The sequence below is a fragment of the Aotus nancymaae genome, unplaced genomic scaffold, assembly GCF_030222135.1.
Source record: "Aotus nancymaae isolate 86718 unplaced genomic scaffold, 86718_ANA_hifiasm-v0.15.2.pri h1tg000033l, whole genome shotgun sequence".
In the NCBI taxonomy this organism is placed as follows: Eukaryota; Metazoa; Chordata; class Mammalia; order Primates; family Aotidae; genus Aotus; species Aotus nancymaae.
In genome coordinates this window covers 54,173,717-54,462,074 of record NW_026988447.1, presented here as the reverse complement: position 1 = coordinate 54,462,074, position 288,358 = coordinate 54,173,717, and the positions used below count along the sequence as shown (strand labels likewise).

At 35.5% G+C, this 288,358-nt stretch overlaps 1 non-coding gene across 1 annotated transcript; it reads right to left on the bottom strand.

The window, feature by feature from the left end:
* Nucleotides 1-152,955: 152,955 nt before the first annotated feature.
* On the bottom strand, nucleotides 152,956-153,062 carry LOC135277911 (U6 spliceosomal RNA). The gene has a single exon (XR_010345472.1). It is a non-coding gene; the product is annotated as a U6 spliceosomal RNA (small nuclear RNA).
* Between the last annotated feature and the right edge of the window lie 135,296 nt (nucleotides 153,063-288,358).

Sequence of the window (288,358 nt, the reverse complement as noted above, 5' to 3'; positions counted from 1 at the left end):
CTATGTTCTCGAGCCCTGCCATAGATTTTCTTGAATCAGTATGTCTGTTTGTAGGGACAGGACAAATTCATTTTAACAAATTCCCTGGGTGACCTGTGCATGTTAAAGTGAAGAACACTAAACTGGACAATACCTCTGGAAAGAGCCTGATACTGCTTTCACAAACTTTCCCTTTGACCACAAAAGTGTACTGGATCATTAGCACAGACACTTAGACTCCAGTTAATCCCTGGATAAAAAATCTTGAATAGCAAGATTGTCCTAGATTGGCCTGCAGTTGGCTAAGCTGGCTTGAACTTCATAATAAATGATATCTGAGGCCTCTCTGGGGTGAAGGGAGGATGGGGTTAGCAGGGCAGCCTTTCGATTACAGTCACTTTGCCCTGGTCTCCAACTTGATGTATTTTGGCTCTTTCCTTATGAGTGTCTTTTAGCTCACATGGGGAGTTATCAGAATGCTCAGGGTCTACCCCATATTGGCTTTGGGAAGAGACCATGGTACTTTCTCTGAGGAAAGAGAGTGAAGATATTAAAGTGGTAATACTATAGACAATATATTAGTTCCTCTTCTTGCCAGCCAAGCTAGATGTTCATGTGCATCTACACTTATTCTTTTCTCAGTTCCTCTCCTTAAAATGGAAGAAGTGACACTGCCTGCTCCCTTCATGACACCAGTGTCCTGGATCCCGTTGCTTCCCATGCTCTAAGTGACTTTGATTTATTGATCACCCCCATATCCTGGATTATCAAGTTCTTCTTCTCATTGGCCCCTTTTCCTCCAATTTTTACCATCCTCAAATCTTCCTCATCGTTTCTAAAACCAAATTCCTCCATCACCCCTCCTCTGTCTCTCTTCTCCTTAATGGTACAATATAACACAAGCATTATCTACTCTCTTGTCTCACTTCCTCATTCTTCACATTTTTCTGCTCCACTATAATTTGATTTCCAGGCATCCATACCATTGGCACTGTTTTGCCAGTCACCAAAGGTTTCTTCATGATAAACCCAAAAGACATGTCTCAGTCGTTATATTATTTGTTATCTTGGCAGCATGTGATGTTATTGACCATTTCATCTGCCCTGAAATACTTACTTCCAGGCTTGGCTTTCCCCGACGTGCCATTTTACTTCTGATTCTGGCCACAGGACACATAGTCAGTGGAGTAGAAAAGCACAGGGCAAAATTGGGAGAGCGTGACAAGCTAGTTATTCAGCTGGAGCAAACAGGTTCTTGTGGTCAAGAGTTAAGGAAAGCCTGAGAAGGTTGGCATGTTGTGAAAGCTCATAAAGGGAAAAAATAGAGTTTAAACTTTCTTCTTTAGTAAGTGGGAAACCACTAAAAGATTGAATTTCACACTTTTCTCCACATGCTGACATAAAATGTAAAATTATTAATATATTTTTCTTTTTCCCTTTAACATGCAGTTATTAGTGCACTCAGCTTCAGCTAATATCTGAGCACCAACTCTAGCAGGGAGTGTGAATCTCAGAGCCCTCTTTTGATGTAACTGATTATATGCTGCTTCTGTATGTGGAATGATTGGCCTGGACAATTGACGTTTTTGCCATTTTAAAATTTCAATTAAAAAAATTTAAAAATATTTGCCATGATGTGTAACCACTGCACATATCTTTGCAGTAGTTTCTTTGTTTTAACTGGCAATTATTATCATCAGAGAATTGAATAAACATGAAATACATCATTCCAGGTAATTAGAGAATTGCTGAATGAATATAGATCTAATTCCAGTTCCTATAACTTGCTACAAACATTCTGCTTTGGTGCCTGTACTAAATCATTAATTTTTGCCATTCATTCACAGGTTTCTAGTACATATTCAGCTATATGGATTTACTTTGTAACATTATTTATGTGAACTGAGTAATTTGCTAAACTTAGATATATAATTAAACATTATTACATATTCTAAATGTGATTTAAAACCACATTTGGTTACTTTGCACATTTTATTATATACTTTGGTTGTGATAATATCCTATTAAGTAGGCATGGCCTCAAATGAAGTTTGAGTACTTTTATTCCTCTTATGCTAGTCTATGGTCTGTTTCCAAAGTAGTGGATTCAAGCCATTTCCTTAATCTTCAGGCTTTCAATTCTACAATCACTTCTCTGCACTCTCAGAACATACACTTCTGTATTCCTGAGAAATTCAGTGTAAATGTTCCTGTGAGAGCCTCCCAAGGAAGGTGACAAATATGCTTCTTGAAAGACCAGCTCATGGATCCCTGCCATGACAGTGCTGGCCAGTATTAGCAAAGACCACAGATCGTACCAGTTAAGTGAAAAGCACTGTCTCCACTTTCCTAAAAATCTCCATCTTCTGCCCAGTTTTAGAAATAGGAAAGAGAGAAGGCAAGGCAATGCAGATAGCTGCCATCTTCTTTCTCCAGAGACAGGCTCAAGCCTGAGTGCAGGGAGGGGAAACAATTTGGATGTTAAAGTTTTAAATTAAGTTCACTTAAAATTTTAGAAAACCTAAGGTGAGTCTTAACTTCCAAAACAACTATTTTTTTTTAAAGCTGGAAATATCTGCAAAGCTACTGGCATATACTTGAAATATAGTCATAGTAAGAGAGATTTAAGAGAGTTTCTTTAACACAATGGTAAGAGAAAAATTAACCACTTCCTGTTTGTACCCCATTCGGTTCAGTCCATTTAATTTATCTGCAATGATACTTACATTTGATACATTACAGGAATCTTTAGAATTACATAAAAAAGTCAGTCTCCAAATCATCTTAATTCTTCTTTCTCTTCTAATTCCTTCCTCTTTTCCTACATCCCTTCTTTCCTCCTTCCCTTCCTTTTTCCTTTCTTTCCTCCTTCCTTCTTTCCTCCCATCCTCCCACTAATATCAAGACCATAATCTATGCCAGGCACTGCTCTAAGTAACAGGAATATACCAATGAAAAAGAAAAAAACAACCATTACCTGCACAGAGTTTGCATTCTAGTGTCAGAAAATAAAGTTAATTACTTTGAGCCAAGACTAAGTGAATAGCAAGAGCATGTCATGAGAATATCCAGTAAAGGGTGTTACATGTAGAGAGAATAATGAATGTAAAAACCCTGAAGCAAGAGTGTGATTGGCAGGCTTGAGGAAAAGCAGAAGCCCAAAGAAATACTGGAAAAGTAATAGGAGGCAACATTAGGAAAGTGGTGGGGTTAGGGGCAGATGATGTGGGATCTTGGGTTTTTAGGTTTTATTCTAAGTGGGATGAAAAGTCATTGGATGGTTCTGACCAGATAAGTGATATAATTCAATTTTCATTCTAAATAAGGATAGATCATAGAGAGACAAAAGTGGAAGCCAGAAGATGAGTTAGAAAGCTATAATAGTAGTCCAGGCAAGAGATGATAGATGCTTTTACTAAAGAGGTAGACGTGGATATGTTGAGACATGATTGGATTCTGGTTATAATTTAAAGATTGAGCTGAACATTTTGCTAATGATTAGAGGAAAGCTATGCAAAAAAAAAGGCATCAAAGATTATTTCCAAGTTTGTTTTTTGTTCATTTGTTTGTTATCTAGTGCAGAACCGTTGTGTCATTTACTGTGATGCAAAGCAAAACAGGAGGAGCAGAATTGAGGGAAAAAATCAAGAGTTCAACTTTTGCCATATTAAGTTTGAAACACCTAGTAAACATTCTGCTTGAGCTAGATGACTCTAGCACACACACATGTAAATATGGAAGTTGTTAGTTTGTAGTTGGTATTTAAAGTCAAGTGATTGCAGTTGAGAACCTAGGGAGTAGGGAGACAGAGAAAAGGAGAAAGGTCAAAGAATGAGACTTGGGTTACTCCAGCAGTTTGCGAATGGGAAATGAAAAGTATCCAGCAATGGAGGCTGAGAAGGTGTGTCCGTGTCTAGTGATGTCCTGAAAGCTAAAGAAAGGATATATCTCAAAAAAGGTGAACATGATTAGCTGTTAAATGCCTCTAAGAGGCTCATTAGATGGAAACAGAACTGGATGCTGCTGGAATTGGTAAACGTGGATGTCCTTGGTGACTTTGATGAAGAGGTTTCAGTGAAGTGGTAGAAGTGAAAACTTGATTGAAGTTGGTTCTTGGAGGAATGGAAGATAAGAAGTAGAGAGAGTGAATAGACATCCTGTAGAGTAGGTTTGTTATAAAGAGGAGCAGAGAAAGGGAGAGGTAGCTGCAGCTCAATGAGGGATCAAAAGAGGTTTTTCTTTTGTTTTTAGATAGATAATATTACAGAAGGTTTGTGTGCTGGTGGAATGATCCAATAGAGTGGGGAGAAGTCATGACATGAGAGAGAAAGGAACAGTTGCAGAAACAAAATAGGTAGAAAGGTGAAAAAATTACAATGAATAGTTTGGCCTTTGATATGACAATGACATCACTTATGTCTGGCATAAACAGAAAGAATAATACCAACTCTGTATACCTGCTGTTGAGAGTATTAGATCAGAGAGGCCATGGGAAAGCCCTTTGTAAATGTGAAATTGCTTATAAACATAAAGGCTTCTATTTACTTGAGTCATTTTTACTGAATGAGATGGTTGTGTCACCTACACCTGACAGATCTACTAGCATGTGGACCTCAGACCCTGCTGGGGAAGGCAGCAGGGACCTGTATTCCTACATATTTATCTGAACACATAGCTTTTATGTAATTAGACCAGCAACAATTATTGAAGCATCTTTGACGAGGCAAGCACTGACTTGGACACTGGGAATGCACAGTGATGAAAAAGACAAAGTTGCTTCCAGTAAGGATCTTACATTCTAATAAAGGGAGAGGATGCACAGAAAGATGAATAAATAAATAAGACATTTTCTGGTGACGCTTGTCATTAAATAAACATAGGGAGATGTGATAGAGACACTGACCTCATTCCTCTGAGATGAAATTTGTTTCAAATGGGGCCTATATGCTCCAGAAACAGAATGTGTTCTGATTGCTGAGAGTAATTATCTCTCACCTTCACGAATTTGTGAGACAGGTGGAACAAAACAGAAATGATTCCCACTTTTGAGATGAGAAAATGCGGATTCAAGGATTTGGGGCATCAAGTCATAAAAGGAAGATGGAGATACAGATGTTTTGGCTTTGAGCTTACTGCTTTCTTTGTGATACCAGAAAAATGCATGTATAATAAATTGAAAGTGCTTACTGTTCATTTCAGAAATCATCCCATATATTCAGAAACAAACACAATTGTAAACATGTAGGAGTTAGAATCTCTTAGATTTCAATAGGATCCAGAAAGGTTAGGTTTGGACTTTTATTTTGTAAATATAGTTGTTGGTTTATAGTGGTTGTCAACTACATTTTTGGGATTATCAGTCAGTCTTCTGTAATGATATTCTATTCAGTTGTGAGAAATTATGTGTTTTAATATGTTTTAAATGATTTTATTTTTCTACTGTTATTCCATATTTTGTATGTTAAATATTAATATTTGCTCAGAGGAAGTTGTTTATACAATGATTTTTTGAGACTACAGACAGAGATTTTCCTAAACAGAAATAAATATTTTAAACTAATACCCTGTAGAATTTCACTTTGGAAACATAAAGCCATTTGGGGAATATAAATGTACTATTCAAGGTTGTTGGCTAAGCAACTCAAAAGCCGGGATTTCTTGTTAACTAAATGCTAAAGCAATAGATTAAAAAAAAAAGTATGATTGCTTTAATACCCCCTTTTTACTAGACAACGATTTGGATCTGTAAGACAATTTTATCTTTTAAGCTCCAGAAAATGTTGAGTCATTGGTATTGCTGCTAATTACATGGAATAGAATCTTGAAATGTAATTCTCAAACTTTGGATTGTGGTAAAATTAAAGAGAATGTTAACTATGAAAAATACAAAATTTCCGAAAAGGACACTGTAATATCCTAAGCTGCCCTCTTCATCCCAGTTTTGCAGATGTAAGCTCTGGGTTTTAAAATGCTATTACAGATGTTAAAATGTATAGTGTTTATGATGATGATAGAGTAATTTTATGAACATGATGTAATTGAGAATCAAGAATCAAGTGGCTTAATACTGACTTTTATTTGGGAGTCCCAGACCTTTGGTAATCTTATGCATAAACTTTGGGGAAGTGAAATATCACAGGGAGTGTCTAATATTTTTGTCTGAAGGTCTTTTTGTTCTTAACTGTCAGAGAAATAAAAAATCAGCTGTGGTATTTTCAGAACTATCGAATTTCAAATGCCCTTTTATTCAGTGCTTTTATGACCAGTTGCTTGACAACATGTAGATATAGTTACTTCATGTGAGTGTTCCTGTGCTGTTGGTGTTGGTGTGTTTTTCTGGACATATGCTGCTGTACAGTAGTTCCCACTTACAGAGTCTAACTGACTCTAGTGCTTTGCATCGTTACAGATTTAGAAACTTTTGTAGATGAAAAATATTCCTACACACACTCTTTTGGAAACGTATTTTGAGACAAGTATTTGTTACTAGATAATGTAATGTGTGCTGGGTGTGCTTTCAGAGCAATTTGGTATTCATTAGACATTAAACATGCTATGTATAAAATTAAGCTCTTTAAAAATCTTCATTTTTGTATTAATTTGAATATCTACAAGTAAATTTTGTTGCTATAACCTGAAAGGTTCAAAACATAATTATTCTAAAATATATTTTTTAGTGAAAAATATAATTTCAAAACATACATATACTATAGCCTTTAATCTCTTCTGTTGATGCTTATATCAATTTTGCAAATTTAGGCAGCATTGAGAATATATCGATACATACATACATGAGTCATTCTGCATTTATAAATTTCTGTAGGATATTTTATGCGTATAGTTTAAAACATACTTTTATAGTATCTCCACATTATATATTCCAACATTTGAAGCACATTCAAGAAACATATCCATGTAAACATTTTTTTTTTGCTATATTTTGCTTATTATGTGGTCTTAGTTACAGGAGATAGAATAGGTTAATAATATAATAGATCAAGAATAGAAGAATAGCATAAAATTAATTCAACACAAAAATTTATGCAGATGGCTGAATTTAAAATAACTACTTACTAGATCTTCTATGTTTAGTAAATACCTGAGAGTCAAATGTTTAGACTGTTAACTTTGTGGAGAGAGTGACGAAGACAGTTTCAGGTTAAAGTAGTTGTATGTTTGAACTAAAAACAATGTGCATAGAAGTCCTACGCAATTCTAGGGGATTATTATTTCCTTTTAAGAAAAACACAGCCCTGTGGATCACCACGTCTAGATTTGTACAAAGAAAAACTAGTTCAGGGCTGAGACTGAGAGCTGATACATTTCAAGGAGGACCGGCCAGCTGCACTTGTGAGCGGTGACAGATCTCTGTGAAATATAATCCTGATTAAAAATGCATGTGTGAAACCTCTTCGAATAAAGCTCTGTGTCCAACAGCATTTTTAGAGCTCCTGCGTGTAAGAAGGGAAGGCTAATGTAGCTACTCTGGTACTATTCACTCCATCATTTGCTGACTGTTTTACATTTCTGAAATTGTCTCTTAGTATAAATTTGAAGTAGGTAGTATTGGTTTGTTAAAAAAGTCATTGATACAAGTGAGCTTAACGATTTAGAAATTCACTGCTCATACACACATACATGGACTTTTTAGAAATATGTCTAAATCATATAAATACACAGAATGGCAGAAAGTTATGATTTCAATGAACACCAGTGACTATGATATGTAGGCCTCCACTACTGATGTGTCATATAAAATCAAAAGAGGCATTTGTACGATTACTTCACACAGATTAGCAACTCTATTGTTGTAACTGTATTACTCTTGCAGCACCAAAGCTATAATCACTTATTGACCAATTTAAATGTGTATGTAAACTAACTTTGTTCTTTTGGGGTCCAGATTTGAAGGAATTCAGATATAAAACCTGGGAATCTTCTAAAATAGAGATGAGGTATATCTGTCTAGTTAAACAAAAAAAATGCAATTATGGAGAAATCTGAGCAATCCAAGTTGCCCTGTGTTCCAGTTATTACAACTGTGTGTGATTTTGATCCTAAGATTAGGACCTAGATGCCTAATTATGGCCATGTCCTTTGTTGGGATCTAAAATATGATCATAAACCATGCAGATGTTCACTCATTTAAAACCTTAGAAAATAAAGAATTGAGGAGGAAATCAATACAGTGACCCAGTGGAGTAACAGAGTATAAGTAGTTGTCTGGAATTGCACATGTATCTAGCTAGTGGTATAATTGTTATATATACAGACATCTACATAGATAAATGTACCCACATATCTATAAGAAACAAATATATCTGGAAAATATTTATCGAGCTTCTTCCAAAAGCTCTATGACTTTATAATAGGTATAGCTTGCTAGGTGCCCCTAAATATTTATTTTCAATGGCTGTATTGAAAAAATCTTATTAATACTCCCTGACCAACATCTCCCCATTTCCCCTATCCCCAAGCCCTGGCAATCACTATTCCACTTAATGGTGATTTTAATAGAGTGTTTTCTTTGATATCATTTAGAAAAAAATAATAATCTGAAGTTTTCTGTACAGTAACAATTTTCTGCTGATAACATTTTAAAACGTGATTTCTCCAAATAGAACGTCATTCTAAATTTCCATTTATAGAATGTGTGTAGAAGTATAACCTGTGTTTCTTTATTTTGCCTTCCCTTGTATGCTTCAGTCTAGTGCCCTGTTCATATGTGGTAGTCTGCAATTCTTCACAGGAAGAACTCACAAATGCAATGCATTTAACATATTGGTAGCAAGTTTTTTTTAAAAAATCATGTAATTAGAAAAGTATTCAAGATTTTGTATTCTTATTTTGTAAAACCAGGTGAGCAGGTGAAAGGAATAAGTTTGTCTTCTTTTAAAGGGACATTCATATTTTAAGGGAAAAATTCCCATCTATAAAAACGTCCTCCTTCCCATATAATTTTTAAAAATATAGTGAGACTTCAAGTTAATATTCTCATTTAAAAGACCTAGGTAAGACCAGGTGCAGCTTTGCTGTTCACACCTGTAGTAAAGCTTCAAAGCTGAAAATATTATTAAGCATAAGTTAACTTTTCTTTTTTATGTATTCAATTAACATGTATTGAATAGTTATTGACAACCTAAGTTTGCAGATACTCAATTTTAATTAGCATATTAAAATGGGTATTCTCTGAGGGATAAATAGCAGTCTTTATTATCTCTAAATTTGAGATTTCAACTTATGCCTTAAATTTTGTCTTCCTTAATATTTGTATATATTTTCAATCTCTATTCTTCCTTACAGTAGAATTAATCCTATAAAAAAGATTTCTTCATAATATATATGCATAAAGAGTAATATTTATTATATATTGTGATTTTCCTAAAATAAATGCAACAATTTTTGAAAAGTATAGTATATATATAGTTTAATGGCAATATATAGAACATAAGATAGTGGGTGAATTTCTATCACAAAATATGTTGCAGGTACAAACCAATGAATAAAAATTACTATCACTGAACAACAACAACAAAAAGCTTTCTAAAATATTTAAGACTTTGGATATTTTTTTCTAATCCCTTGGTGCCTTTTAACAAGTGAAACTATTTTTTAAAAATTAAAATTGTCAGTGGCTGTTTTTTAAGGTTTATTGGGGGCCCTATTTAGCTAGAGTAGCTGTCTTTTGTGTTTTAAAAATATACAGAGCTTTCTCATGTATTATTTTCCTAGTGCACATGCTCACACACGAAAATGCATGCAGAGAAGTTTGCCAAAGTGAAGGGCTGATCACCTTCATGTAAAATGTGATCCTTTATGTCTGGTGCAAATATCAAATGAATAAAGCATACATGCATTTTTCTTTGCTGATATCATCTTACTAATGAATGCTTAGGTTGTAGAAGTGAAATGTAATTTATCTTCGTCATTGTGTATATTTTACTTTATTTGCAATTAATTCTCTTGCTATATTACATCTATGTTAATATATGTTTTCTTACAAATTCTAAGGAGAGTACTGACTTTAATTTATTTCCCATCTTGCAGTTAATTTAAGCAGGGGTTTAATACCAGTGATCTCCTTTCTTAGTAACAAATACACATAGTGAGTGTTCTGAGATTTATGTATGAACCCAGAATTCAGAAATGGGTTTTATTATTCCTTTTGATTTAAAATAAATGACCAATTATTAGCTTAAAAACTCACATTGAGAATTAGTAGTCTCAGATTGCTATTTAATTCATTTGTGTTATATTAACTTTAAATTAATGATATTAATATCAATGTTTTTGAACAACATTTCTAGTGTAAACAGGTTCTCTATTATTTAAGGTGAGTCTGAAATTGCTGTGTGTGTGTATATATATATGTATGTGAATAATTTAAAAAATTTTATGTAAAAAATTAAAAAAACTAAATGTTTATAAAAATATTTGTTTTTCATGGTGTTACTTCCAGAGTTTTATAAAGACAGTTACATGAATTTTCATGTATATTAAAATACAGTGACTTTCAATTAACAGTTTCACAAATAAAAATTAATAAAATAAAAATCACTCAATAGATTCACTGACAAGAATTTTCATTGTTATTAAACATCTGACATTTGAAATATCAATTTTCATCCCTTTGAAAAAGATAATTTATAAAACAAATATGTTTAGGAAACAAAAAAAACATAACTTTTAAACCAATTCTAGCTCAATAGGAATAAAGTCTATTATGATTATAAAACAGTCACAGCGCTCGCAGGGAGACAGAAAAGGTAAAGAGAAGTAAAAATATTTCAAACATTGAAAAATGCTTTATTTTCATGCTTATAATCATATATGTAGAGTGCTTCATTTCGAAGTGCAATTTAAAATACTGTTGTGACAACTTGGGGTGAAAGTTCCATCTGTATTGTATACCTGGACAGAGAATACGTGGCCTTTCCTAGCTGTAGTTTTTATTGCAGGTCTTCCCAAGAAAGAGTTTGGGGTTTCCTTTTTAAATCCTCATCCAATGATGTTTTACTTATCATATAGTACAATATCATATGGTGTCTTCAGCAAACAGAATGTAAAAAATTCAAGAAGCCCTACATGTAAGAATGTGAATGTTGACCTTGTTTCTGACTGACCTTGCTGATATACCTTCCATATAAAGCAGCTGTGGGCCTTGCAAGGCTTCTAGTGACTGTTATTTGAATAATAAATGTAGAATCTAGAGAAATATGTTCTTTCTTAGCATTATCACTCAGGTACAGCAAATGGTAACACCCCGACTGGCCCAGAGTCCTTAGTTAAATCATCAGTTTGTTAACTGCTGTTTGCAAGGTAAACCCTCCCTCTGGAATGAACTTCTTTAGAGCAAAATGAAATAAAATAAAGGTAAGTAAAAGTAAATAGATTTTCCTATTGAAAGTTATTACTTCAGGAATGAAGAAGATGGATATTGATCGGCACCATCCTTTGCCATTACTGTCAGGTCCACGCAGATAGCTAAGACACTTTATTCTAAGCAAACAGCCATTTTCTCTTCTGACATGGGATTCCAGTGAGAATTGAAAAAAGTAAAAGGTTTGTAAAAACATTTTTCTGTCCTTCTTACAGGGACAATTTATGTTGAAGTAACAGTTTCTGAGATACTTGCACTTGTTATTGATTTATTTCTTCTTTGTCATGAACAATCTCCTGTTTTATAATACAGTTACCCTTGTCTACTGTTCCTAGGCAGTAATTTAGAAATAATTTTCATTGCAACAACGTCCTGAGGGGCTAAAAATATTGGAAGTATATAAATAAAAGAATAAACATGTGTAAACCTTTTCTAGATGTTCTCTAGGTGTTTTTAATACGTTGACATTTGTAATATTTGTTTTTAGCACTAATAAAAGACACAATATCACGATGAGCTATTGTCATGACATTGCAAATGGAATTGTAAATCCACGAAGTCCCCATGGCTTCTGGTCAAATAACCCTCCAATATGACCTTGGGAATCCATGGACTGGAAAACAGAAAAGAGTGTGAATAACATAAACTTAGCGTACTCGGGTTATAATTTATTACTATCAGAGATGGGCTAAGTCTCTGTTGATAAGAAAGCAAATCTGAGTCAAAAATCTAGTAAATCTGAAAAAAAACTTTTGTTTAAATCAATAAATACCTTTGAGATATGCACCTATAAATTTTACCACTAGTGCATGTATAAACATCCACTTTACTCTGTGTGTCCACCTATACAGTACACAATAGTTTCCTCCAAAAAAAAAATCAATATGGCTGTGATTCCTCTATAGTTCATTCACTGTTTATGGATAGGGATTAATGTTTGACCTCTCCTTGCCTTCTTGACTTGAACCAATTACTTTAGAATAATTTTTCTAGTTTAACTTTTTATCACATTTTCTGACATTTTAGTGAATAATATTTGACAGCTATGAACATCTGCAAAAGTTATTGTTATCATAACTTGAGCTCAATGGAACTACCGTCACTGATGCTCTAAAGATCATATTGCACTGCAGAGTAGGAACACACTTACATTAAAAATTTATTTGATTTTTCAGTAGGAATCTTTGCTTAGTTTGCTTTAACAAAGGCAGATTGTTTCAAAAAAAGTTTTTTTAGAAAACGTTACCTGGAGGTGGGAAGCGAATGTGCATTCTGTACAGGGAAGTCTCACAGTCTCTATTTTTTCATCCTGGAATTGTTTATATTATTGTTATGCAGGAAACAGCTTTTAATCTTCTCTATCTCTCTATTTTTTCTTAAATGAATAAAACAAACATCTTTGGAACATAACACTGCAAACCAGCTTTATGCATCATAGGTTTGTGAGTAATTTTGATAAAAGTATTTCATGTTAGTGTCCTGATTTCTTATTCAGTTGCACTCAGGGAAACTGGTGTATTGCATTCTCCTTGAAGAAAGCCATAGAGAGAGAAAATGCAGTTAGTCATCTATGCGCATTTAACAATATAAATCGTAAAGATTAAGGGGAATCATTTTGGGGAGCATCACAATTTTGCAACCAAAGGCACTTAAATAATTACCTTTTTAAGCAACTTTTATTGACTATGCAGCAGGATAAAAAGTAATCTTACTTGTTTTAAATGGCATAAAGCAACCAAATGTCATTAACAGAGTGTTACATTTCTTATTTCACTAAGATTGTTGAAGCTTACCAGAAAGAGATATAAAATGTATAAATTCAGGAACACTGGCTAGTAATATCCCAAACCATTGTCAGTGGACTCCTACTTTCTCCTGCCAAAATATGTGGAAGCATGCATGGATTGTACTAGATTAGTAAGAGGGGCTCGTTTCCGTGGCATTAGCCAGGTATCTTAGCAACAAGACCATACCAGATTCTAGCAGTGCTCTGTGGTGGTGCATGTAATATCCTGGACATAATCTGTCTTTTAATTTTCTTTGGATTGTAGTGATATTACAGATACATGTGTTCAGTTATAGATCTTTATTTAATAAGAAGAATGCCTTAGCTGAAGATTTGTACTATGCCAGGAGTGGGCAACTCACAATAATGTTGCTGGCGTTTTAGCCCAGGTACTGCCGTGTCTCACATTTCAGATTGACAGGAAAACTTACTCCCTTCATTAAGATGTGCCTCATAGTTCATATCTTTATGCTGTGGAGATGAGGATGCTGCTGGAATTCATAATACTAAGAACGTTATTTAATGTCAGATAGAATGCAAATTGCTCGTACAATTGAAATGTCATCTAAAACATGCCACCGTATGCAACACCACTTTATTATAAGTCACTGAGAGCAATATCTTAAATTTGGAATTGCACTAATCCTTCATCTGCTTTGTTTACCTTTCATCTATAATAGAGATGTCGAATTTCCTCCAAACTGGATTTGCATGTTTTAACTGCTTGCTCACACAGCTGAAGATGTGTGGGAGAACCATATAGGGGTAGTTCCTTTGATTTTCTTGTCTTTCTGTTGTTTGTTTAATGTAAATTAACAGCAAAAGATAGCTTTCAAATACAAGAAAAAATGCCATGTCAACCCTTTTGGGGAAATAAGCTAAAGCTTATGAAAGAACATTTGATTATTTAAAGGACGAATTATAATACAAATATGCTGTCGGTTTATTGATAATTGATTTTCTTGGTAATTTAGTTTCATGCAGTATTTTCTTGCATTTAATTGAAACAACATTAATTTTATAGGATTAATTTTGTTCACAGTGAAATTACATGTGAGCTATTTAAGACTTTTGTCATGCTTGCTTGGAGAAAGTGTCCAGGACAATTGCCATCCAAAATACAGCTATCTTGACATAAAATGTGTTGTTTGTACACAAGGGTTCTTATCTTGATTTCTGAATATTCATTCAAGATGATGGCTTATCTTTTATAGATCAGTTTTCAATACCAAAGAAGGCCAGGACACCTCTCGAATCTGTACTCTCTAGCGTTTTCACAAAGAATTACATTTTTACAGAGATGAGAGCTCTGAGAAGGAAAGTGGGAAGAAAGAAGAAAGTCCTTAAAACCCCACTCTGTGGGTCTATCTCCTACTCAAGATCCCCTCTTCCTGCAACACAGCTTTTCCCAAAGAATTTAGGCTCTAAATGCTTAGTATCTTTTGATAGACTACAATGAAGATTTTGTTTTGTTTTGTTTCATATTATATAGTATTTTCATTGTTCATAATAGAGTATTCCAAATCTCAATATGCATTTGTAGAGCTTAAGAATTATACCTCAAAAAGATTATTTCTTGGTGAATATATTTGATATAAAACTTATATATAAATACCAGGACTCTCAAAATTCAATCTCTTCTAGTTAGATAGATATCTCAGTTTTTGTTGTTGTTGGTTTGTTTTTTGTGAGTTTTGCTCTGTCACCCAGGCTGGGGAACAGTGGCACTATCTCAGCTCACTGCAACCTCCACCCCCTGAGTTAAAGTGATTCTTGTGCCCCAGCCTTCTGAGTAGCTGGGATTACAGGCATGCACCACCACACCTACTAATTTTTGTATTTTTGGTAAAGACAGAATTTCACCATGTTGTCCAGGCTGGTCTCGAACTCCTGGGCTCAAGTGATCATCTGTCTTGGCCTCCTTAAGTGCTAGAACTACAAGCATGAGTTGCTGCTCCTGGCCCCTAGTTAGATATATATCTTATATATCATTTGGTATAAGAATCTGTATAAGGTTACAAAAAAATTGTTTGTACTTATGAAGACATGCTTTGACTCCTTGCAAGGAACAGCCTAAAGTAACCATTATGACATGGTTATTGCCATAATGCTATAATATTTCCTTTAGCTTTTAAAGATTTCTAGAGCTGGGTCAGGCACTGTGTCTCATGCCTGTAATCCCAGCACTTTGGGAGGCCGAGGTGGGCGGATCACCGGTCAAGAGATCGAGACCATCCTGGCGAACATGGTAAAACCCCATCTCTACTAAAAATAAAAAAATTAGCTGGGCATGGTGGCCTGCACCTGTAGTCCCAGCTACTCAGGAGGCTGAGGCAGGAGAATCACTTGAACCCAGGTGGTGGTGGTTGCAGTGAGCCGAGATCACGTCACTGTACTCCAGCCTGGGTGACAGAGTGAGACTCCATCTTAGAAAAAAAAAAAATCTCTAGAGCTATTATACGACTCTCAAAGAGTCGTCTGAAGATTTCACGTCTTAGAATCACTTAGTGTATTTATGAACAAGTTCGATTCTTAGGCCTTTGCACAGACTCATTATATAAGAGTCTGAGTTTAGAAATAGCTCCAAGTTTTCCTGTGACACATTAGAGTTCAGAACCATTAATTTAAAATAATGAATTGCAGTTAATACAAAGCTTGATTTTCATAATATGGGTTAGTTTTGTCAAGTTAGACCATGTTATGTTTTATATGTGTGTGTGTAGATTGTGTTACATATATGATACAAATATGTTATACAAATCTAAAATTTGAGATTTTACTAAAAAATAAGTTGAGGCCAGGCGCGGTGACTCACGCCTGTAATCCCAGCACTTTGGGAGGCCAAGGCGGGTGGATCACGAGGTCAAGAGATCGAGACCATCCTGGTCAACATGGTGAAACCCCGTTTCTACTCAAAATACAAAAAATTAGCTGGGCATGGTGGCACGTGCCTGTAATCCCAGTTACTCAGGAGGCTGAGGCAGGAGAATTGCCTGAACCCAGGAGGCGGAGGTTGCGGTGAGCTGAGATCGCACCATTGCACTCCAGCCTGGGTAACAAGAGCGAAACTCCATCTCAAAAAAAAATAAATAAATAAGTTGAAACATTCAGCTTGGCATTTCTTTTAAACAAGTCAAAATTATATAATTTGTCATTACATAATTTGGGTTATTTTCATTTTTGCCTTTTTTTTTTTGAGACAAAGTCTTGCTTTTTCCCTCCGGCTGGAGGGTAGTGGCATGATCATAGTTCACTGTATCTCTAACACCTGAGCTCAAGAAAGCTTCTTGCCTGAGTCTCCCAAGTGGAGACTTTATTCCCATAGATACATTGGTTAAAAAAAAAAAAAAAAAAAAAAAACCTTTAGTTCAAAATATTAAACCAGATTTATCAATACCCAAGAACTATGCCACCATGCCCAGTCAATTAAAGAATTTTTGGGTATTTATCAATACCCAAGACACATGCCACCATGCCCAGTCAATTAAAGAATTTTTTTTGCAGAGATGCTATGTTGCCCAGGCTGGTCTTAAACTCCTGGCCTCAAGTGATCCTCCTGCCTTGACTTTCCAAAGTGCTGGAACTACAGGCATAAGCCACACCACCTGGCTTTGCCTAGGTCTTTTAAGTGAGAATATTAACTTGAAGTTCTACTGTATTTCTTAAAATCATATAGGAAACAGGACTTTTTTATAGATGAGAATTTTATCTTAAAATGTCCCTTAAAATATGAAAACTCAGAAAAGTATTTTACAAATACATAATGTAAAAATAATTTTTTTTTTGTATTCCTCGATGTAAACAAAAGAAAGAATGAGGTTAAAATCAAGAACTAAGTTTTTAAATCTGTATTTGGTCTGGGTATTGACTTTGAAGTCAAGTTACATTTTTGTTTCTCCTTGCATAATTCTCAGTAAGCAGTCTTGCATTTACCAACATCTTGGGTACAGAAGCATCCTTGAGTTTTATATAAACTAAATACAGAAATCAATTTAGGCAACTGTGAGGTATAATCATCTCTTGGGTGTAAAATGACATCTGGTTTGTGGTAGCGTCTGCATTATATAGCAACACTAAAGAAAAAGTGACACACAGAAAGACAAAGAGAAATTCAAATTCATGTGAACATAATGGAGTTCCCAGGCTGATGATATATGACTGATGTCTATCTAACCCGACAATCAGCAAATCATTTAGTAATAGATGCACACAGCTCCAGAGACTGAGAAGTCAAGAGCTGGTCTCAGGCTCAGATATATACGAACAGTTATTCTGTGCTACCTCTTTGTACATGTGGTGTAATAATATATAATCGAATACAGAAATGTTTCTAATGCTTACCTCAGAATATCAAGCATTACTTAGAATAATGTATCTGATATGCAACTTGATAATTTATCATAAAACACTCTTTTAAAAATTTGAACAATTGCTACTATTTGATGTCTCCAAAATGTTCATGTATGACTTTGACCTTTTTCATACACAATAGTTGCACCTCTCACTTCCTATCTTTAGAAACTATGCTACCATCTCAAATTCAGCCTTTCTAAAATCAAAATTAATGTTTTCCTCTGAACACAAGATCATATTGCTGATTTCTCAGTTCTGTTGTACCACTATTTTCCCTTATTACTTGTGTTCAAAGCCTTTCAGGGATCTGTGTTGGTACAGTATATGTGCTAAAATTCCTAGTCATTTTGCACATGATATCACTGTGAATTCAGTTTATTTTTAAAACATGCCATGGATACCTTGGGAAAAAAACACCTTTAGTTCAAAATATCAAACCAGATTTATCAATACCCAATAAAATTATGCATCTTGCTTCTAACCATGTAAAATGAGAGAATGTGACACTTTAGGGAAGATATTTGATCATCTAAATAAAACTAGAAGCAAGAAAAATAACATACAGTAGAATTTTTACCTGAAAAAAAATCAAGACCCTATTTTTCTCTGGATGAGGCAAGAATTTCTGATTTTATAGAAATCATCTGTTTACACCACGAAATAATATTTTATCTTTTGAACCACTGTGCATCAAGGTGAATTGAGTTTATCTTTTTTAAAAATGTGGCAGGGTGATTTTTTCTCCATTTCTTCTTGATGATTTTCCTGAACACAGCCTACACCAAGAATCAGATAACAGAAGCAGCCATTGATGATGCAACCTAACGTGGAGCCTCTTGGAATCCTGCTTCTAACCACATAAAATGAGAGAATATGACACTTTAGAGAGACGAGAGTGTCAGGTCCCTAATTTTAGAGACCTGTGTCAGATGAGCTGGAGAAGAGGGCTGGAGAATTTGAAGAGTAAAAAGCACACATAACTTTCTCCTCATGCTCCATCTCAGACTCTGAATTGGAAGACATAATTAAAACCAAACAGTAAAGATGTTCTCTGTATGCATCTGGGTCCTGGCTAACAGAACTTTGGTTTAAAAATGGGCCATACGACTGTTTTCCTCTGCAACAAAGGACGTGATACGGAAGATAGAATCCTCTTCGTGATAGAATCCTGAAGGGCTATTTCTCTATATGGCAATGTTACGTTTTAGGTCATGCCCCATCACAGGAATGTTGACAAGAAATATCACGGAAGAGATTTGTGAGGGATAAGGAGTTAGTAAGGAAGAGCCAGTTCTTGACAGAGCTGATATTTGCCTCTGAGTGTCATCATGAATTTGAATATTGCTAATATAACATTTTCCCAGCATAATTGCAAACACTCTGTTTTCACAAGGTAGCAGACCAGATTGTTGTAAATTGGCAAAATAAGATGAAATAAGCACATCTACCTTTTTAGGCGCTGCCACTACAGAGGAGGTTCTTTGATACACATCTCGTATTTTGCAGAGTAGTTTTGTCCTTTCTAGCTTATCATCGTTCTCATGTGTAACGGGAGAGGGAGAGTTAGAGACAATTAAAAAATCAATGAGAACGCTGATACTAGAGAATTCATTGTAGCCCTACTACTAGAGAACTGAGAAATCCCCCAAATCCGTGGCTGCAAATCACCAACAAATCCTGAGCACTTCTTATGTGCCATAAACGTTGCCAAGTGTATGAAACGATGTATGTTTTTCAATCCTCGTCACAATCCTGAGATAGAGACTATTAACACGTTGTGAAGATAAGGAAATAGGTTTGGTAAGGTTAAATAACTTGGATGAAAATCATTCACCAGGTGATAATAAGAATACTTGTCGTGATAAAGCAAACAGTTGCATAGAACTTACTGGGGCCTCCTACTGCTAAGTGATCAATATATACTAAAAAGTTTAAACCCACAGCAACCCTATGAGGTAGATACTGTAATTATTCTCATTTTTATAGATTAAATTGAGGCCTGGAAAGATTAAGTTACTTTCCTAAGTCACCCATGTAGTAGGTGGTAGAATTAGGATTCAAAATTAGGATTTCAGGCCTCACAGTCTGTGTTCTTTACTATGAAGCTATGGAAATACATTATGGAGCCATAGATTCAAGGTAGGAAGCCTTACCTTCCAAATCCAAGCTTTTACCATCAAAATCTACATGTCTGCCTACATAAAAAATAGTTACAGAATGAATAAGACCTACTGTTTGATAGCACAACAGGGTGACTATAGTCAACAATAACTTAATTGTACATTTCAAAATAACTAAAAGTATAATTGGATTGTTTGTACCATGAAGGATAAATGCTAGAGGGGATGGGTTCCCAATTCTCTGTGATGTGATTATTAAGCACTGTATGCCTGTATCAAAATATCTCATGTACCCTATAAATATATACACCTACTATGTACCCCAAAAAATTAAAAATAAAAAAATTAATAAAAAACCTAAGTGTCACCCTTGAAACACAGCTATTGATATAAACATATTGGCTTTTTTGTTTTTCATAGTTTTTATATGTGAATGTAAATATTAAGCATATTCCATTCATATGATTTATTCTCAACGGCAAAGGATTGTGATTAAAGCAATGGAATATAAGGACACAAAGATATGAGAAGACAAGCACTTGGAGATGTTCATCTCTCCATTATTTTGAACCTTTTGGTCAACTTCTTTTGAATTAGCGTGTAGATTAGTAAACTGAGTGAAGTATAGAAAATGATGTTACTGACATCTTTTTGCGTATGTGGTTATACCACTTAACAAGAAAGTTATCTCCAAGAAAATCAGTCCTAAGTCAAAACAGACAGTATTGAATAAATTAATGTGTCTTTGCTATTGGTGGGCAATAATGAATATTCTGCTAGTCTTTAGAATAATTGCAATCAGCACCCAGCACCACACCACAGACTTCCTTCATGACTTAATCTTTACTTTTAATCTGAGATTGATTTTACGTTTGTAATTATTGGTCTACTATGTGGTTTTTGGCCTTTACTAACTGTGCAAAACAATAACTGGATATTAGAAGGCACTTTATTTTAATCTTACTATTTTAACTATTATTGAATGGTAAAAATATGTCACCACTATTATGATGTCATTTTGAACTTGAATAAGCTTAGACCACTTATTGAAAAATCCTGGGTAATTTTAAATTGATGTTGACATTAAAAAGGATTGCCTATAATGATAGTGTCTTGTAGCTTTAAGTAGCAGTCTGAAGTAAGTCTAGTAATAATTATGGTTACATCTTGATCACTTGCCTTTTCCTGTTTATTAACCTTGTAAGGAAACATATTGTTAGAGTCATCTTTAATTCATATAAAAAATTAATCCCCTTCCCTCCCCTCTTAGATCTTAAAACACGAATAGAGAATGTGAGTTCAGTGCTTGAATTTTTTCCTGGAGAGATTCCCACATGGAAAACTGAGGCAAATCTGCTAAAAGCTAAGTACCTTCATCCCACATCAGCTTTGAGGGCCTTCTGTTACTGTCTGTCCATCTCTTCATCTCTTTGGGGAGGAGCCCCAACATGCATAACCAGTGTTATCCCAGGGCCTGCTGGAACCAGCCAGTGGTAGAGCTGTCAAGACCAGCCTATTTGAAAAGAAAATAATGAAAGACAAAATCTCATCAGCTAACCTGAATTGCTGATCCCCGAAGGGTGCTCTAAGGAAAGTTGGAAAAGATTATGTAAAATAGCTCTCATATGTTAGGCAGGAAAAATTACTTATTGCCTCTAAACAGAAAGATTGTAAACAAGGTTTCTCATTTTTGCAAAAAAAGAAAGATCAGTTGCATCAGATGCTGCCTTCCAACATAGTTTCTATAAAGTGCCATCAGGTTTAGATTCAGCCGCTTGTGTCCAAGAGAGAAGGGGAGAAATGGGAGAGATTTATCTCTCTCGTCTCTAAGCCTCTTTCTGTGTTGGGCAGAGCCCAAAGCCTAAATAGATAGGATCTTTTTATCCAAAACCCACACTTCTGACTTTTCATCCTAAAAGTGAAACAAAACAATTTGGCAGTGCAATAACCAAAGAAACTGTAATATTTTGTAAAGAGTTGACAGTGAAAACGTGACCAAGTCAGGATTTTTTTACTGTCCTCCCTTATTAGGAACATGCAATATATGTGCAAGTTAAATTTGTGTAATTCTTACTTTGACTTAAATTATGAATAAATGAATGTGCCTCATAGTTACACCAATGCTGTTATTAATTTTAACTATATTACAAGTTGATGGTTTATAGATATAAATGTTATAGATAAAAATCAATGAAATTTAGAGTATGTGTGACCTCTAAGTGGTAATTGTGTATATTTTTTCACGTATTTTAAAAGTTGCTAAATAAGCATGATAACTTGAATTTCTTTCTTTCTTTCAAACTCTACCTAGTCCAAGCCTCACTATTATTTTTCACCCTTTCCTGACCACTCTAGTCCATAGAAGTCTCCTATTTGTAATAAGCCCAAAGAACAGTCATTTCTAAGCATTTTTCTATGAAGTCAGTTAGTTTTTACCTTTTGTGGACCCTATGTATGCTTCCAGATTTTATTTAGCAAAGATGCATTTACTTCATCATTTGTTTCTTTGCTTTCTATTTTATGGGTACTATTAACCAGCCGTAGACAATAGTGGCATTGATCTGCCAAATTCGATGAGACGAGCCAGGTCTGGGATTTGGACTGAGTGAATGTGGGCAGATGTGGTACAGGTGTTTGGAGGACTCAGAGGCTGAAGTCCTGGGACTCCTTAGCAGAGCAGAGCAGTGTGGATTAGGACTTGGACAGAGAGAGCGAGCTGATGACTGGAAGTGTGTGATTGCCAGAGATGAGTGGGAATGCTACACAAAGCCAGGAATGGGCCAGGAGCTGGATTCACCCATTGTCAACATAGGATCTGATTGCAAATCAGAGGGAAATAGCGCAAGAAGTAAACAGAGAAAAATTAAGAGCAATCATATGTCACCTGTTTATTATATAATTCAACATGGGTTCATTCATCAAGAAAGTGCCTGGCCTTATCCCTGGAGCGTCATTCCTATTCTAAATAACTTCTGAAATAATTTGCTTTTAAAAACTATATTAAAAATATTAAACATTTATGAAGAATCACTGTGCTGCCTCTTCCTGTGAGAAGACTATTCTTCCCAGTCCCAATTTCCCTTGTCCTAGGAAAAGGAGTGGAGAGAACATATGCTGTTTCTGAGCAGTAGCTTTAAAAGCTCTCCTGTGGCTCCACCATGCTCTGTTTTCCATTTGCCATAAAAGCAGCAAAGTTTTAGGTAGGGCATAAAAAGAATCTGGAACCGATACCATGTTGGACCCCAGGTGGACATGCATTGTGCGTGAAAAATCCACCTTTATTTTGTAAGTCACCGAGATTTTTGAGATTGCTTGTTATCATGCCATTGTTTAGCTTGAGCTGACTAGTATACATTGTCATTGACATGATTGTAGTGGAGGTCAGTCAATATTTGCATGTCCTTTGCATTTTTTATATACTGTTTTAATCTTATTTACCTCAGTTATATGTCCCTTGAGAATAACTTCATTATCTTATTTTTTGTTGTTTGATCCACCATTTAAACTGCAAACCTCTAAAATAAAGAATTTTAAAATGTGTCAAGGTTAATCAGTGAGTGAATAACTTAACATATGCTCCATTGTAGTAACCACAAGTGATACAAACATGTCAAAGTGCAGTTAAGATAAATACTTCCATATTGAGAAGCCTATGGTAATTATCAGTTCATCTCTTTCTGATTGTAAAGCCAATGATACTTCCCTTCTTTAATGAGACATTTGAAAGCACAGTGTGCAATGAAAAACTAGAAATATATTGTTGAAATTATTTTATAAAAATAAAGCATCATACTTTTAACTTGCCCTACTGAAGACTGCCTAATATGGCAATTATTGTACACATTTTCAAGAAAAGAATTACTTTAAAGTATGGTGATTTTCAAATGGGAAGCTTTTCTGGTAACCTCAGGATATTTACTACAATTCTGAGACTGACCCTCACCCTTGGTTTGAGAAAATTAGGTTTAATTATCTATTGGCTGATAGATTGAAAAGAAATATAATCATACCAACTGAAGTATGACTGAGGATGCCAAGTCATTTATTTATAGAAGAGAGTAGCTATTTTCATGATCCTTACTGCTGGTACTCTTATTCAGGAAAGGCTAGGGACTCAAAAGTACATATAGTTGGAACTAGCTGTTGGAAAATTTTAATGAGAAGTACATATCACATGGCCATTTTATCCAGATCTCAGTTGGAAGTAATGAAATGTCTTTGCCTTGTTTTAAGTGATAGGTCTCTAGTGGAAGAATACATTTGTTAGATTCAGCCCTGTTCTTCCCTTATCCACTAATGTCGCCATCTGAAATCCATGTTCAATCTGGGTCACATTTTCTCACTTACATGGCATATGTATTTTTTTTTTATGTACTCATGTTTCTGATAAGTTTGAAGAAAACATTCTTGCCTGTCAGATGGTAGAATTGCCTGGTACACCAGTATTTTCACTTAACAATCGAGCTCTTCTTGGAGAATATCCTCTTTTCATGATTTCTGGTTTGTAAGTACTTCCCAATTGCTATCATGTACTGCTTCTGAGTAGTCCTGGGGAAACATGCAGGTAACTGTGAGAAAAAAGTACTTTGCTTAGTAGTCAAAAGACCTAGGTTCCAGACCAGGCTTTAGATTGTGTTCTCCGTGTGACTCTGATTAAATTATTTTTTCCAAGCCTTGGTTTTCTAATATGTAAAATAGAAGTTATGTTATTTTCTTCATGGTGTTGTAATGATAAATAAACAATATGCAAATATGGGGTAATATAAACGTAGACTTGAGGGAGCCATCAGATAGCCCAACCAGAGCTCTGTGTTCTTAAACTTCTCTCTTACAGCCTAGACACCAGAGCAGTGACTGACCACAGTCCAGGAATTCTGTCTTCTCCTGGTAAGGTTCTTGTCTTCCTCCCACCTCCATCTGATTCATAGGCTTTCACTGCAGTTGGATTAAAAGACACTGAGGAGTCATTTGGTCATGGTCTGTGTCCCTGTTTACCTCAGTCAACATAAGACATCCAAATCTCCCAAGTCATCTTTCATGCCTTAGGCTTCCATGCCTGTATGGTTCTGTGTATTCCGTAATTTTACTCACCCAAATATTTTCAGTTATTAGCAAAATCTTCAGTGTCACGGGTGGGAAACATTGTTTTTAAAGGGCCAGATAAAAAATATTTAAGGCCTTGGGAGCCAAGAGACAAAATCAAAGATATTGCGGAGGTATTTCTATAATCATCAAAAATGTTACTATTTAAAAATATAAAACTTATTCTTAGCACCTGGACATGAAAACGGGAGTTTGGCTGTCTGGCCACAGCTTGGAGACCCCTTCTCTGTATCTTCAGTCTCGTCACAAAATCTTCTCTTCCACCTCATGGTTTATGTGGACCCTGGTTCTCCCCGAGCACTGCTCCCTGAGCACACCTCTATGTGTTGTCCTCATCAACGATGACTTTTTCCTTCTACAACCTTCATATCACCATGCGTGGAGGTGAGGATAAAGGTCTTCCTAGAACTCATTGCTGCCTGCAGACCATTGTAACAACCATCCTCCCCTTTCAAACATTCCTTCTCAGAAAAATATGCTGCTTGATTATTCCACCATCTAGTCATTCTTGCCATAATCGTCACCAGATTTCTGAGACACTACTTCTTATCAACTTACAATCGTAAGTAGATCCTATTAGCTTACCATTTATCCTGCTCCAACACAACTGCTATCATAAATCATGATGATCTCAGTATCTGTGCAGAGAAACCTTTCTAGCATCCTGACTGCTCAGGTCCTTGACCTCATCTCATTAGCTTGTCTTCCTCTGCACCTTAGTCACTGTAGTCATGCCTTGATGTTATGAATTATTGTACCTTTTCAGAATCTCAACTTTAAACACCCCAATCTCAGACTTTTGCCTGCCTACTTCCCCCCGACCCTGTCTCTCTTTCTTACTCTCTCTAGTATTCTAATTCTGAAGTGCCTTTCTTTCCAGTTCCTATTTTTCTACTGCCCATCATATCCTTATCCTTACCCAGCTTAGATGCTGTGGTCCATCATTATACTGACTTTCCTGCATACCACCTCAGCTATTTGCTCATCTCTTCTCTTGGCCTACAAAAATCCCAAGCTTATTAAATTCAACTCCTAAGTCACTGTGCAGCTGCCCAAGCATCTGACTAGAGCTGAAGAAAACCATAAAACCAGGTTCTTGTGTCTCTCATTAAGTTCATGACCACTAATCTCAGGTGGGCTCCTAGCGCTGCCCTGTAACACTCCTCTTTATCCTTAGGTTCTGTACTGCTCTCCTAGAAGATTATTTCACACCTTAAAAAAAAAACTCTCTCACTTCTCACATCTTTATTCTGCCCTCTTTCAAAATATGACTTTTTTTTTTTCTCATTTCATTGAACTAATGGAAACAATCAAAAGGCAATTTTGGTGTGCTTCTGCAGCAAATCTACCAACCTGCACACATCAGTCCTAAACATTCTGCCTTCCCTCCAGGTAGAAACTAAACATTGCCTTTGCTTCCTCTAAGGCTAGCCCTTCTTTAGTGCATTGTGTTCCCCGTCATATCTTAGGGACATTGTTTCTACACTTGCTTTCTCTGCCCTGTATCAGATTATGCCCATCTGCAGGAACATTCCCAATATTATACATATATGCTATAATATCACACATTGTAGAAGAAAGTCATTTGGCCTCAATATACTTCCAGACACCTCCCCAGTTCTCTGCTAACTTTTATAACTAATCACCTCAAAAGATTGTGTTTAATCTCTCTCCACTTTTATTTCCATTCTCTCTTTAACATAATTCCTTCTGGTTTCATCTCCAACCCCTTCACAGCAACGGCGTTTGTCATGTCATGAAAGAGCTCCATATAGCAAAATCCAGTGGTCACTTTTATTATTTCACTTACTGGGAAGCAGGTTTTGGCACAGATGATGATTTCCTCCTTGAGACACACTCAATCTCTGGAATACCACTCTCCTTTCATGGTCTTTTTACCTCATTTAGATGCTGCTTCTCAGCTTGTTCCTATCTTCACATCTGAGCATAGCTATCCAGGGTTCAGCCTATGGACCTTCTGTATTATCTCTCTATATTCAGTCTTTGGTGAACTAATTCAGTTAGCTTAGCTTTAAATGTTATTTATACACCATTTCCAGAATCATTTCCTTTGAATTCTGGATTCTAATATCTGACTGCCTATCCAACATGTCTAGTTGGATGTCTTATATGAACTTTAAATCTGCCATGTCCAATTCCAAGTTATATATTTTCTCCCAAATCCTGCCTCTAAAACCTGCTGCTCCTGCAATACTCCCATCTCAGTAAACCAGAATTCTATTCATCCAGTTGCATGGGGCAATAAAAAAAAAAATGAGGCTTTCCTGACACCTCTTTTCCCCCACCACACAGTCTAACACAGTTCTGTTGATTTTATCTTCAAGTTTTGTTTAGAATCCCACCACTTCTCACTAGCTCCACATCAAGTATCTTAGTCCAAGGTAGCATTATCTCTCACCTAGATGCAGTTTCAGTCATTTTTTTCTTTTTTCCACCCTAATTTCTCTACAGTCTGTTTTCTTCTGAAGTAAAAAATATTCAATTAAAATACAAGTCACAGGCTGTTTCCTTTCTGCTTAAAACTCCAATGACTTTACATTTCTATTCTTTCTTTGAGAATTTCTTGCCTTCTCTATTTCTAGTAGTAAGATGCTAGAAAGCTTATTCCTTCATATTTTGTTTGTTTCCTTTCATATTTGGTGACATTGTATTTTTCTTTACAATCTTGGATGTTTCCTTGACTTTATTTTCTTGAACATTAATTAAAAATTTTAATTTCAGAGATCTTAGTTTTACTTTCTATAAACTTTATCATAAACCTGAATAGTTTCTTTGTATAGCATTCTATTCTTGTTTTGTGAATATAATGCTTTCTTGAAACTACATAAATGTGTCACTAATTCTTAAATTTTTTTTTCTATTTTTTAATTATCTGTTTATACTATGGCCATTTTTTTCTGTTGACTTATATAGAGCTTTCTCCTTTTTCCTGTTTTTTTTTTTTTTTTCTTTTGGTCTGAAAACTCTTGATCGTCTGTTTATATTCAATCAAGACGTATTAGTTAACTAGTGTGTGTTTTCTCTGCTAATAGGTAAATGTTAGGTGTGTCCCATGAATGGTAGACTTGGAGCTCAGTGTGTGGCTGGACATAGTTTATTGACTGGTAGGCTTAACTTTAAATTGAATGAGCAGAGAGCAGCTATTAGGTCTCAGATCTCCCAGAATTCCAAACAAAGGGCTTTATTCTTGGCAGGCACATTCACAGCATAAACCTTGACTTAACCAAGTAGGTTCACTCAAGCTCTTCAGAAAAGAATCCCCTGGGGATTTACCTAGAGGAGAAACACTCTGAATTTTTAATTGCTGCCAGTTAGAGGTACTGATTGGTGAATTGTACCACATACAGATCTTCATTTAACATCTCTTTCTTCATCATTCTCATTTGTTCTTGACATAACTTCATTATAATCCCTCACAGCACATCTTGAACTTAAACTGTTGTGTATAGTTTCAGCTATCCATTAGCTTTCATCCTGCTTTGACTTTCAGAAATGAACTAAAATATCCTGTCTACTGATGACTCAGTTTCCCTACTTTAATTCTCCTTGTGGTTATGAGTTTTTTATTTTTATTTTTTCTAGTTCTATAACATAGAAGGCATGACCAGGTTTATGACATGGAAGAAACAACTTTACCTGTCCGTCAGTTATGGAGTTTGTGGTATTCAATGAGATCATTATATTTTTTTTGTGGGTTTTCCATTTCGGTGAACATATACTTTCCTTAAGTTTTTTTCCTCCCAATTTCTGGAAGGGCTATTCACTTCATCTATATCAATTACAAAACCAATGTTACGTGTGTCTAATGCAGGAGTGTCCAACCCCAGGCCATGGACTAAAACCAGTTCACCATGGCCTATTAGGAACCCTGCCCCACAGCAGGAGGTGAGCAGTGGGTGAACTAGCATTACCGTCTGAGCTCCGCCTCCTGTCAGATCAGTGGAGGCATTAGGAGAGTGAATTCTATTGTGAACTCTACATTCAAGCGATCTAGGTTGTGCTCTCCTTATGAGGTAGAACAGTTTCATCCCCAAACCATCCCCTACCCCAACCCCTTGTCCATGGGGAAAATTGTATTCCATGAAACTGGTCCCTGGTACCAAAAGAGGCTGGGGACCGCTAGTCTAGTGGAAATTCATTTTCATTCAGAAAATAGTGTTTACAATAGTATTACAAATCTGTATAAAGATGAAATTGAATGGGCAGAATTTCAGTTCAACAGTATTTGATTAAAGTTTATTTCTCTGTGGAACATGGCAAAATGTGTTAAGCAAAAAAAAAAAAGAAAAAAATGTCTTGTTTTCCTTTGGTGGAATCATGATGATTGCTTACTATGGGACATTTTCATTATTTACATATGTTTGTTGCTTTTTGATTTGTTAAGTGGATATGATTCAGCATCATTTTCTGTAATGCAAAATGACGAGAAAACCCTCAAACCACAGTGGGTTCTGCTGGGATATCCTCTCAAAGTATTTGCATTTGTCAACCAAGTGTGGTGTACTAAAAAGAAAAAAGAAAAGGAGACTTTTTTTTTATAACAAAGTAGAAGTAACTCATCAACACTTTCAACAATAAATGCCAAAATTCAGTTTTCCATTAAAAAGCTTTTGTGAAGTTGAAGAAAATTATTTCATTTTAATGGTTTTTATATTTTGTAACTTTAAAACTATTGGAATATTTTAATTTTTCCCTTGGAAAAGTTACATTTTGTTATTTTACTACCAATTTGAATTCACAGCATATGCTTACTCTAATTACAAATTGCTTTTCTAATTTAAACATTATGATCACAATATTCTTAGCATCTAGTAAGGTAGATAAATGTAAATAAATTTTAGTGATTTACATATAATTTTAACATTCTCTCACACTCCTCCAATATTATTCAGATGACTAAGACATTTAGATGATCTTCGTTCAAAGTTACCTTAATGTTTATTAATATAGTTTTGTCATAGAGTCCAGCTTTAATTACTTATGTAATAAGTAAGTTAGTAGAAAAATACATAATATATGGCCGGGCATGGTGGCTCAGACCTGTAACCCCAGCATTTTGAGAGGCCTAGGTGGGCAGATCACTTGAGCTCAGGAGTTTGAGACAAGCCTGGGCAACCTGACGAAACCCAGTCTCTATAAAAACATACAAAAATTAGCTGGGTGTAGTAGTGGGTGCCTGTAGTCTCAGCTACTTGAGAGGCTGAGGTGGGAGGATTGCTTGAACCCAGAGGCAGGGGTTACAGTGAGCCAAGATCTCACAACTGCACTCCAGTTTGGACGACAGAGCAAGACCCTATTTTAAAAAAAAAGTAATATATATCCTGTTTATAAAAGAATTGTTTGGAGGTACAGAAATATTAATTAATAACACAGATGGATTTGATGATTTAATTTAATACACAGTGAGCAGGCCATATTCACACAAGAATAATTGAAATGCCATTTGAAATAGGGAAGGTCCCCAAAAGCTGTGCCCTGAAGTAATGTATTAAGCACAAAAAAGTAAGAAGAGTTTTACAAAGTTAAATTTTGAAGGGGCGAAGTCTCTGTTTTCTCTTCTTAGCACAATTTTCTATGTCATAACTTCTCTGTGATCCTCACCTGGCCTCAGCTGCACCTCAGCCTCTACCTGCTGCCATCCACACAGGCTCCTCTCCACTTCTGCTGCTCTGCCCTCCTCTGGTCTGCTCCGGACACCCACTGCACCTGGCCTGAGATGCTCAAGAACTCCTATTAGAAACAATTTTCTGCCCTCTTTTCTTCTTGCAAAATTTACCTGTCTAAAAGCCTACATAGGTACATTTTCCAAATTTTTGTTAATAAACCTTATCAAGAAAAAAAAATTGAACATTCAACTTCAGAATATTATTTTTGGTTATTTGTAAATTGTATGCATGAATAACTATGAATATGTGTTTCATAAAACATATAAAAATTAAGGGTAACTGAGGAAAAAAGTTGTAAGTTAAACTTTATTCCTATACTCTGATGGAAGTCTAGTATTTCCTTTGTGGGCACACTCACTCTAGAGACAACTACGTAGACCATTATTTTGGATACAGCCACGTGGTTGAAAATCAAATAAATTATTTCTTGTAGGATATCGATGAGAGCCATTGACTTAATGCCTTTCCCGCTCCAGACATGGTTGCAACTGAATAAGAGTTTTTCTACCAAAGATATGACAAATTATGGTATCACAATCTGTGTGAAAACCCTGATGATGAAAATTTTTAAGGGGAAGCATTACCCCAAAGACCCCTCTGCATAAACTTAAAATTGACCATAGAGACAGATATTTTTACAAGAAGATACAAATTTGAAAAAGAAGTTGCTACAAATTAGTTGGATGTTGAAACATCTAAACACTTTTGGGGATATCTCTCTAATAACAGTCCTTTGGTTGGAGTGGCAGAGAGTTATACTTTACACTGAGAATTATTTTCTTATTTGTTTATCCTCTTTAAATTGCAGACATATAAAATGGTTATAGTTTATAGTTTCAATATGGTTGCTACTTAAATATTTATAAAATTACAGTTTTGTTTTTCAAACTGAAAATAACTTTAGATTTTATTTTATCCAAACTCTTCATTTTGCAGTAGAGGAAATTGGGAGTAGAGAGTTAGAGACCCTGTTGAGATCACAGAGGTACTGACAGGACTAAGGCTTTACAATTCAGCTGGAGGACCAGTGGGCCTTCCTGGAGGACCAGTGGACCTTCTGTTCTTGATCAGCAGAAATATGAAGGGATCCTATCTGAAAAATGCTTTGAACTATATGGGCTTCTGCTTGCATTGAACTTGCTACAGGGAGTGTCAACTATAGATCCCAGAGTTTAAAATATCATCCATGTTACAGTTACAGTGGCTTGGATTTATAACTCAGAGAACAATTTTTTCTAATCAGCTTTGGTGAGCAGAGAAGGAGTGAAGCATAAAGAGGATAAAAATAGACTAAAGATGATGTATAGTAGAATCCAAGCATACAGAAACGTGGAAAGGCTCAAGCAGCCTGTAGAAAAATATGTATTAGTTTTATGAATCTCTCTTGCAAACACAATATTTAGAGCATTGTTTTCAAAGTATCTAAACTGGAATGGCTTTTGGATGACAGAGAGCCAAGGCATTGTGGTGAAGACAAATGAGGAAGCATGCACGGATATACGCTGACTCTGAATAACCGATTATTAATTCAAATTAAACTTTGCAGAACCCCAAGGACTTTTTTAGAAAATGGAAACAGAATAAGGAATAATGTTTCCTGAGTATTCAAGATGCACCATGAACTGTTACCTTAGGGACATTGATTGGATATCCTTTGATCTGCCATTTCTTTGGGTTAAAGACCCCTCTTCAGGAGCAACAATATGCCACACTCTAACATAACAATATTTGTTACTTTCTTTGATATGTTGCTAGCATCAGCCAGGGAGTGCCTTCCTAGAGGTCTAAATTTCATCTCCTCCAACCTGCTAAATGTTAATAATTCCAGCCCCTTTGTTTCCCCAGCTCTATGGGTGGCAGTTTGCTACTTCTGTGATACTTTAGAATTTTGTTTTTGTCTTCTCAGTTCTTCATTACTTACTAAATTTCATTTGTTAAATTGCATAAAAACCTGTTCACAAATGTTCTTAGCAGCATTTTTCATTTCATTGTAGTCAAATTAGTAGAAACAACTCAAAGTATCACCTGATGAATGGAAAAATGAAATATAGTATATCCTTACAATGAAATATCATTCAGTAAGAAAAATGACAAAGTTCTGAAGTATGTTACAACATGATGAAGCCTTGAAAATATTATGCTAAGTGAAAAAGAGGTCAGTTATAAAATACTGCATATTGTATAACTCTGTTTATTAACTTGCTAATATTGCCATAATAAAATACCATAATCCAGTGGCTTAAACACGAGAAAGTCAAAGTCTTTTTTCTCTCAGTTATGAATGCTGGAAGTCCAGGATCAATGTGAGCAGCTCTGGTTTCACCTGAGGCCTCTCTCCCGGACCACCTCTCGCTGTGGTCCTCACACAGCCTTACCTCTGTGTACTTATGCCCCTGGTGTCTCTTCTCATAAAGGCACTGCCTTATTGAATTAGAGTCCTGTTCTTATCTTAATTACTTTTTTAAAGGCCCTCTCTCCAAATATAGTCACATTGGAGGTTAGAGCTTCAACACACAAATTTTGGGGGTACAAAATTTGGTTCATAACACATTTATATGAGATATCCAACAGGAAAATCTACAGAAACAAAATGTAGGTTTGTGGTTATCAGAGTCTAGGGAGATGGGAAAATGAGAAGTGACTGCTAATGGGTACAGGGATTTTTGGAGGGGGTGATGAAAATGTTCTTGAGTTAGACAATGGTGATAGCTACAAAACTCTGAATACATTAAGCACCATTGATTCATACAATTTTAATGAGTAGATTTTGTGGCGTATAGATTATATCTCAATAAAGCTGCTTAAAAATGCAATCTCCAGCTGGGCGCGGTGGCTCACGCCTGTAATCCCAGCACTTTGGGAGGCCGAGGTGGGTGGATCACGAGGTCAAGAGATTGAGACCATCCTGGTCAACATGGTGAAACCCTGTCTCTACTAAAAATACAAAAAATTAGGTGGGCACGGTGGTCCGTGCCTGTAATCCCAACTACTCAGGAGGCTGAGGCAGGAGAATTGCCTGAACCCAGGAGGCGGAGGTTGCAGTGAGCCGAGATCGCGCCATTGCACTCCAGCCTGGGTAACGAGAGCGAAACTCCGTCTCAAAAAAAAAAAAAAGAAATAGAAAAAAAAAAAAAGCAATCTCCATGTGTTAAAGGCACATTTGGAGATAGAAACATTGGTTAATTTAACAAAGAGAATTTAATAAGTAATGAAGAACTGAGAAGACAATAAAAAGACTCTATCACAGAAGTAGCAATTGCCACCATTAGAGCTTGGGAGACACAGAGGCTGTAATTACTAACATTTAGCAGGTTGGAGGAGATGAAATCGAAGGCACTCCATGGCTGATGCTAGCATCTCTGAGGAAGGTGACAGATTCTTTAAGTCTTGCAAAAACTATGACATGGAATCAAGTGCTGCCGGTGGAACACGCTAGCCCTGCTGGGGTGAGGGAGTGTTATGAGTCACACTGTCAGAATCAGGAGGCAGATGGGAGGCAAGCAGGAAGGATTGTGTGCTATCCTCCTGTTTCCCTCCAGGATCCTCATAGAAGCCCCTGTTTTTAGATCCTAATAAAGAGCAGCTGACAAAGGAGAAATGTACTTTGTAGGGTTCCAGCCCTAGTATCAGAAAGCTGATGATACTAGGGTGAGTTAGAATTCCAGAGACAATGGCTAAACTAATGACACACAAGGTGTGGCTTATTGTAAACTACAGAATCTCTATGGCCTTTTCCAACCCCAGTAATTGTAGATCAAAGGGTTGATATTACAAAGGTTTGACTCCACAAAGGGTTCAATCTAATATGAACCCTTTGACTCTACAATCAAAGGGTTCATATTAGAAGAACAATGACCAAACACTGGTCTACCTCCAATCTAGTACAGTGTGTGATTGTCTAAGGTATTTCCCAGACCACTTTCAGGTATTCCCCTGATTGTATCTTGCTGGGTGGTAAAAAAAATCCCATGGGTTTCTTGAGAAGCCTAATTAACCTGGCCACCCAGACACCTGTCTAGCTGTGCTGCTTTCTAGCTCATAGGCTGGAAGATGGCCAGATGTGCATGGGAAGCTGGGCAGCCTTAATCCCTTTGGTCTCCAAAATGCTACAGATTAAGTAAAATGGTTTTAAGACCCTTGTTTGCATTTTCAACAACATAGTCTTACATAGCATATATTTTAGGCACTGATACAACAAAAGAATTTCTGGAAAAAACTGAACTTTTGAACTTCACTCTATGTTACAACATAGCAAGTAGATACATATTGACAAACTTTTATAAGAACACATTTACACTGAGTGCAGTATTATGCTATATTTTATGTTGCAATTTTCCTGCTATCATATTTTTAATGCATTCATTTCAGAGGGAGGATAGAGCTTTATTCTAATATTAAGTTCTTAATTTAGGGAGCAAATGCTCTTTTGTTTATGAAAGGATGATGAGGGTAGGTGGTAGTTTTTATTTTTGTTTATTATAGTGTTATTTTGTGGAAACATTAAAAAGGCTAATTAATCTGTATCAGGCTATCTCTATTCTTTAATTTATCATTTGCACACATGGCAAGGTTTGTGTATTCCAGTAGCCAAACCTGAAGTGACTGGTTGTGTTCTAAATGTCTCTTTCTTCTCTTCATTTTTTCCCCCATACTCCAACATGGCAGACATGAAGCACTGCTCTGTATTTCCTGAATACCTTTTTGGGACCAAGGGTCTGTGCAGCGTATTTGAAGATCACTCAGTTTCAGGTGGCTAGGAGTTCCAGGGAGCATTTTGTACTATGAAGTTGGTTCACAGGTTTTTTTAAATAATACCTTCATTCTGCTTATTTTCATAGTCTTTCCTATGCTGTCTTCCTATCCTTTTCTTTTTCCTTTCCTTTAGGGACTCCAGAATATCAGGAAGCAATTCTCATTTTTTTCATAGTGCAAGAATCCTACCCAGGTTTTATTTATTTTCTAGTTAAGTCACTATTCGACTCATAGAAGTCAAGGTTTATTACTGCATATATAATACTTATGACTAAAGTTTTCATTTTCATTTTAAGCAAGTCTATCAATATAAAAAGGACTTTTTACACTCAAATTCAAAATTATAAAAATATGGCAATGCTGCAGCTTACAAAAATTTACTCAACTTCATATTTACTTGACAAGCTGTTAGACACATTGTCACATCATTACCTAAATCTTTGATGTATAGTTCAGAATCTATCTGATTCGGGAACTGTAATGGAATAGACTCAATTTGAGGTCTTTGTATATAAGATTCTGGACTTGAATTGTGTCCTCTGTTTTCAGACCACATCTTTATGTGGTTAGGCTGCTGTGTTTTGCACCAGTGGAAAGCTTCTGGGTGGTCTGCCAAGGGGACCTAGACAAAGCTCCTGCAGGAATCTAGTCTAGAGGTCATAAAGGCTTGGGATCCTGAGGGCAAGCTCCCTAAAAAAGAGAAAACAATTGTAACATGATTGTAAAACACAGACACAAAAAGTATTTTTAGCCATTGAGGTCACTTGAAAATCTAGTAGCATCTGATTGAATAGTATCTAGTCTGCATCAACTCCAGATGTAAAGAGAAAACCCATTCTCTCAATTAGGGTACCAGAATCCCTGGATCCCACCGTTGTGTGCCCAACTGGTATTTTCAGTTCCTCACTTTGCAAGTTCAGGATGGTTTGTGTTAAGTATATTAAGCTAGAATTCTACAAAATTAGCACAAAGCATGATATGAATTTATACATATAACTTATCCATTTGGTCTTTCTATTTATAACATAATTATAAATTCTATTCATCAAATTATAAAATATAAAATTATAAAACTATTATAAAATATTATAAAATTATAAAATTTCCTTTGAAGGGCAATAATTACTACTCAGGCAAAGTAAGTGGTTGCTTGTCAAGAGATAGTTTATCTTCTAGCCTTTAAGAAAATTATCTTATCTATTTTTTCATAACAGTAGTAAATTTCTAAGGATTTCCCAGGGTAAATGGTGCCACATGGGACAGGTATTAGACTTGCATGTGTGATGCTGTTATATATATATATATCATTTCTCTCATTTTGTATGAGAATATGAGATATTAAGTGGCTGATGAAAAAGGTATAAGGTTATCTTTTCAAAATGACAGAGTTATCAGTGGATTACCACTATGACTTTCGTATTAGCAATAAAGATACCACCTCGCTCCTTACAGTCATTTCAGTCCTTTAAGTGAGATACATTATCAAAGACAAAGATAGGATTTGAGACTCTGAGAGACCAACTGCTTCATATTTTCAGAGATTTAAAGTATAAGTGCCCTTTGGTGCTTGGCATGTTTATTTCAAAAATGAATCAGGTTTTGAAACATGAGTTTCTGGACTAGATGATCTCTAATAATCTTTCCAGACCTCCAATTTTATGCATTTATTTGGCATTCCCAATGTGGACTTTTATGTATCTCTGATGTAAAATTATCTGTTAGAACTATGACTCTTTTTTAAAGTATGTAATTTCCCCTGAGAAGTCATATTAGTTGTTTAAATAAACTTCTCAGCAACCAAAATTTACATTTTACTGATAAATTTGTCAGGAAGACCATTTCATTATTTATATTATAATTCCCATTTCTATTCATTCACAGATTATTACAAAATGTAACTTAGAGTCATTTGTATGTGGTGCTAGAATCAGTGAAATAGTGTTGTTTAGGACTATACTTCTAACTTCTCTGGCAGACTTTGGAAATCAATGTTCATTTCACACCCACTCCCTCTCCCCCAATAGTGCTCAACAAATACCAATGCCGGGAGAGATGACCCCTTTTAATTCCTTAATATAGGCCACAGTTCTCTTTGATTTATAGAAGACTGGTAGACTATTTATAAAATACGTATCTGCAAGATGCAGTTTATGAGAAACTTGGCTTTTGGGACACATTAATTCTAACTGCAGATGCAACTTTCATGTTTTATAATATAACCCTGACAGCTGTAATTTCAGATTAAAGATTTTTCATTCACATTCCCATCCTGATTGCTCTGCACGGTCCTTATATTACCTTATTGTCAATAGCAAGTGTTCACCCTATTGGGAGTCATTTAATAACCAGCTGCCATTTAAAGTGTGGACAGAACATTTGTCTCAGCCAGGCCATCTCAAGTAGAGTTCCTCAGCATACAGAGCTGGGACCTCTTCAAGAAAAACAACAGCTGGCCTTCGCTATTGTCCTGACTTTTCCTTTTTTGTGGAGGCCAGTTAAAATAAACATGGACACTCTTGGTGAATTTTCTGAATGCATTTGTGAGTTTGTTATTTTAGTAACCAAATCGTTCCCTCTGTCATTCTCACCCCAAATCCCTTATCCCACTCTGACCCTCATATACTTCATAGCCCAAGCTTTCATTCTTTTCTTAGTTCTATCAATGTATATTCCTCTTAAAGTCACTTATATTGGTTACTCAGAATCTAGCAACATGAAAAATATAGGTTTAGTGAATATCATAAAATATCTGCTTTTTGGGAGATGAATATATAAGTTTTTATAGATTATGCACTGTAAATGATCAGACTGTAATTAAGAATAATATTATAATAACGAGACAATCTTCTAGGAATAGAATTACAAATCCTGGTTTGTCTATGAAATCTTTGAGTTCAGTGGTATACGAAAATGAATTCATGATGGTAATGTTTGTATTTAGTGTCTCCCTTTAAATTTCCTTAACTTGACAGCTGGGGATTAGCGTCTACAATAGGAGGCGGCAATAAATGGAAATAAAAATGAAAAGTAAAGGAAGGCTTAAAAAAAATAGACTCTTTCATGGCTAATTAAACCAGAATACAAATCAATCACTGGAAATAAGTGATGAATTTATTATGCTTGAAGGCTCACTATACCCTGTAGTGTTTGCTATACACTGAAATTACAATTCTCATCAGCTTATAGGGTAATCATTTACCTTAAGCTTTACCTTTATCTATCATATTGATCTGAGACTCAGGCAAGGAATGGAAGGTTGGCAGTCTAAGTAAATGTGGGGAGTTAAAGTGTCTCAGCTAATAAACATAGGAACCTCTGCCTAGTAGACTAAGACTTTACTTTTTTCTCATTTCAGCTGCTAGGAAAGTATCTCAGTCCTAAGTCCGCAGGCATATTTAATTCAATAGATGGTAGAGGTGGAGGTTGGAGAAGGGTAGCCTCTGAATTTTTCAAGTGATTATATCACCTTTACCTGCTCCTAGGCTTAATGCAGACTGCCAGTTAGGTTTTGGACTGTATTATCAACAGTTATTGGGAAAGGGTTGCAATGTTAAATTCATGCTAGCATGTAATTCTAGCATTTTGGGAGGCTGACGTGGGCAGATTGCTTGAGTGCAGGAGTTTGAGACCAGCCTGAGCAACCATGGCAAAACCCCATCTTTACAAAAAAATACAAAAGTATCTGGGCATAGCAGTGGGAGCCTGTAATCCCAGCTACTAAGGAGGCTGAGATGGAAGGATTGTTTGAACCCAGGAGGCAGAGGTTGTGGTGAGCCAAGATAGTGCCACTACACTCCAGCTGGGTGGGAGAGCGAGACATTGTCTTGAAAAAAAAAGGCCCAATAGTCAAACATTAAATTAAGATTGAAATACTTTGAAATACTTTTTTTTTCTGTTTATTTTCTGATATTTGATTTCACAGCCACTTCTACGTGTAATTTGTCTTCTGGGCAGACTATAATAATAAACTTTTTTCTTGAGAGTCATGCATACTTTTCACATAATAACATGGTTTTTCTTTTTACAAATGTCATGAGCCTATCATGAGGGACCATTTAGATCTCTAAATTGGCTGTTGATTTTTGCACTGAAAGAATATAATAGCACACAATGTTTCCAAAATAAAAATATGTTGAATTTATGAATATTTCTCTAGATGTATGTAAATGTCTAAAAATTTTGCAGAATGGGAACCATGTATCCTTTCACAGATACAAGATAAAACATAAGCATATGACTAAAGCCTAAAAAAAAAACCCAAAAAAAAACCCAAATGTGATTACTTTTGCTTCATAAAAGAAAATTGCTGATCTTCTTAATTTACCCCCTTGCCAATGTGGGATTCACAGACTGGCTCCTATAAGTAAATATTACTTCTTCTCTAGGGATAGTGCTGTAACTAAGCTGTTGAACTCTCAGCCCTATGAGGCACTCAGCTCTCTCTGCTCCAGCTCAGTGACCTTGCCCATGGGGCTGCCAGGACCTCTCTTGGCTGTCTCGATGCACCTCATATATTAGCCACTATGCTCTTTCAGAGTGAAAAAGCATCATCCAAAACTTGGCCCAGCTCTCCTATGTGTCATCATCTGAGAGCAGCAATAAAGAATTAGACCAGCTGTATCCACTAGAAGAAACCATGGCTTGAAACATCTGCATTTCAAGTCCAGCTCTAGATGAATAATAAATCGAGATGTCTCTGCCTTAGATTGGAAAAGAGGTCCCATGACTAATCATGCCTATTGGAGTAAAAAGAAATAAGGTCATCTTCATTTTCTGCCTCTGCACTTCAGTGCTTACCTGCAGACAGTTAAATACAATTGAGAAAGTAGTTGTTTTAAGGAAGGCCATGAATATTTACAATCTATTTTTTTCTTGTTTTATTAAAAAGAAAAGTAAAAAGTTACTTTTTAAAAATTTGGAGAAGGTGCAGCACAGAAAAAAAAAGCCCTCTTAAAAAGCAGACCTGTAACATCTAGATTAAATAAAAAATCAGAAGGACCAGGCATTCCAGTGCTGGCTGTTTCATTATTTACTATAAACAAAGCACAGAGACCTCTGGAGGCTAATGGGGCTGTTGATTGGTGTTTACTCATCCCAGCAGGATCTGGTTTCTGATAATCTAGGACTTCTGTGTACTGATGAGTGTAGGCTAGTGGTGAACTAGTAGAGCCCACTTCAAGGTAGGGAAGAAGGGCTTGTAAGTTCTTCGTGGCCAGGTTGAGCTGAAAGACTTTGTTTATTTAGAATTCCTCCCAAGTCCTCTAGGACCCTAGCAAGGGCTGCAGAAGTCAGATTTCCTAATGTCCTGTGTATCTTTGTAGAAGAATCTGGTTGGCGAAAGGCTAAATAAGAAATCTACCACATCCTTCTAAGGAGCCCAGGACATTTTATCAGATATTTATTGTTTCCTTTTATACGGTGACATTTTGGTAGATAGTCATTTAAACATAAGCTATTTCAAAATTACTAACTTTTGCTCTAAGAGTAAATTTTTTCATAAAAAAAAAAAAAGTTAATCTACATTTTGATGGCATTTTAATTTTCTTTGTCTTCATGGCCTTTTAGGTGTAAGACCTAAAAGGAGATACCAAGATGATTTTGACAAGTTCTGCCACAGAAACTTGGAACTTCGTCGTAAGTAAGCTCCCCTGAGAAAGTTTATTCCCCTATGGTGGTTGTTCTGAATAAGAAATGTAACTTTTGGATGCTTAACTCAATGATGATTCCAACTTTCTGTGGTCTGACAACCATTGATTACATGATTTCCATCTTAGAACCACGGAGATAGCGTATGCAATAATGGCTTTCTATGAACTCAGTGACATTACACTTTAGCCATAGTGAGTGCGAATACCTAGTAGCTATTTGATCTTGTCAGAATCATTTCTTTTCTGCCTCTAACTGAATTACCACAATTCTGCTTCTCCACCAAAAGGAATGAGACACTGCTTTCCATTTATCCAATTAGGCTTTGCTGAGGATCACATTTTGATTGAAATGCAAAATTTGAAAGCACACAGATTTGTTATAATTTCAGTAGTTTCAACGTATACATTTTAAGCTTGCTGCAGTTTAGAGAATGATGTTTCACATTTCTTATTATTTTGTTATTATGTCTTTATCAATCATTAATAGTCCTAATGAGATTTACCATATTATTTCTCTTTCAGAATCTGGGTTTAAAAAGAAGTTATAGCTTAGAAGATGGTATATAAGTAGTACAGGAGTAAAACATTTTCCTCAATCTGTTTCTTCATCCCAGAATGACATTTTATGACTATTAAATACATATATCCCTTCTTAATGAATGTTAGTGTTTTTTAAAAAATATTGATATAAGTGGGCAAAAGCAAACTAGAATTAAAAAAAAATTGTTGAAGAAAAGATAAATCTTTTTTTTTTTTTTTTTTTTTTTTTGCAATAGAGCTTTGTTCTTGTTGCCCAGGCTGGAGTGCAGTGGCCTCAATCTCAGCTTACTGCAACCTCTGCCTCCTGGGTTCAAGCAATTCTCCTGCTTCAGCCTCCTGAGTAGCTGGGATTACAGGCATGCACCACCACCCCAGACTAATTTTTTTGTATTTTTGGTAGCGATAGGGTTTCTCCATGCTAGTCAGGCTGGTCTCAAACTCCTGATCTCAGGTTATCTGCCCACTTGGCCTCCCAAAGCGCTGGGATTACAGGCGTGAGCCACTGTGCCTGGCCTGATAAATCTTGTCTATTAATCTATCAAGAAGTATTTATTGAGCAGCTACCATTATATCTAAAACTATGAAAGATATTGTGCAAAGTAAAGGAAAAGAATATTCTGGATTATTTCAAGGGAATTATCACACGAGGCAGACATGACACATGGGAAAAGTTGGAAAACACAGACAAGCACATAAGTGTGTGTTGGGTTATGCAGCTGAGGTAATTAGCAAGATAGAAGTTCAGTGATGAACATGGACTAAAGGAGAAGTTGTTTGGAAGAAGCAGAGCTGGGAATAAACCATAACAAAAGACCTGAATTACAGAAGAGAAGAAGAGGCAAAACGTGGGTAACACATGCTATGTGATCAGAAGCCAATAAAGAGGACCTAGTCTGAAGAAAATAGTTTGTTTTGAGAAAAAGCATTTGGATAGCTAGCAAGACTGAGAAAAATCCAGAAACAGAATTTTTATTCTGTGTAGTACGTAAGAGAGAGCCATTGCTGGCCTTGAGGCAGAGAAGTAAAACTCCATAAAAATATGCAGAATATGTAATTTGAATAAGAGAAAAATCTAGGGCCAGTGAATAGGAAGGCTTAAGCATAGATGGACAATGGAGATTCAGCAAAAATGATTCGTACGGTACTAATTTTGCATTTAAATATGTTTCAGTTATATTATTGAATATTCACGTTAAATAACTGAAATTTCTTACGCTTTGCTTTTCTATAACTTTTTATCTTGATTTTTCTAATAATATTCCAAAACTACATTAACATGTTTTTTAAGTTTTGTAGTTATGTAATAATGATACACATACACTGAAGAAATTAAAAAATACTATACCAGCAAAAATATAAAATTAAAATTACATAAAATTCCACTTTACTTCGATATCATTGTCAGTAATAGAGCGTACAATTTTTAAGTTACTTCCTTTTTTTTTTTTCTTTCTTGAGATGAAGTCTTGGTCTGCCACCAGGCTGGAGTGCAGTGGCGTGATCTCGGCTCACTGCAACCTCTGCCTCCTGGGTTCAAGTGATTATCTTGCCTCAGCCTCCTGAGCAGCTGGGATTACAGGTGCATGCCACCGTACTCGGCTAATTTTTTTTGTATTTTTGGTAGAGACGGGGTTTCACCATGTTGGCCAGGCTGGTGATGAACAAGTTACTTCTATACTCACCTTTCTGCTGTCAAAAAATAGCATAATACAATACCCTTATTCTACAGTGTCCTTTTTTAAACAGGAGTACATAATGAACTTTTTTTTCTGTGACATTTCAATAGTATTCTATAATGCCAATTTAAATGGTTATGTTGTATTGTGTGGTAGAACTAGATCATGTTTATTTCCTTAGTGTCCTACTCTTAAATATTAAGTAGTTGCCAAGTTTTCTTATAAAAATGGTTGCATAAACATCCTTGTAGCTAGATCTTTGAGTTAATGCAAGATAATTATTTATATTATGGTGAAGACAAAATTATTTATAACATTTGGCTTAAACACACTAGTAATTTAGATTTTTTTAAAGTAGGTTACTAGAGTTCCTGCCATGTACAATTTGCACTGCCAAGTGTCATGTAAAATGAGTTAAGTAAGTTAAAGCTCACACTGTTATATATATCAGATAGGATCCCCAAGATAGAACCTGTTTAATTCATACTCTGGAATGGAAAGTTTTGATTTTAGAGAACACTAAGAAATGAGTTGCAAGGGTAGTTTTGGACCCACCCTCAGGTAGTAGTGGCGTGACTATAGACTAAGGAGTTTATAACTGATTCAACCAATTAAGGTTTTAAAAACATATCTTGGATACATTTAAAATGCTTTAAGGCAGAGTGGTGGAGGTATACAGATTGAAGAGAAGAATATTTATAACTAGGAAGCCCAAATGGAAGGTTACTGCCATTTTGTAGGGTGCGTGACCACAGGGTCACGGAGATACAAACTGTCAGAGAGGCAGGCATAAACTGGAAGAGAACCTTCAGGTAACACAGCTCTCAGTTTTCTTGCTCTGGCAGGACTGGAGCCAAAGACATAATCACCAATAACCACAGCAAAAGCAGCTGTGGGACTGAGTGGGAACTCCCTAGATATCAGTTGTAATGGAAGAACCAAGGTTTTCTTTGAAACTTAGAATAGCATAATGAAGTAGTATGAACATATTCTTTGTAAGATGTTCCAAACTCTTCAAATATGTAACAAATTAAGGGAAAAATAAAACAGGAAAGAAGAATTAAGAATAAATTCTGGCATTGGTGACGTTCTAAAATAATTCATTTTTATATGCTTTACATGCCCTTGCTTTGCATATTATTTTAATAAACAGATTCACTCTTTGTCAAGCATTTACATTAACTTCTTCCAGTAGTCTAACAGCTATTGAAACTGGAATCTCCGCTGACAATAAGAAAAACAACTTTTTTTTTTACTTTTTTCTACTGGTGTTTTTTACGCATTTACCCAATACAAATTTCTCATTCTCTGCTCAAGTTTATCTTGTCTTTATTTTAGAAAATAAAAGCTAATTTTTATTGGGTGTTTATTATGTGTCGGACAGGTGCAAAATATTCTATGGGAAAGTCATCTTGTTTATACTTACTGTCATGGAACTTTTCTTTGAAAAATGCTTTGCAATTGCTGCCATTGCTATTAGCGAGAAAGTGTGAAAATAGAGTTGTGGAATGGATAGTTCTGAAATCTTGTTTTAATGTGACTAACCCCTCCTGTCTATTTAATCTCTCATTGTCTGGCTACATGGCTATAATAATTAATTTCTACTGAAATCTAAGGGATGCTATCATGGTGCCACTTAAAAACTTTGCTATGGGCTTATATTATCATCGCTCTTTAAATAATTGTAATAGCAAGTCCATGATATTACCATTGTTTTTATCTTTAATAGTGGAGAAAATTTAAATATATGATTCACTTGCAAATATAAATGCACAGCATAATGCAAATTATGTAATTTATTTGACTTTTGGGAGTAGGGTTATACCAAGACCAAAATAAATGCCTTTGTGCTGGAGCAATGAAGTGATCAAACTGTCTTCTACTGCCTCCATCAGCTGAGTTTCCTTTCCCATGAAAGTTTTCCCTCTCCCCTGCAGAAAATTTGGCTGTAAAAGATGTGCATGCAAATATCCACAGGTGTTGAGTTTATAGCATAATTTCAGGCATGCAAATGTACAACACAGGAGCTTAGTAAACTATAGGTGTGCCTGCAAATAATTGCCCATGGTTACTGAAATTGGGCCAAAAGTTTTTTTTTTTTTTTAAAGCCCCTATGTATATGTTGCTCTTAACTTGTTCCAGATTTTGTTTCTAAATTGCACCCACAATTTCTAAAGGTACAGACAAGAAAAAAGCTGCCTTTTTTCTAAAGAATATTTTATATACCTCAGACCCAGAAATATGTAAATCTCTTTCCTATGTTAAGCTTATAGAGATTTTATGTATCTGATTTAAGCTTTACATGTAAGAAAAAATATTGAAAAAATACTTGCATTTTTTGGAGCATAAGTCTTTAAGACACTATTCATTCTGTGGTTCAACTCTTCCTGAGTAAAGACCTACAAGATAAATTTATTTTAGAATTTAGCAGCAAAAGAAAAACAAAGTTCACCTTAAAAATTAACAACTATGTTTCATTTTATTGGCCAAGAGAGTTAGACATTTCATTTTTACCTAGTCATCTGGCTGGGTCTAACAATAAGCTCAGTGTAATGTAGACAGGTTATATGTGATATATATATTTCAAATTTCATTTTAATCCTTCAGTTCAAGTCGATACAAAATGATGCAGCTACATAATTGGATAACACGTTCATTAGGAAGACTGATAGTAACATACTGTCATGGGAACTGTAGTACTCATATTTCTATCCAATAACTCACCCAGAATTGTTAAAGATGATATGCTCATTGCTCTCATTCTCACTCCCAATCTTGCTTTCTATGTTAGGCTTCCATTATTTTGTACACTCGTCTCCTTCATTCCAGTCTTGTTTCCTTTAAAGCCATCCAAAATATTACCACGGGTTTTCTTTATAATGAAAATCTTCACATTTCTCTCACTTGCTTTTGAGCCATAAATGACTCCCCAAGGACATACCATAAAAGAAAGGGTTGTGGGATGATTTGTGGCTGTTATATCAAAAAAGCATTCTCTATTCAAATATATTGGAAAGTTTTTTTGGAGTTAAATGGATTTCTTTATTGCAAGACTACTCAGAGCCCTTAGTATTCTAACATTGATGGGAACCACTGAGAGAGCTATAGAAAGGTATGTACAATTTCTCAGACATATGTATACATAACATCTTTTTTTGTGGAAATTTTGGGGCACAAATGGATGGAGAACTACTATTTGGGAAACAGGTAACTGCAAGAAAAATTTCCATGTTCTTCTTCTTACAGACAGTATCGTCTATAACCTCATCCCATCTTTCTCAGCCTCATCTTGGCTAAAATTTATACTGTCTCAAGCTGGAGTATTTGCTATTTCTGGGCCACATCATGTTTTCTCATCTCAGAATGAGTTTATACTGTTCCATTTACTTATAAACACATTTCCTCCTTTCTGCTTGTATATTAGGCCATTCTCATGCTTCTATAAGGAACTGTCTGAGACTGGGAAGTTTATAAAGGAAAGAGGTTTAATTGACTCACTGTTCAGCTTTGCTGGGGAGGCCTCAGGAAATTTACATTCTTGGCAGAAGGCAAAGGAGGAAGCAAGGCACCCTCTTCACAAGGCAGCAGACAGGACAAGTGCAGACTGAAGTGGGGAAGAGTCCCTTATAAAGCCATCAGATTTTGTGAGAACTCACTCACTTTCACAAGAATAGCATGGAAGAAACCCTCCCGTTCCTGATGCAATTACCTCCACCGGGTTTCTCCCTTAACATCTGGGGACTATGGGGATTATGGAAATTATAATTGAAGATGAGATTTGGGTGGAGACACAAAGCCTAACCATGTCACCATGTAAAATTCATTGTCATACTTCAAGATCCAGTTCAGATTTCTCCATTTCTATGAATAACTTCCTCCTCTTTTTCTAAGGCAGAACTATTCCCTCCTTCTTCATGTTGTCACTGCACATTTTCTCAAGCTTTTATTATTGAACGAATCACTGTACATTGTTCATTTATTTCATCACACAAATCTTTTATTTTTTATAAAGAAAGCATACTCACAATTTAAACTTCTCACTAAATGTGAAGACGAATATGGGGTAGCTAGTCTCCATAGATGCTCCTCTCCTCAATGAAACACACCTACAAAATTTCATGCCACTGAGTACTCTCTTACCCCTTGTAGCTGGGCTAGCCCTGCCATTTGCTGTTGATTACTAGACTCTTGTAGAAAGATATACATAACTTTGGAGGCTAGTCATAAAAAGCCTTGCATTTTTCAAATGGATCTCATGGAATGCTCATTCTGGGGGAAGATAAACACCATGTAAGAAATGACTACTGGGAGACCACTGTGATGTGAGGAAGCTCAGGCTAGTTATGTGACGAGAGACAGAGAGAGAACAAGAGAGAGAGAGAGAGCTCAGACAGCACTCTGCTCTTCCAGACATTCCAGACAAGGTACCAGACATGTGAAAGAACTTATTTTGTATCTCCAGCCCAAACACTATCTAACTGCAACTGCAAATTCATGACAGCTGTCCAGCTGAGTCCAGTCAATTTGGAAGTGGGATAATGTACACACACACACACACACACACACACACACACACACGCATTCGCTTTAGGACCAGTTGAGAGTGGAAGCTGAAAGTACATTAAAGAGACTATTAGTAAAGTCTGTGTTAAAAATGTCAGCTGATTTCTTTTAGATGTGCATTTTAAGATTCAGGAAAAGACATAAGAAAAACAAATCTGTTCAGTTTAATCTAAAGGAAGCATTTCTGAAACAATTACTTGCTAGATTCAAAAATAAAACCATTTCTCTTTTCCGTCTTCTCCAACCAGCAAGAGGCTCTTAAAAGAAGAAATGCCTCAGGTAAGGATAAAAACTAGGGTGCTACCAGGAAAACATTACCTTAAGGTAAATATTTCAAGATTCTTTGTTAAAAATTCAAAGATATTTGCGGTGTGCTTGGTAGTCCCCTCAGGTAGAACATAGGATGACAAGTGTTTTTTTTAATAAAGAGCCAGATAGTAAATATTTTGGGTTTTGCAGGCTACATCAGATCTTTGTCCTATATTCTTTGCTGTTTGTTTACTGTGATACAATATACATAACATGTAACTTACCATTAAAGACGTTTAGCACATACATAATGTTATATAACCATCACTATCTAGTTATAGAACATGTTATCACTCCAAAAGAAAAACCCACACTCATTAAGCTGTCGTTTCCCATTCTCTACTCCTCCCTGCACTGTCAACCACTAATCTGCTTTCTGACTCTATAGATTCTCCTTTTCTGGATATGTTATATAAATGGAATCATACATCATGGGGTCTTTGATTCTGCTTTCTTTCATTTAACATAATACTTTCAAGGATCATTCCAGCTGTAGCATGTATCACTATTTCATTACTTTTTATAGGTGAATAATAAATATTCAGTGGTATGAATATACATCATTTTGCTTATTCATTCATCAGTTTGTAGACATTTGGTTGTTTCTACCTTTTGGCTATTATGTATAATGCTGCAATGAGCATTCATGTACAAATTTTTCTTTAAGTTCATTTTTAATTATTTTGGGTATATTCTCAGGAGTGGAATTGCTGAGTATGGCAATTCTATTTACTGTAGAACTGCCAAATTTGTTTTCTACAGTCACTGTACAAATTTACATTTCCCCTAACAATGTATGAGTTTTTTAATTTCTTCATATCTTTGACAACACTTATTATTTTGTTTTGTTTTGATTTTTAGTCTGGCTATCCCACAGGGTGTAGAGTTGTATCTCATTGTGGTTTTAATTTGCATTTCCCTAATGGCTAATGACACTGTGCTTCTTTTTGTGTGCTTGTTGGATATTTGTATATCTTCTTTAGTAAAATGTCTATTCAAAATGTTTATTCACTTTCAAAATTCGGTTGTTTGCATTTTTGTCATTTAATCGTAAGAGCTTTTATCTTAAATATATTCTGAATATTAAACCCTTGTTAGATATATTATTTGAAGATATTTTCTCCCATTCTGTGGGTTATTCTTTTTCTCTTTTGATAATGTCTTTTGGTGCATATAAGTTTTACATTTTGTGAAGTGTAATTTATGTGCACAAAAGTTTTAAATTTGTATGAAGTATAATTTTCCTATGTTTTCTTTTAGTGCCTGTCTTTTTGGCATCATATTTAAGAAACCATTGCCAAATCCAAGATCATGAAGATTACTCCTGTGTTTTCTTCTAATACTTTAATAATTTTAGCTCATATTTGTCTTTGATCCATTTTGAGTAAATTTTTATGGACAGTATGAGATAGAAATCCAACTTCAATTTTTTGCGTGTGGCTATCCAGTTGTCTCAGCACCATGGCCTCCTCACCACTGAATAGTGTTAGAACTCTTGTTTAAAATCAATTGACCATAGATGTAGGGTTTATTTCTGGACTCATTTCAGTTTAATTCCATTGATTTATATGTCTATCCTCATGCTAGTATAACACTATTTTTATTACTGTAGGTTTATGGTATGTTTGAAATTGGAAAGTGTGGGGTCTCCAACTTTGTTCTCCTTTTTGAAGATTGTTTAGGCTATTTGTTATTCCTTACAATTCCACATCAATTTTAAGATCAGTCTTCCAATTTGCCACAAAGGATACTGGGATTTTGATTAGGATTGTATATTGAATCTGTGGATTGCTTTGTATAGTGCTACCATCTTAACAATTTTAAGTTTTCTACTCCATGAACATGGGATGTTGTTCCATTTATCTAGGACTTCTTTAATTTATTTCAACAATATTTTGTAGTTTTCAGTGTACTATTTATATTTTACACTCTTTTCAAAATGTAAAAAATAATATTCTTAACTTGTAGGTCTAACAAAAATAGGCTGTAGGTTAGATTAGGTCTATGGGCCATGGTTTGCCAAATCCTGAGATAACCAAAAAACCTTCTTACAGGTTAGAAACAGACAGAAAAAAGCTACTCTGTTGCAAACATGAGCTGCTGGTTATCAGAATGAACACTGACAAGGGCAGAACCAAAAAACATGAGAGTGGCACTAAAAATCAGTGAGAACCATCATCAGGAGTAGGAAGTGGGTTCTGCTCCAGGACTTGGCAACATTTGCTTAATTTCAGAATTTTCAAACCAGTTACCCCTCCTCCATTTGTAGTGAGAGTGTTGACTGCAGCTTCACTGGACCGTGTGTGCCCATTGTATATTTGATGTGTGGGGAGGTGGGACTGACAACTTGTCTTTTTAGTTTGCATGTCTTTAGACTGAGAGGGGTACACATAAGGACTTTCACTGACATGTGAATCTTATTTAAATGAAGTTATCTTAGACTTTAAGTCAGATTCTATGATGGAATGAGACTTTTGGTGACCTTGTGAGGGGGGTGTATATATTCTGCAGGTGGGATGAATGTAAATAATTTGTGGCCAAAGCAATAACAGTGGTCACAAATTCTTTGTCACATTTCCCATAAGGAGAAATTCATCCCACTCATTACTCATTAATTCTGGGTTGGCCCTTAGCTGCTTAATCAATACATTAGGTGGTAGTGGAAGTAATACTCAGTTTCACTCCCAAGCCTTAAGAAGGCCAGAGGCTTTGGCTTTTGTATTATGGGGGAGCAATGGACCTTCTCATAAGAAGAGAAATCACATGGAGAAGAGTGACTTGACACTACAGATGAGGAGAGAGGCTTAGTCACCCAGTGTCTGGCAACTCAGTTGAGTGTCTCTAATAACTTTAGTCACACTGCTATCATTGCATGAGAAACTCCAGAGAGCCCAACAGAAAAAATTGCTTAGTTGAGCCCAATCAATCTATAGAATCACGAGAGATTATTTAAAAAGTTTTGCATTAAGCCACTAAACTAAATTTGAGGGTAAATTGTTGTGCAACAAGCGATAACCCAAATACTTGGGAAAACTTCTAAGCCCACAAAGGTAGGAAAAATGAGTGTAACTACTTAGGTAACATGAATGAAGCTACTAATTTTGGAAGAATGACTACATGTCAAATATGGATAGCAAAACTTAGACACGAAGGAATGATAATTTCATACATACCACCATCTGTCTTGGATAACTAGAAGCAGGCAAAGAGTATACGTCTCAGTGAGGCTCATGCAACTGCATCTATTTTCCTCATCCACTTTTTTGCAGAATCAATCAGAAGCTGTATTCTTTTTGAAATAACCAAAGGAAGCTTCCTGAGCATTTAAGTTAGAAGTTTTTCCTGAAGTTAACAATGAAGCTAAATAATGACTATTCCATTGAGGTTTATAAAGTAACACCAAAGCATGGAGAAGAAGGAAGGCATATCACTAACAGTTCATTTAATTTCTGATATATTTGTATCTGAGTAGCCCAGTAATGTAATCAGTTCCACCTCCCATAAACTTAGTCCAAAATATTGCCATTGACATTAGCCAAAGAACAACTAGAAATATGAGTCTCCCAGCACTTCTGATCTCATCTGATGGGTTATGTGTCACATCGTTTTCTACCATAGTGGAAATCAACATTTCCTCAGGTAAGCATACCTCTAGATCAATTTAGAAAGTCCCGTATCTTTTTATTTCTTGGTAGTGGTGTTAGTGGAGGTTTAGACTTAGAAATTGCTTTTTATTTTTTTTTCTTCTGACTCTATCAGACAGAGGCCATATTCTTTCTGAAACAAGCAATCTTTATTTAGGGACTCCAACAACTGGTGTAAACTCTGGAGGGCTAATCTCAGCAGAGTTTGTGTCCTAGTGTATATTTTACAGAAAGGCTGAGTCTCTGTGCATTTACTTCAGTAGGTCTGTGGTAATGCCATCCCCAGCCAGAACTTTCTCTTATGTGTTTCTTGAATGAAAACCAGTAAGTGCTCAATCTGCTTTTGCATGTAGTCATTGCTGAAGGATTCTGCCAAAGTAATGCTAGCCCAGTGGATCACAGACTTGAGTTGACATTTGAAGTGAATGGTAGAAAGAGGGAGAGAGAAAATTAATCTAAAACTGGCCTTTGTTGGCATTTTAACATAATTATATATAAATGCTTATCTATCTTGCTATACTGTGAGCTACCTAAAAATAACTCCATCCTAGTCAATTTTTGAGGTTCCTAGTATTTATCACAAGGAACTGCCAACTAATCTTGTTAAATTATAACCAGTGCACTGTAGTGGTTAAAAGCACGGATGCTGGAAGCAGACTGCCTGGGTTCAAGTCCTTCCTCTATTAATTTCACACTGTGTGATCTTGGACCAGTTACTTCACATTTCTGGGGACTTTGTTTCTTCTCCTGTCAAAGGGGAATTATGAACTCATCTCCTGAGATTGTTGTGAGAATTAAATAAATTAATGTATACAAATTGCTTAGAAAATTGGCTGGCACAAAACAAGCACTATAAAACGTTATCTATTATTATTGTTAACATAAAGCAGACATGCCGAAAATCAGAATTTATCTTTTATAAATAGGCACAACCACAATGCCAAGAAGTCAAAGCAGTATTGATCATTAAACTGAACAGTTTGCCTATATTGTTTTTCTTTTAAAGGTTGGCATTATTATACCCATCTTTTATCTGATGAAACAATGGCTTAAAGAAGTTGAATAACTTGTCTAAGATCACATAGCTAGTAAGTGGCACATCCAGGATTTATCACTAGGTTGTCTCAATTCAAAACTTGTGCTCTTAACTTTTGTACTGTTTCATATGTTATCATGAGTAATATGGAAATACAGTAGAGAAAATGACTCACTTTGCTGGATAGTCAGGGAGGCTTCACTGAGGAGGCAAGTTGAAAAATTAAGTGGATCAAAAGAAAAAGTTTTCATTCAATCTTTTCTCATTTTTAGAACAGTTTATCTTAATATACCCAGTTGCTTTATTGAGTAGTAGGAAAAAAACCCTATTTTGAAATTACTTACACATGTTTTATATTCAGAAATACAGTTTTACTTAAGTTCTTAAATTCAAATTTCCAAATCTTATTATTCTATTTAAAATTTTTCCACTTTTTATCTAAAAGTAGGACAGTTATCTTTCAGGAGACTCTTTGATTAAAATCTGACTAACCCAAGTTAAAGACAGTAAATTTCCCTTTAAATAATCAGTTACATTTATAAACTTAATTAAATTACCTTAACATTTTCATTTACATGTTAACATTAACATGTATAAACTTAAAACATTTGTTTTTTTTTTAAACACATGCCTTACCAATTAATTTATTACCCTAAGAAGAAAAAGGGTCCCAAGTGTCTAAATGCTTAAATGGCTCTGAAATGCTAATAAAGACATTTTAAAAATTAGTACTTTTGAAAACACGATTTTTAAACCTTTACTTTGTAAAATGTAGACCCTCATATCTTTTAATTGGGAATTGATACATCCCATTAATTTTTTTCTGGTATATATCAAATTAGCATGAATTTCAAAGACAGAGTACTAATTTTTGAAGTATTGAATTGTAATTAGGCACTTAAAAATGAATCTATATTACACTTTTACTTTTGAGTGATAATAGAAAGTATTTTGGTATTATTGAAAAGTCACCATATGGCAATTACTTACCACTGTCCTAATTCAGCTCTTTCAAAAGGTGTTGATAAGACACTTTTGGGTAAAGCAACTTAGTTTTTTGATAAAACGTTTTAAAATACATTGTAGCTTACACTTTCTAGACTTTCATTAAATTCACATATCTTTCTAAATATTTTTTATAATTTCATTTTCATTGTTTCTTACCAGTCTTTTAGATGGCAGAACATAAAAGTGTTTCAAAATAAGAATAATAAAAGGCTATGCCACCATTTTCATTTATGCCATGTTAAAATATTTTTCTATATGCTAAATGCACATGACCTTTAGGTAGTCATGGGAAGTCAAAAGTAGCAGAGCAGAGATGAATGGAATCAGAATTATTTTCACTATCTACAGAATAAATAAAACACTGAATATGAGCCATTAGTTTAAATAATTATGAAGTAGTAAATTGCAAATAATTAATAATTAATTAAACTTAAGAAGCGAACATGAAAACAAAACAGAGAAAAATAGGCTTCTTTGGTAAAAGCAAAATATAATAACACACTAATTAATTAAACTTAAGAAGTGAACATGAAATAAAACAGAGAAAAAATAGGCTTCTTTGGTAAAAGCAAAATATAATAACACACTGCTATGATAATTTTGCTAATGGAACTGCTTTGAACCAGAATGGTGGAAAATAATAGAATCCCTTGATTGTCTGTAACTTCATTTTCTTTAAAGAAGGCAGGCAGATCTTTGGCATTGAGAAAAAAGGGAAAGAGTTATTTTTATAATAATGGGATAATAGCTTGAAATCCAAGAGTTACTAAATGAATGCAAGGGACTAAGCTATCTTACTATAATGTGGCAATCTGCATCTTCAAATCTTTGGCAGAAAATAGTCAATGTTTCTTTATGTCTTTTATCCTCTTATTGTTCATTTGGTGAATCATTGTATTAACTTCATTGTTTTGTTTCTCACACCAATACTATAGTTCATGTTTACCAGTGATTCTATAACATTCCTTCTTTCCCGCAGGTAAGACAGGATGCCAGAGGGGGCTTACATTTGTGTAACAAGAATTACAATTGGGTTACTGTATAAAGGAGAGCAGTCCAACTCAGACACCTACTGCTTCTGGGCTATGCTGGGCACCTCACCCTTTCTGGGAATTTTCTTCATAGGCACAGGGGGACACATATCCTTTGTTTGCTTCTGAGCTCATTTCATAGTTTCTGAAACATTGATCTGGTTCTTCCCTGAAGAAGGTATGACATTATCTCAGTTAGAGGAAAAATATATATATTTTCTATGTTTTGAGCTCAGTTGATGTGAACATATTGACTTAGGTTGTCCTATCTCAAATTTCATAAAGCTCCTGAATTTAGAGCCCTAGATAGAAAATGTACCATGCAGTAGCCAAGTCCAGGAGGCCAAGTGCTATGCTCATTCATTGTCGTCTTTCTCATAGTCATTTTTTGCCACATATAATAGGTTTTGATACATATTTGTTGAATAGATTAAGAATGAAAAAGGAAAATCAAATCATACTGTTTACCTACCTCTGCTATTTATTGTGTTGATTCATCTCACATGAAGCTGAAGCCTTAATACACGAAAAAACTAAGTAAATGTATTGCTTATAAGATTATGCATATGGAATTAGACAATATAATGCATGTCACTTTTTAAATTTTTTTTACTTTAAATCATGGTTATTTGCATATCAATATTGAATTCATGAGAATATAAGAAAAAATGACTGTCAAAAAAATTGAGGATTGGGATTTCTAAGAACTAAACATTTTTCAATGTTCTTTAACTGTGTTTTGAATATTTATTAATTTTGAGTTTGAATTGTTAAGGCTGAGCATTTCCATTACTGTTGTCTTTAAAAATAGTTTTATATACAAACCACATTATGTTCAAATTTTATCATTGCTAACATCTCTAAAATGGTTTCTATGACAGATAGAGTATTAGAAGAGAGACAAAGGAGAAATAATAATTGCCAAAAAGATGGTAATATTTTTCTGTCAGTCTTTAGTTGATTTATTACTCACTTTCTCTACTGGTTTTGTAACTTATGGAAGAATCTCAGAAGCTCTTTTACAAAACCTGGGCAGTTCTGAAGGTATATGTTCACATACATATTTAAGCCTATCTGGTTTATTTATCGTTTTGTACATTTAGAAAAAAGAAGGGAGTAAGGTGACTTGTGATATGGCTTATAATATGGTATTTATCATGAGAGGTAGTTGTATTTAACAAACATAAGCATTTCTGATTTGAATGAAAATTTTCCTGTTGATTGGATAGGGAAAATACTGTGTGGTAGTGAAGTATTGCTATTGCTTTTGCCATTTAGTTACTTAATTTTCATAACTCTTTTCAAAAATTATATATTGGAAAAAGGCAAGAAAGTAATACTAAACCTCCCCCAACACACACACCATTTTGCAGTTTTTAAACTGCTCTAAAGTCAGTATGATAGTGGATGAAAGAGTATTTTTTAAAGTTTTAAATTGACAAAATTTAATCTTAGCCATAGACTACTTTTCAACAGTATTAGCATTACTGCTTATGTAAAGTAGCTAAAATATCTGAAAATCATTGAGTTTTCTATATTCTTACTGGAAGGAAGAACTCTGTCTTTCTTCCTCTCTTCCTTTCTCCATCACATAGCAGTAATACTCATGTATTGACAGTGATCTCAGTGCACATAAGTGGTTTGTGTTTGGCCTATCACACTTCTTCTGAGAATGCACATTTTACATGTACATGTATTATTTAGTATTTATTATTCCATGGAAGAGACTCACCTCTTTCAGATATAGAGAGAGTTCAGAGAAGAGGTCACACAGAAGTGGCTTATGCATTAATGATGGTTCTTTACCATCTTCATTTAGATTGTTTGTGAAATTATTTGGGGAGGGCAGTGTAATGGACTTCACTCCTTAATTGAGAGAATGATCTAATGTATTCATGGCAGCTCTGTCAGTAGGTCAGGGCAGGAGGAAATTACTAATCTTTGTAAGACAGTAAAAAGTTTTCAGACTCTAGAGTATACATTATTGAAGCCTGGTAGAGTTTAAAATTCAGATTATTAGCATTAGTTTGATTCATTTGCTATTTCTCTCTATTTTAATACGGGCTATGTAGTGTATGCATTGAGTCTCTTAGTCAAATGGAAACCAAGAACATAAACTAATTTGATCCATATAACACCCTTTTGGATTTGAAGTTACAGCAACCCCATGGAGCATTAAAAAATAGAGAATTCTACTTCTCCTAACTATATAAATAGAAAAAACTGATTAGTCTGGAATTGATGATTTTATTAGGTTTCTCTTTTAAAAGTTTATGGCTATGTCTGCTTCATTTTTGTTATCATTAACTTGGATGAATCCTATATGCTCATAGCTGCAATGTCACAGATAAAGATAAAGGAATGGAAATGATAACAGGAAAAATAAAATCAACTTGAATTTCACTAAAAATTGTTGGAGAAAGAATTTGGGAAAGACAAATACTCTAGTATTCTCCAAATTCCATTAACATAATGGAAGAGGACTATGTTTATGCACGTGTGTGTGTGTGTATGTGTGTGTGTGATCTTGATATGTTCACAGTTAGTTGAAGATAGATTGGCAGTAACAGCTGCCACCAATGTCAACAATCAAGTACAATGAAGTATGGCAACCCCCCGACTGCTTTTCATTTAAATGAGTTATGAGTTCTCACCGTTCAGAGTCACTCTCATTTTTAAAAAAAAAAATCATAAGCCGAGTTGTGAGAATTGGGGAATATCCACCTGGCAGGGAAATTTTCATGCTCTGTAAAAAAAAAAAAAAAAGTGGAAAAAAGAGATTACATAAGATCAATCAAAGTCACTAGAAAATGTGAAAGTGAGAAAAAAAGCAGTGAGAAATAACAAAAAAAGCAATCCAAGCAAACCCATTAATGAGAATGAGTGTCAGTTTTTCTTGGTTCAAGGACTCTGCTACAATGGATTAGAACACGGAGCACCATATCAGAAATGCACAGAGGCAACTGCAGAGAGGCAAGGGGCCCACTCGACCCCCAACATCAAAGCCTACTTGGAGAAAAAAAAATGCTTGGTTACTTGTAGCTTAATCCAACATTACACACTTCTTTCAAACATCAAAACTGCTGCTCAGCCTTTGGATGGCTGGGCATTCTAACTACTAATCCAGCCTTAATTATAAAAATTTTATACTCCCTCAGTTTCCTGCCCCTTGTACCACCACACGCCTGCTGGAAAAGAAAGGCATGGAAAGCAGGCAAAAGGAAATTATGGAATGCTGCATGGTTAAAGGGAATTGTTGCTTACTTAGTGTTCACAGCCAGATATTATGTTCTAGAAGCATCTGTATGTAAAGATCTTTTTGTATAGAAACATTAACCCAATTTCAAATTGTCTCTACGTTTTACGGGAAAATCATTGTTTTTTCCTTTCTTAACTCTCTGTAAATAAGCTGAAACTTATTCTCACTCTGAGGTATCTTAAATGGCATCAAGGTCCCACAGATCACTTCAAGCTACTTGTGTCAAAAGGTAAAGGACATATATTTCTTTTCAATCAGCTTTTACCCACAAAGGTTGATTTGTGGTCTTTTTGTACCCTCGGGTCTAAAAGCACATGCCATTTGTGTCTATGTACTTGAACTTGGGTGATGTCAAGTTAGAAAGTTACATAAATTACCTTGAGAGCAAAATAAATAAATTATTCCAGGCACTTCTCATGTAACTTACCCTTTCTCTTCCCATAACATATTTCTAAATGCTTGTAGACAATTAACATGTCTCACTTTTCAATTGTTTCTTCTCTAGCCTGAACATGTCCATTGCTCACAGGTCTGTCTTATTTCCAAACCTTTTATCAGTTCGGTTTGCTTTCCTTTGAACTTACTCCAGTTTGTCTCTCTTTTCAAATGTACGATATCCAAAACAGAACACAACACTCAAGTAGGCCTAAATGGAACAACTCAAAGCAGTAAAAGTAGGTTCTTTCTTTATGCATTTCACCTAAAACCTAGGTGCATTAAAGTCTTTGCCTTTATTGGAAATAGATTTTTTAAAATCCTGCTAAGTTTGTTGCCCACAGTCTGTAACACCAGACAGAGCCTTTGGTACTATTAAACTCCCTTGTGTGTTAATGTGAACAGATGAGTCCTTCTTATAATTATTTTACATCTGATTTCAAGCTTTTTCCAATCCATTAAAAATCATTCTGTATTAATATCTTTCTTCAACAGTATTTATAATTACTCTTTTTTTTTTGGTTGCTTGTAGACATGATTAAGAATTTTTTTGGTTATCTTTTGGATTGTATTCCCAATTTATAACAACACATCATTGAATCATAGGGTGGAGAAGACAGTGTATAATGTACATTTTCTCCTAACCTGACATTGGCCTATTAGCAATTACTCTGGTGCCCAAAAGATCAGAAACAATAGGCTATCCATCTTTTAGTAGTTTTCTCTAATCCGTATTTCTCTGGTTTCTCTATAAGAATGCCACCCCCTGCTTTTGAAAAGAGGACAGGTGTTAAATGACAGCTGCACTAGGTCTCTTCTGGCAATCTCCCAGCCATGAGGGGTCTCCCCATCCCCTCTCCTGCATCCCGATTCCCAAACCTCCTCTCCCCCTTCACAGACTATAGACATGTTACAGTTGGAATGGAAAAGACTATAATACAAATTGGAATATATAATTTTTGATTATCAACAAAGCCTTTTAATTTGAAAATTTACTAGAAAATGAATGATGACCTTAACATATGTATTCTTTAAGAAGAGTACTACATCTCAAATATTAATTCATGTTATCAAGAACATAGAAACATTTACAAACAATTCAACTCTGAGGTATCACTCAATTTTTATAAAGTGAATTTATTTTAAGTTAGATTAGGCTTTGGAAAGTAAGAACCCTCTGTAGTAAAGATAATAACACCAACATTATTTGGGAACCATATTACCACAAGAAATGTAGGTTTCAGTAAAATAATTTTTTGTAGGAAAATATTTTTTATATACAAGAAATTACCATAAATTTTATCTCTAGGTAGTCTAAGAGATATCTATTCTGTGCCAATACCTGGTAGTCCAGCTAAACAGTTGAAAAATAAATTCATTAATTCTTATCAGGGCTATGTCAACTTATCCAACAATATATCTCTTAAAGCCAAAAGAGAGAACTTTACCAACAGGATTCTGAGGTGTTCAGATATCATCATGAAATTATCTGGAAATCTTATATTTTATACAAAACATTCATATAGATTTTGCATTCTACTCTGTGATATACATGTGGTTGTTTTCGTATAAAAATAATGCTTTGCATTCGGTACCAGTAACATTCTTACCTTGATTTTTTTTCTTTGCTCAAAGTGTGAATCTGAAAATATAAATCACATTTATCCGTTATTACAGGTTTTCATCTATTTACTGGATGATCATTTATCATCTGATTCCTGCCCCAGCTTCTGAGTGCTTCTCATGGGTAAGGAGAGCCCATAGGGCCCAGAACAGTGATTGGCACAGAATGGGTGCTAAACAAATACGTGTTAGGAGAATAAGTTAACCTCAGGTGGTACCCTATGCCTCTGGTAGAGAAACCTCAAGACATTTTACATTTCCATGTGAGATGCAGGAATTTAGAGTACATTTGTGATCCAGATTCATCTCTTAATCTTGTAATGACTGCATCATCTGCTCAATTTAAACAAATTGGTATGAATTATTTAAAATTCCTCTAGTGACATCATCGGACTTCAGATACTTCTCACATAGCCCTAAACACATTGTACTCATGTCTGTTTGCTTGTCTGTTTTCTTCATTTAACTGAATGGAGAGGAAGGGAGGCAGTGAGAGCCTGAGGCAGAAACTGATTGTCATTTTCCCTTCTATGCCCTCTGAATGAATAGCTGAAGGAATGAATTAACTCATCCATGAAGTAGTATATAATTCTGACTCAGAAGTCAGGTAAGATAAAGTTATTTTTATGTGATTCATGATATGGGTCTATTTTTAGAGGCCCTCCATAATCTGATAATTTTTCAACCTAATTTCCCATGCTGTAATACACTGGCTAACAGAATACGTGCTTGGTACATAGAAAGAGTACAATAAACGCTAGGTTACGTCTAAAGTAGTATGTGCATGGCAGTTAGAAGTGCTCAGTGAAGGTTATTCACCATTCCCTTTCTCTATTCTATAACTTAAAAATTGATCTTTTCCAAGCCTCCCCCACCAAACACACGGGTACATATACCCAACTTATTAACTTCAGCTCTTCACCTGTGACTCGCCGACCTCTACTGTGTTCTTCTTCCTCTTCACCTGTTTTCACACAAAGGCAGCCCAGTTTTCATCTCTTTGCTCCCAAGCTTTCCAGCCTCTTTTATTGCTCTCATCCAAGAATACCTATAGTTGATATAGCATAATATATTTAGCAATATGTTATTGCAGTGTTCACAATTCACTATAGAGATTATTAATCTTCTCTCTCCAGCATTTTACATTCACTAGGATTGAGGTCGTATATAGATAGATAGCAAGTATTCAGATATATTTTTAACAAATTTATAAATATCTTTCATGGTTCTCAAATTCTTTTTCTTAGGCTATTGTAGTTCAAAAGCTAAAGAAAACTTTATAGAAAAGAAGATTTTAAAAAGCTGTTCCCGTGAAAAATTATTTAAAATTCCTCTAGCTTGCAAATATCCATTTGGCTGCTTATTGGAATGAAAAGCCAACATAGTTTAGTTAAAGATTGAAATGTTCTCATATTTATTTGATCTGCGGGGTCAGTTTTGCAGTTCTGGATGACTTTAAACTTCATGGGAGTCATTTTGCAGGAAATTGCAAATTATTCTGCATCAACTTTCTTTGTCTTTTATTCTGTGTTGCCCTAACTTAAAAGGCAGCGAGACTCCTTTCTTGTCCTGAGGGCTGTTGTAAATTGATTTGGAGTGGGGGAGTTGGAAAAGTAAGAGGGACTGCTTCTCACCCTCACATTTAAATTCCTCTTCACTTCTTCAATACCTTGTCTGTTCTAATAACAAATGCTTTGAGTTAAAGAAATTAGTTTTATTTTATTTTAGAGTGTTTTATTTTCTTTATTTAGAGTGTGCTTAGACACATTTAAAATTTTTAAACATGCTTTTTTTAATACAGTCATATCATTTATGTATTAGTTATATTGCAAATACTTTCCAGAAGTTATAGCAATATCCTCTACTGTTTACATAGTACTTATTTCTAAAGAAGATTGAATTAATCTTCTAAAAAAGAACCTCAAGTACCTGTGTTTCTTGTCTGTTATTATACTCATAGCAGATTGCCAATGTCCTAGAAAGACAAAACGTCCAAACTCCAAAGGGAGAATACGATGTGCTCTTTCCACATTTTGGCTGGCAATAATAGCTGAAGGGTATAGAAGCCTGTGAAGACACAATTTCATTTTTCCCAAAGCTTTGTTGGAGGTATAGAAGAAATAGTCTAGACATGATACTGGATTAAGAACTAACAACAAGAAGTTAGTGGATTATAACAGCAGGAAAGAATAATCTCCTGAATACTTTGTTGGGCTTACCTTGTATGTCAAATGTCAGCTTTTTTTTTTTCTGCATATTTTCTGAAGACAATAGCATTGTTGATAGTTTTGCCTGTGCATTTGCAAGGATGCTTTGTTGGAACCAGTCTGCCTTTGGCACATGGAGGCAGGACTGCAGTTGAAAAAGCAGAAAGGAAATGCCAGGAAAGTTTCTCCAAAACTATAATATCTGTTTACATTTTTGTGTGGGTGAGCGAAACCAAGCCACTTGTTAAGTGACAGCGTATTGAAAACATACGTCACAAGATGTTACTGCCATAAAAACTTAAAATTTGTATTGTTTTATATAACCTGGCACAAGGTATAACCCCTTTGGGTTAGTCACTCTATCAGGCCTGCTGGGTTGAGGAGGCTTATTAGAAGATTGTGTGATGATGAGAAGAGAAATAAAAAACCTGAAGGGTTTTTCCCAGAGTTGTGTTTTACAAACACTTCAGACAAGTTGCCCCAGATCTTTAGAGGGATAAGCCATTCTCCATGTACCCTCTTGCCTTTTTGTGCTCTCCTTTCACCATTTCTACAGCATAGGCTCAGGGAAGATGAAGGATATAGATTTCCTTTGAGAACCTTGGCAGAATAAGGTACAATGTTAGGAGCAAAATGTACTTTGGCAGGGGGCAGAGGGGGCGAGGGAGGTGGTTTACATGTGTAATACTAGCACCTTACACATAGACCTTCCAAAACTTCTCACTTGACCTTCGGAAACTAACAGCAGTCCAGATGATAAACATTTACGCAGTATGGGACTATACACCATTCCTTATTTTAAAATTTCATTCCTTATTTTCTGCCTTAGGCTGAAATGGTGATTTTTAAAGTGAATAAAATTCTAATCATAAGTTGTCATTAAATACTATGTGATCTTTTAAAATGAAGAGCAAAGGCAATATCCTGGGTAAATGGTAGGCCGGTGGTCCTCTCTCTGCAAATTTTCTCTGAAAGACAAGTAAATTTAGTGTGCAGGTGCACTTTACCTGACCTGTGTATCTCTCTGATCATGATCATTTAACCTACTTATCTGCTTGTGGAATTTCACTGTTTGAAGGTTATTCTTCTTTCTGTCCAAATGATGTATAGGCATGTTGCACTTTATTAAAAAGTTACCACTTGTCACTGCAAAGCTATCTGCATTCCTATGGTAGTTAAAATGATTAGAATAGCCTTCACATTTACAGCTATGCAGGTAATACCATAAACAGAAGACATGCTGGTTATAGTCTCTTTCTTTCATATTTCAGTTGACCATCATAATTTCCTCAAAAACTTTTTTTCTGGGCAAAAATTCATACTAGTACTTTCTTTTCCCCTCTTTTGACACAGTTGAACTAAATTACATAAGCCATTAATAAATGCAATAATTTTTCTTCTAAGAAAATGGTTTTGAACTATATATTACTCCTTTAATTCAAATCCAATAGAAGCTATAAACTTCAATTTTTGCATGATTACAGTCCTCATGAAGGAAGGAGAACAGAGCCAAGGCTAAAGAATAACAATTAAATATATATTTTTTTCACAATGTAAGGATTTTAAAATGCTGAAAATTATAGTTTTGTGTCTGTGGATATTTTTAGTTCTGTCAAACCATCTTACTGACTTTATAAGTCATTTTATGTTTTCAAAGATATAAAGAGGCTGAAATAAGGCATGCCCAATAAAATGTACCTTAAATACAGAAAAATATCTAACTCACTTCCTGATATAAAAATAACTTCTTTGGGGCCATTGCAGCTAGACAGTGATGTTATGATATATTATACATGTGTGTTTGGCTGATAATGCTATCTACACTACTAAGAATGGATTGTATAGAAAGAAAAGAGAGTCGTCAGGAAATCTAATCAGCTATTGTTGAATACTTGGGGTAAACAGACCAGCAGTTATAGGATAGAAAATAAAGGAATTGCTGAAACTTTTCTTGTATCCCAAATGGATCAAGATTAGAAGTTTGATTTTGGAAGCAAAGGAGAAAGAGGAATTGAAGAAGACTCAGGGTTTAATTTAAGATTTGAAAAACTCTGGGCATTGCAATGTCATTCACCTCTGTGAAATGCAGAAGGGAAATAGGTTTTGAAAGGAAGATGCATTCTCCTAGGACATGATTAAGTCTGGGGTGCAAATAATATATTGTTATAGTCATGTGTAGACAGCTAGAAATGTAGAACAGGAACATGCATTAAAAAATCAAATGAAGGCCAGGCATTGTGGCTCACGTCTGTAATCTCAGAACTTTGGGAGGCCGAGGTGGGTGGATCACTTGAGGTCAGGAGTTCAAGGCCTGCCTGGCCAACATGGTGAAACCCCGTCTCTACTAAAAATTCAAAAAGTTAGCCGGCATGGTGGTAGGCGCCTGTAATTCCAGCTACTTGGGAGGCCGAGGCAAGAGAATCACTTGAACCAGGGAGGTGGAGATTGTAGTGAGCTGATATCGTGCCATTACATGCTCCAGCCTGGGCAACAATAGAGAAACACCATCTAAAACAACAACAAAAACAAACAAACACAAAAGCCTCAAAAAACAAAGGAAATATAAAATAACAAGCAGAGTTATAGATTAGAAAGTCCTTAGGACTCTAAGGAGAAAGAGGAAGACTTCCACGGGAAGCTGGTGAGGATAACAGAAGCATCCAACTCTTCCTGCTACCCTGACACTTCTCTTCTGTTCCTGGATTCCAAAGAAAATAGAAATTAAATGGACAAAAATGTGTTTTTATTGGGGGGATATAAATCAATATAAATTATAGAAAATGTGTTCCACTTGTTTTCTTCTTTGTACTTGACTTTGCTTTGTTTTCTATCTAATGTTTCTGTCTGCCATCAAATACATTTACATGTTTATGTGTTTGTAGGCTGACCTCTCCCTATTAGGTATATAAGAGGATACACAAATCATGAGGTTCAAGATTTATATGCTTCTATCATAGTATCCTCACCTCTCAAAAAATGATTGTTAAATGAATATAAGTTCCATGACAAAACTTGGAGAAACTTCAGTTAGCTATCATAGGCATAGAAATTGAAAAGGGGAGTAAGAATCTTCCAGAATTTTTTTTCAGAAGCACATCATTCATGGACATAAAGGACATTATGGCAAGTCAGGTTAGCTAATCACAGTGGTAAGAGCAGATTAGGGCAAATGCAGATGTAAGACATATGAATGAAGTTGGTGAAGCTTCCACATACAGTGGACACCTGCAGTACCTGAAAAATGATACAGTGATGGGGTTTCCACCTGAGGGAACAGCTAGAGAAATAGAAAACTTTCACAGGAGTTACCTTGCAGAGAGTATGGCTTCCCTAGCAAAAACCTGTTAAGCTTGTTCCCAACAGGACCACAATGAGAAACTCTGCATCACATGGTTTTCTCCTTCAGGAGACTAGAATAAAATGAGCAGACAATTTTTACAATGACAGAAAAAAAAGTAGTAGACCTATCAAAATATACAGGAGTCAGAAATTACATCTAAGTATCAAAGGAGACACATTTATGAAACTAAATCTGGTTTCCAATAAAAACATAATGTGTGATTGGCAAAAGCTATACAGTAGTAAAAATACACATTTGTGGAATTAGCCATGCTGGAAGCAATAGAAAGGATATCAGATACTTACAAAACTGGAATCAACAAATTAAAAAGTCAACTAATAAGTTTTTTTTATATTCAGAAGAGAAAATTGATTAGTGAGAAAAAGAGAGACATAAAACAGATTCAGAAAATACAATGCACATATAATGGAAATCCTAAAAATACAATAACGTTTTTTTCAAAACAACAAAAAATTATCTATTTATCTATCTATATCTATATCTATATCTATCTTTTTTGTTTTGTGATCTATTTATCATGTATTTATTCTTTTGAAAACAATTTTTTATATAAAATTATGTATATATTATTTATATAATATGTAATTGTTATATATTATTATATATATATAATTCCACTAGTTGTGGAGTAAAAATAAACTTTTATATTCCACTACTAGTGGAATAATAATAAACTTTTAACTTTCAAATAATTACAGCAAAGAAAATGTATTATATACTAGGAGAAAGAAGGGATTTTAAAATAAAAAGTAGGCAGAAAAAAGAAATGCAAACACAGAGACTGGCTAATGTATAACCTGTAGTATTTGAGAGAAATGGTGGTAATGGTAATCGTATGCTGTGAGGTGAGGTTAGTCAACCATCAACTCAAAGGGAGTCATCTATGACCCAGAGCCCATTGAAGAGGAGCCTGGCCAGGACACCTTGGGAAAGACATTACAATGACACAGCTAGTATATATAGTAATAATTCCCTTGATTCTTCACCAAAGAGATCTACAACCATTTACCAAGGTCACCTTCCTCTAGGGAAACATATTCTGATGGAAATATGCTAAATAAGAAGGCAGTAAATTAAGAAAGAGGAAGATGTGGGAAGTAAAAAATACAAGAGTCATGTAGAAAAATATTGAAAGACTTAAACATAAGACCTAACACCATAAAAACCCTAGAAGAAAATCTAGGCAAAATCATTCGGGACATAGGCGTAGGCAAGGACTTCATGACCAAAACACCAAAAGCATTGACAACAAAAGCCAAAATAGACAAATGGGACCTGAACAAACTCCACAGTTTCTGCATGGCAAAAGAAACAGTCATTAGAGTGAATCGGCAACCAACAGAATGGAAAAAAATTTTTGCAGTTTACCCATCTACAAAGTGCTGACATCCAGAATTTACCACGAACTAAAGCAGATTTACAAGAAAAAAACAAACAAGCCCATTCAAAAGTGGGCGAAGGATATGAACAGACACTTTACAAAAGAAGACATACATGAGGCCAACAAGCATATGAAAACATGCTCATCATCACTGGTCATTAGAGAAATGCAAATCAAAACTACATTGAGATACCGTCTCACACCAGTTAGAATGGCGATCATTAAAAAATCTGGAGACAACAGATGCTGAGAGGATGTGGAGAAATAGGAACACTTTTACACTGTTGGTGGGAGTGTAAATTAGTTCAACCATTGTGGAAGACAGTGTGGCAATTCCTCAAGGACCTAGAAATAGAAATTCCATTTGACCCAGCAATCCCATTACTTGGTATATATCCAAAGGATTATAAATCGTTCTACTGTAAGGACACATGCACACGAATGTTCATTGCAGCACAGTTTACAATAGCAAAGACCTGGAACCAACCTAAATGCCATTGATAATAGACTGGACAGGGAAAATTTGGCACATATACACCATGGAATATTATGCAGCCATCAAAAACGATGAGTTCATGTCCTTTGTAGGGACATGGATGAACCTGGAAACCATCATTCTCAGCAAACTGACACAAGAACAGAAAATCAAACACCATATGTTCTCACTCATAGGTGGGTGTTGAACAATGAGAAGACATGGACACAGGGAGGGGAGCACTACACACTGGGGTCTGTTGGGGAGAAATAGGGGAGAGGACAGCAGGGGATGGGGAGTTGGGGAGAGATAGCATGGGGAGAAATGCCAGACATAGGTGAAGGGGAGGAAGGCAGCAAATCACACTGCCATGTGTGTTCCTATGCAACAATCTTGTATGTTCTTCACATATACCCCAAAACCTAAAATACAATAAAAGAAAAAAAAGAAAAAAGAAAAAACAAACCCAAAAATGAAAAAATATTAAATTATTTAAACTTAGAATTACATAGATTTTATATAATTCTATAGAATTACAAAGGTAATAAGTAATCAAAACATATCATTTTCTAATTTTTTGGCTACATTTACTATTACCTTTGCTCTGAAGGCCAATGGTGTGTATTCTATCTGGAAGCAGGAGATGCTATTCAAGGGTGAGCCACTCCACATCTCTTCCTGATTCCGTGTTTAGTGATGCCACGTTGATAGCTGAAACTTGGCCATAATGGGAGTATTTACACCATAGGAATCATCAAACGCTACAAATGAGGGCTTCTGTTTTCTTTGAGAGAGCCAGTGGTTCAGTGTTTACCGGTACCCAACAGCTCATCCAAAAGTGGAGAGACGAAAACAGCCGTACTTATCTCTTTGGGCTGTTATGATGATGAAATCAGATAATGCTTCTAAAGTGCTTAGAACATTGGCACATATGAAGCATTATTTGTTTAAAAATAAAAATCTCTGGAATACTGATAATAAAAAAAAAGAAAAAAAAAAAAAAGAAAAATATTGAAAGAAAGTCCCAGAATGAACACTTTGGGTCTTGGCCAAAGAAGGAGAATGAATTATGTAGGAAGACCTTTAGAAACTAAATAAAGGAATGTGAATATTTGGGAGTAAATATGACTGAAAAGAGTTTGACAGTTCTGATAGGACATAAAGCAAAAAATATACATGTACATAAAAAAGTTAGGTATATGAATGTTTTGTAAGTAAAAACATGAGGTAGTATTTAATATAAGAATAAATTAACATTGTAAAAAAAAGGAGAATATTATCCACTTCCTGGTGTTATATTAAAAATTGTATTTAGTTACAATAGTTGAATAAATAATTTAAATGTTGATAAAATATACTAGGAAAATAAAGAAAGGTATTATGAATGTGCTATCTGATTCTCTCCTATCACATGGAAGGCCATAAATATTATCAGATTTCTGAAACATACATATATCACAGTTGATTTGTACATTTAATGACCTGTCACTCATTCTTTTTCAATATATTAGAAAATTTTGTTTTATAATAAAATAAATGGAATTTAGCAAAATGTAAATATCAATAAAAACTTAAATGTTCAAAATTTTTTAAAAGATTTGCAAAAAAATTTGCCATAGAAAATAGTAAAACCATATGACATGTTACATAAAAAATAACAATAAATTATGAGGAGGAGATAGAGCAATAGCCTCCAGTGATCATGACCCCTGCAGGAACACCAAATTGAACACCTATCCACACAAAAAAGAACCTTCATAGGAACCAAAAATCAAGTAAGTGATCATAGCACCTGATTTTAACATTTTGTTAAGGAAGGAGGCACTGAGAAGGGTAGGAAAGACAGCCTTGAATTGCTGCTGCCATCCCTCCCCCACACCCCCAGTGGCATGAAGAAAAGAATCTGCATGCTTGCAGGAGGGAGAGCATAGTGATTGTGGGACTTTGCCTTGGAACTCAGTGCTGCCCTGTCACAGCAGAAAGTAACACAGGGCAGAACTCTGCCACTGAGGAAGCATTTAGAGCATCTCTAGCCAGAGGCAAATCAGCTATCCCAGTGGTCAGAACTTAAGTTCTGGCAAGCCCTGTCACCATGAGCTGAAGTGTTCTGGGGTCCTAAGTAAACTTGAAAGGCAGTCTAGGCCACAAGGACTGTGATTCCTGGGCAAGTTATTGTGCTGCGCTGGGCTCAGAGGCAGCAGACTTAGGGTACATGCAACCTAGTGAGACATTAGCTGGGGTAGCCAAGGGAGTGCTTGCATCATTCATATCCCAACCCTAGGAAGCGAAGCTCACAGCTTCAGGAGAGACTCCTTTCCTCTGCTTGAGAGAAGAGGGGAGAGTAAAGGGAACTCTGTCTTGCAACTTGTATACCAGGGTAGTCACAGTAGAATAGGGAACCAGGCAGAGTGCTGAGGACTTCATTTCAAGCCCTAGCTCCTGGACAACATTTCTAAACTCACCCTGGGCCAGAAGGGAAGCTGCTATCTTGAAGGAAAGTACCCAGTCTTGGCAGAACCTGTTACCTCTTGACTAAAGAGCCCTTGGGCCCTAGTTGACTAATCAGCAGTAGTAGCACAAGCCTTACGTGAGACTCAGAGCTGTGCTGGCTTCAGGTGTGAACCAGCACATTCCCAGCTGTGGTGGCTATGGGGCAAGACCGCTTCTGCTTGAGGAAAGGAGAAGAAAGAGTAAAGGGGACTTTGTCTTGCAGCTTGGGTACTAGCTTGGCCATAGTTAGGTAGAGCACCAGGTGCGATCCTAGGATTCCTTATTCCAAGCCTCGGCTTCTGGATGGCATTTCTAGACCTACCCTGGGCCAGAGGGGAGAGCCCACTTCCCTGAAGAGAGAACCCCGGGTCCTGCAGCATTCACCACAAGCTAACTAAAGAGCCTTTGGGTCTTGAGTGACCATCAGCAGTAGCCGGGTTACTACTTACCACCATCCTGACGTTATGGAGGCCATGGGGAGAGACTTGTAAGCTGAGGAAAGGAGAGGAAAGAGTGGGAATAACTTTGTTTCATTCATGACTTGGGTACCAGCTCACTCAAAGTAGAATAGAGCACCAGGTAGATTCCTAAGGTTCTTGACTCCAAGCCCTGGCTCATGGATGATACCTTTGGACCCACCTGGGGCTAGGAGGAATCCTCCACCCAGAAAAGAAGGACAAAAGCCTGGTTGGATCTGCCACCTGTTGTTTGTAAAGCCTTAAGTGAACATAGGTGGTAGCCAGCAGTGGTCACTGGGCTTTGAGTGAAACCCAGGGCTATGCCAGCTTTGCATCTGACCCAACACAGTCCCAGTAGTGATGACTACAGGAGTACTTGTGTCATCCATCTCCCATCTCCAGGCAACTTAACACACACACAGACACACACACACACACAGACACACACAGAGAAAGAAACACACACACACACACACACACACACAGAAAGAGGAGAGAGAGAGAGAGAGAATGAGAGAGACACTGTTTGGGAGAAACTAAGGGAAGAGAACAAAAGTGTCTCCCTAGTAATCCAGAAAATTCTGGATCTTACCCAAGGCCACCAAGGTGATACCTCTACAAGTCTGCAAGAGCCACAGCATTACTGGGCTTGGGATGTCCCCAGTGACCAAAGATATAGATCACAGCACCCAAGTTTATTTGAATACCTGGAAAACATTCCCAAGAAACATATGTACAAATAAGCCCGGATTGTGAAGACTATAATAAACACCTAACTCTTCAATGCCTAAACACCAACAAATTTCCACAAGCATCAAGACCATCTAGGACAGTGTCACCCAATATATCCATGTAACAAACCTACACATGTACCCCTGAATCTAAAAATATTTTAAAGTTCTCTTAAAACAACAATTAGCACTTTGGGAGGCCAACGTGGGTGGATCACCTGAGGTCAGGAGCTCAACATGGTGAAAACCTGTCTCTACTAAAAATACAAAAATTAGCCGTGCGAAGTGGCAGGCATCTATAATTCCAGCTACTCAGGAGGCTGAGGCAGGAGAATAGCTTGAACCCGGGAGGCAGAGGCTGCAGTGAGCTGAGATTGCACCACTGCACTTCAGCCTGAGTGACTGAGCGAGACAAAACAAAAACAAATTAGATTGAGAAATTAAAATTGTTGATAATATCTAGTTTTAGTAAATAAATTAGAATCATAATATTTATCAATATTTAAAATGAATATCAATTGATTCTGCAATTCTATTGTTAATAATTTATTTCACATATTTCTTTGCACATGTACAAAAAAAACTCACTTGAAAAAATAATCACTGCATTTACTGCATCATTGGTTTTAGAACAAAAACCTAAGAGGAAATGATAAATAAACATTTGTATAATCATATGCTGAACTACTATGCTTCAGTTAAAAAGAACAAAAACATATTTTCTGAGTTGCAAAAACCTGAAATAAATTATTACCTTAAGAAAAACTAAGATGCTAAATCATATGTATTATATGAGTCAATTATAATAAAAATACCTAAGCTTACTTTTTAAAAATTTCATTTTTAATTGACACATAATAATATGGCATATTTATGGGGTACAGATTGATATCTTGATACATATACAAAATGTGTAATAATCCAACCAGAGTAATTAGCATATCTATCACCTCAAATATTTATTATTTCTTTGTGTTGGGAACATTCAAAATCCTCTCATAACTATTTGGAAATATGCAATAAATTATTGTTAACTGTATTTACCCTACAGTTCTTTAGAACGCTAGAACTTATTTCTCCTACCAAGGTGGAATTTTGTATCCTTTAATCAACTTCTCCTTATCCACCCCTCTTCCCTACCTTTTCTAGCCTCTAATAACCACCATTCTATACTCTGTAAGTTTAATATTTTTATAATAGCTCCCACTTAAGAGTGATAAAATTGGGTATTTATGTTTCTGTGCTTGACTTATTTCACTTAACATAATTTTCTCCAGGCTTATCCACATTGCTGTGAATGACAAGATTTCATTCTTTTATATTGCTGAATAGTATTTCATTGTTTATATCTATTACATTTTCTTTTTCCATTCATCTGCTGATGAGCACTTAATTCCATATCTTGGCTACTGTGAATAGGGCTGCAATAATTATCTTTTAGGTAATAGCCATTGTAACTGGGGTGAGATGATATCTCATTATGGTTTTGATCTGTATTTTCCTGATGTTTGGTGATGTTGAGCATTTTTTCATATACTGGACCATTTTTATGTCTTGTTTTTTGGAAATGTCTATTCAAATTATCTGCCCATTTTTAAATTAGATTGTTATTATTTTTGCTGTTGCTAAACTCTTTTTATATATATATGACATATATTATATATATAATTATATATAATACATATCATATATATGATTATAATATCATATATATGATTAATATATATGTTATATATATGATATATATGATATATATAACATACATATATACATATATATAACATATATATGTATATATATGTTATGTATATATGTGTATATATATGTTATGTATATATGTATATATGTTATATATATTTATATAGACATATATCATATATATCATATATATGTTATATATATGTATATATGTTATAACATATATATGATATATATGATATCTATATAGTATATATGATATATATACACAATATATATGATATAAATATGATATATATACTATATATGTACATATATATTATATAGAATATATATGATATATTCTATATATGATATATGTTCTATATAATATATATGATATATATATCACATATATAAAGAATTTAACAATATATGTCTACATATATATAGTTTATATATATATAGTTTAACAAATATATACAAAAATATATATATATATATGTAATTGCACTTTAGGTTCTGGGGTACATGGGCAGAACATGCAGGATTGTTGCATAGGTACATACATGACAATGAGGTTTGCTACCTCCATTCCCCCATCATCTATATCTGGCATTTCTCCCCATGGTATTCCTCCTCAACTCCCTACCCCCTACTGTCCCTCCCCTAGCATCCCCTAACAAATCCCAGTGTGTGATGCTCCCCTCCCTGTGTCCATGTGTTCTCATTGTTCAACACCCACTTATGAGTGAGAACATGTGGTGTTTGATTTTCTGTTCTTGTTTCAGTTTGCTGAGAATGATGGTTTCCAGATTCATTCATGTCCCTACAAAGGACACTAACTCATCATTTTTGATGAGTGCATAGTATTCCATGGTGTATATGTGCCACATTTTCCTTGTCTAGTCTATTATTGATGGGCATTTGGGTTGGTTCCATGTCTGTGCTATTGTAAACAGTGCCGCAATGAGCATATGTGTGCATGTATCTTTATAATAGAATTATTTGTAACCCTTTGGTTATATAACCAGTAATGGGATTGCTGGGTAAAATAGAATTTCTATTTCTAGGTCCTTGAGGAATTGCCACACTGTCTTCCACAATGGTTGAACTAATTCACACTCCCACCAACAGTGTAAAAGTGTTCCTATTTCTCCACATCCTCTCCAGCATCTGTTGTCTCCAGATTTTTTAATGATTGCCCTTCTAACTGGCATGAGATGGTATATCAATGTGGTTTTGATTTGCATTTCTCTAATAATCAGTGATGATGAGCATTTTTTCATATGTTTGTTGGCCTCATATATGTCTTCTTTTGAAAACTGTCTGTTCATGTCCATTGTCCACTTTTGAATGGATTTATATTTGTTCTTGTAAATCTGTTTTAGTTCTTTGTAGATTCTAGATATTAGCCCTTTGTCAGGTAGATTGCAAAAATTTTTTCCCATGCTGTTGGTTGCCAGTTCACTCTAACGATTGTTTCTTTTGCTGTGCAGAAGCTCTGGAGTTTAATTAGATACCATTCATCTATTTTGGCTTTTGTTGCCAATGCTTTTGGTGTTTTAGTCATGAAGTCCTCGCCTATGCCTATGTCCTGAATGGTTTTGCCTAGGTTTACTTCTAGGGTTTTTATGGTGTTAGGTCTTATACTTAAGTCTTTAATCCATCTGGAGTTAATTTTCGTGTAAGGTGTCAGAAAGCATTCCAGTTTCTGCTTTCCGCACATGGCTAGCCAGTTTTCCCAACACCATTTATTAAACAGGGAATCCTTTCCCCATTGCTTGTTTTTGTCAGGTTTGTCAAAGATCAGATGGTTGTAGATGTGTGGCGTTGTCTCTGAGGCCTCTATTTTGTTCCATTGGTCTATATCTCTGTTTTAGTACTAGTACCATGCTGTTTTGATTACTGTAGCCTTGTAGTATAGTTTGAAGTCAGGTAGCTTGATACCTCCAGCTTTGTTCTTTTTGCTTAGAATTGATTTGGCTATGTGGGCTCTCTTTTGGTTCCATATGAAGTTTAAGGTGGTTTTTTCCAGTTCTGTGAAGAGGGTCATAAGTAGCTTGATAGGGATAGTGTTGAATCTATAAATTACTTCGGTCAGTATGGCCATTTTCACAATATTGCTTCTTCTTAACCATGAGCATGGAATGTTTTTCCATCTGTTTGTGTCCTCTCTTATTTCCTTGAGCAGTGGTTTGTAGTTCTCCTTGAAGAGGTCCTTTATATTCTTTGTTAGTTGTATTCCTAGGTATTTTATTCTCTTTGTAGCAATTGTGAATGGCAGGTCGTTCTTGATTTGGCTCTCTTTAAGTCTGTTATTGGTGTATAGGAATGCTTGTGATTTTTGCACATTGATTTTGTATCCTGAGACTCTGCTGAAGTTGCTTATAAGTTTCAGGAGCTTTTGGGCTGAGACAATGGGGTCTTCTAAATATACAATCATGTTGTCTGCAAATAGGGACAATTTGACTTCCTCCTTTCCTAACTGAATATCCTTTGTTTCTTTTTCTTGCCTGATTGCTCTGGCTAGAACTTCCAATACTATATTGAATAGGAGTGGTGAGAGAGGACATCCTTGCCTAGTGCCACATTTCAAAGGGAATGCTTCCAGTTTTTGTCCATTCAGTATGATACTGGCTGTGGGTTTGTCATAAATAGCTTTTATTATTTTGAGATATGTTCCATCAATACCTAGTTTATTGAGAGTTTTTAACATAAAGCGTTGTTGAATTTTGTTGATGGCCTACTCTGCATCTATTGAGATAATCATGTGTTTTTTTGTCTTTGGTTCTGTTTATATAGTGAATTATGTTTATGGACTTGCATATGTTGAAGCAGTCTTGCATCTCTGAGATGAAGCCTACTTGATCATGATGGACAAGCTTTTTGATGTGCTGTTGGAATCAGTTTGCCAGTATTTTATTGAAGATTTTTGCATCCAAGTTCATCATGGCTGTTGGCCTGAAGTTTCCTTTTCTTGTTGAGGCTCTGCCAGGTTTTGGTATCAGGATGATGTTGGTCTCATAAAATGATTTGGGAAGGCTTCTCTCTTTTTGGATTGTTTGGAATACTTTCAGAAGGAGTGGTACCAGCTCCTCTTTGTATGCCTGGTAGAATTCAGCTGTGAACCCATCTGGACCTGGACTTTTTTTGGTTGGTAGGCTATTAATTGCCACCTCAACTTCAGCCTTTGTTATTGGTCTATTCAGGGTTTCAACTTCTTCCTAGTTTAGGCTTGGGAGGATGCAAGTGTCCAGGAATTTATCCATTTCTTCCAGTTTTACTGGTTTATATGCATAGAGTTGTTTGTAGTAATTTCTGATGGTAGTTTGTATTTCTGTGGAATTGGTGGTGATATCCCCATTATCATTTTGTATTGCATCTATTTGATTCTTATCTCTTTTCTTTTTTATTAATCTGGCTAGCAGTCTGCCTATTTTGTTGATCTTTTCAAAAAACCAGCTCCTGGATTTATTGATTTTTTTCAAGGATTTTTCGTGTCTCTATCTCCTTCAGTTCTGCTCTGATCTTAGTTATTTCTTTCCTTCTGCTAGCTTTTGAGTTTTTTTTTATTTTGCTCCTCTAGATCTTTCAATTTTAATGATAGGGTGTTGATTTTACATATTTCCTTGCTTCTCATGTGGACATTTATTGCTATAAATTTTCCTCTAGACACTGCTTTAAATGTGTCCTAGAGATTCTGGTACATTGTGTCTTTGTTCTCGTTGGTTTTGAAAAACATCTTTATTTCTGCCTTCATTTAATTGTTTATCCAGTCAACATGCAAGAGCCAGTTGTTCAGTTTCCATGAAGTTGTGTGGTTCTTAGTTTCTTAATCCTGATTTCTAATTTGATTGCACTGTGGTCTGAGAGAGTGTTTGTTATGATTTCCATTCTTTTGCATTTGGTGAGGAGGGATTTACTTCCAATTATGTGATCAATTTTAGAGTAGGTATGATGTGGTGCCAAGAAGAGTGTATATTCTCTGGATTTGGAATGGAGAGTTCTGTAAATGTCTATTGGGTTTGCTTGGTCCAGGTCTGAGTTCAAGTCCTGGATATCCTTGTTGATTTTCTGTCTTATTGACCTGTCTAATATTGACAGTGTAGTGCTAACGTCTCCCACTATTATTGTGTGGGAGTCTAAGTCTCTCTGTAGGTCATTAAGAACTTGCTTTATGTATCTGGGTGCTCCTGTATTGGGTGCGTATATATTTAGGATAGTTAGCTCTTCTTGTTGCATTGATCCTTTTACCATTATGTAATGCCCTTCTTTGTCTCTTTCAATCTTTGTTGTTTTAAAGTCTATTTTATCAGAGACTAGGATTGCAACTCCAGCTTTTTTTTGCTCTCCATTTGCTTGGCAAATCTCCCTCCATCCCTTTATTTTGAGTTTATGTGTGTCCTTGCATGTGAGATGGGTTTCCTGGGTATGGCACACTGTTGGGTTTTGACTTTTTGTGCAATTTGTGAGTGTGTGTTTTGATTGGGGCATTTAGCCCACTTACATTTAAGGTAGTATTGTTATGGGTGAATTTGATCATGCCATTTTGATGCTAGCTAGTTGTTTTGCCTGTTAGTTGACACAGTTTCTTCATTGTGTATATGCTTTTTACCATTTGGTATGTTTTTAGAGTGGCTGGTACTGGTTATTCCTTTCTATGTTTAGTGCTTCTTTCAGGAGCTCTTGTAAGGCAGGCCTGGTGGTAATGAAATCTCTCAGCAATTGCTTGTTTGTAAAGGATTTTATTTCTCCTTTGCTTATGAAGCTTAGTTTGGCTAGATATGAAATTCTATGTTGAAAGTTCTTTTCTTTAAAGATATTGAATATTGGCCCCCACTTTCTTCTGGCTTGTAGGGTTTGTGCCAAGAGATTCACTGTGAGTCTGATAGGCTTCCCCTTGTGACTAACCTGACTTTTCTCTCTGGCTGCCCTTAGCATTTTCTCCTTCATTTCAACCCTGGTGAATCTGACGATTATGTGCCTTGGGGTTGCTCTTATTGAGGAATATCTTTGTGGTGTTCTCTGTGTTTCCTGGACTTGAATGTTGGCCTGCCTTACTAGGTTGGGGAAGTTTTCCTGGATAATATCCTGGAGAATGTTTTCCAGCTTGGATTCATTCTCTCCGTCACATTCAGGTACACCTATCAGACATATTTCTTGGAGGCTTTGTTCATTTCTTTTCACTCTTTTTTCTCTAATCTTGCCTTCTCGTTTTATTTCATTGAGTTGATCTTCAATCTCTGATATCCTTTCTTCTGCTTGGTCAATTTGGCTGTTGAAACTTGTATATGCTTTGTGAAGTTCTCGTGTTGTATTTTTCAGCCCCATCAATTCATTATGTTCTTCTCTAAGCTGTTTATTCTTGTTAGCACTTCATCATACCTTTTCTCAAGGTTCTTAGTTTCTTTGCATTGGGTTAGAATGTGTTCTTTTAGTTCAGAGATGTTTGTTATTACCCACTTCCTGAATCCTGTTTCTGTCAATTCATTAGACTCATTCTCCATCCAGCCTTGTTCCCTTTATGGTGAGGAGTTGTGATCCCTTGGAGGAAGAGATGCATTCTGGTTTTGGGTGTTGTCATCTTTTTTGCATTGGTTTCTTCCCATCTTTGGGATTTATCTGCCTGTGGTCTTTGTAGTTCATGACTTTCGGATGTGGTCTCTGAGTGGGCATCCTTTTTGTTGATGTTGAAGTTATTTCTTTCTATTTTTTAGTTTTCCTTCTATCAGTCAGGCCTCTCTGCTCTAGGACTGCTGGAGGTCCACTCCAGGCCCTGCTTGCCTGGGGATCACCTGTGGTGGCTGCAGAACAGTAAGGGTTTTTGCCAGTTTCTTCTTCTGTTAGGAAGATATCCAGAAGATTGCCTGACAGATGTCAGCCTGAGCTCTCCTTTATGATGTGTCTTTTTGGATACATGGGGGTCAGAGATCTGCTTGAGGAGACAGTCTGTCCCTTATAGGAGCTCTAGTGCTGACCTGTGAGCTCCATTGTTCTGTTCAGAGCTGCTGGGCAGGTACGTTTAAGTTCCCTGCAGTGGTACTCATAACTGCCTTTTTTTCCCAGGTGCTCTGTCTTGGGAAGGTGGAGCTTTATTTATAAGTTCTGACTTGCTGCTGCCTTTTTTCAGAGATGCCCTGCCCAGCGAGGAGGTAGCCTAGTCACAGTCTGCCAGCAGAGGCATTGCTGAGCTACCGTGGTCTCTGCCCAGCTGCTGTGTGAACTTCCTTGTGGTTTTGTTTATAGAGGTATAGTTAGAACTGCCTTGGGAATGGCGGTCTGCCTCAGTAATGGCACACATCCTCTGTAATGGCAGACTGCCTTGGTGGTGGTGGACTGCCTCAGTAATGGCGGATGCCCTCCCCTCAAAGAGCTGGACCATCCTGGGTCCAGCTGTGCTTGTTGTGAAACTCTCAATCCAGAGCATTTCAGATTGCCGTTCTTTGTGGAGGTGGAAGCTGTCAAGCCAGATCACCTGGCTCTCTGTTTCAGCCCCCCTTTTTTCAGTTGAATGGGTGACTCTGTCTCCCAGGTGTTCCTGGCACCAGTTGAAACGGCAGCCCAGATTTGTGTGAGTTTTTGTGCAGAGACCCACTGTGCTGGCGGAAACAGCCATGCTGGATACTCATGGCAATTTTCTGCCTGGGAATCTCTTGGTTTGTGGGCAGTAAAAACTCATTTGGAAATGCTGTGATCACTCACTCTCTGCGTTCTCGCTGGGAACTGCACTCCAGAGCTGTTTCTATTTGTTGTTTAAACTCTTAATCTCTCTCTTTCTTTATCTATTGATATATATGTGTGTGTGTGTATATATATATATGTATATATATACACACACGTACACACACATGCATACATATTTACAAATAATCATATAATGTAGATATATAATTTATATAGGTTTATTTTTGCATGTACATTCATTTGACCCTTGAACAGCACAGGTTTGAACTACATGAGTCTGCTTATATGCACATTTTCTTCTATCTCTGCCAACCCCAGGACAGCAATACCAACTCCTCCTCTTCCTCCTCTTCCACAGCCGACTCAGTATGAAGACAATGAGGATAAAGACCTTTACAATGATCAATTTACTTCCACTTAATTCATAGTAAATATATTTTTCTTCCTTATTATTTTCTTAAAAGTATTTTCTTTTCTTTAATTTTATTTGTTGTGAGAATACAGCATATAATACATATAACATACAAAATATGTGTTCATCAACTGTTTATTTTATTGGTAAAGCTTCTAGTCAACAGCAAGCTCTTAGTAGTTAAATTTTGTGGGAATCAAAAATTACACTTGGATTTTCAACTGTTCCTGGGGAGGGGTAGGATTAGGTGCCTCTACCCTCTATGTTATTCAAGGGTCAAACGTATATTCATATATATATTTATATATCTCTCTAAGTGTATGTATATTGGAATATGTAAGAGTTGACTATAATATAAACATATAAAATCTGCAATATAATAAGGCATACTACTAGTAATAGTTATCTCTTTGGAATAGGGCAGATTGGGCATGGTGGAGGGTCAATTTTACTCTTTTTCTGTACAGTTTTTTTTTTTTTTAAGAGATGGAGTTTCACTCTGCTGCCCAGGCTGGAGTGCAGTGGTGTGATTCTAGCTCCTTGCAGCCTTGGATTCCTGGACAAAGAGGACTCTCCCAGGTTAGCTTCCCAAGTAGCTGGAACTATAAGTGTGTGCCATCACATCTGGCTAATCTTAATAAATGTTTTGTAGAGACAGAATCTAGCTATGATGCTTAGACTGGTCTTAAACTCTTGATCTCAAGCAATCCTCCTGTGTCAGCCTCCTAAAGCACTGGGATTACAGACATTAGCCACCATGCCTGGCCTTATTCTATATTATTTAAACTTTTTACTGTAATCTAGTAGTTAGGGAAATGAAAAATAAAATGAGATACTGCCTTTTTACCCATTCAATTAAGAAAACTAAAGAAAAAATTTGATGATGTTAAAGGTTAGCAAGAAGTTTGAGAAATACCCTGAAGAATTCCCTAAGCCAATTCCATTTCTGTGTCTGAGGCACAGAGAGTAGGAATTGGGTGGGGTCAGAGAGAGGGTGAGACTAAGATTTTGGGTGAAGATGCAGTTAACAAATCTTGAATATTAAATTATCATTTTTTAACTCAAAGTTTATTGGTTTGTTTCAAACGCCAACAAAATTACTGGTTTGTTTCATAGTTCAAAACTAAATATTTTGCATCACAAGAAACCTTAACTAAGTTTATCTCTTTTGAGTAGGGCAGATTGGGCAAGGTGGAAGGTGAATTTAACTTTTTTGTTATGTAGTTCAAGTTAAAGCAGCAGGCATCTTAATTTGCAAAAGTGCATGTTAGAAATGGGCAGAAAGAGAGCACCCACATAGGAACCACTAAGGACAAGATCTGATTTTAAAAAAGATCTAAGAAAGTAAATTTTAGAATTCATGTTTTTATTGTTCCACTCGTATATTTTCCAGATTCAAAGTTATGTTAGGGTATGAATAATTCATGCTTGAAAATATTCCAATAAATAATTTAATAAAGAAATATTTAAGTATATTAGTGTGACTGTTCTTTATTAACTGTTGAAAAATATGACAATGTAGTTTTAAAATATGTATTTTTTATAAAAATTGTAATGAAATCACAGACAATCTAGAAAATTAAAGGAAAAAAGTGAAAGATAATCACCTCTAAAAACACTACTCTTATACAATCTTTTATATAACTCATACAGTCATAGTATTTTTTGCATGTGTTCTGATAGTTTATGTATATATGAATATGTTTTATATAATTTTTGTAATTTGTACATATAGTCCTGTTTCATATTCTACATTATAATCAACTTTCATATGATTACATAGTTATTACTCCATTAAACAAATATTAGTTGGTTACTTCTATATGCAGAGTATATATTGATAAAGAAAATAGGATCTTTGAGAAACTCCCAGTTTTACAGGGAAAGTAGTGTGAAATCATTACAATTCAATGTGCTAACTTGTATGATGGGATAAGCATAGACACATATGGGAACACCAGAGGAAACACCTTCCCCATGTTAGGGGTCAGGGTAGAGATCTCAAAGAAGGATGTGCCATTTAAGCAGAGAGGAAAAGGTCAAGTGAGAGGCAGGTTAATGGAAGGTGAAGTGTTTCAGGAAGAAGGAATGCTCTGTACAAAGAGCCTGGGGCTAGAGGAAAGAAACTAGTGTATTCAGAAAGGTGGGAGGAAGCCATGTGATATTACTGGAGTTAAGCAGGTTATGCAGAGTCTTAAGTATCTGAAAGTATAATATACATCAAGAGGTGTAGCTTTTAAAATATAAACATTTTTTAAAAAGCCTTGAAAATGGATGTTGTAAAGGTTTAAAAGGCGTAAAGCCCAGGTAGAATACTGTTGAAAAATAATAAGGGTACTAAGAAGAGTAATGAGGTGAAGAACCTGCATGGGAACTATAGGGAGAAGAAAGGAAAAGAAAGGAATCAGCAGAAAGGAAGTGAGTAGAACAAAATCAAAGTGGGGGGTGACTCTCGATATTGAGAGGTAGCAACAGAGTCAACTATAATGATTAGGGACAAAGACTGAGGATGGGGAAAGCAGTGAATGGCTGTGTTATTTAAGATTTTAGGAAGAATTTAAAGCTAAAACCGTACCCTCACATTCCATTTGTTTATTATTTTCCAGTAACCAAGAATGGGAACCTTTGAACCTTCTTAAGCATGTGGCCTATTAAATATCCCCTTCTTTCCCAAGTTGCTACAGTATTGATTTCTAGATTAACTTTCTGTCCACTTCAAATGGCTTCCTTCATGGGATCCTCTGTCCCTACCCATCCTAAAGGTCAGCACTCTCTACTGTTCTGCCATTAGTCCTCTTCTCCCCGGCCCGGTTTCCTTGGCAATCTCAACTATGAATGAGATAGGTGCTGATGGCTCCCAAATACATGTCTCTAACCTCAACCTAACTATAACTGAATTATTTGCATCCCCATTCAAGTTTGCTCCTTTTCATGTGTTCCTTATTTTGGAGTCTAGACACACAATCTAGCCATCTAACCAGTTATTCCACCGAGTCAGAAACAGAGAGCCATCATTAACCTTTCCTTCTCTTTCTTTGTTATCACCTCTTCAACCCCTGCATATCTAATCAGTAATCAAAACCTAAAAATTCTATTTCTTGAATATCTCTCAGATGTGTGGTCATTCACCCAGACCGTCTCACCTTCCATTTCTGGCTAACTTGTTAGTTGTTACCTTAGTTAATATTCTCTTTATTCCTGGCAGACCTTCCTAACTGATCTACCTTGATTCTTCCTTATACACTTTCCAGATTAATATCCCATTCTCCATATGCAATGACGCTCAAGCCAAAAGGGAATTTCTCTAATGCTGTCTCACATTCTTTCATTTCTTACTCTGTTCCTTCTCCCTAGGAGTGATCTTTATCCTTTTCCCTGATTGATTCATTCTTCCATGTTTTTGACCTTCACTTCAAAAAACACTTTCTATTATGAGCCCAGAAATTCTGGGTTATATCCTACCTGTATATTCTCAAAATCAGTCTTTAGATTGTTCCATGATAATCAACTCTCATATAAGGCAATGACCTCTTTACGTGAATGAAAATAATTCATTTTTGTTGATTGCTTCTTATATGCATAGCACTGAACTGAGGCATTTACATTGATTTTCTCATTTAATACAATATGTCTGTGAGGAAAGCACTATTATTACCTTTATTTGAAGATGAGGAAACTGAGCTAGAGAAACTCAAAGTCAAAAAGCCAATTAAGTGGCAGCGCATTGACTGAAACTTCACTGAGTTTACAGCATAGTCACAGCACAGGTGCACAGAAACAGAGAGTTGTTTTTAATTTTTTAAAATGGAATTTAATTTACTTCTGAATTCTCATTCCTGCTAGGCAGCAGGAAAAAAGCAACTAAATGAAACATAAATAAACCAATAAACCCTCCAAGTAAAAAGAGTTACAAGAAACCGTAATCTCTTTTCCTCCACTGCTACCCAGCTCCCAGATACAGATACTACCATGGGCTTTAGAAAACTGCAAATCCCTTTATGGGCATCCGGAGCCTCAGTGATTAGCTGGAGGAGAATAGATATATTGAGAACAATATCACAAAAGAAGATCAATAGCTACAGAGAACAATATCACAAGCTCATATTGCGTACTTGAAGCAATCCTCAGCTCACCACCTGCTGATCTGCATCATGCTCTGTGTTGATATAATCACAGTGTTAAGAAAGGAAAAGAGCCAGCTTGCCTGGAATGAAGAAGACTTTAGGAGAGCATGGCCTGGTTAATGTGGAAGACACCAAAGGAAAAGGAGCCACATATAGTAAAGATGACAATGACATTGCTCTCTGGATCGGATGATGAGGAGAAATGTGATGAAGGAAGAGGCTGATAAAATAATGCTTTAGACAAGATGGGTCAAGGAAGGCCAAAAATCCTGGACTTGTTGCCAAGTCTTCTAGATGTGAAACCTTGGGATGACAGTCAAGGGAACAAGATTACAGGAATATGTCAGGGGTTTCAGGCAGACGGCTTGGTCTGAAGCACTTCCAAACTAGTTCTGATAGGATACGCTATCAAGAGGCTCCAGAGACAGGGTGGAGTTGAAGATGATAAATTTGGTACAATGTGCTGGTGAAGCAGATAACTTCTTTTGAGGACTGTCTTTAGTCAACAGACAAGACCCCTTTCAATGGGATCAAAAACCAACAAGATTCTTAATCTTATCTATCAAAGATTAATTAAAGTATTGCTAGTTTACACAGGGACTCATAGGATAATGAAGTTTCTTTTTATTAAATACCCCAATTTTCAAAGTTCCTCTCTGCTGGGCCTTTGTCACCTCCCAATCTCTTTGCTTCTCCTAGGTAACAAGAGGAAGCTTTTGCATTATCCCTGCTCTGAGAATGGGGCACATTCTGGTTTCTGTATTGTCTTGTAGTTTCTGGGTGTTGGCGTCAGTCCTTGCTGGGCACTGTGTGACTCACTGTCTATTTTGGTGAAAGGCCGCTGTTTAAGATCTCTTGCTGCTCACCCAACCACCTGTTGGTTTTTATTGTCTTTGAGAATCTGAGTTATCTTTACCCCTCCCCCTGTAATTCTGGGAGGTAAGCTCCTCTGATCTCAGAAAGTTGTGGTTTATTTCCCTTGCCCTACTTCCTCTACCACTCTGTAAATTTAATGCCGAGAAAGAAGAAAGCTGAGGTCTTCATCTATGTCCAGCTCTCTTCATCTCTCTCTCCAACTGCAGCACTGAGGGGGCCAAGTAGAGAAGTGGGATGAGGGTGAGGAGGAGGGGAGGGCAGGGGAGAGGGAACACTTAGGTCCTGATGATCTCACTCAGGCTGTTGAGAAGAGCTCTGCACTTTTCAGTCACAGGAGAAAATTGATTTCCTTTGCTTTCTAGCTACTTTGATATTGAGTTTTCTCATGCTTTTACTATGAAAAGATCAAATTGAATTAAAGCAGTACTCAAAGTTCTCAATGAAGTATACCCTTCAAAGCATTTTAGGGGGAAAACAGGACATTGGTGGTAGTTATGGGTTTGGAGATTTGTGAAGGTCTTAGTTCATATCCATTGTGAGTATGTACTGCATAAAGTAGTTGATTCAAAGATATCGGATATATACCATCCTTGCTTCCTTAGTTTATGCTTTCTCAAAGTTACAGGCGATAGAGGATACTGTGAGTGGTTTGGGATGGGAGTACTAGTTTGGAATTTGATATCTGAAAGCTCTCTTGACATATTCCTGATGTCTTTATTTCTTCTTGGTTAGTCTCAAGTTGAATTCTACCAACTTTTACCCTCTTCCTTTCTCCTTTTTCTTACCACTGGGAACATAGGGCCAATATTTCAATAAAAGAAAAACTTAGCTAACAAGAGGCCTTTTCACGTAGATGTCATCTTCTAATGGAGACTTATTGCACTGTATGTTGATCATAGCTACGTCAGAAACAGTTTGAGGAGAAAAATGACTTGAAAGTTATTTCTTCTATATGTATTTTTCAGAAACAGAAAATATCAAGTCACCTAGGCTCCTACCCTCTAGTCAATAGAAAAAATAAGTAGGAGGAGAGGCAATATAGTTAGAAAGTATTCTTGTTGAGGTAATATGCCACATCATTACAAAAATATTGGTCTGACAAGGAATCCCTCAAAATATTATTTGACTAAAATTATGATAAATCTAAAAAACTCCATTAAACATGTTAAAAAAAATTTTCTGATTAAAAACGTAGTACTTTCCCCTTATAGTGAATTTTGAAAATTTAGGAAGAACTACCATTGATATATTAGTCTTGAAGCTGGCACCCAGGGATTTGTAGCTCCTTAGTGGCAAATATCCTCTGGCATATAGAAACTTTGTTCACATAAACTCAGAATTCAATAGCTACATGCTGGATATCTTCTGTAAATTGGCCTAGTATGGAGAAAGATCGAGTATAAATTTTCCCTTCATTTCTTCTTTGTCTCTCATCAATAATCTGCTTCGTGAAGGTGAGTAAAATAGGTCAGTGTGTCAAAGAACATAGGGAGTTGACAGAATTGGATGCAGAATAGACTCAAATGGAGATTACCAGGAAAAACAGTTACTGTCCCACTGGTAATCTGCAGTTCCACCCGATCTAAGAGCAGATCTTCTGCTTTCCTGGACGTCTATGAATGTGATTCCATGGATATGATTAACAGAGCGTGTTCTGGCTGCAGCCTGCCGGGAGGCTGGGGCACACTCTGTTAACCATATCCATGGAAATCACATTCATAGAAGTCTATGATTCATAGACACAACGGACCTTTGGGCAAGTACATTACCTATTTTGTCAATTACTCAATCGCCCCATCTGGAAAATGTAGAAAATGCAACACCATTAATTCATAAGGTAGAGACTCATAAGGAGCCAGAAATAAGCCAGGTTAAGTTTAGCCCGCTACATGCTAAATAGAAAGAATACTCTAAACCTTAACTATTCTTATATCTAAATATTTTGTTCCTCACCAATTATTTATAGATATGAGAACTATTGACACAGCCCCTATATAACTTGGTGGTTTAAAGACTGATAGGGTCTCAGTAGATACCCACAGTCATAATGCAGAATGTGAAACACATTTTTTTCTAACTTAAAACATTTCTTATACAAGTATTTCCAGAGTCTTATTAGGGACTTTAAGAGCTGTAAACACGGAGTAAACCCATCACTTTCCCAAAGCATGAGTGTTCCTTACCCTCCTTGAAGGTCTGATCTGCAAGGATAAGAAAAACTATTTTCCTCTTTCTCTCTTCAATCTCTAAGCAAACTGTCTGCATTTCTAAAGGAAGACAGGAGTTCTGTTGTTTTGAATTTAACACATGAAAAGTGGATCTTTCTAATTTTTTTATGCAGTAAGCCATAATTTTTAGGTACACTCTGATGTATATCATATCATCACATAAGACTCACATTAACTTCAAAGAGAACAACACACAATAGTGCACAAAGTGGTAAGAAACATTTCCAGGACATAATGAAGTATTATCTGAAGCAGTGCTGAAGCAGATGTCTTGAGAGAGAAAACAGTAGCAGCATACCAACTGTGTGAGCTGCCACAGTCAGGCCTGGGTCACTTAGCCTTAATGAGATCATGCTGACAGCCAACCAGAAAGGCAGAGCTGAAAAAAAAGTGTGTTGGAAGCATTGGAGCCACTGTTACTAAGCTAAGGCCAGCTTGCACATGTGACTTGGCAGAGAGTTCTGTACATTCATAAATCTTGCCAGATTTAAGGAGCTGGGGGCATTGAGAAATGACCAATACCCACATAGTCATGGAATGCAGTCTACAAGTGAAAATGTCATTTTGTTTTTTGCTCTAAACAACCAATTCCCCCATTTCAACAATTGTCAAAATATGCCCATTACCCTTTTCTGTGACTTCTACTTTCATTCATCAGTAAATATTTACCAAACAAACATCTATAAGTCATGTGTCATATGCTTGGCAAAAGAAGAGGTGACACAGGTTCTGACCCATGAAAGCATTTGGAACCCTAGAAGATGGACCTGGGCCACTAATCCTAGTCTGCTTGAGCATTTTATTCTAGCTCCTGTTAGAGACGTGCTACATACCCAAATTCTGTTCACTTGTATTACTGTTAAGTTAGAATAGAATAATGGATTTATGTTTGGATTAAGCATGGTGAAAAAAGATCATGGAGAGTGTCCAAGCACTAGTGAAATTCTATTCTAATTCATCACCAACACTTCTTGAAAAACTCTGAGGCTCCTGGAAGGTTGAGTAAAGGGAGGAAAAGAGGGTTTTTATGAGGCTCAGAGTTGAGCTGAAGGTCTAGTCTCCCAAATATCATTTTATAAAGATCTTTTCAGTTATAAAAGAATCCCTGGGGCTGTACCTCCTGGGCTAGGGCTTCCGATGGGAAATACAGAAGGCTATCAGCTGAGCTGAGTACAAAGAGTAGTGATTCTGCAGGGAGAGGGGTTTGGTGGGGAAGCAGGTGGGTAGGGGGCTGAAAGGATCAACACCCATTATTTCTGGATCTCTTTTGTGACTGTAATACTTAACTTGTAAAGAACAAGATGTAGTAGGAAAATAACACTTTGGAGAGGAAGCACACTTTACTATGCCCTACACAGTAGTCTCTGGAGTGGTTGACATAGAAGTTGCACCACAGGAGTATCCACTGCCCAGTGCCTTTGCTGGCGAGTTGTTAAGGAATCTGATTAATGGAGCAAATATGGTTTTGGCATAACAATCAAGATGGGTTCTTTAGACAAAGCAGGATTTGTCTCCTTTACCCAATGCCCATTCAAGATGGACAAGTTGACATTTTAAAAATGAAAAACAGATGTTTCATGTAAAACTTTAAAAGTATCAGGTATAGATAAAGGACCCTGGCTACTCAGATGGACTTGATCCAAAAAGAGAATATGGAGAAATCTGGCATTTTATCCAGCAGGCATAAGTGTGTTCTGAAACAATTACAGTTTACCTTTGAATAAAGGGAAATTATCCAGAATCAGGAAATTAGGAGAGAAAGGCTTCTAAATGACCTAAAAGTCATCACACTACCTAATTGTTATTCTAAACGATTGTCACATTATTATCTCCAAATTCCTTTTAATAAAAAGACAAAACTCTGAACAGATTTATAACTATGCATATATTGGTAAATAAGCAATTCAATTCAGTCCACTGCACAACACTCCACACACTATATGTAGAACATTTAGTAAACGTTCTTTCATTCTCTTAAAACAAAACAAAAGGAGGACCATCTAGGCAAAGACATGAATGTTTTTAAATTTTAAGTAAATATGTGTTTTTAACTGTCTAATGTAATGGTGTCACATTAAACAATTTGGGGAACTTTTAAAAAAGTGCTTACTCCAGGCTTCCCCTTAGATACTCTGATTTCTTTTGTCTGTAGTGAGCTCCTCGGGTCATTTTAACATGTAGCCAGATTGGAAAGAACTGCTTTAATGTGGTTAGGCATCTAAAATGTATAGCTGTATTACGACTTTTTTACCCTGATGTTTACTGGGAGGTGCCTTAGAATATGCAAAGAACCACTCCATTGATTATTGGTAGTAGCTAGCATTTCCATTTGTGTACTCAATAATAACACAAGGCACTGCGTAAGAACATGGACTCTAGGGTAGAAAATGCCTAGTTTGGAATCTCATGTCTCCACCTATTAGCTATGGGACAAGTTACTTATACTGTCTGTTCTTCAGTTTTTTAATGTGTTAGTGATAATAACAGTGATACCTACCTTCTTAAGTTGTTGTAAAGATTACATACAAATAAGTTTAATACATAACAAAGCCCTTAGAGCAACTTCTGGATAGATCATTCTTTACTATCGAAAAGGTTCCTAGCTCTAACTTTTCCCCTCCTTCCCAGGCACAGAGGGGCCAATAATATAAACTGAAAAATCATTACACTTTTGTATTCAACAGTCCCAGGATTCTACAGATTTCTTCGCTTTGTTACATAATTCTTTATATCAAAAGGTGAGGATGCTTATGAGTCTATCTCTAGTTCTGTGTTTCTCAAGCTATGGTTCAGGGAATCACCTGAAGGGCTTCTTAGAAACAGAATTGCCTGGGCCACATTTTCTGATATTCTGGGGGTGATTCTTATGCAAAATACAAAATAAAGTCTTAGAATAATGACTCCAGTCTATGCTATTGAAATGGGCATTGGTAAGAGAAGAATTATTGTTTTCTTCCCTTTCAAGAACTGATATGTCCTCAAGAAAAAAAAAAAAAACTTAAAAAAATTAATATAAGGTGTGTATTAGAGGATGTGAAGATACAGTTGCCCATATGCTTATGAAGAACTATATCAAGATTGTAGATTTTGACTTTGCATGACAAAGCAGTTTAACTCTATCTCTAAAAGAGCACTTGTCACTATTATTATTATTATTATTTTATTTTGGAGACAGAGTCTCACTTTGTCCCCCAGGCTGGAGTGAAGTGGCATGATCTAGGCTTACTGCAACCTCTGTCTCCACAATTATCCTGCTTCAGCCTCCTGAATAGCTGGGATTATAGGCACGCACCACCACACCCGGATAATTTTTTTGTATTTTTATTAGAGACAGGGTCTCACCATCTTGGCCAGCTGTCTCAAATTCCTGACCTCAAGTCGTCTGCCTGCCTCGGCCTCCCAAATTTCTGGGATTATAAGCATGAGACACCGCACCTGGTCGCACTTGTCACTTTATGTAATTTTCAAATGGGTTCCTCCTGGTGGATAATTATCTTCTGAAAGGCATGGAGGTATCTTATCACCTTTGGGAATGCTCACAAGTGGGTTGGAGTGCCTTCTTTGACATGTTGTAAGTCCCCCACTGCACACTGAGACTGTCCAGAACCGGCAGTGCTGTCTGTTGAGGGGAAGGAGTTCTCCAAGTCTGGACCAGGACTCATGTGGGTCCTGCTCCTGCTTTTTTTTTTTCTCCCCTTGGGCTACTTCCCATTTGCTAACACTCCTCTGTCCCCCACACCAGATGCCTGGAGGAGCGCTAAGACTCAGACTAATAAAACCATGAGGGTCCTCCATAGTCAGGCCCATTTCCAGGAGAACAGCTTGGTGGTGGATTGTTCCCACGGATTGGCATGGGTTTTATTTCATGGGATTGCATAATATTGGGTTGCCAGAATAATGTTGACATGCTGTTTTGGGGAAACTCTCACTCATTTTCAGGCAGAATACATTTCATATTCACTGAAAGATTGTGTGTGTGTGTGTGTGTGTGTGTGTGTGTGTGAGAAAGACTGTGTGTCTCTGTGTGTTTCTGTGTTTGTTCTATACAAACATATAGATATGAACCTATTTACCCATTATTCTAAATCTTCATCCATATATCACCATACCTCACCTCACATCAGATGTTTTCTAAATATAGGACCCCACAACAATTATTTGTACACCCTAGTGATGGTCCTGACTCCAACTTGTACTCTCTTTTTATCGCCAAGCAAAAAACCATCAGAAATAACTATATATTTTATTCTGTATTCTTTCCAACTACATTCAGAGTATTAGTTACTGATGAGAAACGAAAAAGGATCCACATTGAATAAAATAGAAATTGATGCAATAAAAGTTACAAAGATATGAAGTATATTAGGATAAAATATGCTGCTGTAACCATTCCACAATCCTTGGTACATTTGAAAGCTAAAACCTTGCTTTGCATCTACACAACAAGCTTATTGTGCATTGGTTGTGGGTTCTTGTTCAAGTGTCTTTATTTTGCAACTCAGGCTGGTAAAGCAGGAATATCATAAACATTGCTGGTTCCAGTGGCAGGGGAGAGACTCTGTTAGGCCACACAGAATGGCTTGGCTTAGAAAGAATATACATCACTTCTGTTCACAACTTATGTCCAGAGCTAGTCATGTGGCTCCCACTTAATGACAAAGAGTCTGGGAAGTACAATCCAACTATTTACTCAGAAGGTGAAGAGCCAGAAATAATTGGGGAATAGCACTAATGACTATCACAGCTGCATTCAAAGTAGTAGGCTTATTCAATGCTTTTTGATTCTAAAGGAAATGTATGGAATTGAAGCCTATTTTATAAATGTCTTCTAAAAAATTGTAACGAATAAGAAAAAAGACTCATAAAATACTTCTTACAGATATTAGAAAATTTAAAGTCAAATTCTATATTTGTAATTTACAAAGAATAAGGTCAATACATTTCATTTCATGTTGTTTCCTTCAAAAACAGGGTCATGTAGTATGGAATTCATGCAACAATCTAGAAGCAAAAATCTGAGCATAAAAAAATACTGAAAGGCAATTTAACTCAATTGTTATTTTTAGGTCAGGAAGTACAGGAGTAGTGTTTCTCTTCTTTTTTTTTCCACTACCTTTTAAAATTTCTTAAAATAAGTATATATTTTTATAATGGCAAATTATTATAATGGAAAATTTTATGAAATAGAGAGTGATGTTTCTGAGAAGGAGAAAATCATGAATTTTTATTATTAAATATAAAACCAGGTTATTAATGGGTAGAAGTTTAAAAGTAAAATGAAATAAAATACCTAGGAATACAGCTAATCAGGGAGATGAAGGATGTCCACAATGAGAATTACAAACCACTGCTTAAAGAAATCAGAGATGACACAAACAAATGGAAAATATTCCATGCTCATGAATAGGAAGAATCAATATTGTTAACATGGCCATACTGCCCAAAGCAATTTACAGATTCAATGCTATTCCTATAAAACTACCAATGACATTCTTCATAGAAGTAGAAAAAGCTATTCTAAAATTCATATGGTACCAAAAAAGAGCCTAAAGCAATCTTAAGCAAAAACAAACAAAGCTGGGTACACCACATTACTGAACTTCAAATTACACTGTAAGGCTATAGTAACCCAAACAGCATGGTACTGGTACAAAAGCAGATACCTAGACCAATGAAATAGAATAGAGATACCAGAAATAAAGCTGCACACCTACAACCATCTTATTTTGACAAAATCAGCAAAAAGAAGCAATAGGGAAAGGACTTCCTAATCAATAAATGGTGCTGGGATAACAGATTGGCCATAGGTAGACGATTGAAACTAGATTGCTTCCTTACACCATATAAAAAAACCAACTCAAGATGGCTTAAAGACAAATGTAAAACCTAAAACTATAAAAGATCTTGGAGAAAACCTAGGAAATACCATTCTAGACATAGGTCCTGACAAAGATTTCATAACGAAGATACCAAGAGCAATTGCAAGAAAAACAAAAATTGACAAATGGGACCTAATTAAACTAAAGAGTTTCTGCACAGCAAAAGAGACTATCAGCAGGGTAAATAGACATCCCACAGAATAGGAAAAATATATTTGCCAACTGTGTATTTAACAAAGGTCTAACATTCAGAGTCTGTAAGGTACTTGAACAGATTAACAAGCAAAAACCACAAAACCCTGTTAAAAAATGGGCAAAGGACATGAACAGACACTTGTCAAAATAAGACCTATAAATGACCAATAAGCATATGAAAAAATGCTCAGCATCACTAATTGTTAGAGAAGTGCAAATCAAAATAATTATGATATAATATCTCATACCAGTCAGAATGGCTATTACTAAAAAGTCAAAAAATAACAAGCTGGCAAGTTTGCAGAGAAAGGAAAACTCCTATATATTGCTACTGGGAATGTAAATTAGTCCAGCCACTGTGAAAAAGCTGTTTGGCAATTTCTCAAAGAACAAAACAGAACTACCATTTGACCTAGCAATCTCATTATTGGGTATATATCCAGAGGAATATAAATCATTTTACCATAAAGACATATGCATATGTGCATGCATATGTTCATTGTAACACTATCTGGAATAGCAAAGCCATAGAATCAGTCTAAATGCTCATCAGTGGTAGACTGGATAAAGAAAATGTGGTATATGTATATACCATGAAATACTATGCAGCCATAAAAAGGAAGAAGAGCACGTCATTTGCAGGGACATAAATGGAGCTAGAGGCTGTTCTCCTAAGTGAATTAATGCAGGAATAGAAATTCAAACACCACGTGTTCTCACTTATAAGTGGGAGCTAATCATGGAGTACATATGGACACAAAGAAGGAAACAACAGATACCAGGGCTTACTTGAGAATGGAAGGTGGGAGGAGGGTGAGGATCAAGAAACTACCTACTGGGTACTATGTTTATTACCTGAGTGATGAAATAGTATGTGCACCAAACCCCCATGACATGCAATTTATCTATATAACAAACCTGCACATGCACCCCTGAAACTAAATAAAAGTTTAAATAAACAAATTAATGTAATATTGACACTCATTAATTTGGAATGTGAGAACAAATGAAGAAATAGAGATACTGAAGGAGCTCTATAGATCATCTCAGCCCTAGATTCCTGCCAAAGACTTTATATAACTCTGTAAGAGGCACAACTGCTTGTCAAAAAGAAAACTTCTGTTTAAGTTTTTGCTTTTAGCATTTTGTGTTTATTTGGCTGTCCTTTAAGATTTTATTTTGATAAGATCTGGAATGTTAGGAATAACACAACATATCTTACATTTGTATTGACTCTTGAAACAAATAATAAGTGATCAAAGTTTTTAGAAAGACACTTTTTCATAGTTTAAAGAGATAATTCAATGTAATAGGATAATTCTCTGTAATAGTAACAGACAACAGATTAGTAGTTGCTTTAGAAGAGGCCAAGGAGGAGAGCTCGTGGGGAGGGGCCAAGATGGCCAACTAGAAGCAGTGGCTTTCAGAGGCTCCCATCAAAAAAAAGTAATAATAATAAGCACATGAAACCTTCACTGGCAAACAAGGTATTCAGGTTCTCTCATCAAAACTGACTAGAAGGCTGGCGGGACCCACAGTAAGAAGGAAGAGCAGTGTGATGCGGTGGCCCACCTGAGAGCCACACAGGGAATGGAAACCCCCTCCCTCCATCCAAGGGAGGCTGTGAGTGAGCACGCTACCCAGCTAGGAAAACTGTCTTTTTCCACGGAACTGAAGACCCCACTCGAAAACACACGCCACCGGGGCCTAGAGTCCCAACCCCAGAACGCAGAGATTCTTACAACCTCTCAGCTGGAATCTGCCTCAGCCTACTGAACTCCCGGCGGGGAGGGGTGACCAGCACAGGCTGCCATTGGCTGCCTGCTGTCTAAACCCTTTGAGCTCCTTGGGGAAAGAGCAGCAGCCAACACTGCGACTTGAAACTGCCTAACAAGCTAAGCTCCTGGGCAGGGGAAAGGCAGCATCTTTTTCTATAGCTCCAGGTTGCGCCTTTCCCCTGCTGGAGCCAGGGAGGCTGGATGGCTTGGTCTCAAGACTTGTCCCCGCAGCACAACACACCGGCCCCCTGCAGCACAACACACCGGGTTTAACCCTGACCCATCCTTTCTTAGTGGGTGGAGCTTCCCTGCAGGATCTTCGATAATTCCAGCCAGAGACTCACGACAGAATTTGGATCTCCCTGGATCTGAACCCCTAGCAGGAGGAATGGCTGCAGTATCTGTGAACCAGGAGACTTAACTTCTCCTCCTGGTAATTCTGAGGAATCTGAGCAGCCAGGACAAGTGGGTTACCCTCCAGCAAAGCACATCCCTTCCACCAAAAAAAAGTACTTCATTAAACAGGTCCTGCTCCCCATGCCATCCAACTGGGTGAGACCCTCCAACAGGAGTTGTCAGACACCATATACAGGAGTGATTGATCCTACTGGCATCAGGTTGGTGCCCCTCAAGGTCAGAGGTCCCAGAAGAAGGAGCAGACACTCATCTTTGCTGTTCTCCAGTTTCCTTGAGTGACAGACATTTCCAGGCACAGGGGCAAATCAGATGAATGTGGTCTGAAGTGAAACCCCAGCAAACTGCAGCAGTCCTATAGAATAGGGACCTGACTATTGAAAGAAAAATAAACAACCAGAAAGTGACAACAACAGCATTAATAACAACAAGAAAGGCCCCCACAGAAACCCCATCCAAGGGCCAGCAGCCTCAAAGATTGAAATTCAACAAACTCATGAAGAATAAATCAATGAAAACATGCTGAAAGTCCTCTACTCCTCCAAATGATCTCAATGTCTCTCCATCAAGGGTACAGAATTGGACAGAGAATCAGATAGACAATTGACAGAAGTAGGCTTCAGAAGATGGGTAATAAAAAACTATACTGAGGTAAAGGAGCATGTTCTAACAGAATGTATGGAAGCTAAGAATCTTGATAAAAGGTTAGAGGAATTGCTAACTAAGATAATCTGTTTAGAGAGAAACATAAACAACCTCATGGAGGTGCAAGACAGCACAAGATCTTTGTGAAGCATACACATTGTATCAATAGCCAAACTGACCAAGTGGAAGACCACCTTACCGAAATAAGACACGTAGACAAGAATAGAGAAGAAAGAATGAAAAGGAATGAACAAAACATCCAAGAAATAAGGGACTTCATAGAAAGACCAAACATATGATTGATTGGAGTACCAGAAGGAGATGGAGAGAATGGAAAAAAGCTGGAAAACACACTTCAGGATATTATGCAGCAGTGCTTCCCCCAACCTAGCAAGATAGGCCAACATGCATTTCAGGAAATACAGAGAGCACCATTAAGCTACTCCATGAGAAGATCAACCCTAAGGCATGTAATAATCAGATCCTCCAAGGTCAAAATAAAAGATAAACTGTTAAGGGTAGCCAGAGAGAAAAGCCAGATCACCTCCAAAGGGAAGCCCATCAGACTAACAGCAGAAACTCTACAAGCCAGAAGACAGTGGGGGCCAATATTTAACATTCTTAAAGAAATGAATTTTCAACCCGGAATTTTATATCCAACCAAACAAAGCTTCATAAGTGAAAGAGAAATAAAATCCTTTCCAGATAAGCAAATGCTGAGTAACTTCATTACCACCAGGCCTACCTTGCAAGAGTTCCTGAAAGAAGCTCTAAATATGGAAAGAAAAAAACAGTACCACCCCCTGCAAAAACACACCAAAATAAAAAAGACCAATGACACTATGAAGAAATTGTATCAACTAGTGTGCAAAATAACCAAATAGCATGATGATGACAGCATCAAGCTCATACATGACAATACTAACTTAAATGTAAATGGGCTAAATGCCCCAATTAAAAGATATAGACTGGAAAATTGGATAAGTAATCAAGACCCATTGGTGTGCTGTATTCAGGAGACCCATCTTACATGCAAAGATACACACAGGCTTAAAATAAAGGGATGGAGGAAAATTTGCCAAGCAAATAGAAAGCAAAACAAGAAGAAGAAGCAGGGCTAGCAATCCTAGTCCCTGAAAAAACAGACTTTAAACCAGCAAAGATCAAAAAAGACAAAGAAGGGCATTACATAATGGTAAAGGGAACAATTCAACAAGAAGATCTAACTATTCTAAATGTATACATACCCAACAGAGGAGTACCTAGGTTCATAAAACCAGTTCTTAGAGACATACAAAGAGGTTTAGACTCCCACACAATAATAGTGGGAGATGTTAACACCCCACTATCAGTGCTAAAAATTAACAAGGATATTCAGGACTTGAGTTCAGCTCTGGATCAAATGGACCTAGTAGTTGTCTACAGAACTCTCTACCCTAAATCAACAGAATATACTTTTTTCTCTGTACCACATGGCACTTATTCTAAAATCAACCAACATAATTGGAAGTAAAATACTCCTTAGCAAATGCAAAAGAACTGAAATCATAACAATCTTTCAGACCACAATGCAAACAAATTAGAACTCAGGATTAAGAAATTCACTCAAAACCACACAACTACATGGAAATTGAGCAACCTGGTTCTGAATAAATCTTGAATAAATAATGAAATTAAGGCAGAAGTTAAGAACTTCTTTGAAACCAATGAGAACAAAGAGATAATGTACCAGAATCTCTTGGACACAGCTAAAGCAGTGTTAAGAGGGAAATTTATAGCACAAAATGCCCACATCAGAGAGCTAGAAAGATCTCAAATGGGCATCCTAACATGACAATTAAAAGAGCTACAGAAGCAAGAGCAAACTAATCCAAAAGCTAACAGAAGACAAGAAATAACTAAGATCAGAGAAGAACTGAAGGGATAGAGACATAAAATACCCTCCAAAAAATCAATGAATCCAGGAGCTGGTTTTTCAAAATAAATTAACAAAATAGATAGGCTAGCTAGACTAATAAGAAGAGAGAAATGAATCAAATAGACACAATAAAAATGATAAAGGGGATATAACTACTTACCCCACAGAAATGTAAATTACCATCAAAGAAGACTATAAACATCTTTATGCAAATAAACTAGAAAATCTAGAAGAAATGGATAAATTCCTGGATGTATACACCCTACCAAGACTGAACCAGGAAGAAGTTGGATCCCTGAATAAACCAATAACAAACTCTGAAATTGAGGTAGTAATTAATAGCCTACCAACGATAAAAAGCTTAGGACCAGATGGATTCACAGCTGAATTCTACCAGAGTTACAAAGAGGAGCTGATACCATTCCTTCTGAAATGATTACAAACAATTGAAAAAGATGGACTCCTCCCTAACTAATTTTATGAAGTCAGCATCATCCTGATGACAAAACCAGGAAGAGGCTCTACAGAAAAAGAAAACTTCAGGCCAATATTCCTGATGAACACGGATGTGAAAAATCCTCAATAAAATACTGGCAAACCGAATCCAGTAGCACATCAAAAAACTTAACCCACCACAATCAAGTCAGCTTCATCCCTGGGATGCAAGGCTAGTTCAGCATATGCAAATCAATAAACATAATCCATCACATAAACAGAACCAAAGACAAAAACCACATGATTATCTCAATAGATGCAGAGAAGGCCTTTGACAAAATTCAACAGCCCTTTATGCTAAAAACTCTCAATAAACTAGATATCGATGAAACGTATCTCAGAATAGTAAGAGCTATTTATGACAAACCCACAGCCAATATCATATTGAATGGGCAAAAGCTGGAAGCATTCCGTTTGAAAATTGGTAGAAGACAAAGATACCTTCTCTCACCACTCCTATTCAACATAGTACTGGAAGTTTTGGCCAGGCCAATCAGGCAAGAGAAAGAAATAAAGGGTATTCAAATAGGAAGAGAGGAAGTCAAGTTGTCTCTGTTTGCAGATGACATGATTTTATACTTAGAAAACTCCATCATCTTAGCCCAAGAACTTCTTGAACTGATAAGTAACTTCAGAAAAGTCTCAGGATACAAAATCAATGTGCAAAATTCACAAGCACTCCTATACACCAATAACAGAAAAACAGAGAGCCAAATAATGACTGAACTCCCATTCATAATTGCTACAAAAAGAATAAAATATCTAGGAATACAACTTACAAGGGATGTGATGGACCTCTTCAAGGAGAACTACAAACTACTGCTCAACGAAATAAGAGAGGACATAAACAGATGGAAAAACATTCCATGCTCATGGATAGGAAGAATTGATGAAAATGACCATACTGCCCAAAGTAATTTATAGATTCATTGCTATTCCCATCAAACTTCCATTGACATTCTTCACAAAATTAGGAAAAACTATTTTAAATTTCATATGGAATCAAAGAAGACCCTGTATATACAAGACAATCCTAAGCAAAAAGAACAAAGCTGGAGGCATCACACTACCTGACTTTAAACTATACTACAAGACTACAGTAACCAAAACAGCATGGTACTGGTACTAAAACAGACATATAGACCAATGGAACAGAACAGAGACCTCAGAAATAACTCTACACATCTACAACCATCTGATCTTTCGTGAACCTGACAAAAACAAGCAATAGGAAAAGAATCTCCTATTCAGTAAATGGTGCTGTGAAAACTGGTTAGCCATACACAGAAAACTGAAACTGAACTCACTCCTTACACGTTATATAAAAATTAACTCAAGATGGATTAAAGACTTAAATGTAAAGCTCAAAACCATAAAAAGCCTATAAGAAAACCTAGGTAATAACAATTCGGGACATAGGCATGGGCAAACGCTTCTTGACCAAAACATCAAAGGCAACTGCAACAAAAGCCAAAATCGACAATTAGAATCTAATTAAACTAAAGATCTTCTGCATAGCAAAAGAAACTATCATCAGAGTGAACAGGCAACCTACAGAATGGGAGAAAATACTTGCAATCTACTCATCTGTCAAAGGTCTAATATCCAGAATTTACAAGTAACTTAAACATATTTACAAGAAAAAAACCAAACAGCCCCATCAAAAGAGGGCAAAGGATGTGAACAGACATTTCTCAAAAGAAGATATTTACACAGCCAACAAACATGAAAAAAAGCTCAACATCAGTGATCATCAGAGAAATGCAAATCAAAACAAAAATGAGATATCATCTCATACCAGTTAGAATGGTGATATTAAAAACTCAGGAAACGATAGAAGCTGGTGAGGCTGTGGAGAAATACAAACTCTTTACAACTGTTGGTGAGAGTGTAAATTAGTTCAACCATTGTGGGAGACAGTATGGTGATTCCTCAAAGATCTAGAACCAGAAATACCATTTGACCCGGCAATCCCATTACTGTGTATATACTCAAAGGCATATAAATCATTCTACTATAAAAACACATGCACGAGTACGTTTTATTGCAGCACTATTTACAACAGCAAAGACATGGGACCAACCCAAATGCCCATCAATGATAGACTAGATAAATAAAATGTGGTAGATATATACCATGTAATACTATGCAGCCATAAAAAGGAATGAGATTATGTGCTTTGCAGGGACATGGATGAAGCTGAGAGCCATCATCCTCAGCAAACTAACCCAGGAACAGAAAACCAAATACTGCATGTTCTCACTCATAAGTGGGAGTTGAACACTGAGAACACATGGACTCAGAGAGGGGAACAACACACCAAGACCTATTGGGGGTTGGGGAGTGAGAGGAGGGAACTTAGAGGACAGATCAATAGGTGTAGCAAACCACCATGACATATGTATACCTATGTAACAAGCCTGCACATTCTGCACAGGTATCCCATTTTGTTGTTGTTGTTTGTTTGCATTTGTAGAAGAAAGAAAGAAGAGGGCAAGGAGGTGTGGAGGAATTACAAAGGGGCTGAGGAGATAGTTGGGGGTAGTGAATATATTAATTCTTTTCATAGTAAGTGATGACTTAATAAATATATATGTCGTAACCTATCAAATTATGTAATTTAAATATGTGCAATTACAACTAAATGAAGCTATATAAAATATAATTTAGATAGACTGTGAATAGTGAAATTTGAGAGGCTTTATCTTACACTAAGTTGTCAAGCTATAAAAATCAGACTAGATCCTATAATACGTAATATTTTTATCAAACTTGGAGATTAGAATGTGAGATTATTAGATGAAGCTGGAGAAAATTTGAGTGGTGAAAGAGTTGATATCATATGAAGCAAGCATATTCAATTAATGAACTGGACGTTAAGTGGTAGCAGTGCTGTGACTTTACATTTTGAATGTACTTACAACTTCTATGGCTGAAACTCAGGCTAACTAGGTAAGATCCCGATTTGAAACTATTTTGTTGTTAACTGTTTAACACAATTGTAGTCTACCAATGAGTCTAACGAATGGTGTTATTTAGACAGTTTATTTAGAGAGATTAAGACAGACTGATATCTTTCAAGTATCATCTGAACATGGCTCAAAACCAATTTATATAAACCCATTTTAATTTGGTGATTCTGAAAACATGATTAGATATGTGAGTTTGCAGATAACATCCAACGAATGTTAATAAGTGAAATTTAAAATTCCAAGGTAAACATTAACATGTGAATGTTACCGTATCTTCAATGGGTGCAAACTATCATTATTGTAAAATTTAGAAATACCGTGCTTGCTGTATAATGTGTTTTATATCTTATATATTTTAATACATTGAACTTCTGGACTCTAACTTTAATTTTTAAAAATTTAGGTGCATAACTATGATGGGACTAAGCCTCTAAACCTAACTGAGGCTATTTCTATATGAAGAAATGCAGAACTGAGGTGAAAATATTCTTTTGATCCAATAGATCAGCTGTGGTTATTATCTTCTACAAAGGGATAGACATTTGAGTCACTTTGATCTTCTCACCATTTATAAGGGCCACAGCTGATTGGATTAAGAGACACATGCTCTCAAAGCTATCCTACCACTGAATATGTAGAAATAATTCAAGCTTAACTAATGAAATACTTTCAAATTCTAATACTTCACATGCACAATGAAAAATGATCCAGTTGCAAAGAGGGACTCATTAACATTTGCATGTAGAACAGCTAATGGTTTAAATAATAAGTAAAAGCTAACTAAAAAACATTCTTTCATACAGGAAAAGCCTTCAAAAACTATTTGTACCTTGGCCAAAATAGGCAGACGTTTTATAATTTTTTTTTTCACCAAGTACTTGAAGTGAAACTCAGAAAGCATTACATTAAAAATTTGGAAGTTAAGTTCCCAGAGGTGGATCCTATTGCCAATTCACTTTGTTTAGCACCCAGCAGAGTAACTCTTTAAGGGAAGAACTAAAAATGTATTTGGATTTTAAAGACCAGCAGGATTAGATTCGAATGCAACTTAACAGGTCCAGATGATAGCTAACTGATGAGGCTCATAAAAAGCTGTAAGAATTCCTTGGCATTTCTATCCCAAAATAGGCAAGCCAGCACATAGGCACTCAATAATGTTTGAGTGACTAGTTGGTGAAGATGCTGGTGACACTGAAGAATGGGAGAGAATAGAACATCTCTAATCAATATTTGAATCTAGATTTCAGGAAATTGTGGATATATTCACTGAGTGCCAACAGCAGCAATGCTTCTTTAGATAACGCTCTTTCCTAGAACAGTTTGGGATGTGAGAAGAGGAATAGACATTTCGATAATCAAAAGTTCCATTCCATAAAATCAGCATATGGTGCCGAGAAAAAGTTTGAATCCTTAACGAGCCATGGTTTTCTTGCACCCATAAATGTGAATGGAAACACTGGCAGATATGGCTTGCTGTTCATTGCCCAGTCTCTCTCGCAGATTGGTGTTCCTGTGTGACTTAATTCTAGCTAAACCACAAATGATGAACCTAGCAGACCTGGCTAATAAGAACCTTCCATTGATCTTCCTCATTACTTCTAGGTATTTGAAATGGAAGTAACTCTCAGCATGACTTTCAGACATAAGTGTTAAAATGACAGAGCCACTATTAGAAGATAGTTGAATATCTGAATTACCATTTAGAGAAGACGCTTCCACTGATCAGGAACATCTGTTTTGGACATCATATGCACTTCCATTTGGTTAATGGAAATACACTTCCATTTGGTTAAGCCATTGTGATTTGTGGCTTTATTTGTTTCAGCAGCTAGCATCACCACCTTAATACAACTGACAAACCATTAATGGTTGCATCTCTATACCAGAGATGGGAGCGTATTTAGAAGAATATTAAATTTATGTGTGGGGACTATGAGCAAAGGAGAAGTTATTACTTTTCAAATTGTATTAGTCAGTGTTCTCCAGAGAGACAGAACCAACAGGATATGTGTATATATAAATAATAAGACAGGATTTATTATGGAAATTAGCTCATGTAATTATGTAGGTCAAGAATTCCCATGATATGGTCTCCAAGCTAAAGAACCAGAAAAAGCAGAGATGTAATTTCTTCTAAGGCCAAAAGCCTAAGAATGGAGAAGCATAGAGAGGCAGGGAGAAATATGTTGCACATGCTCATATAAGCTCTGGAACCTGAAGGCCCAAGATCCAGGAGCTCTCATGCCCCATTGCAGGAGAAAATGAGAGCTGCAGGAGAAGAGAGAGTGAATTTGCTTTTTCTTTTTCCTTTTTACTCTGTTTGGATGATACCTGCTTACATTGGTGAGAAGGGATCGTCTTACCCTAACAATTCAAATGCTGATCTCTTTTTGGAAACATCCTCACAGATATATCTAAAAATAATGTTCTATCAACTATTTGGGTATCCCTTAACCTCATCAAATTGACACAAAATTAACCGCTGCACATATTAAACATATTAGGTTGTTGTTGCATCAGGACAGCACACCTTTCTTATGGCACTTTTCACCATTTTCTGTACTATAGATATTTGGATACATGTTTTATATTATTTCTCCTTTTAGATATTTTACTCTCAAAGCCTGGGATTATGCACAATAATTTTTTATTGCATACACTAAAATATATTGTTCAGTGCTCTGTTGAACATTTTAGCTCAATAGCTGTTCTTAAATGAATGTTCAAAGTGTAAACCAATATTTAATTCTATAAAAATGTTAGGGATCATATAGATGTGCATGTAAATTATTTAAAATTTTCCCTATCTGTAGTTAATATGTAATTTAAGACTTTGGGTCAGTGCAGGTTAAAAATTAGAAAATCTGTGTTTTTAACATGTTGGCAATATATCCTTATCCATGGGTTAAATAGAATGAATGTAATTTGTAGTAAGCACAGACTTTTTTTCTATAGTTCAGGTAAAATTTAACATATTCCTGCAAAAAAACTACTGAGCTTGTAAGTTGTTCACTTTCTTTGAAAAAAAATATATATCAAACTTCCGTTTGTTTATTTTTAGTGCTGCATATGAGTCTCATGGAAAGCTGGAGAAGAGTAAAAATCTTGTGTACTTGTTGAGCTCATGCAAATGTAAATATATACGTATATATATATACACATATGATTTAGCAGTTAGAAACAAATTATTCATTTAGTTCTAACAGTAAGATACATCATCATAAATGTAATTCATAGGTTTACATTTACAGTTATTTATGTACTTTTTCACTACTGGTTCTGAAATTTTGTATTCTTTTATCTTAAAATTAACATTTTAATTTATTTTTAGTGAAAAAAAAACTTCACTTTTGCCAAATGCACCATTTAATTCAGGGGATGAGGCTATAGCCAAAGCACAGACTGCTTCTATTTATCTAGGAGACTTTAGTTTACAGGTATTTAAAAAACTCTGTACCTCCTGTTTAATTCTGCTGTGAAGCTAATAAAATTAAATCTATTAAAAATGTAAAAATCATCACAAAATATTTCTAACAAAATATTAAGATGATCAAGATACCTAATATTAAATATTTAGATGTTCATGCTAGTCATACAATACTTTACAACATGAATCAGCAATTTTATGCAAAAATACATAATTTAAAAATCAATCTTTATAAAAGATTCCATATTTATGTTTTTTTGACAGGACATATTTAGAAATACCACTATAATTTTGTAAAACACTCTATTTTTCCCTTAATGTGTTTGTGTGTGTGTGTGTGTGTGTGTGTGTGTAGTTGGTCCTGGAATAACATACGTTTGAACTGCTCAAGTCCACTAATACATGAATTTTCTTCTGCCTCTTCCACCCCTGAGGCAGCAAGGCCAACCCTTCCTCTTCCTCCTCGTACTCAGCCTACTCAATGTGAAGACCATGAGGAAAAGACCTTATGATGATCCACGTCCACTTAATGAATAGGCAATATATTTCCTTCTTATGATTTTGTTAACATTTTTTTCTCTAGCTTGCTTGATTGCAAGAATACAGTTTATTATATATATCTATATATAACATACAGAATATGTGTTAATCAAATGTTTATGTTATTGTTAAGGCTTTCTGTCAACAGTAGGCTATAAGCAATTAAGTTTTGGGGTAAATGGATTTTTAACTGCTTTGAAAGTCAGTGGCATAATCTCTGCAGCAAGAATCAACTATATATGAATATTCATATTTTCCTCTGTGTTATTAGACATATCATCATCATCATCATTATATATTAGACATTGTGAGGAGCATGACAAGCTTAAATTTTGGTCCCTTTTCTTTAAGAATACATAATATGCTAAAAGTGTAGATTTTGAATGGTCTCACCACAAAGATAGAAAATGTATGTGGGATGAAGGATAGGTCAATTAGCCTGATTTAATTATTCTCCAATACGTACATGTATCATATCACATTGTATCCCATAAAGTATATACAATTATTATTTGTCAATTATAAAAGTAAAAGAAGTAAAACAATACATAATCTGGCCAGGAATATATGGCCCATTCATGTTAATGAGATAACTTCAATGCTGGATGCTGAACCGAGTGCCAATTAAGTTGTGAATAGAATTTAAACAAAGTCTTAAAGAATGGCCAAAATGCAAAAAGGCAGAAATGAGAAGTAAAGGTCTTTCAAGCAAAGAAAATTGGTTGAGAATTGTGTGGAGATAAAATAGATTAAAGGCATAGCTCTGGACTCATTAGGATCATCTGAGGAGCTTTAAAAACCTGGTGTCAAGGCCACACTCTCAAGTTATCAAGTAAGATTCTCTATGGGTGGGATCAGGAATCTGTACAATATTTCTAAAGCTTCCCAGATGATTGATTCTAAAGGACAATCAAGGTTGAGAACTGCTGGAGTGAAGCATGTTGTAGGAGCTGTCAGATCTGCCTGGGTACAACTGCCCCAGAGAAAAGAACAGAAGGGAAGTAATTTGAACAGAAACAAAAATGCTAGGCCATTGTGAAATCTTATAAATTTCAGTTACTGGGAATGGAAGAAAACAATAAAGAAGAATGAATTACTTTCCTCAGTTGATAGTGAATAGAACTGTGTGACAATTAATTGTGAAAAGAAAGAGCTGGCTATGTGGTAGAGAAGATGACTTCAGTTTGAGCGTATTTATTTTAAGCTAACTGTGAGACATTCTGTTGAGTATACCTATTGTCTAGTTGTCTAAAAATTTTTAGATGCTTTCTTCTTTCAAAATTACTATCAACACTGTTGTTTTTGTTGTTTATCAAAACCATCAAAAAGTTTCACAATGTGTTGAAGATTGTTTTTAGATTCAGAATTAAGACTCAATCCACTAAGCATGTTCCTTTTGTTCTAATTTAGAGTTAGCTCAAAGATCACAAAGCTAAAAATTAACTGTGGCATGGTAGCTACTGGTGAAATCATGGAAATACAATGTAGTAGAAAAGAAGACTCATTAAGCTGAAGTGCCAAACAAAGCAGCTGCATAGAAGCAAACATTGCAGGCCCTCAGCTGGAAACAAAGCTGGATGACAAAATTTTCCCATTAATGCAAGGAATGGTTTCTATTCAAAATTAAGCTACTAAAATGTTCCAATATAGTCATGCATAACTTAATGATGGTGCGATGTTTTGAGAAAAGTATCCTCAGGTGATTTCATCATTGTGCAAAATCATAGAGGGTAATTTGATAAATGTAAATGGTATAGCCTACTGCGCACCTAGGCTATAAGCCTGTACAGCGTGTTATTATACTGAATACCATAGGCAATAGTAACACAATGGTAAATATTGTGTATCTAAACATGTCTCTGAGCATATGAAACACATACCATATAAACATACAATATAAAAGATAAAGATATGGTACATCATTGTGGCACATGTACCATAAATGAAGTTGAGCAGGACGGTAAGGTGCTCTGGTGTCAGTGTGTGAATGTGAAGGCCTAAGACATTACTGTACACTACTGTAGACTTTATAAACCCTGTATACTTAAGCTACACTAAATCTCACAAAAACAATTGTGCTATGACATTACAACAGCTACTTTGTCACTGGATGACAGGAATTTTTTAACTCTATTATAATCTTATGGAATCACTGTTATATCTGTGGTCTATCATTGACCTAAATATCATTATGCAGCATATTACTGTTTATTTCATAATAACAAAACTCATATTGAAATGAAGTTATTTATATTTAAATTATCCCTCAAACAGTAATTATAAGCCATTTAAAATAAAAATATAGCATACATTGAAAATCTGAATTTCTCTAGCCTTATTGATTCTTATTTATAACACCCAACCTTCCTAATTTTATACTATCTAATGAATGTCTTTCTTTTATTCATATGTTGGGGGCCCAATTACTTGAAAGGGTTATGATCAAATCAATTTTGAACTTTTATGCATTTTCTAAAGTTTGGTCCTTTATCACTCTTTTCTCAAACTTGTAAAAAAACTGTGATGATTATTAGTTATTTATTTATTTTTATTGCATTTTAGGTTTTGGGGTACATGTGAAAAACATGCAAGATTGTTGCATAGGTGCATACGTGGCAGTGTGATTTGCTGCCTTCCTCCCCTTCACCTACATGTGGCATTTCTCCCCATGCTCTCTCTCCCCAACTCCCCACCCCCTGCTGTCCCCCCACTCCCCCCCAACAGACCCCAGTTTATAGTGCTCCCCTCCCTGTGTCCATGTGTTCCCTTTGTTCAACACCCATCTATGAGTGAGAACATGCGATGTTTGATTTTGTGTTCTTGTGTCAGTTTGCTGAGAATGATGGTTTCCAGTTTCATCCATGTCCCTACAAAGGACGCGAGCTCATCGTTTTTGATGGCTGCATAATATTCCATGGTGTATATGTGCCACATTTTCCCTGTCCAGTCTATCATTGATGGGCATTTGGGTTGGTTCCAGGTCTTTGCTATTGTAAACTGTGCTGCAGTGAACATTCATGTGCATGTGTCCTTATAGTAGAACAATTTATAATCCTTTGGATATATACCCAGTAATGGGATTGCTGGGTCAAATGGAATTTCTATTTCGAGGTCATTGAGGAATCACCACACTGTCTTCCACAATGGTTGAATTAATTTACACTCCCACCAACAGTGTAAAAGTGTTCCTATTTCTCCACATCCTCTCCAGCATCTGTTGTCTCCAGATTTTTTAATGATCGCCATTCTAACTGATGTGAGATGGTATCCCAATGTAGTTTTGATTTGCATTTCTCTAATGACCAGTGATGATGAGCATTTTTTCATATGCTTGTTGGCCTCATGAATGTCTTCTTTTGTAAAGTATCTGTTCATATCCTTCGCCCATTTTTGAATGGGCTTGTTTGTTTTTTTCTTGTAAATCTGTTTTAGTTCATTGTAAATTCTGGATACCAGCCCTTTGTCAGATGGGTAGGCTGCAAAAATTTTTTCCCATTCTATTGGTTGCCGATTCACTCTATTGACTGTTTCTTTTGCCGTGCAGAAGCTATGGAGTTTGATGAGGTCCTATTTGTCTATTTTGGCTTTTGTTGCTAATGCTTTTGGTGTTTTGGTCATGAAGTCCTTGCCTACGTCTATGTCCTGAATGGTTTTGCCTAGGTTTTCTTCTAGGGTTTTTATGGTGTTAGGTCTTATGTTTAAGTCTTTAATCCATCTGGAGTTAATTTCAGTATAAGGTGTCAGGAAGGGGTCCAGTTTCTGCTTTCTGCATATGGCTAGCCAGTTTTCCCGACACCACTTATTGAACAGGGAATCCTTTCCCCATTGCTTGTTTTTATCAGGTTTGTCAAAGATCGGATGGTTGTAGATATGTTGTGTTGCCTCTGAGTCCTCTGTTCTGTTCCATTGGTCTATATCTCTGTTTTGGTACCAGTACCATGCTGTTTTGATTACTGTAGCCTTGTAGTATAGTTTGATGTCCGGTAGTGTGATGCCTCCCAGTTTGTTCTTTTTGCTTAGAATTGACTTGGCTATGCAGGCTCTCTTTTGGTTCCATATGAAGTTTAAGGTGTTTATTTCCAGTTCTGTGAAGAAGGTCATTGGTAGCTTGATGGGGATAGCGTTGAATCTGTAAATTACTTTGGGCAGTATGGCCATTTTCACGATATTGATTCTTCCTAACCATGAACATGGAATGTTCCTCCATCTGTTTGTGTCCTCTCTTATTTTGTTGAGCAGTGATTTGTAGTTCTCCTTGAAGAGGTCCTTTACGTTCCTTGTTAGTTGTATTCCTAGGTATTTTATTCTCTTTGTAGCAATTGTGAATGGCAGTTCATTCTTGATTTGGCTCTCTTTAAGTCTGTTATTGGTGTATAGGAATGCTTGTGATTTTTGCACATTGATTTTGTATCCTGAGACTTTGCTGAAGTTGCTTATCAGTTTCAGGAGATTTTGGGCTGAGATGATGGGGTCTTCTAGATGTACAATCATGTCATCTGCAAATAGAGACAATTTGACTTCCTCCTTTCCTAATTGGATACCCTTTATTTCTTTTTCTTGCCCGATTGCTCTGGCTAGAACTTCCAGTACTATATTGAATAGGAGTGGTGAGAGAGGACATCCTTGTCTAGTGCCAGATTTCAAAGGGAATCCTTCCAGTTTTTGCCCATTCAGTATGATATTGGCTGTCGGTTTGTCGTAAATAGCTTTTATTATTTTGAGATACATTCCGTCAATACCTAGTTTATTGAGGGTTTTTAGCATAAAGGGCTGTTGACTTTTGTCGAAGGCCTTCTCTGCATCAATTGAGATAATCATGTGGTTTTTGTCTTTTGTTCTGTTTATGTGGTGAATTACATTTACAGACTTGCGTATCTTGAACCAGCCTTGCATCCCCAGGATGAATCCTACTTGATCATGGTGGATAAGCTTTTTGATGTGCTGTTGTAATTGGCTTGCCAGTATTTTATTGAAGATTTTTGCATCTATGTTCATCATGGATATTGGCCTGTAGTTTTCTTTTCTTGTTGAGTCTCTGCCGGGTTTTGGTATCAGGATAATGTTGGGCTCATACAATGATTTGGGAAGGATTCCCTCTTTTTGGATTATTTGGAATAGTTTCAGCTGTGATTATTATTTTATTATTCCAGTTAGAAATGGTGTTCCCCTTCAGCTGAGCTATATATTTCTTAAAAATATACACTGAGCATTTTATCACTTGCATAAAGTTCTGGTTAGAGTCAGAATATGCTAGCTTACTCAAAGTACATAGAGTAGCTAAGGAACGACATACAGAGTTTTATCTAATATAAAATATAAGGGTTGTTTTTACTTGATAAAAATTAACTTATTGCAAAGATAACCATTTTTACATCATATGTTCTCACTCATAAGAGGAAGCTAAGCAATGAGACTGCAAAGACATAAGAATGATATAACTGATTTTGGGGACTCAGGGGAAAGGGTGAGGGGGGTTGAGGGATAAAAGATTACATACTGGGCACAGTGTATACTGCTTGAATGATGGTTGCACCAGGATCTCAGATGTAACTAAACACCACCTGTTCTCCAAAAACCTATTGAAATAATTTAAAAATTTTCCAGTTTTAGTCTGTCATATAAGGATCTTGGAGGTCATCATTCTGTTCTGTCTTCAAGTGAAAAGCTGAACAAACTGAATAATCAACAACTCTTCTTAGATCCACAAGAGAAATGAGGTGATAGGGCAAACCATTGTGCCCCAAACTGGGGAGATAGACAAGCTAGATACAGGGAATTACAACGTAAGCAGAAAAAAAAGTCCAGAAGCAGAAACCTCTGAGGGAACCAGTGCCAGGGTAGGAAAACCTGAGCTGTAATTGAGAAATTGAGAGAGGTTCAGTGTGGACAATTCTGCAAATTAAAAACTCCGAGGAAACTCAGTGATAATGGCGTGGAGCAGGTAGTGCACCCTTATTTTGTGAGTTTGACTCCAGGATCTCTACCAGGTCCTCACACCTAAACTCAGAGAAAAATTCCCCTGGATTTTCAGCAGGGGAGGGGAGAAGTAGCTATTTTGAAATATGCCAGAGTATTCTGTTCTTCATAACGTTTGCCTTCAAGAAAAGCTATTTTTACTAGAGCCCAACATATTAGGGTTTTATCAGAGCCCAACAGATCCTAGGGAAAGGGGATACCCAACTCTAGCCTACTCTAGTCTTCTATATAGGGGAAGGAAAATACCCAACTCCAGCACGTTTTAGCTTTCCATGTAGAAGTGAAATACCCAACTCCCATAAGACAGGGTGGCCACCCCCAGCCATCCTGTCTCATCTAAAAAGGAAAAAAACACTGAGGAACACTTTTGAAGTTTATCATCTAGGAGCACACACTCTCAGAGAGTGTAACCTAATCCTAAGACTTTAGAATGCTTCCTCTCCCTCCACGCTTTACCACTACATCACTAACGGTGTATGTATAGCTATCAAGAAAAAACTACAAGACATACCGAAAGGCAAAAAAGAAAATTTGGAGAAATAGAAAGTATCAAAACCAGACAGTCACGTGGCCAGAATGTTGAAATTATCAGACCAGGAATTGAAAACAATTATGTTTATATGATAATTGCTCTAACGGAAAAAGTAAGCAATATACAAGAACAGATTGATAATATAGGTAGAGAGTGGAAATTCTTAAAAAGAATTTTTAAAATGCTAGACATAAAAATATTGTAACAAAAATGAAGACTGTCTTTGATGGATCATTATTAGGCTGGACACAGCTGACTAAAGAATTGCTGAGCTTGAGGATAAGTCAATAGAAACTCCCCAAAGTGAAAAGCAAAGGAAAAAAAAGACTGGAAAAAATGAAACAGAATATTCAAGAACTATAAGACAATAATAAATGGTATATATACTCATAATGATAATACCAGAAGAAGAAGAAACAGAGAAACAGAAGAAATATTTAAAATAATAACAACTGAGAATTTCCTCAAATTAATGTCAGACATCAAACCACAGATACAGGAGCCCAGAGAACACCAATTAGGATAAATGCCAAAAAAAAAAAAAAAAACCCTACCTGTAGGCATATTATATTCAAACTGCAGAAAATAAAAGTTAAAGAAAAATATTTCCAAAGAAGCAAGAGAAAAAAGTTACCCTTAGAGAAGCTAAGGTAAAAATTATACCCTTTCTTCATGTAAGCAAGAGGAAAGTAAAGTGAAATATTTAAAGTATTGAGAAAAGCCCCACCAACCTGTACCCTCTAAAGTTATCCTTCAAAACTTGAGAAGAAATAAAGACTTTCTCAGACAAAAAAAAAGAGAGAGAGAGAGAGAAACTTTGTGGTCCGTAAACCTTCCTTAAAAGAAATGTTTAAAGAACTTTGGAGATAAAGAAAATGATACAGGTCAAAAACTCATGTCTAGATAAAGAAAGGAAAAATATCAGAGAATGAATAAATAAGAGTAAAATAAGAACTTTAATTTTTCTTATTCTTAATTGATCTAACAAATAACATATGTAAATATATATATGCATTTATATATAAGAGAAATAAGTGACAGCAATGATGCAAAGGATAGGAGAGAAGAATTAAAAACATTTCATTAGTATAAGGTATTTGTACTCCCCATCAAGGGGTATAGTGTTAAAGAATAGACTTGAATCAGTTGTAAATTCATATTGCAAACTCAATAACAAACATTGAAAATAGTAAGAAAAGTATAACTGAAAAGCAGAAAACAAGAGAAAAGAGATTCATATAAAATGCCCAAAACTCTAGGAAGAAAGAACAAAGGCAACAAATGGAAAACAGTGGTGAATATAGTAGATATTAATCCAAGTATATAAATAATCAATTTAAAAGTCAGTGGTCTAAATATATCAATTGAAAGACAGAGATTGTCAGAGTAGATCAGAAAAATGTGTACATTGTGTATAAGAAATCCACTTTAAATATAAATACAAAAACAGACTAAAAATAAAGGAATGAAAAAAAGTACCATGCACCAGACCCATCTCACATGCAACGATACACAAAGACTCAAAGAGAAGGAGGAAGATTTACCAACCAAACAGAGTAAAAATAAACAAAACAAAACAAAAAACAAACAAATAAACAAACAAAAAAAGTACCATGCAAACACTAATCAAATGAAAAGTGGAAAAGCTATATTAATTTCAGACACAAGTCCGCACATGGTGGTTAATGCCTGTAATCCCAGCACTTTGGGAGGCCTAGGAGGGTGGATCGCTTGAGGTCAGGAGTTTGAGAGCATCCTGACCAGCATGGTGAAACACTGTCTCTAATAAAAATCCAAAAATTAACTAGGCATGGTGATGCATACCTGAAATCCCAGCTACTTGGGAGGTTGAGGCAGGAGAATCACTTGAACCCTGGAGGCAGAGGTTGCAGTGAGCCAAGACCGTGCCATTGCACTCCAGTCTCGGTGACAGTGTAAGACTCCATCTCAAAAAAAAAAAAAAAAAAAAAAAGTTAATTTCAGATACAGCAGATTTCAGAGCAAGAAAAATTATCAGGTTAAAGAGGAACATGCGTAGTGATAAAGAACCAACCCTCCAGGAAAATATAACAATCCTTGATGTGTATGTGCCTAGTATAAGAATATTAAAATACATGAGAGGCAAAAGCTGATAGAACTGTAAGGAAAGGGAGATAAATTCAGTGTTTTTGCTGAAGACTTCAACACTCCTTTTTCAGCAATGAACAGATCCAGCAGGTAGCAAATCAGTAAGCAAGTAGTTAAACTCAACAGCACCAGCAATCAACTGAATATAATTGACATTTGTAGACTACTACATCCAACAACAGCAAAATACACATTCTTCTCAAGCTTACATGGAACATTCATCAGATGGACTATATTATGGGCCATAAGATACATTTTAGAAAAATTAAAAGAATAAAAATTGTATGATCTATGTTTTCAGACTATAGTGGAAATAAGCTAGAAATGAACAACAAAAAATACCTAGAAAATTCTCAAATACTTGGAGATTAAATAACACACTTCTACATAACATATGACTCAAAAAAGAAATCTCAAGGTAAAATAAAAAATACTTTAAATTAAATGAAAAGAAAATACAATCTATTAAAATTTGTGGAATACAGTGAAAGCAGTGCTTAGAAGGAAATTTATAGCACTGAATGCATATGATAGAAAAATCAAATATCAGAAATTTATTAATTCATCTTAGAAACTAGAAAAAGTACAGCAAATTAAACCCAAAGTAAACAAAATAAAAATATAAAATTTACAGAGAAATCAATGAAATTGAAAACAAGAAATCAACAGAGAAAATCAATGAAACTAAAAGCTTCTTCTTTAAAAAGATCAATTAAATTCATGTGCCTTGGCAAGCTAGATAAGAATAAAAGAAAGAAGACACAAATAATATCAGAAATGAAAAAGGAAAAAGGGGACATAACTACAGATTCCATGGACATTAAATTAATAATGAAAGAATGCAATAACAATTCTATGTCCACAAATTTGATAATACCAATGAAATAGGCCAATTCCTTGAAAGACACATTCTACCCAAATGAGAACAAGGAGAAATAGACAATCTGAATAGGCCTGTATCTATTGAGGAAACTGAATTAATAAATAATAAGCTTCCAAACAGAAGTCATTAGGCCCAGATGGTTTTACCAGTGAATTCTACCAAGCATTTAAGAAAAAATTCTACCAATTATCTAAAATGTCTTTCGGAATATAGAAGCAGAAGGATTACTTCCTAACTCGTTTCTAATTATGCTAATACCAAACCTATCCTAATACAAAAACTAGATAAAGATATATAAGAAAATAAAACTACAGACCAATATTGCTCATGAACATAAATGTGAAAATCCTCAGCAATATATTAGCAAATTGAATCTAGCAATATATTGTGGGAGCTAAAATTTAAAACAGTTGAACTCACAGAGGTAGAGAATAGAATGATGATTATCAGGGGCTGGGAGAGGTAGTGGAGCAAAGAGAGTAGAAGTGGAAATGGTTAATAATGAAAAAACATAGTTAGATAGAACGAGTAAGATCTAGTATTTAATAGCAAAACAAGATGACTACAGTCAACAATAATTTATAGTACATTTAAAAGTAACTATGCCAGGCATGGTGGTTCATGCCTGTAATCCCAGCACTTTGGGAGATTGAGGCAGGCAGATCACTTGAGCCCAAGAATTCAAGACCAGCCTGGGCAATATGGTGAAACACTGTCTCACAAAAAATACAAAAATTAGCTGGGCATGGTGGCATGTGCCTGTAATCTTAGCTACTTGTAAGGCTGAGTTGGGAGGCTCACTTGAGCTCAGGAGGTTGAGGCTGTAGTGAGCCATCATGATGCCACTGCATTACAGCCTGGGCGATGGAGTGAGAACTTGTCTCAATAAATAAATAAATAAAACTAAAAGAGCATGAATGGAATGTTCATAACACAAAGAAGTAATAAGTGTTAGAGTTAATGAATACTCCATTTACCCTGATGTGATTATTACACATTGTGTGTCTGTATCAAAATATCTCATGTACTTCATGAATATTTATACCTACTATGTGCCTATGAAAATTAAAAATAAAAATAAAATAAAATTATATGACAGAACCAAGTGGCATTTTCCCAGATATGCAAGACTGGTTTAACATTTGAAAATCGGTTAATGTAATTCATCACATCAGCAGGCCTAAGACTAAAACTCACATGACCATATCAATAGATGCAGAAAAGCATTTGACAAAATCCAGGACACTTTCATGATAAAAATTCTCAGCAAATTAGGAATAGAGGCTAATGTCTTCTACTTGATAAAGAACATCACAGAATACCTGTAGCTACCATCATATGTAATGGTGAGAAAATAGGAGCTTTTCTGCTAAGATCAGAAACAAGACAATGATGATCCTTCTTACCACACCTTTACAACATTTTACTGGAAGTACTAGCTCATGCAACAAGAAAGGAAATAAAAGGTATATAAATCATGAAGGAAGAAATAACATTGTCTTTTTTCACAGATGATATGGTTGTCTCTGTGGAAAATCTGAAAGAATGAACAGAAATCCTCTTGCAACTAAGTGATCATAGCAAGTTTGTAAATTAGGTTAACATACAAAATTAAGTTACTTCTCTCTATAAATACAATGAACAAGTAAAATGTGAAATAAAAAACATTGCCATTTACATCAGCACCCCCAAAAATGAAATACTCAGGCATACATCTACAAAAATATCTATAAAACTCTGGTGAAAAATCAAAGAATTAAATAAGTGGAGAGATATTTCATGTTTATGGATAGAAATACTAAATGTTTTATTCCAACTTGATCTAGAAATTTAACACAATCTCAATCAAAATCCCAGAAATGTATTTTGTGAATATTAATAAACTCTTTCTAAAGTTTACATGGAAAGGCAAAAACCCCTGAATAGCCAACATAACACTGAAGGAGAATACTAAAGTCAGAAGACTGACGCTATCTAACACAAAACCCTAAAACTTCTAGATCACATAGAAGAAAATATGACTTTAAGTATGGCAATGGCATTGTAGATATATCAGTATAAGCGTTATCTATGAAACAAATAATGAATAAGCTGGACTTCATTAAAATTAAAACCTTCTTTGTGAAAGATGCTGTCAACAGAAAAAAAAAAGACAAACCCCACAGACTAGAGAGAATATTTGCAAAATATATTTCTAATAAAGGAGCTATGCAAAATACACAAATAACTCTCAAAACTTGATAAACAACCCAACTAAAGGAGAAAAATACCTGAACAAAAAAGGAGTTAAAATGGACAAAAGACACCTCACCAAAGACGATATACAAATTGCATGTAAGCCTGTGAAAAGATACTCAGCATCGTACATCATTACGGAATTGCAAATTAAGGCAATTTTATACCACTACATATCTATTAGAATGGCCCAAATCTTAAATGATGACAATACCAAATGCTGGCAAAGATATGCAGCAACAGGAATTCTCATTCATTATTGGTGGAAAAAAATACTATGATCACTCAGAAAGACAGTTTGGTGGTTTCTCCTAAAACTAAAAATACTCTTACCATATGATCCCGCAATATAGCACTTCTTAGTATTTGCCCAAAGTTTTTAACATTTATAGCCACATAAAAATCTGTGCAGGGAAATTTATAGCAGCTTTATTCATAATTTCCAAAATCTGGAATCAACCAAGACATCCCTCAGTAAGTGCATGGATAAACAAATTGTGTTACATCCAGAAAATGGAGTATTCAGCACTAAAAAATGATCTATCAAGCCACAAAAAGACATAGAAGAACCTTAAATGTATATTATTAAGTGAAGGAAAGCAATATGAAAGGCTAATTTTATGATTTCAAGTAATCGATATTCTGTAAAAGACAAAACAATGGAAGCAGTAAAAAGATCATCTGTTTGCCAGGGTTAGAGGAAAGGAAAGGATGAATAGGCAGAGCACAGAGAATTTTTAGGATAGTGAAATTATTCTGTACAATTACTATGATGGTGGATACATGTCATACATTTGTCCAAATTCGTAGAATGTAAACCAGATTTTGGGTGATTGCATGAATTGTAACAAATGTACCATTCTGGTACAGGATTTTTGGTAGCAGGGGATGATGTACATGTATGTAATTAGAGGGTATATTGAACTCTCTGTATCTTCTGCTCAGTTTGGTTGTTAACCAAAACTACTCTAAAAAAATGAAGTCCATTTGAAACAAAAGTTAACTTACTGGTAAAACTGGATATCTGAAGGGATGCTTATTTTAAACTAAAAATGAATTTTTAACATATGTCAAATGAATCAATAGCTTTTAAATTTTAAATATGAATAATATTTGTATCATTAAGGAATAATATTTACTATGGATATTGAGGCTAAAATATTTGCAAAAGAGTCCATTGCATGAATGGTTAAATATTTATTTGGTCAGATTCAGGTAGACCATGAATTCTGAATTTCATTATTACTGTCATATCTGAGCAAGAGTGGTAACTGCCCTCTGAATCCCGTGACTTAGAAGGCCCTGCAGATTACAAACAGAAATACATAAATACAGATAGAGTAATTAATTATTACATGTACATATATCATTAAACACATGCATATATTGTAGAATATGCATATATATTATTTAAACAAAATAAAATATATAATTTGTTATAATTATATTGCATGTCATTTATATCTATCTCTATGTAAATACATCCTACATTTACATGCACATATATATAAAATGAAAAAAATACATGAGCCATGTTGTCACTAGGAATCAGATGCTCAGTGCAGGCTCAGTGTGGCCTATGACTGTCAACATGTGCTCTCCTGACCAACAACGCTCAGGCCCAGGAAAATACTTCTCTTCAATTGACTGAAAACCAAATGTGACTTTAGAACTTATAGTTTTGTGGGTTGTTGTTGCTGATGTCAAAGATAGATACTTCAGGGCACAACAAATGAACAGTTAAAGCACTTAAGAAAAACAAATTAAATAATTTTAGAAACTCTTCCTCTCAGCCTAAATCCAAAGGATTTTTTCATACAAAAAGTATTCCTAATTGCCAAATATTTCTTTCTTTGCTTCCTTTTGTGTGCCAAAGATGTGATTCTAGTAGATATTCACAAAATGGCATAGGATTCACAATAGTTGCACAAAGCAGCTGAATATCAAAATTTTAGATAATTTATATTATTGTTAAAGTTTTACCGTGTATGTCAATCTAGACAGAATACGCAAACGGTACATTATTTTTTCTTTACAATGGTTACTAGATGGACATAAAACACTAGAATTGAAAATAATTTTATTTTTATAAATCATTTACTAAAAATATATATGAAAAAGTAAATGCTTAGCTTTTATTTGCATAGTTTTATATTTAATACTTATATATTTTGCCTGTTTACTTATGTTTATTTGAATATTTTTCAAAAACATGCTTTTTTAAAACAAAAATTATCTCATTTTTGTATAGTTTTAATTTCTATTTTAAATACAAATATGTTAGACTTTTATATACTTTAAATACAAATATGTTAGACTTTTATATACTTTAAATACTATGATATGTTTAAATTCTTTAGATCATTACTGCTTATAGAAGAAACTATGTGACAACCTTGATAACAAAATGATAATTGTGTGCAAATAAAAATTTTATTAAATACATTTTAAATAATTTATAAACTGAGTATGTTTTAATTTTTAATGGTATATTGGCATAACTCATTCATCAACTGAATGTACGATGTGTGCAATAATAATTTAGTCATCACAAATATTTGTGACTTTCAGTCATGTAAAAACCATAGCTTTACACATATTTTTTATTTTCTTTAAAGTTGTATCTGTCAAAGGAGGAGTACAGGTCGTAGTTTGTTAGTATGACTTCTAACTTTAAAATGTTTAGACAAAGAGCCCCTAGACCTCCATTTGTACTCTTTCCCCAGGCTCCTCAAATGTTAGGGCAGATCTGTCGCAACTGATTGATTCACCAGACTTGGGCAGGGAGCTTCACAATTTTATCCTATCATGGCACACATGGGAAATAAGAATTATGAAGGAGGTGAGATGAGATATGTGTAAGGGGTTTGCTGAAGAATTAGCAAGTTTTTAAAATTACGTATTTTAAAGTAAATAGAGTACCAAGTATTAGAGGATATAAAAATATTGAGCTTATACTCTACATGCAAGTAAAATGTTTCCAAAAATTTAAGTGAGAAACAAGGATTTTCATCCACATGATTTTTTAATATTAGGGTTTACATTTAAAATGACTGTATGTAATTTTAAATTTAGATGTTTGATATGATTTATCCAAATTCTTAGTAGTAACTATAGACAAAATATTTCTTTTTATAAGAATAAAATAAAAACTGAAATAATTATACATATTAAAACATAACATATATAAGCAAAAGTTCTATTTTATTCATAAATATAAGCTTGAAATTTTTGTGATAATATGAATAAGTATTTTTCTAATCAACTTTATTGAAAAATAACAGGTATAATAATTGCATCAATTTCAAGTATAAAATTTCATGTGTTTTGACAGTTGTGTGTACCTATGAATCTCTGCCATGAACAAGATACAGAGAATTTCCACAATCCTCAAAGATTCCATGCACTCCTTTGCAGTACTTTCTTTGCTCCATGCCAGAGGCAACCACTGATCTGCATTTTGTCACTATAGAAAAATTTGCATTTTATACAAATGGAATCACATTAAATATGCCATTTCTCTTTGAATCTTTTATTCAGCATATTGTTTTTGAAATTCATTTTTTGCATATATCAATAGTTTGCTCCCTTTTATTGCTGAGTAGTATTTCATTTTGTGGATATGTATACAAGCTTGTTCCTGAGGGGGAGGTTCCTGGCCCAGGGTCTGTCCACTTAGGCACTGTCCCTCTGCAGCATCTTGGGCACAACTGTGACCTATTTGAGTAACACCACTGTACTTTTTCACTCCAGTTGAGATGCTTTAGACTAGACTCTTTGCACCTGAGGCTTATTATATAGATTTTTCAAAGTTTTCAAGAAAGTGTTTTTTCATAGAATCTGTCTGCTTAAGGATTTGAGACTCAAAGAATATTTAGTGGAGTTGGTTAAAAAGATGTTTTATATATAGGGATACATGGAATAGACTCAATACATTGTGAATGACGAACATGGAAAAACTTTACACATTTCAATCTACAAAAATGTTTCCAGCATTGCCAAATGTTAAGATTATAATGCTTGGTATGCAGAAAACAAGGCACCATAACTGATAGGCTTTAAAATATTCTGTGCTTACCTTTGTGATGTGTGATTGAAAAATGGAGCAGCTTTTCTTTTGATTTTCTTTTCCATCTGGTTTTTACATTTAACAATCTAAGAGCTATATCATTTATCCCTTAAAATGGTCTCTATTTTATTTGTCTAGAGTTTTTTTCTGAAAGCTGTAGTCTATCCTGTGCCCTGTAAGACTCTATTTCATATATCAAACATTCCCCTACCTGTTATTAGTGGGGTAAAAACTTTCTACATTTTATATCACTGATTTAAATTTAGACCAAAAAATTACTTACCACAAAGTTTTAGCAATAATATTGATGGTTGAGACTTCACAACTGGTGAATTAGAATGTGTATTTGTTCAGGTCAGTTAAGCCTATTTTCACAAACAAAAATGATTTTCATTTACTGGACAAAATAAATGAATCAGTATACATTAATCACAATTACTTACTAAAAAGCTTGATATATATTTAAAAAATAAACAGTAGATCCTCTGTTCCAAGAAACATTTCATCTAAGAAAAATTGATTTTGTAATTCAAACCAGAAATTGTTCTAAATATTCAGCCTATGTTGGCTCATTTTGTGTCATTTTATCTGGGCAACTTGTTGACGTTTCTGTGTTTGTAACTTCATAGGCTGTGGTCATTTGTTACCCCGACATCACCCATCTGCACATGCATTTGTCATTCTTCTGCTGAGTTGGGCTCCACTTGAGTAATGGGAAGTTGGCGCTGGTAGAATAATACTGTTATGTGAAGAATATCATTAAGGAACAAAACTGTACTTCAAAGAACAAGCACATATGGTTTTGACTTTTATAAAGATGGCAGGTGGACATGAAAAAAAAGGTTGATTTCAAATTTATTTCCATTATAGGAGGAACTTCTTAAAAGTCTGGGGAAGATTAATTTTCAATTTGGAATACCTAATAACTGAAACATGATCAGGGTTTTACAACTTCCGGAGGTAAATTTTCAGGATGACTAAGCTATCTTCATGGAAACCAATGGAGCAATTTAATAGAAGTCTCAGAATTGTAACATACTGACAAATATTTGGAAAGATAAGTTTTAGAAAGCCAACATGTGTAGACTACAACTCATTTGAAAAGTTTTAACCAAAGGTTTATAAAATTAGAGAGCTGAAAAATAAATGATTATCTTTAAATGTGAACCAGATAAAATCGAATATAGTTTTAAAATCAGTTTTTATTTAAAAAGAGCAATTTATTAAGTATCTCATTTATTTTTAATGCTGTTCAGCATATGAATAACCTAAAATGCTAATGTTTCTTTAATAATGGCAAAACTGGTCCTTTCTAAAAGCATTTTTCCCTTCTGTATAAATGATGCATGCTTACAAGCAAAGAAGGGGTAAAGACTGGAAAAATATAAACATTCACATTTTATCAATTATTCTCCAGACATTTGCACATGCAGCATATGCAAATCCTTTAGCAACAATTGCAATGGCAAAAATACAAAAAATCACTTAAAAGTCCATTTATAGGGGATAGATTAAATGAGTCCTGTTACAAATGTACAATAAAATATTATATGCCACTCCACATTAATAATACAGATCTATACAACCTCCAAGATATAGTGATAATATAAAAAACAAAGTTCAGAACAATGTGGAAAATGTAATACTAGCATTTTTTTGTAAAACACAAAATGCAATCCTGGCATTTTTGTAAAAAAGATGTATAATATATGCATCCTTTATATATATAATTTTAAAAATAAAACCACTGTTCAAAATTTTAAAATAAGATGCTACCTTTTCCTCATTAATATTATGCATACAGTAAGAACTCAAGGGACTGCTCTAGTCTCTTAGCTACTAAGACCCTTGAAGTTATAAATGAAGTTTTAAAATCCTTATGTAGAAGTAGTTTAGTAACTTGTATAAGCTGCCCGGAGTACTTTTTATGATAATTTGTTTATGGTAAGGATGTTTCTTCTTAAGACCTGTTTTTTCTTTTCCAGTAGTCAGGATTTTTGTGAACAAGAGTGTATTAGTCTATTTTCATACTGCTGTAAAGAACGACCTGAGACTGGGTAATGCAGGGACAGAAGAGGTTTAATTGACTCATAGTTCCACAGGCTGTACAGGAGGCATGGCTTGGGAGGGGTGTCTCAGGAAACTTACATTCATGGTAGAAGGTGAAGGGGAAACAGGCACATCTTCTCATGGCTGACAGGAGAGAGAGAAGGCAAAGGGGGAAGTACTACATATTTTTAGAAAACCTGACCTCATGAGAACTCACTCAATCATAAGAACAGCAAGGGGAAATACAACCCCATGATTCAATCACCTCCCACCAAGTTCCTCCCTCAAGGCTGGCAATTACAATTCAACATGAAATTTGGGTGGGGACAGAGAGCCAAATCATATCATTAACTGTCAGACAGAAGGACCTATTCACACAAATAATTTTGGGTAGAGGTAAACTGTAACAGAGCAGGCTTTTCAGCCACCTCTGGTGGAGAAAGGGACTGGCGTCTTCATTATTTCCATCTTTGTGACAGGCAAGAGTCATACACTTTACAAATCTTTTATAGTTTTTAGTGTGATTCACCTAGTGTACCTTGTTCTGAAATAGTGAGTTTAGGAAAAGGTTATTTGAGTATCAGATAAAAATTGGTACTGGGAGGCAGAGGAACATAGAGATCATCTCTAAGTGAGAAGAGAGGTTACTTTGTGGGGGTGGGAAACATGGAGGAAGTAACTTCTCAGAAGGAATTATTAGCATAGTTAAGAATCTCAGATAGAATACTGGGCCCTGGACGCAGACCAGGAATCTCCTGATCCTCCCACCCAGCAGCAGAAAGTGGTCTAGGTAGGCTCTTTCATCTCCTGGCCATGCACCAGTGGGGATTGAGTGGATGTTCCTCTGGGACAGGAAGGTTGCAGCAGAAATAAAACATGATGAAATGCTGTGTGTCTCCCTCCCCAGTTCTGGCATGCCCCACCCTCATCCTACACAACCTATCCAAATTTAGGGGATGAAGCAAAAAGCAGTTTTGTTATGGTTTGAATGTGTATCCCAAAAAGTGTTTGTTGGAAACTTTATCCCCAGTAAAATATATTGGGAGGTGGGGCCTAATGAGAGGTGTTTAGGTTATGATCCCTCATGAATGGATTAATGCTGATTACTAAAGGGCTTGAGGCTGCAAGATTACTGTCATTCTCTCTTCCCTTTTTTTGTTCTTCTATCATGGGGTGATGTGAGTAGAAGGCCCTCATCAGATGCTAGCCCCTTAATATTGAGCTTCTCAGCTTCCATAATCTTGAGCCAAAACATTCCTGTTTATTTTAAATTACCCAGTCTGTGGTATTCTGTTATAGCAGCACGAAACAAGTGCTTAGAGAAAATATATAGCATTAAATACATGAGACAAGTGACAAGTGGCTTAGAGAAAATAGAGCATTAAATAAATGCACGTATTAGAAAAGAAATCTTAAATCAATGATTTAAGCTTCTAATTTAGGAACATTAGAGACAAAAAAGCAAAGTAAATCTAAAGCAAACAGAAGAAATAAAATTTAGAGAAGAAATCAATGAAATTGGAAACAGGAAAACATTGGAGAAGATCAATAAAAACAAAAACTGGTTCTTTGAAAAGCTCAATAAAAGTGGCAAAATTCTAGTCTGGCTAGCCAAGAAAAAAGAGAGAAGACAATCTAAATTATCAAGATTGGAAATGAAAAAGGGATTATCACTGCTGATTCCATGGATTTTAAAATGATAACAAGATAATACTATGAACAACTTTTCATTTAAAAACTGAATAACTTAGATGAAATTACCAGTTCCTTGAAAGGCACAAATTACCAAAATTCACTTAAGGAGAAATAACCAACATAGACATATATCTATTAAAATTTTTAAATTAAAAATTTTTTAAAGTTTCCAAAAAAGCACTTGTCCCATATAGCTTCACTGGTGATTCTACCAAACATTTTTGTAAACAATATTGCCAATCCTTTACAATCCCTTTCAGAAAATATAAGTAAAGTGAATACTTCCCAATTCTTTTACAAGACCCATGTACTCTAATATGAAAACCAGATATACACACTGTAAGAAAAAAACAGAGTAATATCTCTAATGTACATACATGAAAAACTTCTTAAAAATGCTAGAAAATCAAATTTGGCAATATTAAACAGGAAAATACAACTTGATCAACTGGAGTTTATTCTAGGAATGAAAGGCTAGTTCAACATTTGTAAATCAATTAATGTAATTTACCCTACTAATAGACTAAGTAAGAAAATTGATATGATTATATAAATAAATGCAGAAAAAGTATTTGACAAAGTATCTAATTGTATTACAAATGAATGAAATAACCTCAGATTGTAGAGATAAAATATGCTGTCCCACCTAATTTTGGAAATCAGTGGAGACTAAGGCAAAAGGAAATGTATATGGACACAATATCCTAATTGGTAGTTGTTTTATAGATGCAGATAATTCTGAAACAACTATGCATATATGCTAGAATTAAATAAGTACAAGAATGACAAATGGTGGGAGTCAGCTTGCTAATTATTGGGAAGGTTGGTAGGTTACAGAGAGGCAAGGTTGGTGGGGTGGGGGGAATGGAGTATTTTGTGTGCTACTGAACTAGAGTAGCTTAATCTAGTTAGATATACTTCCCATTTGGCCCCATCTCCAACACTGGGAATCAAATTTCAGCATGAGATTTGGAGAGGACAAATATCCAGACTATATCAGAGGGGTATAATGAATTTAATTTAATCGATCAGTCTCTTTTTTAGCCTTTCTTTGAAAAATATGTTCCACACAAGGAAAGCACTGCCTCTAAGCTGTGATTCGCAATAAACTCAAAGTATGTCCCCACAGAATTAGAAAATAGAATTCAGTAATATGTATAAATCCCGGCATATCACAGCCACTTGGAACTTATTCTAGATATATAAATATGCTATATTAGAAAATTATCAATCTATGTAATTCATCACATTAATAGAATAAGAAAAAAGTTGAGAAATTAAAAATCCTTTAATAATACTTTTGTGTACTAGAAACAGAAAGGACTGCTTTAAACTGATAAACTGTGTCCATAAAAATATACATAGTAAGCAACATTCTTAATGCTGAATTATTGTACGATTTCTGTCCAAAATTTGAACTGAATTTTATATTAAATACTGAGTTGGATATTGCAGTTAATGCAATAAGGCAAGATGAAGGAAGTTGAAGTTATATAATAAAAAAGAAATAGTTCAATATTCAAAAAGAGCAGAGAACTGTAGAGAAGCTGCTGAATATTCAAAAATCTATTTTTTATAAACCAGTAGTAACTGAAAAATAAAATCAAAATAAAAGTTTCCCTCAACAACAGTGTCAAAAACATTTAAGTGCTTAGTAATACATTTAGCCAAAGTTGAACGCACAGGAATTTTTGTTAAACATTTCTGAAAGAAACTAAAACAAAACAGAATATATGGAGAACTATCTGAGGTTATTTATTTTGAAGGCTCAACCGTTGTACTGATGTCATTTCTACCCAAATTTGATCTACAGATTTAGTACAATTCTATTCACAATCTTGGCTGATACTTTAATTGTAGAAATTGACAAGGTGACTCTAAAATCTATTCATCAAAAGACAAGGAATAGCTAAGACAATCTTGAAGAACAGAGCTGGATGCTTAATACTGCCACACATTAAGATTTAAACAAAGGTACAATAATTAAGTAGAACATAAATAGAACAGTAGAACTGAATAGAGAGTCTATAAATAATACATTTCTATATATTTTTATCTCCCTATTGTGTTTGGTATACGTTTTTACATATTTTATAACACAAAAGAGTGCTTATGTAGTGTGTTCAATGATTAACTGTTAAAACAGTGGATACTTTTTAAGGTCCCAAATATTTAATGAAATTTTCACTGACCACTCTAAACTTTTCTTTATCTACTGAAATTCAGAAATGATTATCTACATCTATCACCCATGTTGCATTTTTTAGTTTGGAGGGTCCTGAAAAAGTGAGGGTATCTTATGTTTTTTATTGTCTGTGGGGTGTAGGAGATCATTAAGACTTTTTTACTCAGAACAAAGCCTTCTTCCCAGCACCCTCATCTTTCCTTTCCAAAACCAATCACACAAACAAAACCAAATCAAGCCAAGCCAAATCCAACTACATCAAATGATGTGCAAATGAAATATAACTAAATTCCAATATAACAAATATTATTGTCCTGAGTTCCTTGTACATATTTTATAAATTGCTAATTAATATTATTTCTGTTCCCATATCTCTGAAAGTATCAACTCTCAAAACTAATTAGAAAACTTGCCTTGGAATAATCTTCTGTATATATAGAAAAAACCTAGGGTGTTCATCTAGAGAAATGCATTGAAGGCTACTTAGGGAGACCCAGGACTTGTTGAATTGTCTATGTAGAGCCTTCTAGAGGTGAACTCTCACATACATGTCAAATAGACTTAGCAATTTAACAGTATGGAAAAGTTGTGGAGGAGTTCTTACTCCAGCAAAAATTCTGAGATATTTTTAGAATATCCCCTGTGTGTGTGTGTGTGTGTGTGTATTTTTAAGTGGAAATAAAAAAGGTGGAATCGATGGATTAGGTAAAAGTTGAAACCAAATATTTAGGGCATCTCAACAAGCACCAAATCAATTATATTACATTTTCTGCTCTTCACTTAAAAACCATCTGGCGCTGTCATGTAGTCTTGGCCTTTTTTAAAGTACTGTCAAGAATTAAGTGTCCAGATTGTCAAGAACACATGCCTCACACCATTGTACAACATTTGTATAAGGAATGCAACTTATACAACAATGGGTAAAATTATATGGTGTTCAGGAAGTCTGTAAGTATGAATAGCTGCAGGATAATATAAATGTTTATAAAGCGCAGTCAGCAGTTAGAGATTTCACACCTTCTATCAAACACCTAATTTATTTTCAATTTTTTCATAATGTTTTATATTATATTTCAATATCAGAAGATTTTCAGGTACTAAAATATATTTTGGCCATTTCAGATTTCAAAAATTTTACTTATGTCTCTGGATGCTTCTCTTTTCATTCTTTATAGATCTTTAGAAAGGCAAAATCATTAAATTCTATTCTTTCACTATTATGTAAGAGGTATGGAGGGTTATGGAGGGAATCCGCAATGACTTTAGATTGTAGAAATGGTATTTTGGGCATTAGTTGTGAAAGTAATTGAATTGCAGCTCAATTTGTTCATGTATTTTCAGTACTCTCAGAGTTTCATTCATTTGACTTGTCACTATAAATGACTTTACTAAGTTTAAAAAATGTAGCTCCTTGTCTCGTAGAACTTACCAGCTAACTTAATGCAATACATGAATAAATATCCATGCATTCTAATTTTAAGGGAATAACTCTGAAATAAAAATGATTTATTATTCTCTAGGGTGAAAAAACCCAGGTTTTAATTTTGTGTATTGTTTTTCTATCATACGTTGTTCAAATATGAACTCATATGTTTGTGCTTACCTATAAGATATCTGTAATCACTTAAGGATGTTCATTTAATCTTTTTGATGTTAATTCTGTATCATATTTTGTTCTCTAGCACATAGTTCCTCTATGGTAATATTTTTCAAAATTCTCAGTACTTTGTTTTACTGGCATTATATTTTTGAGGCCTAATAATTTTCCTGACTCATTCTGAACACTTTGAGGTACTGAATAGGGGAATTTCTTATGTGTTAAGGTAATATCTCCAAGGAGTTGAGTATAAATGGCTGATGATGCCCTGACTTATGTGTTAAGATAATTATATTTTGTTCACATCTTCCATGCATTATTACGAAACCTAACATATTTCATTGGAGAGGAGGACAGTTGTAAGAGAGTATCTTTGACTTAGCTATTCATACACACTTGGCATTTTTACTTGGGATAATGTAGAGCTTTGCTAATGGGCATTTACCAGTCACCAACATACTCTGCAGATGGTAAGGTTTGGGAAGTTGAAGCCACTGACTTCCAAGTACCACTGCAATTCTGACGTGCTGTAATTCCATGGTTGCTATTTTAAAAATTAGAAAGCTTAAGTGCACAAATAAGGGAACAGATATGTAAAGCTGTAATGACCCCAATTCTGAAAAAGAACTTGCAATGATTTTGAGTTTTTTCACATATAGAAGTGGATGAAGATTTATTTACCTCTTTACTCATATTCACCCATAGAAAATGCTGTAAGTAACTGCTTCATATTTTCCCTTTGGTGATTTTTTCAGAAATTATGGAGAAGAACTGGTATGAAACTAGAGTTTTTCCCTTTCCTATGGAGAATCACATACTCGATGATTATGATGCTCCGAACCCAGATTAACAAATGTAATCATAAACATGTGAGAGATGCTGCTGTCAGAGTCAGTTCATTTCTCTTTTTCTTCTTCTCATCATAAATGCTTGTTTGAAACTTGTTAGTTTGGAATCATTTTTTTCCAATTCCATTAAGATATCCAATGATCTCTCGCCCTCCCTTCCTTTCCTTTCCTTTCCTTTCTTTTCTTTTCTTTTGAAGCTTGACAATGTTACTGCTTATGGATCTTTAAGCCATTAAAATGAGGGCAAGGGTATTTAATGGAAATACTTTTATTAGAAATGTTTGGTTAGAAGTAAGTGGCAGAACAATGTATAAGATATAATAAAGGATGAGAATAAAATATTTGCAATATTAACCTTAGCATTAAAATGATAGATGGAACACTTGACACTCTGCAGGTCTTTCTCGCTGTTCAGAGTTTGGGCTCTTCACTCTGGTTAAGAAATGTACAACACTGCTGCTGAAGATTGGAAAAAGAGCTGGAGGTCAGAGGTCGACGCAGTGAGGGAGTTTGCTCTTTAAGAGGTTATCTGTGGATCTGCAAAGCCAAAGTGTAATTGGGTTTTGTGATGTGATTTTAGTGTGTAATTGTATATGATCTTAGATAGTTTCAAAGACAAGGTTGGAAGATTTTTCTAGCCTGTTTGTGATACCAATTTTAGGGATCGTGTGCAATCTTGAATGGACAATTCAGAATGATCAAAAATAGCCATCAGAAGTGATACAACAAGTGTTTTATTCACTCTAATTATAATTTCAGCATACTGATTCTAATGTGATATGTTGGCGTTTTTAGGGTATTATATTGGTTAGGAAAATGAAGATATTTAGTTTTCATTGTCAGTATCAGTATAGCTAGTTTTATGTCATCATCGTGGCTCTCAGTGTTTCAGAGTTTGAACTTGAGGATTACTGAATCATTATAAAGAAAGAAAAAGGTTAGAGCGTTATAATTGGCTGGCTAGAGTTTTTCTGGCCACAAAATTTGTTAAGTTTCTGATTCCTGAATATTATTAACAATGGAAAATAAACATTTCCTTATTGTTTTAGTTGTTTAGAGTTGCCTTGATTAAGCTGTCACTGCTGTCAGTTATGTTCTTATAAGCCTGGTTGGATCTATTTCATGTTAGGAAAAAGCTCAGATAAATCCAGGAAAGCTTAATGTTTATCCAATGTGAAAATAATTACTCAAAAGTGTTATTCTTAATCCAGATAATTAGAGTGAGGAAGGAAAGATCAGTGTCATTGTGAATTATGTCCCGGCAATTGACTCTTGGTCCTTGTAAGTTTCAGGTGAAGATGTGAATGGATAAAGGTTAGATTAAACATAATCCAAAGTAGCTGCAACCTTAATCTGTTATGATACAAGGATGATCACTTAAAAAGAGCTGGATTGTGGGATTGTTTCTGGTTGGATAAGATGCTGCTCGACTGGGACTAGTCTTAAAACATGCTTAGCACCATGTCACTGCAGCTGGAAGCACTTGTGCACGACTGCAGCCTGCCACAACTAACAGGCGCTGCTGGGCTCAAGCTGTATATTGGAGTATCATACTTTCACAATCTCTGGGCTTCACATTAACATGCCTTCCAACAGTCTACATGAAAAATATTTCCTGTGACCTTTGTGGCATGTCTTCTTGGTTGTAATAAGCATGGATCTGGAATCTGCTAAAACTCTGGTACGATGTATGCAGCCATTTATTAACTTGTACAATTAGAGAATATATTTGTAATTGAGCTTATTTTTGCTCTGATTCAATACAGACACTGTGTTTTCAATGATTCTTTAATGTAATACACACAATGTTTGTAGAACTAATTATCTGTCAAGTATTTTGAAAATAAAGTTAGGCCTTTCTAAATATTTCTGAGGAGTTAACATATTTTTTGAAGTATCATTAATAAATTCCAAAAGTCTTTCAAAAGGCAGAATGCAAAATCTAGCCATCTTTAATTGAAATGAAGAAATATTTATAGATTCATCTATTTCTCCCAATAAATATCAGAAATTTAATATCCTTAATTTCTGAATGGTAAAGTTGGTTTGTTTTGATTATAGAAAATAGAACCGAAAAACTTTAGCAATTATTATGTGAAACCTTATTGCCTACATTGAAATGCATAGCTATTTCATGACAACATTTGATAATTTGTGTTAGTCATTATATTATAGCAACTTATTGCTCCTAAATAGTTAAGAAAATAGCTAATGGAATGTAAAAGCTAGTGATGCTAATGCTCTGAAACAGATGCTTAGTTTTATTTGAAATAATCAGAATTCTAAAAGGTTAGTTTAAATATTTTAACAAAGTATCTTTTAATAAGCATCATTCAAATATGTCGATATATTTTTAACCTTCATTAAACTACACAGTTACTTTATCCAAAACTTGCTTTCATGGATAAATATATAACATAATATGCTATAAATGTAGCAGACATGTTTCCAGTTACATTAATGGCTTCCATATGTATTTGTACAAAATTTGTTTTTCAAAGACTATTTGTTGAGCATTCACCACTCATATTTAAAACTTGCTCCATTTTTTTTTGAGACAGAGTCTTGCTCTGTTGCCTAGGCTGGAGCACAGTGGCACAATCTCGATTCACTGCAACCTCTGCCTCCCAGGTTCAAGCAACTCTCCTGCCACAGCCTCCCAAGTAGCTGGGACTACAGGTGCACGCCACCATGCCCAACTAATTTTTGTATTTTTAGTAGAGACGGGGTTTCACCATGTTGGTCAGGTTGGTCTCGAACCCTTGCTCCATATTTTCACTAATTATTCAATGTCATTCGTTTATGTAACTGATGTGTTACTAAGGGCCTACTATACACCAGATAGTGGTATAAGGGCTATGAATACAGCGATGAACAAAACAAAGTCCCTGCCCCACTGAAGCTTATATTCTTGTGGTTATAGAGAAAATATAAAATAAAAAGTAAATGTACAGTATGTGAGAGAGTGGCAAAAGCAATGAAGAAAAATAGATGGTTACAGATTTAGGAATGGGACACAATTACTGTTTAAAGTGAGAAAATTAGGGAGGGCCTCACAGAGAAGGTGACATTTGAATAAAGGCTTGAAGGCTGTAAGAGAATGAGTCGTGTGATACTTGGTTTCTGAATAATTACTCTTTCTCAGTTAAATAACTGAGAACCTAGAACAATTTGCTAGGTAAAGTTTTCGTTAGATACTCAAAACATAGTTATCATCTCTGATAATTCAAAACATGGTTATCATCTCTGATTTACTGATGAGTTTGGCTAGAGTACTAACTTCTCTATATTTGAAAAAAGTACTCAAATTCAATAAGTAATGCGTCTAAAATATTTGATCCATGAAATAGTTCGAAGAGCAAGAATGTGTTCCTTTATCTTCCAAGGAATGAAAGAAAACATGTAGCTCTCAATCTTCATGAAGATGCACCTGTATTCTTGTCAGGAAGAATAAGAGCAAGGGGGAACAATGCCTCCTGGCGCTTGTTCAATTGTATGTGAGTGCTGCAGTTTTGAGAAATTGTGTTGTAATTGATGGTGTGTTCTATCACCTATAGATGTGTGTCTCAAACCAGGTCTTGCCTTGTGAGTTACTGGACATAATAGGTGTGAGAGTGTGTGAAGTCTCACCCACCTAATGTGAACTCATTTCTTCTCTTAATTTCTAAAGTTTTTTTCATTGCAAGTATCCCAAGAGCAGTTACATTTTAAAATTTTCTCATTCATTTATATTCCAGTGGAAACATATTTACCATATGATAACTGGAGGAAATAAATTGCTAAGGAAGGAAAGGAAAGGAACATGAAGTTACTAGGTCCCCAGACAAGGAGAGGAACGTAAGGGATGCAACTGAGAGAGACTTACAGAAAGGGGAGACTGAAGTTACTAAAAACATTTAACTACATCACAGCTCTAGCTAAAGGGCTTAGAGGACAAGCTATAGCCAATGAACTTAATAGAAAAAAAGAGAATAAGGCATAATTAATGTAAAGAATAATAAAGTCATATGAGAATGCAGAGGTCCAGAAGAGAAGTGACAGATGTGGTTTACATTCATACACACAGTGTTATTAGAGCTCAAAGTACTCCCAGCCTAGTACCCTTTTATAATAAATAGTCTAAACTGATGCAAGCATTTCCAAACTTATGAACAGACAGTGTCAATAAATAACAAGCTTCTATTTTCTCATGAGGAAAAAAATAAGAATAAATAGGTTCAAAATAAAGCTGGACCATAACAGTCCTGAGCCCTAAATTCTGAAGCCACTGTACTGCTACCAACAAAGCTTGTCCCCTAAAATGGGGTCTTTCCTGTTCAGTGTCACAAAGCCAATATGCAAAACTGAAAGTGAGTGTCAAGCAGTGCAGGCTTTTTTTCAATGACCATGGAATTGAGAAGTGGGAGTATGGCTTTCAAATCAACTTCTTGACTAGTGAGGGGTGAGGGGGTTAAAATACAGGGTTTCTCTAATGAGGGAGTTGGAAATTATAAGTGAGGGGAAGAATATTCATGTGTCTTCTAAATGGACCGTGAATTCTCTGGAACCAGAGTGCTGCCTTCCTTTTTGTCTTTTTGTGGCTTCTTCTGCTCATTGCCATGGTGATTGTCAACTGCCTGAGTGTGAGTGGACAATGAGATTATAATGAAGCCTGAGGTCTTTTTGAAGTCATTTAGTTAGCTATCTTGTTCTAACCAGTTTTGGCTGGTCTGGTTACAAAGGGAACTTTGTTTTATCATACGCATCTTATTTCTTTCTTTTTTTTCCCTCAGTACTGTCTTTTTACAAGTGACATGCATCCTGTTTCTTAAAGATGAGCAGACTTAGGGCAGGGTAGAAATTCACCTATGTCACAGGAATTACGCTGAGTAAAAGTACTATAATCAGCTTTGAGTTGTGCCAAGTCCAGAATCCTCTCAAACTCTTCTATATATCTATGTGTTCCCTTCCTCAACTTGACCTTGCTGAGAGATCTAAGGCTTTTTGAGACAGAGGAAACTGCACAGAGATCCCAAAGCAAGGCCAGCTGAGTGACAGGGGTGATGGCAAGGTGGGGATGAGCTTCTCGTGTGGGCAGTTCTTCGGAGGTGGGAGTAGCAAGGTGGGTGGGTGGGTGGGATGTGTGGGTACCAGAGTCATCAGCAACAGCTCTCATAGCTGTTGAGGACAGGTGTTGCTGGCAAGAGAAGATGAGATAACATGGGCAAAAATAACATCAATACTTTTAAAAAATATTTTCAACTTTTATTTTAGATTCAGGGAGTGCATGTGCAGATTTGTTCCATGCGTGTATTGTGTGACACTGAGGTTTGGGGAACAAATGGTTCTGTCACCTAGGTACTGAGCATAGTACCCCATTGGTAGTTTTTCAGCCCTTGCCACCCTCCCTCCCTTCTCTGTCCCCTCTAGTAGTCCCCAGTGTTTATTGTTTCCATCTTTATGTTCATGTGTACTCAATGTTTAGCTACCATTTTTAAGTGAGAGAATGCAGTGTTTGATTTTCTGTTTCTGCATTTATTTGCTTAGGATAATGACTTCTAGTTGCATCCATGTTACTGCAAAGAACCATATTTCATTGATGAGCATCTAGGTTGATTTCAATCAAGTCTTTGCTGCTGTGACTAGTGCTTCATTGAACATATGAATCATGTCTATTTTTGGTAGAATGATTTGTTTTCCTTTGGGCATTTACCCAGTAATGGTATTGCTGGGTTGAATGGTAGTTTTGTTTTAAGTTTTTTCAGAAATCTCCAAACTGCTTTTCTTTTTCTTTTCCTTTTTTTTTTTAAAATGTATTTTAGGTTCTGGGGTACACGTGCAGATCATGCAGGATAGTTGCATAGGTACACATATGGCAAGGTGGATGGCTGCCTCCATCCCCTTGTTACCTACATCTGGCATTTCTCCCCATGTTATCACTCCCCAACCTCCCCACCACACCCCGCCCTGCTGTCCATCCCTTGGTCCCCCACAACAGATACCATTGTGTGATGCCTCCCTCCCTGTGTCCCTGCGTTCTCATTGTTCAACACCTGCCTATGAGTGAGAACATGCAGTGTTTGATTTTCTGTTCTTGTGTCAGTTTACTGAGAATGATGGTTTCCAGATTCATCCATGTCCCTACAAAGGACACAAACTCATCAATTTTTATGGCTGCATAGTAGTCCATGGTGTACATGTGCCACATTTTCCTTGTCCAGTCTATCATTGATGGGCATTTGGGTTGGTTCCAGGTCTTTGCTATTGTAAACAGTGCCACTATGAACATATGTGTGCATGTGTCTTTATAATAGAACGGTTTATAATCCTTTGGGTATATACCCAGTGATGGGGTTGCTGTGTCTTTATAACAAAACAATTTATAATCCAAACTGCTTTCACAGTGGCTGAACTAATTTCAATCTCACCAACAGAGTTTATACATTCCCTTTTTTGAGAAATCTTTAAACTGCTTTCCATAGTGGCTGAACTAATATACATTTCCACCAATAGTGTATAAATGTTTCCTCCCCACCACCCCTACAGTCTCACCAGAATCTGTTGCTTTTTGACTGTTTTTTTTTTTTTTTTTACTTTTTAACAATTGCTATTCTCACTGGTATGAGATGGTATCTTATTTTATTGGACAGCAACATTTATTGATTCACAATCAAATGTACTTAAGGCAGAGATACCCCTTAACAGGTGTGGTTGATGTCATAGTACCTTTCCATGTCCTTTGAGTTAGGATGAAGAACTTGTTAGTTCATCAAAGTAGAATAAAAATACAACATTATAATTTTAATGATTTGTTTAAAACTAATTATTTGTTTGCTTGAAACAATTAAATCTTCCCTTACATGAAGGAGAGTAAGTTGTCATTGAGCCTTATAATTACAGAAGACAGACATTTAGGTAAAACCACCACCAGAGTTCAACCTAATCATTGAAAGTTTGCCATAGTAAAAGTCGTTGTAATTTAGTACCTTTCACAAAGACAAAAGAGAGGTACCACATAATAACTTCAATTGATTCAATTTGAAAAACAAATAGAAATTTAATATAACAGGAATACAAAGCAACTTCATAAGTACAAAAATATTATCCATTTTATTTTATCAATTCTAAGATGCATCTCACAATTGTTTGCATCTCAGATATGATTACATGATCATTTCATTTAAGATGATCTGCTAAGCTAGTCCTTTGAATTAAGTAATAAAAGACAAATGTTATTATTACTATTAGTGACTTAACTTCTGAAAGTTCTTGCCAAGAAAGTAAGACAAAAACAGATATAAAACTTCAGGAAGGATACAAATTCATCCCTATTTATATATCCCAGATTATGTGATTATTTTTCCCAAAAACCTGAGAGTCAGCTGATAAATTATTACAACTGATAATAACAAAAAGTATAAGTAACTTATACCTTATTTACAATAACAAAAAGTATAAGTAACTTTCACAAAAAGGGGAAAGATGAAATAATGTATAGTTAAATCAGGATGATAGACTACAATTTACGACGTTTCTAAAGTACATTTCATAGCATTGGAAAAAGCTCACAATTTTTAATCAAAAGAAACAAGACACAAACTACTGTGTGGTATAACTTTGATTATTAAAAATAACATACATTCATATACATATACAAACATGCATACATAGACAGCAGCAGAAACATAAATCAATTATTACAAATATATATCTTTGGGCAAGACAATTGATAGAATTATAAGTAAAACATTTAAAAACCCTGTTTTGATTTGTAGAAATGTCTATGTGTACAAAAAGGAACTTTCCCAACATTTTCCTTTGCTCCTTCATTTTCTCTTGCTGATGCAAAGTAGAGGGTTATGATTTAATGTGAAGACATGATTAGCCATGTTGGCAACAGTATGTTCAGCCATTCTAATTGGTGGTATGCCACATGATGGACAGGACCAAAACTCTGGCATACCACAGAACTGAGAATAGTTTCCATATCTCGAGGCCCAGTATTAGTCTTGGCTAAAATACTACTTGACGCTAACAAATACTATACTTTAAAAGTAATTTCATGTTGGCATATATTTAACATCATTTCGTGCTTTTTAGCTAAAGTTACTGAGTTTTAGCTATGCTTCTAATATGAAGCTGCTATAAATCTGCTTTCAATAAGTCAAATGTCTCCACTATCACCAATGAACATTTTTCAAATCACTCCAATGTGTTTGAATTAGAGTAGAAACAAAGAAATGAATTAGGAAAATATTCATTCCTTACTTTCATGGATTGAGACTTTCACTTAGAGATCTCCCTATGCTTCAGTCCAGCGCATTACTACCTCATCCTATGGAATTCATATATGTAACATCTTTTCCTTGCTAAACTGTGAGAAACATGAAGGCAAGGACAATATCTGCCTTACTCATCTAGATATTTCTAAAACCTTAGCACAACGTCTGGAGCATCTTGGGGACACATTAGTTGTTTGTTAATTGAATGAAGGAATGAAGCTCTGAGCATTCGAGTTTGCTTACAGTAACATACCTGGGACCTTTCACCTTGTTCCTGTTCTATTTTTAGCCTCCCTCAGAGAGAGAAATTCAAAATTCATAGTGATACTCATAACATTCCTTTCCCAACTTCCCTTCCTTTTCACCCTCACACACCAAGTACCAAGAAAGTAAGATAGTTGTCCAAATAATGAACTAAAGAATAGTGAATTTTGTTGGAAAACTTGCTTATTTTTTTGTTTTTTATTTTAAATCAAGTAACAGAAAATAAATGGTGTATTTGCCATTTCAGTAATTTGGCTAAATTGGTGGGGTATTTTGGTCATTATGTTTCTATGTATATCAGTCTTTAATGGAGTCCAATTTCAATTTTTGTGTATTTGAGTGTGGTAGGCAGAATAATAGCTCTCAAAGATGTCCATGCTGTAATCCCTGGAACTGTGAATATACTATATGACATGGCTAAAGAGACTTTGCAGATGTGATTAAGTGTATGGATTTTGAGATGGGGAGATTACCCTGGATTCTCTGTTGGGCCCAATCTAATCACATGATTCCTCTGAAAGTGGAGAACCTTTCTTGGCTGTGGTTAGAGAGAGCTGTGACAATGAAGGAAGAATCTGAGAGATGGGGCTGATTGCTGATTTTGAAGTTGGAGGAAAGAGGCCATGAACTAAGAAATGCAGGAGCCATCTGGAAGGTAGAAAGGGCAAGGAAACAGATTCTCTCTTGAAGCCTTCAGAATGGAACACTGGCCCCACCAATGCCATGACTGTAGCCAACTGAGGTCTATGTTGGACTCTGACTTACTGAATTGTTAAGATAATAAATTGTGTTTTTTAAGTCATCAAGTTCATACTAGTTTGTTACAACAATGAAAAACAAGTATAGTGTTAAATTAAATTCATGTGTATCTATATGCATAGTTCTAATGACAGTTATTTTTTTAAATAAAAGCATTTAATCAGAAATTGTATCTTTACATCAGCTTACTGTTTGGCCAAGTAAATTTAAATATATATGGACTTTAAAAATTAGCCCTGTTGGCTAAAAGAAAACATAATCAGGTAGGCCAGATGAAATTTTAATAGGTAGTACCCTATTCCTGCTACTTTTGGGGTAGATTTTGTGGGAGTCATTTTGTATAGTTACATTAGAAATATATGTGGCTGTGAACATGTTTTCCTTGATTGAGGATATGGGGAATAGCAGAAGGGGTGTGGGAATTGAAGGGTGACTTAGTATTTGTGGTCAGGTTGGTGAAATATTTGGTGGCTTATTAAATTTGTATATGACTCTTTTTGTCATAATTTCTTGGCAATGTGACAATATCCTTCATCTGGAGTTTTTAAATATTTTACTTGTTAATATCAACATGGGAATGAAGAGATGAAAACAAGAAACTTGAAGGTTAAATAAGTTATGCAAGATTATGGGTAAGATTGAGTTAGAGGTTAAACCAAAGTGTCTTATGTTTCTACTTCTATTATTTAACTACTAGATAAAAAAGTAAGTACAAGCTTAAAAAGTTCCAAAGCAATCAATTTTTAAAAAAATCTTAACTTTTTAAAAGTATTTCATTTAAGAAATTTTTTAAGATTTCAAGTATTTGAAGTAATGCTATTATATTCAAGTTCAGAAGCAATTTATTTTTGTATTTGTCTTATGTACTAATTTCCTCTTATTGGTGTAGCAAATCTCTAAAAATGTGGTGGCTCAAAACACTATTCTCTTAACAGTTCTAGGGGCCAGAAGTATGAAATAAATGTTCATTGCTGACATCAAGGTGTCTGCAGAACTGGTTTCTTCTGGAGGCTCCAGGTAAGAATCTGTTTCCTGGCCTTTTCCAGCTTCTAGTGGCTGCTCTCCTTCCTTGTCTCATGAGCGCATTACTCCAATCTGTTGCTCCCATCAGCACATTTCCTTCTCTGATTCTGACATTGCCTTCATCCCTTTTATTAGGACCTTTGTGATTACATCAGGCCCATCCAGATAGCCAGCGTAATCGCCCCATCTCAAAATCTTTAACCATATCTACAAAAGTCCCCCCTTTTTTTTTTGCCATATAAGGCAACATTCTGAGGTTTTAAGGATTAGGATACAGACATATTTGGTGGGAGAGGGGACATTACGTAACCTACCATAGTATAAACAAGAAATCCTGAATGCTCTGAAACCTTTCAGTACCGTTGTCCTTATCTTTGAAGTACAGACTTCTCCCTTCAGAAAAGAAGATTCTCTACAAAATATCTCTGGTTATTATTTCAACCAAGACACAACATGCAACTCACAATTCGCAGAATAATAGAGTTTTCAGAGGCTTGAGATATTATGTCTTCCATAACTTTTTTGAATCAATGAAGAAACAGATTAAAGCTGTTAAATGATTAGCCCAGGTCCTCCTATCCAACTTCGAAGTAAAGCAAGAGCCAAAAAAGTACAAAGGAAGACAAGGCAACAGAATGCAGTACCTATCATGGGCCAGATGCTATCGGTTTTGAATATCTTCTGGGTCAGTTTTACTGCTCTAAGTTTTACAGATACTGAAAGTGAAACTAGAAGACTAGCTGTGTAGTCTAGGATCACACAAATGTTTTGGTAAACTTAATTCCTGTTCATTAATATCCACTGCCCCTTCCTTTATTTCCTTTTCCTATTGAACTTAAGGAGTGACTATGTGATTTGTTTTAATCATGAAATATGTCACCTCTGAACTGAGGTTTTCAGAGCTGTTGCTTACTTTGCCATGTTCTTTTTTTCTTGCCACAATGACTGGCAATATTCCCAATAAAGGATGCTTTGTTAGCCTGGGTCCGAAAGTGAAATGAAGCTGGATGCTTGTATATAAATAAACCTGTGCTGTTGTAGGCCACTAAGATTTGGGGGTCATCTGTTATCCTGTATAACCTAACTTAGTCTTCCGAAGCAGTTAGTAAGTGTCAAGGCCAAAATTTGAACTTGGGTCTGTCTGATTTCAAACCTTGTCATTATGATGTGAATGTTTGTGCCTCCTTCAGAATTCACATGGGAACTTTAATGCAGCAGTTTTAAGAAGTGAGGCTTTTGGAGGGTGATTAGGCCATGAAAGCTTGGCCCACATGGATGGGCTTAGTGCCTTGTAAAAGAACTTGAGAGGGTGAGTTCACCCTATCCATATATTCCACCTCTTGCACCATGTGAGGACAGAGCATTCAGTGCTTTTCCTGTCTGCCTTTGCCCACGTGAGGATGCAGCAGCAAGATGCCATCTCGTAAGCAGAGATTGAAACTTCACCAGACTAAAATATCTCAGTGCCTTGATTTTGAACTTTTCAGCCACCAGAACAGTGAGAAATACATTTCTATGATTCATATCTTACCCAGTCTGTGTTAGTTTATCATATAGCAAACTATAACAAAGTTTAGTTTTTTATGCAGGAACAGACTGAGACACCTTTGTTCTAGACTCCAGGCAACTGATGCTTATTTGTTTATTTCACTTCTCCACCCTATGAGACATGGAAAATATGAGAAAACAATTATATGCTATAGGTTGTTTATAAAAACTTTGTCTTAAACAAGTTTGTAAAGTAGGTAGATATTAACATTTAAGAAGGAATACATCACTACTCTCAATATTTTTATATCTCCTATTAGAGTATACTTTATATCAAGGAAACTCAGCAGTGATAATGAGCTTAGCAAACAGATAAAGAGCAATAAGCAATGTTGTACTAATTATGTGGCACATGGTCTTCTAATTGTCTTGTGTATCTTAACTAACCTAATCCTCATAAAACCCCTGTCAAGTATTACTAGTCTCATCCCATGTTTTAGATAAGAAGTCAGAGGCTCAAACATTAAATGGTAGAGCTTCCGTTAAAACCCACTGTGCTCCTAAACTTTATTCAGCCCACTTTAAATCAGTTTGTTACTTTATTTCAGATATTCACAATCAAAACCAACACATTTAATATATAGGATTTTTAGAACATTGAAATATAAAATACAGCTATAACCCCAATTTTGTATTGCAATTTCTGTTTTATTTGGAGCTCTCCATATAGGTGGTTTCTTTATAATAAGGTACCATTCAATTCTAAGTACCAATCAACCAGATTGGTGATTTCAAAGAAATGTATGTCTGACTTAATACAGTAGCCATAATTAGACATACAGTTTTCTGTACAGCTTTTGCTGTAACTACCAGAGTTATTTATAACAGTTACTCGCATTGTTACCCCTTTAAAAGTCTATGTGTATTACTTCAACTAAAATATAAATATTTCCATCCCACTACTTTCACCCTATTTTCTCCCATTTTTGCCCCTATAATAGCAGACTGACTTGTCATTTCCTCAGCTTTTGTATGGAGATAATGATTTTTAAAAATACATTAGATCTGAAATTCTAACACTGTGCAAGTCAAGGCCCTGTCATGAGAGATGATTTATGCATTGTGTTAGTTTTGCCAAATCAATTCGGGATGGGCTGCTGGAACACCTGCCTAAAAGTGTGGACCTTACAAGATAGTTTTTCTGAAGTGAATCAACCTAACTCTGTACCACTGTAAAGAATTAAAAATGTTTTCTCTTCATTGATCCCATAACCATAACAAATTACTTTGAAAACATGTCCTCTTTTTTAGCTGTTGACTATTATCAGTAACGAACAGCTGCATTTCTATTTCCTGTATCTTATGGATGTCATCTAATGGAGACCTTGTATGATTATATAAGTTATCTGTATTATGAAAGTCATTATTTATGATATGGATATGGTCTCCAGTGTTTCAAGGACTTGGGAATAACCTCTTAAATCATTCATTAGTTCTTTTACTGTTAATGCTAAAAACTTTAGCATTCTAGTTTCTACATATTTTGACATATCTATTTCTGTTACTTATTGAAACTATGTGAAAGTACAATTATAAATGTTCACAATGTACTATCAGGAGCATTTATCAGAGGAGTGGCCTATTGGAAAATCATTAAAACATTCAGGGATTAATCTTTTGAATCATTTCCCTGCACTTCCCACTCCTCACCTACCTATTACTGAGCCTCAAATATTAGAAAGAAACATGTAAGTACATGATATTTGATAACAATGGGAAGATAGAAAGTAAAGGGTAGAAATATAGCATTTTGAATTTCAAAAATAATTTGATATATACTTGGTCTAAAATGTAAGCTTAATTGTCCATGTAACAAACCCACCCAAGTACCCCTTGAACCTAAAATAGAAGTTGAAAAGTTAAAAAAAAGTCTATGGTTTAAATTAAAAAATGTGTGAGTACATTGTGAGTGTATGTGTTTATGGGGAACATGAGATGTCTTGATACAGGCATGCAATGTGAAATAAGCACATCATGGAAAATGAGGTATCAATCCCTTCAAACATTTTTCCTTTGACAATCTAATTACACTCTTTAAGTTATTTAAAATGCACATTTTAAAATATATATTTTATTGCACTTTAGGTTCTGGGGTACATGTGCAGAACATGCAGGATTTTTGCATAGGTACATACATGGCAATGTGGTTTGCTGCCTCCATCCCCCGTCACCTATATCTGGCATTTCTCCCCATGTTATCCCTTCGCAAACTCCCTACCCCCTGCTGTTCCTCCCCTGATTCCCCTCAACAGATCCCAGTGTGTGATACTCCCCTCCCTGTGTTCATGTGTTCTCATTGTTCAACACTTGCCTATGAGTGAAAACATGAGGTGTTTGATTTCTGTTCTTGTGTCAGTTTGCTGAGAATGATGGTTTCCAGATTCATCCATGTCCCTATGAAGGACACTAACTCATCGTTTTTTATGGCTGCATAGTAGTCCATGGTATGGTGTATATGTGCTGCATTTTCCTTGTCCAGTCTATCATCGATGGGCATTTGGGTTGGTTCCAGGTCTTTGCTATTGTAAACAGTGCCGCAATGAGCATATGTATGCATGTGTCTTTATAATAGAATGATTTATAATCCTTTGGATATATACCCAGTAATGGGATTGCTGGGTCAAATGGGATTTCTATTTCTAGGTCCTTAAGGAATCGCCACACTGTCTTCCACAATGGTTGAACTAATTCACACTCCCACCAACGGTGTCAAAGTGTTCCTATTTCTCCACATCCTCTCCAGCATCTGTTGTCTCCAGATTTTTTAATGATCGCCATTGTAACTGGTGTGAGATGGTATCTCAATGCACAATTAAGTTATTATTGACTATAGTCACCTTATTGTGCTGTCAAATAGTAGCTCTTATTCATTTTCTCTGTTTTTTTGTACCCATTAACCATCCCCACTTTCCCCCAAGCTCCCAGCTACTATATTAATTAAATCAGACATTTCTCTGAAATTACACCCTCCCCAGCCTTTGGTAACATCCTTCTACTTTTTAGGTCCATGAGTTCAATTGATTTGATTTTTAGATCCCATAGATAAGTGAGAACATATGATGTTTGTTTTTCTATGCCTGGCTTATTTCACTTAACATAGTGATCTTCAGTTCTATCCATGTTGTTGCAAATGACTGGATCTCATTTTTTTAAATGGCTGAAGTACTCCACTGTGTATGTTATTTACTCTCAGCACTTTAAATATATTATGCCACTCTCTCCTGTCCTATAACGTTTCCACTGAAAAGTCTGCTGCCAGATGTATTGGAGCTTCATTGTATGTTATTTGTTTCTTTTCTCTTGATGCTTTTAGAATGCTTTTTTAAATCTTTGACCTTTAGGAGTTTGATTATTAAATACCTCAAGGTAATATTCTTCAGGTGAAATTTGCTTGATTTTCTATAACCTTTTTGTACTTGGATATTGGTATCTTTCTCTAGGTTTGGGAAGTTATGTATTATTGTCCCTCAGAATAAACATTCTATCCCGTATCTCTTTACCTAATCTTTAAAGTTAATACCTCTTAAATTTTGAGGCTATTTTCTACATTCTTATGTGGCTTTTTTCTACATTTTTGAGGATATTTTCTACATTCTTTATATGTGCTTCATTGTTTTTTATTTTTTATTCTTCTGTCTCCTCTTACCATGTAGTTTCAAATAGCTTGTCTTCAAGATCACTAATTCTTTCTTCTGCTTGATCGATTCTGCTATTAAAGGACTCTGATGCAGTCTTCAGTATTCCAATTGCAATTTTCAGCTCCAGAATTTCTGCTTAATTCCTTTTAATTATTTCAATGACTTTGTTAAATTTATCTGGATAGAATTCTGTATTCCTCCTCTGTGTTATCTTGAACTTCTTTGAGTTTCCTCAGCACAGCTCTTTTGAATTCTCTGTCTGAAATGTTACATATCCCTGTTTTTCCAGGATTGGTCCTTGGTACCATATTTAGTTCATTTGGCAAGGTCATGTTTTCCTGGATGGTGTTGATGCTAATAGATGTTCTTTCGTGTTTGGGCATTGATGAGTTAGGTATTTATTGTAGACTTTACTATCTGAGCTTTTTGGAAAAGCTTTCCAGATATTTGAAAAATCTTGGGTGTTGGGATCTAAGCTGTATCTATTTTAGGTGGCACCCCAAGTCCTCTAATGCTGTAGTTCTTGCAGACTGACAGTTACTGCCTTGTCAATTTTGGACCAGTTTTGGGAGAATTCTCTAGATTACCAGGCAGAGACTCTTGTTCTCTTCCCTTTCTTTCTCCCTAACATACAGTGTCTCTGTCTCTGTTCTGAGCCACCTAAAGCTGGGGATGGAGTGACAAAAGCACCCCTGTAGCCATCACTACGATGACTGCACTGGGTCAGACCTAAAACCGGGTCTTGCCCAAGGCCTGCTATAACTACTCCCTGGTTACTGCCTATGTTCACTCAATGCACTGGGGCTCTACAGTCATACAAAGCCAGCCAGACTATGTCCTTCCTTTCAGGGTGGTGTGGTCCCCCAAGCCCCAGCTGTGTCCAGAAGTGCTGTCCAGGAATCAGGGACTAGAGTGAAAAACCTTAGAAATCTGGATATTGTTTATTGCATTGTGGCTGAGCTGACACTCAAACCACAAGAAGTAGTCCTCCCTGATCTTTTCTCCCCTAGGTGGAGGAACTGTACCCTTAGCCACCACCAACATAGGCCAAAGGAGTACTGCCGGACTACGGCTGATGTTCCCTGATGGCCCAAGATCTCTTAAGTCAGCTTGTCATAAATACTGCCTGGTCTAGGACTCACTCTTCAGGACAGTGGACTCCCTTCTGGCTCAGTGCAGGTTCAGAAATGCCATCCAAGAGCCAACTCCTGGAACTGGGGAACCCAAGAGCTTGGTTGGTGCTTTACCTTCCTGTGCCTGTGTTGGTACTTGAGATGTAAGACAAAGTTTTCTTTACTTTTCCCTCTGCTTTTCTCAAGCAAGAGTTTTACCCCATAGCCACCATAGCTGGTAATGTACTGAGTCTCACCTGAATACTAGCAAATCTCAGAGGCTCACCTAAGGTCCTTGATGTAGTACCTGGGTATTGCTGCTTGTTATTTAGGAATCAAGGGCTCTCCAGTTAGCAGATGATGGATGCTGGAGGAACTGGGTCTTTTCAATGCAGTGGGTTCCTAAGCTATACCTACATATGTCATCTGGGAGCTAGGGCCTGGAACAAGGGCCTCAGGAATCTGATCGGTGCCCTATCATGCTGTGGCTGAGCTGATATCCAAGATGCAAGACCAAGTTCTGCCCACTCTTCTTTCTCCTCTCCTCAAGTAGAAGGAAGGGGTCTCAGAATCATGAGCTGTACAGCCTGGGTTAAGGGAGGGGTGATGCCAGCACTCCCTAGGCTGTCCTAGCTGGTGTCTCAGTATATTGCGTGCTCCCTCTGTCCACTGCCTCTGGGTCTAATTCAGTGCTTGGACTTGTCTAAGAGTTGCAGTCCTTATGGCCTAGGCTGTCTTTCAAGCTTGCTTAGAGACACAGAGTGCTGTAGCCCTTGATGGTGAGGTTTGAAGGACTCGAGTTCAGACCACCTGATTCCGGGATTCCCTTCTAGCCATGATTAGTTTAAATACTCCCTCCGTGGCCCAGCATCAGCTGAGTTTGTTCTGGTTTTTCTTTCTGCTCTAACAGAACAGCACTGAGTTCAATGCCTCATCACTGCTGTGCTCTCCCTCCCGCAGCACCCACAGATGCTCTTGGCACTCGGCTGCCGCTGCCAAAGATTGGAGAGGCTTGGCTTTGGGGTTTTATATCTGTCTTTTCTAGCTTGTCAGTGCCTCTTTCAGCAATATGAAGTTAAAACCAGGTACTGCGAGTGCTCACCTGATTTCTTGTTCTTTTAAAGGTGTTTTTTCCTGTGTAGATAGGTGTTAACTTGGTGTCCTTGTGGGAAAGATGATTGGTGGAGCTTTCTATTCTGCTATCTTGCTCTGCCACCACGCCAAAACCTATGTTTTTTTTTTTTGTTTTTTTTTGAGACGGAGTTTCACTCTGGTTGACCAGGCTAGAGTGCAATGGTGTAATCACAGCTCACCTCAACCTCCATCTCCAGAGTTCAAGTGATTCTCCTGCCTCAGCCTCTTGAGTAGCTGGGATTATAGGCATGTGCCACCATGCCTGGCCAATTTTGTATTTTTAGTAGAGATGGGGTTTCTCCATGTTGGTCAGACTGGTCTCAAACTCCCAACCTCTGGTGATCTGCCTGCCTCAGCCTCCCAAAACCTATGATTTTCATCAATTGGAAATCTGAATTTCTTTTGTTATCATTTATTATACAACTCTAGTAAAATTACGGGTGTTTTCTGACTCTCTCTATAGAAGCAGAACATAACTAGGGAGACTATTTCTCTATTAGTTGAAGATTACACTTATTAAGGCTTTGTCTATATATTTTAGCCAATTCCATCAGTGCATCTGGAATTCAAATGTAGAGGGAAAACATTAATGATCCTCTTTATATCTTCAGAAAGACCGAAGGCATGGTGTGCAGTGAAACAAAAAAAGTTTTAATTTATTGTAACTAATGGTAATATTCAAGCATAAACTAGGTATGTAATTTATGGTTATTTTTTGAGTGTGTAATATAGGGACCACTTTTTCAAATTCAAAATATAGGCTGTAATTTCAAAGAAAGAGTAAAAAAAAAGGAATTCTAGCTAAAAAATGTTTATTTAACCTATACTCATTCCAGAAATTATTTCAAATAATTTTTGAGCCAAAAACATTTGAAATTTGCTTCAGCATAAATATAGTTTAATCCAATCAAGAGAATTTTAAAAAAATGTGTTAGAGGTATATAGACATTGTATAGGATTGTGGGCTAAGAGTGGGTACTACTATACAATGAGACACATAAGTACATATAGATGCACACACACATATACACACATATAGACATATATGTATGAATGGCATATCTATGGATATATACATATATGTACCATGTGTATGTACATGTATGTGTATCTATATTATTTCTTTTTAATAATCTTGCAAAAAATTTATCTTTTATTTTTATTAAGTGTTTAACATAGTAAATACCTAATGCTTTTTTACTTTATGGACAACAATATATTTTCACAGTGTAATAAAACTTACCAAGTCTATCATGTTATATGTTATTCAAATCATGGCCATATAAAATGTCCACTTATTAATACATCTGGAACTTTTGTACTCAGTAATAGTGAATGACACTTTTATATTCTGTAATATTTCTAAATAGAGCAAAAAATCCTTTCAATATATTCCTGAAACTAGAAACTTTTCCACCACACGTATGACTTGACAAAACCACCATTTGTTGTTTATTGGAACCCAAAGAATGAGTTCCAAATATGTAATAGATAATTATATCTTTACTAACGATCAGATGTATACAAAATGTATGTTTCCATCTTCCTTTAAGAAGAAATTATGTTCTTTTAGTTGTAATCTTTTAAAACATTCACACATGTTATCTGATATTCATTTTGGCTTACAAACAAAATGTTCCCATCTTATCACTAAAAACTACCCACAAATCCTTCAAGTGATTACATATCTTGTGATAACAAAAATAAAATGCAATTCCTGCTAATATTATGTAGAAGAAAACTGTGAACCTTTGTTAAGAGATTGCAATGCTTTCTAATTAATGTTTGCTGTGAAAAATAGGTTATACTGAAAATTAATTTTAAAATTTAAAATAGAGTTTACCAAAAATCTTGAATATACAACCTATTTTACTTGTCTATTATGTGTTTGGGAAACAGTATTATTTATTGGTATGTGTATGTATGCACAAACAAATACAAATGTGTGCACACACGTATATCTATTCAAATATATATCTTTTATAAAATAAGGTGAGATATAAGTACATACATACATAAAAATAATCTGAATCAGCATATATACTCAGTACAGATATCACCTAATTTTTTAGTAGTATGTATGACCATATATTTGATGATCCATTGTAGTCTGAGAAGGAGGAGAACAATATGTTTTTATATCACATAGAACAGGGAAATTATTGAGGTGAAAATATGTTTTTTATATTATATAGGACAGGGAAATTATTGAGGTGAGAGTGGAACAAGTAGAGAACACAAAAGAAAGATGGATCGCTTTCCTGTGTAAGTGTTTCAGGTGAGGAGCAAATTGACATGTTTAGCCTGGTTCTAGACTGGCTTCCAGATTTGAAATTGTCAAAGTGAAAACTCTTTAAACAGAATTGTCTCAATAAGCACTTGTGACCATGATTTACCCTCTGAGTGAGGCCACATGTGCTTGGAAAATTTCTTGTACTATTATTAAAGAAAAAACTATGGTTAAGATGGTATCACTAAATTCGAACAGTTTCTGAAAGAGATTGCTAATCCAGTAAATTGGCATAATGGCTAGGAATGTTTGGCTTTCCTACCCAGATACTTTAACTTAATACAGTAGTTGGAATTGTTTTTTATTATTACTTTATAAAATAAAATTAAACTTCTTTTGGTCATTTGGGACTTGGAAACATTTCTTCAAATACGATGTCATTGAAGATACTCAAATACAAGTGAAGATCTATTTAAAACTACCCACTTTTTAAATCAACCTTCTCAATTTCTTTACTAGATTAATGAATGTTCTCCTATTCCTTTGTAAAGAACAATGACTGGGAGGCACTGCACATATCCTGCTCCTGTGAGGTGAGCAATATATGCCCAAATGCTTTTTTTTTATTTATCAAATATCCATAATTTAAATAAATAGTAACTAAACCAATAAAAATTGAATAATGATATTTGCTTCTATGAAAATTAAGTTGAATACCATGTGATAAATAGATATAATTGAGCACATTTTTCTATACTCTTTCCTAAACCCCAAAACAACAAAGGATTAATAGTTATAAGCCCATAAAGATAACAAAACAAGAAAGGAAATAACAGCAGGTAAATATTAACATAGATGCACATATGGTAACTAATTTACAATATTTAAATTCAAGACATCATAACAGAAGACCAATAAGACACAATTCAATTTGTATCGCAGAAAATGTGCAAAGTTTCAATAATTTTAAATACCAGACAATTCCGGGAACAGAGGTGAGCAGGTAGAGCTGAAAACAGAAGGACTTGTTGGAAGTCTATAAAAGGAAAGCTACAGATGTAGTTCCTTTCTTTATCCATGCGTTCAGGAGACTACCTTCTTCCCCAATAGTAAGAAGGATGGAGTTTTCAGAGTGGAGGTACTGAGCCAGACCACTTCTGTGCTCAGGGATAATAGACACTGCTGTGGACAAACTGAAGGGAATGTTTAAATACACGCACATTACAGTGGTACCCCAGGCCACATTCCACTTCTGGGCTGACAGATATTTGCTTATACACCCCAGAAAGAAAATGGGAATACAATTTTGTACAGAAACCTGAAAAGAAAAGACACACACATGCAGATATTCAGGATTGCTGCTAGGAAATGTGCAGATGCTCACCTGATCCTCCTACAGTGAAGTGCATGATTTCACAGGCCTGTTGTTATTTACAAAGCTGTTACATTTGTGTGTATGTTTCATTCTTAAATAGGACTTGCTAGGTAGAGATCACAGATATTTGAAGAAAATGTCTCATGCAAAAGTAGAAGAACAAATAAATGAAAAAAATTAAAAGATTATTGGAGGAAACAGAGACAATTCAAAAATTCAAAAAGGGTTTTAAAAAAAGAAAAAAAGAAATGCACTCCCTCTCTAAAGTCAGTAAATTCAGAAAGCTGTGAGAAGATATACAACCTATAAAATTAGGATGGAATACATTCAAAAAGCAACTATATAAGAACAACAAAAATTCTTGAATTTAATTTAAGCAGTCAAAATAACTGTTGGTAGGAAATAGCATTGAACAGATATAAAGTTTGCAATTTCTTTTTCAAAAAAATTATTTTCCTCTGTCACAACCTTTTTGTGATTAACTGATCAACAACTGGCCTTGACTGAGTTGGATAAGAGGGTGTCTGCAGTAGTCATAAAGAACCAGGAGAGCTCTTGAGAGAAGCAACATGATAACAGCTCTTCTTATAAGTTTTGGAGAGCAGTTTTCCTGTCTTTCATTCCACTTTTCACTACAGATTGGAAAAACAAAAGAAAACGCCTATTTCCAATTGCAAGCTCCTTCTTAATTTAGCGTCTGACAATAGGATAAGTCTGACTTTCCTTCTCCTAAGGGGAAGGATCTTCCTTCAAACAATCAGTCTGGCCATGCACCTAGCAGTTTTCTCTCTCAGCTTCTCTTGATAACAAGAATGTTGAATCCCTCTCCTAAATGCAGCTCAACTCTATGTACAAAGGATGAGGACAGCTAAACACTCACCTACTTTGTTCCCTAAAGCAGCCTCTCCCCGTTTTTTGAGGGAGATTTGTTTTCTTATCTAAATTACAAATTCTACAAAGACAAGGACATTGTTTAATATCATATTATCTTTTTTCTTTCTTTCCTATTTCTCTTTTTTCTGTCTTTTGGCAAGCGTGCTACCTACTTACTAATTGCTTAATAAATTTTGGACAAAAGAGGGAGTTGCTCATAACTTTGCCTTGAAATTGGCAATGAGATTGTGTTCTTCCAATTACTTTTAATTTTCTCTTTCTGCAGTTTTGCTCTTGTAAGGCTCGCTGAAACCTTCTCTCATAAGGTTAGGAGAATTTGGCATAATTTAGAGATGTTTCAATAACTGAAAATGGCATTTGAGTAAATAACAAAGAAGTGAAGCACAGGATTATTGCTGTTCATGTAAGGTAGATATTTTTTCCTAAAATTTAATGTTCTGTTCTTTGCAGACATTTGTAGTGCATAAACATTGTAACAAAATATTTTTAATTTCTCTCTCCTGTTCTGTATATTACTGTTAATTCATTTCACTTAACTATGCACTGTAATCACCCACAACATTGGTAATGTGTTATTACTTTAAATTAGCATGTTATTGTATTGCTACTTTAAACCATTACCTTTTAAATCAATTTAGGAATAAGAAAAATAAAATATTTTATTTTGCTTTTATTTATTTATTTGTTAGTGCTGTTCTGTATGTGCACCCATTTATGACATATCTTTATTTTTATACATGAAGAGATTTTTAACATTTTTTTCTGTCGGGCTGGTCTGCTGGCAATAAATTTCTTCGGTTCTTATTTGTGTGAGAATATCTTTATTTCTTATTTACTTTTGAAGATGCATTGGACATAGAATTCAAAATCTATGGTTTTTATCTTTCAATACTTTAAATATTTCATTCCACTATCTTCTTTCTTGTATGGCTTTAAATGAGAATTTCCCTGTTAGTTTTGTCCCTCTGTATGTAAGGTGTCTTATTTTCCTTCCTCCTGCTTATTTCAAGGTGTGCTCTTTGTCTTTGGCTTTCTGCATCTTTAATATAATATGCCTAGGTATTGACTTTTTGGTATTTTTTTCTGTTTGATGTTATCTGAGTATGTATGTTACATCTTTGAAATTGTCTCAATTAGATGTTCTGTGTGCCTTTCTTCCCCATCCTTTTTTTTTCCTTTGCATTTAAGTTTGGAAAGTTTCTTTCTTTTTTTTTTTTTTTTTAATATGGAACGCTTCACGAATTTGAGTGTCATCCTTGCGCAGGGGCCATGCTAATCTTCTCTGTATCGTTCCAATTTTAGTATATGTGCTGCCGAAGCGAGCACAAGTTTGGAAAGTTTCTATTGGTCTGTCTTGAAGCTTACGTAAGTCCTGTCTGCTGATAAACCCAGCAAAGGTATTATTTATTTCCATTTCATGCTTTCTATTTCTAGCATTTTCTTTCTTAGCTAAAACTTACAAAATATACAATTAATCGTTTTAAAGTATACAATTTAGTAATAGTAAGTATATTCATAATGTGCAACCACCACCTCTCTCTAGTGTCAAAACATTTTTGTCACCAGGGGAAAACACTCCATAGCCATTAAGTAATCACTCCTCATTTCACCTTACACTTATTCCCTGATAACCACTAATCCTTTTGCTCTATATAAAATTTTTCCTATTCTGGATATATTATATGAAAGTGATGATGGAATATGTAACTATTAACTTATTGCTTCTTTCACTTAGTATAATATTTTTTGAGGTTCATTCAAATTATAGCATGTATCTGTACTTCCTTCCTTTTATAGCTGAATGATAATCCATTGTATGTATAAACACAATCTGTTTATCCATTCATCTTTTGATTGACATTTTGGTTGTTTCTGCCTTTTGGCTATTATGACTGACACTACTATAAGCATTCATTTACAAATTTCTGTGTGGACAAATGTTTTTATTTCTCTTGAGTATATATCTAAGAATGAAATTTCTGGGTCATGTAGTAAATCTATGTCTAAATTCTTGAGGAATTACCAAACTGTTTCCATAGCAGCTGCATCATTTTATATTTCTACCAACTATATACAAGTGTTCTCATTTCTCTACATTCTTGCCAGCACTTGTTATTTTCCACATTTTAAAATTAAAGCCATCCTAATGAATGTAAAATGACAGTTCATTGTGGTTTTAATTTGCATTTCTTTAATAGTCAATGATGTTGAACATCTTTTCATGTGCTTTTTGGCCATTTGTACATCTTTCTTCAACAACTACTAATTCAAGTTCCTTTTTCCATTTCTAAATTGCATTGTTGGTCTTATTGTCATTTAGTAGTGAGAGTTCTTTATATATTCTGGATATTAAATACTAAATTCTTAACAAATTTATGACTTGAAAATATTTTCCTTCATTCTGTAGGTTCCTTTCCAGATTCTTGATAAAGTATTTTAATAAATAAAAGTTTTTAATTTTAAGAAAGTCCAATTTATCTATTATTTTCTTGTTCAAATCTAAGAATCCATTGCTAGAACCTAAGTCATAAATATTTTTGCTTATAGTTTCCATAGTTTGCTTTTATTAAACATCTGTTCTTGCATGTTGTCTACTTTTTAGAGTCCTTAACGTATCAGTATTGGTTGTTTTAAATTCTCTATCTGATGTATATTTAAATCAATGTTATACTTGATTCTGGTTCTGAAGCTTGCTTGACTTCCTCAGACTGAATTTGTAATTACTTTTTTGTATAGCTTGTAGCTTTTTGTTGAAAGTCAGACATATTGTATTGGTTGATAAGAACTGAGGTAAAAGTGTCACAGGATTCTTGGGGGTGTCATTTCACCAGTCAGAAACCTCTGTGGTCAGTGGTGCCTTTGCCCGAGTTTTTACTCAGTCCTGCTGGATTTGTTCTGCCCACTCAGCCTTGCAGGCTAAACTTAGCTTGCACCACCAGCTCTCATGCCTGCCAAGGGTGAGCCAGTGCAGAGCTGAGAGGGGTGTGTAAGCAAGCCAGTGTGGGGTCTGGCCACTGTGCATAGCCAGGCATGCTGGCTGTGACAGGGTGGGCAGCTCCAGGTGTCAGCTCCCTGAAAGGCTGCAGCTGGATCAGGCATACCACAAGCAACTTTCACTGCTGGCACTGGGAAATGTAGTGGTGCTCAGAAGCTTGGAAATTTCAGGAACCTCAGAGCCCCAAAGAGGTTGTTACAGCCCTGGCTCAGGGAGCTCCTAGGTCTGAGCTCCCAGAAGGGCCACAGCTCTTCTCTCCTTCTCTCTTCTCTCCTTCTTGCCCATAACGTGTTGAGCAAGGGGAATGTTTCAGCTCTGTTTGTGTTACAGCTCTTTTAGCTCCAACATTCAGCAGGTCCCAAGTTCTTGTCCTGCATCCTGGAAGAATGATGTACATAGACAAGTGGAGGGTGAGCAAGGTGAAAAGGAGCTTTATTGAGCAACAGAACAGCTCAAAGGAGACCTGCAATGGGTCTCTCCACAGGAAGGGCATCCCAGTGAGTGTTCAGCTCTCAGCAGAGAGGAGGCCCACAGTGGGTACCTCTCCTCCACAGCTGGCGGTTTTGACATCTGCCAGCCTCTCAGCAGAGAAGAGACCCTGGAGTGGGTAGCTCCTCTCCAGAGCTTGTAGTTCCAACATCTTCCCAGCTCTCAGCAGAGAGGAGACCTTGGAGTGGCAGATCATCTCTGCAGCTGGTAGTCTTGATGTCTGCTTGAGTCTGACTGAGTCCGAGGTTTTTGTAAGCTTCAGAAGGAAGGAAGTACATGCTGATTGGTTCATGGGTGGCCATGGGAAGGCCTGGAAAAAATACCCTAAGTTCAATTCTGGTCTGTTAACTTGGACCCCAGGCTTCAGGCTGTCACTGGTTTGAAGGTGGCCTTTCATTGGGAACCTGCCCCTTTCTGCCCGGGAGCCAGTCTGCCTCCTTTTGTCACATACAGCATCCAGGCTGTTTGTGCCAAGGGGTGCCTACAGGTCAAGATGCCTTCAGGACCTTCCTTGGCCTCTCTCCTATGTTCATCAGTGCCCAAAGTCCAGAGGGGCTGAGGTGACAGGGAGCTGGTGGGTCAACACTGCCCTGAGCATGTGCACACCAAGCCAGGTTGCGGGAGCACCCAGGCTTGGCCTCAACTTTGCTCTGAGATCAGGGCCTGTGAATATCATCCTGCAAACTCGGAAGGGGGTCAGGCCTTCTGCCTGTTCTCAGCTGCTGCCAGCTCCATGGAGTGCACAGCCCTGTCCATGCCTCCCTTGCTGCAGCCAGCATCATGGCAGTGGCTGCTCCAGATGGACTGCCACTGCCATCAAGAGGGCTTTAGCATGAAGATTTATATTAATCTGGCTAGGAGTTTGGCTCTGATTAGTGTTTGTTGTGTTGAATGTTTTGGTGCTAGAGGTTTCAAATTCCTCTAGTATACTTGTTCTTGTCTCCCCTGTTGTCATTGAGCTTACGTAAGAACTCTTTACTCATCAGAGTCTGGTTCTTTTAGGTCTTTCAGCAATAATTCACTGTTAATATACTGGAACCTTGTTGGTGTGATTATGAAGTATGGTGGAGGAGAATACTATAATCTTAAAATTTTGTTTCAGTTTTTTAGTGGGCCTGTGTCCCTTGGTTGTGACATACTTAAGTGTTTCTTTACTTCCCTTCTCCTGTCCCCATTTGGTGAAACAAGGAGGCTAGAGCAAGGAGGAGAATTTCCAAGGCTCTTCACCATGAGAACCTAGTGGGGTTCCTAGAGGCAAATTCCATACAAGTATAGGAATCTGCTGAACAGTTCCCTGCCTGGCCTTGGACTGACCCAGTTTTCCTTCCACTTCCTTGCTTGTAGTTTTCAAGAATAATTGTGGAATGTGCTGGTAATACAATATCCTAAGACAGGAAGGGACTGCTTGAAATAGCCTGGGCCTTGTTCCTTTCCCTTCAATGGAATGTAACATCTTGAGATAGAGTGGAACTTTATTCCTCTCTTCCCTGGAAGCAGGACATCCTCCAAAGCTTTTCCCAATAAGTCGCATAGACACTGAGGTATATAACCCAGGTGGGCTGCCGTTTGGAGTCCCTCAGCTGTAGTCCAAGTGGGGCATGCTCAGCCGAGACAGAATCTGCCCTAAGCAGGTGTCTTGAACCTTGGGCTTTCTTAAGCCCTCACTCACAATGGAGTGTAGGCTTCTTTCATTCCTTGCTGCATATCTGTAAATAATAAACTCACCTTATGTAACTTGGATTGTGTGTGTGTGTGTGTGTGTGTGTGTGTGTGTGTTTATAAGTAGTAAACTCATCTTATATAACTTGGAGAGAGTGTGTGTGTGTGTGTGTGTGTGTGTGTGTGTGTATGTTTTATCTCACTGGCCCCAGAGAAGTGGGTAACCAGTACATGGTGAATCTGCTTCAGAAGACCCCTTAATATTGCAGCCTTCAGATGTTTTCTTTCATGCTAGTCTGTACTCAGCCTCCAGTAATTCATCAAAATACCATTTAAGTATTTCTACCTGCTTATGGTTCTGTTGCTTCTCCTCTAGCTAAGTAGATCTCAGATGTAACTCTCTGGATTTACTTGTTTCTCTAGATTTCAGCTGGTAGTTTTTCCCGTGATGTCGTTTGCCTAATGGGACCAAGAAAACTCACTGATTTTCATTTCATTCAGCTTTTTCTTGCTTGTGCCCAGGAGTGATGGCTATCAAGCTCTTTACATGTGGAGCTGAGATAGGAAGTCTCTCTAGCAGTATATTTATTGTCAGATTGACTGGATGGGTTAGCACTGTTCCACTGTGTTTTCTCTGTGTTCTTGAAATCATTGTAGACACTCCTTGGTTACGAACACTTATATCTGTAGCCTAACTGTCATCACCCTGATTGACCATACGTCTGGAGTGGCACTGTTCTTGATCTCCTCCCACTGGCATTTAGCCTCAAGTGTCTTGCATTGTTTGTAGCAACATGCAATCTCTTGCTCTATTATCTTGCTTCATTTTTATAAGGATATATTATGCAGTCCTCCTAACTCTATGTATTCCAGCACTGCATATTTATAATTAGGATATTTTCCATTTCTGATTATTATGTTTTTCTCCAAGTTGTTAGTGCTTCAATGTCCTCCTAACTGTATATCTTCCAGTACTGCATAATTTATAGTTAAAATATTTTTCCATTTCTGATTATTATGTTTATCTCCAAGTTGTTAGTGTTTCATAGTTTTTACATTTAGGATTTCCAAGTCCTGGTAAGTGGCTTCAGTGGTTTGTACCTATTGGAATCACAGTGGACACAAATCTCATATCACAAAGTCAGTCATGCAAAAACTTTATTTTTCAGGAAAAAGACTAAAAGATGAAACATTTAAACAATAGTAATTACAATAATTTTTAAGAGATAGGCAATATAAAAATATCAATTATGACATCAATAATTCAACATGTAGAGGAGAATAAAGTATACAGGGTATTTTTGTTTTTTTGTTTTTTCCTTTCTTTGTGATCAAAATTAAGTTGTTATCAGTTTAAAATAATTTAACTATAGGGTTTTTTTGTTGTTGTTGTTAATGTTGTGATAAACACAAAGCAAAAACCCATTTAGATACACTGAAAATAAAAAACAAGGAATAGAACATACTACTAAGAAAATCACTTAACTACAAAGGAAGCAACGTGTGTGTGTGTGTGTGTGTGTGTGTGTGTGTCTATCTACAAGTAGTAAACTCACCTTATATAACTTGGGGTGTGTGTGTGTGTGTGTGTGTGTGTGTGTCTATCTACAAGTAGTAAACTCACCTTATATAACTTGGTGTGTGTTTGTGTGTGTGTGTGTGTGTGTGTCTATCTACAAGTAGTAAACTCACCTTATATAACTTGGTGTGTGTGTGTGTGTGTGTGTGTGTGTGTGTGTGTGGTCTAACCAGATATTTGGTTAAACATTATTTCTGGGTGTGTCTATGAGAATATTTCTGAATGAGATTAACATTTGCATCAGTAGACTGAGTAAAGACCAAATGTGGTGGGCCATGTCTAATCCCTTGAATACCTTAATAAAATAAAAATACTGAGTAAGAAAGAATCCCCTCTATTTGCTTGAATGTTTTAGAGCTGTGAGATAGGTCTTCTTCTTTGAGACTTGTAGTGAGACTGAAGCTTATGCCATGGCTCTCCTTATTCTTAGTCTTTTGGATTGAGACTGAAACTATATCTTCAGGTCTCTGGGGTCTCCACCTTGCTGACTGTAGATCTTGTGACTTCTCAGCCTTCATAATCACATGGGTCAATTCCTTATAATGAATTTTATATCTAGCTATGTATCTATTGTGAAAATTCCCATCCAGCTTCAAGAATCACCCTCTCAAGCAGAGGGCAATCTCAGAGAAAGCAAGAGGCACACTACTCCAGGTTGGTAAGTAGTCAAAAATTTATTCAGGGGAAATTTATGTATGAGGTGGTCTTGGGTGCAGCAAGATGAGTTAGAGGTAGATCACATTTGCAATGCATGCCTGTCTAGTCTCTTATACCAGGAGAAGAAAAAGGAAAGGAAAAGGAGGAAAAAAGTCACTGATAGCATGTGAAGCTGTCTGGTTCCTTTTTTAATCTATTCACTCTCTGCTTAAAGAGATTGTTGGGTTTCCCCACAGTGTGGTCAATATCCCTAAATGTGCATGTAAGGGTGATCAGAGTAAGAGCAGGTATCTTAGTTCTCTGGTCACAACTCACTTTGTGGTCAAATGTCCAGAATATGTTTTCACAACACTATGTTTCTATTATCTATCTATCTATCATCTTCATCTATCTATCTATCTACCTATCTATCTTCATCTATCTATCTTCGTCTATCTATCTCTGTCATCTAATTTATCTCCTGTTGTTTCTGTTTCTCTGAAGAACCTTTACTAAACAGATGTTTGATACTAAGTTTCTTTAATTCTAAAGAAAAGGAATGTTTCAGATGAGTTTTCAGCATTGATTCCAGGGCTTCTGGAATTGGCTCTCTAATCTGATTGGATTTAAAGTTGCTAATGACTCCATTTTCAGTAGTACAGAGAGAACTGAAAGTCTATGCTGTAATCTGTCAATAGAAATACACAAAACACCTCCATTAAATTCTCTTAATAAACCACTTATTAAGAAGCAAGGAGTTGAGTGACTGTGTAGATAACACTTCTGAACATTTTTAGAAAACTAACAAATATAATGAGGTTGGCAGACTGCTTTTAATGTCTCTGGAAAAAGTGGTGAAAGAAAAGAATGAGCTCAGGGATTTGAATTCCCAGCTTAAGCATTCCATGAAGGACTTAAAAGCTTCTACGTGTTCCCTGAAGGAGACCCTTATCTCCTGTAGCCACAAGGATAAGATTGCCAGAAATCAAATCCAGAATCTCATCCTGGGACTGGCTGAATTATGACACAGGTCAACTCTCAGCCTCAAGGGTGTGTGTACTGTTAAAGTGAAGGCATTTATTGGGAAAGAATGAAATACCGTAAGATAGAATGGAGAGGTATGGGAATACCCTCATGAAGCTGGGGATATTGAGTCCCTTAATTTTGACAAGTCTTCCTTGTCAGTGGAAGCCGACTTCCCACCCCTGACAGAAGTGGCCTCTCCACCACTAGTGGTAGCAACTTCCCCAATCCCATTAGTAGCAGCCTTCCTATCCTTCTGAAGGGATTAACCCTGCATAGCCTGAGATAACTGTAACGGCTTGCTCTCAGGCACTTGCCAGGAAAGATAATGCTTATTCTTCTTAGAACCCATCCTAACCACCCCTTTTTACTTCCAGACCTATGACTAGATTTCAAGTCTTAGCATTCCCCTAAAGGTGAGGATACCTTGTATGCTGCATTCCAAAAGAACTACTTAAGTTTTCTAATTTATATAGACAGAAATCTGGAGAACATGTGTAAAAATGAATGTTGAGGGTGTGGAATAATAGTGGAAGAAACACAGAGATGGATCAAGACAAATTTACTGATAAGAGCTCACTAACCAGAGATTCCTCATTTAATGTATCTGTGGCAGTCAATGAGGACTCTAACTGTTTACTTGAATGATTGACTGAAACATGGGCCAACATGACATGAAACATGGACAATGAAATAATTAGAAACACTAGACCTGCCTTGGTTTAATTTACTGGAAAGGATTCAAAAGCTTAGGGAGATTGAAATATTAGAGTGGAGTTATCATTTAAGACCTACCCAGTTGTACTGGGAGAAGTCCTGAAGTCATACCTATTACCACTACTATGAAAAGTAAATGTGTGAAGGGGAGCCCCAGCATCCTTGAAGAGCTCCGTGATTGTTATTTTTTGTAGGCCGTATGTTAGAGTGGGGACTGCAGTGTTGAATTGGGAAACCTAAAGGCAGTGGGAGCAACTGGATCCTAGGGTGGAAGCGGCTGAGTGGCAGCACTCAACCTCCAAAGGCAATTTGGCTGTGGTTACTAGAGTGGACAGCAGAGTCAAAGCAGCAATTAGGATGTTCTGACTCACACAGACCTATGGCATTGGCTAATTGATTCTGGTGTTTCCATAAGTGAAATTAATAGAAAGTCTATTAAATTTTTGTCTAATTTGTGTAAGCAGAAAAGTTTGAGGTCAAATGAATAAAAGTCTCACCTAAATTATAAAAACAGGATGTCACAGCCCCTCAATAAATTCCCAGATTTGAGTTATTGTATCCTTGAAGGAAGAAAAAGCAAAGTCCCCTTGTAAAAGGACCCCAGTACACTATCAAAAATTGATACTGTTAATTTTTCTTCAAACCTTTTCTAAAGGACCCTATGGAGACTTTTACCAAGGTACTGATATATTGGGGGAAAATAATCAGACCTTTCAGGGACTACTAGACACTGGCTCTGAACTGACACTAATTCCAAGGAACACAAAACATTACTGTAGTCTATTAGTTCAGAGTAGAGACTTATGGAGATGAGATAATCAATGGAGTTTTAGCTCCAGTCCATCTCACAGCAGGCCTTAGTGGGTCCCTGTGGTTATTTCCCTATTTTGGAGTGCATAATTGCAATGGATATATTCAGCTGCTGGAAGACGTCCTAAGTTTGTTCCTTGACATGGAGTGAGGGCTATTATGGTGAGAAAGGCCAGGTGGAAGCCACTAGAACTGCCTCTACATAGGACAGTAGTAAAACACAAGCAGTACCACATTCCTAGAAGGATTGCAGAGATCAGTGCCACCACTGAGGACTTGAAAGATTCAAAGGTGGCAATTCTCATCACATTCTATTAAACATGCCAGTTTGGCCTGAACAGAGGAAAGATGGATCTTGGAGAATGGCAGTGGGTTATTGTAAGCCTAGCCAGGTGGTGACTGCAATTGCAGCAGCTGTACCAGATGTGGTTTCATTGCTTGAACAAATTAACACATCCCTTGGTATCTTCTATGCAGCTATAGATCTGATAAATGCTTTGTTCTTGATACCTGTGAGTAGAGACCACCAGAAACAGATTGCGTTTAACTGTCAAGGCTAGCAATTCAAGGCTAGCAATTTACCTTCATTGTCTTACCCCAGGGAACATATCAACTCTATAGATCTATGTTATAATTTAATTTGTAACAATATTGGCCTTCTTTTCCTTCTACAAGGTATCACACTGGCTCATTACATTGATGCCATTATGATAATTGACATAAAGACTAAAAAGTAGCAACTAATCTATACTTATTGGTAAGATATTTGTGTATCAGAGGGTAGAAAATGAATCCAAAAACATTCAGGAGCCTTCAAACCCAGTGGAATTTCTAGGGTTCCAGTAGAGTGGGAAATGTTCAGATATTTCTTCTAGGTCAGGGGATGAATTGTTGCCACATGAATCACAATGCCTAGAGGGCCTCTTTGGATTTTGGAGACAATTTACTCATTTTTTGGGTGCGTAACTGCAGTCTATTTACCAGGTAGCACAAAGAACTGCTAGTTTTGACTGGGGCCCAAAGCAGGAGAAGGCCCTGTAAGAAGTCCAAGCTGCTGTGCAAACTTCTCTGCCACTTGGGCCATTTGATCCAACAGATCCAATTGTGCTTGAAATATCAGGCAGGTAAGGATGTTGTTTGAAGTCTTTGTAGCCACTGTAGATGAATCATGACACAGGCCCCTAGGCATTTGGAATAAAGCCTTGCCACCCTCTTCAGATACGTACTCTTCCCTTGAGAACCTGCTACTAGGCTTTAGTAAGTGTAGACCACAAAATTACCACACAATTGAAGCTGCCCATCATGAACTGGGTGCTATCTCACTCCTAAGCTGTAAAGTTGGTGTGGCAGCGGAACTTCATCTTCAAATGAAAGTGTGATCAGGTTTAAGCAGACCCTGAAGGCCCAAGTAAGTCACATGAAGTGGCCCAAATGCTCATGGTTCCACTGCTGCTATACTGCTTTCTCTCTCCCAGCCTGTACCTGTGACTTCATGCGGAATTAGCTATGATCAGTTGACAAAGAGAAGACTGAGTCATGGTTTATAGTTCTGAACCGTATGTTGACACCACCCAAAAGTGAATAGCTGCAGCACTATAGCTTCTCTCTGGGACATTCTTGAAGGACAGTGGTGAAGGTGAATTCTCCCACTGGGAGAATTTAAGCACTGCACATTGTTGTCAACTTTGGTCGAAAGGAGAAATGACCAGACTTGGGATTATACTCTGATTCATCGGGGGCTGTGGCCAATGGTTTGGCTGGACAATGAGAGACTTGGAAGAAATATGCTTAGAAAATTGCTCACAAAATATTTGAGGGAGTCATGTGTGGATAGACCTGTCTGGGCAAAAGCAATGCAGATATTTGTATCCCATGTGACTATTTACCAAATAATGATCTCAGCCGAGAAGGATTTTAATAATCAAGTGGATAGGATGATCTGTTCTTTGGATGTCAGTCAGCTTCTTTCTCTAGCTACTTCTGTCTTTGCCCAATGGGTTCATGGATAAAGTGATGGTGGTGGCAGCAATGGAGTTTATGCATATGCTCAGCAGCATGGACTTCCACTTACCAAGGCCAATCTGGACATAGCTATTACTCAGTGCCCAAACTGCCAGCAGCAGAGACAAATACTGAGTTCCTGAAATGGCAGCATACCCTAGGGTGATTAGTCAGATGCCCAGTGGCAAGTTGATTGCATTGGACATCTTCCATGATGGAAGGGGCATAGTTTTTTCCTTCCTGAAATAAACAAACAGATGATTTATCTCCCCTGCAAATAATGCTTATGCCAAACTACCATCTATGGGGCTTACAGAGTGCCTTATCCACTCTCTTAGTCCTTCTGTGCTGCTTTAACGAAATACCTTAGACAGACAATTTATGATAGAAATTTATTTTTTTGCAGTTCTGGAGGCTGAGACATCCTTAATTAAGATCAAGTTACTGTCACTGGTGTCTTGTGAGGCTGCTCTCTGCTTTCAAAAAGGTGCCATGTCACTGTGTGCTCATATGGCAAAAAGTGGAATGGCAAGAGGGTACTCTCTTCAGATCTTTTATAAGGATACTGGTTTCATTTATGAGGGTGAAGCCCTCATGACTTAATTCTCCTCCAAGGGAAACACCTCTTAATACTGTTGCAGTGAGTATCAAGTTTCAACATAAATTTTGGAGAGGACACTATCACTTAAACCATAGCATCCACCATCATGCATTCCACTCAACATTGCTTCTGACCAAATAAGTCAGGAATCGGCCCATGCTTATGAAATTCAGTGGTCTTACCATGTTCTCCACCATCCTAAAGTAGCTGGCTTCATAGAATGGTGGAACGGCTTTTGAAGACTCAGTTACAGTTCTAGCAAGGTGGTAATATCTTGCAGACCTGGGACAAGGTATTACATAAGGCTGTACATTATGTGGATTAATGTCCAATATATGGTAATATTTCTCTGATAGGCAGGATTCATAACTCTAGGAACCAAGATACAAAAATGAGAGTGGTACAACTCACTATTAGCCCCAGTGTCCTGCTAGCAAAGTGTTTATTTTCTCTTCTCATGACATTATGCTCTGCTGGCTCAGAGGTCTTTGCTCCAAAGAGATTAATGCTTCCAACCAGAGATACAAAATTGTTGCATTGAAATGGAAGTTAAGACTGCTACCTGGTCACTTTGGGCTCTTGAATCAACAAAGAAGACCCTTGTTGTGCTTGCTGGGGGGATTGATCCTAACTACCCAGGAGAAATTGAACTACTTCCTCATTATGGAGGTAAGCAAGAGGATGTCTGGGTTACAGAAGGTCCCTGAATGTGTCTATAACCCGGCCCTGTGATTAGAGTAAATGCAAAACAACAACAAGCCAACCCAGGAAATACTACTAATGGCTCAAACCCTTCAGGAATAAAGGTTTGGATGACTGTACCACGTAAAAAAAAACCATGACTAGCTGAGGTGCTACTGAAGGCAAAGGGAATATAGAATGGGTAGTGGAAGAAGATAGATGTAAGTATTAGCTAGGGACACATGACCAATTACAGAAACAAGGACTGTAACTGTTATGAGTATTCTTTCTTGTTTTGTTATGAATATATTTATGTGGGTATATAAAATATGTATATATAAATTTGAATATATAAGCAAGTATATCTGTTTTCTTTCCTCTCTTATTTCCTTATCATGTGACATAAAATGTAATGACTTTGTATCACAGTATTTAAATATTGTTAATTTTACAACACAGCACCTCAGCTGGTCATTCTTTACCTGGTGGGGTTATTCAGATCTTCATTCCATAAGGATTTGATCTACTAGTAGTAGTTAAGTTACAAGATGTCAAGACTTTACCTCCTCTCTTGTGTGAGGGGTTAGTGCATTTTTATTTTTAGGCAGGATAATTTTATAGTTGTATAACTGGAATTGTAATCTTGTTATTGTCTTTATTTGGAAAGTAAATATGGTTTAAGAAGACATATATGAGTGTCAAATTGACAAGGAGTGGACTTGTGATGTTTAATTTTATGTGTCAACTTAATTGGCCACAGGGTGCCCAGGTATTTGCTAAAATATTATTTCTCCATATGTCTGTAAGATAGTACTCCCCTCCCCTCCCCTCCCCTCTTCTCTTCTCCACTCCCCTCCCCTCCCCTCCCCTCCCCTCTTCTCTCCTCCTCTCCCCTCCCCTCCCCTCCCCTCCCCTTTTTTTTCAAACAGGGTCTTGTTCTGTTGCCTAGGCTGGAATGCACTGTCATGGTCATAGCTCACTGCAGCCTTGACCTCCCAGACTCAAGTCATCCTCTGGCTGCAGCCACCCAAGTAGCTGGGACACCATGCCTGGCTAATTTATTTTTAATTTCTTTGCAGAGATAAGATCTCACTATGTTGTCCAGAGTGGTTTCCAACTCCTGAACTCAAGTGATCCTCGTGCTTTGGCCTCCCAAAGTGCTAGGATTATAGTCATGAGCCACTGTGCCCAGCTGTAAGAGAGTTTCTGAATGAAATGAACATTTGCATTAGTAGACTGAGTAAAGCAGATTTCCCTTCCCAATGTGGGTGGCCCAGGATAAAATATAAATGCTAAGTAAAAAAGAGTTCTCTTAGCCTGACTGCCTTCTTCTCCTGCTTCTTTCTCCTCTTGCCTTCAGACTTAAAGTCAAACTGAAACTCATACCATCAGCTTTCCTGGTTCTCAGCCCTTTGGACTCAGGTGGAATGATACTATTGCCTCTCCTCGGTCTTTAGCCTGTTTATTGCAGATTTGGGATTTCCCAGCTTCTATAAATGTGTGAGCCAATTCCTTATAACAATATCTCTGTCTCTCACCATATATATGTGTGTGTGTATATATATATTTCTCTATAAAATCTGAATACAACTTAACATTCTTTTGACAGTGTTTTTGCAGGGCATTTTTTAATTTAATGAAATTAGCTAGTTAATTATTTATCTCATGGATCAAGACTTTGAAATTGCATCTAAAAACCATTGCCGTACCCAAGAGATCATCTAGATTTTCTTCTGTGTTCTCTTCCAGGAATATAGCTTTGCATTTTACATTTAGGCCTGTAAGCAATTTTAAACTAATTTTTGTGAAGATTTAAAGGTCTATGTCTTTTTTATTTTTATTTTTTGCATTTGAATGTCCAAGAATTTGAAACATTATTGAAAAGATTATCTTTTCTCCATTATATTGCCTTTATTCTTTTGTAAAAGAGCTGTTAATATTTATATGAGTCTATTTCTGGGTTCACTATTCTGTTCCATTGGTCTAGTTGTCAATTTTGTTCCCCAACAGCACATTGTCTTATTACTGTAGCTTTATAGTAAATCTTGAAGTTGGGTAGTATCAATTCTCTCATTTTGTTCTTATACTTTAATATTGTGTTGGCTACTCTGCATTTTTTTCTCTCTCTATAAACTTCAGAATCAGTTTGCAATGTCCACATAATAACTTGCAGGGATTCTGACTGAAATTGTGTTGAATCTAAAGATCAAATTTGGAAGAAGTGACATCTTGACAATACTGTTTCTTAGTCATGAACATGGAATATGTCTTCATTTATTTACTTTTCTTTGACTTCTTTCATAAGAATTTTGTCATTTTCTTCATACCAATCTTGTACATATTTTGTTAGACTTATATCTACATATTTTATTTTTTTGGATTGCTAATGTAAATGGTATTGTGTGTTTAATTTCAAATTGCACTTGTTCATAATTGATGTGGAGAAAAGCATTGACTTTTGTAAATCAAACTTGTTTTCTACAACTTTGTTATAATAACTTATTAGTTTCATGAGTATTTTTTGTCAATTCTATTAAATGTTTTACATAGATAAGGTCATCTGCAAACAAAGAGTTTTTATTTCTTCCTTTACAATCTGTATATCTTTTTATTTTTTCTTGTTTTATTGTATTGGCAAGAACTTCCAGTATAATGTTGAAAAGGAGTGGTCAGAGGTGATGTCTTTGCCTGTTCCTGTCTTAGCAAGAAAACTTATAATACCTTACCATTGAGTATAATATTAGCTGTAGGTTTTTTGTAGATGTTCATTTTCAAGTTGAAAAAGTTTACCTTCTATTCCTAATTTGCTGAGTTTTTATCATGAATGGGTATTGAATTTTTTCAAATGCTTTTTCTGCATCTATTGACATAATCATGCAATTTTTCTTCTTCAATCTGTTGGTGTGATAGATTACATTGATTTTTGAATTTAGCATCAGCCTTGCATATCTGAGATAAATGTTACTTGATCGTAATGTATACTTCTTTTTATACGTTGTTGAATTATATTGCCTAATATTTTGTTGAAGATTTTTACATCAGTTCTCATGAAAGTTATTGACCTGCTGTTTTACTTTCTCATAACATAAGGTTTTGAATTAGAGTTATATTGAGCTAATAGGATGAGTTAAAAAGTAGTCCCTCTGCTTCTGTCTTTTGGAAGATATTGTAGAGAATTGTATCTTTCTTAAAATTTTGGCATATAATTCACCAGTGAACTCATCTGGTTCTGATGTTTCTTGTTTGAAAAGTTATTAATTATTAATTCAATTTCTATAATCAATATAAGCCTATTTAGCTCACCAGTTTCTTTTTATGTGAGTTTTGGGAGATTGCGGCTTTCAATAAATTGGTCCACTCTATTTAGGTTACCAAATTTGTGAACATAATTTTGTTTGTAATATTATTATATTATACATTTAATGTCTATGGCATAGGTAGTGATGTCACATGTTTTATTTCTGATATTGGTAATTTTTGTCCTTCATTGTTTTTCCTAGCCTGGATAGAGAATTATCTGTTTTATTGATTTTTTTTTCTAATAACTAGTTTTAGGTTTTATTTATTTTGCCTATTAATTTTATCTTTGTTTCCACTGATTTATACTTTGTTTCTTTTTTCTGTTTTTCTGCTTACTTTGGGTTTAAATTGCTCTTCTTTTTCAGTTTCTTAAGAAGAAAGCTTTGATTACTGATATTTAGTCTTTCTTCTTTTGTATTATATGCATTCGGTGCTGTAAATTTCCCTATAAGCACTGCTTTCACTGCATCTGACAGATTTTGGTATGTTATATTTTCATTTTTATTTTATTTAAAATATTTTTAAATTTTTAAAAATATTTCTTCATTGATTCCTATGTAATTAAGAAATATGTAGTTTAATCTCCAAGGTTTTTCTCTTTTGGTATTTTTTAGTTTTCTTTCTGTTATCTGTTTGTAGCTTAATTCCACTGTGGTCTGAGAGCAGACATTGCATAATTTATACTCTTTAAAATCGGTTAAGATGTATTTTATGGCCCAGAATGTGGTCTGTCCTGTGAATACTCCAGGTGAATTTGAGAAGAATGTGTATTCTACTCTTTTTGTTTGAAATAGTCTACAGATGGCAATTTTATCCAGTTGATGGATGATGCTGTTGAGTTCAACTATGTCCTTAACAATTGTCTCCCTGTTGAATCTGTCTATTTCAGATAGAGGGGTACTAAAGTCTCTACCTATATAGTGGATTTATTTTTACTTGCATTTCTATCAGTTTTTGCCTTGTATATTTTGATATCTATTTTTATGCACATACCCATTAAGAATTGTTACATCTTTTTAGAGAATTGACCTATCATTAAGAAATGTACCTCTTTATATCTGAAAACTTCTATTGCTCTAAAGTTTGCTCTATCTGAAATTAGTATACTCACACCTGTTTTTTATTTGGATTAGCATTAGTGTGATGTATCATTCATCATCTCTTCAATCTACATATCTTTATATTTAAACTGGTTTTCTATGAAACAATATATAGTTAGGTCTATATGATTTTTTATAGACTCTGACAATCTGTGTTTTATTGGTATATTTTGACCATTCATGTTTAAAGTGATTATTGATATAGATGGATGTATTCATTCTCACACTGCTATAAAGAACTTTCTGAAATTGGGTTATTTATAAAGGAAAGAGGTTTAATTGACTCACAGCATGGCTGGAGAAGCCTCAGGAAACTTAAAATCATGATGGAAGGCAAAAGAGAAACACGAACCTTCTTCACATGGTGGCAGTAGAGAAAAGAGTGAAGAGTGAAGGGGCAAAAGCCCTTTATAAAACCATAAGATATTGTGCAAACTAACTCACTATCACAAGAATAGCATTGGGAAAACTGCCCCAGTTTCCAAATGATCCAGTTACCTATACCTGGCCTCTCCTTTGACATGTGGAGATTATGAGGATTATAATTCAAGATGAGATTTGGGTAGAGATATAAAGCCTAGCAAAATCATTCTGCCCCTTGCTTTTCTTAAATAACATGTCCCTTTGACATTTCAAAACCAATTATGTCTTCCCAACAGTCTCCCAAAGTCTTAATTAATTTTATCATTAATCCAAAATCTAAGTCCAAAGTCTCATATGAGATGAGGCAAGTCCCTTCTGCCTAGGAGCCTGTAAAATCAAAAGCAAGTTAATTACTTCCAAGATACAGTGTGTTACAGGCATTGGGTAAATGTTCCCATCTCAAAAAGGAAAATTAGCATAACAAAGGGGCCACAGGTCCCAGGTGAGTCTGAAATCTAGCCGGGCAGTCATTAAACCTTAAAGTTCCAAAATGATCTTCTTTGACTGACTCCGTATCTCAGATCCAGGTCATGCTGATGTAAGAGCTGGGCTCCCATGGCCTTGAGCAACTCTGCTTCTGTAGCTTTGCAGAGCACAGCAACCCTCCTGGCTGCTTTTATTGGCTGGCATCTAGTATCTGCAGCTTTTCCAGGTACACAATGCAAACTGTTGATGGATATACGATTCTGGGGTCTGGAGGATGATGGCAGTCCTCTTCTCACAGCTCCACTAGGCAGTGCCCCAGTGGGAACTCTGTGTGGGGGCTCCAGCCCCACATTTCCCTTTTGCAGTATCCTAGCAGAGGTTCTTAACAAGGGCTGCACTCCTCCAGCAAACTTCTGTCTAGACATTCAGGTATTTCCATACATCCTCTGAAATCTAGGGTGAAGTTCCCAAACCTTAATTCTTGTCTCCTGTGCACTTGCAGGCCCAACACCATATGTAAGCCACCAAGGCTTTGGGCTTGAACCCTCTAAGCAATGGCCTGAGCTGTAAATTAGCCCCTTTTAGCCTTGGCTGGGACACAGGGCACCAAGTCCCTAGACTGCACAAAGGAGCAATGCTCTGGGCTCAGCCAATAAAACCATTTTTCCTCCTAGGCCTCCAGCCCTGTGATGGGAAGGACTGCCATGAAGAAGACCTCTGATATGCCCTGGAGACATTTATGCCATTGTCCTAGCAATTAACATTGAGCTCCTCATTACTTATGCAGATTTCTGCAGCAGGCTTGAATTTCTCCCCAGGAAATGGGTTTTTGTTTTCTATTGCCAGGCTACTAATTTTTCAAACTTTTATGTTCTGTTTCCCTTTTAAACATAAGTTCCAATTTCAGATTATCTCCCTGAAGTTCAGAGTTTCATGGATCTCTAGGGCAGGGGCAAAATGCTGCATGTCTCTTTGCTAAAGCATAGTCAGTATGACTTTGCTCCAAGTCCCAGTAGGTTCCTCATATCCATCTGAGACTACCTCAGCCTGCACTTCATTGTCCACATCAGTATCAGCATTTTGGTCAAAACCATTCAACATGTCTCTAGGAAGTTCCAAACTTTTCCACATCTTGCTGTCTTCTTCTGAGGCCTTCAAACTGTTTCAACCCCTGCCTGTTACCTGGTTCCAAAGTTGTTTCCACATTTTGGGGTATCTTTATAGCAGTACCCCACTCTCTGTGGTACCAATTTACTATATTATTCTGTTCTCACACTGCTACAAATAACTTCTCAAGACTGGATCATTTGTAAAGGAAAGAGATTTACTTAACTCACAGTTCTGCATGGCTAGGTAGGCCTCAGGAAACTTAGAATCATGGTGGAAGGCATCTCTTCACACCATGATTGAGAAGTCAGCAGGAGAGAGAATGAGTGTCGAGTGAAGGGGAAGCCCCTTATAAAACTATCAGATCTTGTGAGAACTCATTCACTATTATGAGAACAGCATGGGGAAAACTGCCCCCATGGGTACCCATGATCCACTTACTTCCACCTGGTCTTTCCCTTTACATGTGGGGATTATAATTCAAGATGAGATTTGGGTGGGAACACAAAGCCTAACCTTACCAATGGACTTATATCTACCATATTTGTTTCTGTTTTTTATTCGTTGTCCTTGTTCTTTTTTCTATTGTGTGTTGCACTCTTTTACTGCCTTTTGTTATTTTACTGAGCATTTTATGTGATTACACTTTCTCCCCTTTTTAACATATCAATTAAACTTCATTTCTTACTTTTTGAAATGGTTGTCCTAGAGTTTCCAATATACCTTTATAAATCATCTAAATCTACTTTCAAATGCCTCTATCTTTTCATGGGTATTCCAAGTCACTTATAAAACAAAATAATCCTCATTTCCCTATCATAGCTGTCATTCATTTTATTTATACATAAGCATATATGTATATATGTTATATATATATAATATATATGCATACATAGTCAAACGTTGCTATAAGTATTTTGAACTATTATCTGTTACACAAATTAAAAATAAAAATAAAAATTTAAATTGCTTTTTACTTATTTTTTCTCCAGTAATTTCCCTTTCTTTATGTAGTTCTGAGTTTCTGATTACATAATTGTCCTTCTCTCTGAAGCCTTTTAAAAAATATTTCTTGCAAGACAGGTCTACTAGTAACAATTTCTCTCTCTTTTTGTTTGCCTGAGAAACTATTTTTTCTCCTTTACTTTTGAAGGATAACTTCCTAGGGTACAAAATGCTAGGTTGGTAGTTGTTATTTTGCTTCCATTCTCTTCTTTCTAGCATTGTTTCTTATAAAAAGTCAGTTATATTTTTTTATTTCTGTCCCTATATAAGTAAATTTTTTTCTTCTGGTTTCTTTCAAGATTTTTTTTCTGCAGTTTCATTAATGTATAGGTTTTTTTACTTTGTGTTTTAATTTATGCTGCTTTGTGTTCTCTTGGCCTCCTGGCCTGTAGCATGGTGTAATATTGATGGCCTTTGGCAATTTGTACATTACAGTTTTTCTATCCAGTCTTGATTTTTGTGAAGATGTCTGGTCTGGTACCTGTGAACATTTCTGCTCTTGCAAGTTGTGATTCTCTTTATTTGCCTGACTGATTCTCCGGTTTTGGGGGGCAGTGGTTTATACTGTGACCTTATTTCTCTGACAAAAAAAGAACAGTTGTTGATTTTTTATTTTGTTTAGATTTTTACTTCTGTTAAGACAGACTGATTACTTCTAAGCTCCTTATATGTCATACTAGATACAAGGTTGTTTTTTTTTTCTTAGTAGATTGTTATTTATTTTAGCCCCATTTACTTCAAGAATTAGCCAACATAACATTTCCTGGATTCAGATTATTTTCTCTTTTTTTTAAATTTTCAATAGCAGGTTTCTCCTTGATTATAAATATCTAAATCAGTTTACGTTTTTCATCTTATTTGGTAACAGAAAAAAAGTCATACAAGTGATAATGGTGGCAATGGTAATGCATTTGATATTATCAAGTTCATAGTCTTTCTATAAGAATTTATTTTTGATATATTGAAGTTCATAAATGTTTTTAATAGTTCCAATTATGTTTATAATTTACATTTAGTAATTGTTATAAGCAATAAAAACACACTAAAAATGGTCAGAACTGATAAAACAGAACAGCATCTAAATGAGACTTTGGTTGGGTAATAGTATCAATTGTTGCTATAATTAGATAAATTTACAGAGCATAAATTTAAAGAACAGGACTTCCATTTACTATTTGAGTATATTGAAAATACTTTAGATAAAAAGCACCTTAAAATGCTGGAAAAAATACAACAATCAGTCTTTTAAAGTAATTTGTGCTTATAAGAAAATAAATTTCACTGTGCTCTAAATTATGAATACCAGAAAGTTTAGTGTATGCAAAACGATTGTTTCATAAACTCAGTGAAGATTTTTCCTGAGGATTCCCAGAGGTTAAAATTGACTTTTGGAACATGAACAAGCAATATAAAATTAGCAATTGTATCTGGAATCAAGCTATTGTAAGTAAAAGTCAGCAGAAACTATGAACAAAATATTTGAATATATGAGTACTTTAAGTGTTAAAATTATCAAGTAGCGATAGAAAATCTCTCTAAACATTTAAAGAAAAGTAAAACAAAATTCTTCCTTGTAATTAAGAAAGATTAGACCATCAAAAATTACAAAGCAGATTTGAGAAAATAAAAATATATAACTGCCAGAAATTAAAAAAATAGAAATTTAAGCTATTAACTTAATAGTATAATCCATTAATTATACATTATTAAAAGTAATGTATACATTTTTCAAGTACACTTGAAAACTAATAAAAAGGAATTATCTAGAATAAAATATAAAAATGAAGCTGAAAATATGAAAGAAAAGTTATGGAAGACAAAATGACAACGTGTTTAATTGGTATTCTACAAGAAGAAAATAAAGAGATGAATTTTTTAAGGAAGAAAGTAAATTTATTATTTCCGAACACCTCTCAGAATTGATGAAAAAGAAGTCTTAACCATAGGTGATATGATACCTGCAATAAGTATCATATCAATAAAATAAGAAGTTTAAACTGACTGTTTCTTTTAGCTACGGATAGCATTATTCTGAATGCTTTGTTCTAATGAAGTGGCCAATACTGGTGTGACATGTAGTGGGTGCTTAGCAACTGTTTGTTAATTGAATGGTTGTAGTCTCTTCATCATATCTCTGTCCATCATAGCCACAAATGATATAGTAGGACTTTATGGAGAATAATTATTATGATGTATATAAAAATAATTTAAAATTTTAAAGTAGTATATACATATATTTTTCATAATAGTAATAGTAGTACTTTAGCAATAGTAAAGGCAAGAGTGCTACCTTTGCTTTGAAATAATTCTAAATTGTAAATTATACTTCCATCTGAATGTAAGGCTAGGCTTTTGTAAGATATAATAGTCTCCCTTTGGGAGGCCGAGGCGGGTGGATCATGAGGTCAAGAGATCGAGACCATCCTGGTCAACATGGTGAAACCCCATCTCTACTAAAAATACAAAAAATTAGCTGGGCATAGTGGCGCGTGCCTGTAATCCCAGCTGCTTAGGAGGCTGAGGCAGGAGAATTGCCTGAACCCAGGAGACGGAGGTTGCGGTGAGCCGAGATCACGCCATTGCACTCCAGCCTGGGTAACAAGAGAGAAACTACGCCTCAAAAAAAAAAAAAAAAAGTCTCCACACCCACTTTATGCATGCCTGGTAGGATTATCTGATCTCTTAGTGGTATCAGGTACATTTAGAGGATTATTATTTATTAGCTTTATACGTATTGAGCAAAGATTTCATGCACTATACCAGGCAATGGGGAGATTGCAAAATTCATTTAAGTATGATCCTTGCCTTTGAGGACTTCCAGTCCAGTAAGAGAGATAGAGCTAATATGATGTAATTTTGAGATATGTGAAATGTTTTAGTCCTGAGAGGTCTTATGCAACTCAGATTTTGTTCCTGCTACCTCTTCTGCTTCATAACTTAAATTATGGTATAACCCAACTCCTCATACTTGCCACTGTCTGCTTTCCTGCCTTTTACCTTACAATACTCTTTTATAATGAAGCTTAGGCATCACTTTGGCCACAAAACCTTCCCAATCACTGATCATCCTATCCCCCACACTGGGTTAAATATTCTCCACTCACTCACTTTTAAAACACCCAGTTCATACTTTTCTGGTTTCTCATTATATTATGATTGTACATATATACCCATCATTAGATTGAGAGTTCTTCAAGAGTAGGGATGCTACCTCATACAGCTTTTGTACCCATCATTTATTCAAGCATCCAACACTTAGTAATAACTCAGTAAATACCTACTGAGATGTAATTTTAAAACTTCAGCTTGGGAGAAAAGATAAATTACCTACAGTGGAATTACATTAGAATGAGTGGAATTATTAGAGCAACAATAGAAACGAAAACTATTTTGAGATAAAATACAGGTTAACCTAGCTAAATGATTTAAGAAAGAAGAAAAATATAGAGACAAATTGAAAATGGAAAGTTTATCACCATCCAAATATTCTAAATGGATGCTTGAAATGAATTCTTTGGGAAAAAGAAAAATGACTTCAAAAGGAAGTACTAAGATGTAAGGAAAAAGTAGCAGAGATGAAGTTAGTAAACATATGAGTAAAATTTGGACAAACATTGGCCATATAACACAATAATAATGAATAATATTGGGAGGCTAATGAAAGATATTAAAACCATGTAACATAATATGTAAGAATAGAGAACTTAATTGTTTTTATACTGTTTTAAGATCCTTGTATTTTGAGTATGTATAATAAAAATTTAGGATAAACATCAAGAATTAAAACACTATATAATTTCCAAATGAACTGATTGGAAAATGAAGCTAAAAATCAATCCACAAAAATGCAAAAACAGAAGCATAGAAAACAGGATACTTAGCACAAGAGAACATAGTAGAAATAATTATATATACACAAATTGACCAATTCATTAAGAGTTAGAGATTAAATGAAAAATTAAGTAGCAGAAGAATGCATATAATATGAAGCTATATATTTACATGTTATAAACATGCAAAGAAGGTACTGTTCTTTATGAATTATACAGCTCTAATAAAAATAAAGAAATTTCTGAATAATAAATTTTTCACATAGGCCAGTGATTTTTTCTTAGGAGTACACTGAGTACTTCATATATGATGACCATTAGTTACTTCTTCATGCCTTTCATAGATGGGAAACATTTGCTAATAGGTAGGTGAAAACCCAGATTGGATTTTAATCTGATTTTAAGTCAAGAGGTTGCTGAACTCAGTAATATTGAACATGGTAATTTTAATGATCAAAAAACATCTATATATTGTAATATTTCTGCTGTATGTATTTTAGTTTTTTAGCCATCTGCTACTTTAATACTTGATGTAGTATCTTTGAATTGTGGCTTGAAACATGACAAGAGCAAAGAAACTAATTTTCATAAGCAGCATCTTAGAAGTTGAGACACATCTTAGATCTGAAAGATGAGAAATGGCCTCAGCTGTGAGAAAACTGGAATGCAGAAAAACATTTAAGGTAGTATCTGGTTACCAGGATTTTCTATCTTCCTATTGCTCATTTTTAAGGGGATGCTTTTTTAGGGAATGTGAAGAGTAGGATGCATTCCCCTATTTTCCCAGTTTCCAACACTGCAATCTGCACCATCTGTATTAAATGACACTATTTGCCCAACGGAGCAATAGGGTTTGTTATATTAGCTTTTGCAAGATAAATGACTTGTTGCAATCCTCCAGTTTAACTAACATGAAATTCTTACCATCCTATCATTCCTTAGACTAGTTTGAGTGTTGACAGAATGTTCACCAAAATCACTTCAGAGCCTGACACATAACACCCAATCAATGATCTTCCTTTCCACTCAAGTTTTCTTTCTTCTGAAATATATTCTTTTACTTTTTGGATATTGATGAACAAAGGCTTTATTTTATTTTATTGCTTTTTTTCCAGTAACTTCAGAAAATTAATGGAAATATTTACAGAAAGCTTTTCATTATGATTATAACTATGACATTTGGTTTGCTTCATTACTCATCCTGCAGACACAAGGGAATATGACTGAGGATAGTAAGAGAGTATTAACTGCTGCAATGTCATAAGTTTTAAAAATTGTTTGTTTACCCAAAACTAGTGCATGTTGCTTACAGAAAAATTAGAATGTATAAAAACTAAAATATGAATCTAATCTCACCATCCAACAGTAACCACTGATGATCTCAATGGTAGTTTTCATATCAAACCAGGCATAATAGACAAATAGAAAAATATCTAGATATAGAAATATCTACATATATAATTTCTATCAATCTATTCATCTTTCTATTTATTGCTTTATCTTTTATCTATATCTTTTAATTTCACATTTGTTTTATAATTTTTATTTTCTACATATCCAAAATATTTTGAGCACTTCTACAAAATTTTGACCAATTTATGATTGAGACAATGTAGAATGGTTCTCCTGTTGGGCCTACAAATGTAGATATAAGTTGCTTCAGGAGGGAGTATAGAAGAGAATTTAAAATTTATATATAAATTTTACAGGTCAACATATTTATACCTGCAATTAATTTTACCTATAGTCTTAGAATGTAAAACTATAAATCAACAAAGAATCTTTTGCAAATAAAGGGTAAACTTGTTTTTTTAGATAATTTTACAATTGTTTTGAAGTTAAAAGTTGTATATAAATTTGAAAGTAAGAATTTTATGTTTCAACTTTGAAGTAAGATGCCTTTATCATAATAATCTGATTTACAGGTGAGTATCTGCTGCTGTTGGTGATGACATACCTTGAATTCTGAAGTTGTTTCATTTGTGATTTTTTATGATCTCTTTGTCTCTTAGATGTAGTATTTTTAGACCCACTTGCAATATTTTAAAAACTCCAATTTGATTAGTCATGTATACCCTATTCTAAAAATTTCCACCTTTTTATTATTTTTGCTAGGGTTAATGAAACTCTGCTAGGATATCTTAAAGTTCATGTAGATAATAATGATTTGTTGATAAAAGGTAGAAATGTTGCACATTTTTCAGGACACTAACTTTTAAAAAATTATGCAAGGAAGATAACAGAAATAATATTATAAACCTATTTCCCTGAATAAGTACTACTACATAGATTGTCACGTTGAATTCAACTTTATTTAGGGGCTGTAATCAGTAGTCAAATAAAAGCTTACTTGGATTTGAGGAATTTCATATTCAAGTTTCTAACACTTCCTTGAACAAAATAAGGATCTGAATAAATAAACTACAGAACAAAGAAATCAAACAAGACAGACATACATTATGAATTTTTTAGATTATTAAAAAATACATTTTCCCTGTTGTTTTCCCTTCAATTTCCTGAAAACTTTAGAGTGACAAAATTTTCTTTGTTCTAATTTTCTATTTTTGAAGGTTAAAGGATATAAATTAGAAACATACTATTTTCAAGTGTGTTTGGTAAGGTATGTTATCGCATGCTTTTCCAGGACTTTATAAAGTTAGAAATTGAATAAATCACAACTTTTAAAAGAGGCAAAGATGTTAGTTGAGCAGGACACTTCTTAAAAGTGAGCTGCTCAGGAAGTTGATTCACATGAGTTTACAAAAAATATTTCCTTAAATTTGGAAGGGAGAGATGCACTAACAATAAATCCTTTTGTTTTGGTGAAATAAAATCAATAATAGAGTTCTAAGACACAAACAATAACACAATTTTATACTAAATTAGTCTAATAAAAGCTATTAGTTTTATATTAAACTAATCTAAAAATACTTTATAATTTATATTTTCAGAATATAGCAATTTAACCATTTGGGCCACTCAATTGTTCCAATGTGATTATATTTAAAACATTCATTAGGACACATACCATTAGAAAGATGCCAGTAAAACAAATCAAATGCAGGGTTTCCTTGCTCATTTTCAATATTAGCTTAAACTTTGCCTCATGTTTTTCATTGCATGAGACTGTGTCCTAGTGGAGAATGAATGTGATTCTGGGGCAAACACTCTTAATTAAAATCACTGTTTTCTTGATTAATAGTGTATGACCTTGGGCAAAAAACATTTTTTATTCTCAGTTTTATCACATGCAAAATAAAAACAGTAGCAATAATAATACCTTTCTCTCAAAGGATTAAATTATATAACCTATAAAAACACAATGGATAACCCTAACACATATACATTTGATAGAGGGTCTTCCATAGATGTTTCGTAGGTGTTACTGCTTCCATAGGTGTCTCAGACTTGCATTGCTTACATTGTTTGATTTTCTACTCATCTAGCTGAGATAAGAATTATTTATCTTCATAATTTATTGGATCAGATCAGACATTTGTTTTCTCGGAGTCTGAAAAGGTTTTCCTTTGATGGTCTAGAATTTAGCTTTATGTTTATTTTAAGTATATTTTGTTGGTCTGGTACCAGTCAGTGTCTTTTATTTATTTTCATTTTTTGGACAGGGTCCTATTCTGTCACTCAGGCTAGAGAGGAGTGGCATGAAAATGGCTCAGTGCAGTCTCTACGTCTGGGGCCCAAGCAATCCTCCCAGTTTGGCCTTCCAAGTAGGTAGGACCACAGGCACATGCCACCATAGCCAGCTAATTAACAAAAAGCAATTGTAGAGATGGGTCTCACCATGTTGCTCAGGCTGTTTTCAAACTCCTGGACTCAAGCCATCCGCCTGCCTTGGTGTCTCAAAGTGTTGGGATTATAGGTGTGAGCCACTGTACCTGGCCCCAATGTTTTATTCACTAAGTTGAATGATTTACTCATAAAAATTCTAAATAAAACAATCCATGATATTTTCTCAGCATAATATTGTCTGAATATATGTTCCTATATAATGGCAGTTTTATTCTTGAGATAACTCTATGAGGCATATTTGATTGATAATAAAAATAAGGGTCCTTTTTTCTCCTGTTTTTAGTTAGGTCATTTGATCTCACAATCCACTGACATAAGCATACTTAGAGTACTGAGTTTTACTATTGCCAGTTTTATAGATAACATAACAGGCCTAGGTTAAAGTGTTCAAGTTTGCACAAATTGTCATTAGTGGAACCAGAATTTAAATCTCAACTTTCCAACCTCAAATACTGTGGTTTTCCCATTATACATTAATTCCTTTATTTATTATGTTTTATTTTAGTTTTATATATTGATGGGGTACAGTGTGTACTTCAATACATACGTATATTGTGCCATAATCAATTCAGGAAAATTAGTGCATCTATCATCCCAAACATTTGTCATTTCTTTGTGGTAAGAACATTTAAAATCCTCTTTTCTAGCTATTTTTGAAGTATATATTAATATTGACTGTAGTTGCCCTACTGTAAGAGTTCTCATTTGTTTTATGATTTAAAAAACTATTTATTGAGCACCAGCTGCAATCAGTATTGTACTGGAAATACAGAGATAAACAAAGAAGGCCAATTCCTATAGTTACAGAACTTAGAGTCTTGTGGCTCAAGATAACACTTACATTAGTTACCTAGGAGGGTTGTTATTTTAACCCATAAACCCTGAAATTTTTCAGGAAGAACAGATTTTCTAGAGCCCTCAATGCTTTGATCAAGAGTCTATGAATGTGGTTTCTCTTTGCAGTGTGGTCACATAAGGATCCAAACGTCCTTCAAAATAATACCTACATATACTGAACAAAATACAAAACAAAACAAAGCCAGAAGGCCCTAGAGAGTGAAAAAAAGCAGGCAGCTTCTGGAATAGAGTCAAAACTTTAGAGAAGAGCATGGGGTGAATTTCTCAATTTTCATGATTTTTAGCTTAAGGGTAGGCTGAAGTTTGCACCAAGTAGGGTGGCTAAAACTCCTAATGTAACCCCACTGTTTTTATGAGCTACAAAATACAGGACAGTGTTTGGGGAACAAGAATCACTGGAAGGTGAGAGTGGATGTCCTCTCTTCCTTCATTTCTTTCTTTTTCCTGATTGTCCTGGCCAGAACTTCCAATACTATGTTGAATAGGAGTGGTGAGAGAGGGAATCCTTGTTTTGTGCCAGTTTTCAAAGGGACTGCTTATAAATCTTTCTACTATAAAGACATGTTTATTGCAGCACTATTGAAAATAGCAAAGACTTCGAACCAACCCAAATGCCTATCAATAATGCACTGATAAAGAAAATGTGGCACATGCCCACCATGGAATACTATGCAGCCATAATGCTATGCAGGGATATGGATGAAGCTGGAAACCATCATTCTTAGCAAACTAACACAGGAAAAGAAAACCAAACACCACATGCTCTCACTTATAGGTGGGAGTTGAACAATGAGAACACATGGACACAGGGAGGGGAATATCACACACCAGAGCCTTTTGGGGTGTGGGGAGCTAGAGTAGGGATAGCATTAGGAGAAATACCTAATGTAGATGATGATGTGATGGGTGCAGCAAACCACCATGTCACGTGTATACCTATGTAAACCTTCACATTCTCCACATGTATTTCAGAAATTAAAGTATATTTTTTTATAAAAAGTAAGAAGCCAATATGAAAAGCTATCATATTATCCTAGCTATATGACATTCTAGAAAAGGCAAGACAAAGAAAACAAAGAGATCAGTTGTTACCAATGATTCAGGGGAAGAGGAAGATTGACAGGAAGGGGAAGATTGATGAGTAGGTAGGGAACAGGGGATTTTTATGGCTATGCATTTCGCAAAACCCATAGAACTGTATGACACAAAGAATGAACCCTAATGTAAACTATGAACTTAGTTATACTAAGGTGTTGATATTGTTTCATAGATTGTAACAAATGTACCACGCAAATGCAAGATGTTAATAAGAAGGGAAATTATGGTATGCGTTTCAGTATGTGGGGGAGATAGGGGAAGAGGTATATAAAAACTCTATACTTTTTGTTCGTTTTTTCTGTTAAATTGAAACTGTTCTAAGAAAAAAAAAAGAGAAAGTGGAACCCTGGAAAGGAGAGATATTCTATATACTGTATTTAAACTTTCCCCAAGTCCCTGGCTGATTCCTGAACCACGTATGCTCAGAGCAGAGTCCAGGGAGCCCACCTAAAGTCTGAACTTAGTACTGGAAGTCCCTAGCCAGAGATACAAGGCCAGAGAAAGAAATAAAAGACATCCAAATTAGAAAAGGAGTAGTCAAATTTTCTCTGTTGGCTGAAAACGCAATTGTACACCTAGAAAACTCTAAAGACTCCGCTAGAAGATTCCAAGATTGATCAGTAACTTCAGTAAAGTCTGAGGATACAAAATCAACATATGAAAATCAGAAGATCAGTAGCATTTCTATAAACCAATAGCATTTAGGCTGAGAACCAAATTAAGAATTTCATCCCATTTACAATAGCCAAACAAACAAGCAACAAACAAACAAACAAAAAAAACCTAGCAATACATTTAACCAAAACAGTGAAAGTACTTTACAAGGAGAAATACAAAACACTGCTGAAAGAAACTGTAGATGACACAAATAAATGGAAAAACATCTGATATGGTTTGGCTCTGTGTACCCACCCAAATCTCACCTTGAAGTGTAATCTGAATAGTAATCCCCATGGTTGAGGGTGGGACCTGGTGGGAAGGTGATTGATTGGGGTGATTTCTCCCATACTGTTCTTGTGATAGTGAGTGAGTTCTTATGAGATCTGATGGTTTTTACAGTGGTGGTTTTCTCTTCTTTCTCTCTCCCCTGCCATCATCTAAGATGTGCCTTGCTTTCCCTCCACTTTCTGCCATGATTGTAAGTTTCCTGAGGCCTCCCAGCCATGCAGAACTGTGAGTCAATTAAATGTCTTTCTTTATAAATTACTCGCTCTCAGGTATTCTTTATAACAATGTAAAAATTGATGAAATGCAACATCCCACGCGCATAGATTGGAAAAATCAATATCATTAAAATGACCATATGATCCAAATCAATCTAGAGGTTCAATGAAATCCCTATCAAATTAACATCATTTTTTCACAGAATTAGAAATAAACAATTCTGAACTCCATATGGAACCCCCCACAAAATACCAAACAGGCAGAGCACTCCTAAGCAAAAAGAATGAAGCTGGAAACATCACATTGCCTAACTTCAAATTACACCACAAGGCTAAAGTAAGTAAAACAGCATGGTACTGGCACAACAACAGACTCATAGATCAATGGTACAGAACAGAGAACTCAGAAATGAAACCACATACCTACAATCAACTAATCTTCAACAAGGTGGACTAAAATGCACAGTAAGGTAAAGACACCCTATTTAATAAATGGTGCTGGGAAAATTGGCTAGCCATACATGGAAGATTGATGCTAGACACCCTATCTCTCATCATATACAATAATTAACCCAAGATGGATTAGATATCTAAACATAAGACCTCAAATTATAAAATCCTAGAAGAAAACCTAGGAAAAACTCTTCTGGACATTGGCCTAGGCAAATAATTTATGATGAAGACAGTGAAAGAAAATACAACAAAATCCCAAATAGACAAATGGAACTTAACTAAATTAAAAAATTTCTGCACAGAAGAAATAATTGGCAGGATAAACAGCAAACCTGCAGAATGGGAGAAAGTACTGACAAATTATACTTCTAACAAAGGATTAATATCCTTAATCTACAAGAAACTCAAACAACTCAACAGGAAAAATAATTAAAAATTTAGCAAAGGGACATGAATAGACATTTCTCAAATGAACACATATAAGTGGCCAACAACACATGAAAAAATGCTCAACGTCACTAATCATTAGAGAAATGCAAATTAAAGAGTGGCTTTTATTAAAAAGTTAAAAAACAACAGATGTTGGAGTAGATGCAGAGAAAAGGGAATGCTCATACACTGTTGGTGGGAATGTAAATTAGCTTAACCTCTATGGAAAACAGTATGGAGGTATCTCAAAGAACTAAAAATATAACTACCATTTGACCCAGCAATTCCGCTACTGGGTATCTACCTAAAGGAAAAAATAATCATCATACAAAAAAGAAAAAAACCCTCCACTTGTATGTTTATTGTAGCACTATTTATGATAGCAAAGTCATAAAACCAACCTAAATGTCCACCAACAGATGATTGGATAAAGAAAATGTGTGTGTGTGTGTGTGTGTGTGTGTATATATATATATATATATATATATATATATATATACACTATTGAATACTATGGAGCCATAAAAAAGCATGAAATTCTGTCCTTTGCAGCAACATAGATGGAGATGGAGCCTATCTTAAGTGAACTAACACAGAAGCAGAAAATAAAATATCACATGTTCTCACTTACCAGTGGGCATTAAACAAATAGTACACATGGACATAAAGATTGAGAACAAAGGGTCTGGGGACTCCAAATGTGGTGGTGGGGGGCATTGAAAAATTACCTACTTTGTACAATGTTCAATATTTGGGTGATGGGTACACAACATGCTCACCCCCCACTATTATGCTTGTAATATCCATGTAAAAATAAGTACCCCTTAAATTTAAAAGTAAATTTTAAGAGTAAATTCTGAACTTAAGTGAGATTGGCGCTGCTACCTGACATGGAATTTGCAGTTAGAGTCCAATCAAATTAATTGCTTGCTAAAAGAAAAACATCAATGCTTTTTGGAGGAGTATAATAAAATCTAGGTATGCCATAATTAAACTTTCACAATATTTGAAGTACAACCCAAATTGCTCACCCTATGAAGAAACAAAAACATGTGACCCGGTCTCTAACAACCAAGACACCTAAGATTACTGAGTTGTTAATATTAGAATAGAGGTGGTAGGTAAATGGATCCACATCTTCTTTCACCTTTGCTATATATTTGTGAATGTTCACACAAATATGAAAAATAGAGTCAGTGATGTTAGATAATATTTTATACCTTTCTCTCCTTCTCATTCTCCCATTCCACTTTCTCTGTAAGTCATAGCTTCAGTTTCTTCATAGGTTCTACTTTAAGTGTCTTAGTGGATATCACATGTTATAATCTTTAGCAGCACATATAGAGCTTAGCATATGATAGGCACCCAAAAAATTTTTTTACTTAAATACTGAATATTAAATTTAAGTTCCACTGCACTTTCCTATAGAATAACACATAGTTACTTTCTGTTAGTGTCTTATGAGTAGATGTGGTTTAATGATTTTTTTTTATCTCCAGGAATAATTCATAAACATGACTAATGACACCAAGCACCCCAATTTTAACCAAAGCCTATTTGTAGATGACCCATCCCTCTTTGGCTAAAACACTGCCTCTGCTTTGAAAGCTAAATCCCAACTTATGTACTTAAGTTCCTTTTATTAGCTCCACATATTACTACACAAGCAAAGAGCATATGTGCTGTGCATTTAATTTTGTGTCATTAAATGCACATTTTCTTACAAATATAAGCTTGATCCTGTGTCAAGATAGGTACAACCTGAATTGATAACACTGATATGATATCACTACAGGTATTTGTTTTTATAAAATAGCCTTGTCTTATTAAATATTCAGCTAAGTAATACATATAATGATTCTTTCATGTTGGAAGATCTAGTTTATTCTTAACCTAAAACATTTTTAAAGGGTGGTGGATTAGTCTGTTTTCATACTGCTATGAAGAACTGCCTGAGACTGTGTGATTTGTAAAGGAAAGAGACTTAATTGACTCACACAGTTCAGCTTGGCTAGGGAAGCCTCAGAAAACTTACAATCATGGCAGAAGGCAAAGGGAAAGCAAAGCACCTTCTTCACAAGACAGCAGGATGGAGAAGTGTCAAGTGAAGAGGGAAGAACCCCTTTTAAAAGCATCAGATTCAAGAGCACTAGCTCACTATCATGAGAACAGCATGGGGGAGACTGCCCCCATGATTCAGTTACCTCCACCTGGTCTCTCCCTTGGCATGTGGGGATTATGGGGATTATAATTCAAGATGAGATTTTGGTGGTGACACAAAGCCTCACCATATCAGATGGGGAGGAGCTTATGAAAAATTAAAAAAAAAATTACTGGCACACTAAGACTAATAATAAAATTAAAATTAATTTTGTAATATTCTTAATGAACTAATTTAATGACTAATACTCTCAATGATATTAGATAGGTGTGATCTTTGTCATTAGACTTTCAAAAGAGCAAATTTATTAGTAATTAAATAATGACATGAAATTAATTTTAAATATCTTACATCCTGTCTAGAAAATTCACCTCACCAGTAGTAATTTAAATAAAATCCTGTTGTTTATCATAATTACTTTCAGCAATACAGCAACCTTGACATATCTAGTTTTATAATGGACAAATTACTCTGGTTAGTAATCATGTGAGTAGTTAGAACATTGTTTCCTTATAATAGGATATTTTTCTTTAAGTAGCTCCAGTATTATTGTTTTGGTCTAGTTTATAAATTAGCCTTTGTAATGTCCATAAGCAGAACTCTATAATCAATTTTCTAGCCTCAGAGGATGTTTGATATGGTTTGAATTTTTTTTCTCTCCAAATCTCATGTTGAGATGTAATCCTCAGTTTTGGAGGTGGGGCTGGGTGGGAGGGTTTGGATCATTATGGGGATCATTCATTAATGGCTTAGCACCATCTCTTTGGTGATGAGTGAATTCAGATGAGATCTGGTTGTTTTTAAAAGTGTGCAGTACCTACCCCCCATCTCTGGCTCCCTCTCTTGCCAAGTGATCTGCCGGCTCCCACTTTGCCTTCTGCCATGAATGTAAGCTTCCTGAGGTCCTTATCAGAAGCACATGTTGGCACTATACTTTGTGTATAGGCTACAGAACCATGAGCAGATTAAACCTCTTTTCTTTATAAGTTACCCAGCCTTAGGTATTTCTTTATAGTAATGCAAACACAGACTTGTACAATGTTCTAAGATGTTACAAAATACCATTTTAAATTTCACTTTAGTATTCATTCATTACTCACCTGAAAGCAGGGTAGAGTGTTAGTGGAGAGTCTGTATCACAGCTCCACTGTGGACCAACTGACAAAGACCTTCAGCAATCACTTAACCTCTCGGTTTCTCTCTCCAGATGTGTAAAATGGCAATAACTACCAGATTAGGACAAATGATAAAATGAATGATGTAAAGCACTTAGAATGAAATCTGGCTTCTGATAAGTATTACATGTTAGTTAATGTAACTGTTGTTCATATAGTCATAGCCTGACATTTAATTTATTCTTTCCTCTGCCAGCCCCTATCCCCACTCCCACCACCTACAAAACAACACAACCTTAGTCAATCTATTGAGTGGTGGACCTTAATAATAAACTAAAACTTTCAGTCAGGAATACATTAACTTATTTTTTCTGTAAAATTATACTGAAATGTAAGTTTTCCACAGGATAAGATTTAGACACATAAAATAACTTATGAGATATTCAGCAAATAAATTTAAATTTTTTCTCAAGCCTTTACATTATATATAAAGTAATTTACTTAGGAAGTATTTTAGACAGTATTTCAAATGTTTACCTTGATTCAGTATGTAAGATGGTAGAGGTATTTATGAAAGGCAGTGGAAAATTTGAAAGCATTTAAATGTTCAGTTTTAGGGAGGAATTGCTAAAAATGCAAATTTTCTTTCTGTATCTCCTAATCAGTGAATAAACTTAGCTAGAGGTTCAGTATAGTTTTACTTAGATCAAATCCATAATATCTATGCAGCTTGAAATGTAGAATGCCAAACTTCTGGAAATAAGAGACATATTAGTTAAAAGTCCTAAAATTTCAACTCAACAGTCAGCAAATACTTGTAGGACTTTTCAGAGAGTATTGGTTTTCTCTACTGTGCTTATGGCATCTGAGTTCACTGTCGTATTAAATCCTGAGTAAAGATAATGGCCAATTAATGTAAGCTGTATTTTCTTTGCTCCTCGTTTTCCTCATTACCTGCCTAAGAGTTAGTGTTATATGGCACACAGACTGCTGATACATTTTACAGGCTGACATGAGTCCAGTCTAATTAAGGTAACTTTCTAGTTTTGGGTAGGTCATCCTTTTCAAGTCTCTGTTTTCTCATTGGTGAAATAGAGATCCCTGTTTATGATTCTTCCCTCCTAGGAGTATTGGGATAATGAAATCATGTGGTATATGTGAATGTTCTTGGTGAGTAGTGTTGTTATTTGAACTACCTTGACAATGATAGAATCATCAAAATCAAGACAATGAAGGATTTATAGAAATAGTGCTTGATCTTTTCTCCATTTGATCACTTTGCCACTGCCTCTTTACAGATATGATTATTTATAGACAAAAACATATAGTTAAGTAATGATAAATAAAAAGGATGTTCAACAGGATGACAAAATGACTAAGTTCAGTCCTTTCTCATATCTAAGCAAAATTCCTAAGGAAGTGAAAATGATCCTTGGAGCCACTACACTGTCTAAGCTTCTGGATCCATCTCTTGCTGCCCTCCCACAGGGGCTCTGCCTCCTGTTTATACCCAAATGAGCTGTACTCCATTTTACCTCCTATTCTTACACATACGGTTTGCTCTGCACAAAACATTATTTTTTCCCTCATGTACGTAGTGATCATCTACTCATCCTTCAAAACTCTCTTCATATTTACTTCATCTATCAAGTAAGTCATTCTGAATTTCCCCAGGTAGTTTCACACTTCCTTTCTGTGTGAATCATAAGCCTATCATAGCTGGTATGTTTCACTCAGGTGGAATTGTAGCTTTGCATTCTTGTCCTTTACACTGGATTGTGAAGCTCCAGAAAGCAGGGATAACATAGAAGTTAAAAGCACAGGTTCTAACATCACAGTGCATGAGTTAAAATTGTAGCCCTGTACCTACCAGCCATATGAGCATGGGCAAATAAAGAAATCACTCATATGTAAATTAGGGTAACAATAATATGTACTTAGATAACCAGTGTATTTAGTAGACTAGATGAGTAAAACTCTTAGAACAGTGTCTGGCACACATCCCAAACTCAATTAATGTTACATATTAAAAATATTCCATCTTTTTACTGAGACATACAGCATTTCTAATAACAACTTGGGTGAGTAATAAGTGATTATAATGTCCACTTATTAGAGAAAATTCAGTTAACTTTTAAAATATGGCATCTTATTGTTATACTTGAAAAAAATGTTAAAATATATATCAAAATATAAAATTATTCAATGCATACAAAACAATGTGATTTTGGTGAAAAAAGGCATATATTAAATCAGGAAAAATAAGTTCTTCCTAGACTTATAAATTCTTTGGTTTGGGCAATAAACAAATAAACAAAGTAGAATAGAAAATACAATTTATTTGGCTTTTCAGTAGATTCACACCAAAACCATAAAAAATAAACAAGGAGAAATAACTGTGTTATGAGTTTCCATGTCATTAAGTTCAACATTTGGTCATGGGAATGATATTTTCCTTTGAATTAGTTTATAAACCTAATGTAAATTTCTTTCCAAATCACCAGTGTTTTTCTAACACTTTACAAATATTTATGAAGTTTATATAGAAAAATAAATAGGTACATTATAGGCAATGCATTTTGAAAATATGTGAATAGTTGACTTATTCTGTAGTATCTTATCAATTAGTTAAAAATTGATGCCAAAACAAAACACCAAACTTATAAGATACTGGTAAAGTCAATAATAATGATAAATTGTCATTTCCAAGTACCAAAAAAAGATGAAGTTTTAGAAAAATGATCCTAGATTAATTGGTTAACAACATAGTGAGAAAAATAAACATGTCTCTTAATATACCATAAAATAAATTGCAAATTGATACAGGAGTAAAATGTAGAAGAAGAAATTTTTTGAAGTAGAAGAAAAATGGAGATGACTTTGTTTTGGATCACGGGGTGAGGAAGGTCTTTCTAGGCATAAAAGTGAAAGGAAAAAAACAATCCATAAGATTGATAGATTAAAAACATGAAAATTAAAAACACCTGTAGTGATAGTATACCCAGTGGCCAAGAGCACTGATTTTGAGATAGGCATATCCGGGTTTAAAAAACCACTCTGCCATTTATTAGGTATGACCTTGGGCAAGGTACTTAACCCAAAATGCTCAATTTTCTTATCTGTAAAATAGTCATAGCGATAATAATAACAACTATTATCAGTGTTATTATAATAATACAGAAACTACCGCATAAGGTTTTTTGTGAGTAATAAATAAAATAATGTTCATTAAGTACTTAGCATAAACAGTGATAATACAAATGGAAAATCTAAATATTTATAACATATACAAAGATTTAACATCATTAATGTAAAAAGATTTCTTATACATTTACATTCAAAAGATGAATTAAGAGAGAAAAGATGTGAACTTGTAATTTACACAATAAACAATAGATGCCAGAACTAGAGCTAGAGATCCAGGTTATCTTTAACTCTTAGAATCAAGAGGGAGTCTTGGTTTTCGTATTTTTCAAATTGTCTACAATAAACAATTTACTTTTTTATTCAGACAAAAAAGACTCTATGAAATTATGTCATTTATTTATTTAATTTATAGCACAAGAAAAGTCTAAGTAAGTCGACAAGTTTTTTTTTTAGTTTTGAGGATTTACTTTTTCTTTACAATGTATATTCCAGGGCTTGATCCCAGGTCTTGCACGCCTTCAGGAAATCAAGATGCCTTCATACAATTTTTACAGATTCCTGGAATGTTCTTACATGTCCTAGTTTTTGCTTATTACCTTTTATCCTGAGATGCTGCCTTTCTTTCAATATGTCTCACTACCTTGTAACTGCTCATCCTTGTCCTGCTTCAACCAACTCTGAGAACGTTGAGAGAGAAATAGAAGGAAGGGCAGAGGGGGTGTTGAAATAATTAGTTGTCTAGTTTTTGATGAAGATATCAGCATACTATTCTCATTAGAGCATAAAAACAGATCTCTGCATGAAATGCACATTATATAACAATGTACAGGTTTCACATCCTAAAGCTCTTTAGTAAGATGTTTGTCATCAATGCAGTTTAGTGATGTGAATCTGAGGAAGATTTTACAGACATATTTTAAAGGCAGACAGAATGAGATTAGGCTATGATAATTGAGACTACTATTTCAAATAGATTGTTATCCCTTATTTGTCTGTGCCTCTGCCTTTTCTTTGCTGTCTTCCTATGACCTTTAACTGGGAGACATATATAAAGATTGCACGCTAATGTCTCAACTGATTTCTTTCGTTGTTATTGGTAACTTTTATACATAAGGTTCTTATTGTCCCTGTAGAAGGGAGAGGTAAAATCAATTTCCTCTTCAACATATTGATAAACAACTCCAGATATAAGAGGTAAGGAGGAGAAACTAGAGTTACCTTTGTGTGACCTACATAGGAATGCTGGAAAAAATTAATTCCAGAATATTATGTCAACATTCCTTGAAGTTGTGGATATGATTTACATAGTAGGTCTTCTCTATCCACCCAGCTACTTTCATCTCAATACTGTAAATTGCTTTCATTTTTCCCCTCCGATCTGTGTGCTTGAGGTATTGTTGTGATAAATTATGGAGGTACAGAACTGAAAACGGTGTGTAGATTGTCTAAGAAATTGAGTGCAGTCAGCCTTAAAAGTGGTGGATGATGTGCTAAAACAGCTACCTCACCCTGGCCATGTCCCATATGTCGTCAATGAACAGCTGCTTTTAACTTTGCCTTTTGCCCAGAGCACAAGAGCTGCTGGATTTATTGAATTAATAACCACTCCATTATGTGTGTTTTGTTTTCCTGTGACCGTGAAATCTGGCTATAATGTTAGGAAAGTGTAAGACAGGTCTCCTTAACAAACAAGGCAGTATCTATTTTGGGGGTCATTATTTAATACTTAATCTTTTGGATAGAAAATAATAGGGAAATCCTTTCCAATCTGGAATAGAAAGCTGCTAACAATATTGAGTTAAAAAGGCATTTTATGGGTTACATAGATAGATAGAAGCTGGCTTTTACTGTGATTTGTAGTCTGAAGCACAGCTACTGACTGCAATGTGTTTGTGATTGAATGGGGTTTTTTTGAAACCTATATTTTCTTTTTTAAAGTAGAATGTCTATATATATTTATGGAATATATATATATATATGGAATATATATATTCCCTAAAGAAACATCTAAATACTTTCTGCAGGAAATGAGGGCAAAATCAGACTGTCTTCCTTTTACACCCTGGATCATTTCCTGAAGAGTTTTGAATTCAACACAAAAGGCAGGATTTTAGCAGGGGTGGAATGCAGCACATGTGGAAAAGGTTGTACCAACGACCCTTAAGGTTTTTTGAACAAGAAGGTGCGAGATAAGCCTTCTATCAAGAAGTTTTAGTCAGGGCCATTTTGACTGACCTGATTTCTTTTCTTCCTTTCTTTTCTCTCTCTCCCTTTCTTTTTCTCTTTTCTTTCTTTCTTTTTCTTTTTTTTTCTCTTTCTTTCTCTTTTTTCTTTCTTGCCAGCTCACTATTTATTGTTCATGTTTCTGCCCTAAATTCTATCCCTCCCGTCAAGATTTTATGGAAAAAACTGCAGAAGGTAAATGAATACTCTTTTATCAATTGCGATTCAAGCTACTGTTATTTCTCCATAGCTCCTAGCAAGTGGCAGAAATAGTTGTCTTTTGAAGACTTAGAAAATAATAGTTTAAAAATGTATTCTGATTTGTTTCTTGAAAATAAAAGTAGTCAAAACAATCAAGTATATTGATTTTAAAAAAGGCCTAAAAGATTGACTCTTTAAAGGTTTCATTTTATATATGGGGGAACTAAGACTCAGAAAAGATTTTTTTTTTTTTTTTTTTTTTTTTTTTGAGAGAGAGAGTTTCGCTCTTGGTACCCAGGCTGGAGTGCAATGGCGCGATCTTGGCTCACCGCAACCTCCACCTCCTGGGTTCAGGCAATTCTCCTGCCTCAGCCTCCTGAGTAGCTGGGATTACAGGCACGTGCCACTGTGTCCAGCTAATTTTTTGTATTTTTAGTAGAGGTGGGGTTTCACCATGTTGACCAGGATGGTCTCGATCTCTTGACCTCGTGATCCACCTGCCTCGGCCTCCCAAAGTGCTGGGATTAGAGGCATGAGCCACCAGGCCCGGCCTTGAGAAAAGATTTTTAATTTGCCCAAGGTTATACAAATGATTGTAACCAATTTCTACTGATTCCCAGTTCAGTTTTACCTACCACAGAATGAAGGAGAAATGCCTGGATTTTTTAACAAAACTCATTCTTCTCTTGATATTTGTTCTCAATACAGAATTATCCATAACTGTTAAACAATGAAATAAGACCTTTCTAGCATTCTCTTTTCAAATCATGTTTTCAAGCTGGAAGTGAAAACTATAGTGTATTAAAAGTGAATGGTTATGACAGTGCTTTTCAAAATATTAAAAGACCCTGAAATGTTTCTGAATCATTTAAGTAAAGTTAAATTTTGTTTAGCATAGTATATTTTATTATGTTTCAATAATTGGGTAACACAACATAATTACTTAATAAATGCCTACTACTGTGAGTCAGGCACTGGCTCAGTGTCACCAATCTTCAAAACAATCCTCTATAACAGGAATCATAGGCCTCATTTTACAAACTGGAAAAATGAGAATTAAAGTTTTAGCAATTTGCTTTAATACATAGAAATAAGTGATTGTGCTGGGATTCAAATTCAGTTCTACCTTAGTTCAAAACCCAAACTCCTTCTATTATATCAGGTTACTTACATATATGTAAAAAATGTAATAAATAAATTAGTACCCATACCCCAAATAAATAATAAAGGAGAGAATTTACTGCATTTACCTTTGAAATATGCTCAAAGAAAATCTGAGTGAATAGTCTTCCTTCCCTTGCATGCCCTCCCCCCTGCAGAAACACAGACCCACACAGGCACACACATATCTCAAGTTATTATGTGGAACACAATCTTGAATGACTTGAGAATGGTCTTTATTATTGGTTAAAATTAGGAATGAATATTACTTTTATTTCATAATTTTATTTATAATTTCTGGAACAATTTGAACTAATGACACTTTCTGAATTATATTTTAAATAAAATATATATATTCTAAACTATAACAATTGGATTAAACTTAAAAAATATTTAATCGCTTTCTGAATCAATATATTTATTGATGATGACTTGCAAAAAATATTGGAAAGCAATTTTGAGAATTTGTAGACTGGACATTGTGGCTCACGCCTGTAATCCTAGCACTTTGGAAGGCCAAGGCAGGAGGATTGCTTGAGCCCAGGAGTTTGAAACCAACCTGGGTAACATAGAGAGACCTTGTCTCTAAAAAGTAAATTTAAAAAATAATTTGGGAATTTGTTTTGCTTATATGAAGATTGTTAGTTTCATTAGAGTGACATATTGGGTCATTGTTTCTATTTCTAAGTTTAATATAAAAATGAAATAAATTATTTTCTATGAGAAAGAGATATTTTTGGAGGAGTCTAGTTATTTGTATTTGTTTGCCTGGGGCAATGCTGGCTTAACTTGTTCAGAAACTCATAGTTCACCCTCTCCCTCTCAAGTGGTTCTAGTTTGAGTGATGTTATATGCCCCCCCAATTGAGAGAGCACTGTAGCACCACATGTTTTAAAGAAAGATTAACTGATTATGTTATAGGATGTTTTCACGTCTCCAAGTGAAGTAAAAAGGCACGGTTTGTTTTCTGTGTATATTAATATTTTCATATATCAATAACCTTGAAATTCCCTATATAATTATTTCCTTAAATTCCAAAGAATAGTGTTAATGTATTGTTTATACAAACAATTTTACTCTAATTGTGTATAAGTTGCCTGGTGAAACCCTTCTGTTGCCAACAATGCAATTAACTCCATCTGATCTTGTTTTCAACTTTTTATCTACAAGAACAAAACTCATTGTTGAGTTTGAGATGGGATTCATTGGCCCATGTGTCAAAAAGACTTATTTTCTCACCAGCCTCTTACTTAAGTAAGACAAATCCTTTTTCCAACACTTCATAACAAAATCTAGCCCCTCCAAAACAGAACTCCCATCTCTATACCATTAAACACATTTTATACTAAAAAAAATCTCAGAGGACTATGATGCATTTTAAAAATTAGGTTGATTCATTTTAGAAAAATGAAATATATTAGTTTTCTACCACATGAATAAGATAAAGCCTCAACTCCTAAATCCATTTTCAGCTAAATCTATCCCCACATAAATGAGAAATGCTGACCCTGGATGTCCTTTTTGTTGGAGCTGGCACTATAATTGTACATGCATATTGATACCTGACATCAAAGGACAGATTCTGAAGATCCATTTATTGTAGACACAGCACTGAGATTTTTATTAAGCATGTGGTGGTGGTGAGGCAATCTTAGATTGACATAACGAATTAAAAGAGACCAGATTCCTGTTTCCCAGTTCAGAAACTAGTCCCTAACTACTATTGGGCAGAGAAGGTAATGTGTTAGAGAGGAGAACAAAAATCAGTATACTAAAAACGTACAATCTGTTTATTAGAGAAACATAAGTAGAAGTTTACTTTCTATTCAAACCCTTTGACCTTCGCCCTTAGCTAAGCTACACATAAAACATCTGTATGAGCCTCAGAAACCCCTAACATACATCTTAGTAAGCTTTAAATATTTATTTATTTAAACTTACAAATAAATAAATTGAATGTGCTTATTTAGACAATTGTGGATATGGTTAACGATGGAGATTTTATTTTTATTTAAGTATTGCTTTAAATTAAATGAGCAATACTTAAATAAAAATAAAAATACTTTTTTTAAAAATAAAAGTAAAAAAAAGTATTTTTATTTTTATTTAAGTATTGCTCATTTAATTTAAAGCTTGTTGTTGAAGCTCTTATTGCTCATTTAATTTAAAGCTTGTTGTTTAAAGCCCTTGTTGCAGCTCTTAAGCTGCTGTGTAAATGTACACCACAGTGGACCAAGTCCTGCTTTACAATCCACACAGTGGCGTGAAGGAGAAGATGTGAAAGTGTTCCTTCAATTGAGCTACATTCTAGAGAAGACAATTATTTAAGTTTCATCTTTAAGATTTTTAATTGTATTCTAAATAAACAAATTACCGTTACAATGTAGACACAATTGCAGTGTTCTCCATTCTTAAGTCAACAGACTGTGGCTGCATTCTGCAGTGGCTGCATTTCCTGGGTGGTCTTTAAAAATTGCCCCAGGAGGTAGGCACTGCCTTAGTCTAATCCGGATGTTACAAAGGTATGTAAAATGGCATGTCTTGCAAGTTTAGTTTATGTGTTGTCTGGTCCTTCAGGTGGAAACAGACATTCTTTAAAGCTTTTTTGGAACTTCTGTGGAATGAATGGTCTTGAAAACTATTAACGTTGATTTTCTTAATAAAAATGTTGAAATGAGACCTGGAGCTTATGTTGAGGTATAAAAGTGTGTATAAGAAAATTAACAAACTTTTAGAATTAAAGTTCAGGTTTGAAATATGTATGTTGAATCTGTATGTGACTTTTTATGTAAATTTTAAAAATTGTTTCTGCATCACACAATAGTTAATAAAATTAATTTTAATGTTTAGTTTTTAAAATGTGGGGGACAATGAAAGAATATTTTGTGCATACCATGACATCACCAATCATCTTGTGCTATCAATTCAGCAATATGTGAAATGGCAAGTTGATATTAATCTTTCCATAGAGATGGGAAGAAATGCTGTGCAGAGAAGCGTCTAAGACAGGGAGCTTTGGGCCAAAATAGAACTCCTCCCAGATGGAACTCCCTAAAGGGAACTGACAGCACCCAGAAATGTATATACTGATGTGACAGTCCAGCACCTGTCCTGCTAACAGCCCTGAAGGAGCCAGTTTCAGTTAGTGTAGTAAATCAAAGTGGCATCTCTCCTAAGAGGTAACTGAAAAGGAAGCACTCCAAACCATGCATTCCAATCCCTACTGGGCCACCTGGAATTTAAAGCTAAAGCACTGGCTTTTACTTAGAATGCATAAGGAGACTACCTCCCCAGCATGACCTTTCACTCATTTTAGAGAATTAAAGAGAGCTTACCAAAGGGTAACCTTCTCTCTTTTTCTTGCACCTGCACACATCCCAAATCAAGAGTGCCAAAACTAAATGATCTTTGAAAGCAGAGAAGCAGCGATGACCTTTAGTGAATAAGTCTTCCTGGAAAACATCTGGGAGTCAAGGTCTTGATGATGTTAGAATCAATGTCAAAAGGCCTGATAATCTGAGAAACATTTAAAGATTCAAAATTTATTTCAAATGGATTCCCAAACTCCCATAGAAAAAAAATGTTGAAATTAAATGGAAAACAAAATGTATTCTTGCCTTATGTATATAAATTGAGTGAAAAACCCATGCAGAGTAATTATTTGAGAGTTACTAAGATAAATATTCTAATAATTTCATTATAATGAGTTATATTCAGTGAGAAATCCTGAGGAAGTGTGCTGCTTAGAATTATTCAAGTAAGAAATCCAGTGTAAATTGTTTTAATCCTTTCTAGTCAAATTAATATGGTGTGGATGTCTTGTGGATACAGACTCAGTATCTCTCTTGTTGACACATATAAGAAAATTCTGGCTGGGCACACATGATTTATTCTTTATATCTGGAGCTGCGCTGTAATCATTCACCCTTTTTCAAGTCAGTTTGGCAACTTTATCTCGCTTGCAGTTTGCATTTTTTGAAAGTGAAAATATATTCTGCAGCTTTTGATGTGTTGATTGGTAGGAAGGTAAAGACAGCTGCACACAGTCCCTAGAGACAGAGCTCAGTGGCTAAATGAAGACCTCTAGTGCTTTCTTGTTAGCCAAGATAGATCTACATCCCGATGAACCACAACTAGTCAATAGCAGAGGCTCTCAGTGAATGTGATCAGAAGCCACAAATCAGTTTTCCCTGGGACTTAGTTATCGGCATATTGTGCCGTAGGCCATGCCCTGGTGCTGCTCGTCTGACTGTAATTTTTCCCCCAGTGAAGTTTTTAAAGTCGCAGGCTGAGACTGTAACTGTGCTCTCTTGGCAACAAGGCTGTCACTAGCCTGCCAGATATCAATTGCCCATCAAATAAATTGCTACTTTAATGTACTCAGCCACTCACTATTAAGGAGGTTCAATGCTACCAGGATTTCTCATTATGTTTTCCTCTCCAAAATGTATTGCCAAATGTCTCCTTCCTTAAGGCCAACACATTTATACTGTACTGATGTATGTGCATGAGTTGACCAGTTGCATTTTTAAGTCTCCATCACTTATTTCTAAAGTGTTGCAATAGTCCCCTCATTGGTCTCAGTACAACTGACTTCTTGCTATCGAATCCACTTTGCACCCTTTTCAGAAACATCTTTCTAAAAGACAAATCTAGTTCTATTATCTCTCTTTTTAGAATTTCCCAATATCTTCTCTTATATCTTATCTATCTATCTATCTATCCATCCATCCATCTATCTTTCTTCAGTGGGCCCCCTTAAAAGTCCCCTTGTGTTAAGGCCTAGAGTACCCTAAGAAAATGCCACTTTATGAGGGAGAATTGCTTTATTTGGTCATTAGCTCATCTCCTGAAAGTAGTCAAGTGCCTCTTCTTTGTAAAATTATAGTTTAAATTTAGGCATCAAAGCTATGTTTGAAATACCCCCAATTGTTGCCTTGCAGTACTGTATTTAAAAGGATTCGTGGGCTACTTTTTTGGCCAGTGGGCCACTCCTGGTGTGCTCTGGGCAGACCAACCCCTAAACATAAGTTCTCCCTCTCAGTAAGTAGACCCTGCTGGGAGGGCCTCTTCTCCTCATAAGGTTCTGAATATACACAATGCCCTCTAAGAAAGGGCTTCTGTTACTGCACATCCTAGGCATGGATGGGGTCAGTTCTCATCCTCTTCTGCTCTGATAAGAGGTGAGGTTCTCAGGGCAGCACCCTTCTTCTCTATCACTCTGAGCTATTCCCTGGCACCCTATACTATGGTGTAAAGATTTAGTGTTTCCCAAACTCTTGAAAGCAGCATTTATTAATGGCACATGGCGACCTGGTCTCAAACTGCCCACTTCTCCTGTCCCTCTCCAGGGTACTCCAGCAATACCTACCAAAACCAATCGTAGTTCTCTGAATGTCTGCCTCTTCAAGCCCGGGTCACTTTACATATCACACCCTGTGGTTGACTTCACATAAATTCCTCTACTTCTTTACCTGTCTGTTAAACTCATACTCATTCTCTAAGTGTGAATTTGAACATCACTTCTTCTCTGACATTTACAGTAGCTGAAGAAAAAATATTCTTTTTTTAAATAAGAGAGGCTTGAGCCTATTTGAGAAAGGAGGTAGTAGAATGGGAGAGATTGATAGTCTGGGCTAACTGATGGATCCCAGTCCAGAGGATATGATAAAGAGTAAGATCAAAAGCACAGAAGAAAAGCGTGTATGCCTGCCCTTACACAGCCTCTGCAGACTGCAACCATTTGTTTGTGTATAGCTCTCCCATTCCAATGGTGCAGTGGCCCAAGCCACGAGGGTTTCTTGCTGTGAGTGCGCTAATAACTTCCCAAGTGGTATCCTTATTTCCACCCTTGCTCCACTTTAGAATAATCTCAACACAGTAGCCAGAGGGAGTTTTAAAAATGCAGGTCAGATCCTGTTGCTTTTCTGCTCAAAATCTCCCATTCTCCTTCGGATGAACACCAGTGAGCCACAGACCCCCACAGGATATGCCTCGCTCTATTTCCTCCACCGAACGTATCACCTTCTAACACAATATTTAAGTTATTTATTTATATTGTTTATTAATCCCTCCAACCCAATTGACATATGAGCTCCACTAATAAAGTTTCGTCTGTATCTGCAATAATGGGGGTACTTGTTAAGTCCCCAGTAAATATATATTGAATGAATGAGAAAAATTTCCCATGGCTGCTTATACATAAAAACAGTGTAGAAATTCACAAGCTCATAAAATTTATACTATTCATGACTGTGGCAAAAATCTTGGATATCTCTATAAAAAGTCCCTTTTAATAAAAAAATTTTGACTACTCAACTAAACTTAGTAAATTTGAATAATTCTTTAAGCTGATACTATAACTGTTATGAGAATAAGACCTTCAGATGATTATTCTCATATATCTCAGTTGATTGTTCTAAGGGTTTTCTTTTCTTTTTCTACAAATGACCCTTATATTTGCTGTGATCCTGAATATACTAGAATGATTTTAAAGTAATGACTTTTTTATAAAACTTCACAAAAAATATCACTAAGAGAAAATAAGCAAAATTAGAAAAAAATTATAATTTATCTTTGGATAACTAAAATCAGTGAAAACAACTTATTCATTTACATCTTAATATTTGTGTTTTGATTAGCTATGATGTATACAAACTACCATTACAATTTTTGCTTAGAAAGTTGTCACCTTTGGTATTCAAAATTTACTCTTTATGAACTACATTTTACAAAAACATGTAGTCCTAGCTGAAGTCCTCATTTTTATTTTAAACTATAGGCGAAGTGTATTTCTTCACTGAGACCATAACCAGTATTAGATTTTTATTGCTATTAACACATATTAGCCAAGAGAACATTTTCATGCCAAAGACGGTTATACTGTCTGTGCCCTGAAGAGCACAGTAGTGGCTGTTTGGACTTGGAACAATATAGTAGTGAAGTCAAGTCACACATTTCTCAATGCCATTACGCAAACAGAGGAGGAATGAAAGCCAGAGCCTGTAAAAGTAATTCTTGGATGGCTTCAGGAGTGTATAAAATGTGCTCTATAATTTTCAGCCTCCTGCAGTGCAAGCGATTAGCTAAAGAAACACTTTAAACCGGTTAGTTGTACATCTTTTAAACCATTTTAAATTATGGAAAAGATAGTCCTCAAGAAATTAATTAAAGTTTTGGACAATAATGCAATCAGGGATATCTATGTTTGCAGTCCTTTCTCTCTGCTTGCATACATCGTTCTCTGTCAAGTACATCAAACAGCTAATTAGCCTCATTTTAAGAGCTTTGCTGCTCACATCACTTAAAAGGATCTCCAGGCCGCCTTCTTAGAGAGTTCACACTTTCTGTGCATTGGCTTTCTGAATGTTTCTTAGTCTTTGAAGGAACCTATTCCCTACATATTGGAAGAACTTTAAAAGTAGATGGACTTTCTTTCCCACAAATCAATTTTGTTTGTTTTCTCCCTTATGATCAACATTTTACAAATAATCCTGTAAAGGTTGATAAACCTATTTTACCTGGTATTTGCTTATTTTAGTTAAATACTCTTGGGTTTGCTGAAGACATCTGACAAACATTAGAATGACTGCTTTTTATTAAGATATGTGGTGCCAGAAGAAAAAAAAATATGAGAGACTAAAGTGTTGCTTTCATTTAGCATAAAGTGTTACTACCATGACAAAAGTTTGATGTTTCAAATACCCATTTTAGAAATAACTACAGGTCACATGATCTACAGACATCACATATTAGCACATGTTAAAATTTATAACCATAACTAGAGACAGAATTTCTTACTCACAGCTTCCATTAATCTGAACTTTCACATGTCATCTCAAGTTGACTATAAAAATAACCCAAGACAGCACAGTGCTTCAATTAACAGCTGAAATATTGTGATATTTTAACACAGGTGATATAAAGAATCAGAGCCACACATAGATACATGGCTGTTGAGTGATAGCTACTTCCTTCCAAGTTTATTGTTCAGGGAAGATATAGAGAATGCTTTCTCTCCTTATAATCCTACAGGACAGGGTGTGTTGGGGGTGGGACAGTGGGGGTATTATACTTTCTTGGTTTCTTGATAATTTCAAGATATGTATGAATATGACCTGTGGCAAGATAGGTGGTAGATAGGCCAAAAACACTGAAGAGTTTGGGATAAGGTAGAGAGTCTATGGTATCTTGAGTAGAACAAGTTGCCTAGAGAAGCCAAGTAGATATTTGTGAAATAACAACAATAATAATATTAACACATCCATTGTGGACTTCATATGCTTTAGACATAATTTTAAATGTTTTTAATATTTTTACTCATTAAATCTTCTAAACAACTTTTTAAAGTATTATCACCAACTTAACAATATAGACACTGAGGTGAAGACAGTTGAAGTAACTCGCTCAAGGTCACACACCTACTGCATGGCGGATTTAGGATTTCACCCTAGGCTGTCAGGCTCCAGAACTCTGCGGTCTTACAATCCTGAAAGGAGAACGACAGGCAGTGATAATGGAGATAAAATTGTGGAGATGGGGATGGGATAGGAAGTGAGAGACGAAGTAAGAGAAGAAAAGAGGACTAAGTAGAGGCTAGAAAAAAGTTATTTGTTTAGGTAACATCTAATAGCACAATTTTAATGGAAGGTCAAAATGTTTAAGGAGTAAAGGAAGGTATGGCGGGAAAAATATTTTCTTGAGTAGTGTGATATTTGACCTATGCTTTTGAAGTGAACCATGTGGATTTAAGTTTTTTTTTTAACCTTAAGATTTCATTAAAATTGAACCCATAACTTGTATTAATACTTAATAAAGTATATTTTTATACCAAGCATAAAAGTTATTTCAACAAAAATAAATATTATGGTTTTAAAGGGGAGGGAATGAAAGCCAGGTTGTTACATGAACTATCCAAATACATTTCAAGAAAAATAAAAATGCATGAACACTTATCTTTTTGCTTATATTTTACTGGAAGCATGTTTATGAAGTCTCTATATATCAAAATTAGGCATTATGGCTGGTCTCATGCAGGTATTCCTGAGAAGATCAATAAATAATAAGCAGTCTTCAATCCTTAGCAATAACATAAAACCAAACATGTTTGTAGGGTGGCAGTTGCTGAATCTAAATTCATTTATAATCATGTTCTCTTTGGCCAACATATTAGTAAGAAATGAATCCTCACTCCATCTGGCTTCAGTGCTCTAAACTGGTGGTATCTGGACCTTAGGAAATCTGAGCAACCCATAGTCATGTAAGAGACTGAGGAGCACTTTGTGCTAGAGTTAACTTCAATTGTGATCTAATCCAATCAACTCACTGCACAGGTGAAGAGATAGATTAGTGTCTTATAAATTAGGAATATTTATTAATTCCATCAACTCATATTTATTGAGTACCTACTACATGCTAGGAACTGTTAGAGACATTGACTTGGGTAACTTAAGGTCACACGGCTAATGAATGTTGATCAAGAGAAACCAGATACTTTGACACTCCATTTGGTGCACTTTCTGCTGGATCCTGTAGCAACCCACTGTTGAGGTTATTCTCTCAATTTGGTTTCAAAAACGTTTATGATTATCTGTCTTTCTAGGGTCATTCTGTCCAATTTCTAGATGATGGCTTTTTGCCATTTGTTTTCTATATAAGTCCAACCTGGAAGCATTTGTTATAGGAAGCATAGTTCACTGCTGAGAATTTGCCACTCATCTTGGATTTTGCAGTTCATGTCTTATCACACAGTTTAGTACTAAAGGTAGCTTAAAAGTCATATGAATAGAACTCCTGAGTATGCAGCAATTGGAAACTCTTACTGATAGTAGATAGTTTTGTTGGCCTTGAGATCTTTGCAGCCTCCATATGCATTTAACACGTTTGTTTAGTTTATAAAAGTGTTTCCTATCCTTGAAAAAGAAGTTATCCAAGCATGATATGATACTATCTTTGTCACAGCATTGAAATTATAAGATAATTTAAGTAAAAACTTGTCTTCAGCTTATTGCACTCCTATTTTAATGGTGAACTGGAAGGCTTGGGATTCAAACCCAGGTGTATGTTATTCCAGGGCCTTCCTGATCCACCTTTGATTGCTGGGATATCATATTCATCTTCTTTTATTTTTTAAATACTATTATTGAATTATCTACCTCTTCTTCTTGACTTCTTTACTAGTAACTGAAATTTCTTTTTTCTTTTTTCTGTTTTTCTAGATAGTGTCTTACTTTGTCACCCAAGCTGGAGTGCAGTGGTGCAATCAAAGATCACAGCAGCCTCGATGTCCTGGGTTCAAATGTTCCTACTGCCTCAGCCTTCTGAGTAGCTGGAACTACAGGCTCACATCACCATGCTTGGCTAATTTTTGTTTTTATGTTTTGTAGTGATGATGTTTCACCATATTGCCCAGGCTGGCCTCGAATTTCTGGGCTCAAGTGATCTGCCTGCCTCAGCCTCCCAAAGTGCTGGAATTAGAGGCATGAGCCACCACACTCAACCACCAGTAATAGAAATTTCTATTCCTTTCTTCAAAATTAATCTCTCCATGTATACTTTGGACCCCAAGTCTTACATTTCTTCCTCACCTGGGGCTGCATCTTCTATTATCATTGCAATAACAACTACTACTATCAACATACGGTAGTTATCAAATAGCTTTGTAGATGATTACATTATTATATAGTCAGTTTAAGATTTGTCAGCTGATAGAGTAAATCAACCAAATATCTTTCATGTGTTCCTGATAAGTAATACCACTTCGGTTTATGTCTTTTTTTAACATCACCTTTTCAGTGTTTGCTAATATCTTTTCACCAGATTAAGTGAGTTGATCTTGTTGGTGAGGATCTTTTTAGATCTGATACTGTGGTACAGATATTTCTCTGTTTTCATGTCATTGACAAATTTGAACATATTTATTTACATTATTGATATTGTCTAAATACTGGTAACAATATTGAATGGCACTGTATCACAGGGCACTGTCACAAATCATATTTAACTTCTGGACATGGGAATATTTATTTATATGCCAGCATGTTTTTTGTAAATATATCCCGCCAGGTATTCTTCCCTTGAGCCAGCTATATTTTCCCCTCCTTTGCAAAACAATAAGATTTTGAGTCCTAGTTGCCTCTAACAGGAGGAATTGTATAAGGCTCAATTTTAGCTTCTGAAAAAGAAGAGTAGGAAGTAAACCATATTACTGATCCATCCTCATTCTTCATTTTAGTAACTGAGTTTCTTTCTCATTCCCGGAACCAGCCTTCATCTTAAATCCATTTGTTTCACTTGGGTTGCTATCTTGTCCTTCCATGTTTCATTGGCTGTCTTGAACCTGGATGATTATACAGTTCTTTTGGGATAGTTCCCTGTCCTTGCAGCTCCTCTCTGGAGCTGGGGTGCTCTCTAACCAGAAACAGTGGCCACATATATTTCCATAGCTCTCTAATCTTAACCCTCTGTTTGCCTTCTTTAGCCCTGTTCCTGGATAGTTTATATAGTGTAATCATTGTAGTTTTACTCATACAGTTTTCTAGCAACAACTTCACTCTCCAAAGATTAGGGATAGTTTATGTCCTATATTTCCTATATGGTGGCGGCTTAGATAATGTTTCACTCCTTAGGAGTTGCTGAGTTTTTCTAAACACATGGTTCCCAATAGTGAATGCACCTGCTTCCCAGCTTCCCAGCCCCTTTGGACTTTGGTCCCTTCATTGTATTGCCTACTGAACTCAAAAATCCTATTTTGACATATTAATATTACTAGTAGTTAACACTTTTTACTACAAACTGAACCAGGAACTATTCCAAATAAAAAATGTTCTCCTAACTATAAAGATAAAACAAACTAGGGTCATATAAATTGTAATGAGTCTGATGAAAGTAATTTTGCTGTAAAATTTTACTAGATCTGAAAAATCATAAAGCCACATTATTTCACCAGGTAGCACTGTACATAATGGGACATCTAGGAACTGTCATGTTTATCATAGACTTTATCATAGCTCTTAAATTTCCTGTACAAAGACTCTGACACAAAGGATTTGTCTAAATGATGCAAAAGAAGACCAAAAGAAGTGCGGTAAACTGCTCGTGTTTTTACAGGCTTCTTTTGACTTCACGTCTAAGTTTAAACTTGTAAAGGAGTTCTCACATTGTATATGCACATAAGAAAATTTTATTAATGTGTCCAGAAAATATTTCTGAAGACAATTGCATTCATTATAATTGCTTCATAATTACAGTGTGTAAGTTCCTACTTGGAATTTGACATTACTTATAATCAATATGTAAGTATAATGGTTTAATATAAGATTTTAAAATGTCAGTGTAGTATTAATAGTATACTCAGTGAAGGACACTGCAAAAATGTCATGATGCCAAGTTTAATCTGTGGTATCATCATAAAATAAGCAAGACTATGATTAGTATCAAAAAAACTTTGAAGTCAGATGGATATATTAATTTTATTCTTCCAGGTAAAGTGCAGTAAGGAAGAATAATTAAAAGAGAGATATTTTATAATTCCAAGGACATACTCATTATATACTGCAAATATTAAAGCAGAATAGATTGACATTATTTTATATTTGCCTTAAATCTGCTATCTTTAGGTTAATACATACCTATCACAATAGAAATTTGAAATACTAGCATATTAAGCTGTTTACTTGCTTTTCAACTGGAACTCTTTAATCTAATTTGAAATGGCAGTTATTATTTTATTTCCACAATAGCTGAAATAATTCTGACAGATACACACACGCAGAATAATAATAATTAATAATAATAATTTGATAGGATGTCAGTCTTTCTTCAGTACTACTAAAACCTTAAAATAAAAACTAACAATCATTTCATTTCTAGTCTGATAGAAACACATTTATATTCAAATTATTATGAATTGTAGACGGCTCTGGTAGTTTATATGAGGAGGGTCTTGGTGACAAGAATAAGAAATTCTCATCTGCCAATTCAATTTATGCCACATCAGAAACATGAAAGAACTGACAACATACAAATGTAACTAATAAATTTGTTAGTCAAATTCTTAAAGCATATACTCCTATAATTAGAGATCGGTAATTATCAGGGGCTTGAAATGCTATATACCCATAGTTCTTAGAATATAAGATACATGCAAATCCAGTTGTTTAATCAGTATATCATCTTCTGTTTTCATTTCTGGATAAAACATATTTTGTAAAAATTAATAGGCTGCACTTGGTAGAGTACTGTGACTTCCATTTGAAAAAAAATAGTTTCTTCCTTAGTATTTCTCCCATTTTGAAGTATTTTCTTTAACAGTATGTCCTAGTGATTTTTTTCCATCTCAGTGTTTATAGAGTGGCTGACTTTTCTTTTTAAAATAGGAGAAAAGTATTCCATTATAGACATGCAAAGTTTAATTAAAATTACCAGCTAATTTCATTATTAAAAGAGTGATATAAATTCAAAATATAAATCCAAAATTTTAATTATATAAACTGTATGTTTTAAACATTTTAATATATGCTAAAGCAATGTGATTTTGTTTGAAAAAAATTCATGAGATCAACTTATACTTTTAAAGATTTATTTAAAAATTAGAAAGATAAAAAAATGTATTGTGATTTATAATACTTTTTATATCACAGCCCATTACACACTCACACACACACACACTCACAGCAGAAAGAAAAAATTCATGAAACAAAATGTGTCTTTTCCATTCTATTCTTTTTCATTTTATTTTGTGTTTTTTAAATGATAGTCATGTTCTACTAAACTGATTTCACAAATCACTAATGGCTTATAATCTGCAGTGTAAAAAATATTGCCCAAAAGTATATATCCTAGAGAATGTTAAAAATAAGTTCTTTGCTAAACTAAATTTGAAAAATATTGACTTTAATGAAATTAAATACATTGCCCTAGTGAAATACTTCTCAGTGTTTACTGTCCAAGTTACAAATTTCCAAAAAGAAGAAAGATATATAATACAACATTTTCTAATGGAATGAGACTGTGGAATTAAACCTTTGTTGCTTGTCTTCCTTCTTTTCTTTTTTCCTTTCTTCCTTCTTTTCTTCCTACCTTTACTTTGAAGAAATACCTTCAGGAGTAGTTCTTAAGGAATGGTCTGCATATATTTTCACATTTCAAAAAAGTAGTACTTACCATAGGTTACTTTTATCTATAACAGATCCCATCCTTTTTGTTTTTTAATTTGCTCAAGTCACATATTTTTATATATGAACTTTGAATTTGTCAAACAAAATTGCTATAACTCTAAAAGCTTCAACTGTTTCATCACATTGCCTTTTTTGTAACTAGGTCTCTTTTATTATAAATTGTACATTATGCATATTCACATTATAAACTCACATGTACATCATAAATAAAGGCTTACTGTTAAAACCCTTTATTTAGATGGCAGCTATATTTACTGAGTCCTGTTGATGGTATTCTACACATCGGTGAAACACTTATGTTGCTTTGAATCAATAAGTAGTAACCACTTATTTATATAGCAACAAACAGGACTTTGGTATATACTAGGAATTCAATATAGGATCTTTTTTTAAAAAATCAGAACTAATATATATTGAATTCCTAGTATATACCAAAATCATATTATTTACAGATGTTTTATTAGTTAATTTTTGCTGCATAACAAACCACTGTAAAGGCTAGTGATCTAAGATAACAATAATTTATTATTTCTCATCATTCTATGGGTTGGTAGGGCTCAGCTGGACAGTTCTTCTGTTGGTCTTTCTTGCAATCATGTGGTGGCAATCATTTGACAGCTCAACTGTGGCTGAAGTGTCTAAAATGACCTTGGTAAACATTTGGGAACTTGACACTTCCTTTTAGTCAGATTTCTTTTCTCGTGTGGTTTCAAAATTCAAGACCTCTGAGGTCAAGGCCTCAGATTTCTCAGTTGTGCCACACTGTGCTGGCACCACAAATCAGGTCAGCCAGGCTGATAAACTGGGGAATAGATTCTACCTCTTGAAAAAAGGCCTGAAAATGTCATGACTTTGTTTTTCAATATACCACAGATGATTTGCGCTCTGTTACCCAAGCTGGAGTGCAGTGGAATGATCACTGCAACCTCCGCCTCCTTGGTTCAAGCAATTCTCCTGCCTCAGCCTGGAATTACAGGTGCATGCCGCCATGCCCGGCTCATTTTTATATTTTTAGTTGTTAGTACAGACAGGATTTCACCAGTTTGGCCAGGCTGGTTTCGAACTCCTGGCACCAAGTGATCTGCCCACCTCGGCCTCCCAATGTGCTGGGATTACAGGTGTGAGCCACTACGCCCCACCTTCAATAGAGCACAGATGATTTCTATTAAAATCCTTACAAGAATGGTATGAATTATGTCAGAAGATAACTGTTTTAGAGCAGAAACCTCAAAAGGAGTAAAAGGCATCTATTCTTGATGAGAAAGAAATGGTAGCTTATACAATGTATAATATGGAGTAAACAATTGATGATAGTCTGTGCTAGGCTTTACTCAAGAAATTTGGTCCATTTAAAAACTTGTTTAAGGACAGTTATGACTTATTTTTGTGGGAGTCAGTGCAATAGTGTAGAAAAAGCAGAAGTTATACAGTTGTAGAACCTGGATGTGAATTCTGGCTCTCTCAATTGGTTATATGGCCCATGGCTAGCATAACACAATCAAAGTTTCTTTAAAAGTATTTATGTTACTGGTGGTAGTTATCCATATGGGTCTGCAGCAACCTCAATTCTTGCCTCCTCTGAAGAAAGACTTCAACTAAGGGGCATAAGGCAGAAGGAGAGACTGAGGTAAATTTTAAAGCAGGAGTGAAAGTTTATTAAAAAGCTTTAGAGCAGTAATCAAAGGAAAATACGCTTGGGAGAGGGCCAAGTGGGTGCCTTGAGAAACCAATTTTATGGCTTAAAATTTTATATGTTGGCATACTTCCTGGGTCTTGTGTTCCTTCTCCCCACTGCTGAGATCCTAATGGGAAGCTACTCGTCAGTTTCAGGTGTTTTCTATCTATTAGGAGCGTGTCTTTCACTGGCACTGGCTGTGACCAATTATTACTTAAGAGAGTTAACAATTGGCTGGCCATCACCTGGTCTCCCAACACCCCTGGTAGTGTATAGTAGGAGCCGTCTCCTGCCCTGCTTGTGCCTGACCAGCTATCTACAGTAACATTCAGGTAAGGATAAAGGAAATAATTTTGGAATTGTTTGGGCATTCAAGAAACAATCTCCTTGGTCTTTTTCTCTATCTCTTTGGAATTTGTTAGAATCTATTTAAACAAAGCGAAGTAAAAACATTCTAAACTCCATTTCTCCCAACACCCCTGGTAGTGTATAGTAGGAGCCGTCTCCTGCCCTGCTTGTGCCTGACCAACTATCTACAGTAACATTCAGGTAAGGATAAAGGAAATAATTTTGGAATTGTTTGGGCATTCAAGAAACAATCTCCTTGGTCATTTTCTCTATCTCTTTGGAATTTGTTAGAATCTATTTAAACAAAGCGAAGTAAAAACATTCTAAACTCCATTTTACTTTCTCTCTAGACTTTTCCACTGACTGACTTAAAGTACAATCTAAGAAAAGATGACTATATGATACATTTTACTTTTCTTCATTGATTTAAAGTGTCATCATAGAAGGAAAAGAGATAAATGTTTAACTTTAATTTTCAAAATGAGAAGAAAAGCGTGATTTAAAAACCAATGACTTATAAATGAGTTAAAGTGTATGTGTATATATGTGTTGGGGAATGGGAATTATATAATTGCATTGTAAGTGCTTTGGACAATAGAAATACTAAATAAGTAAAAAAGAAAAGCCACATAGTTTAAAAGGCAACTCGTATTTGCAGCAAACCTCTAGAGGAAGCCTAGGAGATACACCAGCATGTGAAACCGTTAGTCCTGATGACACAACACCAGCACTCTAATTGGGTAATATGGAGAGGAACACATTGGGACTTCTACTTTTATATTATCTAATAAGAAAAATAAATAAATTTAGAGCACCCAAATTTGGAGTAAAGAAAGAAGCCTTTAGGTAGATATCAGGGTGCCTCTAAGGTAGAAGACAGTTGCCTGGGTTATCTTTTGAGGTACTGAGTCATGATTTTTGTAAAGGAACGTTTTGAAGTATGATAGGCTTGTCTTTCCAAGTGTTTTCTTCTAGTTTCTGCTAAGCCTTCGCTCTGTATAAAACCCAGAGGTTTTTGTGTTTTGTGTGTGTGTTGCGGGGGAAGGGGTCCTACAAACAAAAATAAAGCAGTGAGTTTGTGTTGAGGGAGTCTAATAAATATTCCAATCAATATCAAAAAATCTTCTTCCAGAACACTGAGACAGGCAGAAACAGTGAGGAGGGCAGAGGCAGGAGCAGGTCACTCTTCCAGGTGGCGATGGGCAGCATCCCTCTGTTGTAAATGGGACAGTGCCAGGCCACTAGGAGGCAGAGAGGGAATAATAATGGGAAGAACACTGTTGCAGGTTCTTAACTGTCAGAAGTTAAAGGAGCCTAGAAAGCACAAACACTGCTCTGGTCACCTTAATCTATTATACCTCCTACTCCCATGTCCAAGGTCAATATGGACAGGGCAACCCCAGTATTACTCTTTTTATGTCCCAAAACACCTCTCAGAAAATATTTTCAAATTTCCTAAATTCAAAGATAAACAAGTGTATTAAACAATTACTAGGGATCTCGATGGGACACCTCATTGCAGATAGGCAATGAAGGTAATCTGATTTTTTAAAAACATGAAGAGGAGCTATAGTATCTGTTACACAGTTGCTTCCTTTTATTCTGGCAATAGCCACAGACACAAAATTGTTATAGCCTCATCTTCCATTTCCACTCTTAGCTGTTACAAAACCATGGTTTGCATTATATTTAGATAAATAATATTGATACCCTTTTATTAAATTTGTCTTGTTCTTTTTGTTTTTTTGGACCTCTTTTGAAATACATCTGTATGCATTGTGTCCAGTAATACTGGGAGTTGTACTTTCCATGATTCTTTGCCATTGCATGATGAAACGTTCTATTTATATTAAAATGAAGGTATTCCTAGGGGAGACATAGAGCAGAATGAAACAACAAACAGAGCTTTAGAGACTAAATATGTGAAGTGACAGTGATGGCAGAATGGTAGCTCTAGTTACTTAGTGGCCCAGAGGACTTCAGAAAGACTTATAGTGCAAGCCACAGTGGCTTGAACCTGGCAGCCCCCCTAGGTTTAAGTACTCACAGTACAGCAGCTAATCAAATAATTTCTCCTCTTGCACATCTTGACTTGGTATGCCATTGTAATAATATGTAGCTGGCTGAGGGTCAGGGGATTTTTTCCCCCTTCTGCTAACCAAATGAAGCATTTTGTCAAATGATCAAATTTCTTCATAGCAATATTATGATTGCAATGATCTGTTTACTCCAGGTAATGAGAGGATAAGTCATGAAAATCATATTAACTTTAATGTGATATTACACCAGCCTTGAAAAGAAAGAAAAGAGGTGCAATATTAATTGAGATACTAAAGTTCTTTCCTTTATGTCTTATTTTTATGGTAATGGAATAGAGGAGAGTAAGAGGAAGTTAGCACAGGGTTTCCTTGGGATCCTTGTGGCCATTCAACCATTTGTCCAGACTAAGGAACAGTCAATGAATAATGTGGGAGAAAGGCCTGGGGTTTCCCTTTAGCTTTTTTACTCTTTGGATACATAGTCTCATGAAAGTGATTTTACATCTTTTGGACGCAAATTCATTATCTAAATATCATATTGGATTAAGTGATCTTTTAAGTTTCCTCCAAAACTAAAACCTATTATTCTTACTGGAATTTGCATTGAGCAAAAATTCAAAAAATTATTTATCAGAAGAGCTCTATATTAATCATTCCCTGACTGATGGTTTTATTAAGATTTTTTTACCTTCAAGTGAAGTATCGTTATATGAGCTAGAACACATTTCCAGACTAGAAGTTCATGGCCTCAGTTGTCTATGTATTGGACAGACTTTCTGAGAATTTTGGACCAGGACATGAGCTCTGCAACAGTTAATCTTTTGTTCAGGTATAGTTTCTTCTCTGGCTCCTCTTTAATTTTTTGTAAGAGATGGAAAATCCTCTACCAGATCAACTGTCAGTTAAAATGTGTAAGTCCATATTTAACTGAAAGTATAAATAATCTACATTCTGAGTTGTTGCCAAAGAGTGTAATTTCAAACTCTTTGCTTCTCCAAATCTATCAAAAGATCTGCAGATGGAAACAATATATAGAAAAGATTGTTTGAAAGATTGAAATCCATCCATTATTCCAGACACTTTAAAATCTACCCTTGGATTTGGTCAAATCAGAAGACAGCTGCATACCTGGATGGTATTGTGTTGACCCCTATGGGACTGCCTTTACTGAAATGTTGTTTTAGAGTGATGCCAACAGTATTATGAAACTTGTCATTGTGTCTACTCTAAAAGTGTGGTTGAAGATGTAAGCCAGTATATTACATGGTGCTGGTTTTATGAGGACCATGGGGAGAAATTTCTGTTGGATATTAGTAACAGCAATAATTTTGTTTGTCCTAACAACTGTTCTGATTTTATCTTATATACCTTGTAAATTGTGTAACTGACCAGGATTCTATTTTCTCACCAACTGTTAAAAATCTTAGGATCAGATTTTCATCCTACTAGTAGCGAGTTTTTATGGTATGATTTTTTTTTTAGAGGTCTCATTTCTGGCTGCTCTATCTTATCCTACCAGTATTTTCTTTTCATTTTATTTCCTATGCTTTTAATTCAAAATTTCTCTTTATTTTTTCTTTTAATCTGACAAATTATTTCTGTACCTAGGTGAGGTACGTATCTGCTAATTTATATGTTGCTTTTTCTCTGCCTTGTTTCAAAAAGGATTTAAAAGAGTTTTACCAGATTTATGCAATTATACTTAGAATACATAAACCAGTAAATTGAAAAACAAGGTGAAAATTAAGGTGTATCTACTTGATTTCTAGCTTAGTCTTTTTGGGTTGCTGTAACAAAATACCTTAAACTGGGTAATTTATAAACAACAGAAATTTAGTGATCACAGTTATGGAGGCTGGGAAGTCCCAGATCAAGGCATAAGAAGATTCCCTCTCTGGTGAGAGACCATTTATCATAGATGGCACCTAGTGTCTTCACATGGTAAAAAAAAAAGGGCACAACAGGCTCCCTCGAGCCTCTTTTATAAGGGTACAGATCCCATTAGAATAGCTGTATTCATAGCCCATGTGCCTCCATTTGGAGGCCTCTTTATCAGGGGCCTTCAGCTAAGGTCTTCCTTAGGTACCTCTACTGAGACCTACCTTTAGAAGGAGGGTGGCACCGGGGCCGGGTGCGGTGGCTCAAGCCTGTAATCCCAGCACTTTGGGAGGCCGAGGCGGGTGGATCACGAGGTCAAGAGATCGAGACCATCCTGGTCAACATGGTGAAACCCTGTCTCTACTAATACAAAAAATTAGCTGGGCATGGTGGCACGTGCCTGTAATCCCAGCTACTCAGGAGGCTGAGGCAGGAGAATTGCCTGAACCCAGGAGGCGGAGGTTGAAGTGAGCCGAGATCGCGCCGTTGCACTCCAGCCTGGGTAACAAGAGCGAAACTCCGTCTCAAAAAAAAAAAAAAAAAAAAAAAAAAAAAAGAAGGAGGGTGGCACTTTGAAGATAATTTTCCCCACTCACACTCAGTATCAGTACTTTTATACCCCTAGTTCTTTCTCTCCTTTACTCCCCTACCCAATCCAGGTCCAGTAAATGCAGGTGGCTTTTTGGGCGGCTCTTTCTACAGGTATTTCACATTAAATGCAGCACTGGAGGAGCCAGTACTTTTACCTATTTATTTAGCCTCTTGTTACTATCATAGAAAGTAATTAAAGGCTTGACTATTACTTTAATTTTGGCTTGTTGTCTTAATTGACTACTCTGAGCTCAGCTCTATCTAGCTGAACTCAGCTCTCGACAAACCCTTGATTTCATGTTTTGTCCCAAGAATTATTTTACTCTAAGAATCTTTGCCAACTGGAGAGACTGGGACTGAGAGTCTGTTTTATATTCTAGCTCAGCAAACCCTGGCCTTTTATATCTTTCTTGCAGACTAAACAGCTCTTTCTTCAACTTGTCTCTCTTTTCTTATACCTTATCATATTTAGCTAAGACAAGCCACTTGGCACGTCCAAAATTCTGTGTAAAGATGTACTAACTGTAAAATGAATAATAAGCCATAAGTTTAGTAGGTACATTTCCCATCTTCCAAATTATTGCAGGTGACAGTTTTGCAATTGTTCTGTGCTATATGCCACAGGTCACTCATTCTCCAGCCTCCAAAAGTCCTTTTCCATCTTTCTACCTAACACCAGCTGCTCAGTCAAAGCTAATGCTACGTATTTAAAGTTCTACAAAACAGTATCCTACTTGCAGTACAAATTTACCTCTCAGTTAAATATGGCTGCATAATACACTGTACCAAAACTTAGCAACTTAAATAATTAGAGTTTATTATTTCTTTGGATTCTGTAGATTTCTTTTATGCTCACTCATGTGACTGCATTTAGCTGCAGGTTGGTTGCATGGGAAGGTTCAAGATGGCTTCACTCGTTGTATTAATCTGTTCTCATGCTGCTAATAAATACTGGAGATTGGGTAATTTACAATGGAAAGAGATTTACTTGACTCACAGTTCCACGTGACTGGGGAGGCCTCACAATCATGGCAGAAGGCAAGGAGGAGCAAAGTCACCTCTTATATGGTGGTAGGCAAGAGAGTTTGTGCAGGGGAGCTCCCATTTATAAAATGATCAGAAATCATGGGATTTATTCACTACCACAAGAATAGTATGTGGCAAACAACCCCATGATTCAATTATCTTCACCTGGTCTGACCTTTGACGTGTGGATTATTACAATTCAAGGTGAGGTTTGGATGGGGACACAGCCAAATTATCACTCATGTTCAGCAGTTGAAGCTATAAATCTGGGATGCCCCAGTTCTTCTCCATATGGCCTTTTGTCTTCCAGTAGGCTACCTTGACCTCCTTCATGGAAGTTTCAGGTCAATTCCTAAGAAGAAGAAAGTAAAAAGTTCAAGACCGCTTGAGGTTGAGCCTTTGGAATTTATACAATGCCTTCACTGTTGTGGTTTACTGTGATGCAGTTCACAAGACCAACCCAGATTCAAGTGGCAGGGAAATGAAGGCCACCTCATTAAGAAGAGCTGCAAAATATTTGTGACCACATTTAATATGCCATATTTGTGACCATATTTAACACACAATATTCCTCACAAAAATAGGGGTATTTTTGTCCTAACCAGGTATGTGCCCTGAAGAACTTGCTTCCTATGTGGTCGTAGCTACCCTACTAAAAGTTGCAACAATCTGCCTCTCCCAGCTCAGCTCTGAAATCTTGCTTCCATCACTGGATTTGAACCTTAGCTCTGGTCTTTTTTGCACAGGATTCCTACTACCTTTTTATTTTGCCTCTCTATGTAGTACCTTCTTGTTGATGGCTTAGTATTTTGTCTGTCTCATTGACAGTTTTCTTATGGAATGCTGAATCTTGAACTGAATGCACTGATGTCCACAGACCAGTGGGTTTCTATACCAGTCCAGTGTCTTGAAAATCCTATCTGAATATTACCACCCATTCCCAGATTTGTCAAAGTTGAGTCACTCACAGCCTGGTCTTTCAAGAATGTGCCCTGATGACTCACAATTTACAACATTTTTAGTTCTCAGTTCTGACAACTCAGAAGAAAATAAAGCCTTAACTTTAACAGAGTATAACTTTTGTTCCATTGTAAACGATAACCATTTTTCTCAGCAATAACTTGAAGAAAGACCTATTAAAATATCTATCTATTAATACATTATGATAAGACAGATTTTGTGAAAAGGGGTGGGATAGACTTTAAATAAGACCACCAAAATCTAGGAAAATCAGGAAAACATTTGGCATGAGTAGAAGCTAATGTTATAAAAGACAAAATATGTAACATAGTATGAAGGACACGCATTTTGTAGTTTTCCTTATACAATAGTGAAAATTTTTAAACATAATCTTGCCAAATTCATGCTATCCAAAGGAAACAAACTATTGGTATTAATTCATGAATATTTTATGCCTCTACAAAAATTAGAATGAAAAAACTGAGAGGATTCATGGAGGTGAGAGAACCTAGGTAAAATTAATTGCTTCCATCATAGTATAAATAGAAAAGGGCTCCATGTAAGCAGTGAGACTTCTAAGTGAGGAAAAAGTCATTTTATTAGAGCTGAAAACATCTGAAGAAAGAGTTAGCATGGCTTATCCTGGCCTAGTTTAAGCCCAAAGCAAACCTTCCAACTGTTGTTGAATCACAACTTTAAAAATCTTCAGAAAGTTTCTTTTAAGTACATATCTTAACGAAATTTAAGTTTTTATGAAAAAGTTACAAGAAACTACTTTCCCATAATATAAGGACATATGCTAACTTTACTATTTAAGTAAACACTGTAGTGTTTTGATGGAGACATACTGATGAATTAAACCTCCTATTCACATTTTTAGTTATTCGACATGAATGTAAGATTATAAGTATTAATATACTATAGTGCTTATGATGATTATTATGTTCCTTTCAAAATGTTCTCATAATATGCTAATTATACAAATCCATTTACACAAAAACTTAGCAAATAAATTATCAACATATTATTTGCTTGTTAGTATATATTTTCAAGCTAACAAAATTCACTTTAATTTTGTTTCTTTAAGATCTATACTTTCCCATTGCTTCACATGTGGTATTAACTCAAAAATTATTTACATAAGTTTTACTTTCAGATACATATCAATGTCTTCTTCATTTCCCTGTCACATACACGTTGGTTTTATTTAACTTTACATAGAAACATAATCAACCTACCATTATACATTGGGTTTTGTTTTTTAGAAGTTTTTTAGCATATTATGGCAGTAGTACCTCACACTCAGCACATTCAGAGGATTGCATATCAGGCTGGGACTTTTAAATACTTATTATTACTGTGGTTATCTGATACAACAGTAAATACAAGTGTCGGATTACTTTTTGCTCCATGCTTATAATCTTCCATTGAACCTGCAATGCTTAGAATTACTACATTCAGCTGAGCATCTTTAAATAGACATATAACTAAATGAAACACAACTATTTGTTTAGCAAAAAAGAAAAAAGAAAAGTACCAGTAACAAGCAATATCCAACTTGAGCCTACTTGTGCATTGTCGTATGGTAATCCCATTCCTTATAATTAATGCAGGTCTCCTCCATGACCTTGAACTGGGGTAGAAAAAGTGGTTAGAGATCCCTTTTGAAATTGCCACCTTCAGAAGGATGGTAAAAGCTGAATGTTTTTTTTTTTTCCCATCTTCTCTCCCTCTCTTTTATAGGCATTTCAGTAAAAACTTATAGGAGATTAGGACTACTGGTTTTCATTATTTATGCTACAACTGTATATCTGGAAAGAATTTTCTATAAACTGTTTTTAGGAATTTGGTGATTATATTGACAAAATACTATATAACCTAAAAGTAATTGAAATCTATATATAAGAGAGAGAGAATGAGGGAGGTAGGTAGGTAGATAAGTTCATGACAAATAGGTAGGTAGATTAGTATTTTGCAGGATAGAACATTATAAAGATAAGACTTATAAATTGAATACATTCAATACTGGAAGTGTCATTATAACAAAAAGTGTTCAGGAAAAGGTTCATATTCAGTCAGTTTTACCCTTACTTTTTTTCCCCTTCACAGAGCAGGAAATGATGTTCTTTCTGTAGTCCTAGAAACCGTATGCATAAAATTGCAGGTCCAAGAAAATGCTAGTTGCTAGCTCCCTTTCGACTAACTCACCTATAACCTCTGGGAACTCTCTTAACCTCATCTGTAAAATGGGGTGAATAACCTCGCTCTGTTTTGTTGGCTGCTGGGAGGTTTGGCAGTAAATGTTTAAAAAGCACTTTAAAAACACAAGTGAGAAATGAAAAAAAAAGAGGTCATTTAGATGACAGCAGAAATGCACACGGTATTTGAGGTGAACCAAGTTAAACAAATGTGCAGGTAAGACCCCCAAGTAAGAGACATGTGGTGGGTGATTCGTGTTGTCTGTCTTCAGTGGTAACAGCTTGCTGTTGAAGCACTAGATAAGACATCAACAGAAAAAGATTGTTTTGACTATTCCCAGAGAACTGTAATTTTATTATTAGTGGGTCTAAGCAAAAAATTAGCACTATAAACACTTTTGAAAAATACAAATGCAAAGAGAGCTAAGGCAGAAAGGGAGAGATCTCAGAGACAAAAACTGCATTTTTCCACATAAATGAGAGGGTTTGAGAGTTGCTTGTACGTCAGAATGATGAATATCAACATGGTTCATTAAGAAGGAAACAATGCGAGAAAAGATATACCTGTCCTGGAGCCCTTCACTCAAATCAAGAATGGCTAATTGAAGTAAGTGTATTCACTGAGGGCAGAAATAGGCAGAGATGCCCATTAGCATGGCTTGTAATTTTCTGTTGAAAGTTGGACATGATGTATCAGGAAAAAGGAACCGAGGTAGATAGGCCTCTAGTGTGAGGTTGATGATCATCTGGTTAGAATTTAGACTCTAGTGTTTACTATTTGCTGTCATCATGGTGTCATAAGCTAAAGTTTCCTACGATGTCCTTGTTTTGTCTCTTTTGTTGTCCTTGGGTTTCCCTAGAGACTCCTTAATTAGAGGCTGAGGCTTATACTTCTTTTAACTTTAATCATCTACGATTCTACAGGAGTTCTATTGGTGTGGTGGTAAGGCATGGGGGAGGGGAAACAGTCTATAATTCTCTGATTAGATTTCAGTCTTAGTTTTTTACCCAGTATCTAAGATGGGTATTTCATTTGTTTCACATTGAAGGCTAGAAGGAGCTACAATTGGGTATTTCCTTTTCCTCCACCAGGGTGCTAATTTTTAGTGTCAACTTGACTACATTAAGAGATTCCTAGATAGCTAGTAAAATGTTATTTCTGGGTGTGTCTTTGAGGGTGTTTCTGGAAGAGATTAGCATTTGAATCAGTAGATGAATAGAGAAGATCCGCTTTCACCAACGTGGGCAGCCATCCAGCCCCTTAAGAGCTCAAATAGAACAAAAAGGCAGAGGAAGGGCAAATTTTCTCTCTCCTGGGATAGCTACCTTCTCCTGCTCTTGAACATCAGAACCCCAGATTGCCAGGCCTTTAAATTTCAGAACTCATACCAGCAGCCCATCTTCCCCAGATTCTCAGAGTTACAAGTCTGCTTCTGAGGCCTTTGGACTCAAACTGGATTAGACAAGTTTCCTTCATGGTGCAGCTTGCAGACAGCATATTGTGGAACTTCTTGGCCTCCATAATCATGGGAACCAATTCTCATAATAAATGCCCTGGAGAACTCCGACTAATACATTAGATCTTCTAGTCTTTGGTGAAACTCTAGTTGCTTAGGCTCTGGTAAAATAGTTTCTCTTGAGTGCAAGCTTTGTTAAGAACAGGAAGTTCGGCCGAGGCAGGTGGATCATGAGGTCAAGAGATCGAGACCATCCTGGTCAACATGGTGAAACCCCGTCTCTACTAAAAACACAAAAAAAATTAGCTGGGCACGGTGGCGCGTGCCTGTAATCCCAGCTACTCAGGAGGCTGAGGCAGGAGAATTGCCTGAACCCAGGAGGCGGAGGTTGCAGTGAGCCGAGATAGCGCCATTGCACTCCAGCCTGGGTAACAAGAGCGAAACTCCGTCTCAAAAAAAAAAAAAAAAAAAAAAAAGAACAGGAAGTTCTGCACATATTTCAAAATGGTGACTTTTCTCTTCTTCCTGCTAGAATTAGGAGGAGAATTTTCTCTGTTATTTAGGGTATAAGGTTTTGTATTATCTTTCCTCAACTTGTAAACTTACAATTTGGTAAAGCAGAAATAATTCTATAAACATGATATTTTAAACATTTCTTTTTGATAATAATTCTTGTAACTATTAGATAGAAAGTCCATGTTTATTAAAATCCATGACCTTCTTGAAAGAGACAGAGTCCTACGAGTCACAAATTACACTTTAATGGGAGAAGCGAGGATACTGTAAATAGCTTAGACATTCTATTCTATAAAGATGCTCCATGATTTAGGAGGGGGTTACATCCCAATAAATCCATCGCAAGGTAAAATATTGTAAGTTAAAGTGGGCATTTTGTAGACATGATGAGATGCAAAAACACAAGTAACCCAAGAAGGTGGCACACAATGCATGTAGACTATTGGTTGTTTACACTCACGATCACGTGGCTGGCAGGGAGCTGCACCTTGCTACTGCTGCCCAGCATCTTCGGAGTGTTGTGCTGCATATCGCATATTGCTAGCCTAGGAAAAGATCAAAATTCAAAGTAGGGATTCTACTGAATGCAAATCACTTCTGCACCATCATAAAGTTAAAAAATCCTAATTCAAACCATCACTAAGTTGGGGACTGTCTGTAGATCATCTAAAGGGTATTCATGATTTAGTTTTGGATAACAATGGACAATTTTAAACAGTCTTTCTTCAATTAAAAAAATAGAACCATTTCAAGGTACTGGAGATGGATATTTTAGTTTTAGAAATTTGAAGCATTATTCTTCCAAGTCTCTATCTGTAAAGATATAAAATAGAGAGAGATCAACTTTAATTAAGCTCTTGTCTATATAATTCCCTTACAGATAAAAAAAAATCACAGGAGTTTTCAGTTGTTGGTTGTTGAATATATTATGTAAAGTAGAATCCTTTGCTTTTTTAATTAGATTATTTTATGATGTTACACAATTTGGAATTAGTGAAGACCAAGAGTTATTTAAATTATAACTTAGGGAAATCAGTTCTCTGTGTAAGCATTAAAAAAAAACTAATAATAAGGTAGAAATCTGTTTAAAGATAAATGTTAAAGGAAACATATTTGCTTTATATTCAATACTGAATCCAATTATAATCTGACAGCTCTTTCATGGGAAGAACAGTGCATTAAAATAGTTGGGCCTCCAAACATAATGTAGAATACAGTAAAACTAGCTTTTAGTAGGTAATAAAAATATGCAGCTGTTCAAATTTTAGGATTTTCAGGGTCCAGACTTATGTGTTTAGCACTTTTTTCTTGTCTTTTCAGTAGCTTATTAGCCCAAATAGTTATTACTAAATTTATTCTTCTTTTTCTAACAAAATAAGTCTCAAATCATCAGATACATATAATACTGCATTATGTAAATTATAACGAGGATAAGTGCTAATTTTTTCCAAATTATGTATCAATAAGGCATGCAGTATGTGTTCAGCAGTTCCACAAATAAAAATATACAACCAAGTTATGGCAAATTCAAAGGCTGTGGCATTAACGTGGGGGCTAGGGGAAGGGGGAGAGATGTATTCCTACTGAGGGTGTTTACTGAAGTTTAATTCATTTTGATTGTGAATGGTGTACACAGAAGCAGAGTAGTATCTGACTTCCAAAAATTATAAGCTGCATGTTGACAGTTGCCTACTTAGCATTTGTCACTCAAGCTCCTTTTTCTACTGCTATGAATTAGATTATAGAACTGTACAAAAAGAGAGCTGGTTCTTTAAAAGCACCACAGTGAAGAAAATATCTACATCTTGCTTTTGTAAACATGCATTTTGCCTTTGCATTTTGCATCGTATTTAACAAAGGTCTATGATGTCTCAGAATTTTCCCTCTTAATATTGAAAAGTTAATTAAAAGAAGTGGAGGAATGGGATGAAGCATTTCTAATAACAAGTCAGATTCATCTGATCAGTAAAAATAATTGCTGTAAGAAATTAAGGTGCAAGCACATGCCTGCTGTAATTGGTGCGTATTTATTAGGAGCTCTTCTTTTGCAACCTCTCTCGGTATTTGGGGTCCGTGATAATGTGAATACTTAAGGGAAAAGTGTGATTAGGGATGGTGTCGTTCATTCAGTAAACATTTCTTAGCGTTTGATGTGACTGAACTGAGCGTCACATATGATTTTACACTTTTATCCTTTCAGGCAACTGACAGGTCTCTAATCTCCATCTCAGAACCTTCACTCGGCTTGAACTTTGGCTCAAAAAGGTCATTTCTGAACCACTTGGGACAAAGAGCCACGTCCGTGAAATCCCACAGAGTCGATAGATGCAATAATAGCTTTAGGCACATTTTCTTAAGACCCAAGGGGAAAGACAATTTCAATAAATGTAAAACTATGCCATCTACAATCTACACGATATCTTAAAAAATCTCACAGGAATAAATCTCCTTTCCTCCAGGCAAGAACCTCCTTCACAATAATGATGCAAGATATTATTAAGAGTATAAGATACTATGCCAAAACAAAATGTAACACACACACACACACACACACACAAACACGCACACACACAATTAGCTTCAAACAGAAAAAGAACATTCATAATTTGACACATTGTCCTTATCTTGCAATAGCTTGTAAAGCATGTTCTGAATATTTAGACCTTAAATTGTGAAAAGGGCTACAAATGTATGAAAATGGACGAAGTAATAATTGGAAAATGACTTAAGTATATCATTCAATTATGGAATGATTTAAACGTAGTTTCTTTTTTTCTTCCAAATCTTAGTCTCCAGCTCATCTTAAAAAAGACAAAAAGAAAAGAACTCACAGGTTAGATATGTCAGGATAATTAACAGAAGGATCCTCAGCAGCAGATGTCTGAGATAAGTAGTAAAGGGCATTCTCTTCCCTTGACATGCCATCAAAGGGAAAAACGACTATTTAAATGAAAGAAGTGAAAACTATATGGGTTTATACTTTAATAATTAACAAAGATATTTTTACATAATTGTTTAATCTAGAGAACAATTAAGAGACTTTGGGACAATTTTAATACTAATTTTCTTTGCTTGCCACAAAGTTTAGCATTGTCTTTGATTTTTTTCTTTCCTTGATAAATTTCATGATGCAAAGGAATGCTTCTTGAAAGTAACGTATCCCCTCCAGCAAAATATTTCACTGGATTTGCCTCAGAGAATTCTGCTGGCAAAACAATAAGAAAAAAAATGCTACAGAAAAACTTCAAATTCAACAGCTTAAAAATATTTTTTAAAATAATCTTTTTAAATAAAACTGTTCAACAGGTCGAAATGAATCTGAAACTCAAATTTTTATTTTAATGTCATTTAAATCTAATCAATATTTTAAGTGTGTGCCTTTTTCCTCTTTTTAATTTATTTCATAATAACATGAATGCAACCAATCATAAATCTATGCTACAAAATAGATCATGTTAGAAAAGCTTGTTTACTTTTAAAAGGTCTCCTGAATTGTAACTGGTGCCAACAGAGAAATTCTTCTAAACGTAGTGTAGGGATTTTACTCTACTCTTAATCAGAAAGTGTTGGAGGCCAATGCAAATAACACTTACCTGACTCTGTAAAACTCATAATAAGAAATAATGAAGCATCTGGCAGCCAGGGAAAGGTCAAAGAAGAAACGGAAAGTATATCAGTCCCTTTAGCAAAGATTTACAGGTTGGCAAAGACTGTTGTTGCTTCAGGAAATCCTCGTCTTTCATTTTCAAAGTAAGAATATATATTCTTCTATGTGTTCAGTGTTGCCTTCAGAGTGGAATTGGTTCTTAGGACCAATAGTAAAGCATGTTCTTTGTTCCTTTTTCCCTCAGAAGTAGTTTAGAGTAGTGGTTCTCAAACTTTGCTTTTTATTAGAATCACCAAGTATCTTAGACCACTTGTGCTGCTATAACAAAATATCTGAAAATGAGTAATTTATAAGGAACCTACATTTATTTTCTTATATTTCTGGAGGCCAAGAAATCCAAGATCAAGGCATTGGCAGGTTTGGTTCTCTGGTGAGAAGTACTCTCTTCTTCCAAGATGGCCTCTTCAGGAATTCTGTGTCCTCACATGGTTGAAGGCAGGTGGACAAGTTCACAAAACATGGAATGAAGCCTCTTTTATAAGGGCTTTAATCTCATTCACAAGAGGAGTAGCCCTCACGACCTGATCACCTCTTAAAATGCCAACTCTTAATACCATCAAATTGGCCATTAAGTTTCAACGCCTGAATTTTGGAGGGAACACCAGGAGAGCTATTAAAAAATCTTCATGCCAATTAAATCAGAATCTCTGGAGCTGAGACCCAGACAGCAGCAGCATCTAGAGCACCCAAGATGATTCCAATGTGTAGCCCAATTTTACAACCAATGATTTAGGGCATTTATACAACACAAGTGAATACAAATACTTGCAGACATGCAAAAGTAAGGCATCCATACTCCTGTACTCATTTTAATACAAGCATAGGGAATAATGTAAAGATAATACAAAAGCCTTGTCTAAAAGAATAGAGTGACATGAAATTTATGAGAGTAAACATTGGGATTAGAGATGCAAAAGAAGTTTTCATTCAGAGCATGTGACTTCATTTCTTATAGCAGGGATTTGGTTAGAAATGAAGTTCACATAGTTGAAGTTTCTTGAATATACACTTTTTGGGAGATTGTCTCCATTGTTGGCAGATTAGAATGTTGTTGGATGCTGGGAAGAGCAAACTTAAATGACGTAGAATCTAATCCCTCAATTTTCTGCTACTGACTTTGGGTTTGTAGCTTTAGGAAGAATACCACGAGATCTCTGGTACATCTACCATTTTAAAATTAACCTGTGCACTTGTGGTTTTAAGTGCACAACTTTTTCTTTTTTTTAAACTTTTCTGGAAGTTTTCAACTCCTAGTACTTTGGGTGTGTAAGCATTTTTATACTCTCATCACTCATAAGACTCTAAACTTCAAATGAATGATTCTGATTGGCTTTTACCCACAGTATTAATATCTAAAGAAAGACAATTTTAGAATTTATTAGTGACATATAATGTATATAAAAGAATGGTAAGATGAAAATTTTGATAGTAGCAAGCATGCTGTCTTTTCATGGGTAGTATTTAAATGCTTTAAATTCAAACTACTCACCTCAGTGATTTTCTTTAAAAGCAGAAAATTTGCTATTTGTCTGCATCTATATTCTAAAACTGTTTTATCTATTTAAAAATACATTAATTTTATGGAGCATTTTTTTGAATTCTTCTATATTTCATTAATATACTTAAAATGTTCAAAAGACAACTTCAAACTTTCTAAAATTACATTGTGATAATTATGCTCCATCTCTATATGAATATACTAAGAATCATTGAATTGCACCATTGAAAGGTGCATTTTATATTATACCAATTATACCTCAATAAAACTGTTAACAAAAGCAAAGAGAAAAAATACAGCTTAAATAATATAGTGAGAAACCATTTATAAATTTTTTTATAATGTATTCTAGCCAAGCCATTTGATAAACGTAGCCAGTTATTTATATCTTTGGTCCTTGATCCCATTATGATGAATGCTATCTACCTCCATTGCACTCTTTGAATTCTTATCCATTCTTGAATCCTCACCTGACTTTCCACTGTTTAAATAAATAGAGTCTGGAAAGTTTCATGAAAGAGAGGAGGCTTGTTTATAAATGGTCAATAACTTTTCAAGAAACTGGGGGAGAGGGAGAGTGAATCTATAAGTTTATGTTTAGAATATATTTGCCAATATTTTAGCAAATAAAATACAAAATTCAACACAGAATTTTTATGCTGCCAAAAAGGGTAATGAATTTGTATATAAAACCCTGTCCAATAAGTGTTTGTTGTATGAATATAATGTTGACTGATATCATTTGGGAATCAATTTTTTCAGATAGTAGTTTTTCCCCAACTAGAGTGTCATTTGAAAAAATTTTTATTAATAGGAAAAATGTAAAACATTATTATTTAGTTTCCCCTGGGAACCTTCAGTTTTGTTCTTCAGCACTTCAGAGGCAAAAAGCCAATGTTGACAGATTATGGCAAAAGTGGAGGGATATGAAAGTAAAAACAGAAGAAATGGGATCAATGACTGATAAAATAAACAAGAAATAAGGGGATGGCCACAAGTTCGGAAATTCTGCATGTGTCACTCCAGACGTAGACTTTCTCCCCAATATTATTCAAGATGACTGGGTTACAAATAGAATTTGTACAATAGTCTCAAAGTCCATAATGATCCAGGTCTATATCCTGTCAGGGGTAAATCTCCCACATGGATTAATGTCATCTTAGAGCAACACTGAACTCTTACAATGTAGTGCAACCAAAGTACTAAACAGAGCACTGAAAACTGCAAAATGCTGTGCAAGTTATGCCATGTGATTTCCATAATAACATTTACCAAGGTTTTATTGTACTCTGAAGAATATAGTTTGCAAAAACCTAAAATACATAGTATATTTAGGAACATTGTTATCAAAAATAGTTAAAATTTTAATGAAATATCTATGCCCAAGAGATATGAATCTATTAATCTGTACCAATTTTTCTTATATATTTTTTTCTCTAAGAAATCAGATAAATGAGATTTGGTATACACAAGGAATCATCAGTCTTTCTGAAATCATACACTAGATGCTGTTAGATACACTAAGTACCACTAGAGTTAGAAGGAATAGGAGCAGACATAAGGATTGGACATACTTCTTATCAGGATACAGATAATATCTTGCCAAATCTCTTCAGGGTGTAGTATACCTGAGCTAAACCTAGTAGACAAGTAATAGTCTTCGGGTTTCTTATAAGTGACTAGGAGCAGATCATGAAGAGTGTAAATTGACCCACACATTAGTTTAGAAGAATGATCTAAAATTCTTATAATCTATTCTCTCTTTTAATGGGATAATTTATAGCTGCCCGTAAGGAGGAAATAAAACCAAACTGGATGTCAGGAAACTAGCATTCTAGACCCATAGCTACCACTATTTAGTTGTGTGGTCTTATCACTTAAGAGGTATTGAGAAATAGAGTGTATGATAAAATTACATTGTTTGCTAAGAAGAATGATGGCAAGGAAAACCTAGCCAGTCACCCCCAAGTGGAAAACCGCTTGGGGCATTCTAAAGTAGCAAAACAGTATATATATATCATACACTGGTTAAAACAATTCGTTAAGCATGGGATACGTGACTCTGCCCCGTGGCTCCCTCATGAAGAATACTTTCTACTTTGTCCTTGATCAGTGGTAAGCAGGCACCATCTGCCTACCTAGTTTATCTTGGTTCTATGAGAAAACACAGAACACCTGTTTGTTAATAATAATCACCTGTTCAGAGAGACTAACTATGTGAGTCAGAAACTGCTCGAGGCCCTCAGCCCAGAATGCTGTCAACCTCCTGCGGCTCTCAGCTTGGAAGGCTGTAGGCCCCTGGATAGTCCCACTTTGCTGTTCTATGTGCGTATCTGCTTCTTAATGCCTTCAGTGCCACCTGAGTGGGAGTCTCTACAGCTGAGCTGGTCTCGGTAAAGAAGTATCATCCCTGCTTCAAAAGTAGTATTTGTTTAATGTAAGATCATAAGGGATTCTGAAGGTACAAATTCCTCAAATCAAGATTTAAAGTGAAAGGAAATATAAAGACTGTATAATCAAATATATTAATTTCCTTCTCAAGATATTTCACCTTAAAAGTTATTTAAGTACTTGATAGTTTAAAATAATTGAAACAGAGGAAGGTGTAAAGAATTTGGAGCTAGGGACAGCTCAAAAAAGCATTCATTCATTCAGACCAAGTGGGGAATTCAAGTTAGTCGTTCATATATTCATTCAGTGATTATTACTGGATGGAAAACTCTGCTCTAGGTACTATACTGGGCCTTGGGACTAAATTGTGAGCTGAAGTATTGTCTCTGTCTTTAGAAGAGTTTACAAACTAGACGGAGACATAACTACGTATTACTCAACAACTCACATGAACAAATGTAAAATGCAATGGGAGCAAGTACATACAAAATTGACTGTATGATATCTTATGGAGATTTAATCTTTTCAGAGAAATCAGGAAAGCTTTCTCTTTAATAAGTGACGTGAGTTTAGGTATGAAGACTGAGTTAATAAAGAAGGAAATAGCGTGCCAGTCTGAGAGAACAATGCAGACAAAAACACTGACAGGAGAAAACAGGGTGCATATACAAAGTAGTGAATGTCGCTATACTTGGAAAAAGGAGGGAGATGGAATTGATGCAGATTAAAGCACAAGAAGGATGGTAAATCAGAACATGCAAGTCTTTACATACCATAAGTAATGTGACTCCCTATGAGCTACGGGAAACTACTGGGGAATTATTATTATTTTTTTTAAGACAGGGTCTTACTCTGTCACCCAGGCTGAATGCGGTAGCACAATCGTGGTTCACTGCAGCCTTGACTCCCCAGGCTCAAGAAATCTCCTGCCTCAGCTTCTCAAGTAGCTAGGATGACAAGTGCACACCTGGCTAATTTTTGATATTTTGTAGAGACAGGATCTCACTATGTTTCCCAGGCTGGTACTGAACTCCTGTCCTCAAGCAATCCTCCTGCTTTGGCCTCCCAAAGTGTTGGTATTACAGGCGTGAGCCACTGCACCTGACCTGCAACTACTGGAGAACCTTAAGTAGAAAGATGATATGAGTCAATTTCCTTCTAGCATAAATTGTTCTGGTTGTTTTGTGGAGAATGTGTGGGATCAGTACCAGAATAGATGAAGGTAGACAAGTTACTAGAATATAAAGAAAGAGACAAAAGATAATGACTGCTTGACGTAAAGTGGTTATGGGGACCACAGACATGGAATGATTTAAGAAATATTTAGTATTTGACAGACCATGTTGGTGGACTATACTCGGAGTAGAGGGAAACGGAGGTATGAGAAAATAGTCTTAGGTTTTTGGCTGACATAACTAGATTGTGAGATCATTAATTGGTTGGAGAAATGAGGTAATGAGAAGATCATGAATTTAGTCTTGGTTTTATTGAATTTGTGGTGCTTTTGATATAGCCAAGAAGAGATGTTGATTCAGAGGAGGACCTTGGCTTGTAGTTAAAACTTACGGATTATTTCTGTATAGTTCCCACCTGGGAAGAGAGTTATAGAATAAGAGATAGAGATTGCAGTGAGCTGAGATGATGCCACTGCATTCCAGCCTAGGTGACAGAGTAAGACTCCATCTCAAAAACATAAAAAAAGGCCATAATCAAGAAATCAAAAAACAGTGGATACAGTGACCAGAAAACACTTCTACACTGCTGGTGGGAATGTAAACTAGTAGAGCCACAATGGAAAACAGTGTGGAGATTGCTTAAAGAACTAAAAGCAGAACTACCACTGCATTCAGCAATCCCACTACTGGGTATCTACCCAGAGGAAAAGAAGTCATTATTCAAAAAAGATACTTGTACATGCAGGACAATTCACAATTGCAGAATAGTGGAACCAACCCTAATGCCCATCAACAAGTGGATAAAGAAACTGTGGCGTGTATGTTTGTGTATGTATGTATGTGTGTGTGTGTGTGTGTGTATATATATATGTAAAATATATATATGATGGAATACTACACAGCCATAAAAAGGAATGAATTATCAGCATTTGCAGTGACCTGGATGAGATAGGAAACTATTATTCTAAATGAAGTAACTCAGGAATTGAAAATCAAACATTGCATGTTCTCACTGACATGTAGGAGCTAAGCTATGAGGATGCAAAGGCATAAGAATGATGCAGTGGACTTTGGGAACTTTAGGGGGAGGAGTGGGAAGGGACTGAGGGATAGAAGAGTACCTTTATGGTGCAGTGTACACTGCTCAGGTGATGGGTGCACCTAAATCTCAGAAATCACCACTAAAGGACTTTTTCATGTAACCAAATACCACCTATACCCCAATAACTTACGGAAAAATAATAGTAAATAATAAAAATTACAAAGAGTGAGTAAAGGCAACTGTTTCTAGAAATTTGTCAATTAAAAGGAGAAGATTATAAAGAAGACCATAGATATGGACCAAAAAATATTTTTTGATTTCTAAAAGCATTGATTGGTGTAAGGTTTTAAGATCCAGGTTGCTTTTAAGGCTTTCCTAGAAATATCCTATAAATCAGGAAGAAAGGAAAGTGATGATTCCAAAGTTATGTAAGGTCACTGGAGAATGCTCACAAATATGATAATTTAAGCTTCAAAAGTAAGTGAATCTTATATTTTACATGGCTAAGTCTACTGAATAACTGATGATTAACACCTTGAAGCCAATTCTCTGAAACAGGGGTTCCCAAACTGTGGGCCACAGACCAGCTACCAGTTCATGGCCTGTTAGGAACTGGGCCACACAGCAGGAGGTGAGCAGTAGGCAAGGGAGTAAAGCTTAATCTGTATTATACAGCTGCTCCCCATCACTCACATTACTGCCTGAGCTCCAGCTCCTGTCAGATCAGCAATGGCATTAGATTCTTATACAGAGGGAACTCTATCATAAATGGCACATGTGAGAGATCTAGTTTGCACATTCCTTATGAGAATCTAATGCCAGATGATCTGTCACTGTCTCCCATCACCCCTGGGTGATGGGACTGTCTAGTAACAGATAAACAGGGTCAGGGTTCCCACTGACTCTATGTTATGGTGAGTAGTAAAATTATTTTATCATATATTATAATTACAATGTAATAATAATAGAAATAAAGTGTACAATAAATGCGATGCATTTGGATCATTCCCAAACCATCCTCCCCTACCTTTACCACCCTGCTATCTCTGGAATAATTGTCTTCCAAAAAACTGGTTCCTGGTGTCAAAAATGTTGGAGACATCTGCTCTAAAATGAAAGGATTCATTCTGATAAAATTATTTTAGATGTACTGAATATTTTCCTGACTTCTTAAATGGACTGTACTAATGCTTCTATGTTGTGTGTCTCCATCTGCTCTGTTTTTCTTTTATATTTTTAAAACTTCATTATTCTTCTTTTAAAAGAGTTCCTCCCTCTCTCATTGCTATGAAGAAGAATTTTCACTATAAAGTGTGAGTCATTTTCTAATTTAACAAGATAATTTGCACTTGTAAATGTTCGCATGCTGTGTAACATAAAAGAAAAATGGTGAGAGAGAAAAAGAAAGTTAGAGGGAGACAGACTTTTTCTAATGAGTAATATTTATGTATATTGCTCTTTGGTATCTTCTGTATTCTGCTTGGACACTGGGCATGTGTTTCATGATGTTTGTATTTTCAATGATTATTACAGTGTCTGACACATGAAAGGCCCTATAAAAACTTGCTGAGGAATTGTCATGAATAAAAGGCTAATTTTTTTGTCTTGGTTAGATAAGGTATCCCTTGTTTTCTCCTATCTATATAATTAAAACACAAACGCTATTTTGTTTCCAAAAAGAAAATTATGTCAATTATACACTTTATTAGATAACATGAGGAAACTCCTTGACCCATATATCTGAATCCACAGGTAGGGTAGACTTTAAGAGAATGATAGAATGTAAACTTCATGAGGGTAGAGACTTTTTATTTATATTTATTTTTTTCCTAGTGTATCCTTATATTACCATTTGTTCTTGTGTGCTACACAATTAGTGAGGCATGAAATAGGTGTTGAATAGGCAATATAAATGCTCACTTACCTTCCTCATTAGTGTGTTGTAAAGATTGAAGAAAATCATGCATACAGAGGGGCTATGTGAGTGTCTCTGAATAGCCAGCACTGTATACGTGTTGATGATTATTATTGCTATTCCCATCAACAAATTATATTTTTATCATTTTTAAATATATTTGATGAAAATAAACAGTGACACAACAAACAAACCCAAACTGGACTTCATGTCACATGATTTCAACTTGTAATGGTTTGTTTTATATCGATGAAGGAGTTAAGTTGAGAGAATTGAAGAAAGGAAGTCATCTTGAAGACCTTGCTATTACAAGGGAAGAGAATAAAGTATCAGTGATGGGTGTACAGGAAGGAGAGTTTTGGATTTATGGAACTCTGATTTTTCTAAACAGATGTCCTCATCATGAAAGTTATTGTAGTCTCCACTTAACCAGATGGGATACCAAACTCCCTGTTGTGTTCAGAACTGGCAGGGCTCATTAAGTTGGCTTTAAACTGGGTATTAAGGGAGGATCTTTTGCTTAGCTCAAATAATCTCAACATGTACAATGGAGAGAAGAGGGAGTTCTACAAGCAGAAATAAAATATAAGATAAGTGATAAGTAATATTAACATACTGGACTTAATTGTCTATAAGTAACTACAAAGTAAATGGGAAATTAAAAAGATTAACTGGAAATGTTTCTAAGTGGTGGAGAATATGACCTAATGAGCACAACAAAAATAGAAAGTGAACATTTCTTTATCTGGAATCTCAAAACTTATAGTTGAAATATACTCCACAGAGAAGACTAAGAGGAAATTAAACTTTAGGACAAAGCACTGTAGTATATAAGATCCAAAAAAACAGAATAAAAATTCCTTGTCATTCAATAATGGTAATAGCAGTAAAAGGCTTTTGATTAGAGATACAAAAGATGAAAAATAAAAGCCTGTGATTGGTTTATACTTAAATATAAATAATGCAGGTGTCGATACTTTTGTGTTTAAAATACCTAGACCTGGGGATGTTTCAGACTTTTCAGTGTGAATATATTGTGAAAGGTCACTACTTACTTAGATATCAAATCTAAGCAATGTCAGTTGATAGACACAGAGCAATGAAATTTTGATTGAGTCTGGTGTTGGTAATCATGAAGGTTATTTTTTTTAATTTGGAAATTTAAAAAAACCATAAAGATGCTAGACTTATTCTGTGAAACAAGGCCTATTTTAATTTATTAGACTTATATTTACTAAATGAGTATTACAAGGGTGATGTGTAGTTAACAAATTAGTTAACAAATTTAATGAAGAAACAATAGGCTATTAGATACTACCTACATGATCTCTGATAAGGAATAAATTAATTTATTAGCCTAGCTTTAATTTCTAGAGATTGTGAGAAGCAGCACATCTAGTGGTATTTATGATTGGTAAGAAAATATGCAATATTTATAATGGCTACTTAATATAAGCATATGTTTCAAATTTCTCTATTTGTGATTGTAAATTAAGTAGATAATTAGTCTCTGTAAAACTCATTTTTCTAACCTATATATACATAATGGGGATAATATTACCTTTTTGTTTGTTGTTTTTGTTGTTGTTGTTATATAAGATAATGCTTTATAATATTAGCATAATTTTTGAGACGTAATTAGAACTAAATGAATGATAGCTAAAAAAAGTTTAATATCACAATTACTAAAATTAATTAAACCAAACTTTATTCTGAAAATTTGTAACTATAAAGCGAAAAAACAATATGGTATGCATCTAAGCATACTATAGTCTTTGCCAATCTTAATTAATTAATGAAGCCAGTCTTTGGGAATGATATTGCCTCCACCAAAGAAAAAGGGGACCTGAAACTGAAGGAAGTTAAATCATTTGCCCCAAATCACAGATCAGTGAGAACTGTTCTGAAACAATATTTGGAAGTTTCTAAAGTATTAAGTTTGTAAATTTCTATGGCTTTTAAAGTTATTAAAAAATCTTCTTTAAAAATATATCTAGGAGTTAAAGGAATTATACCCCCTCAAGAAGTAGAAAAAAATTTTTTAAACACTTAAATATATACATTCCTTAACTCCTAACTTGAGAAAAAAAAATTCAATTTTCTTTAGCTTTGTCAAGATAAGGGTCTTAATTGATTAACAATAGTTATGGTAACGTGTGTCTGAAGCATCTTCTTAGTTTAATTGTGGGCAAAGGTGCCCTAGGAATACAATGTAGGAATGCAATACACAGCAAAAATATTAATATTATAGCTTCTGGCTTTGGCTCCAAAGATAAACTAAATTTACTTGTTTCTTAACTCTTCTGTATTCAAGCTATAATTTACTGAGTGCCTATGATAGGCAGGTACTTTGGTAGCCTTTGGATACATATTGATAAGCCCAAATGGTTCAAGATTTCCAGGAATCAGTTCAATTGCCTCCTCTTTTGAAATATTCTAAAATTACTCTCTCAAATGTGGTCACTTCTCCAATATTCTTCTCCTTTTATTTTCTATCAGATCTAAACATCTCCAACTCATGCCTTCTATATAGGCACAAATATAAGAAAGCTTCCTTGCAAAATCCTAGGCATAAAGTGGTTCTATTTTATTATTTCTTAAAATGTACCCAAATTATAATTTAACTTCTTAGCTTGACACATGACTCTTTCCAGAAACTTTTATATTACCTCTACAACCTAATACTCCTCTCCTCCACACATAACTCTTATGTTCCAATACACTAAACTTCTCACTACTCAATTGGGATGTGATGCATGTTTATACCTTTCAGCTTTTGCTCTTATTTCCTGTCTTCACAATATGACAGTTTCCTAATGTCTATAATGCATTCCTGAAATATTTGTAAAATATGAAAGTCGAATAATTGGTTTCAATTTGAAATTACAATTCACTTCTTTGTCACTCCTAATCATTTTCAACTTTGCCTATCTTAGAACAATTATATGATAATAGGCTTCTTATCCTGGCATTTTATTTTTTTTATTTATTAAACTTATTTTTATAATAAAGTAAAGGTAATTTATAATTAAATAGCAAAATAATTTATCAAACTCAGTTGAACAAATAATGATGATAAGGTTACTCAAATGGAATAGTTGAGTTGCCTGCTGACCACTGATAGACTTGGTGTTCATTAATTGCTTCTTTTGGACACTTAATGGCAGTCTCAGGTTATCAGAATAAAATGAACAAAAAGTCAAATTGTTGCAAAAGTTGAATGAATGAAAATAGAGCACAGCCTCCATTGATAAAAACAACATTCATTTATATTACATGTTGGAGATTTTGGCAAGGACACCATATATCTATGTAGTCTGCCCAACAACGAGGTAGTTAACCACAAGGGTACATTTTAAAGCAGAGTAAGCAGATAGTCACATAGCTATTTTGTGGCACAGTGAGAATGAAAATACTCATCTTTTTTATTCAAAGACAATTTGGAATTATTTCCTTCCTAAGTGGTGGTGGTGTTTTTTCCTCCTGTGCATATTCAGCCAGTTATCTTTTATTATTATTATTTTACTTTAAGTTCTGGGATGCATGTGCAGGACGTGCAGGTTTGTTACATAGGTATACACATGCCATGGTGGTTTCCTGCACCCATCAATCCATCACCTACATTAGGGATTTCCTCCTAATCCTATCCCTGCCCTAACCCCCCCCATACTCCACACAGGTCCCACTGTGTGATATTCCCCTCCCTGTGTCCATGTGTTCTCATGGTTCAGCTCCCACTTAAGAGTGAGAACATGCAATATTTGGTTTTCTTTTCTTGTGTTAGTTTGCTGAAAATGATGGTTTCTAGCTTCATCCATGTCCCTGCAAAGGACATGAACTCATGCTTTTTTTTTATAGTTGCATAGTAGCCCATGGTGTATATGTGCTACATTTTCTTTATCCAGTCTATTACTGATGGGCATTTGGGTTGGTTCCAAGTCTTTGCTATTGTGAACAGTGCTGCAATAAACATACATGTGCATGTGTATTTATAGTAGAATGATTTATAATCCTTTGGGTATATACCCAGTAATGGGATTTCTGGGTAAAATGGTATTTTTGGTACTAGATCCTTGAGGAATAGCCACAATGTCTTCCACAATGGTTGAACTAATTTACTCTCCCACCAACAGTGTAAAAGCATTCATATTTCTCCACATCCTCTCCAGCATCTGTTATTTCCTTTTTCATGATCACCATTCTAACTCGTGTGAGATGGTATCTCAATGTAGCCTTGATTTGCATTTCTCTAGTGAACAATGATGATGTATTTCATGTTTGCTGGATGCATAAATGTCTCCTTTTGAGAAGTATCTGTTCATATCCTTCACCTACCTTTTGATGGGGTTGTTTTTTTCTTGTAAATTTGTCTAAGTTCCTTGTAGATTTTGGATATTAGCCCTTTGTCAGATGGATAGATTGCAAAAGTTTTCTCCCATTCTGTAGGTTCTCTGTGGCATTCTTTCTGAGGCCTCCGTTCTGTTCCATTGGTCTATATATCTGTTTTGGTACCAGTAGCATGCTGTTTTGGTTACAGTAGCCTTGTAGTATAGTTTGAAGTCAGGTAGTGTGATGCCTCCAGCTTTGTTCTTTTTGCTTAGGATTGACTTGGCTATACAGGCTCTTTTGGTTCCATATTAAATTTAAAGTTTTTTTTTTTTATAATTCTGTGAAGAAAGTTGATGGTGGTTTGATGGGGATAGCATTGAAGCTATAAATTACTCTGAGTAGTATGTCCATTTTCATCATATTGATTCTTCCTATCAAGGAGTATGGAATGTTTTTTCATTTATTTGTGTCCTCTCTTGTTGAGCAATGATTTGTAGTTCTCCTTGAAGAGGTCCTTCACATCCCTTGTAAGTTGTATTCCTAGGTATTTTATTCTCTTTATAGCAATTGTGAATGGGAGTTCACTCATGATTTGGCTCTCTGTCTGTTATTGGTATATAGGAATGCTTGTGATTTTTGCACATTGATTTTGTATCCTGAGACTGCTGAAGTTGCTCATCAGCTTAAGAAGATTTTGGGCTGAGATGATGAGATTTTCTAAATATACAATCATGTCATCTTCAAACACAGACAATTTGACTTCCTCTATTCCTGTTTGAGTACGCTTTATTTGTTTCTCTTGCCTGATTGCCCTGGCCAGAACTTTCAATACTATGTTGAATAGGAGTGGTGAGAGAGAGTATCTTTTTCTTGTGCCAGTTTTCAAAGGGAATGCTTCCAGTTTTTGCCCATTCCATGTGATATTGTCAGCTAGTTATCTTAGTTACCATATTATTTAGTTTTTATTGGTTACTAGACAAGCACTAGAGTCTAGACTCTTCCAGAGTAGAATCTGAATCTAAAGGCATTTGATATCCCCAAAGCCTTGCAGAGTTTATATACCTGGAACTCCAGTAGTGATTGTTGAATAAACAAATAAATGGGTAAAGGAATTAAATACCTATAAATATGCATAAAATAAGGAGTATTATATACAGAACCAGAAGACTGTTTCGGTTCTTCATATACATATACATACATATATTCATATATATATATATATTTTATAAATATGTTTTTTTCCATATATATTTATTTTCTTCTTATTATTTGTTTGAAGACAAGGTCTCACTCTGCTGCCCAGGTTGAAGAGTGGTGGCATGTTCATAGCTCACTGTAACCTAGAACTCCTGGGCTCAAGTCATCCTCTGGCCTCAGCCTCCTGAGTTGCTGGGATTACAGGTATGAGCCATTGTACCTGGTATGTTCTGCTTTTTCACTAATTTGTAGATATTTCATATAGAACTAACTTGGAATAGTTTTCTATTATCTCTCTGTAAAAACTATAAATATAATTATGCAGGTAATATGGGGCTTAAATAGGGCAGCATCTGTCCCGTTGTTTCACAAAAAGCAATAATTTATAGAAAGGAATGGGATGATAAGTTATGGTTAGATCGTCAGACTAAAGGCACCTCTTATTTCAGCATTCTCTCTGTTACTAATGGTACTAGGGAATATTTTGAGGAAAGCAGAGATCTTCATCTCCTAATAGTTGATTTCAAAGGGAGAATAATATTTCCAAATTCCACTTCTAAATCTATTCTGTATATCTCATCTTTGAATTTCTAAAGCCCTCTTAAAACCCATGATTATTTAGCATTTGCAGTCACATCACAAAATACAGATTCATTGTTTACCTCACAATATTTCATATACTTGTGTTATGATCACAATAAGCCAAGCCTTTCTAAGGTTGCCCCTTTTCTTATTCAGGAATACGTTACTCAAGTTAGTTTTTACCTTTTTCATTTCCTCTACATGTTTAAAGCCATATGTGAGATGTCTAATTATATGTATTCAATTTCTATCATTTTAATTATCTTTTTCTTATCCCCTCTGTCTTCCTTGAGAAGCAGTGGCAAAAGGTTCATAAAGTATTCTAGGCCATTGGTTTTTAAATATTTCTTATGTTCATTTTGAGACTTGAATATATCTATCCATACTATGCTCTACTTAGTATTGTTTTTCGAATTACAGTAGGACCTGTGGTATAAAAAGCACAAAATAGGGGTATGGATTTTTGCTTTATTTTGTTTGTCTAACAAAACACCAACCACTTACAGTATATACCTGCTTTTTTGGACAAATCAGGACTGTAGAAGACCCATAGGAAATCTTTCCTACTTGACAGCTACTATTACAATGCTCACTAATGTTTCTTTTGGACACATTGCTGCCATAAATTGTGCAAAAGCAAACATGATTTTGGATTATTTTTATTTCTGATGTGTTAGTCATCTGACCCTTTTAATCATTCCTGAAGTTTTAGTCAAGCACAACACAAGAATTGCCATTGTTATCAATTTTAGAAACATTTTTCTTTAAGTTCTAGCCAAATCTAAATGCAATTATCCTTGTCTCCTTCAAAGAATAAAAAGTATTTTATGTAGAGTTATTTTTATAGGTAAAAACATACTAGCCAAAGGAACAAAATAGAAAGTCCACAAACACATGTAAAACCACATGCAAATTTTAGAGGGTGATGAAGATGGCACATCAGAAAATTGGAAAGCTGTATTAACTATTCAATAAATAATATTGAGACAACAGGCTATTACTTAAAAATAAATTTATAGCCATAATTCTAAAAAAAATCAAAATTAATGTTAATTAGATTAAGATTTAAGTGCATAAAATGCAACCATAAACTATGAGAAGAAAATATACTTTATTGCAATTGAAAAAGAGTGTCTAAGCATGGCATGTATAACCTTAGTCATAAAGAAAAACATTAATAAATTTGCCTAAATAAAATTTAGCTATTAATTTTAGTGAGACACAAATATCATGAACTATAAACTAATTATAGTACATGTAACAGAAAAGGGGTAATATTCTTACCCTTAAAGTCCTTTTACCTAATTAATTAATAAACACTTTAGTGGAAAAATAAGCATGAAACACAAAAAGGAATATCATAAAAGAAAAAATATAAACAGAAAATTTAAAAAGTTAAACTGGATTAGTATTCAAAAAATGCAAATAGAAATATCACCAAGACATCATTTTTGAGTATTAAATTCAGAATAATATATTCATAAGAAAAAGCCCTTAATCGCCAATTAAATTTTTGTATATGTGAAGCAGAGATCAAGGTTTACTTTTTTTCTTATGAATGTCCTATTGCTTCAGCATGATTTATTAAAAAGGCAAAACCAAAAACATATTCTTTTTCCTTAAATGGTATTGATATTTTTGCCACAAATCAACTGAATATATATGTGCTGGTCTATGTTTTGGTTCTTTGTTCTATTTCCTTGGTCTATTTGTCTTTATGACAGTATCATATTCCATAATTACTATTGGTATATGACAACTCTTAAAGTATTACAGTTTCTTCTTAAATATTGTCTTGTCTATTTCAAGTCCTTTGCATTTCCAAATAAATTTTAAAATCAGCTTATATCTTTTAACAAAAATGTCTGTTACTTTGGTTTCAATTTTATTGAATCTAAATAAAAAAACTAGATTAATTTTGGAAAATAAACATATTAAAATAACAGAAACTTCCAATCCATGAAAATGGTATAATTCTTCACTTATTTAAATCATCTTTATCAAATCAGTGATAAAGATGTTTATCTATTTTAGTGATAAAGATCTTTATTTCATATTTGATATTTTTTGAGACTTTTGTAATTGGCATTGTCTTTTTAATTTCAATTTTAAATTCTTTGTTGTTAGTATATAAAAATTCTATTGATATTTCTGTATTATAACCAGAGGCCTTGCTAAAAACCACATTATTTTACTGTACTAATAAATTATTTCAGACATTCTATATAATTACATACTTTTAATTGAAATTAGTAACTTTTAACATCAAAAGAAAACACTAAAATAATGAACAGGAAGCCATAAAATGAGCAAAAATGTATATATGATATATGTATGTGATAAACATGTAATATATATAACTAGAATATATATATGTGCTCTAGGGTCACATAGCTAGTAATTGGAAGAGTTAACAACTGAAACCAAATTTGTCTGATTCCAGAGCTGGAGTTTTTAACTAGCATGATATAATTTTGACATGAAATGATGTTCATATATGTATCACGAAGATCCTATATCCATATTACATAAAGAACTCCTACAAGTCAATAAGAAAATGACAACCCAAACAAAATAGGCAAAATATTTGATTAAAATGACAACCCAAACAAAATAGGCAAAATATTTGATTAATTTGTAGAAAGCTTTTAAAAATGGATAATCATATTTTCAAAAGTGCTATATCATTACTCATTGGAGAAATGCAAATTAGAACTGCCATGAGCTATACAAACATAAAAATGGTAAAACAACCAAAGAACTGATGATATCAAATATCAATGAAGATATAGAACAGCTAGGACTCGCAAACGTTGCTGATGAGAATATACATTGTTTCAAACATTTGGAAAACTGCATCTACCAAAGCCAAATATATGCCCACCCTAATGAAACAGCAACTTTACTCATAGATGAATTCCCGAAGAAATGAGGGCATAGGTCCACCAAATGGGTATATAAACATTTGCACTGTTGACAGCAGCTTTATTCATAACACCCATACATTGGGAACAACACAAATGTGCAATCATATGGGAATATACAAGCAAATTGCGGTATGTTCATACAGTAGAGTATTATGGAACATTAGAAAAGAATAAACAAGAAACTGCTGATACACAGCTGGCTGGATCTCCAAAACATTGTGTTGGGTGAAAGATAAAATACGCAGAAGTGAACATGCTGCATGATTCTACTTATTTTAAGGTTAGAAGTCAGAGTTTATCGCTGATTTGGGATTTTATCAACTAGGAAGAGGCAAGAAGCATCCTTCTGCAGTGTTGGAGGTGTTCTCTTACATCGATCCAGGTGATGGTTATATAGAGGTATACATACATAAAAATTCATCATGCCATACTGTTAGGATTTTCCAGTTTACACTGTATAGATTGCACCTTAATTTAGAAAATTGATAATATGGAAATGGGAATTTTATATAATGCTGATTTAAATGCTTAGTATAATGTTGATATCATTTTTCAAAATATGATAAAACTTTTTTTCAATGCCTATACTCTCTGATCCAGGAACTTTTGTTTCAAGTAACTGATTCTAAGGAAAGAATCTGACCAATGGCAAAAATGTATGTGTAAAATAATGACATTTCTTATGATAGTGAAGAAACCAAGACAGAAAACCCCTAAATGTCTAAGATTTGGAAACTGGAAAATTATGATTTATGTGCACTAGCCACCAGATGAACCACTAGCTAGGCATTTACCATGATGACAGAAGGATTTTTTAAAATTAATATTTTTCGAGTTAATATTAATTGCCATGTATTTGTACAATCTATCAAGATGGCTTATTCTATTTAACATTTATTAGAAACTGACAGAGGGGTTATTAATAGTTCCTCTTTTTTAACAGATGAAAAAATGGAGCCTTAGTAGCTTGCTCTAGGGTCACACAGCTAGTAACTGGCAGAGTTAACAACTGAACCCAGATTTGTCTGCATCTAGAGCCAGAGTTTTTAACTGATGTGATGTAACTTTGACATGCAATGATGTTCATAATCTGTGGTTAATTGAATAAATGGGTTAATTGAATAAATGATTAGCCAGACTGTAAGACTGAGAGTATGATTTTATGTTTGCAAAAAAAAAGTACACATATACACATGTGTGCTTGTAAAGCAAAATCCTATAATCGAAGTCCTGTAATTGGCACTTGATTACCAGATCTTCTTCTCCCCTGTTCAGATAACTAGCTATGCAGGCTTGATTTCATCTTTTCATTAATTATACAGTAAAATCTATTTATGTTTATAGGATTGAACATTTTAAACCTCACTTGTAGCATACGGCCAGGTTTTACTGTGTGTGTGTATATGTGTGTGTGTGTGTGTGTGTGTGTGTGTGTATATATATATAAATAAAATATATAATCACATAAATCTGTTTGGCAAAGCATGTGTCAGCTGCTGATTCTGCTTCTTTCTTGGTGTTAGGATTGTTGATAATTAAAAATATAAATTTGTTCGGCCGTTTTACATGTTTTACTTTTTCTAAACTTGATGTATAAAATTGATGCAATTAACAAAAAAAAGGCCCTTAGGAGGGATAAAAATATATTTTAATACAACACTAACCTGTCTTTTAATTCATGCCCTATCATCACCCAACTGAATGAATTGGGCTTTACACTTAACAATAAATGTTAATGTTTCTTGAGAGCATAATTTGTACCAGCAACCTTATAAATGCCTATGAATATATTTTTTTCTCCAGCAAATCCTTTTCACAACCCTATGAGATAAATACTATTACTATCTATTTTATATCTGAGGAAACTGAAGTACAGAGAGGTTAAGTACATTGCACAAGTCTACACAGTATGATTTGAGCTCAGAGAGTCTGACTCCAGGGTCTTGCTCTAGACTCCTAAACTAAACCTTCCCTGTAAGTATTACTCTAGGGGCCTCATCTCCTCAACTACAAAATTCCGGGCCAAAACAGCTCATTTAAAAGGCACCTACACAATTAAATATTCTGTGATCTTTACTCCTATGAACATTTTTACCAAAAATATATGTTTTATGCTATCAATCAGTTATTTTTTCAGTACCTACTAGGTGCCAAACTCAGTAGTAACTTTTTTCTTTTACTCAATATCAATTTTATTAGCCACTTGAATGGAGTGACCTGTGTGCCTTGGATATGAGATGAGGGCATATCAATCTGTGTATATGCTGCAGTTGAGCCCAAACAAAGCATTTTGATTATTTACTAAATTGTAACTTGAAAAGAGGGTCTGACAGTTATTTTTGTGTGTTTCCTGACACATAATCTAATTCTTAAGTCAGTGGTTTAATATAATTTTCTAAGTTGCTAGCCTGATTCAGAATAGGCTTCAAGCATAAAATCACACAAAGCTTTTGTTTTGCAAAGCTCTTTCACAAATCACCCTGGTTTCATGCCCTAATTAGTCAGCGTTCATGGGGGAATGAGAGGTTATTTGCTTTTCAGCTTCTGCAGATATACTAATAGCATAGCAGGAGAATTCTGAAATAATGGGTTATTTCTCATATTTGAAGCAGTTTCCCATGGATTCTTATATAATTATCTAGAAAATGTAAACCATTGTTTCTACTGGAATTGTATCTCATGCTGACAGGAACTCAAAAGATTGCAAAAATCTACACGTTACTAGGTCTTTTGAGCATAATATTATCCCAATATGTTAAATTGAATGTATCATTGTATTTAGAAATCCCTACCACAGTCCCTGACCCCTACAATTCAGAGAAAAATCTAACCATTTCTTTTCCTCAATTGAATCACGTTTAAAACATGCAACAAAGCATTTCTCCTTGATAGAAATAAAAACAGTGTACAATTTTCCAATTTAGTAGAATAGTTTAACAGGTTATCGAAATCCAGTAGGGTTTAGCTAACAATCAAGTCTAAAGAGAAGCATTACTTGATTTCATTATGTGTTATCATTAGCCCCATAAAATTGGCTTATTGAGCAGAGTTTCAAATCAAAATTTTACAACATCACCCCTGGTATACTGGGGCCTTATGCGTAAAGGATATGTTCGTTCATTATCCAGAATTTCTTTTTAAAGTGGGGTAGTTGAAGGATTGAAGCCATTGTTTTTTTCTACTGGGAGACAAATTTTTATTGCAACAGGTTCTCTGGGTCAAAATAACTGCTATTGCTATGAAATTGCTTTAGAACAGAAAATCTATGACAGATATCACAAAGTAAATATACTTTATATCATTTCATTTTAAAATACGAAAACAAAACAGATTTTCATATTTTAGGATCCTGGATGCTTTTGCTTCTAGGTTTTGAGAACAATTCTGTTCATCAATGTAAAATTATTTACATAATTACATATCAAACCAATCAGTTACTACCTTGTAAGGCTAAAGGTTATGTCTAGCATAAGCAAGTAGCTCAGATGCTGCTCTGCTGTTAATACTATTCACTCTAGGGCTGCCGCCCTATTCCCAGGGCTGATTGCCCTCTGTCCTGTGGCTTCAAGTAATGTAAATTGTATCTTGTCCCTGGGTAATCGAGATCAGTGTTGTCTTGTCTGTCTACTCCCTGCCGATGCCGTCTCTGTGCTTCGATAATGGTTTTGGTGGGCAATCAAGGAGGATGCCTTCTTGACTCATCTCTCATAATAGATTGTCCTCCTCAGGCAAAATTGAATAACCCCCGACATGGCCTGGAGGCAAGCAATGAGAATTCAATAAGTCTGCAGGGTCAATGTCCTGTCATTTTTGGAAGCAAGTAATTATTCTGCACTAACATTCAGTAATAGGAGAAGGAAACTGCTGTAGACACCTTCATCTTGATGCCCAGAAAAGTCACCTTAACGGGATTTTTCCTCTAATCAGCAATAATTCCTTCTCCTCTTCTGATGTGATTTGGTCCACTTTTTTGTGTGAGTTGCATGTGTGGATTTTCTAGACTTTTTTTTTTTTTTTCAAACCTGCAGTATCTGTGGGAAAGTTTAACAACTTCACTGCCTGTTTAATATTCTCCACTTTTATGGGTTGCAGTTGTGCTGTCTATTTGCTTTTACTGATTTGTGAAAGATTTATTATAAACCAAATACAGCTGTTCTCCTCTTTCATAAAGTCAAACTATTTTGGCAAACCTGTTTTCCACTAGGAAAATACATTCAACATTATTTCCCTTACCAGCTTTCCTACCATAAGCATTCAGCTGTGCTTAGTGGTGCAGGGTAGGTGCAACGTGGTTGTGGATTCACTTAAAGAAATGAAAATGCATTCAAAAATAAACAGGCAGAAGAGAAGAAATGACTTTTTTTTTCCCCGTCCTTCTGGTGGGATTCAATGTAATGCACAAATCCCAAGAGGGCAGAATTATAATACCTGTCCCCCTCAAGTTATCTGCAAATGCAAGTCGCTGAAGAGTGCTGCTTTTGCATGTACATTTATGAATAACACACATGTAATTTAACTATGTAATCTTTAACTGAAACTAATATTATGATTAACCTTTTAATATTCTTAAAATACAGCTGTCGCGTACCATGACTCCATTCACCATATATACACACACATAAATATTCTTGTGTTTATATTCAAAGAGACATATTCCCTTCAATTAATCATTTTCTATCATTCTGATTTAGATTTCTAACTTATGACACTTATTTAAGAAATGTCGATTAACCAGTTTTGAAGACAGCAAAGTTTAATACCATTTTAGTTATTTCTATAGCCACCTTTTAAAAAGCAATCTTTTTAAAATGAAAAAAACAAAAACAATTAGAAAACAAAAGTGATTTCTAAACCCAATCTAAGTTGCTTTTCTCTTCATTTCTCTCTCTGTGGAAACTAGTGCTTTATTCATTGGAAGGTACCTTTATCTTCTGTCTCCTGAGATCAGTGTGCACAGCAAATAATGAAGAGGCTCGTATAAGAGCAGAATAAGCACTTTCCATGACTGATTGACGATTGATTATTGCTGGGATGTCTCCCCACGGTCACTCATCACTATGCTTTTCTGACAACCAAGCTCTGTTTCCGACATGAAAAAGGTGTTTTGATCTGCATCAATTTGGCTTGTTAACTGTGACAAAACTCAAACTGATACCGATCATGTTCAGTTGTCTATGTTGATTTGCATCTTGGATGTAGAAACAGTTCATAAGCATATTAATATACTTTATTTTTATTTGAGAATACCATAATATTGAGATATGTAATAACTACTCTTCTTGAAACATTTTTGATCATCCTCACACGTTTAGGATTTTGTTCACTATAACAAGCTTTTGGCACGATTTTATCTTACAGTTGCTTCTCTCAATTTATTTTAAACAGTCTGCTTTAGGATTTCTAACCATTTTTATATGACTATAACCAAACATTCCTCCATATAACATTGGAGAGAAAACTATAGTTGCTTCTCTTGCAAGCTACTGAAAAATAAAATTTATTTAAAAGAATTGTTTTGCACTAAGTAGAGTATACATGTCCTAGAACTAAAGCACAGCAGAGAGAATGTATTTTAAAGACTGTCTTAGGGAAGATAAAACACTGGGAAATCCCTGTTCTTTTTTTCCCCCAAGTACTTTGGGTTCAAAGAGTGAGATACATTCTTGCCAATTAATTACTGTACCCCACATTTTAAGACCAAGATTTATTTAAAATTAATATCTTAAACATTTATTAAAATTCTTTTTATAAAATGTTTGCTACTAAAATACTAGTCTTATAACTTGTATTTAAGTGTATTTAACTATCATTTTTGTTTTGTACTGAGAAATTATAGTTAGAAAATGAAAATTTTATTTTTCAAATTGAATTTGGTTTCAAACTGAAAATTGAAGTAATAATCTTTCTTCCTTTTGCATTCTCATTTTAACTTTCTTCCAAGAGCTTATAAGACTTGTATTTACCCTCATGCCACAGAGCAAGTACAATAAATCCAATGAGCCTTTTTCATTGTGTTTATTGATGCAGTCCTTGAAAATGACCATGAGACCTTAGCTACTACTTTTTTCTTAAAGTGAGAATAAAGTTGTCTAGTAAAAACTACAGCATATTATTTTGAGGCTTGCATCATTAATTCTCTTCTCTCCTTTCCCATACTATTTTAAATTTCTTGATTCAAATAATCGAGCATTGTATTTCACTTACTAAAATATATTGAATTTATTTTTCCTTTAGTTTGTCATACTGAAGCTACTGCAAAATTTAATATTTTAATCTAAGTGAATATGCAGAATTCCATTCTGATGTCATAGCTGCTTTGTGAGTTTATGAGGTACTAAAATGTATAAATAAAAACTAATGCCTAAATAGCTCCCTATCATTTGAGAAGAAAAATCTGGACCAACGCAGATTTTTCATTGACATCTGAGAAGTTGCCTACTTAGGAGGTCTCCTCATTCTACTTTTTCACGAGTGTGCTCTTATGTCAGTGAAACTAGTGAGCTCAGTGTTGCTTTGAATTCATCCCTGGGATGAGTACAGGAAAAACACTGCACCCTGCTATTTCCATGTTTTGAGAAGACTGTTTCTCTCTGTGATGAGCTGCTTTCTGACTTGTCTTTTCTTGGCATGCCTCTAAAACAGCACCCACAATTTCAGTGGGCTATACCTCTCAGGGCTTGCTGGCACTTTGGGCCACCTGCCGGCCCCGGCCCTACCAGCAGATGTCTGCTATCACCAGTCTCATCCTTCACCTTTGGCTCTAGTGTCTCTGTGAACTGCAAAGGGAAAGAACCTGGGGAGACTTGATGTGGAGAGAAAGGAGACCAGAGAATTTGAAAGTGAGAAAACAGGAAGCTGTATGTTTAGAATCTCAACCTGCCTTGCCCCGCCTCAAAATGTTTTTCAATGATCATATGCTTACTAGCTAGTGAGTAGGTTATGATCATGTCGTGATGTGTGTATAGCTTTCTTTTTCTCAAACTTTTTTTTTGTTTGCTCTGGATTTTCTCTTTGTTTGTTTCATCTCACTTTCCAAGCTTACCTTATATAAAGGCTCAAAAAAGAATGGCAGGGCTTTTAATCAGAAACACTGACACAGAGGCAAAGGAAAGGCCATTTAGGAGACCCTGCTAGAGAGGATGCAATCACCTTACACTGGCTTAAAATAGAGAAATGGAGAACTCAAACACTGGAGCCAGATTGCCTGGGTTCAAACCCTGACTCTGTCACTTACTTGTTATGTTTTCTTATACCCCTTGTATAATATCTCTGTGCCTTGATTTGCTCATCTGTGAAGTGAGGATATTAATAAAAATCAACTTCTAAAATTGTTGAGAGGATTGAATACGTTAAAATAGTTGATGCTGTTAGAACAGTGTTGTCACTGTTATATATATGAGTCTCATGATATTATTTGGGTAGAAGTTGACACTTTACAAAGTGATTTCTCAAATATTTTTCTTTTGACTGTTATAATAACTTCATGGATCTAGTTTAGGAAGAAAAAACTAAGAAAATGAATGACTTGACGAAAAGTACATGATAGACAAATCGTGCAGGACCTAATGTAGGTCTGCTTTTAAGCCTGTTTTGTTCCCTTGGACAATATTTGTCTGTTTTTGGAGATTGATTATATTTGCTAGTATGGCATTAAATGTGAAAGAAATGAAGGGCTAGATGTAGAGTGGATAATATGAAGAGAGAAGAAAGAACACTCCCTAGGTGTTGACAAGGGAAAAGTCAGAGCTTTACAGTTTCAGAATATACTTATTCATGTGATTAATCAGGAAATATCTATTATGCACCTATTATTGTTAGAGACTGTGGGTATGAAAACAGACAAGATATTGAAATTAAATTCAGAGAGTTCAGTGGAGAAGAGAGACAAGTAAACTTGTTGCAACATAGCATAACAGAGGCACACATGAGTATTATAAAAGCACAAAGTAGTGGCACCTAACCTAGTCTGGAGGATGTGAGAAAATCAGGGAATATCATCTGCAGGATTTGCCACAGAGGAGCTAATCATCTGGTTCATAGTTTTAAAAGATTATTGTGATTTTTGTGTTAAGACTGTAGTGTAGGATGCAAGACTGGAAGCAGAAAAAACAAGTTGGAGGTTATTGTAATAGTTTGGGCAAGATATATAATGGAATCTTAACTATGTCTGTGAATGGAGGAAGAGACCTAGTAAAGAAGGACTGATTTAAGATCCAAGTGAGAGATAAGACCACTGATGGAGTAAAAGCCTGAAATAAGTGAGTAAGCATTTTATCATGTGTATAAACTAAGAATTTGGGCATGTACACAGGTTCTCTAAGAAGAGGGAGAAGGAAAGGATAGATAAAAATGTGGAGAAAATTGAGAGAATGATCTCATCAACTGATGTTTTCTTTATAAAATCTACACATGAGGTTCATGTCTTGATGTCATGACGGCCACTCAGTATATGACCTTTGCAAGCATTAAGATTTGTAGGTGGGAATGATAGCTCTTTGATAGTGTTCAGGTTGTGGTAAAAGGCAACTTTAGCAAACAATGTTTTATGGTAGCTAAAACCATTGAGATGACTCACACTGAAATAGGACAGCTTAAAATACAGACTCCACAGAGCAAAAAGCTGCCAGATACTCAAAAAGACAAAAAAAAAAAAAAAAAAAAAAAAATCCCAAGGTTGAAATAGAAACAAAACAATTGCATAGGTGATTTCTTTATTTTTTAAAGTATGATAAAACCCACTACATATATGTATAATGTATGTGAAAGGCACATAAAAAACTAATTCAAATATGATACTGATTGGGGTGAAGGCCAGTTGACTGCTGTCATCTACTCTTTCATTAAGGCAGTGTATTCAGCAATAATTATATAATAATATAAATTTCTGATGAGTTGGGATGTTGTTTTTGAAAAAGGTAAACTAAAAAAATGTTTCTGCTTAAGGGCCTAAACATTTTTTATGATCATTCCTAATCTAACATGATTTTTGTCTGTCTGATTTTTATTTAATGCACTGTTTCTCTATGTGTCATAGAGAAATAGTGTATTATCTACCTACTTCTTTAAATAGAGAAAACATTTTTTTTTTTTTTTTTTTGAGACAGAGTCTTGCTGTGTCGCCAGGCGCCAGGCTGGAGTGCAGTGGTGCAATCTCGGCTCACTGCAAACTCCGCCTCCCGGGTTCAAGCAATTCTCTTGCCTCAGCCTCCCGAGTAGCTGGGACTACAGGCACGCGCCACCATGCCCAGCTAATTTTTTAAAGTAGAGACGGAGTTTCACCATGTTAGCCAGGATGGTCTCAATCTCTTGATCTTGTGATCCACCCGCCTCAGCCTCCCAAAGTGCTGGGATTACAGAGGAAACATTTTTTAAGGAATACAATATTGGAGACATGTTTGATTTGAAAATAAAGTCACAACTTTGAGAACTAGAAGACTAGACATTAATGAATACAGTATTGGGAAGCATGGGTAGAACTATCAGCATCCAAAGGTAATACAAGTTAGATAACTAACTGCTTATCAGATTACCAAAGTAGGAGTTCCTAGAATTCTTGGCCATAAAACCCTTTCAGGAAGTGATAGTTTTTCTTTTATTTTCTTCTTACTAAGCTTTGAAAGCTATACATATCATTGCTTCCATTTTTAGACCAAGAGTATTGACTGTACTTTTTGTTTTGTTGTTTTGAGAGCAGTTTGCATTTCTTCCTTTGGTGTTCAAAGAAGATGGTGGCATTAAGCCTTCCCTCTGTGCCACCCCACTCTTTCTGCATAGTAAACCTTGTGTTGCTGGGTTTGCTGGGTGGTGTAAGAGTGCTGGGCCAGAAAGAGCCAGGGACTACATTTGGCTATACTTTCTACCACACCATGCCTGGTTTTCTGCATGCAATAATAGGTCTTTTTTTTTTTTTTTTTTTCCGTACTATAAAGGAACATGTAGGACTAATTACTTGGGCCTCAGAGAATAGTCCAGGGTGGCTACATCATTTTTTGGTTTATTTGGTATATATTTCTATAATAGATTTCTGAATGGAAGAGAGGACATTTTCCCATCAAGAAGTAGAAAGTCTGACTCAGAAAATTTGTAAGATGAAGTACAGTTTGTGATGAAAACATATAATAAAGTTGTTGAAAAACCATACATTTGCTTTTGTATCTCTGGCAAAGGTTATCAGTTAAATATACACATGGCTAATTGAGATTTCCATGGTATAATGAAATGCATATCCTGGAAATGCATACTAGATTTGAAACAACAGCAATAAAGATATTTTAATGACGAGATTGCCTTCCTATATAAAAATAATACATTATCATTATATTTTGAGTAATGCGCTGGATCTGTTGTGCCTCTTCTCCAAGACTGCTCATTCACAACTTCTACAAAGAGAGGTAAGAAGCTTTTTCACATGAACTGCATAGGAAAGAAAGGAAGGAAGGAAGAATTATAGAGGCAACATTACATTCCAATGTCTAGGCCTGTATTCCCTCTTGTACATTCACTGTAATTATATACTGACCTTTGAGATCAGTAGCTGGTTACTTATGGGATAATATGATTAAAGTATACGTAACAAGTATGTTAAATTATTTTTAATGCAATTCTAGTGGAGAAGATCTGTGTAATTGCTAATTCCATTTCATTCTAGAGGCATCTGAGATAATGTCCCTTGAGTCCGAGCCTATAAACTAGACTAAAGCTCTATCCACACAGAGGCCAGTTTGAATACTGTTACTTTTGCTTTACTGATGACTGGTTTGCATGGAAAAAGAAACTTGTAGCTAGTTAAAAATTCAAAGAGAACACAACATGAGTACTAGGGCATTTGAGTTGCCTTCTGTTTGATGTAACCCACCTTTTTTATTTTAATAGTTGGGTATTTTAATGGGTCTATTTCAAATGCCTTAATGATATTTCTAGTGGTAAAAAAATTTGTTGCTGATGATCCTTTGAAAGGACATTGGACTTTACCTGCTGACAGAGATGGGGAAAATTGGTTGGGAGGAGGCTGTTGATGATGGAGCTTAAGCCTCAGGGAAACACCCCAGAAAGGATTGGATGAATTGTGGGATCTAGAAAGAAAATGTTTGCCTCAGAGGCACAGCATAAATGTGGAAAAAACTCTGCTGGAGTCACAGGCAACAAGGACTGAAGCAGTGGCCACTCTGATGGTAGAGATTGCGGCAGGGAAAAGAAAACAAACAAACATAAGAGGCTTTTTATATTTCACAAAGCCCATTGAATTCCCAAAATCAAGTTAAATATTTATTTCTAGATCTTAAGAGGATTTTTAAAGTTCTATATTAATATATCATTATCAATATCTTAGATGGAATTTATATTTGTATACCTGAAGCATATTATTAACAGATAATATTTTATCTATCACTCAATTATTGTAACCAACTGCCAGTTTATGTTAAAAATAGAATGTATTTTTATTTTTCTCCATGTCTAGTACTGTCTCAAATGAGCTGCCATGTAGTTGTAAAACATTTTTGGCATTCAGCTTTTTCTAATCATTAATAACCATGATATTTTTGAAGCATGTTCTTCTTATCTTCACTTAAGGTCAGAATTCCTGCTTTTTTCTGTAATTGCTTGGGCAGGTATCGGTTATTTTCTAAAGAGAATTTTTGGTAAGGGAATTGGCCTTTTATCTTACATTTCATTTCAGACATCTTTCGCCTTTTTTTTTTTTACAGACGGGGTTTCACCATGTTGGCCAGGATGGTCTCAATCTCCTGACCTCGTGATCCACCCCACCTTGGCCTCCCAAAGTGCTGGGATTACAGGTGTGAGCCACTGTGCCCAGCCTCAGACATCTTTCTTAAAGAAGAAAGCTGTGTGTTAGCTTCAGGAGCTATAGATCTCTAAGTGAAGGGTCAGATGCCTTGAATTTAAGCAGAGTGAAAGATTTGTTTTTGCATTCATCCTCAAATATGTCAGGAGGAATACAGAGTGCTGTTAAAGGTGAGAGTACTCTGGGGCCTGACTAGGTTTGGTTCCTGGCTCCGACATTTACAAGTATGTAACCTTTGAAAATTGCTTTGATTATCAATTCCTCAGTTTCCTCATCTGCAAATGTGAATAAGGTCAATAGCTACCCCCAAAAGTTGCAAGATTAATTAAGATGATCTACACAAAGTGCTCACTTAGCACCTAGCTCTTGCTGTCAAAGATCGCAGTTACCAGGCAGACTCAATGGGTCTTTCTGTTCAGTTTATTACTATATCCTCAGCACCTAGAACAGCGACTAGCACATAGTAGGCCACTGGTTCTTTATTTGCCAAATAAATAAATTTGAGGAGTAAATGGTCAATATTTCTGCTGATTTTAGAGTATTGTAGCAGAAAAAGACCCCCATCGGGGTTTAAAATTGATCCCTTGATTCCCACTGAAGAGGAAGATTTTTAATGTGGAACAAGTTTAAGGAAATAATTCAGTCGAGGAACTAGAAATAGGAACATTTAATGGGACAAGAGAACAGATATAAGTTTTTTTATTTGTTTGTTTTTTGGTCTGCATTAATTGCACCTTTGATGTCCGTTTCTCTTCTGGTTACCTTCCTTTTTGGAACACCTTTCTCTGTTCACTTCTTTCTCTAGAATCTATCGGCACCCCTGGCAACTTTGCTTGCTGTTGCTTTTTTCTTTCTGAATTCATCTCCCATGCAGCAGGGACAGGAAAAGAAACCACAGGTTTGTACATAAGAAAGTATCTAACTATAGCTCTTAGTTTCTCCCTAGTACCTATTGGAATGTGCATCGTCCCCTCACTTCCGTTATGAAAGAATATTTGCGTCACAAAAAAATTCACATCATTTTAGTGTTGGGCGCTGTCAATGCTAGAATACACTTTGATATTAGCACAGACTCCATGTGCCGTACACACTGTTCATACTGACATTTATTAAGGCTCCTATGTATAAACCAAGGAACAAGTATCATAGCAGTTACTTTTAAAAACGTGAAATCTCCGACGTCAAGAAGCTTGTAATTTATGACTACTGCTCATTAAAATCTGAAGAGAAATTGAATTGCTTTATCTTGAAACTCTCAAAACTAAGATAACCAAGGGACAAATCTGAGATGTCAGATTCATGTTTAACAGAGATGACACAGATGGTTATACGAGTTAGTTGATATGTATGATATTTCACAAACAGAATAATTCTAAAGTTTTCTTAACTGAAGGCACAGGTAAAGCACCAAAAAAGCCATGCTACTTTTCAAATAAGTTGTGCTCACCTAAACGTGTACAGGATTTTAGTGTGAACTCATTATGTTTGACATTGTTTTGTATGGACCCTAGTAGAGTTTTTATACTAAAAACATAGTATGCACCTAATAACTGTTCATTTATTCAACTAACACATAATTATTAAGCACCTACCAATTATTTTCCACTATACAGAAGCAGAGTTTATTGGTAAGAACGATATCAGAGACCTTACCTCATGAAATTATAGGGCAGAAAAAAAGTAGATATTAAGTGAAAAATTCCTGAATTAGGATTAATGTGAAAATAATTCTACTGGCCAAAGGAAAACAGTAATTTTAATATCTACTTTAGCAGATATTAAATGTAATTTCTTACTATGATATTGTTAACATCATTGTTGATGAATCTCAGCTGAGGTGGTAGTGATACCAAACTGCTAGCTAAAACAGACCTTTAAAAATATGGTTTGGAAAAACAGGCCAGTGGATTTGGTTATGTAAACACTTTGAAGGATTGAAAGAGCCACATTAAATAGACTCTGAGGCTGGCCAAGCCACTGAAGACTTCACCAAGTCAGTGGTGGGTCAAACAGAAGAATTTGCACTTTCTTTACTCAGTCTCAGTCTCTCCAGAAAAGTGGCCATCTTTACATCTGTGGTCTCTCTCTCTCTGACACCATCTCTGTGTCCCTCTCCCCCCTTTAAAAAATGGTTACATTATCAAAAGTGTTTTACATATCATAAATAACTGTTGAATTTACTTTTTACGTTTTTGTATTGTGTATGAGTTTATTTAAACCATAAAAATATAAGCAAATATTAGCAAATCACATAAATGAGATACTGTGATTTATTCTTTTGCTACTGTCAAAGTAAAATAAAAAAAAGAATAGCTATTGGCTGCTCTAAAAAACACACTTCTAATGGCTAACATAAAACACATGCTCGCTTTCTATCTGACCTCTGAATTGTGGCAATATTATAACTCTAAAGGGAAGGAGTGGCAAGAACATTCTCTTCATTCCCTTCAATCTGTGAGTCTAAGCTGTTCACAAATGCAGTCGCTGACCCAGGGCCTGGCCAGACCCAGCAAAGACTGAGAAAGAGGAACCCAATCCCATTTGACAGTCTCAAAATGCATGAATTCCTCTGGGTACTTTTTCCTATGTCATGCTCCTTTTTGGGAAAGAAATGGCTATGACAAGAAAGAGAAATTATTTTTTTTCTTTCCCCCATTAAAAATGAAAAAGTTATCCTGACTTGTGTCTCTCTGTGTCCAGAGCTATGGAAGGCCTAGATTACTGGAGGTGATAGGAGCTATGACTTCATAATTTTAATTCTACTTTGGTCAGTCATTTACTGTCCCAAATAAAGAGGGAGCATGTTAGAGTCAAGCACGCATGCATTTACCTCCTGTAAAGGTTTCAGCTTTCTCATCTATTAAATAGTGATAATATTTGCTCCAATGTTAGCTCTACCTCCAACATATACTTATTGGATAACTGCCATGTGCCAAGCACAATTCTAGGTAATGGGAAGGAAGCAGTGGGCAAGACAGGCCAACTTTCAACTGTTTGAAGCTTACTTTCTACCTGTTGTCACTGGAACAAATGAAATATGTGTGCAGAAATCCTGCTGTATGAAAGGTAGTCAATAAGTAATTACTTCCTTTTATAACAAGATAATAAAACTATATGTATAACATAACTAGGAACTTAGTATAGTGACTATAAGGAATAATATTTTAAAAGAAGTTTTATAAAATCTTGATCTGAAGTTTTATTTTTATCAGATGAACTTTGATGTTCTTTCTCTTAATCCCAAAATAAACAGGCATTAAATCTGATTTAACATTCATTACTCAACTAAAATGCCTCTATTCCGTTGTCTCTATCTTACTAAATTCTTTGGGCTATGTTTTTAAAAAATGTGTCTTTATATTTAGCATCATATCTCATTATTCCAGAAAGTGAATCTGTCAATGGCTATACTGTTCACACTCAATTCATCCCAAGCTCTGTGCATGTCTACGTTGTTTACACATTAAGAACCTCTTTCTTGGAGAGGCGCGGTGGCTCACGCCTGTAATCCCAGCACTTTGGGAGGCCGAGGTGGGTGGATCACGAGGTCAGGAGATTGAGACTATCCTGGCCAACATGATGAAGCCCCATCTTTTCTAAAATACAAAAAATTAGCCTGGTGTGGTGGTGTGTGCCTGTAGTCCCATCTACTCGGGAGGCTGAAGTAGGGGATCGCTTGAACCAAGGAGGCAGAGGTTGCAGTGAGCTGAGATCGCACCACTGCACTCCAGCCTGGCAACAGAGAAAGACTCTGTCTCAAAAAAAAAAAAAAAAAAAAATCATCTTTCTCATACTCATAACCTATTCAGGATCCTGTGCATGAAGATCCTATGCAAGTCCTGCTTCCTTCATGACATTTCCCCAGCAGATTTAGCGTGCTTTGGAGCTCCCCTTCTTTCACTTCTTATGGCTACTGTGACCATATTTCCTGGACCAGATCCAAATTATATAGAGTTCTCTTTTATCCTCTAAAGTACACATTACTGTGAGTTGTTCATTAATTTTTCCAGAGGGCTTCTGCTGTCTACTCAAATTATATAAGCTCCAGATGGGAACTCAATACTGAATGAATAAATGATAAAATCAATAAATCAATCAAATTGCATGTGGTTATTCTCTCATGAGTATAACTCATATGTTGTTAACTTATTTTGGCAAATAAACGGGTAGAAGAGCTATTGGTGTGGGAAGATAATTTCTGACTCTTCTGAAATCACAGCCCACGCCAATGTGTATGTTACCTGATCCAGGAATAATAAAAGGGTCTTAGAGGGATGTGTGCTAGAAAAGTAGTTCTGGGTGGATCAGGAGAAATATGGACCACGAATGCCACAAAAATTCCTGTAATGTTCTTGAAAGGCTTTCTCTATTTTCTTCCATGGTGGGTAAAGGAAAAACGAAATCTAGTGGTACACCAAAATCAGTAAAACTACTAAACACTGCCCTCAAATGGGATTCTGGCAAGTAGTCAGACTTACTATGTTTTATTGAGAGCCAGTGTCATTTACTGCATCACGTTCTAAAGAATAAGTTGTTTTTAATGAGCAATGTGTTGATTAAAAGGAACAGTACAAATGAAATCCATTTGGATGAGTGATGATAATAAAACAGTAATGGAAATTACTTAGTGAAAGGTAAAGTGATGACCTTCCCTTTTCCTTTTCCTGCTGCCTTACTGCAGTTATGTCCCTACATCTCTTCCAGATCTAGCACTAACCTGTATTCTGAACCAAATCAATGTAACTAGTAAAGTGTAAAATGCTGGAGCATTACAGTGATGATCTTTGTTCTGCCATTGCCGACATCTGAATTTACTGATATTGATATAATAAGCCATTTTGTGTTTTCATTTGTATAAACCAAATGTGTGGCTTAGCTTATTGATTTTATAATCAAGATATAGTTTACTGAAGTGTTTATAAAATGAACTTGTAAACACATATTCCTTATTCACTTCTTAATCCCACAAGCCCTTCTTATGTGTATAGAAGATGTAATTTTGGTTGAGTGGTAGACGTGAAAGTGGTATACGAATGAAGATTGGCTATTTTAGGCATTTGACTATGTGTGAAAGAAATCAGAAAGAATTTAAAATGTGGTAGCTTTCTATTTTTTTTAAATGGGTAGGAAATAAATTAATGAAAACTGAATGATGGTCACCAGAGGCTGGAAGGGTGGTGGTAGGGGAAATGGGGATGGTTAATGGTACAAAATTATAGTTGGATAGGATGAATAAGATTTGTATTTGAGAGCACAACAGGGAAACTGCAGTCAACGATAAAAATTTAGTTATTTAAAAATAACTAAAAGTATAATTATATTATTTAAATAGAAAGGATAAATGCTTGAGTGATGGATACCCCCATTAACCCTGATGTGACTATTATGCATTATTTGCCTGTATCAAAATATTTCGTGTACTTCATGAATATATACACCTACTATGTGCCCACAAGAAGTTTTTTAAAATACTGAAGGAAAATACACCTGTCTGAAGATTAGGAGACCAAAAACTGACAGACTCTTCACATATTTCCACATATGACTTAACCTTCAAACAATGTCGTTATTAGTTGGTGTCATTGTCATTTCATCAATTAGGATATTCAAACTCAGTTGGTTGAAGGTATTGTCTCAAGTCATGTGCTTAAATAAGCAACAGAAGTAGGACCACTACTCGGTCTTTTTTCCTGGCTGTTTATTCCAAGTTCTCAGGAATGTGGGTTAAGATACAGGTGGAAAAGATATTTTTAAAATGAGGCACAAACTCTTCTGCTAAGGAAGGACCAAATGATATTTTTTGTGTGATAAAAGATGAAAGAGTTAAGGATGTACAAACCCAGGGGGCAGTGTAGAAATGTTCTACAATATTATGGAGAGATAGAAGACAATCTGAACTACCTGCTAGGGATAATGAGTCCCAAAAACAAGAGTAGAAAACATCCTGAACAATTGTAAACAGGTTACCCAGAAACCATAACAGTAGAGGATAGGTCAAGTTTATTAATGGTGCACTTTAGGAATACTTGGCATTATCCTAATATGCACATATGTGCCTACGGTCTGCTGCTAAAAACTACTATTTGAATTGCATAGTTCAGTTTAAAGAATTCAGTGCAATAAATGGTGCCATGAAAACTGGATACCAATATTCAGAAGAATGAAATTTGACCATGTCTCACCTTATACAAAAATCAATAATGGATTAAAGACTTAAATTTAAGACCTCAAACTGTGAAACCACTGCAAGAAAACATTGGGGAAACTATCCAGAACATGAGTCTGGGCAATGATTTCTTGAGTAATACCCCACCAACACAGGCGACCAAAGCAAACTTGAACAAATGGGATCGCTTCAAGTTAAACAGCTTCTGCACAGCAAAGGAAACAATCAACAAAGTGAAGCGACAACCCCCAGAGTGGGAGAAACTATTTGCAAACCATCCATCTGAAACAAGATTCATAACTGGAATATATATGGCAGTCAAACAACTCAATAGGATAAAGCCTAATAAAATGATTTAAAAATGGGCAAAATGTCTGCATAGACATTTCTCAAAAGAAGACACACAAATGGCAAACAGATAAATGAAAAGATGCTCAACACCACTGATCATCAGAGAAATGCAAATTGAAACTAACTAGAGATAACTTACCTAGTTAAAATGTTTTTTTTTTCCCCAAAAGATAGGCAATAAAAAAAGCTGATAAAGATGTAGAGAAAAGGGAGTCCTCATACACTGTTGGTGGGAATCTAGATTAGTACAGCTACTATGGAGGACAGTTATTTACTAAATAACTAAAAATAAAGCTACTATATTATTAAGCAATTCCACTCCGAAGCAGGTAACCAAAAGAAAGCAAATCAGTATAAAAGAGATACCTGCGCCCTCATGTTTACTGCAGCACTGTTTACGATAGCTCAGATGGAAGCAACCTAAGTTTCCGTCAGCAGATGAACAGACAAAGAAAATGCGGAACTTATACACAGTGAAGTAGTAGTCAGCCACAGAAAACAATGAGAACCTGTCATTTCCAACAACGTGGATGGAATTGGAGGTTGTTATATGAAGTGAAATAAGCCAGGCACAGAAAGACAAACCACATATTTTCCCTTATTTGTGGGAGCAAAAATTAAAACAATCACAGAGATAGTAGAAGGATGGTTACCAGAGGCCAGAAAGGGTAGTTGGGGAGGGTCGGGGAAGGAGAGATGGTTAATGGCTACAAAAGATAGAAAGAATAAATAACACCTAGTATTTGCTAGCACAAAGGAGTGACTATGGTGAATAATAATTTATTTGTTCACTTAAAAATATCTAAAAGAGGCCAGGTGCTGTGGTTCATGCCTGTAATCCCAGCACTTTGGGAGCCTGAGACAGGTGGATCAAGAGGTCAAGAGATAGAGACCATTCTGGTCAACATGGTGAAACCCCATCTCTACTAAAACTACAAGAATTAGCTGGGTGTGTTTGCACACTCCTGTAATCCCAGCTACTGGGGAGGCTGAGGTAGGAGAATTGCTTGAACCTGGGAGGCGGAGGTTGCAGTAAGCTGAGATCATGCCAATGCACTCCAGCCTGGGCAACAGAGCAAGACTCCGTCTCAAAAAAAAAAAAAAAAAAGGAGAAAATAACTAAAAGAGTATACTTGGATTTTTTGAAACACAAAGGATAAATGCTTTAGGTGATGAATACTTTTGGTGTATAATGTGATTATTATCCATTGCATGCCTGTATTAAAATATCTCATGTAACCCGTAAATATACATATCATCTACTATATACCTACACAAACTAAAAATTGAAAAATAAAGCCTTCAATGTCTATTTTTACTCATTAAATAAATAAAATTTGTAGAGCAATTATTGTTACCCCCACCTTTTTAAAGAAATTGGAAGTTTTGAGGTGTTAATTATTTATAATTACATATCTCTTTCAGTCCTTCTGCCACAAAAAATGAAATTTGATTTCTTATGCAGGATAAAGGTAGCCTCTCCACCCTATATATAATAGACCCTATACCCACTAATCTTCCCTCAAATTCCTCTCCTATTTTTAAGATTTTCTATTGGCCCTGGTCTTTTCATTAATAAAATGGTGATCAGTTTCTTCTCTCACATATTAGAGAAAATTGCTTCTTTCTACTTCTAGCTCTAAATTTCTCTGTCTGTTTGTGGGCATCAGAATAGTGGCTGAGAACATTTGACTTATTAACTGTGGGATTTCAGACAAATTAATCTTTAAAGGCCTTTATTACTTTATCAGTTTTATCACTGTAAAGTGATAATATTATTTATTATATAGATTTGTAATGATTCAATGGCTTAGTTATTACAGAACACTTAGTCCAGAGCCTGGCACGTGGTAAGCACTCAAAAGGCTTAACTGTATTATAATTATTATTAGAATGCTAACTCACACATAAGCCTCTTGGAAATGAAATCTATACATGTTATCTCCAATTCTTCATTTCCTATTTATTCCTTAATTTAATCATCTTCATCTAAAGACCGTACTAAAATTCTTCCTAAGCCAATGACTTTCTAATTAAAATAATTTATGCAATATTTTTACATTCTCTTACTTGACCTTTCTACAGCATCGAGGTCAGTGACTGCTTCCTCCTTTGAAAAATTCTCTTCTGCCTTGGCTTCTTTTTTTTTTTTAATTGCATTTTAGGTTTTGGGGTGCATGTGAAAAACATGCAAGGTTGTTGCATAGGTGCATACGTGGCAGTGTGATTTGCTGCCTTCCTCCCCTTCACCCATATCTGGCATTTCTCCCCATGCTATCCCTCCCCAACTCCCCACCCCCCTGCTGTCCCCCCCACTCCCCCACAACAGACCCCCGTGTATAGTGCTCCCCTCCCTGTGTCCATGTGTTCTCCTTGTTCAACACCCGCCTATGAGTGAGAACATGTGGTGTTTGATTTTGTGTTCTTGTGTCAGTTTGCTGAGAATGATGGTTTCCAGGTTCATCCATGTCCCTACAAAGGACGCGAACTCCTCGTTTTTAATGGCTGCATAATATTCCATGGTGTATATGTGCCACATTTTGCCTTGGCTTCTAAAATGTGAATCTTTTTTTTTTTTTTTTAATCTTCCTCCTGGTTTTCCAGTCACTTTACAGTTCTGAGTCCTCTCTTCTCTACTTTCTCCCTAAGAGTTTGAATACCCTAAAGATTCCTTCTTGAACCTTCACTTGCTTAATCTTGCATGCTCTCTTCACCTAGATATATTACCTCGACGACTCCTATGCACTGAGGACTTCCAAACCTTTGGTGTGTAAATTCTGTATGCCACTGGCTACTACACATTTCCACTTGGATGTCCTATTGCCATCTCAAATGCAATACAAATATAATTAATTTAAAAATCCCCCCCACTTTTTCTTTTCCTGTTAAACGTTCTTTTAAAGTTGTGTTTTCTTACTGATAAAGCAAGAAAAAAATCTGGGTAGCATTGTAGGCATCTGTCTCATACCTCATTAGCAACCAAGTTCTTAGACTGCACTTTCTGCATATCCCCTTTTTAATCTGTTCCTTTCTTTTCATCCTGCTTATTGCCAGTGCCTCAGGCCTCTTTCATTAACCTTTTACTGTTTCTCTCAGCTTCTGGTTTCACTGTCCTTCAGTCTGCTTTCCATGCTGCTTACCCAGTGATCTTTTTACTAAACATCTTATTTTCATGTCACATAGGAAAAAACATCCGGAACATACTAAGCCTAGCGCAAGAGGTCTTTTCTTTTCTAACCTCTCCTGCCACCATGCCTAGCCCTGCTTCTCCAGTTGCTCTCTTTTCACTTCAGTTGTCTCTTGTTGGAGTACTCATAGTCCCTTCTAGTGCTCTCTTGTTATTTTTCAGTCTTAAGCATGTTCTTCTCTACAAAGCCCTTCCAGAATCCTTTCAATGTGCAATCTAGATGTCCCTCCTCTATGCTCACAAAGTAGTACCTTGCTCATTCTGCCATCACAAAACTCAGCAATTATTTTCCAGTTGAAACACCTATTTGCATTCTCCCATTAGAGTAACTCTTGAGGAGAAGTATCACATTTAGGACTGCAGCATAGGTTCACAACCTGGCGCATCATAGCTACTCAATACTCTTTGGAAAGATGGTGATTCACAAACAAGTTTGTTACTTTTAATTATTGCATCTTATCACCTATACATGTTTAATGACTTATCAGAAATGTTTATTAGAAATGTTTTAGTGTTATGTATACATGAAATAGTTCTACAAGATGTTCAAACATTGATTTGAGATCTCTGTTCCTCTATTAGTATTAACCCACTATGTCTCCATATCTATCTTACTGAAATTCACTGAGCCTCGTTTTTTATGCTGTTAAATAAGGCGATTAGACTAGCTACTTTTTAGGTACTTTATAAACTCTGAACTTTTAAATTTCTGACAGATTTTATCTTATTATTTGATTAATACCTTTTGGTGGCAATTCTAAATAATACAAAGATATACCAAATAATATAAGGATACTTTTTGGCACGTTACATTATTTTCATATTTATTTTGTTTACCTTTTCTTTTCAATTTACCCGTACATTCGTGTCATTTTCCAATCTAAAAATATAGAGTGTTAATTTTATGTGATAGCAACATCATAAATAGCTTGATGTATTGAAAACAGTAAACTAAACGTGTTACAGAAGAAGCTGGTACCTTTCATTGGTATTATCTCCTTCAAGATGACAGGCAATCTCGGGAGGCCAGAGAATTCTTAGTTGTATGAGTTTGTGACTAATAGGTGGTTTGATGTGACAAGAGCTGGCCGTCTTGGGAAATTGAACTATCTTTATGCTCAATACCCTTTGTGTCTCATTCTTTGTAGGTTATTGTTGGAGGCCTTTGGGGACCTCTTTTACAGTTTGCATTCACAGAAAATATGAGATCAGCAAGAACTCTGTAGTTTTACTGTCATTATTGATCTGCTGCCATTCCATTCGGTAGCTAATTTGCTTGTTAGCAGTTATTTTAAAAGCTATTTATATTTTTAGTATAACCTAGGCTGCATGCCGGGCTTTATATTTTTCTAAATTATGACAAAATAGTACAACTTACCACCAAAAGACTGTGCTTTAAGCTAAATCTTTTCTGATTTTCCACTTACAAATTAGAGTTTCAAAATCAAAAACATGTAATTGTGAATTTGATCTCTTTGATAAACACCATATAAGTTCAGACAAGGAAAAAAATAGTGACCATATTCATGAGAAAATATCATTTGTAAAAAATCTTTTAGCCTGTAAGTTTATATAAATTGCAAGAAGAGTGATGTATTAGGAATTCATGAACACTGTTTCTAAAGTTGGGATTTATTTGAAGTTGAACACTCAATAAATGTGTGAGTTGATTGACTGATTCTCTGTTCTGAAGGTAACCATAATACACCCTTCTTATTCACGCCAATTATCGAAGGAAAAAAACCTTTCTGCCTCTCTGGAGCAGGAGGTGTGCGTCCCCTTTCTGAGGTCAATTTCTGACACATGTATTTATCCTAAATGAATTTCTAGTGAGCTGAATGTGCTTATGTGTGTAGCACTCATGAGCACAGCACCTAAATAGGAAAAATCCCTGGAAAAACTAATATAAAACAAGCAATAAAACATAAAAACAGCAGACTTACATAATATATGATACTTATCTCAACTTAAATATGTAAAATGAGTGAAATATATACTTGAATGATTTTAATCATATACCTGAGCTAAGGAAAGCAAAATGTCCTCATTCCAAAAAGAAGAAACAGAGAACAAGCACTTAAGCTGATGTTAGTGCTGCCCCCTGGTGGTGGGGTAGGGATATGTAGCGTTATCAATAAAATAAAGAGCCTTGTATTTTCATACACAGTCAAGGAAAAGAGAGTATGTGGAGTTGCCATAGCATAAGAAAATGTAATTGAAACCCCCGCATAAAATTTGGAGCATCAAGCAGCTGCAAAGACATGGAAAAGGAGGGCTAGAAAAAATATGACCACTATACTAAGCAGGAAAATTGTAACAGATTGTGGCGGCAGAAAAAGTTCTCCAGTGAGAATTTATACTTCCACATTCTTTGATTTTATATTACCACATGGTTCCAAATTAAAATATGTGCAAAAATACTCAATAAGTGATCTCTGGGTAGTGATGCCTAGCAGAAGCAAAGTAAAATTATTCTGCAAATGTTTTGCACAATTTAGGATAGATATAAACAATTTTCTCAAGAAATTGAAGACATTGTGAAAATGATTTGGGTGGAGAGAGAAAACAGAACTTCTAGAAATGAAACGTTACTCAGTGAGATAGAAATACAATGGAAAGGTTTAACAAGGGATCAGAAGCATCTGAAGAATGAATTAGAAAAACGAATGAGTGATTTGAAAAGACAACTGACATTGTAGCAAAGAGAGAGAAAGGGAAAGTTTAAAAGGGAGTATAGAAGAAAAGGGGGATAAAATAATACTGATATTGGTGATACCCAAAAGACAATACATGTAGTACTGTTAGTATTAGATAACAGAAAAAATGGCAATAAAAAGGAAGAGACAATATTTGAAAATAATATTCCAAAAGTTATCAAAGACATTGGATTTATCAGAATCATCAATTCAAAAAGGACAATAAGTCTAATATTGAATAGACATAAGTAAATCTCCATCTATGACATATGTTTGCAAGACATTAAAAACAAATAGGTTTTAAAAATGAACAGAAGAAATAGAGATAAACTGCAAAGAGGTGACAGAATAGTAGCAGAATTCTCAGAAGCAAAACTAAACACTGGAAAATAATAATCTTTTCCAAGTGCTAAAAAGGGAAACAACTCTTAGCATCCTCAGCCGATATAAGCTATTATTCAAGAGTGAGAGCAAAATAAAACTATTTTGAGGCTGGGATAAAGAGAATGTACTAATTTCCAACATTTATTAGAAGTATAACTAAATGGTATACCTCAGGAGGAAGAAAATTCCTAGAAAGGAGTAGGATAGGAAAAGCCTTCGTGAGTAAGAAAACTGATGAAACTAGAGATTTATATAAATGGATATTAATTATCTAAAGCAATAACAGCCAATACTATAAAATATTAAGGTGTAAAATGGGTGAGTTATTGTGAATATGGCACTTGTGGCCTTTGTTATTCAGGAGAAGAGAAATAGCACTAATCAAACTTGGGCTTCACTGAGTCAAGTGTGGATATTAAAAATATAGGGAAACTTTTAAAAATTAAAAATACAAGTAGAGTAAAAGGATGTAAGAATACTTGATTAATTAAATAGAAAGTGAGGATAGAGTGGAAGATGAAAAATTGTGAATTATCCAGTTATGTAATATAAAGCACTGATGATAAGAAGAAGAAAAAAATACAGCAAGCAAATTTTAACTGACCAAAAGCTGATACAGCTTTATAGAATGATAGTATCATTCTACTCTTAGGAAGAGCTTTCCCTTTTCCCTGTGTATTTTTTTACGAGCAGCAAAACCTCTAAAGTGCCTAGGAACAAGTCTTATATTCACGTGTACATACATACATATATATATATGTGAGTCTGTAAAATATGTATTGTACAAATTATGAAACTTTGTTTTAAGATATTAAAGAATGTCTTATTCCATAACCAAAATTCAATTTTCAATTCTGGGAAGATGAGGGATTTAACTATCAATAGAAAAACATTAAAACCTTTAGCAAAAACTATAGGCAATATCTTTATCAATTTACTATAAAACTATAGTAATTAAGATAGTATGATATTGGCATAGGCATAGACAGAAACTCAGTAAAACAGAGCCTTGAAACTAACTCATATGTATATGTGAACATGATACATGGTGGAGATGATATTACAGATAAGTGGAGAATAGATTCAATAAATGATATGTCAATTAATCACATGAGAAAGATAAAACTGTATAACTAAATCACATGCTATTCGGAAAATTCATTTCAAATGGACAAAATACCTAAACTAAAAACCAAAATTTTTAAAGTAGTTAGAAGAACCATAGATAAATGCAAGTAAGACTTCAGAGTACAAAACAATTTCTTTAAAAAATACAAACTAAAAGGAAAAATGTAATGAAGATTGGTGCTGCCTGATTAAAACGATGCATAGAAAAAGCAGTTAACTTAAAAAAAATGAAAATCTGTGAACTGGAATGTGATACTTGCATCTCATATAAAATAAGAAAGAAAGAATATCCATAATAGACACAGAACTGCAAATCGCTAGGGTTAAACAACTGATAGAAAATAGGAGAATATAAACAGAAAATTCAGACAGGAGAAAATCGATGGACAGGAAGATAAAATATATTATTAACCTTAATAGTACGTTATCAACCTTAATAGTAACTAAATCAATTGACATTAAAATAATCACAACGTATAATTTCATGACTCAGAGGAAAAATACTAAGTCTGCTAACACCAAGTGTTGACAATGTGGGAAAATAAGAACACTTACAGAGCTTAAATTATTAGAATGACTTTGGAGAGCAATTAGGCAAAATGTGGACAGTCACCCTAAGCCTTGACCAAACTGTGTGTGTGTGTGTGTAGAAAGAAGTATTCGCAAGTTGGGTGCAGTGGCTCATGCCAGTAGCTACTCGGGAGGCTGAGGCAGAAGTATTGCTTGAATCCAGGAGTTTGAGGCCAGCTTGGGCAACATAGTGAGACCCCACCTCTGAAAACAAAAAGAAAGTAAATATTTTCATGTACACATTTTGTAATATATTGAATTATATACATAAACTTAATTGTATACTTAATAAGGAGCTGCCACTGTGATCATTTTTTAGAAAGTGGAATTTACCTTTGAGAAAATGCTTTGGGTAAGTACTTAGAATTGCTTGAAAAAAGCATTTGTATAATTGGGGTGATCATTTTATAACAGATACTACACTAAATCAGGCCTAGTTACAAAGCTTGATAAATTCCAATAACTGTATGAATAGTTTTTAAAAGGTTGTTACAGATCCAGGAATTTTATAGTTTAACAAATATATCAGTGGATTTTTTTTTAAGTCTATGAAATAAAGGTTGCTGACTTTGTATACAGTACCATCCAAAATAATCCACTCACAAATATGCCCTCCCACTCGAATACGCTTCTGCCTCTGTATCAGTTCTTTCACCTTCTCATATGTAAGAGGAGTATGTTTTATTTCTTTATCCAAATGCTAGTCTTGACCTCTGCCATTTGGATTCCAAGATGGAGAGGGATTATAGAGAGTTCCCAAACCTTGTTTGTTTTAAGAAACTTTCTCTTTTTACTGAGCTTCAAAGTATGTTCAGTTCACTGTCTAGAAGGATAAAAAGGGATGCAAACCTCTCTTATATGTACTGATCACTTTGAAAACTATTCTATTTCTTTCATTAATTTCTCTTTCAAATAGGGAGGATCTAACTTAAAAAGGACTGAGTTTTAATGAAATACAAATTAAAATTTAGCAAACAATATTAAAAATGCTAACTAGGTTATACTAAATATAATATGTATTAATTTAAAAATTTCCCTTGCTAGTACCTGAAAATGCTGAGATATGTTGTACAGTGAATCCCATTTGGAGTCATGTTAAAGGGCAGAGATCTAACTGGAAGCTGCGTATTTGAGGTTCTGCCCAGTGATCAGCTATCCACCCCATTTAAACTGGGTTACTCATATTTATGAAGGTTCAGAAAAACTCCTAAGTGCTATGAGGATATGGATAGTACTGGCGGAGTCAGTTTTTAGATCCTTCCTTTCCATAGGCAGTCTTTTAAAATCCATCCATTGTGGAACAAGCCCATAATTGAAGCATCTTAGATGTTCTCCTTTCTTACACTGTTTTACACAATTATTTTTGCATTCTACAAAGAAAGGTATATTTCTCATCCCTGCTGAATCTTAAGAAGGTACACTGGTAAGAGTTCTAAGAAAAGATAAACAAATATATAGGTACCTGTCAGAACCTTATTTATTCAAGGCATAATTCATATCTTTCTGTGGCTTATGCCCATGTTGGTCAAGACTAAATTGTGACATTAGAAACAAAGTATTGGTTTCATGTCCAGATGTGCTGAAATCACCTCTTCCATTCCCCAACTATGGTGAAGGAATGTAGAGTTCCTGAGAAAGTATCCCAAGAGTCCAAGAGAGATCTTCAGTTAAAAAAAAAAATACTCCTGTCTGTTTATTTATATTTGTTTGTCTAGCTAGCTATCTTTTTATTTATGTGTCTATAATTCTATCAGTCATCTATGTATCATTTAGAACTAATCTCTGTAAGATGTGTAAAAGGACTAAAAGTCAATTTCAGTATTCTGTGACATGTACTTTTTCATTTTCAGTATTTATTCTGGGTTATGATAAATAATTTGATGAGACATTTTCCTGCATCTTGGCCTATGCTGTGAGTCTTAGTTGCATAGTTTGTATGATTTCAAGGAAGGCGAGTTGAAAATTTTCATCTCTGACAGATGTGTCTTAGATTTTTAACTTAATGGAATATATATCAAAGATAAGTGAGTGTTTTAAATTTTCTTAAGCATTTATTTCTGTTCATAGAAAAACATTCTTGATAAGTTTCACCAATCTGTATTCACTCTTTATTTGGTTGCAGCTTACTGTCTTTTATCATTCAAGTATCTTATCATTTATAAGTATATACATTAATTTTTCAATATAATTTTCCTTAATAGGAAGACATTTGAAGTTTACTGTAAATAATAAACTAATCTATAGTCATTATTTACTAGCAGCAAAAATGCTGCTCTCACACTTCCTTTCTCCCTGATTTGTTAATTTCAAGAAAGTATGTTAAACTACACTTTTAAGAGCAGGAATCTGCTTATTTATAGAACAACATGTACGCAAAATGCAATCTAACATGTCTTAAAATCGATATAATCAGTTTTATTGAATTAAGATCAATTCCTTTTTTCTGGTGTGTTCTTATGCTGCTCTAATTTTGTGGAATGTAAATGGACTAAATTCTTCAATCAAAAGACATAGTGTGGCTAAATGTATTAAAACATCAGTCCCAACTATCTGCTGCTTACAAGAAACATACTTCATCTATAAAGACACCCATAAATGGAAAATAAAGGCAGGCCAATAAATATTCCACACAAATGAAAACTAAAAAAAAAAGGCAAGAGTAGCTATAATTTATTACATAGAATATATTTCAAGAAAAAAAAAGAGATAAGGTCATTATATATTGAAAAAGGTGTCAGTTCAGCAAGAAGATATAAGAATTATAAATATATATGTGCCCAACACTGGAGCATCCACACATAAGAAATATTATCAGAACTGAAAAAATAGATAGACTCCAACATGATAATAGCTGGAAACTTCATCACCCCATTTTTAGTGTTGGACAGATAATCCAGATAGTAAATCAACAAAGAAACATCAGACTGAATTTGCATTATAAACCAAATGGCCCTAATAGATATTTATAGAAAATTTTATCTAACAGCTATAGAATACCTCGTCTTTTTCTCAACACATAGACCATTCTCAAGTATAGATCACATGTTAGCTCATAAAACAAATCTGAAAAATAGACTGGGTGCATGGTGGTTTTCACCTATTATCCCAGAACTTTGAGAGGTTGAGGTGGGAGGATCACAGGAGCTCAAGAGTTTGAGACTATCATGGATAATATAATGAGACCCCCGTCTCTAAAAAATTAAAAATTAGTGAGGTTTGGTGGCATGTGCCTGTAGTCCCAGCTACTCAAGAGGCTAAGTCAGGAGCATCTCTTGAGCCTAAGAGATCAAGGCTGCAGTGAGCCATGATTGTGCCACTGCACTCCATCCTGGGCAGCAGAGTGATACCATGTCTCAATAAATCACTACGCAAATAAACAATAGATAATAAATAAATTGAAAAAACTGAAACCATATCAAATATCTTCTTTGACCACAATAGACTAAAACTAGAATACAGTAAGAAGAGGAACTTTGGAAACTTTACAGACGAATGGAAATTAAACAGTATGCTCCCAAATGACGAGGGGTCAGTGACGAACTGAAAAAGGAAATTTTAAAATTTATTGAGTCAAATGACAATGAAAATCCCAAATACCAAAACCTATGGGATATAGTAAAAGCAGCACTAAGAGGAAAATTCATAGGAATAATCACTTACATCAAAAGAAAGTAGAAAATGATTAATGAATTAATTATATGATAATAAATAATTTATAAAATCTGGGTCTTTAGCCATTCGCTGTTAATTGGAGATATCACTTGCCCAACTCAAGTATTAATGAAAATAAAATGATCTACCACTATGAAAGGGCTTTGTCAAAGAAAGGCCTTTAAATATGGGATATTAAGTAAAGTTTCTCTCCTCATGATTGCTAAAGTGAGCCCATTCAACCCTTTGCTTTCAACTCTATTCTAATGATAAAATAAATCTACCACTTCTTTGCATTTCTTGACACTACTTGTCAGGGAGGCCTTTTCTCTTCCTTACAATCCAAATTCCCCTCATACTTCAAGATTTGTTCTAACTCCCACTGCATTGACATTTCCCCCATTTTTTCCCAGGTGTACTGATCTCTTTCATTGTATACTCACTGCCCCAACAACAAAAAAGTCACTTACCCTTTCTGAGTAACAGTAAGTAAATTCTATAAATAATTTTTTTCTTAGAATATCAAATGGGTTATAAATCTAAGTATAGAAATTCACCATGGCACATGTATACCTATATAACAAACCTGCACATTTTGCACATGTACCCCAGGACTTTAATAATAATAATAAAATTAAAAATTACACCCAGAAAAGAAAAAAAAAAAGGCAGCACCCAGCTAGAGGGAGACTCCTTTCTTGCCAAGCTGAATATGCTACTTGAATTTATGAATATGTGAAGACTTTGGCTAAAACCCTAAATGAGACATTCTGCAATAAACAACCTGATACCCTTTTATCTTGTCACACAGTACACAAACTCCTCACAATAATTTCAAGATGTACTCTGCTGTTTTGTACACAAAGTTCCCACTATTGTCTGCATAAGAAGAATAGGATCAAGCACACTTTGTTTACGTGGAAGAGCTCTGTTCACACAGGTAGTTCTCCATTTTCTTTTCTTTTTTCACTTTTATTTCAGTTTGGGGGGTACATGTAAAGGTTTGCTACATAGGTAAATGTATCATGGAAGTTTGTTGTACATATTGTGCCATCGCCCAGATATTAAGCCCAGGACCCAATAGTTACCTTTTCTGTTCCTCTCTCTCCTCCTACCCTCCCCCATCAAGTAGATCCCAGTGTCTTTTGTTTCCTTCTTTATTTACATAACTTCTTATCATTTAGTTCCCACTTATAAGTAAGAACATGCAATATTTGTTTTTCTGTTCCTATGTTAGTTTGCTAATAGGCTCTGCCACCATCCATCCATGTTGCAGTAAAAGACATAATCTCATTCTTTTTATGGCTTCATAGTATTCCATGGTGTATATGCACCATATTTTCTTTATCCAATCTGTATTGCTGAGCATTTAGGTTGATTCTATGTCTTTGCTATTGTGTATAGTGCTACAATGAACATTCACATGCATGTCTTTATGGTAGAATGATTTGTATTCCTCTAATATATGCCTGGTAATAGGATTGTTGGGTTGATTATTCTGATTTTAGCACTTTGAGGAATCACCATGCTGCTTTCGAATGGTTGAACTAATTTACACTCCCACCAACAGTATATAAGTTTTCTCTTTTCTCTGCAATCTCACCAGCATCTATTACTTTTTGACTTTTAAATAGTAGCCATTCTGAATGGTATGAGATAGTATCTCATTGTGATTCTGATTTGAATTATTCTAATGGTCAGTGACATTAAGCTTTTTTTCATGTGCTTGTTGGCTGCATGGATGTCTTCTTTTTTTGGTTTCATATGAATTTTAAAATAATTTTTTTTCCAGTTCTGTGAAGAATGTCATTGGTAGTTTGATAGGAATAGTGTAGAGTCTGTACAATATTATGGGTTGTATAGCCATTTTAATAATGTTGATTATTCCTATCCATGAACATGGGATGTTTTTCCATATGTTTGTGTCTTCTCCAATTTTTTTGAGCAATGTTTCATAATTCTCATTGTAGAGATATTTCACCTCCTTGGTTAGCTGTTTCATAGGTATTTTTTTTTTCTATTTGTGGCAATTGTGAATGGGATGTCTTTCTGATTTGGCTCTCAGTTTGGCTGTTATTGGTATATAGGAATGCTCATGATTTTTGTACATTGATTTTGTAAAGATATAACTTTGCTGAAGTTGTTTATCAGCTGAAGAACTTTTGGGCTGAGACTGTGGGGTTTTCTAGATATAGAATCATGTCATCTGCAAACAAATTTGCTCTCTTCCTATTTGGATGCCATTTATTTCTTTATCTTTCCTGATTGTTCTGGCCAGGACTCCCAATACTAAGTTGAATAGAAGTGGTGAGAGAGGGCATCCTTGTCTTGTGCCAGTTTTCAAGGGGGGATGTTTCCAGCTTTTGCCCATCAGTATCATGTTGGCTGTGGGTTTATCATACATGACTCTTATTATTTTGAGCTATATTCCTTCAATAACCTAGTTCATTGATACTTTTTAACGTGAAAGAGTGTTTAGTTTTATCAAAAACTTTTTCTTCATCTATTGAGATAATCATGTGTTTTTTGTTTAGTTCTGTTTATGTGATGAATCACATTTATTGATTTGCATATTTTGAACCAACCTGGTATCCCAAAAATGAAGCCTACTTGATCATAGTGGATTTGCTTTTTGATGTGCTGATGGATTCAATTTGCAGCTATTTTGTTGAGAGATTTTTACATCGATGTTTATCAAGGATACTAGCCTGAAGTTTTCTTTTTTTGTTGTTTCTCTGACAGGTTTTGGTATCAAGAGAATGCTGGCCTCATAGAATGAGCTGGGGAAAAGTCCCTCCACAATTTTTTGGAATAGTTTCCATAGAAATGTAGTAGCTCTAATTTTTCAAGGCAATCTTTAAGAAGTAAAAGTCAAAACACACAACAGCTTAATAAGAGAATAGAGTTTTTGGATTATTTTTAGGTGGTTCCTCATCTCCAGTTATTTTCTAGAGATTAATTTAAAACAAAACAACCCATGTGCATTTTTGTGTGTATATATGTATATTATTTATATACACTAATTTAATAGTAATACTTTGCTATATATATGCCCAAAAGAAAAGAAAACATGCTACCCGAAAAAGACACATTCATTTGCATGCACGTTGCTGTGCTATTCAGAATAACAAAGACATGGAATCAATGTGGGTGCCTATCAATGATAGATTAGATAAAGAAAATGTGTAAATGTATACCATGGAATACTATGCAGCAATAAAACAGAACAAAATTATGTCCCTTGCTGTACGAGGGAGACCCATAAGTGCCGAGGCAGGAGCCAGAAGCCTCAGCCTATTTCCATATAAATAATGAATAAGAAAGTCTCAATGAACTAGAAATATAATCATAATCGTTATTAGTTATTCAGAGGAGATCTTAGTTATACATAGGTGATCCTAATTCTTTTACTAATGCCTTTCAGGTCTCGAAGTGTGAACCTGGGGCGACAGTGTGAAAGGAATGACCCTAAGTCAGGATGCTTTAAGCCCTCTGTCTTGCCCGTGTGAGGGCTGCTGGAGGGCGCCTAGGCTGTGTGGCAGTGCTAGCACTGGGAAAGCACCTGCTGTTTAGCCAGCTAGGGAAGGAGACGTCCAAGATGCCCAAGATGTCTCCTTCTTTGGGGGTTTGGTGGCAGGCGGGGGAGTTAGGAGAAAACTCTGTTCCTCTAAGCTGTTGCTGTAGGCCTGATGGCTGTCAGGTAGACCCGCAGACATCTGGGGGCTTACTTGTCTCTAAGTGATGCTGTGCTTCAGTGGTCGTGTTCCATGTCTACTCTCATGTTCTGCTTCTGCACTTGGTTCCTTTTTTCTTAGAAGAGATAATCAGTAAAAGTAATATAAATCTTAATGTCTTTGTTCTTTCTTAACAAGTATGGAAAAGTGCTGACGCATGATGCTCCTTACCTCATCTTGGCTACCTGAAAGTCTTGGGCCCCTACCTGTATGACACGTGATGTACTTGACCCTATCACTGACCACCAAGACCACACTCTATCTACCCTGCCCCCAGCTTTGTACTCAATTTAAATCAGAGCATCTAGGCACTTGGGGCCACTGCCGGACTCTGCACTTTGGTTGGCAGTGGACCCCGGGGCCCAAACTCTCTTTTCTTGATCTCTGTGTCTTGTGCCTTCTAATTCCACAGTTTCTCGTCTCCACACCAGCAGAGAGGGGCTCAAAGGACCCTGTAGGGCTGGACCTTACACCTTGCAGCAACATAGGTGAAGGGTATATTCCTAAGCAAATGAATGCAGGGAACAGAAAACCAAATACTGCATGTTTTCACTTGTAAGTGGGAGTTAAGGATTGAGCACAAATGGACATATATATGGGGAAAAAAGACAATGGGGACTACTGGAAGATGGAGGGAGGTGGTTGGGTTAGGAAAAAAACTACCTATTGGATACTATGCTTACTACCAGGGTGGTGAGATTTGTACTCCAAACCCCAGCATCGTGCAGTATTCCCATATAACAAATCTGCACATGTATTCCCAGTATCTAAAATAAAACTTGAATTTTTTTTTAAACCTTACTTTGGCTTTAATTTTTAAAAATACTTTGGCACCCACTAATATATTTAATTGGTAATGCAGTTATGCTATGGGGCTTTGGAGCTTCTACTATAGTATAAAGATTCCACTGAAAGGTTATCTAGTATAGCATAATATATTGTCTCAAAACTTTATGGCCTAAAACAACATAGATTTATTATCTACAAAGTTTTCTGCAGGTCAGGAATAGAGACATCAGTTACTATGGCCCTCTGCTTTCAGATCTGTCACAGAGCTGTAATCAAGACTCAACTGTGAAAAGTTCTGCTTGCATGCCCATTGGCACTTCTTGTGGCTTGTTGGACTGTTGACCTCAGTTCTTTGATGATTGATGATTGGAGGAATCCCTCAATTCATTGCCTTCTGGGTTTCCCTATATGTTAGCTCATAGCATGATAGCTTGCACTTCAGAGTGTGAGCAAGTAAATAATCTCTTATGATTTGAACTCTGAAGTGACATCTCATCACTTTTTTCCATATTCTATTATTAGGAGAGTTACAGGTACCAGCCTATACATAAAGAGAAGGGATTACACAGAATATGAATATCAGGAAACAGGGATCACTGAGAATCATGTCAGAAGCTGTCTACCACATATGAAAGAAACACTATGGGAGGCCAAGATGGGTAGATCACAAGGTCAAGAGATTGAGATCATCCTGGCCAACATGGCGAGACCTGGTCTCTACTAAAAATACAAAAATTAACTGGGCATTGTGGCAGATGCCTGTAGTTCCAGCTACTCAGGAGGCTGAGGCAGGAGAATTGCTTGAACCTGGGAGGTGGAGGTTGCAGTGAGCCTAGATCATGCCACTGCACTCCAGCCTGGCAACAGAGTGAGAATCAGTCTCAGAAAAAAAAAAAGAAACACTACATCATAGTCCACCTATAATCCATCAGTAGCAGTAGTATCGTGAGGGATAATAAATGTTTATTGATTCCTTCCAATATACAGTGTATTGGTCTCAATTAAGCATTCAAAGAAATACTATCGGTTTTTAAGAAAGACAACTGCAAACGCAGATAAATTTTACCCTAAAAATACTTTTCCTTTTTGAATAAAATAGTAATTTAATAAATACAAATATGAAATGGCATGTTTGCATATTCAAATTTAGGAAAGATGTATTAGTGTATTCTTTAGAATGTGGCTAGATTTAACTTTTTAGAATTCAGCTAGTGACTTAGTAATACAAAGTACTGAAAAATATTACAATTCTATATGAACTGATTTATCTGGTACCTGAGCCAAGGATGTATTATGATGCACAAATTCAAAAGCTTTTTACACTGTAATGGTAAATGCCATTACCAAGTTGTGTATTTCTTTTTTTCACAGGATTCCATGCTAAAAATGAGCTTATTTGGATATGCCACTTTGAGCTATATTTTTCTTTACAACATTCCAAAAGAATAGGAGTTTAAATGTGAGAAAAATGTAATACAAATAGCTATATTTGTAAATGTAATGTACATAGACTTAATTCATAGCAACTACATAGAAAGTCAATTAATTCATCACAAATTTTAGTTTCTTAGAATCCAGAAAAGATTGGACGGTCTTCTGGGTTCATTATTTTACTTCAATTGTATTTCTGATTTGCTTCAATCATAGCCTTTATCAGTCTAGTTGCATTCTAGTTATTTGCTAACTTAATATACTAATGGCCATAATACTTTCCAGGACTAACTCTAGGTCCAGGCTACTTCAGGCAAATGAGATTTGATTGCCTTGATTAGAGATAGGACCTAGTGAGAAATATTTTCCTCCAGGGTTGAGCAGTGGCAAGTGCTTGAGCAAGAGTTTGGAGCCAAGGCCTTAAGAATATTTTTTTAAAAAAACTGCTGGCTTTACATTAACATATTCCCATCTTTGATATTTCATCAAATACAAATGTCTGGTTTCAGACGAGTCTGGTTTAGTAAAATAATATTTAAAAAGGGTAAATATTCCATTTCTTCTAAAAGAATATAATTTATATGTATTTTATCAAGTAGTAAATTTATATTTTACATCCAGCTATGCCATCATATAACAGATTGAATAAAGAACACATCACAACTTTATGAAAAATTAATTGACTATAAATGCATAAATTTATATCTAGGCTCTCTATTTCCTTCCACTGATTTAAATATCTGGCTTTATGTCAGTACCAGAATGTTTTGATTATTGTTGCTTTGTTCTTTTTGCCCAAGATTGATTGGGCTATTTGTGGTATTTTTGTGGTTTCATATGAATTTTAGGATTACTTTTTGCATTTCTGTAAAAACTGTCATTTGAATTTTAATAGAGATTACACTCGATATATAGATTGCTTTGAGTGGTATGGGTATTTTAGCAATATCAATTGTTTTCATTTATGAATATGAGATGCCTTTCAATTTGTTTGTATATTTTAAATTTTCCTTCAAAATGTTTTGTAGTTTTCAGCATATAAATGTTTCACCTCATTAGTGTTTTCTAATTTCTTCAAAAATTTAGAAAATAGTCTCATTTACAATAGCACTAAATTATAAATTAGATTATATTTCTAATTAAAATAACATTAATTTTTTTTTTTTTTTATTGCATTTTAGTTTTTGGGGTACATGTGAATAACATGCAAGGTTGTTGCACAGGTGCACACCTGGCAGTATGATTTGCTGCCTCCCTCCCCTTCACCTATATCTGGCATTTCTCCCCATGCTATCCCTCCCCAACTCCCCAGCCCCCCACTATCCCCCCTCCCCCCCAACAGACCCCCGTGTATAGTGCTCCCCTCCCTGTGTCCATGTGTTCTCCTTGTTCAACACCCACCTATGAGTGAGAACATGTGGTGTTTGATTTTGTGTTCTTGTGTCAGTTTGCTGAGAATGATGTTTTCCAGGTTCATCCATGTCCCTACGAAGGATGTGAACTCCTCCTTTTTAATGGCTGCATAATATTCCATGGTGTATATGTGCCACATTTTTCCTGTCCAGTCTATCATCGATGGGCATTTGGGCTGGTTCCAGGTCTTTGCTATTGTAAACTGTGCTGCAATGAACATTCGTGTGCATGTGTCCTTATAGTAGAACGATTTATAATCCTTTGGATGTATGCCCAGTAATGGGATTGCTGGGTCAAATGGAATTTCTATTTCTAGGTCCTTGAGGAATCGCCACACTGTTTTCCACAGTGGTTGAACTAATTTACAATTTATGTGCATAGAGTTGTTTGTAATAATCTCTGATGATGGTTTGAATTTCTGTGGCATCTGTGGTGATATCCCCTTTATCATTTTTTATTGCATCTATTTGGTTATTCTCTCTTTTCTTTTTTATTAGTTTGGCTAGTGGTCTGTCTATTTTGTTGATCTTTTCAAAAAACCAGCTCCTGGATTTATTGATTTTTTGTAGGGTTTTTCGTGTCTCTATCTCCTTCATTTCTGCTTTGATCTTAGTTATTTCTTGTCTTCTGCTAGGTTTTGAGTTTTTTTGATCTTGCTCCTCTAGCTCTTTCAATTTTGATGATAGGGTGTCAATTTTAGTTCTCTCCTTTCTTCTCATGTGGGCACTTATTGCTATATATTTTCCTCTAGAGACTGCTTTAAATGTGTCCCAGAGATTCTGGTATGTGGTGTCTTCATTCTCGTTGGTTTCGAAGAACATCTTTATTTCTGCCTTCATTTCAGTGTTTATCCAGTCAACATTCAGGAGAAAGTTGTTCAGTTTCCATGAGGATGTGCGGTTCTGGGTTGGCTTCTGAATTCTGAGTTCTAACTTGATTGCACTGTGGTCTGAGAGACTGTTTGTTATGGTTTCTGTTCTTTTGCATTTGCTGAGGAGTGATTTACTTCCAATTATGTGGTCAATTTTAGAGTAGGTGTGATGTGGTGCTGAGAAGAATGTATATTCTCTGGATTTGGGCTAGAGAGTTCTGTAAATATCTATTAGGTTTGCTTGTTCCAGGTCTGAGTTCAAGTCCTGGATATCCTTATTAATTTTCTGTCTCGTTGATCTGTCTAATATTGACAATGGTGTGTTGAAGTCTCCCAGTATTAATGTGTGGGAGTCTATGTCTCTTTGTAAGTCTTTAAGAACTTGCCTTATGTATCTGGGTGCTCCTGTATTAGGTGCATATATATTTAGGATCGTTAGCTCTTCTTGTTGTATTGATCCTTTTACCATTATGTAATGTCCTTCTTCGTCTCTTTTGATCTTTGTTGCTTTAAAATCTATTTTATCAGAGATGAGAATTGCAACTCCTGCTTTTTTTTGCTCTCCATTTGCTTGGTAAATCTTCCTCCATCCCTTTATTTTGAGCCTTTGTGTATCCTTGCATGTGAGGTGGGTTTCCTGGATACAGCACACTGATGGGTTTTGGCTTTTTATCCAATTTGCCAGTCTGTGTCTTTTGATTGGGGCATTTAGTCCATTTACATTTAGGGTTAATATTGTTATGTGTGAGTTTGGTCCTGTCATTTTGATGCTAGCTGGCTGTTTTGCCCATTGGTTGATGGAGATTCTTCATTGTGTTGATGCTCTTTACCATTTCGTGCGTTTTTGGAGTGGCTGGTGCTGGTTGTTCTTTTCTATGTGTAGTGTCTCCTTCAGGAGCTCTTGTAAAGCTGGTCTGGTGGTGATGAAATCTGTGAGTACTTGCTTGTTCACAAAGGATTTTATTTTTCCTTCACTTATGAAGCTTAGTTTGGCTGGATATGAAATTCTGGGTTGAAAGTTCTTTTCTTTAAGGATGTTGAATATCGGCCCCCACTCTCTTCTGGCCTGTAGGGTTTCTGCTGAGAGATCTGCTGTGAGTCTGATGGGTTTCCCTTTGTGGGTAACCCGACCTTTCTCTCTGGCTGCCCTTAGTATTTTTTCCTTCATTTCAACCCTGGTGAATCTGATGATTATGTGCCTTGGGGTTGCTCTTCTAGAGGAATATCTTTGTGGTGTTCTCTGTATTTCCTGGACTTGAATATTGGCCTGCCTTGCTAGGTTGGGGAAGTTTTCCTGGATAATATCCTGAAGAGTATTTTCCAGCTTGGATGCATTCTCTTCGTCACATTCAGGTACACCTATCAAACGTAGATTAGGTCTTTTCACGTAGTCCCATATTTCTTGTTGACTCTGTTCATTCCTTTTTACCTTGTTTTCTCTAATCTTCCCTTCTCATTTTATTTCATTGAGTTGATCTTCAACTTCTGATATCCTTTCTTCTGCTTGGTCAATTCTGCTGTTGAAACTTGTACATGCTTCGCGAAGTTCTCGTGTTGTGTTTTTCAGCTCCATCAATTCATTCATATTCCTCTCTAAGTTGTCCATTCTCGTTAGCATTTCATCAAGTCTTTTTTCAAGGTTCTTAGTTTCTTTGCATTGGGTTAGAACGTGTTCTTTTAGCTCACAGAAGTTTCTTATTATCCATTTTCTGAAAGCTGATTCTGTCATTTCATCACACTCATTCTCCGTCCAGTCTTGTTCCCGTGCTGGTGAGGAGTTATGCTGCCTTGTAGGGGAAGAGGTGTTCTGGTTTTGGGTGTTTTCATCCTTTTTGCGCTGGTTTCTTCCCATCTTTGTGGATTTATCCGCCTATTGACTTTGTAGTTGCTGTCTTTCTGATTTTGCTAATTTTAAGTCTGCAGCAGCTGAACTCATAAACCCCCTTTTCTTCTCCCCAGGTGTTCTGGCCCAGGGGTTTAGCACTTTATGTTTTTCAGCTGTGTTGCTACCATTTTCCCTGCCCACAAGGTGGCAGTCTAGTCACACTCAGCCTGCAGAGGCTTCGCTGAGCTGCTGTGGGCTCCGCCCAGCTTCCGTGTGAGCTTCCCTTCAGTCCTGTGGGTGTAGTTAGAACTGCTTCCGCTGTGCTGGCCCGCCCCTGTAGTGACGGAGTCTCTGTAGTGGCGGGTTGTCTTGGTTACGGAAAATTGCCCGGGGAACTGCAGGGTGTTTCCCGATGGAGGACGACCCTCCCCCACAGAGCTGGACCGTCCCGGGTTCAGCCGTGTTTCCAGAGGGGCCCTCTTTGTCCTGTAATCTCTTGGCTTGCCTCCTTGCCACAGTTCCCCTTGCTGGCCCAGAGGGGACACAGTCTCGTTCACTTTGTTCAAGGAGCCGCTGCTCCCCGCCCCCCGTGCAGGCCGAGCGGCTGCTCCGGTCCACCCAGCGGCGCTGGGAATGCGGGGAGCTTCTCCGCGCAATTAAAATCCGCTGCCCTGTGTGCCGCTGCGTCAGCCGAAGCAGCGGCTCTGAGATTCGTGGCACTCCCTTGCCCGGGGGTCTCCTGGCTTGGCTCCCTGCTTCAGCTCCCCTTTCTGGCTCAGAGGGAACTCTGTCTCTCTCGCTCTGCGCAAGAAGCCACTGCCCCCCGCTCCAGGGCGTAGGCTGAGCGGCCACTCCGCTCAAACCAGCGGCGCTGGAGACCCGTGGGGCTTTTCCTCCTGTGAATCTCCTGGTCTGTGGGCAGTAAAAGTCCGTCTGGAAATGGGGCGTCCACTCACCCTCTGCGCCTTCTCTCGGAGCTGCAATCCCGACTTCCTCTTAAGTGGCCATCTTGGATCGATCTCAAAATAACATTAATTTTTATGTGTTGATTTGTATCTTATAATTTTACTGATTTTTTTTTATTCTAACCTTTTTTTGGTGGAATCTTTCATGTTTTCTCTGAAAAAGATCATTTTTTTTTTTTTACTTATTCAAGGTGACATAGATTTTTTTTTTTAATTGCATTTTAGGTTTTGGGGTACATATGAAGAACATGCAAGATTGTTGCATAGGTGCACACATGGCAGTGTGATTTGCTGACTTCCTCCCCTTCACCTATATGTGGCATTTCTCCCCATGCTATCCCTCCCCAACCTCCCACCCCCTGCTGTCCCTCCCCTATTTCCCCTCAATAGACCCCAGTGTGTAGTGCTCCCTCCCCTGTGTCCATGTGTTCCCATTGTTCAACACCCGCCTATTGGTGAGAACATGCGGTGTTTGATTTTGTGTTCCTGTGTCAGTTTGCTGAGAATGATGGCTTCCAGTTTCATCCATGTCCCTACAAAGGACGTGAACTCATCGTTTTTGATGACTGCATAATATTCCATGGTGTATATGTGCCACATTTTCCCTGTCCAATCTATCATTGATGGGCATTTGGGTTGGTTCCAGGTCTTTGTTATTGTAAACTGTGCTGCTATAAACATCGTGTGCATATGTCTTTATAGTAGAACGATTTACAGTCCTTTGGATATATACCCAGTAATGGGATTGCTGGGTCAAATGGAATTTCTATTTCTAGGTCCCTGAGGAATCGCCACACTGTCTTCCACAATGGTTGAACTAATTTACACTCCCACCAACAGTGTAAGAGTGTTCCTGTTTCTCCACATCCTCTCCAGCATCTATTGTCTCCAGCTTTTTTAATGATCGCCATTCTAATTGGCATGAGATGGTATCTCAATGTAGTTTTGATTTGCATTTCTCTAACGACCAGTGATGATGAGCATTTTTTCATATGTTTGTTGGCCTCATGTATGTCTTCTTTTGTAAAGTGTCTGTTCATATCCTTTGCCCACTTTTGAATGGGCTTGTTTGTTTTTTTCTTGTAAATCTGTTTTAGTTCTTTGTAAATTCTGGATATCAGCCCTTTGTCAGATGGGTAAGCTGCAAAAATTTTTTCCCTTTCTGTTGGTTGCCGATTTACTCTAATGACTATTTCTTTTGCCGTGCAGAAGCTGTGGAGTTTGATTAGGTCCCATTTGTCTATTTTGGCTTTTGTTGCCAATGCTTTTGGTGTTTTGGTCATGAAGTCCTTGCCTACGCCTATGTCCTGCATGGTTTTGCCTAGATTTTCTTCTATGGTTTTTATGGTGTTAGGTCTTATGTTTAAGTCTTTAATCCATCTGGAGTTAATTTTAGTGTAAGGTGTCAGGAAGGGGTCCAGTTTCTGCTTTCTGCATATGGCTAGCCAGTTTTCCCAACACCATTTATTAAACAGGGAATCCTTTCCTCATTGCTTGTTTTTGTCAGGTTTGTCAAAGATCGGATGGTTGTAGATATGTTGTGTCGCCTCCGAGGCCTCTGTTCTGTTCCATTGGTCTATATCTCTGTTTTGGTACCAGTACCATGCTGTTTTGATCACTGTAGCCTTGTAGTATAGTTTGAAGTCCGGTAGTGTGATGCCTCCCGCTTTGTTCTTTTTGCTTAGAATTGACTTGGCTATGCGGGCTCTTTTTTGGTTCCATATGAAGTTTAAGGTGGTTTTTTCCAGTTCTGTGAAGAAGGTCGTTGGTAGCTTGATGGAGATAGCGTTGAATCTGCAAATTACTTTGGGCAGTATGGCCATTTTCACGATATTGATTCTTCCTAACCATGAACATGGAATGTTTCTCCATCTGTTTGTGTCCTCTCTTACTTCGTTGAGCAGTGGTTTGTGGTTCTCCTTGAAGAGGTCCTTTACATTCCTTGTTAGTTGTATTCCTAGGTATTTTATTCTCTTTGTAGCAATTGTGAATGGCAGTTCATTCTTGAATTGGCACAAAGGGAAGCCCATCAGTAAAAGATCATGTTGTCAGCAAATAGAAACACTTGAAAATTTTTGTTTTTCATTTGGATGTCTTTTATTGTATTATTTCACCTAATTGCTTGCTAGAAATTCCAGTACTGTGTTGAATAGAAACTAATAACTTACACTTAATCATATGCAATAACTCTTCTCTCTTCTTGCTAAGTTCTGGATTGGACAGAGAAAGTTTTCAAATTTTTGCCATTATGTTGATATGATGTTAGTTGTGGGCTTGTCATATGTGGTCTTTATTATATTGAGATACTTTTCTTCTATTCCTAGTTTATTATGTTTTGAGATGAGGGTCTTGCTCTGTCACTCAGGCTAGAGTGCAGTGGCATGATCTCTGCTCACTGCAACCTCAGCCTCTTGGGCTCAAGCCATCTTCCCACATCAGCTTCCTGAGTATCTGGGACCCCATGTGCATGCCACCATACCCAGCTAATTTGTTTTAGTTTTGGTAGAGATGATGTTTCGCCATGTCTACCAAAAATAAAGGTGAGCAGATCGCTTTAGCTCAGGAGTTTGAGACCCAGCTGGGTCTCGAACTCCTGAGCTAAAGCGATCTGCCCATCTCAGCCTCTCAAAGTGTTGGGATTACAGACATGAGCCACAGTGCCCAGCTATTCCTAGTTTATTGAGGGTGTTGTATTATGAAAGGGAATTTAATTTTGCCAAATGCTTTTTTTGCATCTACTTAAATTATCATGTGATTTTTTTACCCTTTATTCTTTAAAGTGGTATATAACATTAATTAATTTTTGAATATCAAACCATCCTTGCATCTCAGGAATAAAAACAAACTTGGTCATGGTGTATAATCCTTTTATTGTGCTACTGGATTCAGTTTATTTGTACTTTGTAAGTTTTGCATCAATAATCATTGATCTGCAGTTTTATTTTTTTGTAGTATCATCTGACTTTGATTTCATGGTAATGTTGATCTCATAAACTGAGTTTGGAAGTGTTTCTTTTGAATTTTGTGAAATAATTTAAAAAAGGTTACCATGTGTTCTTTAAATGTTTGCTAGAATTCATCAGTGAAGCCATTTTTTCTTGGCTTTTCTTTACTGGGAGATTTTTAAATTATGGATTCAACCACTGTATTACTTATAGATCTGTTCAAATTTCTTTGTTTCTTCATGATTCAGTCTGGATAGGTTGTATGTCTCTAGAAATATATTCATTTATTGTAGACTATATAGAGTGTTGGGATAAATTGTTTATAGTTGTCTCATGATTTTTTAATTTCTGTGGTATCAGTTACAATTTTTTCTTTTATTTATTTGAATCTTCTTTTTTTCTTATTTAATCTAGGTAAGGATTTATCAATTTTGTTTATCATTTCAAAAATCCAACTTAAAGTTTTGTTGACATTTCCTGTTGTTTTTGTACTTTTTATTCTTATGTAATCTTTGCTATTTTTTGTTTCTGCTAACTTTGGGTTTAGTTTGTTCTTCATTAGCTCTTTGAGGTTCAAGGGTAGCTTGTTTAGTTGAGCTCTTCTTTTTTAATGCAGGCATTTATTACTGTAAACTTCCCTTAGTATTTTGCTGCATCGCATAAGTTTTGATATGTTGTGTTTTTGTTTTCATTTGTCTTGAATTATTTTCTAATTTCCTTTTTAATTTCTTCTTTGACCCAAAGGCTGTTCTAGGATGTTATTTAATTTCCACATATCTGTAAATTTTCCATGATTCCTCCTGTTACTGATTTCTGGTTTTATTCCATTGTGGTCAGAATAGATGCTGGTATAATTTCAGTCTTCTTAACTTTTTAAAGACTTTTATTTGTGATCTAACGTGTGAACTATCTCAGTTCTTTGTGCACTTGAGAAAATTGTTTATTCTATTACTGTTTGGTGGGATAATCTGCATATGTCTGTTAGATCCATATGACCTGTAGTGTTGTTCAGGTTCTCTGTTTCCTTACTGATATTTTGTCTGGATGTTCTGTCCAGTACTGAAAGTACTGCTATTGAATTATCCTGCTATTTTTATATAGCTGTGTATTTTTTCCCTTCAGTTTGGTCAGTGTTTGCTTTATACAGTTAGGTGATCCGATGTTAGGTGTATATATAATTGTAATTGTTATATTTCCCAGTGTATTGACCTTTTGATTATTATATAATAGCTCTCTTTGTCTATAACAGTTTTTTCAGTTAAGTCTATTTTTTCAGTTAAGTCTGTTTTTTCTGATGTAAATTTAACTTTCCCTTCTCTTTTCTGGTTACACTTTGCAAGGCATTTTTTCTTCCATCTCCTCAGTTTCAGCCTATATATGTCCTTAAAGTGAGTTTCTTGAGAACAGCAAATAGTTGGACCATGTTTTGACTTTTTAATTCATTCATCCATTCTATGTCTTTAGATTGAGAAGTGCAATATATTAACACATTTAAAGTAACTATTGATAAGGATTTACTATCATCATTTTGTTAATTACTTTGTTAGTCTTATAGTTCATTATTCTGCTTTCCCTTTCTTCCTGTCTTCCCTTGTTTTTTTAACTTTTGTATTGATAGGCTTTGATTCCTTTTTTTAATGTAACTACTATAAATATTTTTTGTAGTTACCTTGAGATTTACATAAAATTTGTTATAATAGTCTATTTTAAATGAATAGCTTACATTTAATCATACACAATAACTCCTCTCTCCTCCAACACTTTGTTATAGTTATCACAATTTACTTCTCTTCATATTGTTTATGTTTTAGTGTATTTTTGTTGTTACTATTTTCAGTACTTTTGTCTTTTAACTTTTATTCTAGAGCTAAAGGTGATCAACCTGTCACCATTACAGTAATACAATATTTTGTAATTGTCTACATATTTACCTTTACCAATGATTTCCATACTTTCTTATGCTATCATGTTGCTATTTAGTATCCTTTTATTTCAACTTGAAGAACTTCTGTTAGGATTTCTTGTAACGTTAGGTCAAACAGTGATGAACTGTATAAGCTTTTTTATTTGTCTAGAAATGTCTTTCTCTCTCCTTGGTTTTTGGACAGTTTTGCTAGATATTTTATTCTTAATTGCTGGTTCTTTTCCTTAGTACTTTGACTATACTAGCCCAGTCTCTTTTGGCCTGTGAGGTGTCTGCTGAAAAATCTACTTATAGACTTGTAGAGATTTCCTTCTATGCAGTAAGTCAATTTTCTCTTGATGCTTCAAATATTCTTTTTGCCTTTTTTTTTTTTGGACAATTTGTTTACAATGTATTTTGGTGTAGATTTGTTTGGGTTAATTTAATTTTATTTTTTTAGGGTTTCTTAAATCTATATCTTCATTTTTCCCCCAGATTTGGGAAGTTTTCAGCCATTATTTATTTGAATATGCCTTCTTATTCTTTCTCTCTGTCTCTCTTCTTATAGTATTTCTACAGTGCATAAACTGGAATACTTGACAGTGTCTTATAAGCCCCTTAAGCTTTCTTTATCCTTTTAAATTTTTTTATTCTTTTTGCTCCTTTGACTGAATTAGTGTTCTGTCTTTGAGTTTGCCAATCTTTTCCTTTGCTTAATCTAGCCAACTGTGGAAGCCTCTGGTTAATTTTTTAGTTCATTTATTGTATTCTTCAGCTCTGTGAATTTGTTTTGCTACTGCTTTATAATTTATATTTCTTTGTTGAAGTTCTCACTTTTTTCTTGCACTGTTTCCTGACTTTGATGAGTATTTTTATGACAATTATTTCGAATTTACTTTTATTAATAGTTAAATAACTTCATCTTATTAGGGTCCGTTTCTGGGGGTTTATGTTATTCCTTTGTTTGGAACAGGTTTGTCTGATTCTTCTTTAGTATGTTTATTTCTGCACATTAGACAAAGCG